Source organism: Phyllostomus hastatus, unplaced genomic scaffold, assembly GCF_019186645.2.
Source record: "Phyllostomus hastatus isolate PE091 unplaced genomic scaffold, TTU_PhHast_1.1 phas_scaffold_39, whole genome shotgun sequence".
Lineage (NCBI taxonomy): Eukaryota > Metazoa > Chordata > Mammalia > Chiroptera > Phyllostomidae > Phyllostomus > Phyllostomus hastatus.
In genome coordinates, this window is record NW_025334028.1 from 18030344 (window position 1) to 18274136 (window position 243793).

The 243793-nt window shown below is 35.4% G+C and overlaps 1 protein-coding gene across 8 annotated transcripts; it reads left to right on the forward strand.

The window, feature by feature from the left end:
* The first annotated feature begins 34153 nt into the window (after window positions 1-34153).
* On the forward strand, window positions 34154-243411 carry PDLIM5 (PDZ and LIM domain 5). Of its 8 annotated transcripts, none has more exons than XM_045820066.1 (15): window positions 34154-34262; window positions 37526-37659; window positions 103689-103840; window positions 161067-161109; window positions 162706-163124; window positions 169510-169524; window positions 171835-171852; window positions 172109-172281; window positions 173106-173142; window positions 200869-201056; window positions 222322-222478; window positions 232845-233025; window positions 235397-235517; window positions 238689-238804; window positions 240140-243411. In XM_045820066.1, the coding sequence occupies exons 2-15, from the start codon at window positions 37564-37566 to the stop codon at window positions 240227-240229; spliced, it is 1806 nt and encodes a 601-aa protein (XP_045676022.1). In that variant the 5' UTR covers window positions 34154-34262; window positions 37526-37563; the 3' UTR covers window positions 240230-243411. The 8 variants fall into 8 exon arrangements, with proteins under 8 accessions (XP_045676022.1, XP_045676024.1, XP_045676027.1 ...); XM_045820068.1 differs by having other exon boundaries at window positions 163033-163124; XM_045820071.1 differs by lacking the exon at window positions 162706-163124 and adding an exon at window positions 166042-166058.
* Window positions 243412-243793: the final 382 nt, after the last annotated feature.

The window sequence follows — 243793 nt, forward strand, 5'->3', positions numbered from 1 at the left end:
AGCAATTTGAGAGTGGTAAAGAAAAGCTATTGACCACTTTCACAGTTAGGTCACCCTGATCTTTAATCCTCTTTACTTATTCTTGTTAATGTTTACCCCTTTATCAGTGTTTAATTTTTGCTGTTTAGGCATGAGGAGGGAGCCAAAAACAAATTTCAAAATGACAAAATGCACAAATGCTGTGTATATGAGTGCATGATTATGTATTTGAGTTTGTCAGAGTTGCGTGAGTAGTATAAAAACCTCTTCGTGTTTTGATTACTGTGGTATATATATATATATATATATATACACACTATATACTATATAATATATATACTATATATAAAATATATTTTTATAACAATAAAAGGATTCATGTGATTTATGCTTCCAGATATGATGGAGTAACAGGGACCAAATTTGCTTTCCTTCTTAATGAAAAACTGGACAATATATATGAAAGTGTCTTTCAACACTGGACAACTGGCAATGTAAGACTATTATTCCTGATAGAAGAAAACAAGCAAGGTGAGCCCTATAATCACCCTAGCTTAATGTCTGGAGGCATTTCCCAAGCCACAAATCAGGGAAATGAAACCCAACAAGAGCCCTGAATTCTCAATGAACTTTGCAGACAGAGATCAGTGTTCTCAGAGACAAAAGTAATTAAATTTGTAAGACAGGAGTCAGTTGCATGGGGAGAAACAGCCCCAGATCTACAGAAGGCTCTCCTGAACTTTTTAGCTAAGTACTGATGTGTACATGTGTGAGCAGAAACTACTGACTCATGGCTTGAGAAAAGGACCACCAGGAAGCCATAACCCAAATAATTCTTGCGGTTCAGATAGAAATGGTAATAGTTTGTGTTCCCATCAGCCTGGTTGGAAGAACCTTCTTATACACAGGAATTGGATAGACATCACCCTAATAGTGGAGATAACAGAACCAGATGAAAGGCTGCTCTGAACACCTGATAAAGCTTAAAAACAAGCTTGAGGATTAAACTAATTCTAAGTAGTTTAACTGTGTCTGAGAAAAAATTCCTATAGTACTTCAAGAGTTACAACAAAATATGGCACACATCAGTGTAAATTTCACAGTGCTCCCCAATCAAAAATGATGGGGCATGCAGAGAAGCAAGAAAATATAAGTCAAAGAAGGCGAAACTGCTATCAATAGAAACAGACCCATAAATGACGTCGATAATAACATTAGGAAATAAGAACATTAAAAGAGCTATTAAAAGTACTTTCTTATCTGCTCAAGAAGGTAATGAAAACATGAACATGAGGTAGAGAGAAATTGAAGATATTTAAAAAGGTCCACATGAAACTTCTAGAGATAAGATACATAATATCTAGAATAAAAAATTATATTACATGTGAGCAAATCAGACACCACAGAATAGATCAGTGAACTTGAAGATGTGGCAATACACAAAACAACAGACAGGGCAAATATATCAGAAATTAATGAAGAGAGCATCATGACATGAAGGACAGTATCAAGTGTTCTGACAGACTCATGCATGTATATGGAGTCCCAGAGTATAGAGAGAAAACTGTTTGAAGAAGCAATGGCTGAGAAATTTCCAAAGCTAATTAAAAATATAACCCATGGATTAAAGAACATTGGAAAAAAAAAAACAGGCAAAAGAAGAACAAACAAAACCATTGCACAGAATATCATAAATGCATTGCTTAAACCTACTGATAAGGACAAAAATCTTGAAGATGGCCTAAGAGAGAAAAAAAGAAAATACAGGGAAACAGAGATGAGAAGGACAATAGCCATTTGTCAGGAACCGTGCATGCTGAGAGCCACGAAACAGCATCTTGAAGGTGCTGAAAGGAAACAGACAGACGAACAAACAAGACCCACCAGCGAAAATTTCCTTCAAAATGGAAGTGAGATAAAGACATTTTCAGGCAAAAAAAAATCAAGAAAATTCATCACAAGATGCCTACAACTATTAAAAAAAATCAAAATAAGAACAAAAGGAAAATAATACCATGTGGAAACTTGAATCCAGACAAAGAATAAAAATCCCCAGATATGTTTAAAAAGTGAAAAATTATAAAAGGCATTTCCTTCTATTTTAAATCTCTTTAAAAGAATACTGACTATAGCAAAATATTGATGTAAAGTATATAGGTATAAAGAAATAAGATATATTAGCACAAAGGAGAAGGCAAAATGGAAGAATACTTTTGTAAGTTTCTTATGGCAAGTAGTATAGTATTATTTGAATAAACACTGAGCTAAGTTTAAAATATGTATATTGTTGATCCTCTGAGAAACCATGAAAAAAATAAAATAAAAAACTGAAGATAATAAACAAATAATGAAGACAAAAAGGAATATTAAAAATAATTAATCCAAAAGAATGGAGGAAAAGAGAAGGAGGGGGGAGATGGGAAACAAATGGGATGATTAGAAAACAGAGTAAAAGGATGGGGTAAAGCCCAACTTGGCCAGCCTACTTCTTATACTCAAATCAAATGAAACATGTGTCCACACTAAAACTTACAAGCAAGTTTATAAGTTGCTATGTTTACATAAGCCATAAACTACTGAAATATCTATCAGGTACTGAATGAATACATAAAAATATGGTATATTCACATAATAAAATACTTTTTACAGCAATAAAAATGACATGGATGAATGTCAAAAGTATTAACATCATGCTAAGGGAAAGAAACCATCCCCCCCAAAACTACATACTACATGATTCCATTTATATGAATTTCTAGAAACGGTAATACTACTGCGAAAGAAAGGAGATCAGTGGTCAAGGAGAGGACTGACTACAAAGCGACAATGAAGGAACTTTGGGGGCAATGACAGAATTGTTCTACATCTTGATTGTGATGGTGTTCGCACAACTGAATAGATTTGTAAGATTTGTTGAATTATACATTTAAAATTACCCCTCAACAAAGCTGACATTAAAATGAATTAATGGTTTGACAGTCACATTTTTAAAATAGCAAGTTGACATATAAGTGAGCTAGTGAATATCCTTGAAATAAAACCCCAGTGTGGACAAAAGGGTAACTCTTTAGGAGAATGTGAAGGGAAAAGATCAGTCGAATAGCCTATGGTCCAAGAATCCTGGGACTTAGAGTATTAATAGAGATCCAAATCCCTTCTCTATAGAAGTCTGTTAAAATATTCCTGAGAGCTTTGGCTACTCTCCTATCTAAACAGAAAGAGTGACTTCATAACAGCTAGTATGCAAACTGATTTCATGTTGAAAGCATCAGGTAATATGGCAAGTCGGAATACCCTTGTATTTGCTACCTAGCTCCAAAGAACAAACAAACAGGGCTCATTTAGCTAATCGAGGCCAACTGGCTTGGTCTTGAGAAGCCACTGGATTAGGACAGATGACAAATGCTTTTGAGATAGATGTGCATAAACCATTTTAGAGCCTGAGGCAGGGCATATCGTACTATAAACGGAGCAGAGTAAGGCGTCACTGGGGAAAGAAAGCAAACTTTGAACTAAGGAACAAGTTGATGTTAATGTCAAAGGTAAAGTGAGAAGAGGAGGAATTGGAAGATGCACCTGTTGGTCTCCAAGGCTCATTACAATGTTTAGAGGTTGGATAGATTTAAAGTAGGTAAATGCAGTTCACTTTTTCTTCTACCTGCTTACTATATAATCTCTCATTTGACTAATTGATTCTTATTAACTTATTGGTATATTAAAACATTTTAGCCCTGACTGGTGTGGCTTATTTGATTGAGTGTCATTCTGCAAAGCGAATGGTCACTAGTTTGATTCCTGGTCAGGTTTGTGGGTTTGGTCCCCAGTCGAGGTGCATATGAGAGGCAGCAGACTGATGTTTCTCTCTCACATCAATGTTTCTCTAGCTTTCTTTCTCCCTTCCTTTCCCTCTCTCTAAAAGTAAATAAAATCTTTAAAAGTTAAAATTTTAAAATAAAAGTAATACACAAACAAGATTTTTTTTTTTTTTTTTTAAAGAGAGAGAGAGAAACATCAATGTGCGATTGCTGGGGGCTGTGGCCTGCAACCCAGGCATGTGCCCTGACTGGGAATCGAACTTGCGTTGCTTTGGTTCGCAGCCCGTGCTCAATCCACTGAGCTATGCCAGCCAGGGCAAAAAGATTTTATTTATTTATTTCTAGAGGGAGGGGAAAGGAAGAAGAAAGAGAAGGAGAGAAACATTGATGTGTGGTTGCCTCTCGCGTGCTTCCTACTAAGCACTGGCCCGAAACCCAGGCGTGTGCCGTGACTGGGAATCGAACCAGCAACTCTTTGGTTCATAGGCCCATGCTCAATCCACTGAGCCACACCAGCCAGGGCCACAAACAAGATTTTTAAAAAAGCTTTCAACAAGCCCCTGGCTCATGTAGCTCAATGGATTGAGTGTGGGCTGCAAACCAAAGGGTTGCTGGTTCGATTCCCAGTCAGGGCACATACCTAGGTTGCAGGCCAGGTCCCCAGTGGAGAGCATGTGAGAGGCAACCACACAATAATATTTCTCTACCTCTCTTTCTCCTTTCCTTCCCCTCTCTCTAAAAATAAGAAAATAAAATCTTTTTTTAAAAAAAAAAAAAAAGCTTTCAACAAGCACAGAAACATATAAAAAAGAAAACTGAGAGAGAAGAGCATCTCTTCCCAATACCCTTACTGATTTTATTCTAGAAATATGTGATAAGTCTCCAGACTTTTGTATAAATGTTATCTTTTTCATGTTGCACTCAAGATTTGGAGAATTCTTATTCCTAATTCTTATACATATTTATATCAAGTATCACTCTGATTTCCTCATAAAAACCTTTGCTCTCTCACTTCCCTTGACCTTTCTTCACATCTCAGTAAAAAAAATTATACTTCATATTTAAATCACCAACAAATATCTTCAGATCCACTCCCAAATTATTTGTAGTATTCCACAACTTCTTACCATATGCGCTACTACTGTGCCAAGATTCAAGCTACCTGCACTCCGCTAATTGGTCTTTCTGATTCATTTTTACCTTTAAGAGTCTGCATTTATGGAATTATGTCTCCTCGTGTTAAAAACCCTCCAATGGTTTCTGAAAACTAGTATGAAATTCAGACTTCACAGCCTACAAAGCATGACCCCTGGCCTTTGGCTACTTCTCTGATCTCCTATCAAACAACTCTCCCTCTAGTTCTTTCTACTCCAGTAAAACTTGCCTCCTTGATATTCTGAAAGCAAATTGAAGGCATTTCTGGCTCAAGATTTGTTTTGTTTTGTTTTGTTTTATTTTATTTTATTTTATTTGCCTTTTATTCTACCTGAAGTGTTCTTTCTCAGATATTTGTGTAGCTTACACACAACAGTCTGCTTAAATGTTACCTCCTCAAAAAGTTCTTGCCCTAAATCCTCACCCAATCCACCACACCATTTCTCTCAGTCCCCTTATCCTAGTTAATCAGTCTATACAGCATTTATCACCACTTGAAAATAGTGTATACACCTATTGTATTGTCTGTCAAACACACTAAAACATCAGCTCCCTGAGGGCACAGACTTATTTTTTTTTTAATCTCAACAGTTGCTGTCCTTAGAGTAGCACCTGTCATAGAGCACGCACTCCGTAAATTTTTTTTAGTGAATGAATGAACCTTTAGCATCTTTTGCTATCTAGATAGTTTAATGAAGTGCTTCCTGCTTCATTAAACTGTACTTAATACTGTGATTACCAGCACAGATCAACTGGAAATATCCATTGTTTTTCTTCATCAGAGATGTAAAGAAAGAGCTAATCAAAAACCATTGAAGTTCAGTACTGGTTTTTAATATATTATCAACAATCTAGCACACTAGACTAAGTGATTAATTATATATTAGAATCTGCTTGAAAGTAGATAAAGAAAATAGTGTTAACTTTTGTATATTTCAGAGACTATTGATCTATTCTTTTTAGATACACAAGCTTATTCCTCAGGAAATCTTGACAGATGTCTTCCAATGGAAGGCTGGGTTCATAAGCATTCATCACACTACAGTGGATTTCACAAGTCTTCAGAGCTGCAGTGGTCTCTATTCAACTGAATCACTCTGATCCAGCTGGTTCTGGAACACTGCCAAAGCTATGGACATCTTCGAAGACTTTTTAAAAATTGCAGCATGGAAACTTGTTCTCTGAGAGTTTGTTTGTGTTCATCATGATATAGATGATGATCTTTCTTAACTTTGGACAACACTCTCAATAGATGGTTTTAATCTATTTGTATGTAGAGGAATAACTATATAATTAAAAAAGGAAAATTTTAATCATTTTGTACATTGCCCAATTAAACAAATTAGATATGAGATTCAAAACTTATTTAAAACTTTCAAAGGAAATAAAAGGTAGATTAACTCAGTGAGTAGTGGAGTGGTAGAGTTACAGTTAAAAGATTCTTAGCAATGTTATTTTGAAGAACAGAAAAATATCCATATGAAAAATCCTTCAACTTTGGGTAAATAAATAGCTATTTTCCACTGCACAGCAGATTTCCTCTCTTTCAATGAGATTCTACTTTTTTTCTTCTTTTTGAAAATCCTCACCCGAGGATATATTTTATTGATTTTTTTTTAGACAGAGAGAGAGAGACTTTGATGTGAGAGAGCAACATTAATTGGTTGCCTCCCATACGTGCCCCAACTGGGGATTGAGCCAGCAACCTAGGTATGTGCTGTGACTGGGAATTAAACCCGCAACACTTTGGGGTCAGGACAACACTCCAACCAATTGAATCACCTGACTAGAGCACGTTTCTTCTTATCTCAAGTTGTTTCATAGTTTATAGAGATCAAGTAGTGGGTACCACTCCTAATTCTGGGGCAGATCTCACAATAAGGAATTAGTCTGAAGGAAAAAGAGAAGTTGGGTTTAGTTGATCCATGATTGTATTTTTTAAGTCTTTACTTAAGGACTATGGGTAAATATGAAAATGGCTTCTTCCTCTACATGAGTACATATAATTGCACTACATACTAATTTTATAAACCAATCATTACTGAGCTTTGAAAAAAATTCATGATGTTAAATCATGATTCAATATAAAGATCTTTAAATTAAATCAATGTATATTTATTGAGTACCCATCTACTTATACAGCAGATACCCTTCAAGCCTTGTGAAGATCACATTTTGAGGGGAACAAGATTTATCCTGAATCCCACTAAAGAGAGTTTAGTTACTCAACTTCCTATAGAATTTCTATAAGCATTTTATCAGCTAGCTTGCTTTCTAACAGAGCCTCAGAAAAATAGCAGTGGGATTTCTATATAATGTGCAAATAGGAGCAAAATAATTAAAGTGATTCAGTGATATCATATTATGCTTAATAGTCTTAACCCCTTAAAATAAATTTCAGGAAAAAAGACTGAATAATATGAAAGTTGTGGATCTTAACGAAGACTGTGATAATCAAGGATCAAGGGTATGAGATAGGCCTCTCCAAAAAAATAAATTATTAGTTAAAGGGTAACTTTATAGATATGAAGTTTGAGCCTCTCGGCCTATAAAATATTATTGGAAGACCCCTGGCTTCCTAATCAAACTGATTTCAAAGTAAACAGAAATAATGTTTTCAAAAATGATATAGGTATTATCTTTCTGAGGGGAATGCTGATGTACCAAAATAATAGCAGGAATTACAAATTTTGATATACCTTGGTGTATTACTATTAAAAAAAAAACAGCACTTTCCTTGGTTCCATGGAGGCTTCTTGGCTCTTCTAACCTCCTTTGCTATTATTACTTCCTTTTCTGTTTTTCTTTGTACTCTTAGGAAAAACAAACAATAACAAAAATATCATTTATCTTTTTGAACCCATAGAAATTCCAATTTCATTTTAAATAGCTACACAGCTGATATATGGACATGGGAGTAAAAAGCCTGAAATCTTTTAACTGAATGCATAGACATAAAAGCCAAAATGCTACAATTGGGATCTGTTAAACAGGAATCAAAGTGGAAGAACCTGACACCAAATGGCTTTTAGGAAAAGTGAGGTTTCCCTTTCCCACTTCTCCCCGGTGTTGGTATAACATTCATGAAAAACCAGGAGAGATTATTGTTTGGGGAAAAAGGCATATTTTCCATACATTTTTTTATTTTCTAAATTTCTGTATCAATTGAACATCAACAATGAAATGGTTGGACAAGTTACTTAACCTTTCTGACCCTCAGTGTCCTCACTGTAGTGTGGTTTAATACAATAGCTACCTCATCTGGTTGTGTGAGAATATGCATGTAAATCACCTAATCCAGTGCACTGCACACCTACTATGTAGGCACAGAATAGAGACAGTCATTATTATTTGTGATTCTTCTTCAGCCTGATAAGCAAAATCTTATGTGGACATACTGAGAAACATATCTGTTCACTTATTAAATAAATATTTATTGAACACCTACTATGTGCCAGTCACTGTGGGAGGTGCTGGGAATATGTTAGAGAACAAGATAAACAAATCCTGCCCTATGGTGCTTCTGGTCTGGAAGGCAATGGTGATATTAAGCAATATGTAATTACTCAAATTACTGTATAATTACTATTGAAACAAGGCCTATGAGGGAAAAGTGCAGGTGCTATACAAGTATAAACACAGTCTGTGGAAGTGAATGACTTCCTCTGAAGAGTCACAGAAAGCTGCCCTAGGGACATGACATTTAAACTGAGACCTAGAGTCAGCAAGACAGATTTGTAGATGTGGCACTGGTGTAATATAGAGAAGTAAGCCAAATGTATAAAGAAAACCCCCCAAAATCTCATTTTACCTGAAGACATTTTTATTTCAAAACAATAAAAGTAAATTTTCTAAGAGACCTTAGAGTTTAAAACTGTTATTATAAGGTATTACCAGATTATTAGATTCAATATGAAAAATTTATTTAGCAAAATACATTTAAATAGATCAATATTTTATATTTTAAAAGGTAGAATTTTAACAAACCAATCTTACTAAACTTTGGGCTTTCAAGGTGTGACTTATAACATGGGAATGGGTAAGGTTTTAATTGCTTTGGGGAGTTTTTTATTTGTTTGTATTTTTAGGCATCGTCAAATGGAAAGAACATTTTATTTGACGTCAGGAGGTCTGGGTTCTATTTCTGACTTTTATTCGCTCACTGGGGAGCCATAGGCAAGGCATTTAAACTACAGCTTCCTTTCTTGTAAAAGGGGACATTACTTAAAAAGCTCTGCATTACAGAAGCTTAGCAGAGGAACACTGTTAGCTCAGAAGATGACGTGATGGGTCAAAACATTCCTGAAACCTCATTATTCTTTCATGTAAACATCTGCTTTCTCCCCTTTTCTGGCTTAATGACAGTAAAAGAACAGGAGTCTCATTACTTTAAGATTGAAAGGAAAGACAGAGAGAAACAAAAGATTAACAGCTTTTGGTAATAGAAATGTAATGATTAATTAATAGGAGCCAAAGTTAACTTGAGTGCAAAAAGGACACATAGGAGCTGAAAATTTATCACCGGAGTACAGCACACGAATCCTTTATCTGCTGAGTGGTGCGTGCTGTCCTGTGCCATAAGTAATCACACTACTGACACCAACCAAACTGTTCCTATCACCATCTCCCCTCTTTCTCTCTTCTTCCTAAGCAACTTTCTGCCTTTTCCCATTCCATGCTTTTTTTTTAAATATCCTTGTCTTTTCTTTGTGTTTCTTTCCTTCTCTCTTGAGTTCTTTTTCCCTACTCTATCTACTTTGCTCTTTCTATTGCTCCACCTCACAAAAACAGAATCATTGGTTAACACATTTAGTAAACAACAAATTATGCTTGAAGGTCATTCTCATGTCACCCAGTTTTACTTTTAAGTTTCCATTTTTGAGAAAGCCATATCTTATCACTCACAACATGGCATATACATAATGGATTTTAAGGGGAAAAATATGAAGAATGGAAAGCACTGTATTTACGCTCAACTTAGGCCATCCTGAGCTAGACATATTATGTTCTTATATTGTTAGAAAATTTTGTTGTAATTTTGCAGGTGGATTCTTTGAAGAAATCACTGTCAATCCATAATGTTTGCAATTATTCAATGAGTAAATTAAAACAGATAAGTAAATGTGAAGGAAAAAATAAACTGCATTACATTTTTGTGGAACTAACCAGGGAATTTTATTTAATTTTTTTATCCTCACCTGAGGATATTTTTTCATTGCTTTTTAGAGAGAAAGGAAGGCTGGGGGTGGGGGAAGAGAGACAGAGAGAGACAGAGAGAGAGATTGGTTGTCTTCTTATGCACACCCAGATAGGAGATGGAACCCACAACCTGGGTATGTGCAATCTACAGAATGATGCTGTAACCAACTGATCTAACCAGAGAATTTTTTTTAACTTAAAAATTAAGAGAAATTGTTTTGGTGAAAGTATTTATACTCAATATTATATTTGCATGTAAGATAACCAAGTGTCATTATTTTAGAGATGTTACTGACACCTAAATGCTACAGTAAGGAAATTGCTCAGCGTCCCCACTATTTGTCACCGTATGGTCTACTAGCCAACTGTGTTGGAACAACCTAGCAGAGGAGGAAATTGCTCTTTATAATTGCCAGAATCGGAATGTGTTGGCAATCCTCAGGTATACAATGAAGTACACTCCAATATTATTCTTTTGGTTGAAATTTATTTTTAAGAAACCATGTCAGTAGACAGGCTGTCTGATTAAGTCAAATACTTATGGATTGGCTAGGGTTGGGTAAAAAGGAAGCCACTCAGAACAAATGAAGGAAGTCATGAAATTTCTGGCTCTGTTAACTAAAATGTCTCGTTTACTCTTTTGTTGCTTAGTGCAAGAGAGAGCTAATGAAACAAATTTTAATTCTATAATCTGAGATCACTTGAAATTATTTCAATTCTCAATCCTTTGATAAAGAAAAGCTAACAGTAATAATATATTGATAGCATGTGCACACACAGAGAAGAATGTGTTTTATTAATCTTAAAGAGAAACAAGTATTAATAGAATCAACAAGCTTGCAAAAAGATGGAAAAACTTTTCTGATATTCAAGTTGAAAATCTAAGTGAGAACTCTGATTCTTTAGAAGCCATCCCATAGAGATTGGGTTCTAAACTTGTGTTTCTTTAACAATCCCGGGGGGTGGGGAAACAAAACCCAGAGTCCTTTAACTGAAAGCTGGAAAAACAGGAAAAATCTGTATGTATTGTGCTTTGTCAGTATTCAGGACTAAATGACCTGAAAGATGGTAGTAGATATAGCATATCCAAAAGTCAATAGTTGCCAAGTAGATTGCTTAGAAACTTCAGCAAGGGGCCTTAGGAGTTTTCCCTCCAAAGAAGACACTAATTTAAAATGCTACTCAGGTAGGTAAACTGCAATCTTATAAATTAGATATCTTCATCGTGAAGTGTTTTAGTAATAGAAAAAAATGAAATTTAAGACCTTAAGAAAGAGTTTGAAAGTGAGCCTTTATTTATGCTCTCTAGTCCTGTCCTGAGGAAGGAGTGTTATAAGCATCCTAAGTCACTACTAAAGTAAGTACCCAACAAGGGAAGGGCCCATCTGAGTATTCAAACAGGATGAGGTTGGGATATCTCTGTCTTTATTTTTATTTATTTATTTATTTATTTAATCCTCACCTGAGGCTATTTTTTTATTGCTTCTAGAGAGAGGAAGGGAGAAAGGAAGGGAGAGAAAGAAACATCAATACGAGAGAAGCATTGATTGGTTGACTTCATAGGCACCCAGCTGTAGGATCATACTTGGGCTCAGACCCAGGATGGAACCGGCAACCTAGGTATGTGCCCTGACCTAGGTATGCTCCAACCAACTGAGCAATCCCAGCCAGGGCAATTTTATTCCCCTCTTTATGGTCTGATTCTATTCTTAATGAGCAAACATCTAATCTAAATTTGATTTTTCTACTAGATTTTCCTGGAAATAAAATAATCTGGACATTCCAGATTCCTTCCTTTATTATAAAGTAACAAATTGAACTTCTGTGTTTTTCATTAGCTTCTAGTGAGCTTTGTTGTAATATGAATGAGTCCCTGAGAGTCTGTCTATTCTGTGGTTGAACTAATAAAAGTGAATTTCTGAACATTCTTAGTTTTAATTGATGGAGTCCTCATAAAGTTTTATTTGCCCTGAGAGTTTCTATCTGAAAAGAAAAAGAACAGCCAAGTGTCCAGTCTCTCTCTCCATATCTTTAAGTGAAATATGGATGAACAAAAACCCACATTCCTTCATATAACCTGAAAAATAGCTTGGGTAATCTTGTCATATATAAAGCTTATCTTTGTTTAAAACTATGGACAAAACTTTAAAATTATATTAATGATGGTGATTGTTGAGGCTGGGTAATAGATACATTGAGAGTTCACTATTCTTTTTATTTTGTGTGATAAAAATTCTACAATAAAAAAGTAAACAAAAAAAAACAAACAAAAAGACAGGAGATTAAAATCTATCTTCAAGAACTTTCTAAAATTGAGTTAATGTGATTTCTTGGCTGCCTGGATTTTCAGTGTATCTGTCTCCACAACAAGCAAAACTTCAGCTCAGGTTACTCCTGCAATGCTATCAAGTGTCTCTATACCAGCTCTGCCTCTTGCTGTGTGCTCTTTCTTTGCCAGGAGGCACTATATTTGGATCTATGTGTAACACTTGATACTTTGGTTCAAGTTGTAATGAACCAACTTATTTCTTTTCTAGGAGGGATTGATACTTGCTCACACTGATCAAATTAAAATATATGTGAAATAGATAGGATTCTAAATGGTGTTTCTGCTCTCTTGATAAGAGCAGAAGTTCTTGTATCCAAGGTCTCTGTCCTCTCTTACATCAACAGGATCTCTGGTTCAAAATTGATGTGTGTTCCTTTCTTTGGGCCAGAACCACAATAGTGTTACAGAGGCTAAGTTCTGAAATGATAACACACCAATTTAACTATTATATATAACATAGTTTATATTAATTTAAATAAATACATTAAATATTATAAATGTAATAAATAGTATAAATACCTTATAAGTACTATTAAATACAACAAAGCTATAGGACTTTTGTCAAAGAATCTGATAAGATAGACATAAAGAAAACTAGAGATGCCCTCAGTTTTTTTTCCCATAGAGATTAAATCCTACATAGAAAAACTTATCAGCCTAATAAATTTCCTTAAATGAGATGTTCAACTGATATTAACTTGGAAAATATGCTTCATTTACCTCACTGTGCTATGTACTCATTTTTCTTATGTTATTTATAATTTTACTTTTCAATTATAGTTGACATTAACAGTTATTTTATATTAAATTCAAGTACATAGCATAGTGGCTAAACAATCATATAACTTACAAAGTTATTACCCAATATTTCAAGTACCCACCTGGCACCATACATTGTTATTTCAATGTTATTGACTACTGTATTTACATCCTGTGACTATTTTGTAACTGCCCATTTCTACTTACTCTATTCACTTTTTTCCACTGAGTCCCCAACCCCAACTTCCCTATAATAACCATTAACTTGTTTTCTGTATTTATGAGATTGTTTCTGTTTTGTTTGTTCATTTATTTTGTTATTTAGATTCTGTATACAAGTGAAATAATATGGTATTTGTCTTTCTCTGTCTTTCTCCAAGTCCATCCATGTTATTGCTAATGGTAAGAGTTTATTCATTTTATGGCCAAGTAATATATATTGCATATCTGTATTACATCTTCTTTATCCAATCATCTATTGATGGACACTTGAGTTGCTTCCATATCTTGGCTATAGCACATAATGCCGCAATAAACATATGGATGCACACATCTTTTCAAATTAGTATTTAGGTTTTCTTTGGATATATACCCAGAAGTAGAATCTCTGGGTCATGAAGAAGTTATGTTTTTAATTTTTTGAAGACCTCCATATTGTTTTTTATAGTGTATGTGCCAATCTGTATTTGCACCACCGGGGCATTAGGGTTTCCTTTCCTCCACATCCTCACCAGCTCTTGTTGTTTGTTGATTTATTGATGATAGCCATTCTGACAGGTGTGAGGTGATATCACATTGTGGTTTTAATTTGCATTTCTCTGGTGATTAGTGACATTGAGCATCTTTTCATATGTCTATTAGCCATCTATATGTCCTCTTTGGAGAGGTGTCTATTCAGTACTTTTGCCCATGTTTTTAATTGGGCTCTTTGTTCATTTGGTGTTGAATTGTATAATTTCTCTATAAACTTTGGATATTAACCAATTATTGGATGCATCATTGGCAAATATCTTCTCCCATTCGGTAGATTGTTTTCATTTTGTTGATGGTTTCCTTTGATGTGCAAAAACTTTTTAGTTTGATGTTATCCCATCTGTTTATTTTTTGTTTTGTTTCCCTTGCAAGAGGAGATATGTCAGAAAAAAAATTACTGAGAGAAATGTCAGAGTTTACTGCCTATGTATTCTCCTAGGAGTTTTATGGTTTCAAGTCATACATTTAAATCTTTAATCCATTTTGAGTTTTCTTGTATAGTCTTGTATAGGGTGTAAAGGTGGTTTAGTTTCATTTTTTTGCATATATCTGTCCAATATTCCCAACACCATTTCTTGAATATATTGTCTTTATCTCATTGTTTGTTCTTGCCTCCTTTGTAATAAATCAATTAACTATATAGGTGTGGGTTTATTTCTGGGCACTCTATCTGTTCCATTGATCTACATCTCTATTTTTATGCCAGTACCATGCTGTTTTGATTACTACAGCCTCATAGTATTGCTTGATATAAGGTAGCATGATACCATCAACTTTGTTTTTCTTTCTCAAGATTGCTGTGGCTATTCAAGGTTTTTGTGGTTTCATATAAATTTTAGGATTATTTTGTCTATTTATGCAAAATACACCATTGGTATTATATTTTGTTAGTTATTGCATTTAACCTGCAGATTGCCTTGGGTAGTATGGACTTTTTAAAATATATTTTATTCATTATGCTATTACAGTTGTCCCAATATTTCCCCCTTTTCAGTCTTCCTCCTGGTACCTTTCATTCCCTAAAGTAATCCTCCCACAGGCAATTCCCACACCATTGTTCGTGACTAGAGTTGTGCATATAAATTCTTTGGCTTCTCCATTTCCTATACTGTTCTTCACATTGCTCTATCTATTTTGTGCCTACCAATTTGTACTACTTAGTCCCTGTACCTTTTCCACCATTCTCTGTCTTCCCCCTCCAAACTGATAACCTCCCGGAAGATTTCCATATCTATGTTTTTGTTTCTGTTATGCTCGCTTGGTTAGTTTGTTTTTCAGATTCAGTCATTGATAGTTGTGAATTTATTGTCATTTTAATGATCATAGTTTTGATATTCATCTTTTTCTTAAATAAATCCCTTAATCATTCCATATAACAATGGCGTGATGATGATGAACTCCTTTAGCTTTATCTTGTCTGGGAAGCACTTTATCTGTCCTTACATTCTAAATGATAGCTTTGCTGGATAGAGTGATTTAGATTGTAGGTCCTTGCCTTTCATCACTTTGAATACCTCTTGCCAGTCCCTTCTAGCATGCAAAGTTTTTTTTGAGAAATCAGCTGACAGTCTTATGGGAACTCATTTGTAGGTAACTCTCTACTTTTCTCTTGCTGCTTTAAGATTCTCTCTTTATCTTTAAACTTTGGCATTTTAATTATGCCAACTTGGTGTGGTCCTCTTTGGGTCCAACTTGTTTGGGCTCTCTGTACTTCCAGGACTTGTATGTCTATTTCCTTGACCAAATTAGGGAAATTTTCTTTCATTACTTTCTCAAGTACGTTTTCAATTTCTTGCTCTTTCACTTCTCCTTCCAGAACCCTTATGATTCAAATGTTGATACATTTGAAGATGTCCCAGAGGCTCCTTAGCTTACCCTCATTTTTTTTTATTCTTTTTTCGTCTTGTTGTTCTGATTGAATGTTTTGTTTTCTTATGTTTAAAACAATTGATTTGTTCTTGGTTTCTTCCCCTCCACTGTTGGTTCCCTGTACATTTTTTTAAAATTTCACTTAGTGAACCTTCATTTCTGCCTTGTTTTTTTTTTTTATGCTGTTGAAGTACCCAATGAAATTCCTTCAGCATCCTAATAACCAGTGCTTTGAACTCTGAATCTGATAGATTGCTTATCTCCATTTCATTTAGTTCTTCTTCTGGTGTTTTGTTCTGTTTATTTCATTTGGACCTATTTCTTTGTCTTCTCATTTTGGCAACCTCCCTGTGTTTGTTCCTGTATGTTAGGCAGAGCTGCTTTGACTCCTTGTCTTAGTAGTGTGGCCTACTATAGAAAAGTGCACCAGTAACAGGGTGGAGTCTTAGGTAATTGCCATGGTCGAGCAACCCATGTTGCCACTCTGCACTTTTTGTGGTAGGGGGCTTAGGGAGGGGACAAAACTCTCTGGAGTTTTGCTGGGAGAAAGTGGTCTCTTGGCACTCACCCTGATGCCAGTCTCTTCAATTTCTCCCCATATGCCACTTGTGCCCTTCCAACTGTTGCACTAGTACTGAAGCCCAGAGGGAGTGAGTCTGCGTAAGTCCTAAGTCCATTGTGAGCTCTTTAAGAGGAGACTCCTGAGACTCCCACTGTCCTAACCTCCACTGGTTTTTTTCAGCCAGAAGTTAGGGAGAATTACCTTCATGGTGCTAGAACCCTGGGCTGGGTAGTCTGGTGTGGGGCTGGGATCCCTCACTCCTGAAGTATCCCTTCTGATTTTTATCCACCTCACATGGGTGTGGGACCACCCATTCCACATCTGCATTTCTCTGTGTCTCTGAACCTCTCCATTTGTCTTCACATCTCTGCCCCTCCCTGTGATCTGGATGAATGTGACTTTTTTAATTCCTTAGTTTTCAGACATCCATATAGCTTGATTTTCTTATAATTCTAGGTGATATTTGTTTTGTGGTCTAGTTGCAATTTTTGCTGTGGTTGTGAGATGAGGTGAACCATGTTTACCTACACCTCCGTCTTGACCAGACTTGGTATGGACATTTTAATGATGTTAATTCTTCCTATTCATGAGCACAGTATATGGCTTACATTTATTTGTATCTTCTTCAGTTTTTTTCTTCAGTGTCTTATAATTTTCAGAGTACAGGTCTTTTACCTAATTGGCTAAATTTATCCCTAAGTATTTGATTTTACTTTATTTCCAAGCCATCGTAAATGGACTTGTTTTCTCAGTTTCCTTTTCTTATAGTTCATTATTGGATATTTATTTTGTATTCTGCTAATTTACTGAATTCACTTACCAGCTCTGGTATCTTTATCTAGAATTTTTATGATTGTCTATATAGTATCATGTCACCTGCAAATAATGAAAGTTTTATTTCTTCCTTTCTAATTTGGATGCCTTCATTTTTTCTCCTTTGATTGCTGTGGCTAGAACTTCTAGTACTGTTGAGTTGGCCAAAAAGTCCTTATGGCTTTTTCTGTAAAATAAAAGACACATTTTTCATTTTCACCAATAACTTTGTTGATTGGGATGTTTTGAGTATGCCTGCTATCTCCTGCATGGTATAATGTTGATTGGTCTCAATTAATGTCTCAATTTGATCACTATCAACTTTAACTGGTCTACCTGACCATGGAGCATCATCCAGTGAGAAATTTCCAGCTCAAAACTTTTCAAATCACTTTTGACACATTTGAACAGTCACCTTCCCCATATATAGCACAGATCTTTTTTTGCATTTCAGTTGCATTTTAACCTTTCTTGAAATAATGAAGCATAATATGCCAAAACTGTTATATATTTTCTTCCATCTCCAATATTAAAATGGCTACACAGAAATTCACCAATTTTGATAAGCATTTTTTAATGCATGCTGGTATGACAGCTATCACAACACAATCTAACAAAATTATTTTGAATGAAGTTCAAGACAACTAGGCACTACTAGAGCCACCTTACATGAAAAAAACCACATGAACTTTTTGGTCTACCCAATATTTTGAATAAGGGCAGTGAAAGAGTATCCCTATCTTATTCCTGATCTGAAGGGGAGTGCTTTCAGTTTTTCCCTGTTGAGTGTGATGTTAGCTGTGGTTTGTCATATATGGCTTTTATTATGTTGAGCTATGTTCCCTCTGTTCCAGTTTGCTAAGAGTTTTTATCATAAAATGGTGCTGGATTTCGTCAAATGTATTCTCTGCATTTATTGATATAATCATATTTTATTCTTCCTTTTGTTTCTGTGTTATATCACACTAGTTGACTTGCAGTTAATGTACCAACCTTGCATCCCAGATGTAAATCCCATTTGATCATTGTATATGATCTTTCTTAAAAATATTTTATTGATTTATTTTTAGATGGTAAGGGTGGGAGAAAAAGAGGAAGAGAAATATCAATGTGTGGTTGCCTCTTGCGCTCTGCCCACAGGGGACCTGGCCGGCAATCTAGGCATGTGCCCTGACTGGGAATCGCACCAGTGACCCTTCACCTCACAGGCCAGCCCTTAATCCACTGAGCTACACCAGCCAGGGCTGATTATTGTATATGATCTTTTTAATGTATTGGTGGATTCAGTTTGCTAATATTTTGTTGAGAATTTTTGCATCTATGTTCATCAGGGATATTGACCTATAATTTTCTTCCTTTGTCAGGTCTTTATCTGGTTTTGAAATCAGTATAATGCTGGCCTCATAAAATGTTCTTGAGAGTCTTCCCTCCTCTTGAATTTTTTGGGTTTGTTTGAGAATAGGTATTCTTTTTTGAAGGATTGGTATAATTCACTTGTGAAGCCATCTATTCCAGGACTTTTGTTTCTTAGGAAATTTTTGATTACTGCTTCAATTTTATTGCTTGTAGTCACACTGTTCAAATTTTCTGTGTCTTCTTGGAAGAATCTATGTTTCTAGGAATTTACTTATATTCATTTCTTCTGGCTTATTCAACTTGGTATCATGTGTTTGTTTATTATATTTTCTTATATATTTTTTTGTATTTCTGTGGTGTCAGTTGTCTCTTGTACTCTTTTGTTTCTGATTTTATTTATTTGGGTCTTCTCTTTCTTTTCTTGATGGTTCTGGTTAAGGGTTTATCAATCCTGTTTATCTTTTCAAGAAACCAGCTCTTGGCTTCAATGATCTTTTGTGTCATATTTTAGGCGCCATTTCATTTCCACTCTGAGCTTTATTATTTCCTTCCTTCTATTCACTTTAATCATTGTTTGTTGTTGTTTTTTTAGTTCCTATAGGTGTAAAGTTATATTGTTTATTGGAGATTTTTCTTGTTTCTTAAGGTAGGCTTGTGCTGCTATGAATTTCCCTCTTATGACTGCTTTTGCTGTGATGAATAGATTTTGTACTGTGCGTGTTCATTTTCATTTGTATCAAGGTAAATTTTTATTTCTTTTTTGATATTATTGTTAAACCATTCAATGTTTAGTAACATGTTTTTTAGCCTCTATATCTTTGTGTGTGTTTCAGTTTTGTCTTGTAATATATCTCTAATTTCATACCATTGTGGCTAGAAAAAATTGTTTAATATGATTTCAGTCTTGTAAAATTTATTGAGATTTGTTTTGTGTCCTAACATGTAGTGTATCCTAGAAAATGTTCCAAAGGCACTTGGAAAGGACATATATTTTGCTGTTTGGGGGTGAAATACTTTGAAGATATCAATAAATCCTTCTCATCTCAAATGGGCTTTTTGAAATACTCACATGAGTATATGTTTTATTGATTCTAGAGAGACAGGAAGGGAAAAGAGAGAGAAAGAGAGAGAAACATCAATTGGTTGCCTCCCATGGAGGCTCTGGCCTGGGATTGAACCCAGAACCTAGGTATGTGCCCTGGCCAGAGATCAAACCTGAAACCTCTCTGTGGGCACAGGACAACACTCTAGCCAACCGAGCCACCCAGCCAGGGCTCATGTGCTCTTTAAGGTTGCTGTACCCTTGTTGATTTTGGTGGGGGGGTCTGGAAGGTCTATCCATTGATATCAAGGGGGTGTTAAAATCCCCTCTTATGACTGTGTTATTGTTGATCTCTCCCTTTATGTCCATCAAGATTTGCTTTATATATTTAGGTGCTCCTATGTTGGGTGCATAAATGTTTACTAGAGTCATATCCTCTTGTTGGATTCCTTTGTCATTATGTAGTGTTCTTCCTTGTCTCTAAGCCTTGATTTTAAAGTCTTTTTTGATGGATATAGGTATGTTAACCCAGCATTTTTTTTCCCTTTCCATATGCATGAATTTTTGTCCATCCTTCTACTTTCATTGCTTTCAGTGAATTAATTTTATTTACTTTCGTGTCTTTTGTTCTGGGGTGGGTCTTTTGTAGACAGCATATATATGGGTTTTGTTTACTTATCCATTTAGCTACCTTGTATTTTTTTATTGGATCGTTTAAGCTATTTGCCCCTTTATTCCTTATAACTATGTTCCTCTTTTTTGGTTTTTCTTTCTTCTTGTTAATGAAGACCCTTTAATATTTCTCATATCACCGGTTTGGTAGTAATGAACTCCTTTAGCTTTTTCTTGTCTGGGAAGCTCTTTATTTCACCTTCATTTTTACCTGATACCTTCTGGGGAGCTCTTTGAATCTTGCGTATGTTTTTCACAGTACTTTTCATCATATTAATTTGATTCGTGTGTTAAATGTATTTGTTTAAAAATTACAAAATTTTTCTTTTAACATTTAATATAGCTTTGATTAAGATTATCTTACTGGCCATGGCTGGGTAGCTAAGTTGGTTAGAGCGTCATCCAGATATGCCAATGTTGGAGGTTTGATCCCTGTTCAAGACAAATACAAGAATCAACCAGTGAATACATAAATAACTGGAACAACAAATCAATGTTTCTTTCTTTCTCTCTCTCTTTCTTCCTCTCTTTCTCTCAAATCAGTTTTTAAAAAAGAAAGATTTTTCTACTAAGATTAATTCAGGTGTGTCTATGTCAAGGTCTTTGTTAAAATAAAAAATAGAATAAAATAAAATTAGATCTTTAAAAATAACTGATAATTTGGTTTTATTTACACCAGGTATGTAAATACTTTATTTTTAAGATTTAATTTATATGTTTGGCTTTGTATTGAAGGAACAACCATATATGTTTTCAAATTTTCCTTTCTAGAAAAAATTCAGAGGGGGAATAAAATAATCTGTGAAGATTTTAATTGATTTTTAAAATTCTTTTTCACATACTGGAAAATATTATATTAAGAGGCCTGCCCTTACTGGTGTGGCTCAGTGGGTTAGGCATCATCCTGCAGACTGAAAGGTCACTGGTTTGATTTCTGGTCGGGGTTGTGGGCCCAGTCCTTAGTTGGGGGTGTGCAAGAGGTGACCAATCTGTTTCCCTTGCACATCAATGTTTTCTTCCCTCTCTTTCTCTCTTCCTTTCTCTCTAAAAATAAATAAATAAAATCTTTTACAAAAAGGCTTTTTTTTTCTCCTGTGGGGAAGGCTATAAATGTTAATATAAGTAATGGTTTCAGCTTAAAATATTCGAAGAAAACAATCAGGTTACAAGATTTATCCCTTAATCTTGAAATGACTTATGATCATTCTTTTTTATCTTATTGCAGTTTATTTGCCAATATTCCTTGTCAGCTATATAAAAACATAAAAATCATCAAGGAAGATTACATCCTCAATTAAAACACCATTGGGCTGAATCAGACTTGCATGAGACAAATATTTCAGAGATACAAACTTCCACAATACACTCTGTGAAAGCAGCCACATATTTTATTTGAGTGTATGTACTCTATGGTCAAATTGTTTGGGTTGGAAACATAGCTCTGCTTATACTAGCAAGCTGTACAACTCCAAGTCGAGTTATATTGACTCTGTCCTTTCTGAAAATTATAGTACCTCAAGTCTATGAATGCTGAGGATAATATACATCAGTACATATAGAGGAGTTAGAATAGTACCTAGCTATTATTGGTTAATAAGTAATGATTATTATTCATAATTTTATTTTGTTCCAAAGGAATTTGCTATATGTATATGACCATGTATATAACATATATGTATATATAACATTGTTATGTGTATTAATATGTACGGAATATGGTACTCCTAATTTTCAATTTGTTATGAAAGTAAAATGTTTTCTTTGGAAAGTACAAAAAGGAAATAGAATTAGAATAAAAATATACCAGATTTTACCACATAGAAGCAACCATTGATATAATTTATAATAGTCTTTTTGTGAATATTAAAATGTAAATTTTAATGTCTAAAATAATAATATTTAAATAAAAATAGATGAATTTTGTTACCCATACATCACAAAACTGTAGTTATTTTGTTAAAGCTTTTTAAATTCTGAGAAGATGCAGGCATAAAACTTTGGCTAAAGTGTAGTTCAAAAATATGTTGTTACCTAAAATAATCAGATTATGAAAATATTTAAAGACTCCAGTTTCATATCTCATAGATTTTTTTTAAACTCTTGTTTACTTTCTTCATTAGTTAACCTTTCACAGCTGGCAGAAAGTGAACTTGAGGAATTTCCCATAATTAATTTTATGAAACTAAATACCAGTAGGTAAGTACATATTACACACTGGCAGAATTGCATGTGATGAATAAAATTAAATATAGTTTTGGTTTAATTATCCATCTATACTCCTTCCTTTAAATCACTTGTTATCTTAAAAACAGTTCCATATTTTAATCAGATTTTTGATAAATTGATTCATCACTCTTGGTACTCCATCCATTACATTTTGGCTAAGAATGATATGCCTTAATGCATTCCACTATGTCTACACATGTGGATACCTTCCAATGAAAATATTAGTTTCCTTGCTTTTCCCATAGCATATAAAAAGATTTTATAAACATTTAGAGGTACGGTTTTTTGTGTGAAGATATTTTATTATAAATAAAGCATGTTAAGATTAGATTTCCCCAAGGATATTTCCATCTAAAATATCACTTTTTAAAATGACCTTGTTTGTACACTTGTTAGTAATTATGTCCTCATAGCTCTGACACTGATGGAGAGATACATAATTCAAACAGCATTAAAAATTCTAAACCCAGACAATGTAAAAGAGCACCTAATGGATCAGTAGAGATTAATCAGTGATTTGGGACAAAACCATGTTTTAAGAAATTGAGATTTAAGAGTCAATTAATTTTAAATTAATTTGAGACTAATAATAAATTTATGTTACCATGATAAGTTTAGTCAGTTCATATACTTTATAAAAAATTGATGTTGCCTTATTTTCATAATAGATATAATGCCATATTCTCTAAAAAATTGAAAAATAGGATATTATAAGGTGAAAAATTAATGGCCTCACATCCCATCTTCCAAAAACACCTACTGTATTTTTTTAAAAAATTGATCTTAGAGAAAGAGAAAGGGGGAGAGAGAGAGGAAAACATCGATTTGTTGTTCCACTTACTTACACATTCATTGGTTGATTTATGTATGTGCCCTGAAAGGGGATCAAACCCACATCCTTGCCCTGGCTGGTGTAGCTCAGTGGATTGAGCATGGACTGCGAACCAAAGTGTAGCAGGTTTGATTCCCAGCCAGGGTACATTCCTGGGTTGCAGGCCATAACCCCCAGCAACCACACATTGATGTTTCTCTCTTTCTCTATCTCCCTCCCTTCTCTCTCTAAAAATAAATAAATACAAACTTAAAAAAATAGTTTAAAAAAAATTGGGAGATGCTCTGACTGAACTACCTAGCCAATGCTTTATATATACAAAGACAATCTCCAGATTTACGAAGTATTTTATTCATGATTCAGAATAATCACAATTGTTACTAGCTATTTTGTTGGTTAGAAATATGGCAATATGAAAAAAAAAAACATTTATTTCCAGGTTCTAAGTGATGGTGAGTGATACCACAACATTTCAATCTAATAAAATGCTTGCAAAAACACAAAAATGCCTAACTTAAAAAGCCATCAATTTTAGAAATCTAAAAAACAAAAATCCAGTATCTTTTCAGAAAATGAATTTCTTTTAAAATCACTTATATCAGCAGAGTTGAGGCAAGGTAGGTACTCAGTAAAGAAGTGTACATAGCATTTTAATAATTTATGCTAAGGTGTTGATGATTCTAAGTGACAGTTCTCACAGTGAGCATTCTAAATCACCTGTCTTCACATTTTCCTTAGCTCATTTACCAAAAATGTGCAAGACATTATAATGAGTATATGGAAAGCTAACAAAACATATTTTTTATTTTTATTGATTATGCAATTACAGTTGTCCTGAGTTTTCCCTCTTTGCTACCCCCCACTCAGCACCCCTCACTCCCTCAGCCCATCCCTACACTATTGTTTGTTTCCACGAGTCATGTGAATAAGTTCTTTGGGTACTCCATTTCCTGTACTGTACTTTATATCCTCATGGCTATTCTCTAACTACCTATTTGAACTTCTTAATCCTGTTACCTCTTCATCTATTTCCCCATAGCTCTCTCCCATTTGGCAACCATCAAAACATTCTCCCTATTAGTGATTCTGTCTCTGTTCTTTTTGTTTGCTTAGTTTGTATTTTAGATTCAGTTATTGATAGATATGTATTTATTGCCATATTATTATTTGCAGTTTTGATTGTCCTCTTTTTCTTAAATAAGTCCCTTTAACATTTCATATAATAATGGTTTGGTGATGATGAACTCCTTTAGTTTTTTCTTTTCTGGGAGTACTTTATCTGCTCTTCAATTCTAAATGATAGCTTTGCTGACTAGAACAATCTTGGCTGTAGTTCTCTGTTTTTCATCACTTTGAATATTTCTTGCTAGTCCCTTCTGGCTTGCAAATTTCCCTTTGAGAAATCAGCTGATAGTCTTGGGAGAACTTCCTGGAGGTAACTAACTGCTTTTCTCTTTGCTGCATATACTAATCTGTCTTTATCTTTAACCATTGGCATTTTAATTATGATGTGTCTTGGAATGGGCCTCTTTGCATGCATCTTGTTTGGGACTCTCTGCTTCTTGTATTTGCATGTCTATTTCCTTCACCAAAGTAGGACAGTTTTCTTTCATTGCTTTCCTTCAAATAGACTTCTAACTTCTTGCTCTTTCTATTCTCATTCTGGCACCCTTATGAGGGAAATGTTGGAATGTTTAAAGTTGTCCCATAGGTTGCTTACACAATCTTCTTTTATTTTTTTGAATTCTCTTTTTCCTCCTGTTGTACTGATTGGTTGTCTTTTGCTTCCTTATGTTACAAATCATTGATTTGATTCTCAGGTTCATCCACTCTACTGTTGTTTCCCTGTGAATTGTTCTTTATTTCAATTAGTGTATCCTTAATTTCTGACTGGATCTTTTTTATGCTATTGAAGTTCTCACTAAGTTCCTTGAGCATCCTGATAACCAGTGTTTTGAACCCTGCATCTGACAGATTGCTCATCCCCATTTGGTTTAGTTATTTTTCCAGAATTTTGATCTGTTCTTTCATTTAGGTCATGTGCCTTTGTCTCCTCATTTTAACAGCCTCCCTGTGTTTGTTCCTGTGTGTTAGATAGAGCTGCTATGACTCCCTTTCTTGGTAGCATGGCCTAATGTAGTAGGTGTCCTGTAAGGTCCAGTGACATAGCCTCCCCTAATGCCCTAGCTGGGTACTCAAGGTGTAATCTCCATGTGGGTTAAGTACATCCTCCTCTTGTAGTTGAACCTTAATTACTATTGGCAGGTCAGTGGGTGGGATTTACCTAGACCAGTCAGCAGCAAGGACTGGCTGTGACCACTGACTACCAATCTCCGCCCTCTGTGGAGGATCAGCTTCAGTTGTGCAGGAGCTGGGTGGTGGTGCTCTGACATGGTCAGTAGCTGTCCACTGGGTGCATAGGCTCTTGGGTTTCCTGGCTGATGCAGGCCAAGACCAGGCCCCACCTGTGTTCTGCCCATGGTCACCCTGCAAGAGCTATAAAACAGTCTATGTATTTACTACTTGTGCTGGGCTTGGAGATTCCTAGGTGAAGCCAAACTGTGAACCTAGTCTGATTGGTGCTAGTGCTGGGCCTGGGGCCACTTAATGAGAGGTAGAGGGCCTTGAGACTCACTGAGTCTGGCTGTTGCTTGTTTGATAAGATTTAGAAAGTTGTGAAGCATGAACCAAAAGCAGCCATTCACATGGAAAAGTCATGGTTAACAGCTTGGGTGGGCTCATAAGTTGGGTGAGGCAGACTCTCAGTTCATCTCCAGGGCGGGGCTAATAGTGTTAGCCAGGTCGATAGAGTCTCAGAAATGGCCACAGCCTGACTGCTCTTTGACTCTGTGGAGGGAGGGCTCAGAAAGGGACAATGACCTCTGCTTACCTTTGTGTGGAGAGAAAACTGTCCCCCAGCTCTCATCTTGATGCCAGACACTTCAGTCCCTCCCTGTATGCCACTGGTGCCTTTCAAGCTGCTACCCCTGTGCTAGAGCTCAGAGAGAGTGAATCTTAGTAAGTCTGTGTGTGGGTTCTTTAAGGAGAATTGCTTGGGACTATTGAAGTTTCTTCCACTGACTCAAATGCTGTTGGTTTTCACAGCCAGAAGTTATGAGGACTTATGTTCCTGGCACTGGAACCCTGGGCTAGGGGGCCCAGTGTAGGACTGGTACTCCTCGATCCTGAGATATCCCTCCCAAATTTATGTCTACCACACGTGGGTGAGGGACCAGACCATTCTGCATCTTCGTCCCTCCTACCATTCTTGATGGATGTAGTGTCTTTAATTCTGAAGTTGTCAGACTTCCATTCAGCTCAATTTCTGACAGTCATGTGATTGCTGTTCTATATTTTAGTTTTAATTTTGATGTGGTTGTATGAGGAGGCAAGCTGTGTTTACCTATACCACCAACTTTGACAATTTCTTAATTGTCAAATTTCTTTTTTTTTTCATTTCTGAGCCCACTGCTTCTCAACTGTTTCTATATAAAGGCAAACTTGGAAACTGAGGGAAATGGAAAAAGCTACTTTGCAGCCTGTCCTGACTCCTAGGCTGAGGAAATTAATTTTGGTGAAATAATTGGGAAGTTGTGCCCAGGCCCATTGCTGACTTTCTTCAAATAACAACTTTCTTAATATACTAAACTTTTAAATTCCTGACCTAGATATTTGTTTCTATCTCATTTCTAAATTCACATAGTCTCTACCCTAATAACCACCCACAATGACTCAATCTAAGTAAAATATAAGACTGTTAAAACTGGATCTTATTATAAGAAATATTCCTCCCTCCTGAAATCTAAACTTAAAGCTTCCCGGTACTTTTTCCAGTGCCCTTGCTATCTACCCTTCCTATTCATACCCCTCGCTTACTAATTCGCTCTTTTTGTTTACTAGAAATTGCCAGTGAAATGCATAGTTCCTTCAAACTTGCTCCTCTACCTTCAGTATCAGTTATTATTAGCACCCACAAAAAACAAACTTGAAACTTCAAAGCTAGTTTTATGAAGTTTAAACTTCTTTGTCACTTTTTCCTTGATCGCACATTTGCTTAGGGTTCATGGATCTGTTCTTGGGGTCTTTCTTGTCCATTTATTCCTTTGCACTCTGCCTGCTCTCGTTCTGGCAGGATTTTGTACTAGCCTTTAGAATGACACTGTGCCTTTGGTCTCTTTTTCCCCAGATTACTAAGTGTTTCTTTAGTTATTAGACTAGTTAATACTTCCTCCCCATTCTAGACTTCAAAGTTTAATTAATCATACCTATGAGTGGTTTATTTATCTTTCAGGATTAAGACTTAAAAGAGAAATTAACTTGGAGTAATGTAGGGACTTTTTAAAGACTGGTACTTTATAGTTTATTCGGTGAAACTGTAAAAACTTGTCACAGACATACCATCTTGTGATTAAAATTTTCTGCTATTTTTTAAGTACTGAAAGAGGATTCTGAGTCATGCATTGGCTAATAAAATGTTAGCTCAAACATTTATACACTTAAGTAAATACTGTTTAGATGGAATATTCTTTAAAAACATTCCTGCTAAATCAGTTAATCTTTTGATCGACTTTATCTTTTCTACTTCAGCTTTTTGTGCCTTGGTTTTGATAAAGGAAAGTCTTTAATATGGTTTTCTTTGTGGTGAGGCATCATTGCTTAGTAGGTAGAGTTAATGAGACAAAGGAAATTGATCTGACTTCCCAATGGATCAGTTATCTTCCTGTTAGTCTGTACTCACAGACTGTCCTTCAAAACATGGCCAACCATTTCAAAAATGTTAGTCATAAGCGAGACAGTGAAGGGGAGTCAGGATGGCTCAGTGCCAAGTGATTCTAAAACAAGTTAAGGCACATGCCCCTATCAGAAGTGGTTAAGAGTGTCATTCTCTTCATATACAAGTAACTCCGCACTTACTGAATTTCAATAATTTGCTGCAGATTTTGCCTCTTTGGCTTCAACAGTATTAGTTGTTATTCCATCTTATTTCTCTGGCCTTCTTTTTTTAAGTATATTTTATTGATTATGCTATTACAGTTGTCCTAATTTTACCCCTTTACTTCCCTCCTCCAGGTTCTCCCTTTTACTCCAGCAACCCCCCCTCCCACCTTAGTTTATGTCCATGGGTCATGTATACAAGTTCTTTGGCTTCTCCATATCCTGTACTGTCCTTAACATCCCTGTCTATTTTGTACCTACCAATTATGCTTCTTAGTCCTTGTACCTTTTCCCCCATTTTCACCCCTCCCCCTTCCCACTGATAACCCTCCATGTGATCTCCACGTCTATGATTTTGTTCCTGTTCTAGTTGTTTTCCTAGTTTTTGTTTTCCTTTAATCTTTTAAAATCTTTTAAAAATCTTTAAAAAATATATTTTATTTATTTATTTTTAGAGAGAGGGGAAGGAAAGGAGAAAGAGAAGGAGAGAAACATCAATATGTGGATGCCTCTTGCAAGCTCCCTACAGGGGACCAGGCCCACAACCCAGGCATGTACCCTGACTGGGAATTGAATGGGCAACTCTTTGGTTTGCAGGCCCATACTCAATCCACTGAGCTACACCAGCCAGGGCTGTTTTTGTTTTTTAGATTCAGTTGTTGATAGTCATGAGTTTGTTGTCATTTTAATGTTCATAATTTTGATCTTTTTCTTAAATATGTTCCTTTAATATTTCATGTAATAATGGCTTGCTGCTGATGAATTACTTTAGCTTTGCCTTGTCTGGGAATCACTTTGTCTGCCCTTCAGTTCTAAATGACAGCTTTGCTGGATAGTGTAATCTTGGTTGTAGGTCCTTGCTTTTCATCACTTTGAATGCTTCTTGCCAGCCCCTTCTTGCCTGCAAAGTGTCTTTTGAGAAATGAGCTGACAGTCTTATGGGAACTCATTTGTAGGTAACACTCTGCTTTTCTCTTGGGGCTTTTAAGATTTTCTCTTTATCTTCAGCCTTTGGCATCTAAGTATGATGTGTCTTGGTGTTTTCCTCTTTGGGTCCATCTTGTTTGGGACTCTCTATGCTTCCTGGACTTGTGCATCTATTTTCTTCACCAAATTAGGGAAATTTTCTTTCATTACTTTCTCAAATAAGTTCTCAATTTCTTGCTTTTCATCTTTTCCTTCTGGCATGCCTGTGATTTGGATGTTGGCCCTTTTGAAGATGTCCCAGAGTCTTCTTAGAGTCTCCTTATTTTTTTTTTTTTGAATTCTTGTTTCTTCATTCTGTTCTGATTGAATGTTTATTGCTTCCTTATGTTTCAAATCATTGATCTAAATCCTAGCTTCCTTCCCTTCACTGTTGATTCCCTGTGGATTTTTTTTTTATTTCACTTAGTTTTTTTAGTGTAGCATTCATTTCTTCCCCTACACTTTTACCATAATCATTGAGTTCTCTGAGCATCCTTATCATCAGTGTTTTGAACTCTGCATCTGATACATTGGCTATCTCTGTTTTGCTTAGTCCTTTTTTTGGAGTTTTTTTCTGTTCTTTCATTTGGGCCATATTTCTTTGCCTCCCCAACTTGGCAGCCTCCAAGTTTGTTTCTGTGTATTAGGTAGAGCTGCTTTGACTCCCTGTCTCATCACACCTATTAAGTTGTAAGGGGTGGCACCTTAGGTATGTGCTAGGGAGGGACAACCCACTTCATCACTTTGTGGCACTGTGTGGGGAGAAGGGATAGGAGAGAGGACAATGCTGCTGCCTGGCTTGTAGAGGTTTGTCTGGTACTTGCCCCATTTCCAACCACTTCACCTGCTTCCTGTATGTGACTGGTGCCTTCCTAGCTGCTGCCCAGATGCTGAATCACAGAGTGGGTGGATTTATGTACATTTTAGGACCATATGAGTCCTTTAAAGGGACACTCCTGAGAGACCAGAAGTTTTTCTGTGGCCCCAATCCCCACTGGTTTTTATAACCAGAAGTTGTGAGGCTTTATCTTACATGGAAACCTGGGTTGCACTGGTGTGGCCTAGGGCTGGGATTGCTTGCTCCCAAGGGATCCCTCCCAATTTTTATCCATCACACATGAATGTGGCACCACTTATTCTGCCACACAGCTGCTGCCTCCCTTTGCAGCACCATGTCCTTCCTGCCCCCAGGCTCTCCGTCTCTACTCCTATGCACCTGGATGAATATTGCTTCTCTAAATCCTTGTTTGTCTGACTTCCACATAGTTTGATTTTCTGGCAGTTCTGGGTGTTTTTGTTTTGAAGTTAGTTGTGATTCTTCCTGTGGTTGTGAGAGGAGGTGAAGAGTGTCTGACTACATCTCCATTTTGACCAGAAGTCCCCTTATTTCTCTGGTCTTTTAAAAACTGGATGACTTATTGAATTTACTGAGAGGCAGTGTGTTGAGATAAAAAGGACATGTTTTTTGGAGTCCTATCCTCTGCTCTACTTCTATCACAAATCAGTTGTGTGGCCTTGGTTAAATATCTTAACCTCCAAGCCTCTCTTCCTTTTAAAAAATACCTACTTCAAACCTGGCTGGCGTAGCTCAGTAGATTGAGCACGGGCTGGGAACCAAAGCATCGCAGGTTTGATTCCCAGTCAGGGCACATGCTTGGGTTGCAGGCCACAGCTCCCAGCGACCGCACATTGATGTTTCTCTCTCTCTCTTTCTCCTTCCCTTCCCTCTCTAAAAATAAATAAATAAATAAATAAAATCTTTAAAAAATACCTACTTCATATCATTGTAAGAATTATGATGCTGCATGTAAGTCACCAAGAACAAAGTAAGTACACAATGAATGCTGAAGGTGTGTGCTTGTCTTCTCTGACACATAAATAAATCTAATCAACTGGTTAGTAGAGTTTTATTTGGATACAATTTATTTAATATCTACTTGGTGCCAAGCATGTTGTGAGATATTTTATATGTGGTCTGTCTGGAAGAAGTCCAGTGATTGTTAATATAATGAGAATGGCTTGTACAACATTGATGCAACCTATGAGCCAGTGAGAGTGGACTGGAATGCACATGTGTGAAAAGTGATGACTTCATTGTACTAGTTGTCAGGGCCCATAGATACCATTGAGTGAGCACGGGTACTGTGTGGCTGTCACATTCAAAACGACTGAGCAGATACAACAATGAATCACATCAAATTTTGCATTAAGCTTGAACATTGCTCCATGGAAACTATTTGGATGAATCAGAAGGCTGCAGCTATGGGCAACTGGTGATTGGCAGCTTCTTCACAACAGTGTGCCTGCTCATGTGTCATGTCTCATGCAGAGTTTTTTGGTGAAACATCAAATTACCCAGGTGACTCATCCCCACTACAGCCCAGATTTGGATCCCTGCAACTTCTGGCTTTTGCCCAAACTAAAATCACCTTTAAAAGGGAAGAGATTAAGACTGTCACTGAGATTCAGTAAAATGCGACAGGGCAGCTGATGAAGATTGGGAGAACAGTGTGAGGTCCCAAGGTATCTACTTTGAAGGGAACTGAGGCATTATTGTCTTATGTATAATGTTTTTTGTATCTTCTATCTTGTTCAATAAATGTCTCTATTTTTCATATTAAATGGCTAGGTACCTTTTGGGCAGATCTCATATATATTATTTCTACTCCTCATGATAACCTTAAAAGTTTATTTGTAATTATCATTTCCTTTAAGATGAAGAAACTGAGATAAGTTGCTGCTATCTGGGATGCATTGTTTTAACCTAAGCACAATATACAGTAGATTGGGGATATAGGAATATTTCTAGGGAACTGATTTTTAAATATTGTAGTTTAATAGTTACCTAGGGGTCAGGTTGAGGGGAGGGAGTGTTAGTTGAGAAGGCAAATTCCTGGGGTCCACTTGCAAGGATCCTAGGTCTCTGGGTAAGGCCCAGGAAAATGTAGTTTTAACAAACTGCCCATGTCATTTTAGTGTAGTAGGTTCTTTGGAAAACACTCGGATACATATTGGTCTATCCATCACACCTTAGTGTGGTTCATCTATTCTATACCCCAGGCTCTAAATTGTGGGAGGAGGAGGAGGATTAAGAGGCAGGCTAGCATCTGCAGGCTGAAATTGAATTTGCCTCTGTAAGTAACACTCTCCTCATCACCTCAAAATACTTATTCTCTGGTACCTCACCTGCAATTATTGATGTCTTTAGTCAACCTTTGTTGATGCAGGCTCAAGGTGACTGTGTCAGCAGCAAACAAATGAGAAGGAACAGAGATGGAACCCTTAGAGAATAACTGTAACCATTGTCCTGAAAAACTGTCATAAGCTGTAATCTCTTGCAACCTCAATTTTATTAACTATAAATGAGGCTGACATTTGTATTAGAAAGTTATTTTAAGGATTACCACACTGTCTTCCACATAGTAGCTATTTGTAAATGGCAGCTATTATTATTTATTTAATTTTGGTGAGATATCAAATGTGATAACCTGTATTAAAGCACTATGAAAATGAGCTCTCACACTAAGAAATCTTTCCCTCCACCATAATCTTTTGTAGAATGAGATGAAAGCTATGGACCAGCACCATCAAATGAAAATACAATGCTAGTCACACAGGTAATTTTGAATTTTTTAGTTAAAAAAACACATTAAAAAACAGGTGAATTTAATTTAATAATCTTTTAACCAAATATAAAACTCTTATAATGCCAACATGTAATCAATATATAATTGTTAATGAGGTATGGCACATTACATTTTTCATACCGAGTCTTCAAAATCTAGTGTGCATTCTTACACTTCTATTATATGTCGATTTATACATGGGCACTCAATTTCAATGGTAAAGTGAAATGTAGTCTTACCCAGACAATAATGTTTAATAGAAATAGATTACCCTGCCTGTGTTTTTAAATTTAAATTAATTAAACTTATATAAAACAAAAACACATCAGTAAGTCAGTTGCAGTAGCCACATTTCAAATGTTCAGCAGCCACATGTGGCTTAGTGGCTACTGTTTTGGACAGGACAGTTTTGGACCTTCTCTAGAAAATTTGTACTTCTAGGGGATACACGGACCCGGTGAAGTTGATCCGTGCTCTACATGTCCCTTGGTTCAGAATTGTCCTTTTCATGTTTTATAAGCAAACATAGTTTTAAAAAGTTAACAAGTTACTTTCCATGTGTTCAATGAATATTTTTCAAGTTTATTTACGAATAAACTCCTTGGGCTAAATCGAAGCAACTTTATAGAAACTGGACTATCAAAACTTTATTGGAAGTGGGCTATTATTGACTTGGATTTAGAAAAATAAGCTGAGGACACAGTTGTTCAACTTTTGGCCGCTGTTCTTCATCACTGCCTTCTGATGTGGACACAGGGTTTAACTTGTAGATATTCAAGTTACTGATTCTCACCATCCTGACAAGCAAACTTGAGGGTTTGTGCTTCTCAGGAAACTTTAAGCTCTCTCTCAACACCCCCCCCAAAAAAAAGCAAACACACACACACACACACACACACACACACACACCCACCCCAGGCAGTAGCCGTTGAACTTGCGTAGATGGGGATTTATCCAAAGCCCCCTTCTATTTTTAGACAAAGCAACTGCTTGCCAATTCAGTTTCTGGAGAGAAAAATGCATTCAATGCAAAACAAACTCGGGGAGCAGAAGTTTGCTAGGCAGTGCTCGAAAATTCTTAAGGCTACTCCCATCAAAACTCGGTAGCCCAATTGTTTTTCCGCGGAAGCTTCAGCTCGCCCCAGCAAGCCCGTGCGCTAGACTTCGCGGCTGGCTTCCCTGACCGCGCCGCGCAGTCTCGCCCAGCCCAAGGGCGAGGCCGGGAGCGAAGGGGGCGTGCCCCGCTCGGGGGCGGGGCCGTGGGGGGTTGAGCCAAGAGGCGGAAGTTCCCGCGGGTTGTGAGGACGGCGCACGCACTACGAATCACTTGTCAGCGCTCCTCTGAAGTGGAGGCATCGAGTCGCTGGACCAGAGGTGAGCGGTCACCCACTGGGGGTGCGCGTCTCTGAGTCCGGGTAAAGGGAGGGGGGAAGTAGCGGTCCCCTAGCGCCAAGCGCAAGGAAAGCCCTGCTGGGGAGACAGAGGGGGCGCCCGTTGAGCGGGGCGGTTTCTCAGGTGTTTTCTGGACGCGGAGCAGCGGAGGTGGGAGAGTGGCGTGGGAAGAGGAGCGCTGGGGAAAGGGCAGCGCGGGAGTGGGCGCGAGGCCAGTGGACGAGCTTTGGAGGTCCCCGGATCCCGGTCCGGCCGGGACGTGCGCGGCGAAGGCTGGGATGCAGGAACGGGGCGCCCGGGATAACGAGGCCGGGCGCAGAAAGGCCCCCGGGCACCCTGCACAGACCCACCGGCCGAATCCGGGCCCCGGTCTGGGCGTCCAGGTCCACCCACGCCCGGCGCGAATCTCTTGGGGGGGTGTGGGAAGGAAGCCGGACTCAATGGGAATGGCGTGTTAGTTTTTGTTTGCTCTCACGCTGCTGAGCAGCTTTTATTTCCCCCCAGATAGTTAGGATTTCGTAACCTGTTTGGGGAAAACTTTCGTGCGTCCGGAAATAAACCTCTTTAAAAAAAAAAAAAAGAAATCTGTCGTGAACCCTGGGTTTATTAGTACTTGCGTGCTCGTTGGGGCTTTTGTAAGACTGTGTCTTCAGTGCGCTTGACAATAACTGGGAAAAGGAAGGGCGTACAGCCAGGGCAGAACTTGGAAAGAAAATTCGTGGCTGCGCTGGGCAGGGCAGGGCTAGGGTGTGAACGCCAGATCCTAGCCCAAGTCCGCCTTCCTGACCGGGAGGACGTCGGAACCCGCCTGCCACGGAAACTGCCGGCGCTGGAGCCTTATTTGGCAAACGGGGCTAGGCGAGAACATCTGCTGGAAAACTGTCTCGTGGCGGCTTTCATCCTGTGCCTGTGGCCTCAGTTTTCAAGCCCTACCTCCACTCTCTCACAATAGGGAAGAAAACTCCTTAATTTCAGGCCCTTGTTACCCTGAGCAGTTCATCATGAATTCTCTTTTCCCCCTTCTCATTCTTCAAAGAAACTGGAATAGGAGTGTGGGAAATGACCAACCTTCCTTCCCAAGTACCAGGGCGAATACATTGTTTAGACTTTCCCCAAGAGAAAATCCAGAACTATACAGAAGTTCCAACATTTTCTACGAGTTTGAAAGCAAAATAGGCTGCTATTTCCTGCCTGCTTGGTATTTTAGGAAGAGTTTGGGCACTAATAACCAGATGGAGACCTGGAAAAGGCCAGTAATATTAGCATTGTTTAAGGGATCAGAATATTTTAAGGCAATAAAGCTAGCAGAGGGAGATAGTAGAAATGACACTGATTGGAAATGAAATTACATTGTTTCTGTAGTGTAGCTATGACCTTGCCAGAGCTAGAAACTTTGATAACAAATGGGAGAAGTCAGGAAGGGAACTCCCAAATAAAAAGAGGTTGAATGTGTGTGCGTGGATACATAAACACATTTTCTTGTAGGGAACAGTGAGACCAGAAGAAGTTGAGCCTAACTTAAACATTCTTCTCCTGACAAAGGTTAAAAGATTGAAATAGAAGGGAGGGCAGGCTGCCTGTGAAATATCTGTTGGCTTTATGCACTTCTGATTTGTATTATATGCCAATATCAAAACAGTCTTTTCTAGTTCTGTGAAAATCTTCTCTTTTATTATTATGGGGGAAGGAATTAAGTTGTGTGTGGCTCCTTATTAGCTTCCTACTATTCATTTTTCAGGTATACCTAACAGTTTGGCTACTGGCTTGGCCTTTGGTCTTTTCAAGGCCCTGTGCCTATTATATCAGTGTTGAAGTAATGTATTCTTACATAGGACTTCAGTGTACTGCCCTGCCAATGGGAAAAACTCATTTAGTTTCTAGGTAGATACTATGCAGATTTTCACTGATTTAATTTTTCTTTAAGTCCCAGACTTATCTGAAAGTTTTCCTCACTTTCCCTTTATGAAAAAGATGGAATGTATTTGCTTTTAATATACCCAGTAGTTCATATATCGACATCTGCCACTATCAATTTGGTATGATGGGATAGAAATTTTGAATGGGTTAAAAAATAATTTAAGACAGGTAATATAGGGTGATTTAGTTGAACAGCACAATTTTTTTAAGGAAGTATGTCTTAAACAGTTTTCTTTAAAAAAGTGATTTTAAAATTATTAAATTATTCATGTGTTATGTTTTTAATATTTTTAAAGAGAGAAATATTATGTTTCTTAGTATTACCAGTACATCTAAGAAAATCTCCATTCCTCCCATTTTCTCCCTCCCATCTACCTATAACTGCCATAACAACCAGCCCCAAACAACAATGCATACTTTTTTGCTTTAGTTTTTTGTTATATAAAATCAGTGCCATGAGAGTTAACATGAGCACACTTACAGCAAAACACAAAATAGAAGGCATTAAAGCGCTGATTCTTTTCTAAAGCCCCTGTTCCCTTTCATGCATTAAATACTCCTACCATGCTTTGTCAGTCTCACTCTGGTAAATGCTCACCTTCTGCTTTGCCTGGTAAGGTGTGTACATAAACGAAAAGCAGGCTCTGATTGAAATATCACTGTGTTGCCTATCATGGCCTGTCTGAAGAAAAAGTAAGTATTACTTTAAGTGAATATATCACATCCCTCTAGGAGGAAATTCAAGTTATAGCCTATGATTGGAGAGAACAGTTTTGTACATTTAAAAAAAAACTCATTTTAGAGCATTTAGTAAGCATGAATGAGAGTATGAATTAGGATTCCTTTTCATATGTTACAGTAATTTGGAATTTAAGTAAGTGAAATTGAAGGACTCTTGCCAATTACAGGCAAAAGAATGTATGAGGTAGAGGAAAGGAGAAAACCATTTTGAATTAAACTTGAAATAAAATCTTGTTATTTTTTACATATAACAAAATGTTGTAAAGTACTTTGAGTTAAAGTTTATATGCAAGAAGCCGCAAATTGTAGCAAGTTGTACAACTGATCAAGTGTCTAGAAATATATATTCTGATGTGGAATTTTTATGCTATGGAAATTGGCATGAGTTTAGAAATTGTATATTAGCTCATATATTTCTTTCTTTAGGTTGAAGTAAGAACATAATAAAGACTTTTTCTCTGTAGCCCTTCATTTCCCCACAAACAAAATACTGAACATAATTTACTTAGGTTTATATTAAATGCATTTAAATATATAATAGGGCTTCAAATAAACATTTTTCAAACCCTTTGAATTTCTTTTCACAGTTTCACTTTCTGGGATTGGACTTTGAGCCATTAGAACCATGAGCAACTACAGCGTGTCGTTGGTTGGCCCAGCTCCTTGGGGTTTCCGGCTGCAAGGTGGCAAGGATTTCAACATGCCTCTGACAATCTCTAGTGTAAGCAGACTTTACAGATTTTGTTACAGATGTTCATTCAGTGCTTAATCCTGGAAACCTCAGGACTAATTATCTCTGGTTGACCTGTTCTCTACTTACTACAGTTGCTTATGGGATTTGATCTGAGCAGACTTAGTTACCTGTAATAAAAGATGTGGTGGAAAGGGAAGTTAGCAAGGATAATTAATTTCAGTTTTGTTTATTTTCAGTTTCCCTTCGTCATCTTAACGATACAATGGAAAGCATTTAATTAGGGGATAGCCTTCAGATCTTTCAACTGTAATTACTTCAGAAATTCTCTGGATCTTACTTAGTTTCTTCATATGTAACATTAGAAGGTCGTACTATGGAATTTCTTGGTCCCTTTCAGTTCCAATGCTGTTTATTAAAAACTGTTGATCAGTATTAATGAAATGACTGTCTTTGATATTATTCCTCAGTTTACTTTCTGGTGAAGGTGATAGCCCATAGTAAAATGGCCAAAAGCTACTTACCTTTGAAGAAGAAATGGGAGTCTTGGCTCTCTAACTAGTCAGTTTATGAATAATTGAGATTTGGCTGTTTACATTAGTAAGAGTTTAGTTTGAATGGATTCTGTATACACATTTTAAGGATGTTCTCCTCGTGATCATGAAGGTAGCAATTATAACTTTCATTTATTGGGGCTTGACTGTGTCAGGTACTGTTTCAGTTTCATCATCAGTAGGTAGTTATTGCTCTTAATTACTTGTATAACTTTCCAGAGGGTTTTTTTTTGTATATTGAAATAAATGTGAACATTTACTACCCTTTTACTTATATGGTAGTATATTGTACACACTGTTTCACACTGTGCTTTTTCTTAGCAGTTTACCATGAAGAACTTTCCCTGTTAATATGTTGAAGTTTTTTTTTTAACAACTAAATAGAATTTTCATGTAGGGAGGTAACATTTATTTAACCATGCACTATTGAAGGGCATTTATATTGTTTCCAATATTACTGTTGCAAACAGTGCTGCAGTGGATACCATATCTGCATAGTTTTACATATGTAAGTATATAATTTTGATAGGTCATGCTAACTTACACTTGTGTGCTGTACATAAAAATACTTATCCCTCCCCCTGCCCCCAGATGGCCTTACTGTCAAATTTTTGGATTTTTGCTAACTGCTTTACATGCATCATCTTCTTTAATACTCATGCCATTCTGCCAAATAGTGGTATTACTCCCATTGTCCAGAACTGTCTATGAGCTCACATGACTGGTGTGGAAGAACTGGCTTTCAAGCAATTACGTTATGCTGCCTCCCTAATAATAAACCTTATCTTAAATTAAAATAGATTGTTTCTATAATCAGACATTTAGAAGGTTATTATTTTGTTTAATTACATAAGTGTATATATACACACACTGCTTCTTACAGTATATATTCAACTTGATTTTGAAAGGTTAAAAATAAGTTTGTAACACTTACATGTCTATCAAAATATGGCAAATCCTATCTTACTAATGAAGTGATCCTGGCTGTGGATTTATAAATAGTTGTCACTAATTTATCACTACTTTCTGTCTTGATTTCAGTTTTTCAGATTTTACAAGGAAATACGCACATTTAATCCAGCCTGCAAGTTTTAAGACTTTTTGTAGTTGGATGAAATTTTAAAAGTAAAGCATCCATGTAAAAATGTGCCTTGTGATTTATTCCTCTTTGAGTGAGGCATTTTTTCCCCCTACTGAAGACCTATTATGAAGAAGGGAACAACATTTGAATATTTTCCATTTTTATGTTTTGTTAACATTATTTCATATTAAGTTTGAATATCCTACTTTTTGATAATGGACTAAAAAAAGTTTTTTCATTAACAGTACTTCCATTTTCGCTGAAAAAAAAAGTCCAGAAATAAATTGATGCCTAAATAAAACAAATTTAATAATCACTCTGTTGTTTGGTAATATAAATGCAAATTGGTATGTAAATATGTGGTACCATGCTTTTTAAAAAGTTTTCTGTGCTTCAGTTCCCTGGCAGACAATTTGAGGCACTAGCTCCATGTTGTGATGCTGATAAAACAGAACACTGTGTACATACATACGTGCCCTCCCCTGGCACAGAAGAAATGCTTTCCTTGTGTAGACAGAGTGCTAATTAAAGGATTTTGAACATACTGATTAAAAGAAGCCCGGTAACAAAGCTGCTGAGTTATTTCTGTTCTCTTACAAAAGTCTCTGCCATCTCCTGTGACCTTTTTGGGCCTTGTGCAGTGGGGCATGCAATTCATTCTGGATTGGAGAAGATGGGAAGGGGAGGGGGAAGAGAGGAGGGAATGTTGGCTCAACTTCTGCTGGGCTCTTGGCTTTCCATTGTAGTTATTTTTAACCCCTTGTGTGGTTCAAACATGCCTAGTAACATTGCCTAATAAAGTTGTGTGCCTCGTTATTAATTTATATTGTTACAGTAAAATTATTGATGTTATACTTCATCTTATTAGTTCTCTGGTTATATTTATTCTGCCTTTTATGTAATATATTAATATTTTAGTGGTCACTAGATCAACAGTATCACGAAGCAATTACAACCTGAACACACCTTAAAACATGTAATTTAGTGATTCTCTTATTGTAATAGTGTGTATGAAATTCTTAGCACCTAGTACTCTTTCATTTATTATAATATAATAAAATCAAAAAGAGTAATTAGTTAGAGACTTGAAACATCAAATCCCCAGTAATTGTAGGGAACATAACAGTTATATATTTTTTACTTGCGATCTGTTGGAATTGAAAAAAGAAAATCCCAGCTAGGAAGCTGCGTCTTTATAGTTAGAGTTCAAAGGAGTACAATGTTTCCTTGGTCCAGTATTATGATTTTGGACTTCAGAGGGCTATTTACCTTGTTTTGTAATGTTGGACCTCTGATATTGAACACATTTGACATAAATAAGCTGTTGGCTGGACTTGAATATTCTCCTTTTTTGTTTTTAGATTTTATTGCTACTGGCATATGAATATGCTGATTACTTGTACCTTAAAAATATGGACTATAAAATTTTAACATTTCACCCAAACTTGTTCATCACCTATATTGTACTAATTTTGCATGTTTTTTAGTATGTTGATTTCTAAGATAAGGTTCATCATTTCTGTAAGCTCAGAGAGAATGTCAGATTGCCATAAGCTCATCATCACGAGTCATTGTTTTCAATTTCCTATTCTTAAACTGGAGTGCTGACTACAAGAGTTTGCAGGCTCTTTTTATGACCTTGCATTTATGGAATTACCTTGAAACCATAGAATGTAGGGATGGGTTTCATTGTTGCAGTGTGGGTTTGTTAGTCTTTGCCAGTATATTTTCTAAGAAATAGGAGATTTGTTGCATGTTCAAGATCATATTTTGGCAAGTTGATGTTTCTCATGATGAAATTACAAGCAGGATAATATTTTTGTGAATAACATCTTTTAAATACAGTATCCTAAACTTGAAGTACTCTGCTCCATGTTATTTTCTATGTGATGTTAGACTATTTTACTTAAATTCCAGTATTTGGATTTCCTAAGGATGATCTCCCATTTCTCCATAAACAAATCTGTGGTATTTCTTTAGCAGATAAGAATGAGGTCAGACATTTTAATACCCAGATAATAACTTTGATTCTCAAGAATTAGGGGAGGGTCACTTGTTACCAGCTCAGACAAGATTTTAGTTGGGTTTGAAAAGCAGGAGATATTTACTGTTTCCTGTAGTATGGAGCCCTGTTTGACTGAGAGTACAACATAGAACAGAGAAAGAGTTGTGAAGTACTTGGCTGTGAATTTATTCATTCAGCAGTTAAAGGAATACTTCCTAGGAGCCACTGAAAAAGATATAGAGTAATGGAGTGTACAAAGGTTGTGGAGAAAAGAAATTAGTACAGTACTGGACAGTGTTTAAGGAAATGGCAAAGGTACAGATAAGTGTTTCTCAGTTTCTGTGGGCATAGATCTTTTTGTATTTGTCAGGGTCAGCTTCCAGCAGGAGAAATTAATTGAACTGGGTCCTTGAAGGGTGAAATTTAAACACCTCAGAGTCACATTTCTCTGTGTTGGTATTCAGTGCTAAGTGAAGAAGACTTTTCTTGCCATTGCTTGACTGTGAGTGAAGCTGTGAATATAACTGAGTGATTCTCCAGATGGGCTAGCTGCAGTTTCCGTCCTAGAGGCGGATAAAAAGAGACTTTCAGTTCTCTCAAGCTGAAATGAGAGAACCATCTTACCTTGAATAAATGGGCCCATTGTTAATTTTAAGCTGAGTATTTTCTTTTACGTTCTCTCTCAACTACCCTGTCCTAATGCCAAGTTGGAAAGTTAATAATTTAGTTTGTGTAACTACATAATATATATTTCACATGTATGCTCACTCTGCTTTTAAAACACTAATTACCTTTTGTGTGGGACTCAGAGGTCTTTTTTTTTCCCCCATGGCAGTTTTCTGTCATTGTGTTTGAAAGGGTCAGGAATGTCAAGATAGTTCTGAAGATGTTTTTCTGGTCTGTTATTTGTAAAGAAATGAAAATTCTCTCAGTATGTCTTATTATAAGTGAATAGTTTTAGGAAAAGGGGGCTTTTATAGATTATAATACATGCTGGGCATTTTGGAAAGTTTTTTGTTAAAATAAGAGGAATTTCACTGCTATTCAGGACTTTTGTATTTGATAAAGGAAACAGTATTGTAGAGGTTGGGTAAAGAACGAATAGCACTTAGATCTAAGCAAAGGAGTTTTTTTTTTGTTTATAGCAAAGGAGATTTAAAAAAAGTCCTCACCTTAGGATATATTTATTGATTTTAGAGAGAGATGAAGGGGGAGAGAGAGAGAGAAAGAGAGAGAGAGAAACATAGGTGAGTTGCCTTGTATATGTTCCCTGACTAGGGATTGAACCTGCAACCTAGTTATTTGCCCTGACCAGGGATCAAACCTGTGATCTTTTGGGATGATGCTCCAACTGACTAAGCCACCTGGCCAGGATGCAAAGGAGATTTAAATACAACCCGATTAACCTACTTAAGAGTTTGGTATAACATTTACTCACTAAAACTGAGAATACTAAAGCCTATGGACTAATTTTATTATCAGGTTTGGTTATTTTTTTTTTTTTTTTGAGAACTTTCAAGTCAGAGAGCTTTTTTTTATGATGGTTGTCAGTCAGGTTGCAGTGAGAACATACACTTAACCAGATGTCTGTCGGAAACATTGTGTTTGCAGATCTTACCCAGATTCCCATATGCTACAGAACCAGTCGTGACCTTTTTCCCCAGTTACAACTACGTGGAGAAGAAATCTGCTATGAGTTAATTAATCTAGAAGCAAATATTGTTCTGGACAAGAAAGAAATCAGAGATATTAAGTATGTAATATAAAACTCACCCTAGCATGTGAAATATTAATATACAGTGATGGGCAAAAGTAGGTTTACAGTTGTGAGGATATGAAACAGTTTATTCTTATATTATTATTTGTACTACAGCTGTAAACCTACTTCTGCCCATCTTGCATGCATACATTTGCAGATAAATTACATGATGGAAATGAAAAGAGAAAACATTAGTTTAAGCAACTAATTAGCAGTGATCATGGTGACCCCTGATTTACGTATTCTAGGTGCAGAGCTGGGAATGTAAGTTTGGTTTTTTAATTACAGAGTGGGAAAATCACTTTTTCTAGTACAGATATTCTGTTTCTGGTAAGATTTTTTTTTAGGTAATAAAATATTTATGAATGGACTTGATGTTGAATAAGTGTTTAAATTAGTTTTGGAAGAATTTTTTATGATATTGTTAAAACTAAATCTCTCAAATCTTAGTGACCTCCCCATCTTCCCTCAGCTTATTTTTTTCTTTCTGTTGCATAAGTGGAGTTATCTACCCTTCTGTAAACACTCGGATTTCTTTTACATCCGATGTTGTTGCCCGTTTTGTGTTAGCATTACTGGAACAAAGTTTATCAACCTCATTGGCAAATAGAACTCCTAGCTGGGCTAAGCAGTTGCTGCAAATGTCCCCAAGAAGTCTGAATGGAGCAGAGTAAAGTTCTCTGGGATAGTTGACAGGAGGGAATGAAAAAGAACAATTTAGATGGAAGGAGAAGAGAAAGAGGCAATTTTTAAAAAGGCCAAAGTGGGAACAGTTATTTACTGGGTCAGATTTTGTACTTAAGAAATATTCTTTACCCTTTACCCTTTACTCTTTTAAAATTTGATTATTTTATGCTTTTCCTTAGGTAAGACATTCATATGGTTTGAAATTCAAAAGATAAAATAGGGTTTACAGGAAGGAGTCTCCTGTTTTCCTACCATTGATTGCCTCTTCCTGGAAGCAACCAGTGTTAGCAGTTTCTTGTGTATACTTCCAGAAATAATTGGTACAGGTATATGTAAATACACATATATTTTCACCACCCCCTTTTCAACACAAATGATATCTTTAAAAATATAATTAATTATTTTTGTATTTTGCTTTTTTTACTAACTCAAAATCAGTAACTATATCTTTTTTTTGTACAGCTGCATTATATTTGGCTTTATCATAATATATTTAACCAGTTTCAATTGATGGGTAACTAGGTTGCTTATAGTCTTTCTTTTAGTGGTACTGCAGTGTAATTTTTTTCACCACATGTATATATATTTTTTGTATATGTATGATCATATCTGTCAGATAAATTCCTAGAAATGGAATTGCTCAAAGGGTTGTTTGCATTTGTAATTTTGATTGATAATGCCAAATATCTTCACAGAGACACTCCTACCCACAATATGAGAATACTGGCTTCCTTGTATCTGTGCTGGCACAGATTCCAACAGACTTTGATCTTTTTAAATCAGATGGGCCTATTTCCACCTTTCTCCTTTTTGTAGGGCTTAATCACAGGTAGTCTTCTGCCAAGGGCTTTCTTTTCAAGTGGGTCATTATTTTCCATTTTGCCTGAGAATATACAAAATAAAAATGTGATAGTCTTCTTTAAATGACTTTATTAATTTCTAGGGATGCTCGTATTTGAATTTTTCATTCAGAGATTTGATTAATAGCTGTCTCTACCATTTTTTTTTAATTTTTTTTAGTTTTCTTAAAAGGATTCATTCATTCATTCATTCACTCATTTATTTATTTTTAGGGGGAGGGGAAGGGAAGGAGAAAGAGAGGGAGAGAAACATCAATGTGTGGTTGCTTCTCATGTGCCCCTACTGGGGACCTGGCCCACAACCCAGGCATGTGTCCTGACTGGGAATCCAACTGGTGGCCCTTTGGTTTGCAGGTCTGTGCTCAATCCACTAAGCCACACCAGCCAGGAGTATGTCTTATTTCTAAATTGATTTTTTTCTCTGTTAACGTATCACTTCCAATTACATGGTGAAAGACTTTTTGTTGTGTTTTGGTTTTTGTGGAACAGTTTTTGCCCTGTCATAGACTTTCTAAAAAATTAAGCAAATAACATTTAATAGATTGATATAGTGTGTAATTTCTAATCCCTTTCTTGTCTAGCGCGTTCTGACAAGGAGACTGCTCATGATGAGGCAGGGTCCTGAGACACAGTGAAATTCACCCTTGGGAGCCTCACTGTGTTTTCATATCAACCTTTGTTAGTTAGTGGAGGTTAACTGAAGTCACAAAGGTTTTTATAGTGTTCCTTAGCATAGTGAATCAGACCTTGTGAAGGCATACTAAAGTGTAGCACAATATATTTCTTTATTTTACTTGATTGTAAGCAGCAGTGGTATGTGTTGTTACCTTTGGTGACAAAAAGGGTAAGGATATCAGGGATGTTTGTATTTTATGTGCTTAAAAATAAAGGAGGAATTTCCTTTAGTGTGTTGCTGTGAATTTTTAAATATGATAAGAATTTGGAACTAAATAAGAATTTTCACCTTTTTATTTGAATTCTATGGACAGTTAAACATTTTTCCCATGTTCCAGAAATTTATTGAACAGTGGCCACTGTTGATGATAATTGTCTTGGGCAAATTTTTATTTACCGAAAGAAGTGGTGGTTTTAATGACATTAACAATTGAATGCCATTTACCTACTATTGATTTAATTGGGGATTTAAGTGTTATAATTTGGTTCCATTGAGCATCCAATTATTAGCCCAGTATTTCTTAAATAATTTTTGAGATACTAACTTTTAGAAATGGTAAAAATAAAAAAAATTAGTAATGTTGTATAATGCTAGCCAGAGGAAATTATAGATGAATTCTGAAAGTATTTTTCTCTTTAAGAAAAGGTACTAGAGAACAATGTCCTTTAGAAAAGGAAAATGATTTATCCTTTAACTAGGAACCCTTAGAGATTTATTGGAGAAAGTTTATACATAAATAGAAGTATTGTTACACATGTCATTTTCATGATTTTAGACATTCTCCTGAAATACCTCTATGCTACTAACTTCCAAGTAGTCTGCAAATGGTTCTTGTGATCTTTTATACTACCCATTTCTGTTTATGTATACCTTTGTCCATTCTGGAAGATTCTAGTTAGTTTGTATCCAGTTCTCAGTGATACTTTGATATTTTAATAATTACATTTATTGAGAGACACTTAGATTTATTATTTCACTTATTTATGCATTCATTAGTTGCTTCTTGTATGCGCTCTGACCCGGTATGAAACCCTCAACCTTGGTGTATTGGGATGATGCTCTAACCAATGAACTACCCAGTCAGGGCTGATATTTTTCTATTTCAACAGTTAAAGGTGTTTTTAAATTTCATCAATGGCCTATCCACTCCTTAGGTTGATTCTTCATTCTTAAGCTGGCACTTTGCCCAGGCAAAAATTCTAAAAATCCTACATTTAATACATTACTACCCCATTTAAGAGCTGTAAGGGCTTCCTGTTATCTACTGAATTATTGCTTAACTCCCCAGTCTGGCTTTGGGCTGCATATAAATGAGCCTATTTAATACAACTGAGTTGACAATCTAAAATGCCCATTTTGAACCCTGAAGTTCTTGGTCTCTCTATTCTTTATACACACTATCTTTATTATCATCTGTAATGCCCTACCCATATTTCAAGGCAAGTTCACATACCAGATGCTCTTTGTAATGTTCGATTGCTCTGTCTCACTTGGGTTTCCTTTCTTTCCTATATTAAATAATAAAAATGAAAATACGCTAACATTTATTTAGCCCTTGTTATTGTATTGCCTGGACACTGCTTTAGGTGTTTTGCATGTGTTCAATTAACTCCTCATAACAACCCTCCGAGAAGGTATGATTTTAAATCTCTGATTTATAGATGAACACTGAGAGACAGAGAAATTAAAAAATATGTCAGAGGTTACACACAACTACTAACTGGTTAGGCTTAGGCTTTGAAACCAGTCAGACTGAGTAGTAACAATACAGTGCTTTTATCCAGTGCACTGTTTTTTGGGGAATAGGTGACAGTTTCCACTACTGATATAGCCAAGTTTGTATATGTGTTTTTTGAAGAAAAAACATGCTATACAATAAAAAACTTGCATATATGGGAATAATTGAGTTATTGAGAAAATATATGACTGGTTTCCAAGCTTATCATCAGAGTCATCAATGATATTTAAAAAATGAAGATTCCAGGCCCCAGACTTTGTTTTGAATTAAGGATGTTTAGGGATTCTCACATACTTTCTAGATGTTTCTTATGTACCATTTGAATTCCATTTGTACACTAATGATTGGGAACCATATGTAGCTTTGATTTTTTAAAAAAATATTGTTATTGAGAATCTTTTGTTTCTTAGATCATTTCAGCAAAAAAATTAAGGCTAAGTTACAATGAAATTGCCATCGACTAAATGTGCTAGATATGCTTATCTCCAACCACCAGTCTTTTCCTACTTTTTGTAATTTAATCACTGTAGGTAAAATCCTTTATGGAAAAAAAATGACAGTTTTAATAATATATGCTATCAGGCTTTAGTTTATTTACAATGCTGAAAGTATTTTTGTGACAAAAGATTTAGAAGACTTTGAAGTTGTTAGTACTATGAAATTTAATAATGAATCTTAAATTTATCAAAGACTTCTGGAGGAATCTTTGACTATACTAAGTTTGGTTTGTCACCTCATTATTAATTTAAATTGGTAACATTTGAGTTAAAAAGAAGTAGTTACACTCTTTTTTAAGGCCATGGGCAAAGGATCAGTTAAGGTTTTTCGTCCTCGTAATAGGTTTCACAGCAGCACAGCTTAAGTACATATAAACACATATAAATAGGCTATATACTTTGTTAAGTCATGAATGTCTCTCACCAGGAATAAAAAAGGCCCTACACTCTGGGTCTTATTTATTGAAGATCATATTAGAATTCCCAGTAATTCTTCAGTAACTACTGACTGATGATCATAATGGTAACAGAGGACAGATGGTGGCAATTGCAGTTAAATTTCTTCTAATTTGTTTTGTTAATGCACATGATTGATTGAATTAACTGATGAAACATTTTGCTTTTCTTTGTGTTTTAATTCTAGTAAGGGTTTAAGTTTCTAGGAAATGTCTCAGAGGTTACATTGTGTGATAGCTCCCTGTTTCCGAGGTACAAAGGCTTCCATGTGTCAGCCAAATGTTTTCTGTATGTTTGACCCAAGGGTCCTTCTTTTGTCCTTTACTGTCATGTACAACAAAGGATAACCCTCTCTCAAATGATAGCTATTTAAATAAGTGACTCAGTTATATTTTCATTCAAGTCTTGACATATTCTGTTGGAAGCCATTTTTTAAAAATATTTCAAACATGGCAATTTGCCTCTTCTCACACCCCTGAGCATTTACCTTTAAAAATAGTTTAATTTTTAAATATCTGCATAATACCCAGGACCGAAATGTTAGGACCAATGCAGAAATACAGTCTGAAGTAAGAAAACAGATATTTTTGTGTGATTGGACAGTGCAGGGTTTTGAAGCTGCTCTGGGCAATGGGCTTTTTAAAACTTGCATTGTTTTCTCTGTATACTTTTGCACTGTTTGAAATTTTTACAATGTGTATGCCTTTTGTTTAAAAAAAAGAAAAAAAAAACCCTAAAACTAGCCTATGCTTTGTACCTGCGCAAACTCAGGCTTGTCAGAACATATATGGAGGTTAGGAGAGTCCAAGAGAGGCACGTATGTGTGTTTGTGTGCCTTTGTGATATATGCACAAAAGATCATGGAACCTCATGAGAAGACCTTCAGGAAAAAGATAACTGAGGTGTATTCAAGTTTAGTCCTTGGGGATTTTATTATCATTATTATTTTAGGAGAGATGGGTAAATTTTTGGTACAGCAGACATATCATCTTGGCATTGCAATTCTGAATGACTTATGCCAGAACCCTGAGAGGAGAATGTGTTAGTCAATACATATTTATTGATCTGTTACTGTGTAGTAGGCCTTAGGAATAGAGGACAGTTCTCTATTTTTCTGACACAAAGGCACATGGAAAATGATATGGTATATAGGAAGGTATATTGGAAGTAGGAGAGGACATATATGTATTCAGATCTGGGAAAATGCCGCATGGTCATGTGTACATTAACCATATAGCCTCTGTTAAGGATAGCAGAGAACTTCTAGACTAGGATCTAGAATCCATGGGGGGAAACACAAGTAGCAGTGGCAGATAGAATTTTCTGCATTTACATCTGGGCATGGAGTCATTTAGTATCATTGTTGAGTACCTACTATATGCTCAGTATTGGCCTAGGCATTGAAGATACAAAGATAAGCAAAACAAAGTCCTTAGTGTTAAAGATCTTGTATTCTAGTAGGAGGGACTGATGACTTACAAATATGTAAATAAATAAACAGTGCAGTTTAATAAGGTTATGTGCTAGGGAATAATTTGGAGAGAGGAGAATATTGGGGGTAAAGGTTTTACTTTAGATTGAGTGGTCAAGACTGGCCCTTCTGACTGAGGAGGCAACATGGACTTAAGAATAAGAAACTAGTCATGGGAAGAGCATTGCAGGCACAGAGAACAGCAAGTGCAAAGGCCTTGATATAGGAAAGAGCTTCATGTGTTCAAGAAAGAGAAATGAGACCCATGTGGAGAACCGCAGTGAGCAAGGAGGAAAGCAGATGGAGATGAGGGAAGGGTGCCAGAATGAGAGACAAGGTTTAAGGTAGTGAGGAGGATAACATTGGGGTAATAGTGAGACAACTCCTGGGGATTTGAGAGGGCTTTTGATTACTCTGGATTAGAACTGAGCTAAAGAGAGTGGGTTCCTATTATTGTGATTTTACCATATCTGTGGGCTACTGTGTTTTAAAATTAGTTTCGATAGACATTTCAGGGGAAGAATTCCAGAAAACTTTTAAGCAGAGTAATAACCATATAGCCTTCCAAGGTGGCTATGTAAAAGTAAATTACTCATTTTAATATAGTGTGCTTGTTTTAAAAAGTTACGTATAGTTAAGACACACACACATTATTATTTTTTTCATTGTTATTTGCCCACTGGTTACATTTTTTCTATTTTGAGTTCCTCCTGGATTTTTTAATTATCTCTATATCAAGCAGCTTGTGTCCCAGATGGCTTCTGTTTTTATTTCCTTGTGATGTTACAACCTTTTCTATTTTAATAAAGAAATATTACATACATATTCAAGAGGTGTTTACAAATCAAGCTCATAACACTTTTGGTAGAGTCTGCCTCAAAGATGAAGTGAGTGTTAGGATGTTTATTCTAGGTCAGATATGTTGAGCTGAAAAAGGTTTGAAAATATGTCTCTTAAAATGAATGTTTTGGTCTATGGGTTGGTTAATGCACCCAATGCTGAAAGTTATGTTTTGTGACCCTCTTATGATTTCAGGTGGAGGGAGTTCATGAGATTTAATGTTTTTCATTTCTGAACCTTTCAGAGAGGCCACTTGAGTAGGTTAATATCCAATAAGAGAAGGCTGACAGTTGACACTTACATTAAGATTTTCATGCCTTAAATGGGTTGTTAAGGGATAAGAGTGTCATCAATACCTTATATCTGTAGGTCTGCTGTAATTAATTATAATGCTTTAACAAATGATATCACTTCATATTTAAGGTCAACTTTTTATAAATTCAGGGGAAAAATGAGTTTTCCTATGAGTTTTGGGGTATATTTGCAAAATAATGCTTTATAACCAGCTTATGAATTATCTATTACATTAAATATGATAAAATAATACACTGGTATAAAGGTAATATTACTGTGAATATAGTTTGCTTCTTTTGTAGATTAATTTTCTTTTTTAAATAATTGTTTATTTTTCACTTGTAGTTGGTATACAATTATTAGTTACAGGTGTACAGCTGTGACATTTATATAACTTACAACACGATCACCTCAATAAGTCTAGAACCCATCTGACACTATACATAGTTACTATGTAGAGTTTTCTTAATGATTTTATCTTAATATTTAAAGTTATCTAATAGTAATTAACTTCTAGCTTTAAAAGACATTTTAGGCCATTGTGATTATAAAATAAGTGGTCAAACACCTGTGAATATTGTGTTACCAAAACTAATATATTAGTATTACTTTTTAATTTTTTTTTGTTTTACAGTGATCCTTTTAGGGTTATTTTCTCCCAATATATCATTTTAAAATTATGATTTTAGTGGACAATATTCTGCATACTGTTTGTGTAGTTACTGTAAGTGCAAGCTCTGGAGCTCAATACCTGGTTGTGAATCCTGATTCTATAATTTATTCTGTAATTGTCTGTAATATTTAGACAAATTACTCAACCATGCCCCAGGTTTTTCAACTGTCAAATTGGGGTAAAGATAATATTTATATCATAGTATTGTTTAATTTTATAAACTAACACATGTGAAGTACCTGGCACAAAGTAAGTACTCAGTGAAGATTACTTATTAACATTAAGGTTACTTCATAGTAATTATTATTTACTAGTAATATTTCATTGAAGCAATTTTAAAATCATATAAATATATATATGTTTGTTGACTTTAGAGAGAGAGAGAGAGAAACACTGATGAGACAGAACTATCTACCAGTGGCCTCCCATATGTACCCCAACTAGGGATCGTGCCCACAACCTTGGTATATGTATGTGCCCTGACTGGGGATCAAACCCTCAACCTATTGGTGTATGGGACCATGCTCCAGTCAACTGAGTCATCCAGCTAGGGCAAAATAATATTTTAAGGCACATCCTTCCTTAGATAATGTCATCTTCAAAATTCAGTTCTGGTTTTTGTTTCTGTAGGTGTTCATATAGGCTTCTTTAAAAACAACCTTCAGTGTGTGCACACACACACACATGCACACATGATATACACATAACCTGCAGTTTGAATTATTTCATGAAGCATCCTTTCTTTTAGCATTTTTATTTTTTTAATATATTTTATTGATTATGCTAATACAGTTGTCCCAATTTTTTCCCCTTTGTATCCCTTCACTTGGTACCCCATTCCCTCCAGCAGTCCCCTTACCCCTTAGTTCATGTTCATGGGTCATGCATATAAGTTCTTTGGCTACTCCATTTCCTGTAGTGTTCTTAACCTCCTCCTATTTTGTACCTACCAATTTGTATTTCTTAATCCCTGCACCTTTCTCCCCTTTCCCCCTCCCAGCTGATAACTTCCCAAATTATCTCCATATCTATGATTCTGTTCCTGTTCTGCTTGTTTTGAGTTTGTCTTTTAGATTCAGTTGTTGATAGTTGTGAATTTATTTGCATTTGAATGTTCATTGTTTTGATCTTCTTTTTCTTATATAATTCCCTCTAACATTTCATGTAATAATGGCTTGTTGCTGATGAACTCCTTTAGTTTTACCTTGTCTGGGAAGCCCTTTCTCTGCTTTTCCATTCTAATTGATAGTTTTGCTTGATAGAGTGATCTAGGTTGTAGGTCCTTGCTTTTCATCACTTTGAATATTTCTTGCTAGTCCATTTTAGCCTGCAAAGTTTCTTTTGAGAAATCTGCTGACAGTTACCTTTGTAGGTAACTCTCTGTGCTTTTCTCTTGTTGCTTTTAAGATTCTCTGTTTATCTTTAACCTTTGGCATTTTAATTATGATGTGTCTTGGTATGGTCCTCTTTGGGTCCATCTTGTTTGGGATTCTCTATGCTTCCTGGACTTGTATGTCTATTTCCTTTGCCAGATTATGGAAGTTTTCTGTCATATTTTTTCAAATAGGTTTCCAATTTCTTGCTCTTTCTCTTTTCCTTCTGGCACCTCTGTGACTCAAATATGGGTTTGAAGATGTCCCAGAGGCTCCTTAGCTCATGCTCTTTTTTTAAAAAAATTCTTTTTTCTTTTTGCTGTTCTGATTGAATGCTTTTTTCTTCTTTATATTCCAAATTGTTGGTTGATTTGATTCCTGGCTTCATCACCTTCACTGTTGGTTCCCTGTAGTTTTTTCTGTATTTCACTTAATGTAACCTTCATTTCTGCCTGGGTCTTTTTCATGCTGTTGAAGTACCCAATGAGTTCTTTGTGTTCCAGTGTTTTGAACTGTGCATCTGATAGATTTCTTATCTCCATTTCATTTAGTTCTTTTTCTGGAGTTTTGTTTTGTTCTTTCATTTAGGCCATATTTCTTTGTCTCCTCATTTTGGCAGCCTCCCTGTGTTTGTTTCTGTGTGTTAGGTGGAGCTGTTTTGAGTTCCTGTCTTAGTAGCATGGCCTATTGTAGGAAAGCATACCTGTAAGTTGTTGGGCAGAGCCCTAGATAATCACCAGGGTGAGGCAACCCTCTGTGACTCTGTGTGGGGGAGGGCTTGGATAGAAGACTATGCTACTGCCTGGCCTCTGGAGTTTTACCTAGGAGGAAGCTGTCCTCTGTAGCTAGTCACAGAGTCACATAGGAGGAAGCATTCACCCTGTAGCTAGTCACTTCAGTTTCTCCTTGTATACCACAGGTGCCCTTCCGGCTGTTGCTCTGGTGTTAAATCCCAGACTGGTGAGTCTGTGTACATCCCAAATTCACTGTGGGCCCTTTCAAAGGAGTCTCCTGAGAATCCTGCAGTTTCTTCTGTTGCCCCAACCCCCACTGGCTTTTACAACCAGAAGTTATAGGGTCTTTCTGGCACTGTGACACTGGGTTGGCTGTTCTGTCTGGGTCTGGGACCCCTTGCTCCTGAGGTGTCCCTCGAGGTGTCCCTCCTGATTTTTATCCACTACGTGTGTGTGTTTGTGTGTGTGTGTGTGGAACTGCCTGTTCTGCATCTCTGTGCCTCTCCATACATCTCTGCCACTCCTACCTGTCTAGATGAATGTGGCTTCTTTAAACCCTTATTGTCAAACTTCCATACAATTTGATTTTCTGGCAATTCTGGCTGATATTTATTTCCTAGTCTAGTTGTAATTTTTGCTGTAGTTGTGTGAGAAAGCAGGCATGTTTACCTATGTCTCCATCTTGACTAGAAGTCTTTTTTTAGCATTTTTAAATAGAAGGTACATAATAAATATTTGTTGAAGGAATGGGGCATTTCTTTCTTCCATCAGTCATGGTCTGGCATAAACTCAAAAGATTTGAAAGGAGGTTTGGCATCAGTAGTATCTCCAATTACACATTCTTCCCATAGTGATTGCCATTCACTATGGTTTTTTTCCTTTTTTTAAAAAATTCTTTTAAAGTGACATGATAAGCTATTTTCCTTGTGAGAGAGTGTTGTTCTAGGAAACAATTTACTTCTCCATTGTAGGATACTTTTGATTATAAGAGAGAGTATATAAGCAGAATATAGACTAGACAAGCCAAGTAATATTTATGCCATTTGAATTATCTCTCTTCAGAAAATTTAGCCTGTGTGTGTTGGTCCCTGTACTCCTTATATTGCCATCCTGCTTTGGTGGCTGTTGCCACTGGACCTGGGTTGGGTGTCTTACTCAGAGGTAGCCATCTATACACAAAGTTAGCAGATCTGTGTGTGGTCATACTATTTGCAAGCTCTATGAATTTTATGAAATATAAAATTTAGTAGTAGAAACCAATGTAAATCATTGTTGTTCAGTCATTGATTTATGTACTTATTCCACAAACATTTATTGAACATCTTTTATATGCCAGGCATTATGCTAGGCGCTAGGAATATAGTGATATGAATAAAAAACAAGTCTATGCCCTCTCAGACCTATGTTTTTGGTGAGTGAAGAAGAGACAATAAACATAATTGGCTGGTGATAAATAGGATGGGGCAAAACAAAAGAGTGTAGGGAAAGGGAATGATGGTTAAATAGGGGTTACTAATTTATAGAGGATGAGTAAAAAAGGCCTCACAGATAAGGTGACATTTGAGCAGAGACTTAGGTGAAGTGAGGGGAAGAAATTATAGTGCTGAGGGTGAAAACCCTGAGTTGAGCATATGGGTAGTATGTTCAAGGAACAGCAAGGTTCGAGTGCCTGGAGTAGACTGATACAGAGAGTGGTAGGAGATATTTTTAGAGAGTTGAAGGTAGTTATTTCCAAATATTAGTTATATTAAAATTTACCACTGATTAGTAGCTCGGCATTTTACCTTGAGATTAAGATAAGACCTTGTCAATATAGTGAGAGTTTTTTTATTTTTGGAACATAGTATGAGGGAGAATCCAAAAAAACCCTGGAATTTATTTGTAAAAAATTGTGTATTCTTACATGTTTAAACTTTAGTCACCCTCAAAGTACTCTCCATTTGAGGCAATACACCTATTGAGACATTTTTCCATGGCTCAGTTTTTGAACTCTTTGATTTTGATGTCTGTTAGTGCTTTTGCCATTTTTTTGTTTTATCTCTTCCATATCCGCAAAACGTTTCCCTTTGAGGACTTCTTTCATCCAGGGAAACAAAAAAAAAAAGTCACATAGGGTGAGATCAGGTAAATAGGGTATGTGGGGTATGGGGGTCATGCCATTTTTGGTCAAAAACTCCTGAATGCTCAGCATGGTGTGGACAGGTGAACTTGTAAGTCATCCATCATGAAATGAGCAAACATGTAGAAAGAGTCTTCAAAAAAATTCACTGAGGCCAAAAGCAGCCTCTCACAATGCCAGCTGCTACATTGATTCATATTGATTCCTAGAACACTCACCCAGCTGGGGAAACCTGTACTACAAGGGGCCCGCCCTCCAGAAGATACTCGGTTTTTTGGCGGGTCCCCCCTCATACACTTTTGAAGTCAGCTAACATATTAAGTGATCTGGTAACCATAGTCTAATCTTGACTTCTCTTACAGTTTCTGGGACTATGTTTCCCAGTTATGTAACACTAAGGCAATTCAGTTCTGTCTTCTCTTTAGCTATACATGCATACCACAAATATTGGCATTATCAGGGTGGGCAAAAGTAGGTTTACAATTGTGAGCATGCAAAACACATTTTATCCCTGTATTGTTATTTATTCTTGTATTATTTTCCTTAAAACAACTGTAAACTCACTTTTGTCCATGCTGTATATTGCTCCCAGACCTTTTAAAACTATTAGGTAGCTGTTCTAGTTCTATGGTTCCTAAACTAAAAACAAATTATGTCATAAATATGCCTACATATCTCATGAATATTAAATATGGATGTACTTCACAATTTAGTATTACTGGTGAACACACTGAAACCTGATTCTTCACATATTGATGGTCAACTGCATACATAGCACACGCATACATGAGGAGGTCCATGATGTGTTTCATTTTTGACCCTTTGTTTCCTTTATAGTTTTATAACATTTCTGATTGTATATTTTTTATAATTTCAAAACTTTGAATGTTTTAGCTTGGTTGGATAAGATAGTCAATTCATTTTTTTTAGGGAACTCAAACCTCTCTTCCCACTTCTTTCCACCTAAAAATACAGCTTGTAGAGTTATGAAGAATTGCTGTATTTTAATTAAGGGTGTTCTCTCTCTCCCCCCTTTTTTTGTAGATAGTAATTTATAACAATATAAATTTCAAGAGGAAGCAATTTGAGTATAAGATTATATTTGAAAAAATATTAAAAATATATATACACACATTCCAGTTGCAGTTGTGTAGGAAACAACAGTAACTGAAAAACTAAAAACAAACAAAAAAAACACCCTGCCAAACCTGAAATCCAGTTACCAGAAAGCTGCTGTAGACATTTCCATGAATATGCTTAAGAACAGATATGTCACCGAAATTCTTCATGTAACAGTACTTCTTGGATCTTCCATCATCAGTATATAGAGACTTTTATCATCTTTATTTTTTTTGGCAGGGGTTTATTTTTCTACTCTATTGGTTCCATACTTAAATTTTTTGAGTTTATATGTTGATGGTTTAAAAGGGGTGTAACAAATGTAGAGGCAGGATATTTTTACCAGGGAGAGACCTGAGTCATACTCCCACCACACCCCCAGCTTGCTTTTTAGTTCTTGACTTGCTCACGAGAGGAGCATTCAAGTGAGAGGCAATGTGTATAGTAGAAATGTGATAGCAAGTTTATTTATGAAACACCTATGAGCACAAAGCTGCAAGCAGTTACTCAGCTAGTCTGAATGCCCGAGGTATAGAGGCAATGAATTTGTAAGCTTATTAGGAAGTTTATTTGTAAGTTTGTTCTAGACACTTGAGCTAAGGTTCAGGTCAGCTCTTAGATTCCCTACTTCTTCTTCCAAACCTTGGAAATAATGTACAACTACAGAGGCCTTCTTTCTCAGCTAGTAAAGATATAGAAAAGGTCTTCAAAAAAAGATGGGGGTCTTTGTCTTAGTGAAATCACTACAGAGGCTCCTTTTCCCCACATAGTCTTAAGGACTCCCCTCCTCCTGTGCTATCCTTTCTTGTGGTACTCGGAACACTTGGCAGTCTTATTGGATCAGGCTCGTGACTGCTGAGGCAATGGGTGAGATGTCTCCCTCCTCCTCCCTGACTTAGTTTATTTACTACCTATCTTACCTAACAGTATCACAGTGCTTAGGAGTATGTACTTCAGAGCCAGCCATTGTATGTTCAAATCCTAATACCAACACTTTATTTCTCTGTGACCTTGAGCAACTTATAAAACTTCTCTGGGACTCTGCTTTCTCATGTGTAAAATGGAGTTATCAGTAGTGTACTTGTATTGTAGGATTACTGTGAAGATTGAGTTCAGATTTTTTAGTTCCTGAAATATCTAGCAAAGAGTGCATGCAATATAAGTATAAACCTTTTTATTGTTAGTATAGATGTTGTGTATAGTATATTTCAGGATAGAGGACTGTTTCAAATGATTTTAGGTTTTACTCCAAGCATTGCATATATTATAGTATAATTCCTTATCTGTTCAAAATTTTGGGTATGATATTGTGTCTGTTGGATGGAGTTGGTGTGAGACAAGGATGGTAGAAAGGAAGTTCTGTGTTTCAGAGTCCTGGATAGAGTTACTGTTGGCATTTGTCCACGCTTTTCTGGCCATATTGCCTTTGGCATATCTCGGGGGGGCTTTGACTATAGCTGCTCTAAGTGGAGCCGGCTCTGCTATATCCTGGAATCTAGGGAATTGTTTTAAAGGATCTCAGTAAAAGACAATTTAGGGCCAGTAAAAGACAAAAAAGGGCCAGTAAAAGACAATTTAGTTAATACAAGTTAGTGAATTTTGGCATGTAGTCTAGCCTGGAGATGCACTCTGTAACCTTACTGAACTTTACTTGATTCGTGTGTTTAAACATTCTTAAGGCATTATTAGTGGGCTGTGTTATTTGAGAGACACTTCCTTTTTTGGAAGTGGCCTTTCTGACTTCTCCATATTTATAGTTTTATTTTAATTGAAATTTAGAGGAAAAGAGCAAAGCTTTGACTTTTAGTTTTTCATTAAAAAATTTTTTTAATGGCTGGGGAAAGAATAAATGTAATGAGACAAAGAAATTAAGAAAATTTGGCCTGTGGTTACATATATTCATAAAATTTTATTTTAGTATAATCTGTGAACCTCCTTAAAGTCAATGAACAGGTATTAATCAAATAAACCTATTTTCTACTTGTCATGAATTCATATTTTGTAAGTATACTTGTAAAATAATGTTTGATTTCTAACTACTAATTTTTATGTATATTTTACTTTTGATAATCAAGTCAGATATATAGGAAGTTAAAGAAAGTTCCTGTAACCAGTAGAAAATGGTTTAGTGTGGTATTACAACTATACCAGGTCACAATGAAGTTCATTCTGGTTGGAAGTATTAGGCCACTGGTTGAAATTTATAGTATTGGTGATTTCTAGAAATATTGGTGTTTTTCATTTTGTAAAAGACACTGAACCACTATTTCAGTATACTTTCTTCCCCCCCCTACTTTTCTTAATCACTCTTTCTCAAAATGGCCCTTCAAAGGAGTTTGATGAGAAAATATACAAAGGATATTGAATTATTTTTAAGGTAAACCATGATGATTAGCTAAATCATTCTTCAATTATTCTATCTTATATTAAGATATGGATAAGATGCAGATAAAATAGTCTATTGTATCTTGTGATTTTTTTCATGTACAACCTATTTATCTACTCTCACTCATTTATCATCATTTTGTGGTATTTGTCTTTGCTTTGATTCTGATTTATTTTAATCCTGGGAGACTTGTTATAAGTCTAATTTTCAAGCTTCTGTGTAAAACTTTCCACTGCCTTTTCACCAGGTTTTGAAATTTCCTTGCTCCTGGGGAAAATGTCACTAGGAGGAGGGGGAAGAAGAAAAGAGTTAAGAGTTTTAGAGGAGACTAGAGCTAAAGCTCATTTAATAGTTGTTCACTAAATCAGCAACCACCTTTGAATTTAATTTTTCTTTAAAATTTTTTTCAAACACTACTTCTTTTACTCATCATGATGACTTTTTAGATAAATGTGGGCCACAGAGGATCTACGTAAGGATCATCAGTGTTAAGTAATAATGGATCATGGGTAATTTATACATCATAATTTTCTGTTTTTTAATGCCCTCCCCCCATAAAAAGTAAGATCCCGTAAGCATTACTTTGAATTACCTACCTTCTTTATTGAAATATCCCATCCCATTAGGGTCTTGATTTTAGGAATTGAATGATTTTAGGAACAAAATGAAACACTCTAGGTGTTTTATACAGGAAATTTTAATATAAGGAATTGGTGAACAGGTTTGGTAGCGAAGTCAAACAGGGTCTTGTAGGGCAGTCTAGAGATGAACAACAGCAGGAAACCATTTGCTGTCCTTAGGATTGAGACAGTAAGAAGATGTGGTGTTACCAGAGCCTGGACAGAGGGACTGCCTGACAAGAACTGAAAACCACAGAGAGGATCCTGGTCCAGAGCTGTGACCATGGAGTGTGGAGCCAACTCATGAGCTGTGAAACCACAGAGAATGTGGAATGTGTAGAAAGTGAGGGTAGAGTGTACAATAGCATGCCTTTTCTCCTCTTTCTACCCTGCAGGTCTCTGCCATTGTGTCCCTTATTGCTGGGACCTGCCCTGAAAGCCAGAGCAAGGGAATGTGGGGAATGTAGTTCCTTGTCATACACAGAGGACAAAGAAGGGCAGGGACTTGATCTTACAGCAAAGAGATAAATGACCAGGAGAGACAATACAAAATATGCTGATTTTTTCCCTCTCAGAAACAGATATTATAATATATGCTTTCACATTATATTCTAAGACACTTCTCTCCCTAGATCCCTTGCAAAAGATGGAAATAATTATGATGTATATGGTCTCAGTTTTCAGGAACCATTTATATTTGATGGAACTAAAGTGTTAATACATTTGCTACATATATTTTTGGCAGTCTCTTTTCATTTTTATTGTTTATATATTTTGGACATGCAAAGTTTATCATTTTTATTTGTCCACATCTTTTCCTTTATTTTTGAACATTTCCTCAAAGATTAGAAAGTTCCCTTGAAACATTTAATAAACATTCTATTCTGTCATCTGCTTTTACTAGTTTTCAACATTTTAAGACTCTGTAATCTATCTGGAATTAATTCTGGTGTGGAGTTGATGCATTATTTTAAAAACAATTAGGACAGTATGTGTTTAATAGCTACTAATGCTTTGAGAGTCTTTATCTTTTCTTGTTGAATTGCCTTTGTATGATGGATTTCTTGAAATTTAGTAGATACTGATATATGGTAATATTTCAGATTTTACTTGAAGTATCATCTGTGCTGATTCCTTAATTTTTTAACTAAATTGTACTTGTATTTTTAATCATCTTTGAAGTGACCATCCAAAGGCATTTTACCTCTTTTTAAAGTATATTTTATTGATTATGCTATTACAGTTGTCCCATTTTTTTCTCCCCTTTATTCTCCTCCACCCTGCACTCCACCTCCCACCAACATTCCTCCACCCCCTTAGTGCATGTCCATGGGTCGTACATATAAATTCTTTGGCTTCTCCATTTCCTATACTATTTTTAGACTCCCCCTGTCTATTTTGTATCTACCATTTTACGCTTTTCTTTTTTTTTAGCTGTACATAAAGAGTTAAGCTTAAAAAAATATTTTTTAGACAGAGGGAAAGAAAGGGAGGGAGAGAAACATCTATAGTGTGGTTGCCTCATAGGGGTCCCCTGCTGAGGGCTTAGCCTGCAACTTAGGCATGTTACCTGACTGGGAATCAAACCCGTAACCCTTTGGTTCACAGGCCAGTTCTTAATCCACTGAGCCACACCAGTTAGGGCTCTTTATGCTTCTTATCCCTGTACCTTTTCCTCCATTTTCTCCTCTCACCCACCCAGGTGATTACACTCAATTTGATCTCTATTTCTGTGCTTCTGTTCTGTTCTAATTGTTTGCTTAGTATGTTTTTGTTTTTATTTTAGGTGCAGTTGTTGATAGTTGTTGAGTTTGTTGTCATTCTACTGTTCATAGTTTTGATCATCTTCTTTTTCTTAGATAAGTCCCTTTAACATTTCATATAATAATGACTTGGTGATGATGAACTCCTTTAACTTGACCTTACCTAAGAAGCACTTTATTTGCCCTTCAATTCTAATTGATAGCTTTGGTGGATAGAGTGTTCTTAGATGTAGGTCCTTTCATGACTTTGAATACTTCTTTTCAGCCCCTTCTTGCTTATAAAGTTTCTTTTGAGAAATCATCTGACAGTCTTATGGGAACTCCTTTGTAGGTAACTGTCTCCTTTTCTCTTGCTGCTTTTAAGATTCTCTGCTTATCTTTAATTTTGGGTAACTTAATTATGATGTGCCTTGGTGTATGTTTCCTGGGTCTAATTTCTTTGGGACTTTCTGAGTTTCTCAGACTTCCTAGAAGTCTGTTTCCTTTGCCAGCTTAGGGAAGTTCTCCTTCATTATATTTTCAAATAAGTTTTCAATTTCTTGCTCTTCCTCTTCTCCTTCTGGCACCCCTATGATTGGGATGTTGGAACATTTAAAGTTGTCCCAGAGGTTCCTAAGCCTCTCCTCATTTTTTTGAATTCTTATTTCTTCATTCTGTTCTGGTCAAATGTTTTTTTCTTCCTTCTGCTCCAAATCTTTGATTTGAATCCTGATTTCCTTCCCTTCACTGTTGGTTCTGTGTATATTTTATTCCTTTATTTCACTTTTATAGCCTTCATTTTTTCCTCTAATATGTGACCATGTTCAGCTAATTCTGTGAATATCCTGATTACCACTGCTTTGAACTCTGCATCTGATAGGTTGGCTATCTCTTTGTCACTTACTTGTTTTTCTGGAGTTTTGGTCTGTTCTTTCATTTGGGCCATATTTCTTTGTCTCAGCATACCTGTTATGTTGTAAGGGGCAGAGTCTTAGGTATTTACCAGGGTGGGGCAACATGCTTAGCTGGGTTGTGAAGCTGTATGTGGGGGAGGAGTCAGGAAGGGGTCAGGGACAATGCTGCTTGCCCAGCTCTCTGCCGGTTTTCAGTCACTTGCCCCCACTACATGCAAGCAAATTGGGCCCTTCTGGTGCTGATTCCTGGTTGGGTGGGTTTGTGTATGTTCTAGACCCTGTGAGTCTCTCCAGTGAACTCTCCTTTGAGGCTGGGAGTTTATCCTGCTGCTGCAACAGACTTTCACAGTCACAGGTTTTGAGGGTTTTGAGACCACTGGAACCCTGGGTTGCATGGCCTATCTCACTCCCCAGTTGTTCATTCTGGTTTATCTGCATGCAAATGTGGGATAGCCAACCAGCCTTCACCCACCCAGTCCTCTAGCTGCTGCCTTGTCACAGGACCTCTCCACCCGGCTGCCTTTCTCCACCCCTCCTACCCGACTGGATGAATGTTTCTTCTTTAACTCCTTGGTTGTTGGACTTCCATAAAGTTTGATTTTCTAGCTGCTCTGGTTGTTTCTTGTTTTTAAATTTGTTGTTGTTCTCTTGGTTGTATGAGGAGGCACAGTGTATCTACCTACACCTCCATCTTGGCCAGAAGTCCTCCCTCCTTTTTTTTTTTTTAAGGAAAAAGTTTAGGATGTCATGTTGTTATTTGAATTAATTTAAAAACTTTTGGACAAATAGGTAACAAGTTCAGTATTGAGGCATGCATCTCTTATTTGCTTTTTTTTAAAAGATATTATGTATTTATTTTTAGAGAGGAGAAGGGAGGGAGAAAGAGAGGGAGAGAAACATGAATGTGTGAGAGATACATAGATAGGTTGCCTCTTACATGCTGCCAACTGGGGACCTGGCCCGCAACCCAGGCATGTGCCCTGGCTGGTATTCCAACTGGTGACCTTTCAGTTCACAGGCCGGCACTAAATCCAGTGTGCCACACCTGCCAGTGTGCATCTCTATTGCTTTTAATGTGCAGGTCAAGAAAGTACTGTCATGATTTTCATTTTTAAAATTTACTTTAGTTGTGGGAGAATAAAGTGACCATATTGAATAATGAGTGCCTCATATGTTTTGAACTTGGCCTTTTAAAAATCAGTTGCTGTACTCATATTAACTTGGTAATTGTGTTATGGAATATTATCTAAATTTAGTAAACGGGTAAAAGTCAACAGGTGAAGAGAGAGTAAGGGTAGATTACTTAATTCTTAACTCCTTATCTTTTTCCTTGATGAATTTATTGACCTGTGATGAGGATATTGGAAGTCTGAAAATCTTTAAATAGAGAGGGTGTCACTTTTTATTTTGCTTCTGAAATGTAGTATATTATCATGAAGAATTTGAACAGTGATAGAATAGTTACTTAGCATTTTTTTAAAAATTGGGATATAAAGGAGTGTGAATGTGGAGAGATGTGTTTAAAACTCATTAAGTATCAGAAAACATTTTGAAAAACTAACCTTTCATGGTTAGTTTTAAAGTGTAAGAGATAATTGTTTTTAATTTTTTTCTAGTCACAATTCTGAATTTGGTGTAATTGCTATTACCTAAAAGCTTAATAAATATTGATGTATTAATAATTTTAATACTTAGCATTTTTAATGTGAACAATTTCAACATTATAAAAATAGAATAATATAATGAACCCAATGTATCCATCACTGGGGTTCAAACACTATGTAGGTAATTTCATTTTATCTCTCATTGGCTTCTCTCTTCACTTCTGAATTCTTTTAAAGCAAATTCTAGCTGTCACAGCATTTCAACTAAATATTTCAGTATGCACCTAAAAAAATAAGAACACTTTCTGAAATCATAATTATAGCCCAGGCTGGTGTGGCTTAGAGGATTGAGTGCCAGACTGCGAAGCAAAGGGTTGCTAGTTTGATTCCCAGTCAGGGCACATGCCTGGGTTGCAGGCCCGGTCTCCAGTAGGGGGGTGCATGAGAGGCAACCACACACTGATGTTTCTCTCCCTCCCTTTCTCCCTGCCTTCCCCTCTGTCTAAGAATTAATAAATATTTTTAAAAATCATGATTATGTATCTTCTAAATCACACCTGAAAAGTTGATAGTAATTTTCTTAATATCATATATTAAGGGCAGTGTTTTCATGTTCTCAGTTGTCATTAATAAGTATATATGTGTATATAATAATAATTATTTATTTTTAATCCTCATCTGAGGATATGCTTATTGATTTTAGAGAGAGAGGAGGTGGGGAAGAGAGAAAGAGAAACATTGATGTGAGAGAGAAACATTGATTGGTTGCCTCTAGCACGCTCCTCAACCAGTGCACTAGGTATGTGCACTGACTGGAAATTGAACTTGCAACCTTTTGGTGTACAGAACAACACTACAACTAACTGAGCCACCTGGCCAGGGCAATAATAATAACAACAACAACAACAACAACAATTATTATTATAACAAGTAATAATTATTATTAACAATAATTGCAATAATAACAATTAAACACAATAATTATTTTTAATACTTATCTGAAGATACATTTATTGATTTTAGGCAGGGAGAGAGGAGAGAAGGGAGAGAGACAGAGACAGACAGACAGACATGAGGGAGTCACACTGATAGGTTACCTCCCATATGCACCCCTACCAGGAAATCAGACCCACAACCTTTTTCAGTATACGAATGACGCTCCAACTAACTAATCAGGGCAATAATAATTATTTTTTTAACAGTCTGTTTCAATCAGGATGTAGATCAAGTTCATAGTTTAGGATTGGTTTATAAATTTCCAAAATCTATTTTAATCTATAACGTCCTTTTCCACTGTTCTTTATTTCTTAAAAATTTATGTTAAAGAAACTGGGTCAGTTGTGAGGCATCTTTACCACAGAAATATAGAGGTAGTTCCACCTAAGTGTTTTCTAGATTTGTCATTTGTTTATTGTGTTCATAATCCTAGATTTGGTTTTTGCTTAGTGTTACATGGTTATTGTCCTGCTTTAAAACCAAAATCTATGCTTTATTATCACTGTAATCATTTACATTAATGAAATCATGGACTTGTGTCTTTGTTATATTTTAAACTACATTTTAATATGAATTTAATGATTGAGATAAAAACTATTCATGTACCATTTAAAATCATCTTGAATATCACATATTAGGAAACACTGCTTTATATTAATGCTTCTTCTTCTGTTCCCTCCACTCACCTCCTGTGTTGAAATCTAATCAGTTACCCCAAGAGGGACCAATTTGAAACCTTAGATATATTTCCTGCATGTTTCCACAAACAAGGTACATTCTGTGCACAGTATGGTTTTGCTAGCACACTGCTTAATGAGGTGTGTTACCAATCTGAGATCATGGTCTAGCCAGCTCAGCATTCTTATCTTTCAGGTTCAAATTCCATTACGTGAGACATGTAATTTTATAGAGGAAGGGAAAAAGAAAAAGAAAACAGGGACATGATTCTGTATTGTCATCGAAATCTTCAGTGTATAGTTGATGAATGGAGTTAAGTAATGGCTGAAGATGTTTCTTTTTCTGTTGCATAGGAATTAACTTTTAGGGAAAATTCAATTTGAAGATTATAAATTAAGAAAACTGATTTTAAAAGGTTTCTAAATATTTGTGGAGAAGACATTTCAATAAAATAATTTGTTTAAAAATATGAACTTTGGGGAAAATAGAATTTACTAATTTACTTTGCATCAATTTATTTAACTAGATTTTATATGTAAGGATTATCCTGTTGATATATCAAAATACATATACTGTAAATAACTTACAAAGCTTTTACATGTACATTCTTAGTTGTATCTTATGTTACTCTATAAGGAGTTACCATTCTCATTTTACAAACTGGGAAGCTTTGGGAAGTCCAAAAATTCATGTGACTTGTCCATAGACACACAAGTAGGCACAGTTGATAAGGAGAACCATGTAGATAACTATTTTATACCATTCTGAAGGCACTGGACTTGAAGTTGGATGTTCTGTACTTAGTGCTATTTATTAGCTAAGCTATATATCAGCTTGGATAATTTATTTCAAATAATTCTCATTGTATATTGGGATAATTTGCTATAAAACTTTCTTGAGAATGAAGTAGTTTTCATGTATAAGTATGTATACATGAGTGTATACATGAATGTATAAGTAAAAGCAATGTGGCCCTGGCTGTTGTGGCTCAGTGGATTGAGCACTGGTCTGTGAACGGAAAGGTTCTGGTTCGATTCCTAGACAGGGTTTATGCCTGGGTTGCCAGCCAGGTCCCTGGTTGGGCGTTGCGTAAGAGGCAAACACGCATTGATGTTTCTCACCCTCTTTGTCTCCCTCCCTTCACCTCTCCCTAAAAACAAATAAATAATTTTTTTTAAAAAATAAAAAGAACATAAAAGCAATGTGAAATTTTTAAAAATTTATAAAATAAGTTCTTGAAATTTCATAGTACTATCAGTCTATTCATTTTAGTAATATAATCTTTAATAAATACTTAGAAATCAGGATTCATTGCCTTTTTAAAAAGTTATCATAGGAATCTAAGTAATAAAACTAACTGAAAGGCATTTTTCTGTATGTTTTCTGTCATAATTTGGTTTCTGTAGAGCTCCTTTTCCTGTAACTGGGAAATGCAATGTATATTTCATCCAGTTGGTGAACTTTGATGGGCTCTGGGGGTACAAAATGAATACTATATATTTTATTTCTTTGGAGAGATCACAGTCATGTGAGAAATAACAAACTTTAAGAAGCAAGTGAATTTCAGCAGAGCATGCAGATGCTTTGTTAGAGGATCAAAGAATGTGACAAGAGTTTTTTGGGGGGATCAATTAAAACTGTATGATATTATGTACAGGAAAAGACTCATATTTCTAGTATTTATTCAGATATGGGAGGTTATGCCCATGTGGGGCTGTTGGACAGTAAGTTGTGGTGGGTGGCTTTGTTGAGGAGAAAAGGGATAGAAGAAAGGGCGTACAGCTGAGTGCAAGGGGTCTTCCCCCCTCGAGGTGTATTTCTCCTGTTGAGAGTAGGGCTTTTTGTGAAGGAAAGGAATGGGAGGGGAAAGATAAGCTAACATTTTGAAGCTAACATTCTTCTGTTTCACAGAAGAATACATACCTAATGGCATCTGTTACTGGATAGCAGGACACAAGAAAGTACATATCTCTACTTTTGTCTGTTTGGCTCTAGCCAGATTCTATTTCTCTGCCGTTATCCATCCTTGCTAGTTTTTAAGAGGAGTTATTTCTCTTAGGTTATTCAGTCAGTCATGTTAGCACTCTAGTATTCTAACTGCAATATGTCTTCCTTCAGTGATGTGTTATTATTGTGCTAGAGCTATGCCTTTAAGTGATATAAAAATACTCTATAAATAAAAGCATTTGTTTCACATACTGCATGGCCAATACATAGGCTGGGGTAATGGCAGTTGTGAGAATGTGAAACACAGAGTTTATTCTTGTATTATTATTTATTAATTATTGTATTTTTCATACAAACAACTGTGAACCTACTTTTGCCCCACTCTATATAATGCAGTTAGGATATTACATGGTTGAAGTGAGTGAATTAGCACATAAGTCTTATGCCTAAGGATTATTCTTATCTCCAATGACTTCTACCTCTAATGAAACAAATCATATGATATCTGCTTGGTGAAGGGCCAGAAATTATGAATCTGGTCTAAAGATTTTTAGGAGGTCTCGAAGGCCCTTCTCAGGGTCAGGAATGCAGAATTGGGGTGTCAGTGTCCTGTGAGATCTCTTAGAGTCACCTCTCAAATAAATCCTATGCAACTAAATTTTGCCACGATTAAATCAGTTATAATTGTTATGCTCCAACCACTCAGTACAGATCTGTAGACTACTGCCTGTAAATATCCAGCTTAGTATTAGTATTTCTTTCCTCAAAATAGTCTACTTTTTTTTTGTATTTTGAAACATATAATCAAATAATAAAGGATACTATTAGATAAGGATTCTTTAGCTTTTGAGAAATGGTGTAAGTCTTATATGTAGCTTCTAGACAAAGATATGTAGCTGTACTTATTTGTAAGGTTAAATAAGAGTCTAGGACAGTGGTCCCCAATCTTTTTAGCACCAGAGACCGATTTTGTGGGAGACAATTTTTCCATAGACTGGAGAAGTGCGGGGGGATGAGTTCGGGGTGATTCAAGTGTATTACATTCATGCTTACCTCCTGCTGTGTGGCTGGGTTCTTAACAGTCCCTGACCAGTACTGGACCAGAAGTTGGGGACTCCTGCTCTAGGAGATAAAGGAAAGATCTTTTGTGAGTATGATGTATTGAATGTCAGACCATAAGCAGGCTCTCTAGTGTGCTGAGATGACTTTTCTTATAAGAAAATTTGGGGTGACAGACACTGCAATTTCCTATCCAGTACTTTTCATGCTCCTTTTTTTTTTATTACTACCAGTACCCTTTTTTGGCAGGGTCGGGGAGCTGTTAACAATGTGCCCAGCTAAGAGATTGATTACCTTTGTAGACTTATTGCAGTGCAGTCTAAGTGGGTGATTGCTAGGCTATATATTTCTATATTTTCCCTGTGTCAGGAACCCTCCCACCCCCTATTGATTTCCTTCTTGTCCTTGTCAGGAAAGTGGACGTGATGCTTGGACTTTCTTGCTACCATTTGTGATAATTAAAACATAGAAGAAATTTGTGTATATGGGTGATGATAAAGAATGAAGGAGCCTGAATAGTGATGTTATTGTAGAGCTGCCTTAGACTGCCTACCTTTGCACTTCTCTTTCCATGAAGAAAATAATTTCTTACTAAAATCACTGAAGAGGGGTTTTCTGCTATGTGCAACTGAATATAGTCCTAACTTCACTGCATAAGAAACATTTTGTTTGATCTCATCCAGAGCCCTGGTTACTAAAAGTTGTTAGTACCCCCCAGCTAGAGATTTCATCAGTAAACTTTGACCAGTGTGGAACTTGACCAGCTGAAATGAAGTTATGAGAAAAAAAAACATAATATTATGTAAGTTGAATATACTATGTAACCAAGAATCATATAATTCAAGGCTGTTCTCCTCCCGAACAGTAAATTGGAGAAAACTTTGGATCTAGGTAAGTTCTTGCAGTTTGGTTTCTGTGTATTGTTTGCAACTTTCTTAACTCTTGTAGCCTGGCCATTTCTTAAAAGATATAGCCACTAAGGTGGATGGCATATGGCACATATCCAGAAAGTTGCTGTTTTTCTTCTTTGCTGATTTGGCTTGCCTCTGCTCCCTTAAAAATAATCCTTAGGATTGAAATGAATTCAGTAAAGTTGCAGCATACAAACTCACCAAACAGAAAGATCTAGCATTTCCATACACTATTAAAGAACAATCAAAAAGAAAAATTTTAAAAAGTCATTTATAATCACATCAAAAATACCTAGAAATAAATTTAGCCAAGGAGGTAAAAGACCTGCACCCTAAAAATGATAAGACACTGATGAAAGACATTGAAAAATATACAAATAAATGGAAAAAATATTCCATGCTCATGGATTGGGCAAACTAGTTGATATCGGTCTTAGTGATATTTTTGTGTATCTGACTATAAAGTGTAAAGGTGTGGGAAACAAATGCAAAAATAAACAAATGGGACTAGTTCAAACTAAAATGCTTCTGTACAGTGAAGGAAACTGTCATAAAAAAAGGTAAACAACTGAATGGGAGAGAACATTTTTCAAATTATACATCTGATAGAGGTTAATATCCAAAATATATAAAGAACTTATAAAACTCAACAATAACAAAAAAAAAACCTGATTAAAAAATGGACAATCTGAATAGGCATTTATCCGGAGAAGACATACAGATGGCCAACAAGTACATGAAAAGTTGTTCAACATCACTAATTATTAGGGAAGTGCAAATCAAAACCACAGTATCACCTCACACCTGTGTGGTGAAAGGCACTTGTTAGAATGTTTATTATCAAAAAGATAGGAAATAATGAGTGTTGGAGAGGATGTTGAGAAAAGGGAACCCTTGTACCCTGTTGGTGAAAGTGTAACGTAAATTGGTACTATCATTATGCAAAACAGTATGGAGATTACTCAAAAATTAAGACCAGAAGCACCGTATGATCCAACTTTTCCACTTCTAGGTGTTTATCCAAAGAATATAAAAAAACACTAATTTGAAAAGATGTATGCACCCCTATTTTCATTGCAGCATTATTTGCAATAGCCAAGATGTGGAAATAAAGATATGGAAATAACTTCTGTCTATCAAAAGATTGAATGGATAAAGAAAATGTGATTGCTATGCATACATGCACACACACACACACGGTCATTTTGGAAGATTTTTATAAACTTAAACATGTCCAAATATGTCCAAAAGCAGACTTGCAGAACCTCTGGGCTGGAGGAATCCTTAAATATGAGTCACCTTCACCTAGATCAATGCTTCCAAACTCGCCTATTGATGGAAAGTATGTGAGGACCATAGGACTAATCTCAGGAAGACATGCAGCCAGACCTTTCTTTTCCTTCGGTGTCAGTGATTTGGGGCCAGTCTGTCTGTCTATCTGTCCGGGCAGGCAGTGTTGGGAACACAGTTGCAGGAAAGATGGCTCCTCACTTTACAGTGAGGCAATGGGCTGTGTGTATTTTTTAAGAAACTTCAGACAGTATAAAGGAGTCTCTGGAACAATGTTTCTTGACCCACCTGTATCAGAATTACCTGGAGCTCCTTAAAAAAATGCACATTCCTGTGCTTCATCCAAGACCTACTGAATTAGAATCTCTGTGGGTAGCTAGGGGGAATCTGTTTTTTAACAAGCAGTTCAAGTGATTCAAGGACACAGATAGTTGAGAAATGCTGTGTTTAAGCCTTCCTGGAGTCTTCTAGCCTCCTACACAGGTCCCTCCAGTTGCATGTTTGTTTTACCTGTTCCTTCTGATTCGAGGAGTGCATCCTTCGCTACAGGCATTTGTTATTGACACTAATGTGTTCTACCTGGCTATGTATGTGAAATCAGCTTTGAGATTGATTTTACATGAGTGTTTAATGTTTGAGGGAAGTCCTTTGTCTTGTAGTAATTGATATTATTCTTGACTTGAGATGGTGTTTATCTACAAAGAGTCAGGGAGCTGTTTTTTCTTTAATGGTGCTTATCTCATTTGCAAGATCCATATTCATTCAGGTTTTCCAGAAATTCCCATTACCTTCATTTTATTCGGGAGATGTTTTTTCCCTAGGTGTTAATTTTTGTCACTCTTTCCCAAGTTTTTTAGAAATGGGAATAGATCTTTAACTAAAAAATTTTGGTGCCATTTTTAAAATAACTTGTTTCTACCTTTGGATAGTTTTGGAAAATGTGGTGCTACTGCTAAAACACATATTTGCTATTAAATGTGTACTGTAAATAGCCATAAAGACAGAACATCTCATTATTTTTGATACAAAAATTTCACTTCCAAGGAAAATACAGAAGTAAACACACCTATCTATGAATGTGAATCTAGACATCTTTAAGATAGTAGTACACTTGCACATTTTAAAGTGTTTGCACTTTTCAGTCAGTTCTTCAGCAATGCCAGTTTCAGTTTAGCTAGTAGACATTTTGAGGCCTCCTGGTTGAGCATGTGTTTTGCCTTCCCCCTCACTGCCCTTTTCTTTATTGGGCTGTTTCAGTTGTCATAAAATGCCTTGCCTTTTACTAAACCAAATGCCATAAAGAATTTGCCTTAAGGGTAATTATCACTCTATGAGTTAAGGAGGTATAAGAGTAATAAGGAAGTGAAATAGAGAGTACAGCTCATCTCCTTTTATGGAAAGCAATTTTGCAGGAAGAATTACTTTGTACACCTCCCATTGAAAACATATCTTCATAAAGATATGTTTTCATTTGTTGATGAAATGCAAGTAACCCTAGAAGATTTGGCAGTCCTTCAATCTCAGATGGTAGTATGTGGGGTCTTTTTAGTCCTAGACAATTGAGACCAGCAGGTTACTCTTGCAGCTGTGAACAAGACACAGGTCAGTCTGGAATAAGCCTGTCCCAGGTACGAGAACTTTACAAGCTGATTGGGAATGTTTAGTCATCTTAGGTTAAATAACATCCAGTTCCTATTGTTACAGAACAAACAAGGGGGGCCTGGGATGATATACTATTATTGAAAAAAAGCCCCCAGGTCCGTCATGTCCCAAGGAAAGACGTCTCTCAATGCCAGAGATTCATGAAAAGGAAAGGAAATGTTTATTTAATGCTATACAAACTTAAAGTAGTGACCTAGTGTCTTTATCAAAAAATCCTAAAGTTTCTTAAAAGACCCACAAACAGACACAGTTCTTCCTTCCTTCCCCCTTTGCCCAGTCCAGAGTACTGTATCTCAGGAAAGGAAATAGAAGTCCATGGCTCAGGCAGTCCTCTGGTTCTTCCCAGTTAGTACTCCATCTCGACTGGGAGACCTCCCTGGGTTCCCGGCACCCTCAGCTGAGTCGCTGGGATCTCTGCTAAAACCAGGTGGTGGTTCCCCTTCTAAAGCTGCGGGGGTCCTCATTCTGGCAAAGGCACGTGGTCCTCTCTCCCAGGGCCACGGGAGTCCCCACTTTGCCAGAGCCGCATGGTTCTCCCTCACAGGGCTGCGAGAGTCTCCACTCTGTCAAGGCCGCGTGGTTCTGTCCCTCAGGGCTGTGGGAGTCTTCACTCTGCTAAAGCTGTGTGGTTCTCCCTCCAATGGCTGCTGCATCTCGGTTTAAATCCCCGCGCCAATCTTCCTCTGCAGCCCCATTTTCGACTCCTCCCACACTCGGCTTCACATGCCAGAACTCATACCCTTCCAGCTTTACTGGACTGCCATCATGAGTCTGGGCAGGTGTGGCCCCAAGTCCTGGAGCCAATCTTCTCCAAGGTCCCACGCAGGCACTGTAACTCGGGGGACCTGCCCCCCAGTCACATCTTGGGGGGGAGGTCCCTTTCCATCCCCCTGGCCTTGAGCATGGCCATAGTTATTTAGCATATCTAAGTGACCAGCCAAAGGCTATAGGTATGTTAAATGACCATGCCATGGGTTAGCTGCAAAGCTCCCCTGCGTGTTCTTGCTCTGGGTGCCCCTTCCCCCAACTCACACCTGTGGGAGAAGGGGTGAAGACACCTTAAAATCTCCTGGACACCTTGAGTTCTGGACCCCATTTCAAATGCCTATTTGGGGTCCCCCCTCTTGGCTGCACCCTATAACACTATGAATACTTATGCATGAATATTTTTCATACACTGGATAGATACTTGTATGTGAATAAGTATTGTATAAATTATAAATTCATTCTTTAGTTTGGCTATCAGGTGGTTAAAATTTGTTGCTTTCATGGTTTTGGTTATAATATGATCCTTCACTACTTAGTATTGAATGCCAAGAATGTTGACTAGTATCTGGTAGCATCTTTTAAAACAAATACATATTTTTTATCTAAAAATTAAAGTTCAGTGATACTTACAAAATATTCAAATAATATAAAGATGTACAAAGTGATGTGGCCCTGGCATGTGGGGTCCATGTCATTATGGATGAAATGAGACATTCACACGGATTACCAAATCTGGTGGAAGAAAAGGGATGGCATGGCTTTTCTCTCAGGGGAAGCAAAAGTCTCCACCCTTGCTCCAATGAGCTTTTGTTGTCTTATTGGACACATTACAAGAAGGTCCGCATTAACTATGCACAGGTTAGATTTAGGTGGTTACCTTTTACAGAAAACAAAGGAACCAATCCTGCTATTCACATCACAGAAGAGGAATATTTGCAAATGAAAAGGCAAAAGTAGTTAAACCGGTTACACTCATCCTTGGAAGGTTTAGCATGGTTTTCAGGAAGTTGCTTTGCAGTAAATGTCCTCAGTTCAGGGTGAGGGAGTTTTAGCAAAAAACCAATACTCATAGCGGCCTAGGTACATTGCAGGCCTGATTCCCCACGGGAAAACCTATTCATGGGCATGGGTCCTATGCATCTCCCAGTGGGAGCTGGGCCCATGCCACGCAGAATAGTCTACTACACAAAGTATAAGGGGAAATTCTCTAACCTCCTTCCAGCTTTTTACTCTTCTTTTCTGGAGAAAGACTATCTTTCCCCACAAATACCTGTTTTTCTGCCAATTTCTTTTTGTTTTTAATACATATCACAAATATGTTTACAGATCAGTACTTACAGGTATTTATCGTTGTACATAATTTTGTATCAAAATTTCTGATATTATAATAATTCTTATTCCAGAAACTTAAAAAATGAATGTTTGCATATTTATTTATTTCCCTATATATGTATTTATGTGGCTGTTAATAAAACAGAAAAAAATCTAATAGAGTATTGATAATCTTATTAATGAATGTTATGATGGGTTATATACACATTTTAGTTTTTAAGTTAATTAGGAATTTGAAAAATGACCTAAGCATCTTTTAAAATAGTGATTAAAATATTGTAAACTCTGTTTATGAATATTTTTCTATATATTTATGGTGTGAATGTTCAAGATCTTCTGTCTTAACAACTTTCAAATATATAATACAGTATTGTTAACTGTAGTCACCATGCTGTATATTAGGTCACCAGAACCTATTCATCTTATAACTGTACTGAGCATCTTCATTTGCTTTTTTGTCATCTTTGTATTTTCTTTAGTGACATTTCTTCTCCTACTTTTTCACTTAGCAGTATCCCATGAACTAAAATTTAAGTATTTATATAGATCATATATTTATTGGCACAGAAAGAGGTGTAATTCCATAATCATTTTAATCACTGAATATTTAATTTCATGAATTATTATAATTTTTTAAACTCTAAACCTTAAAGAAGGCCATTTACTATTATAAAAGCTGCTGCTGTAAACATCCTGAATTCTTTTATTTAATGAGAGTAAATACTTAGAGGTCTTGTTACTGTGGCCAAAAGTTCATGTATTTTTAAGGTTTTCAATAATTATTGCCAAATTTCCCTCAAGAAAGCTTTTACTCCCACAGTGGAAACATTTGTGAGGGGCAGAAAATCCATTAGAAACATGCATTGACCAGAGAATACTGTAATTTACCTTCTCATTCTATACAATTGATCTTGACTAGGTCATACTGTTTCTAGACTTTCTTAACTCCAGGTCAATGTAGCTTTTTCCTTCCTCTGATATTTATGTTTATATTATTTATATTTATATAAGGCTTTTATAGCCACATTTTTTTTTGTGTGCTTTTCTGCTCTGTGTGCCTGAAATTCTTGGACCTTTTTTAGAGCTGAAACCATTGTGGTGTTCCTCAATGAATCGTTTCTCAATTTCAGTCCCAGAGTATAAACTTATTCTAAGCATGTACTACATTTTGTATATTTGTCTTTGAATTATAGAACCTACTAATATGCTTGGCATATATAAATGGTTTTCCTCAATACTGGCGAGTTAAATTATGCCTGGATCAAATAGGGTTTCTTGACTATATTATATTCTATAGTATATGCGTCATATTAATACTGTATTCAAAGATAATTGATGTAATTATATCCCTAACTACTAACATATACTTTAAAGATCCCATTTCTTTTTGAGAATGTAGATGACATCAACACATAAATTAAAATAATTTTTTGTTTCAGAATTTTGTAACCTCAAATGATCTAACTGTATAAGCATGGTCTGGTTTTACTATTTGGGATTACAGAATAAAATATTTTGTTAAACTTTAGCTTAAGATTTTTCATTAAGTTATAATGACCTATAATTATGTTGTGTTATAAGTTGACCATAACATCTTTTGTTAGGTAGCATGGCAAAAATTAAAAAAAAGATTAGTTTTGTTTTAAAGGTTCAGCATTGCAGTTATTTGTCAGTCTCCTAGGCTTACAGATTTGTCCATCAGGCAGTGAAAACATAATTTCCATATAACAAACTGTCTAGGGTGTTTTAAAGAATTATAATCTTTTGAATGTTAAATTGAAATTACTAAGTAAATATATTACTTGCTTTGTAGGTAAAAACAGACGTGACTGTTCTATTATGCAATTATATCTTTCTGTATCAATAAATATATTATCTACATAAATATTTTTGCCAGTAATGGAATTCTTGTGGAAGTCTCATTGGATTGATGAATATGTAAGAGGACATTTTTATGGAGATTAGTACAAGCTGTTTTCCAGTAAAGTCTGAGGAAATGTTTTATTTTTGCAACTTGAACAGCACTAATGCAGCAGTTGAATTAATTTAGGGGTTTCTCTGGCCAGCTCATCGATGCCCAGAAAATGTCTGAGCTGATGGCTTGCCAATGCACATCTGACCTAATGAAGGCGAAGCCAACTGACCACGCACTGCCAATTTCAGGTTCCATTTGATTGATTGGATCCTAAAAACTGGAGCACAAATAAATAACAGCCTACAAATTCAGTTAGTTTCAGAAAAATCAGACTTATCTAATATTATGTCTCATTATAGTTCCTCTGTAAATTTTCATTGATGGTAATAAGTAGAAAGCATTCAAGTTTGAGTCTTTCTGATTTCAGAAGTCTTTTGCCCAGCAGATGTGACACTTTCAGGTGTACACTCTATGAGTGAATTGTGATTTAAGATGTACTCAAGACTAGACTCTGGTGTAGTTTTTTTTTTTTTTTTTTGAAGACTATGTATGATTCTTTGCCATGGTTATTATTTTTCTCAAAGGAAGGGATTGTCAATGGACTTAACTGAATTAATGCTTTTCTGTGATATTATTATCTTCCTGGTGATATTGCTGAACATTATGAGGGCATGTCATAACAACAACATACTTACTGTCAATAAAATCTTTCTCTGTGTATTTTAAAGTTAAGAAGATAATTGAATTTTTTGTCCTACTAGTAACAATGGTCTTTTATTTAAAGATGTGAAAATAATCCAGACATGTAATATTAGTATCCTAATACAGGAAAAAAAGTAAAGGAATATCTTATACCCAATGAGCTATATAAAACATGATATGATCATAATTGATGAATGGTTACCAGTTTGATGCAAAATTCATTTTGGAAAGGTAATGAATTTACCTCCTGTGCTCATTTAAGATTTTTTTTTGCAATTACTTTTTTCCTCTTAGATAAAATGGGAAAACACTGTAGTGAATTATTTTTTAGTTCACACTTAAAACTTGTTTATAGTGTGACTTCTCTGGTCTATGTAGCAGTACAGAGGTACATATAGATCATGAAACAATTTCACTTAATAAAATGGAAATCTGTTTTGTGTTAACTGTGTATATTATTGCAGCATATAAGAATGCTTATCTAGGGTGCTGGCCTCTAGTTTCAAATCATAGGTTTTGGACAACCGTTAGCCCCAACACTTTTCTCTTCAAAGCTGCCAGACTAAGTGTGTAGCTACATGCAGTGAGAGAGTTTTAACTTGCTCAACAGCCTGAAGAAATTGTTGGAGACTCCTTCTTGCAGAACTAAAATGGTTATTTTGCCACTCTTAGGTAAACCTACATGTTCAGGCAGTAATACAAATGAAGAGTGACCTGGGCTTTGAGATCAGGGCTAAGCATTGAGAAACCAAATGTGTGTACTTTGAAGGAGCCAGGGTTATATGGATTGTATCTGCAGAGGGATATTAGCTTTACATTTGTTCTTCACTCAAATTCAGTGGCTAAATTTAAAATTTGCATTTCTCCAGAAGTGATTTTAGAAGTCTTTTGCTCATGGCTAAAAATGAAAATTAAGTATATTTAATAGCTGCTTTTGTGTTTTCATATATTTTATTGACTTTTTATATATTTTGCTTTTCAATGATGTATTCCCAGATCAGGATCTTCATACATACTGATCTTTTTGAAATTCCTGCTGCCTGGCTAACACCTGGACTTTGTGTATCACATGGTTCACACGTAGACTAGATGAGATACCCATATTATTTATTCTCATAAGACATTGCGTTAAAAAAGGTAGTACATTTATGGGAATTGTGTTGAAGTACCATAATTTTGCTAATTATTTAGTCTGTCTACCTTCTGTACTAACTTCACAAAGGCAAGGCTTGTATATTACATATATTTTTGGTTCACTGCTGTATTGCCTGATTTCTTATTGCCTACTTGTGCTTAATGGATACATACAGGATGAATGAATATGGGAATGTATCCATTGTAAGATAAGGAGGGGAAACTGAAGCAGGAGGGAGGATCTCTGAATAATATATAAAGTTTTAAGGTTATTTTCCTCTTAAATTTATGTTTTGGAAATAAGTTATTCAATCCTTATGTGACTTTTCACAAAGTAATTATGTTTGGTCAAAGCTGTTTTCACTTCAGTATGTGACTTTGTAATTATAACTGTCTGATATTTTATTTTCATTTAGCAGACAGCTCAAACAATAGATGTAAAAGCTGTTAGTGGTATAAATACAGGAAGAAGAAACTTTACCCTAAGATTGTTTTGTTGTTTTGTTTTAATTTAAACAATTTAGTTCAACAAATGAAATTAAAAAAAAAACAAAACAGTTCACTCATTTCTTCCACTCCCCACACCTCTTCTCTGGCAAGTCCGGTTTGTTCTCTGTGTTTATATGCTTGTTTTTTTTTTCTTTTATTTAGATTTTAGGTATTGATAAAGATCTTATGATAATTGTCTTTCTCTGACCTATTTCGTTTAGCATTGTAGCCTTTTTAAAAAAAGATTTTATTTATTTATTTTTAAAGAGGGAAAGGGAGGGAGAAAGAAAGGGAGGAAAAGATTGGTGTGTGAGAGATACATTGATCAGTTGCCTCTCTCACACCCTCAGCTGGGGAGCTGGCCTACAACCCAGGCATGTGCCCCGACTGGGAATTGAACGTGTGACCTTTGAATTCATAGACTGCCACTCAATTCACTGAGATACAACAGCCAGATCTTGCATAATAGCCTTGAAATTCATTCATATTGTTGCATCTGGCAAGGTTTCATTCTTTTTAATAGCTGAATAGTATTCCATTGCATGTGTGGTTTGTCTGTGTCTGTGTGTAAAATTTCATCCACTGATGGACAGGTTGTTTCTATATCTCGGCTATTGTAAATAATGCTGCAGTGAACATGGGGGTGCATATATCTTTCTGAGTTCATGTTTTTATTTTCTTCAGATAAATACCCAGAATTGGAATTGCTGGATCATATTGTAGTTCAACTCTTAACTTTTCCAGGAACCTCTGTACTGTTTTTCATAGTGGCTATACCAATTTACACTCCTACCAACAGTGCCCAAGGGTTTCCTTTTCTCTCTGTCCCTACCAACACTTACTTCTTGTCTTTTTAATAATACCTATTCCAGTCAGTGTAAGGTGATACCTTATGGTTTTGATTTGCATTACCCTGATAATTAATGATGTTGAATATCTTTTCATGTACCTGCTGGCTAACTGTATGCCTTCTTTTTTTTTAAGATTTTTTTAGATCTTCTGCCCTTTTTTTTCATTGGATTGTCTATTTTTTTTGCTATTGAGTTGTCTGAATTCTTTATATATTTTTTGATGTTAGCTCCTTATCAGATATATGATTTATAATTTTTCCCATTCAGTAGGGTGTCTTTTCATTTTGTTGATTATAATTTTTGCTATATATAAACTTTATAGTATGATATAATCCCACTTGTTTTTGCTTTTGTTGTTTTTGTTTTTGGTGTCAGAATCAGATAATCATTGCCAAGACCTGTGTCAAAGAGCTTGCCATATATATTTTCCCCATAGGAATTTTATGGTTTTTCAGCCTTAGGTCAAGTCTTTAATCCATTTGACATTTTTGTGTGTGGTATAAGAGAGTGGACAAGTTTCATTCTGTTGTATGTGGCTGTCTAGTTTTACCAACACCATTTATTGACGAGACTGTCCTTTCCCCATTGTATATTCTTGGCTCTTTGTTTGTAATACATAGGCATGGGTTTATTTCTGTGTTCTTTATTCTATTCCATTCATCTATGTGTTTGTTCTTATGCCTATAATTAATTACTGTAGCTCTGTATGTAGTTTGAAATCAGTGAATGTAATAATTACTATGGTAATTACCATAGCATGGTATGTTGTTTGAAATCAGTGAGTGTGATGCCTCCAGCTTTGTTCTTCTTTTTCTCAAGATTGCTTTGGCTGTTTCATTTTTATGTGTGTGTGTGGTTCCACAGAAATTTTAGGATTATTTGTCTGTTTCTTTGAAAAATGCCATTGGGATTTTGATAAGGATTGCATTGAATATGTAGATTGCTTTTAGTAGTATGGACATTTTAACAATATTGATTCTTTTAATCCACAATCATGGAGTAGTATTTCCTTGTATCTTCAGTTTATTTCATTTATGTCTTATAGTTTTCAATATGCAGGTCTTTAACCTCCTTGGTTAAGTTAATTTTTACATATTTTATTCTTTGATGAAATTGTTAATGGGATCATTTTATGTATTTCTCTTTTGATAGTTTGTTATCAGTGTTTAAAACCATAACAGAGTTTTGTGTACTGATTTTTATCTCTAGCAACTTGACTAAATTTGTTTATTGATGTTTTTTGATAGAGTTCTCAGGGTTTTCTATGAATAATATGTTATCTGGAAATAGTGAGAGTTTTAATTCTTTCCAGTTTGGATACTTTTTTTCCCCCTTTTTCTCGCCTAATTGCTATGGCTAGTACTTCCAGAATTTGTTGAGTAAGTGGTGAGAGTGGATATCCTTGTCTTATTCCTGGTCTGAGAGGTAAGGCTTCCATCTTTTTACTGTTGAATATGTTAGCTGTAGGCTTGTCATATACAGTTCTTATTAGGTTGATATACATTCCCTTTATATCCATTTGGCTGAGAGTTGTTTTTTTTAAATCATAAATAGATGTTGAAATTTGTCAAATGAGGTTTCTGAATTATGTAAAATGATTATAAGATTTTTAGTCTTAATATTGTTAATGTGTTGTACCACACTGACTGATTTGCTGATGTTGAACTATTCTTGCATCCTTGGGATAATAAATCCCACTTGATATGGTATATGATCCTTTTAATGGATTATTGAATTCAGTTTGCTGATACTTTATTGAGGATTTTTACATCTGTGTTAATCAGGGATATTGGCCTTTAGCTTTCTTTTCTTTTCTTTTTCTTTCTTTTTTTTTTTTTTTTTTGGTAGCATCCCTATCTGGTTTTGTATCAGGGAATGTTGGCCTCATATAAGTTTGAAGACTTCTCTTTCTTCACTTCTGTTTTTTGGAAGAGTTTAAGAAGTTACTGATATTTATTGTTTTTTAAATGTTTCTTTGAAGTCATCAGTGAAGCTCTCTGGTCCTGGACTTTTGTTTTTTGGTAGGTTTTTTGACTCAACCTCTTTGTTAGTAATCAGTCTATTCAGATTTCCTAGTTCATTATGAGTTAGTCTTGGTAGATTGTATGTTTCTAGGAATTTATCCATTTCTTCTAGCTTCAATTTGTTGTATAGTTGTTCATAGTGGTCTCTTATATTCATTTGTATTTCTGTGGTATCAGTTGAAACATCTCTTTCACTTATGATTTTATTTGAGCCTATAGACTTTTACTGCAAATTATTTTTCATGGAATTCCTTAGGACTGGGCATTGTGGTCTACTTTAGTAGGTGGACCACATATAAATGAATGCTTGAACACTTTAAAAATAATTTGAAGTATGATTGATTAGACCAAATATTCACCACATTATGCTTGTGTTAATGGATGTTTCTGGAAAAAGTGAAGTCCTCACTGTAGAAGATATTTCTTATGGTCAAGAGTCATATAAATTATTTTCTTACTGTGACAGCAAGTGTTTATTCAGTTAGAGGAGATAAAACAAAATGGAGGAAGAAAGTAATCATATCTTCTTTTTCTCTTAAGAGTACACTTAAACTTTTATTTATGTGTTTATAATTTATTGAATGAGGAATACATTTATAAGGTTCAAATAAAAAGTGGTGTACAAAATGGTATAGTACACAATTTCTTTGTTACCATTGCCAACAACTAATGACAGCAGAATATACATACTTTTCAAGTACACATGGAACGTTTGTAGAAGAGACCACATGTTAGGACATGAAACAAGTCTCAATAAATTTAAGAAGATTGAACTCATATCAATCATATTCTTCAACCACAGCAATATGAAACTACAAATCAATCACATGAACACTGAAAAACACACAAAGACATGGAAGCTAAATAACATGTTGTTAAACAATAAATGGGTCAACAGTGAGATCAAGGAAAAAATCAAAAGATACCTTGGAACAAATGAAAATGAGGACAAAACAATCCAAAATCTGTGGGACACTGGGAAAGCAATCCTAAGAGGGAAATTTGTAGTAATAGAGGCCTATCTCAAAAAAACAAGAAAAAGCTCAAATAAACAATCTAATTTCACACTTAAAGGAACTTGAAAAGGAACAAAAAGAAAGCCCAAATGTGAGTGGAAGAAAGTAAATAATTAAATCAGGGTAGAAATAAATGAAGTAGAGTCTAAAAAATTTTTCAGAAGATCAGTGAATCTAAGATCTAGTTCTTTGAAAAGATAAACAAGATTGATAAACCTTTAACCAGACTCATCGAGAAAAAAAAGAAAGGACCCAAATAAATGAATTCAGAAATGAAAAAGGAGAAATAACAACTGACACCAAAGAAATACATAAGATTGTAAGAAAACACTGTGAACACTTATATGCCAAGAAACTGCATGACCTGTATGAAATAGATAAATTCCTGGAAACATACAATCTTCCAAAACTAAATCAGGAAGATTCAGAGAATTTGAATAGACAAATTACACCTAATGAAATTGAAGCAGTAATCAAACAACTCCCAACAAACAAAAGCTCTGGACTAGATAGCCTCACAGGTGAATTTTACTAAACATTCCAAGAACTAACACCTCTCCTTCTCAAACTGTTTCATAAAATTCAAGAGGGAGGAAGGCTCTGAAACTCATTTTTACAAGGCCAGCATTATGCTAATTATAAAACCAGATAAAGACACTACAAAGAAAAAAATATAGGCTAATATTCCTGATTAACATAGACACTCAAATCTCATTTATTTATTTATTTATTTAACCAATCCTTTATTGATAGCATTTGGGTTGTTTCCAATTCATAACAGAAATGATGCTACAATAAACATCTTCATGTTTATACCTGTGTATACATGTGGAAGAAAACCTCTATTTCTTCTTCCAAAATTGATTTTTTTCTCAAGTTTCTGTCGAACACCTATTCTCATTCACAATTATTTTAAGCTTAAAAAATGTTTATGCCCCACATTTCTCTTTTTAAGTATATTTTATTCATTATGCTGTTACAATTTTCCCAATTTCCCGCCCTTTATCCCCCCTCTGCCCTACACACCCCAACCCTCCAGCATTCCTCCTCCCCTTAGTTCATGTCCATGGGTTGTACATATAAGAGGTTTTTTTTTGAGTTCTTTGTTTCCTATATTGTTTTTGATCTCTCCCCATCTATTTTATGCCTACCAATTATGCTGCTTCTTCCCTGTACCTTTCCCCTCCTATTCCTCCCTTCCCCTTCCCCACTGAAAACCCTCCATGTGATGTACATTCCTCTGATTCTGTTCCTGTTCTAGTTGTTTGCTTAGTTTTTGTTTTTGTTATTTTTTGGAACAACAAGAGGTTCATTTGTTGATAGTTGTGAGTTTGTTGTCATTTTACTGTTCATATTTTTTATCTTTTTCTTAGATAAGTCCCTTTAACATTTCATATAATAATGACTCGGTGATGATGAACTCCTTTAACTTGACCTTATCTGGGAAGCACTTTTGTCTGCCCTTCCATTCTAAATGACAGCTTTGCTGCATAGAATAATCTTGGATGTAGGTCCTTGCCTTTCATGACTTCAAATACTTCTTTCCAGTCCCTTCTTGCCTGCAAGGTTTGTTTTGAGAAATCAGCTGATAGCCTTGTGGATACTCCTTTGTAGGTAACTGTCTCTTTTTCTCTTGCTGCTTTTAGGATTCTCTCTTTATATTTAATCTTGGGTAACTTAATGATGATGTGCCTTGGTGTGTTCCTCTTTGGGTCTAGCTTCTTTTGGGCTCTCAAAGCTTCCTGGACTTCCTAGAAGTCTATTTCCTTCACCAGATTGGGAGAGTTTTCCTTTATTATTTGTTCAAATACATTTTTAATTTCTTACTGTTGTTCTTTTCCTTCTGGCACTCCTATACTTTGGATATTGGAACGTTTCAGGTTGTCTCAGAGATTTTGAAGTCTGTCTTCATTTTTTTTTAAAATATTTTATTTTATTTATTTTTAGAGAGGGAAGGGAGGGAGAAAGAGAGAGAGAGAAACATCAATGTGAGGTTGCTGGGAGCCATGGCCTGCAATGCAGGCATGTACCCTGACTGGGAATCGAACCTGCAACACTTTGGTTCGCAGCCCGCGCTCAATCCATTGAGCTACACCAGCCAGGGCCTGTCTTCATTTTTTTGAATTCTTGTTTCTTCATTCTGTTCTGTTTGGATGTTTATTTCTTCCTTTTGTTCCAAATCGTTGCTTTGAGTCCTGGTTTCCTTCTAGTCACTGTTAGTTCCCTGAATATTTTGCTTCATTTCATTTTGAGTATCTTTCATTTGTTTTTTCAGTTTTCGACCAAGCTCAATCAGTTCTGTGAGCATATTGATTACCAGGGCTTTAAATTCTTCATCAGATAGGTTGGCTATCTCCTCATTGCTTAGTTCTCTTTCTGAAGTTATGCTCTGTTCTTTCATTTGGTCCATATTTCTTTGTCTTGGCACACCTGAGGAGCGGGGCCTTAGGTATTCACCAGGGCTGGGCAGCCTTTCTTTGTTGCACTGTTGCATTGCCTTTGGGGGAGGGGCCAGAGAGGGAACAATGCAGCTCCCCTGCTTGTCTCTGGTTCACTTTCCAATGGACTCTCATGTGAGACTGTGAGTTTTTCCAACCATAGCAACTGCCATAATCCACAGTGAGCTCTGAGTCTTAGTTTCTCCTTTAGCCAGGCCAGTGCAAATGGTCCACCACCTCACTGTGGATTTTCTCAGCTGTCCTCGCCTGTGCCAAGGGTTCTTACAGGTCTGGTTGTTCTGGTAGACTTTTTCTTTAATTTCTTGGTTGTCAGAGTTCCATGCAGTTTGATTTTCTGGCACTTCTGGTAGTTTATTGATTTTAGATTGGTTGTTATCCTTCTTTTTGTTGTGAGAAGAAGTGAAGTGTTTCTACCTACGCCTCCATCTTGACCGAAACCCCTTGATGCTACAATCTTGAACAAAATATTTGCAAACTGAACACAGAAAGGTATAAATAATACCTTGAACAGTTGAACACTATGAACAGTTGGGATTTATTCCAGGAATGCAAGGATGGTACAGTATCTACAAATCAATAAATGTGATTGACCACATAAACAAAATGAAGGAGAAAACCACATGATTATATCATTAGAAGCAGAAAAAGCTTTTGATAAAATCCAGCAAGAATTCATGATAAAAACTCACAAAGTGAGAAAAGAGGGAACATACCTAAACATAATAAGGGCCATGTATGATAAACCCACTGCCAGCATCATACTCAACAGGCAAAACCTATATGCATTCCCCTTAAGACAGGGATGTCTGCTTTCACCTCTCTTACTTAACACAATACTGGAAGTCCAAGCCACAGCAATCAGACAAGAAGAAATAAAAGGCATCCAGATTGGAAAGGAAGAACTAAAACTGTTTTTATTTACAGATGACATGATACTGTACCTAGAGAACACCAAAAATTCCACCAAGAAACTGCTGGATTGCAAAGTATCAGGATACAAAATTAATACCCAGAAATCAGTTGCACTTTTATATGCCAACAAAGAACTAACGAAGGGAAATTAAGAAAACAGTCCCATTCGCAGTTGTTCCAAAAAGAATAAAATACCTAGGAATAAACCAAATCAAGGATATAAAAGACCCATACTTGGAAAATTATAAGATGCTAAAGAAAGAAATTGAAGATACAAATAAGTGGAAGTATATGCCGTGTTCATGGATAGGACAAATTAACATACTACCCAAAGCAATCTGTAGATTATAGTACAGTTTCTATGAAGATTCCAGTGACATATTTCACAAAGCTAGGACAAATACTTCAAAAATTTATATGGACCCACAAAAGGCCCTGCATAGCAGCCGCATTCCTAAAAAAGAACAAAGTTTGAATCATGCTACCTAATATCAAACTATATTACAAGGCCATAGTAATTAAAACAGCATGGTACTGGCATAAAAACAGACACATAGATCAGTGGAACAGAGTAGAGAGCCCAGAAATAAACCCATGCCTTTTTAGTCAATTAATATTTGACAGAGGAAGCAAGCACACATAGTGAGCTAAAGATAGTTTATTCAATAAATGGTATTGGGAAAATTGGACAGGTACATTCAGAGAAATGAAACTAGACCACCTTATACCACACAAGAATGAATTCAAAATGGATCAAAGACTTAAATGTTAGACCAGAAATCATACAAATCCTAGAAGAAAACAGGCAACAGAATCTTGGACCTTGCTCGTAGAAATTTTTTTACTAGATATGTCTCCCCAGGCATGGGAAAGAAAAGAAAAAATGAACAAATGAGTCTCCATCAAACTAAAAAGTTTTTTCACAGCAAAGGAACTTGTCAACAAAATAAAAAGACAACCCATAGAATGGGAGAACATATTTGCCGATACCTCTGATAAGGGGTTAATATCCAAAATTTAAAAAGTACTTACAAAATTCAACACCAAAAAAACAAACAACCCAATTAAAAAATGGGCAAAGGACCTGAATAGATACTTCTCTAAAGAGGACATACAGATGGCCAGTAGACATAGGAAAAGATTCTCAACATCATGAGTCATCAGAGAAATACACATTAAACCACAATAGGATACTGTCTCACACCTGTCAGAATGGCTATCGTCAGTAAATCAACAAAGGACAAGTGCTGGTGAGGATGTGGAGAGAGGGGAACACTTTTGTATTATTGGTCAGAATGCAGACTGGTCCAGCCACATGGAAATCAGTAAGTAGATACCTCAAAAAATTAAAAATGCATCTGCCTTTTGACCCAGCAAAGGAACCCAAAACACTAAGCACCCTGATGTTCATTTCAGCACTATTTGTGATTGCCAAGATCTAGAAGCAGACCAAGTATCCATCAGTAGTTGAGTGGATAAAACAACTATGGGACATGTACACAATGGAGTAATAGCTATAAAAAAGAAGAAAATTTTACCCTGTGTAACTGTATGAATGGACCAGGAAAACATTTTTGTAAGTGAAATAAGCCAATCAGAGAAAGACAAATAGCATATAATATCATTCATATGTGGAATCTAATGAACAAACTGAATTAACAAGCAAAACAAACACAGACTCATAGATGGAGAACAGAGGACTGCTAGTAGCTTCAAGCAGGGGTTGGGAAGTGAAGGGATTAAGGAAAAATGGAAAAAGACTCATGGACATGGACAACTTTGTGGTCATTGCTGGGGTGGGGTGCATATAAGGGGACTAAATGGTAAGGGGAAAAATATCATAAAGATTATATATTTTAAAAAGGTTATATATATTTTTTAATAATGGAAGATAAAAAGGCAGAAATGATGTTTTAATATTCAGGCTTTAATGTGCCATAAAATAAGTTATAGCAACTGAACTGATAGTTTTTAAAAATTTTATTTATTTCTACTAATTTTCAAAATATATAGTATAAAGGAAAAAAATTTATATTTGCCTATAACTATCAATAGTAATTCCTATCAATAATTAGAACAAGTATTTTTGAAATTTCTAAAGATATTTTAGTTTTTTCAAATATGACATTTACAGCACAGGAAGTTGTCTTTGACGTTTTAAAATTTAAAAAAAAAATTTTTATCCTTACTCAAGGACATGCTTGTTGATTTTTAGAGAGAGAAGAAGGGAGGGGGAGAGAAACACCAACAGTGATGTGAGAAACATTGACTGGTTGCCTGTTGTGTGCTCCCTCACTGGGGACTGAACCTGCTACCTAGGCACATGCCGCAGTGGGAACGGAACTCGTGACCTTTCGGTTTATGGGACGACACTCCAACCATCTCAGCTCCACCAGCCAGGGCTGATGTTTTAATGCAGTGTTATTCAAAGTGTTGTCCATGGAGTTGTCAGTTTGTGATAACATAAGTTCAGAAATTGAGAGTATTTACAAATTTTAATAGCAATTAGGCCCACTACTTTCATGTCTGTGGAATCAATAAAAATCAGGCACTTGTATTATACATATTTTTTAAATTATTTTTCTGATTATATTTTTGTTGATGTTTTTTAAAAAATTAGTTCTTACATAGTTTGAGAAACCATACTCTATGTTATGTCACTGATAAATCATATTTGAGCTGGCCTTATTCCAGTCATCATCTCAGAGAAAGGCTTTTTATCGTCATTCATCAAGGGCAAGCCAGGGATCCTCCTATCAAAATAAAAATGCTGGGAGGTAATAAGGTAATACCCCAGTTTGGAAGGGAGAACTGTACAGGCCCGCTTCTCCCCTAGATGAGACTGTAAATTGGATTTTGCAGTAACATTAATTTCAGTAGAACTACGAGGATTTTAAAATGAAGAAAGATTTTTGGGGCTTTATTATTTTCTGCCACTTTCCCTCTCTTCCTTCACTTTCTCTTCTTTATTTTTCCTCCCTCCTCCTCCCTCCTTCTTCTATTTCCTCTGTTTGCCTTTGTTTTTTGGTCTGGATGGTTGGAAATTTTGACTGAGGGATTCTTTTTTTTATACTTGTGTGGTGTTGGATAGTTGTGTTCCTACTGAAAGCTAGATGAGGCTTAGAGAGAGTTAATCAGGGTAGCAATTTAGAGGTAAAGCTTTAAGGGAGAGCAGTTTCCTTTTTGCTTTATTGAGTCTATTTTATCTAAGTGGGAGGAACAGATTGGTGAGATTTAGGGAATAAACTGTTCAAGAATAAAATGTGCCCTTGGCTGAATGTGTCATGTATTATCTCAGGAGGGCGAGTGGCTAGTGATGTGCAGAGTGGGAGGGCAGCCCCTCTGGTGGTCATGAAACAGACTTTGGAATCATACTTCTGGATTCCAACCCCAGCACTGTGACTTCTTAGCCCTGTGACCTAGTACTCTGTGGTGTTTTAGGGAGGTTACAGCAGTTGATATGTGCAAAACATCTAACTGTGCATTGTTGTTTTCCCCTTTCCTTCTCCACTTCTCTGTTACTAGCATCAAGCCAGTACCAGGTGTCATGTTGAAATAGATACCTTTGTGGGTATTGCCACTGGTGTAGGTACTAGCCAAATATATTACCGGATGGGAACATGGTGAAGTTTCTTCATTTCTACGTTGCCATTTTGAAAGTCTTATTGTTGTTGTTTTTTAAGATTTTATTTATTTATTTTTAGAGAGGGAAGGGAGGGAGAAAGAGAGAGAGAGAAACATCAATGTGCGGTTGCTGGGGGTCATGGCCTGCAACCCAGGCATGTACCCTGGCTGGGAATCGAACCTGCGACACTTTGGTTCGCAGCCCGCACTCAATCCACTGAGCTACGCCAGCCAGGGCTGAAAGTTTTATTGTTTTTTTAAATCAGCAAACAAAAACTTGTGATAGTGACTATCTTTTTGTTTTCAAAATTGGGGATATTAGCTATTGGGTATTTCTTAAATTATTTCCTGTATCACCATAGAACCGATTGTCATAAAACAGAAGCATGGAAAGATAAATTGTTAGTGGTTAAGACAGCCTGGTTTATATAGACCAAACTACCTCTCCTCCCTCATCACCATTTCTAAACAGCTGAACAAACTGGGACAGATGAGTTCACTGACTGACTGGTATACCTGGTTTTGAAAATAACTTTCTTCCATGTTAATTCAGTATTTAAATTATTACTGCAGGATGATTCCTAAACCTCTCTTTAGCCAGTAGAATTTGAAATTAAGTAATAGAAGAAAACATTCACTGACTTCTCCCAAAATAATATTGTTTAATAATAGCCTCTTATCATGTTGGAAGATGTTTTGATGGTACCACTTCTTATTGGGACAAGAATAGAGGTAATACTGGCCAGGTCATATGTGAATTTATTTTAGACATCTGGCAAGTTTCTCCTCTTTGGTATATGTATCTGTCACTTGGCTACCAGAAATAATATTTTTGTTACCAATTAAACCACCCAATCTCTAATGGTAGTCATTTTAATTTTTTAAAAATTGATTTTAGAGAGTGAGAGGAAGAGATACAGAGTATGTCTCCATACTTTTGAAAAGTGACCTGAGATTTTGATCAGCCACATGTATGTATGAATTGCTGCTTTGTAAAATGTAATAAATCTAGTACTGTTTCATATTATATACTCAGCCTTTTTAACATCATCCATTTTTGGTAAGTAATTCCTGGTAGGATGTAATTTATGGATCTTTTACTGTTTTGACTGTGGTGGTTCTTCTGATACTGAATTACACTGATATGATCTAAACATATAGAATACAGTGGGACTAACACTTGCCCTGATGTGGATAGTGCTTTTTTTTTTTTAAATGCATCTGAAGGCTATGAATGCATCTGAAGGCTTAAAAATATTTTTTGAAAGTCCTCAACAGACTGTCATAGTATTGACTCAGAGTGATAACACAACCTTTTAAAATCTCCTTGATTTGATTTTTTGTGGACTCTTTTATCAAGCCTTGTATTGAATTTGAATTTTTTTAATCTCTTAATTTTGAATCTGAATACTGGATTATAAATTTATCTTTGTATACAAGGGGGAACCCAAACAAGCCTGGAATTTATTTACAAAATATTGTGTATTTATTATTACATGTTTAAACTTCAGTCACCTTCAAAGTACTCTCCATTTGATACACCTATCAAGACATGAAGATGTTTTTACCACTGCTCAAAACAGTTTTTGAACTCCTCAATTTTGGTACCTTTTAGGGCTTCTCCAAGTGGGTTTTTTTTGTTTTTTTTTTTCAGTCTCTTCCACATTGACAAAAGATTTCGCTTTGACTTGGGGGTCATGCTGTTTTTACAGTCAGCAGTTGCTCATGATGAAGTGGGCTAATGCATTGAAAGAGTCTTCAAAAAGAATTTACTGAAGCTGAATGCAGCCTCTCACAATGCCAGCTGGTACACTGATACAGATGGGTTCCTACAACCCTCACCTAGCAGGGGAAGCCTGTACTATAAAGGACCTGCTGTCCATATAAAATTCCAGGTTTTTTGGGTCTCTCCTCATATTTTATGTATCTTCAAGTCAATAAAAAGCTTTTAAGCCTTTCTGCCACAGCCTAACACACTACTACTCTCTTTTCTGCCCTGTGGTTTGGCATCTGCAAATTGATACACATTCTTCCTAAGTCTATAACTAGTTGCTGGAAACAAATATTGACTCAGCTCCAAGAAATGATTTTTAATGATTACAGAGTAATTGTTAAGTGAAAATCAAGAAAGGGGATTTTATACATTTAATCAAATGCCCAAATATAATTTTAAATTTTGGAGTGAAAAAATGAATATAACAAAATCCATTTCAGTTAGGGCTGGGTCATGTCTGCCAGTTTTGTGTGTGTGTGTGTGTGTGTGTGTGTGTGTGTGTGTGTGTGTGTTTGGTTTTTTTTTGCTGTTCTTTTTGTGTTTTATATTGCTTCAAGGAGAAGAGTTTTTGGTTTGCAAATCATTTTGGTAAGGCAAAATGCCTAGTGTCCCTCCTTCCTTTCTTATTTCTTCTAAACAAAGTAAATGTAACAAAGGAAAAACAATACTTATTTGAAAAAAATCTTTACTCTTGGAACTTGCCATAACTCTAGAAAATTCTCAGTAAAAAATTTATGTTTTTTATTCCCTTGGTTTTGTGCCAGAACAATTTTTAGTCAATGGAGTGTGCTTGTGATTAAAGAATCTGTTGCAAGGGGTGTTTCTTACCTTAGTGCTTCTGTGCAGTGAGACATTCCATGTGAGTACATTGCTCTCTAATTTATGTCTGTAATGTTGAACAGTCTGGCTGGAGAACTCATGGACTAGTTGGAAGGTTTTGTTCCTGGAATCATTGTCTTCTAACTCAAATAATGTTGTATACTGTTTTCTACGTTGATTGGAAGTAGAGGAAATGGCTTTTAATAAATGCCAGCAGAGAGTAATTGCTAAGCTAATCAGGGGGTTGCTAGATAGATTTTCTTGGAAATATATTCATAATGTTTAACTTTTTGAAAAGATGTTTGCATATATCAAAATATTAACACAAAATGTTCATCTGTGAGATAGAAGAACAAATGTAGCGTATTTCATCTGTTATTAGTTTTTGTCATTTTACTTGTAGAAATAGAAGGTTCTGTTAAAAGAGAGTAGAAAAGTGCCTAGCATAGTGCCTGGCATATAATGAGGAACTCAATACATGTTAGTTATAAATATTACTTGTTAATTACACAAACTTTTAACAATTAAAAAATCTAACACAATGCTACTCCCCTTCATGTCCCCTACCCTCAGAAGATACCTTATGCACTGGTATATATTATGTATTCAGTAACCATTTGCTGATAGACTGGAACCCATGTCAAATACTCTAACAAAACTCAAAAACTTGTAAGTGAAACACTGGTCTCTCATCATTCAATAATGATCAACATTTGGTAGTGCTGATAGTTTTTCATTGACACAAGAAAAACTCTATAGATACTAGATTCAATTCTGCTAGTAAATTCCTGTTTTCTCTAACAATAATGGCTTTAGTCTTGTCTTTATATTTAAGTTACTCTGAGCTCTTACTCTCATGGAAAGAGGTGGTATGTTCATGAAAATGCTGATGTCATGAGTGGGAAACAGGTTGAAATGAAACAGCAGACAGTATGATTCAGGCCTATTTTACCAGCTAAGATCTTGAAGTCTAAATAATACACAATTATTTAGTCAGAATCTTAGCCCCTTCCACTGTCTCACTCCCACCCCTGTGCAGACTTTGCACAACTAGGAGCAGTGATGTTGCTTAATATTCCCTGTTTTCAGTGTTCTGCCCCCTGCCAAGCCCACTGTTATCCTCAGCTCAGAAGCATGTGGTGCACCAATTGCACCAGAACAAGATTCATTCAAGAAGTTTTGCTCCAGTCTCTTCTACTCTAAATTTAAAAAGGCGGCAGCGGGGGGCCTGCGGGGTGGAGAAAAACGAACAGTGGCACTAACGTAAGAACATTTCCTTTTCTTGCTGCCGTTTGTGCATTTGCTGTCTGTGGAGGAAGTGAAACATCTAGAACACATCAGTGTTTTGTGACTAGAGACCAGAGCACTAGAAGTCATCTACTAACAATTGGTGCAATCTTGACAAAAGCCAGCTGTGCATGCTGTTTGTTGGGCTGGAAAAATAAACCTGGGACTGTGAGAAAAGGCACAGAAGACCTCTGTTTGGTGTTGGTGGTAGCTCAGACCTAGAGCAAGATAACTGGGAGGAGAAGAATCCCTAGGACTTTTTCTTTATGTGCTCAACAAATCCCAAGCAGGATAAATAATTTCATGTACAGAAACGTTAATTTCATGGGTCCAAATGTTGATGGATCGTGGTTCTGAAAGGCTACAGATGTACAAAGGAAGCTGAGGCCGTACTTCCTGCAACAGGAATGAAGTGAACACACATCCATCTTGAAGGGACAAAAGAAAGTGCATGGTAGAAAAAGCGCTGAAAGGAATGAGTTGACAACTGTGGATTTCTTGGAAACAGTATGGCATCCGAGAGTTGTAGTTGCATAATGTAAGCAATCTGTTCCAAGCAATGAAAGTTTTAAGGAGACCACACTAGTTGAAATAGAAGCAACTTGTATACATAGATTCTTAAGAAGTTGTTTATTGTCACATACTATGTCCTTTGTTGTATGACTTTTGGCAACCTGGCCAACCTGGACTGTCAGTTTCCTTGTCACTTTCTCCATAAAATGTAGGTACCCTGAACCACTTGCCTCTCCCTGAACACAGTGGTACTTTCATATCATCATGTCTTTCACATGTTTTTTTTTTTTTTTGCCTAGTGATCTCTCCTGTCTTGTGTCTGCAAATTCCAACCCATATTTCAGCACTCGGGGCAGTTGTTATCTCGGGGAAACCTTTGTGTCACCTAAGTATATGAAATTAGTTATTCCACTCTTTGAGTTATTGGTAACTTTATACATTTCATTATTACCCTGTAGTGTGTCTAAGTAATTTTTTTTTACCTTTGCTTGTCCCTCTGCCTGGAATGTTGTCCCTGTAGGTGTCTGCCTGACTCCTTCTCTTATTTCATTCGAGTCTGTGTTCAAATGTCATGTCTCTAGGAAGTCTTTTCTGTCTGCCTTACCTTAAAAGTGTCTCTTGATACTTTCTATTCCCTTTCTCAGCTTTGTCTTCTGTAATACTTATTTCCTGACATTTTATTACTTATCTCTATGTTTGTTGTTGTTGTTGATTATCTCTTTCCCCCTGACTAAATTTAAGTTCTATGAGGGCAAGACCTCACTTTGTTCCTTGTTGTGTTACATGCCTAGAATAGCCTGGCACATAATAGACATTTTGATAAGTATGTGTTAAATGATAGAATAAATGGATATTTGTTTTCCCCATTAGCCTAATAATTCAATCTGAGACTCATTAACATCTGGCCCATATGTAATAGCTCAGTAAATGTATGATAAACAAATGAGTGCATAATTTAGCATTGAATATTAGAAGATGTGGCTGCTCTCAGTGGAAAGAAGATTCTTGTCCTTTAGACTAATTCATTCTAAAAGAAAAAAATTATTTCAGGTCTGAAAAAGCAGATAAGCTACATTCTCTTCCAGTTAGCCCTGAAACTCCGCCTTTTGGGTTTCTAATGTTGATGAGGTTTTTGGTTTTCATTTTTCAGTAGTTTATTTTTTATTGTATTTTTCCATTACCATTTGTTCCCCTTGTAACCTCTTCTACCTCCAGTCATTTGTCTCCCTCCACCTGCAATCACTACACTGTTATCCATGTCCATGAGTCCTTTTTCTTTTTGGCTTGATCCTTCCACCCCCAACACTCCCCACCCCCTGCCCAGAGCTGTGAGCCTGAGGTTTTAGGCTTTTAAGAAGCACACATTTTGCCATTTTAATGTTTTATAATAGAATAATGAGAATAACATATATGAAGTAATTGGAGAATAATACAAAATTAGTGCCACAGTGAGTAACAGATACTAATTGTAATGACTATTTGACCTAATGATAGATTGTGAAAGTAAAGTCTGTGTAAATATTTATTAAGGTTTAGAGTTTAAAGGGACCTTAAACATTTGATCCAACTTCCAGAATGGAAAAAGGCCAGAGATGTAAATGACTTGCCCAAGGTCACAGGATTTATTAGTGGTAGAGATAGAATTACCCTCAGGTTCTTTTGTAATACTAAGAGTTGCAAGGGTGTGGGTAACAGACACTTTCTTACATAGTTTGCAGAATTATTAATGGCTACAGATGGTGTCATAATGGCAGTCTGGTGTCATAAATCAAAAATTATATGTGCATACCTTTTTAGAAATGACTCCTAAAGGAAAAGTCAGATAAATGTGCCAAAATAAATATACAGTATAATCACTTTATGTTTAATGTAAGAGCAAAAAAGCAAAATGGAAATGAGTTAAATTACTAAATAACAACCAATGCACTAAATACCTTTAATTTCTAGTATGGTAATTTAGCATACTAGAAAATGTTAGTTGTGTGTATATTTAATTCATGTTCAATTGACCTAAAGAGAAATATAGTCATTGCCTAGATGAAGCATTCTTGCTGGTCTGCAGACTAGCAAACTGTTCATTGACGTTTGAGATAGAATAAGGACAGAAATGAAAAGTATCCAGAAACCTTTGTAGTTTGACAGAGCAATTGTATGCCTACTGAATCTGATGAAAAAAAATTGGTCTTATATTTTGTATGATTTATTTAACTTTTGTTTTTCCAGTAATTTATAATTACTGTAGGTCACAGGTGGCAAACACAAGGCCCGCAGGCCAAATCTGGGCCTCTGCCTTGTTTCTACCTGGCAGCAGCACCAAGCTCCTTGCCCTTACTTAAGGAGTAGTTACATTTATACAGCCCTAAAATTACATTCGGCCCTTTGAAGGCAACCGTGAGGCTGATGCAGCCCCCAGTGAAAATGAGTTTGACACCCCTGCCTATATGTTATAGAAGAATTGATATATGGCAAATTGGGGGGTGGAGGAAACTTTCAAACAGATAGTGTATTTTTACCACAGGTGGTTTGAGGAATGCTGCTTTATGTAGAGTTGCATACAGATGTGAAAGGTTAAAGAGTATAAAACAGGAGATGAGGGAAAGGGCCTCTTCTTTTAGACCTTTTCTCAGAATTTGTTACTGAATTAGTGCCTTATTGGAATAGGCTAATGATTTTCAATTTTTTTCATCTCATTGCATCAGACTAACTACTAAACTAATTAAACTAGTTACTAATTAGTTTGGTAATTAAACTAATTACTAAGATTCTATGGCATACCAAAAAATTTTTTTGATTCATTTACACTGGATGGCTATTATTTTGTTTGTCTGTTGTCATTTTTTAATTTGACAATCTAAGGGAGAAGAGGTCAGTGCCCCTGACTACATAGTCAGGTATTGAATGTTTTAAAAATTCTTGCCACACACCGGTTGAAAATCACTAGCATAGGCTATTATTAAATGTTAGTGATTTAAACCATGAAGATTTTAAAAGTTTCTTAAAAGCAAGTAGTTTTTCTAAGCTACACTTATTTTTCACTAGCATGTGAAATCATGATTTTGCAACATTTTTAGTAAATATTAATTTCTGCTTTGAGTTTTATTTTCTTGATGTTAATGAACTTTTTTGTTTTGTTTGAAACATCTCACTCTGTTAGATATTGAAGGGCTTGCGATGTTTTTCTGTTGTAGAATTATGCTGGCACTGGTGGTTTAGAAACCACACTTTGAGAAACACTGTTCTAAGATTTCATTAAATCATTAGTTCTTAACATTTTTTGGGTCATAGATGCCTTTGAGAATTTGGGGAAGGCTGTGGACTGACTGAACAGAAAATACATGCATACTTACATGCAATTTGCATACACTTTCAGGGAATTCATCTCATCATTGAACAGAACCTAGTGAATAGGGAAGCTGAAGTTTGTGAATTTCAGTGTTAATCTTTTCCCAGATAAACTAGAGTTCACTAATTCATTTTTAACCATTATAGCTATCTGATTTTTTCTTAATCATTTTTTTATTATAGAGTGAATACAGAGAAATACTAATTTCTGTGTAATTAACAGATTTGTTTGATTTTGAGATGTTTATAGATGTGCTCTGTTTTTTAATAACTAAGCATCATACTTTCCACATTTCTGGTAGAATTATATTCACACATTAACTAAAAAGCACATTAAATCCATGGGCTTAAACACATATGTATTAGTCATAAAATGAAAGTATTATGTGGCATCTTACAGTGAATTACAGTTTAAGAAGGCATGTGTCAATTTTATTAGGATGGTGGTAGAGAAAAATAAAGATGGACTCATGGGAAATGCATTTGACTACTAGAACAAACTATGAGCCAGAGCCCCATGTTTAAACAGGTAGCTCAGTGGCTACAAAAAAGAAGCATATCATTCTCTTTCCATTTGGTTTTGTAAGGCATAATGACAAATACTTTGAGGTATTCTCCTCATTGTTACCATAAAAGATAAATAAATGCTCAGGGTTTTGAGTAAAATTGACTACAGTTTGACATGAATAAGGATTTTACAAAATCACTCACAGAGAGACATTAGTAATTGCTTGTTTTGTCTATTCTAACCTACAAAAAACCAAATCACTTTTTCACAGAAAATGGTATTAAAATGAATGCAAAGTATCCTCTAAATTTAAAGGGTTATGTTCACGTCAGACATCCAAGCCAGAGATTGGCATTTTATATGTGGTTGAATAGAATTTACAGGCTGTTCAAGGCATCAACACTATATAACAATAGATAATGTAAGACACAACAACTGTTAAGTGCTGAGTAATATGGTAGGGCAGATTAATAAGCACCAGAGTGATAGTAAATAAATTGGGACTTGAAAAAAGCCTTAAAGGAGTTAAAGGATGTGTTTGAAAAAAAAATTAGGACTTCTCAAATGTGTTTTTCTTCTCACTTTAGTGGCTAAAAGCTCCACCACTTTGTTTATTTGTGGTGTTTGGTAGTGATTGAGTAGCACTCGTCCTTTGACAGGAAAACGAGTTTTGTGAGTTCTCTATTTTGGTGTAATGCTTATAAGTTCTAATGTGTTTTTTACTTGGGGGCATTATCTGCGCAAAAAGTAATTTCATGGTATTCTGGGAAGTATGTGGGAGATAAACACCTAGAGACTTTCAGTGGTAGACTCATGTCTGGATGCAAAGTTTTATTCTACAAGTAGGTACTAGAAAATAACATTGTGAAGTAAAATTGAAGGTTGATCATTAATCAGATGTTCTTTTAAAATAAGACTTTGCTCATTGCTTTTCCCTGCTTCAAGAAAACTTTTTTGGTCAGACTGATATAATTTTATTAGTATATTTCTCCAAATTTTATCACCGCTAGAAAAACAATAGCTTTTATTTTCCCATGGTTTAGTTCCCATGGTTTTCAGACATTGGGAGTTTCTCTTAGTGTTTCCTTCTGTAGCTGTCATATTTGTATGTTCCTTTTTCACGTTTACTAAGTCTGATAGCATTCCTGTCATGCCCATGGCGTTAGGGTCATACATTTCCAAGAAGTCCATATTTGTTGAAAACATGCAGGAGGTTGTTACCCATAGTATGTAATAGGATAATTACCAAAGTCATTTTTTTTTCAGTTAGTGTAAATGATTCTTACCCATCTACATCAATAAACGGAAGTTCAGAGGTAGTTCCAGCATGTGCAGCCTTGTATGCTTGCAACTTAAGTAAGACCACAAAGCAGTATTTTTAAGGAAGAAAAAACAACCTTAGTTAAGTTTATGAAAAATTGGGCAGCTGTTCTGAAAAATGCATTTAAAGATCAAAAGAGAAGCATTTGCTTGTGATTAGTTTGATTTATACGGGGCTTGACCCAGGAGCTTCCCACAACTGCTTCCTTTCTACGCGTTGTGCATTTATGTAACACACACACCCTTATGGTTGTCATAGAAGCTGTGTAAGATTTACTAATGACAGAAACTTAACTACTGTTGCTTCAGACAAATGCAGGCTATTTAGATTTGCAAAAACAGAGGAAGAAAGAGCTGTACAAGTAATGAGTGACCTTATTGTTTTTCTTTAGATGCTCATAATTTATAATAATGCTATATAATATCCAATTAAAGTGGGAAATTTATCTTTCTAATGAGTCCATGGCTTGAGGAAGTGGTTCTGGAGACAGATGAAGTTCACAGGTGTATTCAGTTAGATGCCACCTTTCACAAGTCTTAAATTTGTTTCTAGGCATTGAGGTTTTCCCATTATATATAGAGCATTAGTTCAATCGTGATCTTTAGTTTAAATCATGAATAGAAAGCCTGAGGATAGGATAATAAAGGTAGAGATTAAGAAATGAAGTTAATGTCGAAAACCCAAGACAGTATTACCAAGTTCAAAAAACTGTAGGCAAAAATGACTTTGACAGATTAAATAATAATGAAAGGTTATACAGGTGATGCTTGGTATTTGTTTCCATTTCTGATAATTTTACTGAGAAAGGGTCAAGATTAAATATTTCTTCCTAACACTTGTTTGATAAAATTACCAAGGGGAACTGTGATATCGCTTTAGAGGTCCTCAGAAAAATGGCATTGCTGACTCTCTGAACTGGATTTATTTTGTTCTTTTGGAACTACAGTTTGATTTTTGACATTATGTCAGTTCAACCTAAAGATTAATTGAAGACTATCATTTTCAGTTTAGAATCTATTTTCTCACTTTGGTGAATTAAGTATACTTCTAGAATTTAGTATATTAAATTGATGTACTGACTTATTAATTTCTTATTTATCACAGTCTATCAGATATTTTTCTGATATTCACAATAATCAAGGCTCTTGGAGAAGAGCAAATTATAAAACTTGATCCCTGATCTTATGGTGCTTATTTTGAGGTTGGAATCCAGTAGGTGACAAATTATAGATGGCTTGTATTTCAGGTTTTGGCTTTATTTTACATTGTAGGAAGCAGAAGATATTTGAAGTTTTTTCACCCTCATTTCATAAATGGTTTACATGATTGAAGCCCCAGTGTGTAACAGTAGTAGGGTCACTATTAGGAAAATGTGAAGCTAGAAGGGGGAGGAAGGAATGTGGAATCTTCCAGTAGTCAGTTGGGCAAGATCAAGGTGACACATGGTCAGATATGGACTATCATGGGAGGAGAATGGAAGAATCGACAAACTTCAATAATTTCCCTAGACATGGTACTTGGAAGAGGCAGACTTTACAGGAGCTATAGGATTTCCATGCTCTACTGTCTGAAAATAAGGTGGCAGAATAAAAGCATCCTTAAAAAGATAGTTAATTTCGAGAAGTTGGTTTTGAACTTCTTGAAGTCATAGGATCTGGGAATCTAGTTAGGCAACTGGAACAAAGGGGTAAGAAAAGTTTTATCTGGTTTTAACATTGGATTTGATGATTAATACATTGTTCATTACCTTTATATTACTACAAAACTGGGAATATTTAAATTGCTTTTGTTGGGTACATTTAGAGAAATGTGCCATAGGTTTCAGTGTTACTGTGTTAAGTGTACTTTACATTAGGAATAGCGAGGTAATTTAGCTGTGCTGTATTTCTGTTTTTTGTTTTTATGCTTGCCTTTTTTGGCTAAAATAAAATCTGGGGTAAATTATGTTTATACTTTATCAGGATTGAAATTTCAATTAATTGGCTAATTTTAATAGGGAATAGATGTCCCTTTGCATTGCCAACAAAACAGAGTCTTTCAAATTTGACTTTTACTTTGGAATTAGATCTATACTTTTGTGCAGATAGCTGACAGGTAGATAAAGTTTAAAACTGGAAGGGACCTTAGGAAGGCCTTTGAGATCATCTAGACCAGCACCCATATTTCTCCGATTAGTAATCTGAGGTCAACAGAACAGCAGTAACAACTAACATTTATTGAGCTATAATCTCCCATAATCATTATAACAATCCTATGAACAAGTCCCATCCATAGAAAGCTGTGGCATTGTTGGCTCTAGAAACTGTTTTCTTGTAAATGTCTTTCGCAATTCAGACAATTTTGTTCAGTGACATTAGAGAAGAACAATTAGCATTTCTTTATTAAATGATTTTTCAGACATTTAAATTAATAAAAAAGAAATACTAATTATTAAAAGATGCTCCACACCTATTATTTAATATACAGTCATGAGCTGCTTAATGACAGGGATCTGTTCCAAGAAATGCGCTGTTAGATGATTTCATTGTTAGGTGAATATCATAGAGTGCACAAACCCATATGGGTATAGCCTACTACATACCTAGGCTCTATGGTATAGCCTATTGGTCCTAGGCTACAAGCCTGTACATCATGTGCCTGGACAAAACAACACAAGGTTAAATCAAGCACAAGAAAAAGAGATGCAGTCAAGAGATTGGTAAACATGAGATGTATGAGGCTGTTGGCAGGCTAACATGGCATAATATTTTACAGCAAACTTTTTTTACATAAGTACAAATAGTAGATTCTAACAAAAAAGTGTAGTATAGTAAATAAATAAACTAATAAAATAGTTGTTTGTTTTTTAATATTATGTACTGTACATAATTACATGTGCTATACTTTTATAAGACTGGCTGCATGGTAGATTTGTTTTCACCAGTCCCCACAAACACATGAACAATGCATTGGGCTGCACACTACTACAGCTACAGTGTCACTAGGCCATAGGAATTTTTCAGCTTCATTATAATCTTATGGGACCACTGCTGTACAGGTGGTTGTTGCTGACCAAAATGTCATCACTCAGAGCATGACTGTAGTAAAACCATATTACTTAATGTACTTGTTAATTGTAAAGACTTTTTTCTAAATCTCAAATAAGCACATGCACACATTCTGCTTATATTTTAATAAATGTGTCTACCAGTACAGTATTTAAGAATATATGTAATAAAGTTCTGTCTTAATTCTTTTTTCCTTGATCCTGTGATCCTGAAATCCAATTTATTTAATTTTCATTAAATTCTGGAACTACTTTGACAATCATACAATATATATATAATAAAAGGTGTGTATAAGTATACATATATAATATACTTATATTGATAGGTTTTATATGAGTTAAATTTTGATCCATTTTGTTAGTATGCAATTTTTATTTTTAGTATCTATATTTCATTAATTTTTTTTAACCTTCAAATATCTGGGCAGTTGAAAGGAGTTATTTTTTCCATTAGTAAAAAGATGAAAACAAAATCACTATATACTATGTATATGAAAGAGAATGTTTCATTTGAAAGGTTTGAAATATTTTTAATACTTTGTGTGTGTTAGCTTTTTCATATTCTTGCTCAAAAAGATATATTTTTTTTCTATTTAGAAAAATTTTCTAACAAAATTTTACAGAGAAAGGAGGAAAGACTGGAGACTAAAGACTGTGATACACAAGAAAGTCTGTCTCAGACACACTGTTTCCTTCCCTGCCTGCAAAGTGGCTGGAGCAGGATACACATCCCTTTTAAAAGATACTTGGGCCTGTGATCTAAAATAATTCAACACCCCAAAGACTGGATATGAATTGGACTCAACAGGAAGCATTGTTTAGTAGATCCTCGTGTGTATTACTTTCTGTGTTCAAACAAAAATACAGCTGTCTCAAGAGTTTTAAAAATTACTTCTAAAAGAATATTAAATACCCTTTTCAGCTTACACTGTTTTTCTTTTGCTAAGATGTAGTGTCCTTGTCTTCTTCCTTTTCTCATTTGTAACAATCTCACGCTACTCTTACACAATAAAGAAATGGAGAAATTATTAGGGAACCTTTCTTATAAAATTATTTTAGCTTTATGGAAAAAATAAAGATTTAAAAAATAAACATGAATGTCATTTAAATTTTAACTTTACCTGTTAAACAAGATATTTTTTTTAAACAACGTATTTTTTTAAAGATTTTATTTATTTATTTTTAGAGAGGGAAGGGAGGGAGAAAGAGAGAGAGAGAGAGAAACATCAATGTGCGGTTGCTGGGGGTCATGGCCTGCAACCCAGGCATGTACCCTGACTGGGAATTGAACCTGCGACACTTTGGTTCACAGCCTGTGCTTAATCCACTGAGCTACGCCAGCCAGGGCTACAAGATAATTTTTATTACCCTGTCTCATAGTATATACTTTTATTTTGAGGTAAGTAAAAATATACTTTCAATCTGTGTTTTTTATTTATTTTTTTAACAAGTGACATTCCTAATTAAATCTATTACAGCTAAAAGATGGTGGCAAAGCATCCCAGGCAAACGTGAGAATAGGCGATGTGCTTCTCAGCATTGATGGAATAAGTGCTCATGGAATGACTCATCTTGAAGCTCAGAACAAGATTAAAGGCTGTACAGGCTCCTTGAATATGACTCTGCAAAGGTGAATTGCTTTTTGTTTGGTTCAGAGAACAATACTGAGGAATGTGCTTTTGTATGTCTGATTCATTGTGTTAACTAAAAAGCAGTTTTCACTACCCTTTTTTCAGATACATAGAAAATATATAATGGCTCTTAAATTGAGTAATGAAGCAATGTAAGAATTAGTGAAAGCTTTGGATGATTTCTCCATAGTATTCACATATCCATGAAAATTGTGTATACAGGTCAGTCAGTTTAAGAATTCCTAAAATTCCTCAATGGAGTGCTGGCTAAGAATTCTTATATAGGGTAAAACCTTTTGTCTTAGTATTCTGGGCATTATATTAGAGGGTATTCTTTTAGGGTATGATATGACTTTTCTTAGTATGTCTTCTCTCTTTTTTTCTTGTGTAGAAAAATTTTTTAAAATACACTTATATGAAGTCCAGGTTTTCTGAACTTACTTTTTTTTTTAAAGTTACCTAGGCTTAATTATAAAATAGCTAATCATCTCCTTGATGATAGTGTGTCAGGCAGTTTGAATATCCCAACACTTGACCTACATTGAAATCACCTGGATTGCTTGTTAAACATACTGACAGGAATCAGAACATCTGCAAGTAAGAACCAATAATTATATTTTAATAAGTTCCCTGTGATTATTATGAAATATAAAATCAGAACCACTGTATTATTTTGGGCTGAGGGGAGGAGAAAGAAAGAATGAAGAAAGGGTGATTGATAGCTCTGAACCTTTAGGTTTATAAGGATGGGAGCTCTCATTTACCAGGTGGTTATGGAAAGTTTTAAATGTCTTGTTTTTAGTGATTAGAAAAGTGTTTCTACTCTATTCAATTTGGAAAATACTTTTTTTCCCTGCAAAGCATCTCATAGTCTTTAATAAATTATCTTGTGTATTGTAAGTATTTAAGGGGGAATGATATTAAGTGGTGCCTTCCAAATGTGTTTGGCTGTGGAAGCTGGAGTCACTCCTGGACTATTAAAAGCATATGTGAGGTCTGTTTGGAATAAAGTCCAGCCATTGTTAATATAAAGAGAATGGTTTGCGTAACACCGATATAATCTGGCAGCCAAGGAGAGTGGACTGGAATGCGAATGTGTGAACAATGATGACTTCACTGTACTAGTCACTGGGGGTGATGGTAGATGCTGTTGAGTGAGCATGTTTACTGTGTGGCTGTCACATTCAAAATGACTGAGTAGAGCAACGAATCTGCATCAAACTTTGCATTAAGCTTGAACATTCCTCCACGGAAACTATTTGGATGATTCAGAAGGCTGAAGCTATGGGCAACTGGTAATTGGGAACTTCATCGTGACAACACGCCCACTCACATCACGTGTTGTGTAGAGTTTTTTGACTAAACATCAAATCACCCAGGTGACTTAGCTCCCTATAGCCCAGATGTGGTGTCCTGTGACTTCTGGGTTTTCCCAAAACTAAAACTATGAAAGAGAAGAGATTTCAGACCATCAATGAGATTCAGGAAAACAGGCCAAGGCAGCTGATGGTGATTGGGAGAACTGTGTGAGGTCTCAAGGCGCTTACTTTGAAGGGGACTGAGGCATCATTGTCCTATGTACAATGTTTCTTGTGTCTTGTGTCTTCAACAAATGTGTCTATTTTTTTTTTCTATCACATGGCTGGATGCCTTCTGGATAGACATCATATACAGGATAAATTATATGTACTTGTCTGCTGGAGTATCGATTTGGTCTTAAAGTGAATAGTAAAATTTTTTATGAACTTAGACTTACAGATTTGTTTTGATGAATTGTGATTTTTTTTTAGCTAGTTCCTTCTTTTTTCTTTTGGGAAAAATTCCTTTCATTGGACTGTTGAGTCAAAGGTTGTGTGTATTTAAATTTTGATAACTATTAGCTGTACATTTTAATTCCTATAAAAGTAATCAATGTGAAAAATAACCTTGCTAAAAAGTTCTTATTTGATAGTATCCTTTCTACTCATGAATGAAAGTACTCATTTTCATTTATGGGCATTTTTTTACTAACTATGCTTTTGAAATGGAACCAAGAAGTTAAGCTTAACTTGCGTGAGGTATCAACAAAACAAAATAAATACAGGCGATGGGCTGGTTTTAAAATTCTAAAGCTGAAAGTTTACATAGGATATAAGCTTTTTTTTCTTGGGCTGTGTATCATTTCTTTTATGCTAGGCTACTTGTTTTCACATTGTGCTCCCTATTCTATGACCTGGGACCCAGTATTTTATTTTCTATTGAAACCAATTTTAGATCTCACAAGAGTAGATGAAAACCAGAGGTTACTCTATATGAATACATTTCCTATTTGAGTAATCTGGTATTGCCTCTAATAAAGATTCTTTTTAACTACTTAAATACAAAGTCTAACAAACCTAATAAACATTGGGAGATACTCTTTAATCTTGTCTTCATATTTCTGAATAATTGTATTCAGGGACCCAAAATACAAGAGAGAATTTTTGAGTCCTGTTGTTATTCATTGTAATTCTTAAGTTTTTAAATGCTTCTTGGGTTAGGTAATGTCAGCCTGAAAAGTGATTTGCATTCAAGGAAATACATTATATAATATTAACATTGCTACTGAAGAAATACATTTTGCATTTTAAGGAAAAAAATAAAACTTTGCAGAGTATGTTCAGTTCTCCTCTTAAAGACTTCCTAGGGCTATTCTCCTCTTAAAAGTTCTCTTTCTTTCTCATATAAATACAAATATTTTTTCTTCTTCTTTCTGAATTTGAACAACAGCATCCTTAATTGGCCTCCAGACACCTTACCTTCTTTATCCCACCTATCATCAACCAAATTGCTCTACATTCTCCTTCCAAACTGAGCTATTCAGAGAAGTAATTTTTCTATGTGATTCTTCATAAACATGTAGTTTTCTTCATGATATTCCTTTACAGACTTGACTTAGTCTGTTTTCCCTAAAAGCTGAACCTGAGGTGGGATTCATTTGCAAGTGATATGTTAAAGGGAGTGAGTGAAGCAGGATGGGGAAGAAGAAACAGAGATGATCAAGGATGTGATTTCAGGGGGTGTCTAGCCTCAGTTTGATCCAGGAGGGAACTTGGGAACAAAATTGTACCATAGACCATAGGGTCTCTCCTATGCTGAGGTGAGGGAACTGAGTTTTACATTTTGCTCCTCTGCATTTATTAGTGTTTGGCCACCAGCTGTCCTGGAAATGTGTGAGAGTGTGTGTATGTGTGTGTGTGTGTGTGTGTGCACACATGCATAGGAGAGCTAGGAGGTAGCTGCTGTTGCTTCCATAGAAAGTTGCTGGTGTGAACATTAGTAGTAATGAAGTGAACCCCTTGGGGTGAGTGTATCAAGCCAGTAGAAGGGTTCCAGAGGACTCAGGCTGGGCACCAACAGCATGTTCTGTGAGATTCCATCTAGACGTGAGTCTTCTGCTCAGAGCATTAGGCTTTTTGTGATGTAGGCCCACTCCAATTACCCTCCCCTGAACATCACTACTCAAAAGGGAATACCATCTTTCCATTTAAGATAGGTTTCTTACTGTTCATCACATGGCCTTATGTTCTCAGTTCACCTACCTACCTCTTCACTGCTAATACATGCCTCCACATACACAAACTCTGTCAAACTCATCATCAACCCATAGTCTTTTCTTACTATTGCAGCTTACTCATTCTTTTGTCTCTGAACTCCTAAGACAAGTTTGTGCTATTTCATTCAGTATTTAAATATATACTAGAAATAAAAAAGCAGATTCCATGAGTTTACAAATAAACCTAATTAGTTAATACCGAATCTGCCTATGTAATTGACTAATTACTTCATGCATATTAGTTTTGTTTCTCCAGACTTCTTGAAACTAAAGACCATGTTTTTTGTACTACTTATATGTGACATCTTGTATAGTTTTGTGTTTTTAGTGTCTAATAAATAGTTTATGGGCACCAGCATTATTTCCCAAACTTGAAACCATTTATTTATTCCACAAATGTTTTTTGAGCTCTTGCTAAGTGCCAGGCATTGTTACAGATGTTGGGGACATAGCAGTGAACAGAACAGATAAAAATCCTTCCCTCATAGTGGTGACTTTTTATTGAGCAGATGCAGACAAGAAGTAGAAATGTATAGTAGATCACATGGAGATAAGTGCAATGGGGGAGAAAGTACATAAGGGATATAGGGAAAGCTGGGGCAGGGAACTGCAATTGAAAATAAAGTGGTCAGAAAAGCCTCGGGGAGGAGGCTCCTAAGTGTCCCAAGCAGAGGGAAGAGCCCATGCACTGACTCTGTCAGGGAGGCCAGTGTGCCTGGAGCAGAGCAAGTGAAGGCAGACTGGTAAGCAGTGCAGTCAGAGAGAGAGAAGGAAATGGTAGAGGTGGGACAGAACTTCTGGGGCTTATGGGTCACTGTAAAGTTTGTAATCAGATTTCATTTTTCCTGGACGAATAACAAATTGTGAGAAAGACTTGGAGAATTATAGCTGCTTGCCCAGATCTACCTCAGGGTTTGGGAGAGGAATGACTTCATTATTGGAAAGAGGGGCTCAAAGAAGGAACAGACTAAGCCTCTCCCCAGTCTAGATAGTGGCAGCTGTGCCTTTTCCTATAGAAATACTGGCTGATTACCACTTCTGCAGAGTTTCTGCTCATTTCCACCCGAGAATCCTCAGGGGAAGAATATAAGAGAGAAAATTCATTTTGTTTTTTTAAATGAACATTACCAGCAATTTTGTTGCATGAATTTTTTTTGCATTAAGTATTATTATATATCTGTCATTGAAAAAATAATTAAGTGATTACCAGAGGAAAAAAGAGTGGGGGAAGGTTGAAGAGGGTAAAGAGGGGATAAATGGTGATAGAAGGAGACTTGACTTAGGGTGGTGAACACACAATACAATATACAGATGATATATTATTACAGTTGTACACCTGTAACAAATGTATTTTTATTAATCAATGTCAGCCCAATAAATTCAATAAATTTAGGAAAAAAAAGTCTTTAGGCACAACCTCAGCATCCTAAGGTAGGATTTAAGAGGGAAAAAGTAAAATAAAGGTGCTTGGTTAGGAGCATTTAGTAACAATTTTATTTCTACCTAGTTGATTTGGGGATGCATAATAAACCAAACACATTACCTCTCTTTGATAGCCTAAAACAGTAAGACTTGACACACTAGAATCTGGATATCTAATGAATATAGAGGTGTAGAAGAAAATTACTTTCTGAAGCTTTGATGTCTAACAACTCTATTAACTATATTAGAGTTGGAGTCTACGAGTAAGATTTTATTGCCTTTATTTCGGTAATTCTCTGCATTACAGATAAACTTGCTGCTAACTTACTGTATGAATTTGGGGCAAGTTGCAAAACTTCTGGGCCTTAATTTTCTCAACTGTAAAATGAGGTCATGGGTGATTTCTAACTTCCTTTAAATTGGAGTTCTTGTTCTGGTTTTTTAGCTGTAAAATGATAAGTTCCCTAGAGCTTGGTATTAGATCAAACTAACTTAAATTTGCTTATTTTGGCTGAGGGCATTAGGAAATTGGACTTTCTTCATTGGAGTTATCTTAAACTGTGCCAGGTTAGCTAAATGACTGTACTACTCTGTTGACTTTAAGATGAAAGGTAGGTCACATGGGTATTCGAACAGCAATTAATCATTAAAAATACTGTATATATTTGTCCTTATTTTATACTTTTTAATTAGTTGGAATCACAGATAATGCATTTTCTAATATTTCTTGTTTTTTATATTTTGGTAGTGGCACATCTCTGTTTTGATTTTGTTCCTTAGACTTTATTTACTTTATAACTTGATATGATTAGAAGTGAAAGATCCAGAAGGATTGAGTTTTGAAAAAGTAGTGATGTGCTTTCTTTATGTCTCCCTCTTCTTTCCTATCCTTCAGAAAATAGCAGTGAACAATTGTCAGAAGTCCAGCAACTTCTACTAATGAATGACAGATTGGAATAATTTCATAGGCACTCTAAGTTACAAGAAAAAAGAAAAAGTAGCTGTTGTACCAGTCTGAAGTTATTAACCATCTTTTGTTTTATTTTAATGATTGCATACCATTCTATTACTGTTAGCTGTATGGATTCAACTCTGCCGTTTCTTTCACTAATAGCATAGAGGCTAGACTTAAGAAAGCATTCTTTTTTTAAATTAAAGTTTTCAGTTATATCTGGGATATTTCAGTTCATGCAGATTTAAAGATGTTTAGTTCAGTTATCTTTTCTTTTAATTGGAGTCGCCTGTTATCCCATTTCAGGTTACTTTTTCCCATTGATGTTTCATATGCTTTTCTAATGTCTGCTCTGCAATTTAGGTTTTACGGTTTTTGTTTGCTTGGTGTTTTTTTTTTTTTTTTGGCCTTGGTTTTAGTTTTGGTTTTTAATTTTTAGGTTGGAGGGTGACTATTTTTCAGTATGACTGAATTTGTTTGCATCCTCCTCCCATCATTAAAACCGGAAGTCCTGCTTAGGGAAAAGGAAGAAGACAAGTACACATTGACATGTCTTTTGTTCAAGACTTTCCACATATATCATTTAATTCTTATATGAAGCCATTGAGGAAGGAGGTAACATGCCCATTTTTTATATGAGTACTTATGGCTTTGAAAATTTATGTTGCTTGTCTAACAAACCCAGGTGAGCACAAAGCCTATGCCCTCTGTACTTTCTCTGTGTAGCAAGGGACTTAGTTACTATAGTCTCTTAATAAAATTTTATAAGATAGGATAGTAATACAGTTGGGGCAACTCTTCGATTCTTGTGCTTGTAAGCAATAACATTTCTGTCCAAAACATAACTTCTCATGTTCAGCCTTACCTTTCAGTACTCTATAATAAATATTATACCTAAATTATTTTCTCTGTGCTTCATAGAACCTATATATTAGAATTAAAATAAAAAAAAAAGATTTAATAGGCTTGTGGGCCACTAGGTAGAACATTCATTTGGATAATGACTTGTGTGTATCGTTGCCTGACCTTTATCAGAATGTCATTTTTTATTTTTCCCTGTGAAGTTTATAAGCCTATTGATTATATTTGCTAATTTATTTCTATACTAAAGTTTAAAGACTCATTTTTTTAGTAGGCTTCTATCTGTGTGTTCCATGAATAATTAGGTATTCAGGAAGTTTAAGAAATATGTTTTTAGAACTTTTTGCTCAATGTGACACTCTGGAAAAGAGACTGTCAGTCAACAAATCAATCAGCAGATGTAGAAGTAGTTCTCTTATATTGTTTTTTTCTTCAGTTCCACATAGATAAAAATTGTTGAAAATGAACTTGAAGGCTCAAACTAGTTTGTTTCTTTTGATAGTCTATAGCAATTTGAAAATAAGTTTGGCAAACATGGGTTGGCAGGGTGTTTTGTTTGTTTTTTGCATTCTGAAATTTTTCCTTTTGAACTTTACATCTTGAAAGTGTTTGGTTATTTTTTAACATAAAAATCTTATTCCTCTGAAGGAAAAATTATTTTAATGTATTGTAGAATCTTGGGAAAACAATCATAGGAAATAATATATTTCAAGACCTATTTAATTTTAAAGCTTAATTGTAAAACTTTAACATGTGCAGTGTTTTATATGTGCAGAATTTTTAAACAAGACCATGAAATGGAAATATAAAGAAGGAGAATGTAAATAACTCTGGCTTTGAAATTAGGCAAACTTCATGCAAACCTTAATTCTACCACTTCCTAGCTGTGTGATCTTAGGCAAGTTATGTAACTGAATTTCAGTTAGCCATTTGTAAATGAGCATAGTCTTAACTGCCTTCTAGGGCTATTATAACGATAAAATGAAATAGCACATGTAAAAAACCTAGGACATAATAAAGATACGTTTTCTCTCCTTTCTTCTTCTCTCCTCATGAGTATTAACATAGTTCGCATTGTAAAGGTGCTTCTAGGAGATCATATTTATTTTGATAGTGAACAAATGGGTGTGACTGGAGGAAATAGAAAATGAGAGGGCAATCTGGTAACTAGTTATCTGAGGAAGTCAGAAAGATGATGATGCAAGTGTTAGAACAAAGGAGTGATTTTGATCATATAATTGTAATTAAAGCTTTTAAAAAGAGTGGATACAAACATACCTACTGCTTGCTAAGTACTGCTCTGGTTCAAAGTTACTATCTTAGCCAATGATTTATGGCAACGAAAGAGAAACCAGGACACACCTAGTCTTGTTTGTTCTGTTGATTCCTCTTGTTCTTAGAGAAACAATGCAGATGTAATTCACTTTTGCTGTGGGTTAAGTTAGGAAAAAAAATACTTTTTTCTCTCACTCTTCCATCCAAATTCATGTCTATTCCCTTAAATCCCTGAGTATCATTACAATCAGGATAGAATATTAACTTTTGGACTGTGCTTTTAATAATACCTTTAGAAATAATTTTCTTTTTGAGTTGAAAAGTCTCATAATATTCCAAATTTATAAGAATTGAACTTTACCTCTAGATTTACCTTGTGACTAGCAGTCATAAAGTTTAGATTTAAGGAGAATGATTTATGATTTCTGCCATTTAGGAATTTCTGTCTATTCATTGGCATTAGAATAGACAGAACATACTACAAGAGTTCAAAAAGAGGATAAGATTCCATTTGAATAGAAATGATTCCTGGAGGTGCTAAAATTTGGGTTAAACTTTGAAAAATGAGGAGGATATTTCAGATGGAGAAATATCCCCTGAGGTAGTTTGGAGGTGGCCAATCCCCCAGTATATGTTGGGATAAGCATGTTGACCATTGGAAATAGAGATAAGAATAAAAGGAAAGTTAAGTTAGAATAGTGGTTTGCAGGGTCTTAGACACTGAGGTATTACAAGTTTTGGTCAGAAAAGTAACATTTTTAGGGTATTTAGTGAGCTGCTTTGGAAGGAGATAAAGAAACACCAGAGACAGGATGACTGGTCTGGCAAGTATTGCAGTGACTTGGCCAAGTGTGGGCTTGAAGTGGAAAACGGGAAAAGCAAAAAGGTAGAACTTGTGAACAGTAATTCTAAAAGCCACAATAATGGCATTGGTATGAGGAAAGAGGGAAGAGCCAAAGGTTGCTTGGGTTTTTAGCTCCTAGACCTGGGCTCTGCTCTTTCACTTCCCCTTGCTCTTCTACTCACTAGAGTCTGGCATCTCCTCTTGTTATGTCACTGCAACTACTTCACACTTGGATGTTTCACAGATTCTTCAAACTCAACAAGGTCAGAACTGAGCTCAACACCTTGTCTCACCAATTTGCACCTCCTGCTGAATTTATCTTGATGAATGGTCCACCAGCCGCCCTATTACCAAGATCAGAAAGACTCATTCCTTGCCTAAACCTCCCATGTTCATCTCTAACCACCTGTTATGTAGCATTTGTTTATGTCTTAAAAACAGAATGTGAATAGAATAGAATTAATTAGCATGACCTCAGGGTGTGATGGTGGAAAGAGATACAGTTCCTCATCATACTGCTTGTATCTTAAGCAAAAATGTTTAGGATCCATTTGTTAGCATCTACTAATCGAACACTTGCTGAACAGATCCCTGGGGATAGAAGGAAGTCCTCACTCCTGCCTTCAAGGAGCTCACAGTGTGAACACCTGGTTAACCTGAAATAAAGATCCCTCCCCTTTTTAAATGTCAAATATTTCTTGGGCAAGCTCTTCTCTCACCACATTAATAATTTTATTTTTTGTAACTGCGGATTTTATAAGTATTGTAAAAGTTTTAAGTGAAGAGGAAGATTTTTACACTTGTGTACAGGAACCCACATTTCTTTTTAAAAATCTCAGTCTATACTTGATTTAATCAGACTTTTAAACAGTGTTTGGTACACAGGTGAATTTGTGGATCACTCGTGAAAAGTTACAACTCTGTGCCAGTTACCTGCTTCAAGTGTGGTTTACTGATTGGGAACCACTGGCCAAGAAACATTTTAAGCCACCTGAAAGTAGGCAAAGAAACAGAGACATCCATCCACAGGGAAGGCAAGGCTGAGGAGAGACAGCCTGAGGGTGTGGAGGGAAAGCAGACAGCAGTGACAGCAGGACAGCTGAAGGAATAGAGTAACCTGAGAAGATTCTCCTGGTCATGTCTGCTTAATAGATTAAAAGGACCATGATTCCACAGCACTGGATTATACCAAGTTAACCTTCATTACCATTTTAAAAAAGAAAAAGAGCTGAATTTCAGAGATTTAGTGAGAAGCGTGCAATATGTCCTTGTATGAAAAGGAATAGCTGGTAAGATGTATTATGAACACCAATTAAGTAGCAAGAAGATTATGCCCAACTCTTGAAGGGCAGAACAAATGTTTTATTTATTATATTCTCTAGTGCCTATCACTGTGGTTTGGACATAGAAGATACTCAGTAAATATTTATTGCCTTGAGTTGTAGAAAATTTAAAAAGACATTATTTCTGATACTTTTACTTGATAAATTTAGAAATAATTCACAAGAAGTTTATTAGTGAAATAAAGTGAAAAGCTGGTCATTCTTATGTATTTAATGGCAGCAGGCTCCTTGGACTTCCAAATAAAAATTTTTGTCCATAGCATCTAGAGAATTTGAAAGGATTGAAATTCAAGTCATTCTCAACTGTTTCCACTGGCTGTTGTTGCTATTAAGGGTTTCAGAGACTGAAATAGCCGAGGCTTTATATGACTTCAAAAGTAAACGGGAGAGGCTGGCTGTGTCAAGTACATGAGCAACAGAGTTTTTACACTGTCAAACTTTGCAACTTCTTTTTCTTTAATGCATTTTAAAGTCTACATTTTTATAGAAAACCCACTTTATAAATGTGTTTTTAAATGATACTAGTCCCAATAATTTCTTTTACCAGCCATGAACAGTCTTTCTCTGAAATTTAAATGGATATGAAAAATAGTCTTTCATTCATCTATTTTGTGTGTGTATGAATTTTAGTTTTTTGAGTAATACAGAAAGACTTAATTTCTGCATTACAATAAAAGTCTGCGATAATCCTGAATTCAGTGAATTCTCTTACATTTAAGTCTGCCTTTATCTTGACTGTTTTGACTGAAGTGTATAGCACCATTTTCCTGTGTAATTCATCCTGTTAGAGTGAACATGAGGGACTTTCCAGATTATTTTGTTTTACCAGAATTATGTTATATAGACTGTGCTTTGAAATAATGGATTATTTATTAGTGCAGAATGTTTTTTTTTTTAATTCTGAGAATGTGTTTGGTTACCAAATTATTCTTAAAACTAAGAAAAATATTTTTGTATTTGAAAAATAAACTAGTTAACTGCTTTGTCAAAGTAGTATTTTAATCTCTTTGACACCCTAAATTATAAAGCAATATGTCTTTTTCCATATTTCATAAATTCTCTAATGTTTGTGTAGATTGCATTTTTTTAATGAGAAACCTATTCTCCCTGGTGAGGCAAAGAATTATCCCCAAGGAGTCAAAGTGAATTGTTCCTTTACTGAACTTTGCTCTGATGTTTTTGATTTTTGCATTCAGGTTTTGTTGTTGTTGTATAATGTATACAGTGAAATTTAGTAATTGCATAAAAGAGTTCCTTTTTATTTCTTCAAAGAAATTTACATTGATTATAAAAATACCCCTATTTCCAAGAACTTTAGATAATAGTTTTTCTTCTGAGTTTTCTAGTGGCAAGTATTAACAGTTGCTAGGAAAGCAATTTTTGTCTTCTGTCTTAGTACACACAGTAGGAATTTAGTAAGCAAAGCATTAAAGAAAAAGTACACACAGTAGGAATTTACACACAGTAGGAATTTAGCAAGCAAAGCATTAAAGAAAAAGAAACTAGCATTTGAAATTTCTACTTAGTACACACAGTAGGAATTTAGTAAGCAAAGCATTAAAGAAAAAGAAACTAGCATTTGAAATTTCTACTCTAACAAGTTACTGACCTAGGAACTTCATATACTTTAGTCACTTAATCTTCATAGCAGATACTATCTCCCCACTTTATGGAGAGGTCAAAGTACTTCAGAGCTACACAACTTGTAAGTAGGTGAACTAGAATTCAAGTTTGGGTTTGTTTCTCTCCTAACATAATGATTTTTCTACAATATCACATTGTTCCTTTAAATAAAGGAATTAAAGAATATTTTTATTGTATAGTCATTTTAATGCCTGTTGTCTAAAAGTTCATTTTGCTCTTCCAAATACACCACAGTAAGAATTTTTGCTGTTAAATTTGTTCCATAGGAGACAGAACAAGAGGTGGTTATGGAGACATTTATTTGATATTCCATTAATTTCAAATGCCATGGAAAATACTAGCAAGAAGGCAGTGCTTTTTGAAAAGTTTGCAGTTTTAAAAGTTCACAAAATATTCCAGCAGTAATATTACCTCATTAATTCCTTTAGCAGCGCCAATGTATGCATTCTCTGGGCAAATTAAAGCAGCTTTAATAGTAACTTCATCTGTGAAACAGTTTTGCAGTTGAATTGATATGCATGACTAAATTCAAGTATTGAGAACAGACTTCATAGGTTCATACCATTTTAGAGTTTGAAGCAACTGCATTCATCTACGAATAGAACTCTTAGTCCATCTACACCATTTGTCTGTATTTATACTTGGAAATTTCTTTTTGATCTGTGTAAAAAAATACTGACAGTGGCATCTCTGTGACAGTAGTGATGCTGGGATTGGAGTTGTGCAGCAGAGGAGGAAAGGAGGAACAAAGAGATGTCAGCTTATCAGTTTATGAACCTTCTCACACTACATGCCTGTTCTCTGCAATACTCTTTTCCATCTTTCTTGTGATCTAATCAATACCGGAAAATTTTCACCTGTCACTACCAGAACCAATATGCAGAGACAGGGATTGAATCTTAATGGGCACTTTATTCAGATGGCTGACAATCTGAGAAGATGGCGGGTTATGCACTGTCTTACATTTCCTTTTAAGCCAGCCTTTTCTATAAGAAGGAAAAAGTGTAGGTAAGGGATTTGGAATTCAGGAAAGAGGTTAATCAGATAAAAGCTGCAGTCCAGCATTTTCACTAACATCCTTTCATCCACTGACCAGTGATTTTCTATCTGGGTCCTATGTCCTGTGTCCTGGGTGATTTTCTTTATCTGTGTCCTGGGCAGCGGACTGTCTTTCCCTCTAACACAGTAGCTCAGATACCATCTTGATTGCTTATGGTCTCTTCCGGAGCACAAAGGTCAGTCACTTGTGGTCTCCTGGAGTCAGGGTGGGTTGTACCTTCAGTTCCTGAAACAATAGCTTTTTACATGCATTAACTCCTAGTCTTATTAACTATTACATTAAACTAAAATTTTCCAACTCTTGGGTTCCCTTATCATCCCCACTGTTAGTTTTAAAATAACTTATTTGTATGAGGTTAGTTGTATATGGAAGTACTCATTTTGCTGTTGAACATGTATCTTAGCATTAGACCGTCTAGTAGGGGGCTTAGGAATACACTTAATTGCAGGTCCACATAAGGGGGCACATTTTATGCAACAACAAGCTATGGTACTGAAAAAGAAATGACAAGAATAAAAATAACAAATGCCTCTTGAAAACCAGTGATACTAGGTAGCCAGGAGGTTAGTTTAGAAAACTCAATGACATAGAATCCCTCTCTTTGTTTTATATTGTACACTACATCATTTACTTGCTTTACTTTATGCTCTATGCGCTATAAATTATCAGTCAGGTTGAAACAGCAGAGTCCTTTAAATTCTTTTTTTAAATTATATTTCATTGATTATTCTATTACAGTTGTCTTAATTTTTCCCCTTTTGCCCCTCTCCACCCAGCACCCCCCACTCCCTCAGGCAATCCCCACACATTGTTCATGTCCATGGGTCATAAGTATATTTTGTTTGGCTACTCCATTTCCTGTACTGTACATCCCCTTGGCTATTCTGTAACTACCTATTTGTACTTAACCTCCTTGCCTCTTTACTCATTCTCCCGTGCCTTCTCTCATCTGGCAACCTTCTGGTAACTAGCGCTCTTGCTTTGAAGTTCTTCACATCCATGATTATGTTTTAAAAGGAGGTACTCTATAGCTATGTGGTTCTCCAGTACTGCTTCTCTAACTTGTTCTAGTTCTTGACTGATGGCACTGATGGCTTGTGAGGTCGCATTAAAAGCTTTTGCCATAGCACCAGCCAATTTACTTATTTTTACATTCAAATAGGTTACCATGGCTGGCCTTACAAATATAGTTAAAGACTATATTCAGCAAGGTTAAAAAGGTGTAAATCACTGTTACAATCAGGTGCAGGGGAGAGTTCCCATCCAGCCCTGATGGGGTGGGGCTTCTGAGGCATGAACACCATCAGTCTTCCTAGACAGCATGTTCTCCCAGGACTGTTTGCTGGAACACAGGAATAAATAGTCCTTTCACATATTAGAAACCACCCTGCAGGCAATTTAATGTGAGCAAAAGTCTAAGATACATTGGTGGTGGTACAGTTCATCTTCACATCTGCTGAAAGCACAAAACAGTTTTTAGTACAGTTGACAAAAGCTGCACACTCTGTAGCTGGGGCTACATTAGTGACCTCTAAGGAAAACATTTCCCTGTCCTTTAGAGTTGCCACAGGTCCCCAATTATAAATATCAGAATAGGTCATTTCCTTATTGACATTTTTAAACACAGTATAATTTTGAAGGCTTTCCAAGCAATTACAAACCACGTACACAACATGAAGTGAAATTTGTTCAACATAAGTTCCCCCTGCCAGACAAGAGTCAGAAATGTTTAGAACATTTTTTTTTTGGCTAAATATACCCAAATATTTTCATCTTATTTGAAAGGAATAAGTACAAAAAGTAATGAGAAGAACATAAGTATTTGTTTTCGAAAGATGACTTCAAGGTCTTCTTGTGGTTTGGTTCCTCCGGTGCTTTCTTTACTCTGGTGTGATGAATCCAAAGTTTTATTCCTGCTAATTTTACCACAGTACATCCCAAGGCCCAATCCACTTTTACTTTAGTTGGCTCTCTGGAGATCCTGTCTTCAGGTCTTGAGTAGCACCTTGTCTCCAGGCTCAAAGGGATGTAGCAAACCTGTGGGGAGAGGTCTGTAATATAAGCAATGTCATTAATTACAGGTAAGGTCTGACTTAAATGTTGTACATATATCTTTACCTTCACTTCTTGATCTATATACATATCTCCCACCCCAGTCATAGCCTGAACTGGTTGCCCGGACACAGTTTCATAAGGACTCAATTGAATCCAACTTCAAGGAGCCACCCTTATCCTGAGCAGGGAATTAGGGAAAGCTTGATCCCAATGGAGATGAATTTCTTGACACAGCTTGGCTATCTTTTTGTTCAAGGCATGATTCATCTTTTTTACCTTCCCAGAGGCTTGAGGTCTGTATGCCATGTGGAGTCTCCACTTGATTCTTAAAAATTGACTAACCTGTGTAATTTCTGAAACAAACGCAGCTCCATTATTGCTCATACCCTGCTGGGGAGGCCAAAGGGAGGGATTATTTCCTTCAGTAAGTCTTTCTCTGCCTCGAGGATTTCTCCATTCTAACAGGATAGGCTTCTACCCATCCTGAAAAGGTGTCAACAAAAACTAGCAAATATTTACACCCTTGGACCATTGGCATCTAGGTAAAGTCTATTTGCCAGTCCTCAAGTGAGCTCTGTTCTTGGTATTGCTTCCCTTCTTTCTTTTGTTGGGGATCTGCTTGGGATTGTTCTTCTGGCACACAACAAATCTAGCAATTACTTTTTGTACAGCTTTAGCAATTCCAGGACCTGTGAGCCACAGTTTGATATAGGCAGTTAATGAGTCTCTTTCATAGTGAGTAGCCTCATGAAAATGCTACTTGACTGGTTCTACTAAATGTTCAGGAAGCAGTGTAACTCCTTTCTTATTTCTCCACCCATTATCAGGACCTTCTTCATCAAGACCCCAACCCTTAGCTTTCTCTAAGTCTGAAGGTGAATATTCAGTGTCGGATTGTGACAGGGCTGGGACAGGTACCAAAGGCATTATAAATGTTCCTTTAGCAGCCTCCTTTGCTGCTTGATCAGCCAGATAGTTTCCTCTAGCCACTTCAGTGTCCTGTTTCCGATGCCCAGGTCAGTGCATAACTGCTACCAGTAAAGGTACCTGAATAGCTTCTAACAATTCTAAGATTTCTGCCATGTGCTTAATCTCCTTTTTATTGTAGGTTAATAGTAGTACTCTTTCCTTCCAGACTGAACCATGTGCTCGCAAAATTAGGAAAGCATACCTTGAGTCGATATACACATTCACTCTCTTTTCGTGTGACAATTCCAGTGCCCTCGTCAGTTCAATCAGTTCAGATTTTTAGGCAGAGGTGCCTGATAGCAAGGCCTTGGCCTCCACTACTCCTTCAGAGTCACAACTGCATATCTAGCCTCTCTGTTTCCTTTCTCTATATAACTGCTTCTACCTGCATAGAGAGTCCAGTCTGCTTCTTTTAAAGGGTGGTCCTATAAATCAATTCTGATAGAATAAAATTCATCAGTAATTTCAGCACAGTCATGTATTAGTGCAGCTGAGTCAGGCTTTGAGAGAAGAGAGGCAGGATTTAACTTAATTAAAGTTTTGGAAGAGATGTTGGATTGTTGAGAATTGCTTGGTACCTGCCCATTCTTCTAGCAGTGAGCCACAAATTTCCTTTTGCTCCAGCAGGCTCAACACTTGGTGGGGTGCATAAATGGTGATAGGCTGTCCCAAAGAAAACTCTTCATCATCCTATAAAAGCTCATAGATGGCTGTCACAGCTCTCAAGCAGGCTGTCCACCCCTGGACAGTGATCTAGTTTCCTTGACAAGTATGTAATGGGTTGTGAAATGTCACTAAGCATTTGGGTGAGGACTTCCAGGGCAATGCCCTGCCTTTCATGAATGTATAACTAGAGGGCTTTAGCAGGTTTGAAAGCCCCAGGCTGGTGCAGACACCAGGTGTACCTTCAGGGACCTAAAAGCTGGGGTATAGTCCTTCATCCATTCTAAAGGAATATACTCTAGTCTTTTCAGAGTTTTTCTGGTTTAACCTATCTGATGTAGAAAACAGCATGTTCACACAATGTCCAGCAGGCTGGCCCTCTGGCCCATCTCCCACTGGAAGTCATTGCAAAGAGTATTGCCTTGCCCTGGTAGGGGCTTGTCCTCCACCAAATTTTGATTTCTGACGGATTCAACACCGTGTGACCAATTCAGGCTCACTTTCACCAGTTCCATTAGTGGAATAGGAAGGAAGATCTCCCAGGGCTGCAGGGGCTGTGAGACCCTGATCGTACTTGCAGCAGCCATAATACCCAGATCTTCCTGGGCCCTCTCCTCTGAGCTTCTGCTATCTTTCACAAGCAAGAGGGAATTTTTTCTCGTCCATTAATCTGTTTCCTTTGAATCCTGCATCTTTATTATGTAAAGTCATGAAAATTTCTAGGTAAGGCATTTTGTCCCACTTCCCTGATCTTTGACAAAACAACTCTAACTGTAGTATAATACAGTAATTTAAAGATCCATTCAGTGGCCAACACTCTCTTGAGTTTTAGATTATTCCATACATAAACCAAACAGTGTTATAATAAAAGCTGCTTTCTTGTTAGTCATAGGTTTATAAGCATAGGTTAACCAATCAAGCTAGAAAACTCACTCCAAAAAACTTGTTTCCTGGAACGGAGGCATTTTCCCCAATTCTACTAGATAGAGCTCTGTAAGATCACGCAAACCAAACCAAAGGCACTTTAATTAAACCAGAAGATATACCAGACAGAGTTCTGTAAACCAGAAGGTGCCTTAATTTCTCATAATCTAAGTCATGACCTGGGATTGTAACTTAAACCAGAAAGCGCAGTGATTCAACCAAAAAGTAAAGGCAGTGGGAGGTGCTGAGAGTCAGAGGACGAGAGTCCCCGAATGAAATCACTTGGCAGCTGCTAGGGAGTCTCCAAATCTGCACCTCAGTGCCCCTGAGTCCAGACAGCCAATGGGACTCACCACCAAATACCCAGACTTACCAGAGAGCCCCACAGTCTGTCCCAGCAGAGTCACCAGAATATGAAATCAGAAAAAGTTGGCATTTATGTTGCCTGTCACTACCAGAACCAATAAACAGAGACAGGGATTGAATCTTTATGGGCACTTTATTAAGATGGCTAGTGGCCTGAAAAGACTGTGGTGTATGTACCCTAACAGACTGTCATATATTTCCTTTTAAGCGAGCCTTTTCTATAAGAAGAAATAAGTGTAGGTGAGGGATTTGGAATTCAGGGAAGAGGTTAGTCAGATAAAAGCTACAATTCAGCATTTCCCCTAACATCCTTTCATCCACTGACCAGTGATTTTCTGTCTGGGCCCTATGTCCTGTGTCCTGGGTGATTTTCCTTCTTTTATTTTTATTTTTATTTTTATTTTTATTTTTATTTTTATTTTTATTTTTAGTTATTCAAGTACAGTTTTCTGCCTTTTACTCCCATCGCAGCCCACCCCCCCAACCCTCCCAACCTCCCTCCCATTTCCACCCCTCCTTGTTTTTGTCCATGTGTCCTTTATACTTCTTCCTGCAAACCCTTCCCCTTTTCCCCTGAAATTCCCTCCCCTCTCCCCACTGGTCACTGTCAGCCTGTTCTCTATTTCAGTGTCTTTGGTTATATTTTGCTTGTTTGTTTGTTTTGTTGATTAGGTTCCAGTTAAAGGTGAGATCATACTGTATTTGTCCCTTACCACCGGGCTTATTTCACTTAGTGTAATGCTTTCCAGTTCTATCCATGCTGCCACAAAGGGTAGGAGCTTCTTCTTTTTTTCTGCTGCATAGAATTCCATTGTCTAAATGTACCATAGTTTTTTGATCCATTCATTTACTGATGGGCACCTAGGTTGCTTCCAGCATTTGGCTATTGTAAATTGTGCTGCTATGAACATTGGGGTGCATAGGTTCTTTTGGATTGGTGTTTCAGGGTTCTTAGGATATAATCCTAGCAGTGGAATTGCTGGGTCAAAAGGCAGATACATTTTTAGTTTTCTGAGAAAATTCCTTACTGTTTTCAGTAGTGGTTGTATCAGTCTGCAATCCCACCAACAGTGCACTAGGGTTCCCTTTTCTCTCCAACCTCTCCAACACTTTTTTGTTGCCTTGTTTATGGTAGCCATTCTGACAGGTGTGAAGTGGTATCTCATTGTGGTTTTATTTTATTTTATTTTTTTAGCTTTTTCTAAACATTTTTTATTTTAATTGTTGTTCAAGTACAGTTTTCTGTCTTTTTCTCCCATCCCAGCCAATTTGCATCTCTCTGGTAGCTAGCGATACTGAGCATCTTTTTGTATGTCTCTGGACCCTCTCTATGTCCTCCTTGGAGAAGTGTCTGTTCAAGTCCTTTGCCCATTTTTTAAATTAGGTTGCTTGTCTTCTTAGAGTGGAGTCGTGTGAGTTCTTTATATATTTTGGAAGCTGAACCCTTGTCTGAGTTATCATTGGAAAATATGTTTTCCCATACAGTTGGTTCTCTTTTTATTTTAATACTGTTTTCTTTAGCTGTGCAGAAGCTTTTTAGTTTGATGAGATCCCATTTGTTTATCTGTGTCCCGAGCAGCAGACTCTCCCTGTAACACAGTGGCTCAGATACCATCTTGATTGCTTATGGTCTCTTTTGGAGCACAAAGATCAATTGCTTGTGGTCTCCTGGAGTCAGGGTAGGCCTGAAACAACAGCCTTTTACATGCATTAACTACTAGGCTTATTAACTCTTACCTAAAATTAGAATTTCTCAATTCTTGAGTTCTACATCATTATTACAATGTTCTTTTAGGTATTCTATGTGAGAGTGGGAAATATGCTGGATTTAGTGGTAATTGGTTTGCAGCAAATACCATGAACATTAAAGAAACCAACATATTTTCTCTTTTCTCGAACCTTTCTCCTACTTTAAGTAGCTCATCTTCCTATAATCTTTTTTTCTTTCTTTAGAACCCTGAAACTGTTCCACTTGACTCTAAGGTATCAAAATGTCTTTGCTAAGCAATACATGTTTGTAGCTTGAATTTTGTATTTGAATTACAAAAATGTTTGTTAGCATCAGTAGATGTAGAGACCTTAAAAATATGAAGTACAGCTGTCCCGCTCTCTCCTCCACACATGCACAGGTGGGATGAATGTGGTGGCAGGAAGGAATAGAGTAGCATTGTTCAGTCACCTGAAATTTGAAGTTTTGAAAAGGAAGAATTTCTTAGATTCAGGATAGTGCAAAAGTGTGCCAGGATGTTGGACAAGAGAGAGTCTTGTTCAGAGTGATTCCATGCTTAAATTCCAGGGCGAGTTATAAGTTAGCACAGAAAATGTTCAGTTTTTCCAGGAATCAAATCAGATGAGCTAGGCTGGAGGTTGAGATCAAGAATAAATTAAGAAACTCAAAAGTATTATAAAAACCTTAGCAATATATGAGTGGGTCACAGATGAACTGAGTTTTCTGTGATTTTTGTGTGTGTGTAAATATATATATTTATTTATTGTATAATTCATACTCCCCAATTTCCTTTGTAACTCCTTCAGAAAACATATATTTAACTATTGTGGTATGCCAGTAACTATGCTAGGATTGGGGAAATAAGCACCTAATGTGAAGAAACAGATATTTTTATAATATAGGTCAATGATTTTCAGAATATCAGTATGTGCAGGTAGCATCTGGAGCATAGAAGAAGGAGACAAAAGAGGTGTCCCACAAGTGGAAGCTTGATTATTGAATAGCATTTTGCCAGGTGGTCAAAAATAGGAGCAAAGAGGGCATTCTAGGCAAAGAGACAGATTGGGGAAAGCCACATGGTGTTCTGAGTCAGTAGTTCACTATGGATAAAATGTACTTTTTGAGAGAATAAGAAGAGTAGGAGATGATTAGTGGGTTAAGAGGGTTCAGATTATAATAAAATATCTCAGCTGTCATAAATAAAAATTGGAATTTTTGTTCTTAGTTAATGGGAAACTATTGAAGAATCATCTTTAAATAACATATTTAATACTTATAGTTAATATTTATTGCACAGGTACTATGTGCCAGACATTCTTTTAAATGCTTTACATTTAACTCATTTAATCCTTTCAAGAACTCTGTTGTTTAGATGCTTTTATGAGTCTCCTATAAAAAATAAGAAAATGGAAGGAAACAATACCTAAGGTCAACCACCAGGATTACAACCCCGAGTATTCTGTGATGTGTGTAGGGCTGAGAAAGGAGACCAGGGAGGAGACTGTTTCACAGCTGTATGTGGGAACTGATGAAGGGCTGGGCTAGGAGAAAGTTGGGGTGGAGGAGTGAGAATTCTAATGGTGAAGGCTGAAGGTTCTGGAACTGGTTGGGTAACTTTCCTTAGAGCAGCTGTGCTGATTCATGTCTTACTGCCTCTTTTCTGTTGCTTTCCTCACATTGGAAACTGTCCATTCATTTTGTTTAGTTTTTTTCTCTTCTCCTCTGCCATTAGTAATACTTATTTACTCACTGTTTTAACAAATATTTATCAGGTTTTCAGTTGGTGTGAGCCTACATTACTGTAATTACAGGGGGGAAAAAAGGACACTGTTCCTGCCTTAAAGCAGTATTTGTTGTAGTATGACGAGTAAGATTAAGCATGGAACCTTCAATTCAAGTCATTGTGAGAGAGGTCATCAGAATGATACAGCCTTCCGGGAGAGCTGTGTTTGTTCGAATGTATACTTCATTCTCCATTTGCAATTCTAAAGCTATTTGAGATCGTTCTGCTTGGCTGTTGTGAGGTGTACAGCTCCTTGGTTTCTCAAAAGGTTGGTGCTGGGTCCTTGGAAAGCCATTACGTATTCTGTATTTTTAGGGACGTACAATACTGAGTGTCCTCCAACACGTACATACCCCACACCCACCCTGCATACCCCTTCCAAATTTCCCACCATTTTGGCCTTCAGAGAAAAAATCTCATGATGGAAAATGTCATTCACATTTCCTGCTGGACTATAAGTTCCTAAGGACAAAGGCCATACCTGTCTTGTGTACAGTAGTATGTCCTGACCTTTTCTATGGACTTGCTTCATGGTGTGCATGAAAATATTTGTTGAAAACTACATCTGAGGGTGAAAATTTCCTTAAAATACTTTAACCAGTAATTAGCACATGAAGGCACACAGAAATACAGAAATCAGTAAGGCTTTGAGCACAAGTTTGTGATGGTAAATAATACTATAATAAATTATAACCACTGATTGGCAAGAACAGTTTCGTGTGGCAGCCCCATATGCCATATCCCTTTCTGGGGAGTCGTAACTGTACGTTGGCATTTTAAGGTCTTTTTTATATATACTTAGTCCCTTCTTTTGTCCATTACCAGCAGGGGAATGAGGTAATTTATTCTTCCTATGGCCTCTGCACATTGTGAGAACAGAACTTACACTCACATCTTCTGTGCACACCTGAGAGGGGGCTAATGCAGAATACAACTTCTGTCCATCCAGATTGCTTCTCCCCTGAGAGTGGAGTCTGTGCCTGATTGGTCCTAATTTGATATTCATTGGGCCACGTTTACCAACAAGTGCAGTAAACTGTGCAGTAATAGGGCCATCATTTCTAAGTCCACTCACTTCTTCACCTTCTGTTTTTAGGTGTGGCAGATGCCCTGGGCTGAGGAGAGGCCTGCTGGTCTCTCTCACTTTCTGTTTCTTTTTAATCCGATGTTTTGATAAGTGAATGGAGTCAAGGAGATGGAATTTAAAGAATCCCCTCTTTGCTCCAACACAAAATAGAAACCCCGAATTTTGGGCCTTAACAGGGGCTTTCATTTATAAAGGCCTTACATTTACTTCTCACTTGCCAACCAGTCTTTGGTAGATCATAGCCCTTCAGAGAAGGAGGTTTCAGTGATCCATTTACTTTCTAGGGGAGAGGAGGTTTGGGGCTGCTATGTTTCTTTGGGTTAGAAGAAGAAATCATTGTGCTTCAATAGTTACACACTGATTAAAGCAGTATTTTACATCTTGGGTAATGCCTTTTCCTTATTAAACCATTAACACTATTTTTTAAAATTATTTATGTAGTTACTTTTAGAGAGAGGGGAATCAAGGGAGAAGGAAAGGGAGGGAAACAGAAATGTGTGGTTGCTTCTCACGAGTCCCCTGGGGACATGAAACCCTTTGGTTCGCAGGCTGGCACTCAATCCACTGAGCCACACCAGCCAGGGCTTCATTCACCCTATTTTTATAATCCCAACTGTTTCCAGTGATCTCACACTCCTTTTATTTAATCTATTTAATAGATTAAGAGTGAATGGTGCTTTCTCTGAGGCTACTGGTAAGTTTAGCTTTAGCCTAAGTTAGTGAAATAAATAAGAAAAATCATTAAAAGAGATAACTATTGTCTTTCCTAGAAATAAAGCTTAATGGTAACTGTTGGTAATTTTTAAAATGTATTTACTGGGATACCCAGTACATTTTGACAATTCATTTCACTGTGATGAAAGAAATGGGTGACATTTTCCACCTTGAGAAAATGCAAAAACAGACATTTGCTTTTAGAATGGTTGCCCCCATTCCTATTCACTCATTAATAGGACTCTCTAATATTTGTTGTATATATCAAAGTGCTTTAAATACACTCTCTCATCATATCTTTTCAACACTCTGTTTTGGTACTGTATTAGTTTCCTTTGGTAGATGTAACAAACTACCACAAACTAGGTCTCTTAAAACAACTGAAATCTATCCTCACAATTTTAGAGGCCAGAAGTCTGAACTCAAGGTGGCAGAAGGACTGCACTCCCTGTGGAAGCCCTAAGGGAGAACCCTTCCTTTCCTCTTCCAGCTTCCAGTGGCTGTCGGTATCCCTTGCATCTGTATCACTCCAGGATCAGCCTTCATAGTTTTATCTCCTCCTCTTTGTGTGTCTGTGTCTTCACTTCTGTCTCTTTTAAGGAGATTTGTCGTTGGATTTAGGGTCTACTCAGGAAGTCCAAGATGATCTCAAGAGGTTTAATAAATAGCACTCATAGGATCTGGGCATTAGGACATGGACATATGTTTTTTGGGGACCACTATTCAACCCACTACAAGTATATACTCTTACTATCCCCATTTTCCAGGGAGACATTGAGTAAGTGGTAAGTCTTAAGAACAGGAGCTGTGCCTCTCCATCACCACATTGTGATGTCTTGTGAATTTACTCAGCTTTATTTGTAAATGATCTGCTTTGAGGAATTACGTGTGTGATATCTAGTTCTTTAATTAGGAATGACTTAACACCTGCTAAGTTTCTTCTACTTATTGCATAGTGTGTGTTTTGGGAAGTTAAATGCATAGGATGAATTGCAGCCTGTTCACCATTGAAGAGAATTCATTGGTGAATTCTCTTGATGCAAAGCTGGTGTTATCTTGCTGTAGTTAACTTTAGCAGAAGAAGAGGCCTCTCCCTCCTTTCACAGCAGCATAAACTTGTTTTTCTGGTTCAGTGAAACCAATCAGAAACATCAGACTTCTAATCCTTACTTCATCACTTACTAGCTGTAGAGGTATGAACAAGTTATTTTAATTCTTAACACTTTAGCATACTAACCTGTAAATTAGGAATCCCTATTTTGTAGAGTGGTTAGATTAGTTGAAAAAGTTAAACCTGAGCATTTAATAAGTAGGTTGCTTAAATTAAGCATACAAATATTTTTAAAAATATAATTTCAATGTCTTTTAATTCCTCCAGGCTTATTTTGGCATCTTTAGTAATAAAAGTTGTACTTTTTAAACAATTCTCTATACCACAAATAATGGAGGGTATTCCTTTAAATTAAAAAAAAAATACATCAGCATCTTTCATTATTCGTGTTACATGTATGGTATCTTTTAAAGCCCAAATAGTATTTGCTTTGCCTGTTTGTGGTATCTTCCTCAATACACAATACATTTATTGTTTGTGTATTTTTTTTAAAGATCATTACTCTTACCAAGTGCCAGACACATATACCAAAACATTACCTGGTAAGGGAAACATTGCCAGAAAGTGTGTTACTCAGGTCACATCATTGTATTAATGTAGTTTCAGCATTTTGTCAGCATCTTGCTAAGGAGACATTCTTATTAAGGTTTGAGGTCGCTGTTTATTTTTAAGAGTACTATGTTCCAATTCTGAATAATATTTTCTAGACAAGAAACATGGCCATCTTTCATTTTATTGCCCTTTTTAGCAGATGTTCATAGAACTGGATGCTGATAGAACTGCCTCAGTCTAGTTGCTCTTCCTTATTCTTGTTTGTTTTTCACAGTTGCATAAGCCTATTTGATAATGTGATGGTGGTCGGATATACTTTCATCTACTTTTTAATGAAAGGCCTAATTTTTTTTCAATGTTGACACTTATCCTATTACATTACTAACAACTGAAAAAAATTCAAAAATGGATGTTTTAGAAAACTATTTTTTTGAAATGTTGTATTTCTTGGCATTTTATAAAAATTCTTAGACTAGTCTTAATGTAATTTATTTTAAATGCACCTGTTGATTATATAATGCAAAAGGCAATGAAGTTTTAAGTATTTGTGAATATTTATTTTCCCTTTTGTGCAGATAGTACAAATGATGAATACAAAATACATTTTGTCCATTAGCATTTGTGATATTTGTTTGAGAAATGTATATTGTAACAGAACTGATTATAGTGATGGATTTTTAAAAATATTCTGACCCAAATGATAGGATATTGTTACTAACTCTCCCTACTATTAATTTCTTCATGGAATAAAAAATGGTTTATTCCAGCCCTGGCTGGCATAGCTCAGTGGATTGAGTGTGGGCTGCGAATCAAAGCATCGCAGGTTCGATTCCCAGTCAGGGTACAGGCCATGACCCCCAGCAACCGCACATTGATGTTTCTCTCTCTCTCTCTCTCTCTTTCTCCCTCCTTTCCTGATCTAAAAATAAATAAATAAAATCATTAAAAAAATGGTTTGTTCCTACCACAACCCATTTAAATACCCAGACTTCAGAATGCTTGTACACACACCCACATTCTTATTAAAAGAAGGATAGTTTCAAATTGGAAGTAAAGATGTAAAAAAAAGAAGATAAACTTTACCTAGAGAAGTAAATGTAAGTGAAAAGGGTACTCAAGAGTTAAAGATTTTAACCTTAGTCATAGTTGATAGGCTTAAGTGATTAGTGCACATGGAAAGCTGTTATTCCTGGAACTGGAATGTAGGATTTTAGGAGTTCCGCAAGCAGTTCAACCTTTGTGTTCCAGGGGATCAGCAAGCAATGGAGATGGTATCTGAGCCATTGTGTTCCAGGGAGGGAACACTGATACAGAATTGTTGATTAAGACACAAAGAAGTGCTAGGAAAATCTCTCCTGACTGCAACTCTTATCCAATTAACCTTTTTTTCCAAGCTCTTTACCAACCCTTTCTTCTCCTCATAAAAAGGTCTGCTTTGAGATGAAATGTTAAGATGGTTTTTGAGGGTACATAACTCACCATCTTCTCAGATCGCCAGCATCTGAATAAAGTGCCCATAAAGATTCAACCCTTGTCTCCATTAGTTCTGGTAGTGACAGGCAGCACAAACTCCAACTTTTCCAATTTCACAAGTTACATTTTTCCTCTCTGCATTTACATTTTTAATATCAAACAAAAGCTATTTGGAAATCTTTAAAATTTACTCTGAAAAGGTCCCAGACATGTTTTGTTTCCTAATAGTTTTATTCTTTAGGGAAATACATTAATATGTTTAATTGTATATCTGATATTAAGTATGAATGATTTTTTATGTTACCAGTAGGTGCTTTGAAACATGTAGGTGCTCTTGATTTTTGTAACATTCAGGAATAATTTGAAGTAACTTCTAAAATATAAAGTTAATTTTAATTTAATCTATAGTAATAGATATGAAAACATCAGGCATATCGAACTTTTAAACTTTAATGTTTTAGTGTACATATTATTTTTATTTAATATATTCAACTCTAATATTCCTTTTGACAACAGGTCATTCATTTATAAAATCTAAACATTTAATGGATTTGCGGTATTTGAAATTGCATCTAGGTTATGTTGTGGTTATCTCAATTAGTATAATATCATCTAGGTTTACAGTTAATCTTAGTGATTTTATGTTTAAGAAGTAAAAGCATTTATCGAAAGTTAGTGATAAAACTTGTTTTCCTGAAAACATTGGGCCATGGCTAATTCTGACTGACTGAATTTTCTAGATAAATTAACATTGAGTACCTCAGTTTTTTAAAATGGTTACTGTAACATTTTTATAAATGTCTATCAAAAATTATTTGGTTTTGTATTAGTTTCCCATTGCTGCTGCAACAAATGACCACAATTGTAGTGGCATACAACCCCTCACAAATTCTGGAAGTCGGAAGTCCAAAATGAGTCTCAGTGAGCTAAAATTAAGGTGTCTGCAGGGTTGTCTTCCTTTCTGGAGGCTCCAGGGGAGAATCTATTCCCTTGTCTTTTTCATCTTCTAGAGACTGCCTGCTCTCATTGGCTCCCCTTCTTTTCATCTTTTCATCAAGGTGGCAAAGGCTATGGAGTCTGTCACATCACATCACTTTAATGAAACCTGAAAAGACACTGGAGTTCAGGCTGCCTGTCACTACCAAACCCAATAAGCAGTGACAGTGATTGAATCTTTATGGGAACTTTATTCAGGTGGCCAGCGATCTGAGAAGATGGCGGGTTCATACCCTAACAGACCATCTTGTTAGGGTAGACTGTCTTTTCTTTCCAGGCCAAGATTTTTATAGCAGGAAATAAACAAGGTGCAGTGAGGGGTTTCGAAGTTCAGGGAGGGTCAGGTAGAAGATACAATACTTGCTAAACTTAAATTTTCCAACTCTTAAGTTCCCTGTCACTAACACTTATTCTTTGGTCTCCCTTGTCCACATTTTGGGACTCTTGTCATTACATTTGGCCCACTGGATAACCCAGAATAATCTCCCTATTTTTTGGTCATCTGATTAATGTTATGTAGCCGAGGTGGCTAACAAAGGACCTGGAGCCAGAAAGTTCAATTAAGGGCTTTTATTCCTTGCAGGGCACTGCAGGCAGGCGGGCTGCGTCTGGGAGGGAAAGGGTAGAAGGGCATTTAAGATATGTAGCAGACCCCTGGGAGAGGGTGAGTCACCCTGCTGGTCTGTTCCAGGTGTCCTGGGTATCTGATCAGGGAGGGCTAATTCTGTAGCAGGCTCAAGGGAGAGGGGAGGGGGCAGTGAGGATTCAACTGGTTTCCAGCAAGACACCAGTGGCTATGCCTCAATTCCTTCTGATATGGGGAATCTTGTGGTCAGGTATTTAGCTGGTGGTGTATACCTTATTTGTTCCAGTGTAGGCAGTGGGTTAACTCCATGTCCCAGTACATTCTAATAATTAGCAGTTTTAATTCCATTTTAAAGGTATCTTAATTTCCTACTGCTGTGTAATTTAACTTTATTTATTGATACAAGTCTGGAGATTAGGACAGGACCATTTTTGGGAGGCCATTATTCTGCCTACTACACTTTGCCTTCTTAAGTCTTGAATATGTGTACTGAAGTAATTATGTATAGCTATGAAGATTGCATGAGATAGGTGCTTCAGTTCCCTTATTTTATCACCATCTATTACCTGGGAAAGAAATCATAGTCCCTTCTGGGCTTCCCCCCAGCTTGGTTGGTGGGCCTTCTTTGTGGTTCGCTAGTACTTTCTGTATGTTACTACACTTCACTAACACAGTAGGGATTTTCTGTACCAGAGTTGTTAAGGGCTGTTGTTGGGATATTATTGTTTGATACCCCTTTTCACTCCTGAGAAGTACAGTGTTATTAAATGATCTTCAATTGTTGTCTTTATTACCTTAAAAAAATAAAGGCCTTTATTATCTATATCATTACCTCTCTCATTGTTACCACAATTGATATGTCTGACTTCTGGTCACTTAGGGTGACATTTTTTTGAGATATCTGATCTCAGTGATATTCTAGTCTTGTTCTAGTCTTTTTGATGTCTGCCGCAACATCCTTTGTTCTGTCATACATATGCTCTTTGTGTACAGGAGAATTGTCTTTTAAGATGAAGAAATGGAAGTTTGAGTAACTGTACTCATCAGTGGCTGTTGTAGCATTTGAACTCAGGGTACTTAATACAGGAGAGCCCATGCTTATCACTGGACTGAATTGTCACCCAACATTCATTCCAAACCTCCAGTCTTTTCTTTCGAAATCCATTTGTCTTGACATTTTAATAAGGTCTTTGCATCTAGAAGGGAGAACCTGCACATAAATTTCATTAATGCCAGGAGGATAGTAAAATAGAATAACTTTCACTCTGCTGGATTCTGAGGGATAATGCCTGTGTTTTAGTGGATTCAGTAGAAACAGTTCATTTACACCTAATTTTTAGTTTAGGAGGAATAAGGAATTGGGCTATTTTCATGACCTTCTAAGGGAAAATAGGAGAGGAAATTGAGGGGTGAACCAGAAGACATCAGATATAAAGTGTCTGTTTACTCCCTGTGAGTCACTCACATTATTCTGCTTTAAAAACATGTTAGGAATTCATCTAATCTTCTTCAGGACGCACCCACTTCCCTGGAAGCCTAGTGTAGTTCATGGATAAAGTGGTCTTACTCAGCTCACCACTTTTGCTATGCAGTCACCTTGCCAATGGTGATTTGATGTCCTGCTACAGGCCAAATCCTTCTATTCTGTCCTAGTTTCTTACTTACATAAATGAGTACCTGACTAACAGATATTTCACCTACCCTAACTCTGCCTTGGCGGTGTTTCTATGAGCTCATAAACCACCTAAATTACTAAGTACATAATGATCACTTTGTCCTTTAATTCATGTTTTGCTTTAATTGGCTGCTCTTCTTAGTTTTCTACATTCTTTGTTCTCACAGATGATTATTTGCAGAAAACATCCCTTTTATGCATATATACTCTGTCCTAAAAGTTAAGATACTTCGTTTGTATGCCAGTACTCTGTTTGGGGCAAGATAGTGCCTGCAAGCTTCATATTCTTATGTACAGTGAGAAGATTTTTTACTGAGTAATACATGGTTAGTTGCTAAATCACTTTTATACTCTTCTATCTCTATTTCAATGCATGCATTTTCATTTTCCTCTTAGATCACCTGTTTGTATGTACTCTCAGAAAAGGCCCTATGAGGTCTGACAATATGAACTTACATTTTAACATATTTACATTTCTTTAGTTTTGATTTTTCCTTTTTGTAGAAGGTGTAAAAATACTCTCTAAATTGGAAACTACTAGAAATCAGAATTTACACTCTTCGCTTGTCAGCTTTTTTTTTTTTTTTCAGAAAGATCTAGAAATCTTTTATGCATCATTGGTTAAACTCTTAAGAGTAACTGAAGTTACAGAGATTTGGCATATGAATAGTCTCTAACATATTCAAGGCAATACCCCGAAAGTGATTCCTGCCTCTAGCAAAAGTGTTTTTTGGGAAAAAATGTATGTTTATATGTATATATATTTAAATATTTATATATATAAAAATAATTTGGGGCTGAGAAAATTCAGTTAAAACCTGAGAAAATTTTTTGATTATAGCAAATTATTGCTATCTCAATCTCCTGGATAAATGAAGTATTCTTTTTAGCTGAAGGAAACCACATGATATAATGGAAAGAACATGGGAGCTGAAGTTATATCTTGGTAACACTTGATTTCTGTATTAGAATGTGCATGATTTAGCATTTGAGAGGGTTCAGCTTTTTTAAAAATAAATAATGTGTATTATAAAGTGACAAAGATGAAGTTATAGATGACAGCATGGTATAATGAAAAAAATTTTCATTATGTTGTTAGTCCAAGATTTAAGTCACTGCTCTATCCTTTACTAGCTGTAGGGACCTTAGGAAAATTTTATTTTTTTCTTTTCTTTTTAAAAGGCAAAATTTTGTTAATTTATTTTTTTGAGTGACCAATATTCTCATATTCTTCAGAACCCAAAAGATACAAAAGTTTTTAATGTAAATTCTCTTCCCTCTTGTCCCTTAGTTATCTGATTCTTGAGAGCAACCAATGGGAAAAAGTTCAATATATTTTGATAATACTGTGTATTTAAACACTATGCAGCTCTATTTTTGCAGATACTTTATATATATAAGAGCAATACATATGAACATTTTCCCCTTTCCCTACATATGACAGATAGTGTGCATACTGTCTGTCGTCATATCTTGCTTTTTTAACTTTTTAAATTATCACATTATTGTGGGGATCTTTCTATATCAATAATAAAAATGTGCTCATTTAAAAAATAGGAAAATAGGTACATAATGTTCTATTATATGGGTCTACCAAAATACATTGAACTGCTTTCCTATTATGGACATTCATTTTGCTCTTAAAAGAGCTTCAGTGGTTCACTTTATGCATCATTTGATCCATGTGCAAGTATATCTGTGGGGTAAATATCTAGACATGTCCATTCTTCATCTTTAGAAGAGGACAAACCCTGCAGACATCAGAGTGCTGTTTGCATAAAGTGTTTTGTGTGCTCAAGTAACATTGCTTTTCTTTTGTCCCTGCTGTAGCAAGCACATATGATATTGTGAGGCATGGGGCAGCCAAATGCAAGTTGAGACGTCATGAGTGTCAGCATTCTTGTTGTTGCTTTTGATATGCCTGTGCTCATAGAATGAGCCCTTTGGGTTTTGTCACGTGGCTGTCCTCCAGAAGTAGTTTGTGTTTCAGAGCAGAAACAAACATTTCTGAACTCTCTCCTTCTTAAAAATATCTCACTTTTAATAAGTACATTATGTCCTTTGACATGTTATACATCACACCAAGATTGAAAATATTATCTTTGATTTTTTTAAAAAATCACTAGTAGAGTGTAAAGCAGGCATTTTCTTGTAACCTTGCCCTTCTGTTTTACTTGTAATGTGACTTGGAATGGGAGAGAGCATTCTTGATGAGCATAAGAATTGAAGCTCACCTTTTTTACTCCACTGCTTGCAAATTTTCCTTAGGCTTCAGAAGATGCATCTTCTTCTGCTTTTGACATATGACCATGTCACAAAAATCTTGAGAGTTCTTTCATTTTTATTTTCTAGTTTGAATCCTTGGCTTTTGGCCCATTAACATTTTATAATAGTCTGAGATTTTTTTTATTTTACCTGTATAATTTCAGCACTTGAGTGAACTTTTTTAATAGCATTCATTGTCTGAGGCACACCTTGCTGTGGGATGCATAAGAAGATGATAAAAATGAGAACAAGAGCCATGTCCCAGGATTCCTGTTAAATAATTAATAATAGTAAGTCATTGTTCTGATTTATATATAGTAATTCATATAATACAGCATCTTCCCTGTGAAGTACATGATATTCTTTTCCCCCACTTTATAAAATATATGAGCAAGGTAAAGCACAGAAAGATTAGGAAATTTACCTGAGGTTACCCCTTTAGTGAACAGCAGCACCTTGCTTTGAATCCAGAAAGCCTGGCTCTAGAATTCATACTCTAGTATGCTAGAGTATGAACTTTATTTAACTGATGCATCCTTAGGGTGGTATTGTAGAGCTCTTAATGTCCACTGAAATCTACATTAAATGGCTTTCAGCTTCCTCCTATTGCCTATCTCTACCTGCCCTTCTTTTATACCTTCACACTGCACAATCTCAGTCAGTCAATCCGCCCCACCCCCCCCAACCACCATCTTTCTCCATCTTAGGCTCTGCACAGCTGGCCTATGGCCAAAGTGCCATTGTGGTACTAAATTTAGATTTGTACTTTTGCTCACTTTTTTATGTTCTGGTTCTTTTCTCTGAAGTCAGTGCCTATTTTTTTGCCACCCTGCCCTGTCTCTTTTGTCACTTCCAGTGTTGGTTATGAACCTCTGGTATTGCTCTTTTTTTTGAATTCTTTTTTATCTTTGACACCTGCTACTTATCAGCATTGTATAGAGGCTGTAAATCTATTAGAGCATTCCTCTTTTTTGGCACAGTGAATGGATCAGTCACTTTTCTCAGCTATATTTAATGGCCCTGGTTATCAGAGGTGGCTGCCTTATTATTGAAGGAGGAATTTTTGCCAGCTACTTTACTCATTCATTCTTAAACATTTATTAAACACCCCTTAGGCCAAGTTCCTTACAACTTCTAGGAAAGTTGAGATTGGTAAATTGTATCATGTTCAGAAGGCTTGGAATATGGAGAGGTCTTATACATATCAGGATTCTAAAATTCTTTATTAAATCTTTAAGAGATATGAGTATGTCTCCAAAAAAAATAATAATGATACTGGTATCATATTTTTATGATGATTTGTAGATATGTAAAGCTTCTTTTATATGTTTCCTTGCTGAAGTCAGCAGTATAATATTCAGCATACACACAAATACACACATATGAATTATATAACGATTCCATAGAATTATAATCTGAGTAAGTTTTCTTCATTTGCTTATTTTATAAGGTTTGATTCAAGATATCTCTGTAATCTTAAATATCATTCTTATCCTAATCAATGATTGTCTATGAATTATTTTTTATATAAAATCTATTTTACTCTCACTTTTTGAATTCAAAATTAAGTTGTTTCAGAAAGATTTATGCATTATTTAGTAGAAACCTTTTGGTTACTTTTTAATATGTAAAAGCTAAATGAATCATAGAAGATGAGGAATTTAAAAGACTTGTTAGCAAGTATTTAACATGTGCTATTGTCCTTGTAAAATTATTTTAAGTTCTGTCTGTTGTCACACACTGAAAGATACAACAAAATAATGTGACTTTGACTAGAGCTTATCACTTCTCAGAATAACTTTCTAGTATTAACTTTAGTGGTGTTTTAGCTTAGTTACCCCACTTCAAAACATCCATCAGACACACCACAGATTGACTGAAGCTTTGATAAGTTGCAGGTCCATAAATGTCTAAATTTGGAACTCTGAAAGTTTGAAATGCTAAAACTCTTGATATTCTACATTGCTTGACAGTAGTTTACTCATTTAAGAGTAAAAAGGGAGTAGTTCTGTTATTTGTAATTAATGATATTATTATTTCTCTTACTAAAAATTACCCATCATAATATTTTGGCATCTTATTTGCACAAGCATTACTAGAAAGAAATCCATGAAAATAGTGTATAACTTTTCTTGTAAGTACATTTGACCTCAACTATCAGGTTGAAGTCCTTGTTGGAATAAAATTAGATACAGAAAGAAGAGAATGAGAAATGCCCCCCACCAAAAGAAAACCAAACAAAAAGAATAAAAGCTTGAATTTAACACATCAATTAAAAAATTCAAATAAGAGAGCAGACAGTCAAGATAAGTTTAGAAGATTTTGAAGAACAAGGTGAGAGGATTACTGTACCATGTATCACAGTGTAAAGCTAAGGGTCGTGTGGACTTGGTGATATGAAACTGTAATATCATTTTAATACTTCTGCTAGAAAAGATCATTCCCATCTCAGAGTTTTCTAGTTCATCTGTCTCTAGCTTAGTTATATCCAGTTTTTTAAAAATATATTTTTAAAAGATTTTATTTATTTATTTTTAGAGAGAGAAGGGAGGGAGAAAGAGAGAGTGAGAGAAACATCAATGTGCGGTTGCTGGGGGCTGTGGCCTACAACCCAGGCATGTGCCCTGACTGGGAATCGAACCTGCAATGCTTTGATTCGCAGCCCGTGCTCAATCCACTGAGTTACGCCAGCCAGGGCTAGTTATATCCAGTTTTTTTAAGCGAAGCTTTTTAATTTATTAATTAACATTTATTTAGTAAACTGTTGTGTACCTGTTTTATGCCAACCATTCTGCCAAATGCTAAAAATAGAAAGATTGGTAATTTGAATGAAGAGTGTTAGATTTACTATTTGCAGGGGGCTCCATAAACTACTTTTGATAAAGCTGGATCCTAATGAATTTCTGAGTGTCCAAGGGTGTCCCTTACATTCTCCAAAATCAAGGTCCTGAAACTTTATTGAACTTAAAAAGGTTGAAGCAGATTACTGGGTTCCATCTTCAGAGATTTTGATTCTAAGACTCAAGTCTTTCTCACTCCACAGACCATATATTTAACCACTGGACCTTACTGCTTATTTATTTCATTTCCCCAAGTAAATGTTAAGATGCTGAGAGGAAAGATTAATTTTTTATTCAGCTACGTGGTATCTCCTACAACATCCATAACGGTTTTATCATACTGGAGATGCTAAAATATGCATAAACATGAAGAATTAAATCCAGGCAACATGGAGATTACTTAACTAGTCAGTATGTTTAGTATATGACTGATAAAGGAAAAAGTGATACCAACTGAGGTTAGCTCAGAAAGGGAAGTCTTCCTGGACAGCTGAGTATAAATTGTTCTATAACAAGAAATGGAGGCATGGAAGAAGTGTACTTTTCGTTTTGCTTTAGAAAATGTTAATGTTACTCATTCTCTACAGAAAGACTGACTGACTTTTACCCTATGTATGGACTGATTATTTCTCATACATTAAATAGACAAAAATATTGCGTTGTTAAGATTGCTTAATGTAGGAGTTTTAACTTTGCTGAACAGTTTTTTTTTTTTAAGATTTTATTTATTTTTAGAGAGAGAAGGGAGGGAGGGAGGGAGAGAGAGAGAGAGAGAGAGAGAGAGAAAGAGAGAGAAACATCAATGTGCGGTTGCTGGGGGTTATGGCCTGCAACCCAGGAATGTACCCTGGCTGGGAATCGAACCTGGGACACATTGGTTCCCAGCCCGCGCTCAATCCACTGAGCTATGCCAGCCAGGGCTCTAACTTTGCTGAACAGTTTTAAAGCTTGCTTAATCATTGTTCTCATTAGCTACCTAAAGCCTAACTAGAGTGCTTCTCTAGCTGAGGTGTCCTGTAGGTATATGTCCCTGTGTTTTAACTGCAGTTGTAAAACAAACACTTTCATGATTATTTTTCATGTATCATTACAGTTAACTATTTTCAGAATCTGAGGAGCTTAATCTCCTTTATATGTCATATATTCCATTTAGTAACAGCTGTTTCTTCATAGTGTAATGTATACGCTAGTATAATTTTAAAATATCCACAAGTTGTCAGGTTGAGCTGCTGAGCGATTTGATTAAAGAAATGTGGGCAACATTCTTGTGGATTGGAAATAACAGGGAGAAAATAAAAGTATTGTTTAAAAGATGTTTTTAAAGCTTGTATTATGAAATGGCTTATAGTTGAGATTTCGAATCTGTTTTTAAAATAAAAATGAAAACAGACTAAATTCTAATTCTGTAAATATTAAGAAGTCTCTTAAAAGAGACAGTATTAGAATAAATTCTGGTAATGCATTCTATGCTCAGTAAAGTGTTCGTTGACTAATTGAATGAAAATAGATATAAACATCTCTTAAGTATAGCAAAGTTTACTCTAGGTAAAATCTTGTCTTAATATATATTAATATTATACAAATATATCAGAATATGATTTTTTTCATAAGGAAAAATATAAGAACGAATATAATCACAGAGAAGGAAAAGATGTTTTTTCCTTAGATTCTGTTTTGTAAAATAGTGGTATTTGATATTGGCTAAAAAAGATTTATCTAGTTTCCTAAGGTGACAGTAGGAAAAAAGACACGTTAGGGAAAACGTCAGGCACATCTATGACGTACGTGGGTGGCCATGAGCATGGAAAGAGGAGGGAAGACTGGGAGACTTTAGTTTGTCTGGTTTGATTAGTGCATCTGGAGCAGGACAGAGTGAGTAGCTAGACATGTAGTGAAGGTGTATATGATGGTAGATATGTATGTTTTGGGAGTTTCCTATATTTTGTGTTTTAGTAAATCTAATTTTCTTATGTGATATTTGAAATTATTAGCCATACATTCTCTCTTTATGTGTGTATGTTTATGTCACTGTCATACTTTAAATCACCAAATGTACTTGTTAAAAGTTTATTTTATCTTTGTCAAACTGGTTTTTGGGTTTTTTTTTTTTTTGCAAATAGTATAAGAAATTAAAAGGTGTACCAAAAAACCCAGCAGTCCCTTGTTTCCCCTCCCTTTACCTCTTTTCTGTTATCAGAAGCAACCAGTTATTTCCCTTGGTATTTTCCTTTGTAGGAGATGATAATCATCTGCTAACTCTTGAATCATCAGTTTTGGTTATTTTTCACTGATTTCCTACTCAGTAGGTGAAAATTTTACCTTCTAGCTCTACTTCTCTTTTCATCTTGTCAATATAGTCATTTTGGGAAGGTTATTTAATAACTTTTAAAAGACTTTATTTTATTTATTTTTTTTTTTTTCAGAGAGAGGAGAAGGGAGGGAGAAAGAGAGGAAAAGAAACATCAATGTGTCGTTACCTCTCACATGGCCCCCACTGGGGACTTGGCCCGAAACCCAGGCATGTGCCCTGACTGGGAATCAAACCGGCAACCCCCTGGTTTGCAGCCTACCCTCAATCCACTGAGCTACACCAGCCAGGGCTATTTAATAATTTTCTAAATCCATATTCAATCTTTTGATTCTTATGGAAATATAAATATGCTGAGCTAAATTTTGGGAGAATCCAGTATATCAGAATTCAATAAGAGAGTCTACGGTGTCCCATGGAGAGCACTTCAGGTACTGTGGACCCTAAAGGGGAGTATGTGAGCCACCGCCCCACTGAGTCTATATGGGTTAGCTTATTGTGCCATGCCACTGACCCTGGAACCTGTCTCCGCCAAATTGCAGAGCACTCCATTATTGTGTTTAGTATCTGCATGTTTGAAATTCAGTTTTTATATACAGGGTGGGGCAAACGTAGGTTTATAGTTGCAAATACACAAAACAGTTTATTCTTATATTATTTATTAATTGTGTTATTTTCCATATGAACAACTGTAGACCTACTTTTGCCTTACCATGTCTATAAGGAAATTCAGCATTTCGGAGAGTATATATAACATGCCATTGAAAGATAAGTGGATTAAACAAGCTTATGGGAAATGTAAAATATTTTCTAAAAATACATTTTGTAAAAAAAAATCTCTCCTTTCATACCTCTCATATATTTATTTGTATTGCTCCACAGTGTTATCTTCATATATAATGGTTTTGAATCACGTTTGCATCAAAGTTTTTTCTAGAAATGAGAAATTCATCTTCCCATTTGTTATTGCACTTCTAATCATTCTCTTGTTTTATACAATTTCTGTCGTCTTACTGTTTAAAAGTAGTGAATTGTTTTTCTTTGGTCCCTTTTCCTGAGTACATGTCACAATTCCTTTTAGAGGCTACCTTCCATCAAGAGCTTACAAAATCATTTGAGTATAAGTGACTTTCAAATCAATGCTGTTAGTTTCCTTATTCTCTGTATTTTTAATCTTTTATTTTTTGTTATTTTTTAAAGCATTTTTCTTTTTATATTGAACATTTGAAAGATACAGAAAATAAGAAATTTATGTGCCCTCCAGCAACAACAGATATTTTTTGTATGCTCTTCTAATCTAGCTACATACGTACATACACAGATTATACCTTTTTCACTATTTACCTTAAGAATACAGGGGTGAACAATATAGATATGTGTATAGATGCATATGTGAACGAAATCAGTTCAATCTCTGTGTCATGGATTTAAGTTTTGTGCTGTGACCTTTGACCAACTTCATTGTCCTGAGCAAGCATATCCAAGCTTTCTAGTTCATGATTATCTGTGTTCTTTAAAATGTAATCATAAATATTTTTGTTTTAGCAGCCAGAATTGATGGCAACCAATATAAATGTCAAACTGATGATAGTATTGATTATAAATAATTTTCTATCATAAGACCACCAGGAACTATGGCCCCCAGCACTACTGCATTCTTTGTTCCTTTGTCCTGTCAGTCATTAGTACATACGTATACTATTTAAAAAGTACCATAACAAGTATCTGTTAGTGGAGAATAATTTGTACCAAAACTGCTGGGCTGTCTGTCCACTCCAGCCCAAACTTCCCATAAGAAAATTACCATATGGTAAATTCTGTTATATTCTATTGTATTGCCTACTTCATCTTTCATTCTGAAGCTGCATTCTTGTTAACAATGCCTAGTACACCTTTATCCCCCACCCTCACCCTCTGCCACGTAACCCCTGTTGGACAATATGGTACCTGCCATCACTAAAACTGCTACACTACCTGATATAGAAGATAGTCAATGTATAATAACATAATTATTTAATTATAATTTTGACAAATGCATTTGGTATAAGAACACAGTTTTAAGGAGGGGAGTAGCATCAAACTCATGGGCAGGTTATGGTCATTAAAAATTTTATCATAATATATAATAAAATGTCTTAGTAGTATGTTATATTTGTATAAAAACTTAGTCTCAAATGTATGAGTTTGTCAAATACTCTTTCTCTTTAGGAGATAGTATAGAATTGTAGTCTAGTATAATTGAATACTATTTTGAAGAATCCTTCTGCTTTTAACTTTATCTTTAGGATATAAACCTTTTAATTTTGATCTTTTACTTAAGCCATTACTGAGTAGTGAGATTTACTGCTTATAATCAATTTGCCTGTGAAATTACCATATTATGATTATATGGTAAGTATATTCATTTTGTAAATACATGGAAATGCCTCACAAATTCCAGGCAAGTTTATTTATTGACTACAAGTTGCAGGTATAGTGCTAGATAATTTTACATACATTATATAATTTAATCTTCAGAATAACCCAGTGAGATAGTAGGTGATCTCTTTTATAGATGAGGAAACTAATTCAGAGAGTTGATTAACTTGGACTGTCTAACTGGTGTAAAGTAGTATTGAGATGTTATTTTTGCCTGGCTCTAAATAAAATACATGCTTCTAATTTTTTTTGATATTGTGCTCTCTCCTTGTAATGGTGAGATAGATGATGGGAATTATTATACCCATTTATCAAATGAGAAAAATGAAGCATAGAAAAAGCTAAGATTTCAAGTATAATAGAAAAGGCAGTGAAATATAGTCAACATATTCTTTCTGAATTTCAGTTTTCCTGTCTATATATTAAAGGGTACATCTATAGCAAACTCTACCTTGAAGTGTCTACTGTGTTGATATCAGGAGGCCAACTGAGTACATTCTGAGTTTCTGCCTATATTTGTACTTCGACTAGGGAAACTGTATTTTGTTTTTATATATTGGACTTTGAAATACATTCAAGTGTAACCTAGCATTTGTTTGGGAATAAAAATCTTAATGAGTGTTTTTAATAAAACCACGTATTGGGTTTTCTCTGCAAGTAGTTACGATTTTGTGTGTGTGTGTGTGTGTGTGTGTGTGTGTGTGTGTGTGTAGAACATTTCAACTTAGCAGTGATAGTTGAGCTTATGTGTAGACATTCATGCTCACTATTTTTGGTAAACTAATAAAATTAATTTATAGAATGAGGAATTTTGGTTCTAGTAGGAACTTGAATAGTTTGACATAGTCTTATTGTTTGTCTATCAGGAAACCTGAAAAATTAAAAAAGGCTTTGTTATGATTTTGATGTTGATATTGCATAAAATTAGATGAGCTGGGAAGATCTATGTGATTGTTGGATTTCTCAAGAGTTTACTGAGGATTTTTGTCAAGTTTCAGAAACTCGTAGTTTTCTTAGTATACAGCTTTACTGAGCATAGGCTACAGCAAATATCTAGGTTGCAGCAAATATTTTTGGTGACTCTGAAATGGAGAGCTGTAATTATCTGAACTGGACCTTCTATCTAGTGCTATTTTATAAGGCTGCTCTATCTCTATAAATGCCCCTTCTAAATAACTGGTTTCTTATAGCCATACTCATCAATATTTCAGCATATTTAATGGTTGGTCTCTTTTTTCAGAACTCACATAAACACAATTCAACAGGAAGAGCAGTGAGTCGTGCCACATCTTGTTTTTATAGGAGCACCAGAGTGTAAGCATATGCCAGTGTTTGCTCTGGGGTAGATTTCTCTAGAAAACAGGAGATCAGTGAGATGCTAAATTGCAATTTTATATGACAGACAGCTGAAAACAAGGCTATGTGTGAAATCAGCCAAACTCTTAAATGTTATGCAGGTCAGAATGGGAACAAAAATTATAATGGAAGTTTAATTTCCTCAAATATGGGCCCCAACATTAATTAAGATATGCAGCTCACTCACAGCCTTGGGTGTAGCCCATGAACATAGCTGCTAACTTTGATATGCAATTATTATTATTATTTTTCTTTTATATTTTATTTTATTATTTTTTATTTTATTTTATTTTATTATTTTATTATTTTTTTATTTTACTTTATTTATTTTATTGCCATGTATGACTGGGCCTTTGGGTATTAACCATTGATACAAAATGAGAGAGAAAGAAACTAATCTAATGAGAGTTAGATTATGGTAACATATATGTTTTTGGCTTTGGCTGTTTGTGTTATCATAACTTTTTTTGTTTGTAGAACTCAGCACTTGGAAGTACTTTTGGAGAAAGTTTTAATATGCTGGGTTTTATCATGGGATTGGGAACACAGCTAGTTCTCTGGCCAGTCTCTGAGAGCTTCTTACTTTGTTGACTCTGTCATAAATCACTGTGATGGTTTTGAAGGTATCCAAGACTCACACTGTCCCCAAATATTACCTCTGAGGGTAGTGCACATAACTGCATGCCATGGTGAGCCTAGGTGTTGTCTTTGTACCTTAGATTCAGTGACATGCTTAAAGGAAGTTCAAAAGAAGAGAGTCATTGACTTCACCTTGGTGATTTAATACATATTGCTTTCTCCTCTATCTGACTTTTCAGAAATGAACTTAGCCATCACCACGCCCACCCAGACTGCAGCTATTTGAAACACCTGTTTAAAACAATGTCAGGTAGACTTCAGTTATACTCTGGGGATGTAAGGGTGATTTTGTATATTATGGATGATTTGGACTTGGGTTATCTCTCCCATTTCCCAACACCCTTATTTCTCCTCCATTTATTATGGTAGCCAAGATACCAGATGCATTTTCTGAAATGAGACTGGTAAGGTGGCTTTCATAAAACCATATCTTGTTTAATAGACTCTTTTCTCTCATAAAAGGCTAGAGCCTGGAAGAAGTTTATAACTGCCATTTGTGTTCAGTTTTTATGCCATGGAGGATGATAAATATCACAGCAGATACCATAGTAGTGTCTATTTTATGGCAAGCACTATTCCAAGCACCTTACAGACTTTTTTTCCATCCAGTTTTCACAATAACCCTGTAAGATAGATAAGTATCTTATTTAGTCTTAATTTGCAGGTAAAGAAACTAACGCAAAGAGCTTAAGTCACTTTCTCTAGATAGAGTAACTAGTAAACGGAGGAGCTATGATTAGAATCTAGACTATGTGCTCTTAACTCTGTGAGGTAATGAATATTCTAGGGGCTACACTGCTTATCAAAGTGACCAGACTAAAACTTGGGTGAATTTTTAAAATGTATCTATGTGTTGCTTTTCTTTGAGGCCAATGTTAGTGTCAGGCTGATTTGCCAGTTTGATCTGTTTAAGTCTCTCTTCCACCTTGTTATAAGAAATACGTTCCTAAGAGAAATTAAAGAATTAGCTAATATAGACAGATTTTCAGAATGAAACAGGATATTGTATGTTACAAACTGTGTTATAGAAGGGTTCATGTTCCCCTGAACTTGAAGGAACCTTTGGGGCAATTGGTCTAGCCTTCTTCTACAAAACAGTCTCTAAAACAGTGAAACAGTGGTACAGCTCCTTTGTGAACCTTGTCCTGGAGAGCACATTCCAAGTAGACAACTCCAATTAAGAGAAAGTCCTTTAATTAAGACCTCACTATTGGTATTCAGCAAGACGATTTTAGAAAAGCAGCCAGAAGAGCTAAATACCAGAATAGTTATGGAAGAAAATAATTATTCTTTTGAAAGCAACAGGAACTTTGATACCAAAGTTACATAAATGCTTTTTCGTTTATTGTAAGTTTTTATTTTTAAGATCACAGTATAGAGCGTATTGTGTGTTTTTCTATGAACTAGTTCTAATTTTTTGTGAGATATCAGGTTCTTCTTTGAATCTAATGAAAGAGGAAGTAAATACGATAAGAATCTTCCATTCTCATTCTCTAGAGGTCTTTTAGGGGATGCTTAGCACTAATGTAGGGAGCCATCAGATAAGAGGATGTGTTTTTCTCCCACTAAAGAATCTAATACATTTTAGATTAATTGTCTTAAGAGTTAGGTTTTAGTGTTTTGGCTTCTCTAAGTTTTCCCGCATTGTCAAATAGGGAAAATCTCTTGTCTAGTTCAGTTTATAAGTAGTTGCCTAGAGGGTATCATTATTAGAATTATGCATAATCAGCATTTCTGTTCTAAGTGATTACAATTTTGTCAAAAGCAAATTTGGTGAGGTTGACCTTTACAGCATGCCCTAGCCAGAATCCTCTGTTCACTATTGTTGTTGCTAGGTCTATTTATTTCGTGTCTTTGATAATATTATATAATGCAGTGCTTTTCAAAAGTTAAAACTAGTTTAATATTATTTTATGAGTGAGCTGTTTCAGTTTAGCAAGCATTCATTGTATGAGATTCAGTGATGAGGATGATGGGGACAAGATTACATTTCTGAACTGTTTAAATGTGAAGTTAAGGACTCATCTTAAAGTTATTAAACAAAGATAGCCATATTTGATTATTAATTTTTAAATACCTTGACTCTGAGTCTCCAAGTTTTAGAAAAGCTTCAACTCACCCAAGTGTTAAATGAATGGAAAAATCTAAGTTTGAGGCTATGAAGAATGAAAAGTTTTTGTTTCTGGGCTCTCCACAAGACAGCAGACTGACTGGGTTTTTCCTAATAAGGCTCTGCTAAATGCTGGAATGCTAGTCCTGACTGTTACTGAAATTCCTAAAAATACCACTTTACACAAAAGTTTCCAATTTAATGTGCTTAGCCGAGACAAGAATAGGAAAAGAGATTTATCTGGAAAAAGTTAGTGGCAAATTTTGCCTACAATACGAGCGCAGAGCAGAGAGCATATAAATGTGAACCTCAAAGTGCATTATGTTGCACTTCGGATATATGAAGAACAAAATAGACATTTTGCTCTTTTTCATAAATATTTGTTTGTCTTGATATATATTTAAGATTTGGGGGGGCAAGTTGTAGTAGATCCTCTCTCCCTTCTTAGTCATTAAATAGGCGTATACAGTACAAACATGTACACAAGCTAATTTATTGCCCAACAGTGTATTTAGATTTAGTTGTCTTTGAGATTTATATTTAACTTTCTTCCAAAATGAAGTACTGTGTTTAGGAATACTTTTCCATCTCACTTAGAGGAGTAAAAGACAAGGTCTTTGTAGTGGCATAAAGTATCTTATGTGTTCTGGCTCCCACTTATTTCTCTGGCTTCATCTCTCACTGCTCTCCCAGGTTTTACTCCCATTCTAGCCCAGTTGGCACACTGCTGTCTTGGAGACTTGATGTGCTCAGCCCGCAATTCTCTATTTCAGGTCTCTGCAAGATTTCATCTTATTATGGAGGCCTTCATCAACTTCTTTATATAAAATAGTATATCCCTACCCATGTCCTGCTTTATTATACTTATTACCATGTGACATACTTTGCTTATTTGTTTTTATTCTGCCTCTCTCAAGCAGAATGGAAGCCCCTTCCAAATAAGGGTTTTGTCTGTTTTATTCATTACTCTTGCCCCACCTTCTGCAACAAAGCCTGCTCTGTTAGGGGCTCAATAAATACTTGGGGAATTTATTAACAAATTAATTAAACAAATTAAGGAAAAGATGTAACACATTATGCCCTTGAACTCGAAGTGACATTTGTATAATACATATTGGTCAAGAAGGAGAAGGTACTTGATTAAAGTAAGTTATGGCAGTATAAATGGCCAAATCATAACAAGTCTGACCATAATGTAAGGGTGTGTGATTGTTTATAAAAATACAGAGGGGTTCAAAAATGAGTGAACACTATCAAAAATGTATCATTTGATGTCTAGGTATATATGTATGTAGATATATATTCAGTGACTAGGCATATCTGAATATATAGCCAACCCAAATAGAAAAGACACCATCATCGATATTTCTGTAATCTTACATGCTCTTTATACACCCCTGTACCCCTGTATCACAGGGCTACAGGTAGAAACCTATCATCAGGGCTACCTATCATCAGGTAGAAACATGTGGTCTTGACATATAGCCACAATAAGATCCTGTGATGTATCTTGGGATATGTGTGGCCACTAATTTCAGAAGCTGGTTGTTGTTTTGTGCAGAACACCCAATTTAGCACCACAGACGATGTTCATTAAGGAACTTCAAGTCCCATCCTGCTGAAAAATGAAGTCAGAGAATTCCTGTTGCTATGGAAAAAAAATCCTCCCCTTCTTTGGAAAAATAAGAAAGAATGGACTTAAGGTTCTTGTTTCTGTGTTTTTGCTTGTTTATTAAGCTTTAATTGGGAATTTTCTGAAGAGCTTAATCTTATTTATGTCTATATTGCTCAAGCTGTAAAATTGTGTCTTCTATAGGTAGAGAAACACAGTTAGGTAGATATCTACATATATTGTCTAAATCTATATCTGTATTAACTGCATATATACCTGTATGTATGTATTACATTGAGTAACTTATATGTTTACAAGAATTAAATCAAAGATGGCATTTTGTAAATAATGTGATTGAAAACAAATATTTATTAGATAATAAAAAGTTAATAGTTACTAATTGTTTGAAACTCTTTCTCTCTGAAGTTTCTTACCAAAGTTACTTTTGTAACTTTAGTTTGTTTGCTACTATTCCTAGAAGACAGAGTGCATTATAAACATCTGGAGGAGTTGGGTTTAAATTTTGGTTTTGCCATTTTCAAATTGTAAGTTGTGGTCAAATTATTTAACCTATTTTAACTTAATTAGAAACAGAGAGTAATTTTCAGATCTCCAGGGATGGAAAGATGATTTCTGTCATTCTTTTCTTTGTGCCTGTCACTCTGCTAGGTGTGTTACATTGGTGACCTCACTTGATCCTCAGAACAATTCTGCAAGGGAACGATTACTATCCTCTTTGTACCAACGGAGAAAACTTTATAGTAGCTACTTTATTTTGTTGCTAACCTAACTTGCAACTTTAATTTAGCTGTTTCTCCTATTTCTTAAGAATTCCTTTATCAACAAAGAGCAGAATAAGAGAAAGCCTGAATATGAAAGGTAGGTTCTGTCTTTCTAGGCTTTTCCTAAAAAGAAGGGAAAAATTAAGTAGACAAACATCAGATTATGAATTATGCCTGCTTATACTACTTGTACCTATTCTCCACCATCTGATCCTTATCAAGATTTTCCTGAAGCAGTTAGTTTTATATGCATTGCTAGGAGTCTGTGAAAATCCAGTTATGTATTTGGTTTGATATTGATACCTACCCTCATAATATGAATCTTAACCACATTTGTTGCTCAGTGACATCTTAATAGTGTCATGAAAGAGCCAGAAAAATGTAGATGTATAAATAGAACTTCTAATTTTTTCACAGGCAGATTATTTGCTTTGCAAATTTTATTATTTTCATATTAGTAATGAAGAACTATGTTGATAAAAATCTGTTTTTTTCTCTACCTGACTGGAGCTGGAAGAGAAGATACATTAAATAGGATTACCATATTGCCCAAAGGAAGATATAAACCTAGTCGGTTTCAGAAAATGAAACTCTGTTGTAGACTGTTTATTTACATCAGTCCTAAAAGTGTTAAAATCCGTGCCTGATGTGAAATAAAGTATATAGTTTGGGTCAAAAAGAATGGGAAAGAAAGACACTATACTGTCAGCTTCTTTTACAAAACACATGGTACATCCCTTTCAGTTGTTATTTTAGAATTTTAAAAAAATTACATAACTAATCCATTTCTAATATGTAGAAGCAGGAGATGAGAGATTTTTTAGTAGCCTATCTCATTATTAGCAAATGAACTAAGGTGCTGAGTGGTAGAGTTAAAAATAGTGCTTAAATGTCACCCTTAATCCAATAATATTAAATCTCTCCCTTCACCAAGTTTCAGTTATCAGTACTGAATGTTTTGGAAGTTTGGATGGGTCATTCAGTTGCAAGTAGTATGAGAGCCTGAGATAAAGGAGTTAAGAGGAATGCAAAGGTAGTGTCCTGCAGCCTCAGAGAGAAAATGAGAAGCTAAACTCATTTCTTACACCCATCAGTGTCTGGACAAATTGTAGTTAGGGGATTGTCATTATGCAGAATGATTATGAGTCTTAGAGTCCAAAAGAGCCATGATCGTGTCGGATTATTTCCTAGGTTTGTTATAATCAAAACTGTAAAATGATCTAAACCAGGGGTTAGCAAATTATGACCTACAGGACAACTCTAGCTTCCCACCTGTTTTTATAAATAAGGTTTTATTGGAACATAACCATGACCACTCATTTAGATTTTGTCTATTTTTCTTGCTATAATGACAGAGCTGAGTAGTTGAATCAAGATCCTGTGACCCACAAAGCCTAAAAATTTGACTCTTTGGCCTTTTACAGTGAACTATGGGGCATACAAAATAGATTTTTTATAAAACCCTTTATTGAAATAGTATTTTCACTATAGGAGAATTTTACCCAAAAGAAGAATGAATTTTGAAATTCTTCTTACTTTATCTTGAACACATCTAAAATATTATCAAATTGCTTCACCATTCTTTTTGATAGAAATTATTTTATAAATATTAGTTATAAAAATGCATTTTTTTCTCTTCAGTGATTCTGAAGTTGAATGTGGACATTAGGCATGATGGACAGATGAAACTTTCTTCTCTGATAAAATGTTTTTGTGGAGCCCTGACTAATATGGCTCAGTGGGTTGGGCTTCATCCAGTGGACCAAAAGGTCACCAGTTTGATTCCTGGTTAGGGCACATACCTGGGTTGTGGGCCAGGTCCCTGGTTGGGGGCCTGGGAGAGGCAGCTAATCCAATCAGTGTTTCTCTTGGCCATCGATGCTTCTCTCCCTTTCATCCTCCTATCCCTTCTGTGTAAAAATAAATTTAAAAAAATATTTTAAAAAGTGTTCTTGTGGAAATAAACGTTGAGTAAAAATAAATTTCTCCCATCTAAAATCAAGTAGAATAATGTGAAAATTTGCATTTATTACTATCGAGACCATCCTACTTATTGGCTTATTATCTGTCTCTTCCATTAGAATGCAGATTACAGGCAAAGATCTTTTTTGGCTTGTCTACCAGTATATTCCCAAACCTTGGAACAGTGACCATGGCTCAGTAAATATTGAAGACTGGACAGATGAAAGGATGATCTCAAGTGAAAGATGTCAAGAAATGCATAAAACTGTTACCAAAATGAGTTATTTAATTGATCAGTATTCAGTGTGCATTTCTGAAGATTTTAGTAGTATTGAATTGGTAATTTCAATCATAGAAAATAAAGCAGCGTATTACGAAAGGAAGAAATATTTGTTAATTCTTTTTGGCTCTTGTTGACAAGAGGATACTGTAGACATTAGTGTTAAACTTTTTAGTGGTCAAGTTATTTAACATTTCTACGCTTTATTTCTGAAACTTAAGCAATATATTATACATAAGCACGTCAATTCAATGTTGAGACTTTAGGAAGACCCCAATAAATGGTACTGTAACACTGATACTCTCAATATTTGTATAATGGGAAATACTTTATCATTTTAAATTTAGCCTGATGCTCCCTTGTCTACTCCACCTCCTCCCCTCTGCATTTTCTTCTCCTTGAAAATAGTGTAACCATGTGGATTAGGGAAACTCACAGACATCTTTCTTCTTTCCTCTGTCTCACACTCTCTGGTTTTTAGAATTGATTGATGAACATTTCTTTTCAAACCCCATCAACCTGAAAAGGATCTTTACAATAGAAGCCTTTCCCCTTACCAAGGGAAATAATTATCCCATAGTAATTGCCTGCTGTGGATATATCAGAGCCACACCCAGTTTCTAGCCTTGTCCAGGCAGGGGGCTTGGATGGGCTTGAGTCTTCTTACAGTCTGTCCCACTCTTCAAAGTCTGTCCAGCTTGGGTTATTTCTTTCTCTTGGGAGGTAAAAAAAAAGTACCTTATTAGTTCCCATTGTAAGATAGAGAAGGTGCAAACAGAGAGAAAGGCTATGTGGATGAGTACATGTGTATGTAGGGAGTAATATCTTTTATAAGCTGAAAGGTGCTGATAGATAACTATTATGTAGTGTACTTTTAGTGTATTTTTGTTTATAGAAAACATAATCTTTACATATTCTCATTATTTAGGAAAAACCACTGATACTTTGCCCTGTGATTTTAATGTTTAAGGTTAAGTTTTTAGGAAAGTAGACTGACTGGAAGCACAATAAAATGTGGGGAAATTGTATAAACATCCCTCTGCATACATGAGTGCTCACTCTTTTTCCTTCTGGAGTTGCTTTGTTTTTGCAAATTGACAGTTTTGCAATTAATTAGTGATTGATGATGTACCCTAGTGTTTATGGGTCCTGAGGTCACTGAGCCCAAAGTTGGCCATTCTGTGGGAAACTTAGATAGAACTCATCTCACAGAAGATAAACAGAAATCCTCCTCTTTTTGTATGATTGTTCATGAGTTAAGTATATTAAATATGGTCGAAGGGGTCATGAAGACATAATGAGTAATGTGAATAATCTTTATTAGTCTAGTTCTGTTGCTTAATTCCTCATTATTAAATACTACTGTGAACATTCATTGGCTACTTTATTAACTAAAAACATGTTACTTTATAAAGCAGTATTAAAAATGCATTAATTAATGAAAAGTATAACTTGCATATAACACCATTCATTGGGTGTTCATAAGATGCAGTTTTGCTTGGTTCCTTTGAATCTCATCCTTGATAGAGCTATTGCTTACTTATGGCATTATTTTTCCTATACATTATTTTAACCAGAGCATCACAATTCTAGTTTCTAATACATTATGTTATAAGTTAGAACTCTTGCAACTGTTTAGCCAGAAGTTCTGAAACTGGTTGTAATACATCAGGGATTTTTATTTTGGATACTGTTTTCACAAAAATCAATCAATTTTCAAAACAGATTGTTCTAGCCACACTGACAGCTTTGTTCTGTGAATTCCATGAGCTGAGAATAGTATTAGGCCAAGGCAGTAGGCTCTCACCATTTTGGTTTACTCCTGTACAGTGGCTTCACAGTAAGGGAAGAGAGAACAATAAGCAAATTGTCAAGTCCATGGCACTAAGCCATTGCCAGGATCTCTGCTGGTTTGAAACACACGCTACATGAAAGTGACTTGTGGTGATCACTGTGGTTGAAAAGGAGATATATTATCCCATTGCATATTTCCAGGATTTGAAGAGGAAAATGTAGGAATAATTTTTAACAATTATACCTTAGTTTTTAAAACTTTATTTATTTAAAAGTCTTTACAAAGTGTGGACCGTGAGAAAGAAGATACCTACTGAGAAGGGCTCCTGGTGGCTAACTGGGATCAAAGTAAAACAAACAGAAACAACAGCAGAGCCTAGCAACCATTTTTTCCTGGGGGCCTCTCACACCAACTGCACTTCAGGGAGAAGCCTGCACTGAACTATTTGCCTCTGCACTGAACTGCTGGCCAGCCTGTGTTTCTGCCATCTGAGTCAGCTCTGATAAGAAAGTTCCCAGAATCCTATTTCAGCCATTAAGTCTGAAACCAATCAGGGCTGCACAGCTGTATTCCTGTTGGCATCTTTGTAAGAATGGCTCTACTCTGACCAATCAGGATAGTGTTTTGTGCCAATCAGACTGCAATGATTTGGAGTCCTCATTTGCATGAGGACAGACCAGTCAGAGATCAGGGGTGAGGACTTGGGTGTATATAGGTCAGTGCTCCTGTATAACTCAGTGGTCCTCTGGCTCTGAGAGTGCATTTTTCCTTTTCACTGAAGACTGTATTTCCCTGCTGGAGTTGAAACATGTAAGATGTCCTGCCAGAACAGAGCGGACAGTGGAGCAGACCAGTGCAGGACAGAGTAGCCTGACACAGACCAGAGCAGACCAGAGCAAAGTGGAACAGACCAGTGTAGGACAAAGCAGACCTGCCAGGAGCAGAGCAGAGCAGGCCATTTAGGAGCAGAGCTGAGCTATCTAGCTGGAGATGGGCCTAGTCCCAGGGACACCTGGCCGCAGGGCTGCCTCACAGCCACAACTGTGCTATATCACAATTGAGCTGTTTTGCACTGAATAAAATGTCCTTCTTCACATCACCCCAAATTGTAGATTCCTGTTGGTGTTGAATTGGCACCAACAACTATCAGCTGACAAAAGCTATTCACTTATATGTAATCTATGACATTTCTAAAGTGGAAGAACAAGTGTTCAATATGATATTTTTCTTTTAAAAAGACAACTATACAATTTTAATTTTGAGAAACAGTTCTTTTTATTCATATATTAGGATTTTGTATTCAGGGACTATAGGAAATATATATTTCAGTTAGGTGAAGGAAATGGGGTTTTCCCTACTTAAACATTGATTAAATTATGTGCATAGTCCTTGGGTATCTTAAATGGAGCTCAAGAAAGCACTAGTTGGATAAGAAAGAGATTCTGTATAGTTAAAGATTTCAAGACTTTTATGTATTGTAATATTTCTTCCCCTTAATTTAGCCACTTATAGGAGACCTAAGTAAACATTTCAGACTTAGAGAGATTTACTTTCTTTTAAATAGCATTTCCTAGAGGGGTTTCCCCCTTCCTAATTCCAGTCTTAAAAAGAGTTCCCTAAATGAATATTCTAAATAAGTATTCCATACTTCAAATGTGTATGGACAACATTCTACAATATTCCCTTTTCTTTAAAAAAATAATTTATTTATTATGCTATTACAGTTGTCCCAATTTTGCCCCTTTGCCCCCCTGTACTCAGTATCCCCATTCCCTCTGGCAATTTCTTTTGCCCTTAGTTCATTTCCATGGGTCATGCATATAAGTTCTTTGACTACTCCATTCCTATCCTGTTCTTAACATCTTCCTGTCTATTTTGTACCTACCAATTTGTGTGTCTTAATCCCTGCACCTTTCCCTCCAGTTTTCCCCTTTCCCCTCCCAACTGATAATCCTCCAAATGATCTCCATATCTATGATTCTGTTCCTTTTCTGCTTCTTTGCTTAGTTATTTGGGTTTAATTACTGATAGTTGTCAATTTATTGCCATTTTAATGTTCATCATTTTGATCTTCTTTTTCTTATGTGATTCCCTTTAGCATTTCATATAATAATGGCTTGGTGATGATGATATCATATCAATTCTAAATGATAGGTTTCTTTGCTGGATAGAGTAATCTAGGTTGTAATCTAGGTCGTAGGTCCTTGCTTTTCATAACTTTGAATACTTTTTGCCAGTCCCTTCTAGGCTGCAAAGTTTCTTTTGAGAAATCTGCTGACAGTCTTATGGGAACTCCTTTGTAGGTAACTCTCTGCTTTTTTTAAAAATGTAAATAGTGTTTTCCTATACATTTTTTTCTTTTTTAACTGTTACTAAAGTATAGTTGTCTCCATTTTCCTCCCACTAGTCCCTCCACCCCACCCATCCCCACCTCCTACACCCTCTATGTGTATTTTATACATATTCCTTAACAACTCTTAAGATTCTCTCTTCATCTTTAACCTTTGGCATTTTAATTATGATGTGTCTTGGTGTGGTCCTCTGTGGGTCCATCTTGTTTGGGACTGTGTGCATTCTGGACTTGTATGTCTATATCCTTCACCAAATTAGGGAAGTTTTCTTTCATTATTTTGTCTCATAAGTTTTCAATTTCTAGCTCTTCTTGTTCTCTTGCTGGCACCCCTATGATTCAGATGTTGGTACATTTAAAGATGTCCCAGAGGTTCCTAAGTCTATCCTCATTTGTTTTGAATTCTTTTTTCTTCTTGTTGTTCTGATTGAACACTTTTTCCTTCCTTGTGTTCCAGATTGTTGATTGGATTCTCGACTTCATCCCCTCCACTGTTGATTCCCAGTAGATTTTTCTTTATTTCACATAGTGCAACCTTCATTGCTGCCTGTGTCTTTTTTATACTGTTGAAGTACCCAATGAGTTCCTGGAGCATCCTGATAACCAGTGTTTTGAACTGTGCATCTGATAGATTGCTTATCTCCATTTTGTTCAGTTCTTTTTCTAGAGTTTTGTTCTATTCTTTCATTTGGGCCATATTTCTTTGTCTCCTCATTTTGGCAGCCTCCCTGTATTTGTTTCTATGTATTAGGTAGAGCTGCTTTGACTCCCTGCCTTAGTGCACCTGTTAAGTTGTATGGGACAGAGCCTCAGGTGTTCACCAGGGTATGGCAACCCTTGTCACCACTCTTTTGCTCTGCGTGGGGGAGGGCTTGCAGAGGCGGTAATGCTGCTGCCTGGCCTCTGGAGTTTTTCCCAGAATGAAGCTGTCTCCCTCCTCGTACTTCACTTTCTCCCCATTTACCACTAGTGCACTTCCAGCGGTTGCCCTGGTGCTGAATCCCAGATTGGGTGAGACTGTGTGAGTCCTAAGTCTGTTGCAGGCCTTTTAAGAGGACACAGTTTCTTCTGCCGCCCAAACCCCCACTGGTTTTTACAGCCAGAAGTTATGGGGACTTATCTTCCTGGTGCTGGGACCCTGGGCTGGAATCCTTCCCTCTGGAGGTATCCCTTCTGTTTGTTATCCACAATATGTGCATGTGGGACTGCCTATATCCATCTCCACGTCTCCATCCCTCTCTGTGTCTCTGCTCCTCTTACCCATCTGAATGAATGTGGCTTATTTAAATCCTTGTTTGTTGGACTTCCATACAGTTAAATTTTCTGACGATTCCCAGTGATACTTGTTTTGTAGTGTAGCTGTATTTTTTGCTGTAATTGTGTGCACAGGTGAGGGATGATTACCTACACTTCTATTTTGACTGGAAGTCAAGTATTTTCTTCTGTAGGCATTGAAGGTTCTGAGAAGTCTTGTGGCTGTGCTTTTGTAACTTTAACTTCAAGTTTTCCAGGTATCTTTGATAACAGAACCTTTTTGTTTATTCCATGTTTTGGGATGTAGTTTTCTATGACATGCTTAGAGAAGAAGTATTACATAAATTACCACCTGTATATTGTATAAAATATGGAAAACACACACAAAAGAGAAAAAACATATTATTCATGGGAGCCTCTATTAAAATGTTGATGTGCTTCTATACACTTTTTTCCATGCCCTAATCATCCTATACATGCTGTATCTCCCTTTTTTCACTTAACATTATAAAGCATATTAGCATAATTCAGAATTCTTTCTAAGAATGATTTTAATAATTGTGTAATGATTCATCATGTGGTTTTACTATAGTTTACCATTTTTCTCATTGTATATTTATTCAGTTGTTTTCAATTTTTCATCATTATAAATTATAACTGTAGGAACAAATATCTTCATAGAGAAAGTCTTTTCCATATTTCAGATTATTTTTTCATGATAAATTCCTAGAAGTTGGTGATTATTACAAAAGGCATGAGCTTTCTTCAAGGCTTTTTATAAATAAATGCCAAATTATTTTCCATAAAAACCATAGTGTTACATAGTTCATCCAGCAACATATAGCATATTCTCACAAGCATTATGTATTAACATTAAAACTAATCTTTACATATTTGAAAGTAAAAGTGATTATCTTTTTATTTTGTTATTCTGTGATAATCAGTAAAGTTTGATTTTTTAAAACACTGGTGTTATTGCTATTTATTAATTTTTCAGATGTTATTAGTCATGTATTCTAAATTTTCTAAACCACAATAGTTTATGTCATAAGAATATGTAATTACATTGAAAAGTTTTTGGTAGCATAGTGGTGTTTTAAAATGTAATTAATGCATTTATAGATTTTGATGTATATATACTGTGTATTAAAATATTTTTTAATATTTTTAATGTGGACAGGTTGACTTACTCATTTACTCCAAAATACAAAATACACAAAAGTGAAGACCATTTTAAATGGGAGCACTAAAAAATTAAATGGCTTAAATTGTGAGCTCCTGTAAATATTCAAGCTGAGATCAGATTAGTACCTGATTGCCCTGTGAGAAAGTAACTCGAAAGAACCTTCTAAATTTCAGTGTTTTTGTGAGTAATTTGGTGCTTATTTAAATATTTAAACCAACAGAAGTAATTTTTATTGCATCTAGTGTTAACTAGTTTGACATTTAATTATAAGTCAGTCTATATTTTTCCTATGAAATATTTGTTTTTTCCATGTGTAATGGACTCAGTCCTGGGATTTTGAGGGCATGTTGCCCCTCTTTTCTGTGATGTCTTGTCTTAGTTCATGTCACTGCACTCGTGAGACTTTATCAAAAGGCAAGAAGAACAGATTCAATTTTCAGACCTATGAAATTTTTTGTGAATATAAAATTTCAGACAGTGTTTTTATAGAACTTTCAGTCCACAAAGTATGTTAGGATTCATTATTATTCTATATTTTTTTCAATAAAATGAGTGGTTGGATTCCAAAATTGATGTAAACTAACCATTCTGTGGTTGTTGCTGTTGTTAATACTTTTTAAATAAAAACAAATGTCTAGAAAAAAACTAAGGTTTTGGTTTTCATATACTTAGGATCTATGTATTTTATTCTTTTGGTAAACCTAGTGACTACTAAACATCATGTTCTTTTTCATAAATTGTTGTTACATTGCTAGAAGAGTTTCGTGTTCCTTTAAGTGTCCAGATGAAAAAAAGAGGATACTCTCCTCTTTATTATGGCAAACTGTCAGTAATGCCTTGGGTGGTTTTACTACACAGATCCTTTGTGATTTGCATCTTATTGTGAAATTTCCATGAAAGGAAGATTCTATTGTTCTGTCCTTCAGCTTGTTTCCTTTACTTGTTATAATAACCTTATAAGGTAAAAGAAATTTGAGAGTACAAATGGAAGGTCTGTTTGAGAGTACACATGGAAAGTTACGCAACTCACAGAGTATATAATTCTATATAGCAGTAACCAAGTGTTAGCATCTATTCTGGCCTCTCATTAGGTTAGTCTGTTTTCAGTCAGTGTTTGCCCAAGCTAACCAAATTAATTATTGGAAAATTCATTTGCTACTAAAAATGTTTGGAGGTTGTTACTAGGTTATGTTCATAGAGACCAAATATCCTTTGCTAGCATCTTCTTTCTCTATAAGTAAAATGTTCTCATAGTTTGTAGTTTAAAATTATTGCTTATTACTTACAATGGTACATTTCTTGAACTTTGCACTTGATGACTTATCCTCAGGTTTGTGTAATATAAGAGGAACCAAACTGCTTCTGGCATTATTAAACATAACATGTACCTTAGTACTGGGTAAATGGCCTTTGAATTATTAGAAACTTTCCTAATAATTTAGTTACTGTTCTTGACTACAGCCAGTATATTGTAATATGTAAGAACTTTTGGCCTTAGCTTCATTCTAGTAAGTAATTTACTGTAACTTTGAAATTCCTCATCTGAAAAGTCAGGATAATGATAGTTGCTACTTTGGTTCTTTTTCATGATTATATGAGAAAATTGCTTTAAATCAATTACTGCAACTATTAGTCCATGTTAACCAAAGGAACAGTAATAATACAAAAAGCATATATTAAAAATAATTATTTTGAATTTGGAAATAGTCAAGTCTGTACATGGATTATTGTCCTCCTTTCCTTGCTCTCTCCTTTTCACACTCATTACTGATAACTTGTCATGCCAGGCACAGTCCTGACAGAGAGACACAAATGTGACATGGTCATCACCTTCACTGAAATTATAGCCTAATGGAAGAACTTACAGTTTAGTTTTAACGTAACAAATAAACTTGCAGAAACAGTTAAGAATATAAATACAAAATAAATACTCATTTGGTGACTAGTTCAACCAGAATTTATTCAATCTCTTCACAAAAAGGCCAATATCCTATGATGGATTCATGGATATTAGGGGGAAAGGCAGATACTGTTGGGGTTGATTCTGATGAGATGTTTCAGGAACCACTCAAGGATCAAAAAGTCATATTTATTATCCTTTGAACTTTTGGATAGGGAATAGCTTTAATGTAAAGATTAACATGAGTGCATTAGTAAACATGGTTGTTATTTGTCTTTCCTCATTTGAGTGTGTAGAGAACTAATGTGTGTAAGGGTATTACTGGATCTTGCAGCATTTCAGTTCTATAAACTAATTAATAGAATGTGAATAGTCACAATTATGAGTTATGGAAGTGTAAATTTTGATGATTGCATATAATAAAGTATATAATAATATAAAATCCATTAATAAATTTACAACTTTACAAAATTTTTGTCTTTTTCTATTTTCTCTCTTTTTTTCTCCTAGAGCATCTGCTACATCCAAGCCTGAACCAGTTGCTGTTCAAAAGGTGTGTTTCTAATCTAGTATCACTAGGGTACCATATAATAGTTCCTTCTGAACTATTGTAATTTCCATTGCTTTCTAAGACCATACTGACAATTTATAGTTTTAATGTAATTTTCCTCATAGTTCCTTACTTTAAAGATAACAGGGGACAATGGAAATCAATACATACAAAATTACCATCTCTCTAAATATACCTATATTTTAAAACATTATTCCAGTGCTATATATTATCAGTAACTTATGTCCAAATATTTTACATTTACTTTTAACTTCCCTGTTTTTATTCAAATATTCTAAAAAATAAATGGTTACTAAAAATGAATGTCACAAGTCTTTAATCACATTTTATTTATAATATTAATAATTTTTAAATTACATTTTCCAAGTATTCTTGGATTAGGTTATTGGTAAATACCCTTTTTCTCTCACATATACCCTCAAATTCTCCCAAATGATTATTCATACACATCTGCTTTATGCCAGTTAGGGTTTTCTTTAATTTTAATTGTGCCTTTCTATCAAATTACTTATTATATTCACTTACTGAGATATTTAGGTATATCCCCCCTCTGTTAGCTCTATTATTTTCTCAAGATTAATTTAGATTATCTTTGTTTTCTTAAACATTGCCATTGTACACTTTTTAAAGAATTTGTTTTTATTCCAGAATGGTAGAGTGAACAGGGATTTATTCTTCAATTTTTTTTAAAAAAAATGTATACTTGCTTTGGAATAGGGATTTGTAAGTACAAATTCTGTTAATTTTAGGAGGATTTGGTCTTTACTAGTTACTTTTTTCTTTGGCTGATAGCAGTGAAGAAATATCTTAGATCATTTTTTCCCCTATGTAACTATTAAATATTTATTTTGGAAAAGGGAAAAAATTTTCTTTCTTTTTACTCGCTGAATGATATTTGAAAACATTCCAGAGAGAGGAACTGGTGGATCACAGGAAAAGGATTGATTTTTGTTTTGTTCATTGTTTTTTTGTTGAGTTTTAAAAAGCAGTTTCTTTTTAAAAAAGCAATTTCTTGACTCAAAACAATTACTTAGAATGTGCACATTTCTGAATTATATGAAAACAATCTTACTCCTTTTTTTAAATGAAGAGTTAGAAATTCACTGCCGTTTCTGCATGAATCAAATGATTATACTCTAGAAAAGTATGTTTAAACATGTTTGAAAGGTGGAATTATAATTGAGACTGGAATTTTAAAATAAACATTTTGGTTATGAATGTATTATTTATTGTGAGGTATTTAAACATTTTTCCTTTGGAATATGTCTAAATTGACACGTATCTGGTCTTTAGGCTTTTTGATAGCTTTCCTGCTCTATTTTCTAAATATTTTGAAACTGTTTTCATTTTTATTAAAAAAATGTACTCAGTGTGTGCATCTGTGTTAGGCATGTTGGGGAGAGTTAGCATGCATGGTATGCAATATCAACTTAATTGTTTTTATCTGGAAACATGTAAGGTTTGAGCTGCTAACATTATTGTGTTTGTCTTTTTAAAAATGAGCTGTGTTTTTTTCAGTGAATCTATTTTGCATGTATTTGGTGTGTTTTTGTATATGTTTATTTTTATTTTACATAGGGAGAACCTAAAGAAGTAGTTAAACCTGTGCCCATTACATCTCCTGCTGTGTCCAAAGTCACTTCCACAACCAACATGGCCTACAATAAGGCACCACGGCCTTTTGGTTCTGTGTCCTCACCAAAAGTCACATCCATCCCATCACCATCGTCTGCCTTCACCCCAGCCCATGCAACCACTTCATCACATGCTTCCCCTCCACCTGTGGCTGCTGTCACTCCTCCCCCATTCGCTGCATCTGGACTGCATGCTAATGCCAATCTTAGTGCTGACCAGCGTTCACCTGCACTGAGCGCTGGTAAACCTGCAGTTAATGTCCCACGTCAGCCCACAGTCACCAGCGTGTGTTCCGAGACTGCTCAGGAGCTAGCAGAGGGACAGAGAAGAGGATCCCAGGGTGACAGTAAACAGCAAAATGGGTAGGTGGCCAAGGGTGCTTTCTGCTCTTATCAAAATTTTTCTTTCAGGCAACTTCCAGGAAACAATCTAAATTCCCCCCAAATCAGCTGTTCTTTGAAGGAAGGGAGATGAGATTTTATTTGCTTCATTAGCATGTAGCTTTATTTTATATACACGCAGCATTTTCTGCAAGGCAATTAGAAGTTAATTAAAACCTAATTATGCATTTTGACATGTTATGAATCATGTAACATATGTTATAACTCTTTTTCTCCAAGTCCTGGTACAACATTGAGCAGCTGGCACTTGTAATGCAAGGAAAATCTTTTATATTTCTTCCTTAATTTTTCCATCCCTTCATTAACCACCAAAAATTTAAACAGAGTGGGTACATTTGTGTCAGTTTTTCAGTTTATGTATGGCACCCTAAGGAGAGAGGAAATGAGGAATGTGTAAGAAGCTTTTTTTTTTCCCCCCTAGGAATTAGTTTTACAAAGACAGAAGACAAATTTAGTTTTGACTTATGTCTCTGTAAGATGCATTAGATTAGGTTAAATAGCAACATTCTTTTCAGGTAAGGTTTTGCTCGAATTTAGTCTTTAAAGGCAAACAGTAATGTCAAGGATGCTTATAAACATCAGAAGTAAATTAGAGAATATTTTTTGTGAAGATTTTTCTACAATGAATGATTTAAAGCAATGGACACTAAATATGTAATGTTAGAAGTTTCTGAAAATCTATTCCTTATAATTTTTCCCTTTTGAAGTCTGTTTGCAGCAGTCTTTATTTATAGATGGTCATTTTATTATTTTTTTGCACTCAGTGTTCATATTTTAAGCCAAAGTCATTTTTATAAATTCATTTTGACCAGATTTATTGTTCCAAAAATATACTTTAAAAAGGAAAACAAAGGAAAATAATCTGCATGTGTGATGGTTTTTACCAATGCCAGTTCCCAAGAAAATATAATTAAAAGAATTGTGTGGCTAGGTTCTTTCTGAGATAATCCCTTCCAAATGGTAATTCATGTAATAAAGGCACTGTGCTTGGGGTAGCACTGTTGCCGTGGCAACTGTGTGGCTTTGAAAAAGATGTGGCAGGGTTCCAGGCTGCTGCTGAGAGAAAGAGCAGGAGGAAGTCTGGAGGAACAGCTACTAGTCCCCACATATGGTTCTGTGGTTGTGGGTGGCTTTTTAAAGTTTTGATGTGTATATTGAAGAATTAGTGTCTCTCAAAGAATAATATTTCTTTTTCATGTGAGGTAGAAAACTATTATATAGTGTTGAAGTGTGTTTGGTTGTATTTTTTTGTATGTCTAGTTTAAGACAATAGATTTTAGAGTAATCAAAGTAGATATTACAAAAAGACAGATTCTGCTTGTCAAATGCTAGCCTCACAGCAAAGAAGTTTACTAAAAGTAGAAGTTTACTATGTTTATTAAATTCCAGGTTCAGTAGAAAAAAAAACTTCCATTGGAGGAAGTGTTTGCACTAAAATCTTTTCTCCTTATTAATACTTGTTGAAATTTTATGTGAAAGTCTTCTTAATGGAAAACTGTAGAGATAAAAGCAAATTGTGGTTACAAAAAAGTACTACATTTAAAGTATGTGAAAATACCGAGTTTGAGTTTTGTGTTCTATGAGCTTTGATGATTACACTGTAAATGACTTAAGGTGTGTTAGTTTCAAATTGAAACTATAGTCAGTGGTATAGTTATAGGACCTTCATGGTGACTTCTTAATCAGTTGACATGTGATCATTGAGCATATACCTGGTGTCTAGCAGTATGCAAGATTCAGGAGGAAAGACATTATTATGTATTTTGCATCATTAACAAGCAGGTTACTGCTTTGCATTTGAAAACTGGGTGTATTTAAAAATAGCTTGATTTCAAATGTCCACATGTTAGGACAGTGAAAATTTGATTACTCTGAAAATAAAGTGTGGTGCCTGTGAAATTCTAAAACAAATTTACAGTGCCCTTTTGCTTACTACATTAGATTAGAGAAATAAAAAATAAATCACACACTTGTCAGTGATGCATCATTTTAAAGATTAGGTATTTTGTGTTATTGATCAATGCATTTCCTGCATCAGGTGCCAGACTTTTTTTTTAAATCACTGTCAGACACTTTACTAATGATATCATTATTAAATTTCCAATATTTTTATGATGTTTCAAAAGATCTGGAAGAAAACATTTTTCAAAGTTGAGAGTTATTACTTCCTATTAATGACTTTTTAGTTAAAAGATAATATATGCCAGTAGCCAAAAATTTAAGAGTTCAAAAGGATACAAAGTAAAATGTATGAGTTATCTTTTTCCTCAAAGCAAGAGATCTTAATTCTTAAGTGATTTAAAGTAACTAGTTAATTTGCCAGTTTGATAGACATCCCATCCAAATTTAGTTAGTATTAGTAAACATAAGACATAAGTGCTTATTAATAGTGTATTATTACTGAGAAATAGCTATTCATCCTATCAAATAGTATGAGGTTTATGATTATGTTGATAGTTTCAGAATATTTCTTCATAACATGATGTAAGCCATCCTGTTCTGTATAAACAATAATGAACAAGGCACTTTAAGAATTTTTTAATCTTTAACATATAAAAATTATTGGTCTTGGCTTGCTACTTTTGTACCACTCTCCTTACTCTGTGTAGAGCAAAATGGCACTATATATTCCAAACTGGAAGAGAAGCTATTTTGCAGCAAGTAGTTTAAATGATTTACCTTTTCCCTTTCTATATGCCCTTGCATTATAATGTGCCACTGCTTTCAAGAGGTAAGTCTTTCTCTATTAATTTCAATTTTGTTGGGCTGCATTTTTTTTTCTAACAGTTCCTCTGTGGTATTTTGAAGAACTTGGCCTTGGAAGATAAAAGATATAATGATATGGTAGTAATGTTTTAAAATGCTTTTCTCTTTGCAGAAAACACAAGTGAAAAAGTTAGTATCCACATTACTGGAGAGAAAATATGGTGATTTATATATGAGTAAACAGCATGAATGACCAATTTTTGCAAAATTAAGTTAAATTTTGCAAAATAGCTATAATTTAGAATAACTACATTTAGTATTTTCAGTAAGTGTGGTTTGCATTGCTCTGTGGTAGTGAATTGCTTTATGGTAATAAATATTAGTGTTTGACTTCTGTTATAAAATGTATGTGGAATTTGCTGTGTAATGGTTTAAAAAAGGGTAATGCTTTGGAGAATGTGTTGCAATGTGTACCAGTCTAGACTGCTAGATGACAAAGTAAAGGCAAAACAGAAAATTTAAATATACAACTAATAATTGGCATATGTAAAGCTGAATTAATTTCCAAATTTATATAACAAAACAAGTGTTTTACAAGTAAAGTCTCTAATAACATTTTTGATTTTTCAAACAATGTTGCTGGAAGGTTTAGACCTCTATATGTGCAGTTGTGTATCACTGGATGATAGAAGGTATTTATACCTTTGAAATTAGTTAAGAGAGATAATTATCAACTTATTATATGTCACAGGCAGTTGGCATAGACATTGGAAATAACTGTAGTATAACTTGAAAACCTTGCCGTTGTATTTGTTGGTGTTGACAGTAAACTGACTGGTGAATACTAACTTTAAATATAGATTAAAATCACAGAAGATAAGAACTTAAAATAGTTTTGTTTTAATTAAGTTATAACTTTTCTGAGCTTGTGCTGAAATTTATCATTACTCAACAGAGAGAACTGGAAATAGGAAATATCTACCCTAGACACACTCGTTAACTATTGGATTATAAGAGCAACTATATTCTAGTGTGGCTGTGGTCTCACTGACTGAATAGTTTCATGTTATATGCAAAAGGAATATTGCACACCAAGGTACTAGAGAAAAATTCCAAACTCTGATTTATTGCTTCTCTATTTAAAGTTAAATTCTTATACACAAAGACTTTGACTAGTTACTAGATTCCAGTGAAACAGCTTGACTTGTGAAGGGGGAAATGGGACTTGGAAAAATAAATTTCAGCATTTAGATTAAATATGTATTTAAGTTTAAGATTCACATTTATTAATTCTTTGGGTATTACTATGCATTGTGCTAGGTGTTTCTAAATACATTATGTGATTTAATTCTCATTTAAACTGAATACTGAGAAGTTACTTAATTTTCTCAAATCAGGCAGCTTGTAAGTGATAGAGCTAAGCTTGGAGCCTACTTTTTTTTGAAATCACATTTTGGTGTGCCTTCCTCTGTATCACCTGTTTGTGAACTGGGCTTATTTGTTACTTTGACTTCGTATTTGTATTTAAAGATTATAGACTTGAGGCTAAATTAAGTGAATTGGGGCTATATGAGTACATAATGTGTATAACTTTAAGTGGGGTTTGATAGTACTTTTTTTATATTGGGCAGTTGAGGGATCTATCCTAAAAACAACCCTGTATTGTATGGTTTTCAGAGTGCCTTCAAATCAATATGTTACACATATCCCCTGGCAACAAGTCTGAAAGAAAAACTGCAATTCATTTCACTGTTGAGGAAAAAGAGGCTTCTTTCTGTAGATTGCAACTTGCCCAGGACAGAGGGGAAGTGGCAATGTACAGCCAGGGTAAAAAGCCAAGTCATCTGACTGTCACATGGGCACATATGCCACTGTGGTATATGATGGGCTGTTCCAGTTAAGCCAATTTTCTAACATGCATGAAAATATTTGGCATATTCAAATTGGTATCTTTATGTTGAAACCAATCAACCCTCCATTTTGCTGTACCTCACCCCACTATAGACATCTTCCCTGAACTCTAAATGTTTAAATATGTATCTAAAATTCTGTTCTGTTGAGAGGTTATTTTGAAAAACTATTTTCCTACTACTTAAAACAGCAAGGCATAGGAGGACATGGTTTGCATTTTGGCTAGAGAAGAGTAAGTATTAGTAAACTATTGAGATCAACTTGCTACTCTGACCCACTCCCATTCAGTGAAACAGCCTTCTGATGGGTTCATGAAACTAACTTTGATGTTTGGAAATATAGCCACACTGCACAGTCTTAGTATTAAACCTGGTAGGTAGTTTTTCTCACTGTGTTATAATGAATTAGAGTTTATATTTTATTTTCTCTGTCCTTAATGGAATATGAATATACAATTGACCCTTAGACAACACTGGTTTGAACTGCACAGATCACTTATATGCAGAATTTTTTCTATAAATATACAGTCGACTCTCCTTATCCTTGTGTTTTGCATCTGTGGACTCAGCTGACTGCAGATTGAAAAGAGTGTTTTTGATCCATAGTTGGGAACCACAGATGTGAAGGGTCTACTGTATGCATTGTTCCATACCACTTTGCATAAGGACCTTGAAGATCTGTGGATTCTCATGTCCAAGGGGGTCCTGGAACCCTGGAGGATACCGAGGAACAACACTATTTTTGGGCAATCAAAAGTTATACATGGATTTTCGACTGCAGGAAGGTCAGCACACCTAACCCCCACTTTGTTCAAGGGTTAACTATATGTTTTCATGATTTTATACTTAATACGCTATGTGAGCGATTTATGTTTTGAGGTTTTCCCTCTTCAGATGTTATTAACCTAGTTCCTTTATTATCAGACACGCCTCTCTGGGTTAATTAGGTCACTGATAATGCAGAGTTTCTACAAATCACTTCTAAACTTGCTGGGATTTGCTTGTGAATGAGCAGTGATAGTGATGGACAGGGGAGTGTATGTAAATTAAATAATAGCCCATTATTTATGACCCTGTGTACTTCCTGTATTTTTCATCAAAGTCACTACATTTTAAAAAATAAGAAAATTCTCAAGTAATCATTTCTTCATAATACATGCTTCAGGATAATTTATGTGCGATTACACTTGCTATTACTATATACTACTTATGTAAGTTATTTTTCTCTTATTTTCTGGTTTTAAAAATAATTCTAAAGTAATTTGTTTCTACATCTTGTATATAATAGTTATTTTAGTCTGTGCCTTCTGTTAGGAACTTAATAGGAATTTGAGTTCATACTAAAAAGAATTTTAAAGACCTAGACATTTTTTTAAATAATGGACTTTTCTCTGTTGGCATTAGTAACTTGAGATTTGAACTAACATTAATATATAAAGTATTTTTTAGTGATTTTGGAAACAAACAAAAATAAAGCATTGTCCAATAATAACAGTGTAACAAAGTTTTGACTAACATTGTTCATTTTCGTCTGTGCTTACACGATTATTTTGAAGCATGATGTTTGTATAACATCTTCATGTAAATTCATTGTTTTGAATGTCTTTATTTCATTTTTATCTTTTCTTCTTTTTTGGTCTCTTCTTTGTCTGTTTTTCATCATCCTGGGAACATCAATGTCTCCTCTACTCTATCACATTTTGTGTGTGTGTGTATTATTTCTCTTTCAGTAACCCTGGCCCCGTGTAAGTACTTAGTAGTTCCTCTTATAATTTTCATCATTGTCTTCTGTAACTGTTTATCTTGCTTTCAACTTACCACTACCAGCAAATTTTGTTAGTATCTTCTCATTGCAAGAATTTTCAAATATGTTAAGGAACCCAAGAAACATGTTTTTCATGATAGAGAACTTCCTGTGAATCAGTACATATATTTAGAGTACCCACAGCTTTGCAGTGGAAAAACTTAATAAGCTAAACCTTAGGGATAGGTAAGTATTATACACAGTGTATATTGGCATTAGAGATGTAGTTTGGACCTTCCTTGTAAATTATTTGTTCTTACTAGTTAATTTTATATTCTATCCAGCATACATTTTTAAGAATAAAATCATTGAGATTATTTCTTTTTCTAATTGTAGTTATCAGAGTCTAGAGTTTCAAAGCCAGAAAACACTAAGTAAATGTTTGGAAACTTCAAATAATTTTAGCACAATTCCTTTGCTGTGATGAATGTCACAGAGTCTAGGGTGTGCTATTATTTTTTGCAAGTGTGTCATAACTAAAAATTATTGTGGTGTTATTTTATTATTCTTGGTGTCTTAATTTGACACTATTGTTTTGTATTTTTATTGACCAAACCTTTTATAGATTATAAAACAGTCTTATAACTGAAATTGGCACCACTTAAGAGTAAAACTACAATCACTAATTATAGAGAAATTTAAAACAATTAAGTTTATTATACAAAAGATAAAACTATAAGTTTAATGGCTAAAATTAAATTATTCCAGTAATTGCATAAGATAAAGTATTATCTACTTAGGAATTTATATCAGTCAAAGATGTGGTTTACAAAGTAATCTGTGCCTGTTCTCATTTTTAAAAATTTTGTCTATTTTAAAAAGGATTAGGTTTTGTTCAATATTAGTAAAAGGTGTTTTAGATATTTCATTTCTGGAATATTACAATTTTACCAAAAATTATAATAAGTATTACTAATTTTCATATAGATACTTTTGATTCTGTTTCTTATATATGCAGATGACTTATAGTCTTAGAACATGCATGGCAAATAATTTTTCTGGTAATAATAAAATAAAACATTATGAGACCAATACTATTAGCTACTGTGGAAAACACATTAAGTACACTATCTATCTTATTCATTCCTCAAAACAACCCATTAAAGTAGAAGCAGTCCCCATCTCTGAGATGGAAAAAATCTAGAGTTGGAAAAATTAAATGACTGGCATAAAACACACTGAGTGGAGGATGTGGTGCCAGAGCTTTTCTTTGTCTGACTCTGAAGACAGTGTTAATGTTAATTCTATCATGTTCTTTACTGGACAAAAACTCTTCTGGCCATACTCTGACAGATCTGATAGTGGCACTATGAAAATGACAATGGGCATGTGGAATATTCTGATAGCACTGTGATTTTCTGGCAGGGACTTACACCTAGCAGGTGTTGCTGCTCACATCTGATACTCTTAGACCACTTTTCCTACTTGGATCTTGTGCCAATAGTCTGCTAGTGCAGACTCAGGTTCCTTTTCCTGTTGTGAAATTAAACTCTAGCCTCCAAAAGTTTGCATTGATCCTATTTCAGGGGGAAGGAGGAGAGATGGAAGGAATATTTATTACATTCACTGGATTTTAAGTTAAAGTGTTAAAATAGTATACTTTGTAAATTCCCCAATATTTATGCTTTATTAAGAGAAAAATAAATGTTCTTATCAAACTCCATGATTTATAAATCCCTTTCACATATATTATTTCATATAATCTTTAGAACAATGTGACTTTGTATGTGATATTCTTGTCTTACGAAAAAGTGGGGGCTTAGGGAAATTGGCCCAAAAGCACACATCTGAAAATCATGGAGCCAAGATTTACATCTTGGTCTTTTGATAAATATTTCATTGGTTTCTGTATGCAATTTTATTAAGGATGTAGGATATCTATCAGTACATATGAATGAGAAACAAGAAAATAACACTTCTGTTCCTTTTCAAAATTGTGTTTGGAATTGCTGGTTTAGCCTGTACCAAACCATTCTTGGTTCCTGGCCTATTGAAGACACAGTCATTTAATTTTGTGAAAGCTCGTACATTTTAGCAGCATGCCGATATTTGGCAGTGATTGTGAATGTAGTTCCTGTCTGTGTTTTGTTAGGCATTAGTTGAAAAATGCAAGTACTTAATTTAAAATTGTTTTATTTTAACTTCTGTGGACTTTTTAATTTCTCCTTGTTTCCTTCTTTTCTTAATCTTTTCTTTTCCTTTTCTTTATGTTGGAAATCTCTTCTGCTGCCTTCTTCTGTCACTTAAAAAGGAAAACCCCACCTAAACGGTAACCTTTCTGTTGAATGTATATACTATTATTTTATATTAGCATACACACACCCTTTTTTTCTAATTTTTTTAAAAAACAGCCTATGGTATTTTAGAAGAATACTCTTTATTAAAAAAATGAGGCTGTGTATGCTTCCAAAAGCAAAATATATTAAAGGAACACAAGATTAAATGTATACATTATAAATAATTTGGCAGAGGGTATTTATCCTTAATATAATTATAAATCTTTTTTTACCCCTTCCTAATTCTAGCCCACCAAGAAAACACATTGTGGAGCGTAATACAGAGTTTTATCACATACCTACTCACAGTGATGCCAGCAAGAAGAGACTGATTGAGGATACTGAAGACTGGCATCCGAGGACTGGCACCACTCAGTCTCGCTCTTTCCGGATCCTGGCCCAGATCACTGGGACTGAGCATTGTAAGTGAATGCCTAGGGACACTAACAGATGAATGTTCTTTGCCATAAAGAAGTAGCATTTAGACAGATAGACAATTATTGGAAAACAGTAATTTTATGCCATACATAATATGGGTATTATAAGTAAGAAACCAGCCCAGGAGAGTTACATCGAAAAGTGTAGAAGCAGTAGTAATAGTAGTACTGATTGTAGTATACAGCCAGTGACAAGATGATAATGGAATTTTTTTTAGTGGCTTTGTGCAACTTGACCATTTGATACTGATTGGTGCATGTAATTACTTGAGTCAGCAGTTTTCAATCTTTTTCATCTCATGGCACACATAAACTAATTGTTAAATTCTGTGGCACACCAAAAAATATGTTTTTTGCTGATCTGACCAAAAAAGTATAATTTTGATTCATTCACAATGACGGCTGTTGTGTTGGCTGTTGTTATTTTGTTTTGTTTTGTTTTTAAAGATTTTATTTATTTATTTTTAGAGAGGGAAGGGAGGGAGATAGAGAGAGAGAGAGAAAAACATCAATGTGAGGTTGCTGGGGGTTATGGCCTGCAACCCAGGCATGTACCCTGGCTGGGAGTCGAACCTGCGACACTTTGGTTTGCAGCCCGCACTCAATCCACTGAGCTAAGCCAGCCAGGGCTGGCTGTTGTTATTTTTTATTAGACAATCTAAGGGAAAAGATGTCAGTGCCCCTGACTAAATAGTCAGGTATTATATGTTTTAAAATTTTTTGCAGTGCACCAGTTGAAAATCACTGGCTTAAGTGATTTTAAAGTTTAAAAAGCAAGCTAATATTGGATATCACTTATTATATTTCAGTGAAGGAATCCGAAACTGATAATACAAAGAAGGCTAAGTAAGTTGTCCATTTTTATTTATTTTGTAAATTGAATACTTTCCTTTCATGAATGTTCTGTTTGTTTTTGTTTTTTACATTTTCAAGTGTAATGGTATGACATTTTGTCTTCGCAACTAGAAGCTAAGCATTTGATTTTGGTGACTTTTGTGGAACTTATATGAACAACTTATAGATTTTATAATTAGTAGATATTGTCTGGATTTTATGTCTAAGGTTTATTTTCTTTAATATTGAAATAAGTGGGCAGAAGGGTATGTTTTGGTTGCTTTGCTAACATTATAGTCTCTGAATGTGTTTATGTGATCTTGTAGTCACTTAATTTTGGTCATAAAAACTGCCACTGCTCTGTAGATTAATTTCTATATTTCTAAGTATGCTCTACCCTTAAAGTCTTTTGCTATTAAATAAAACAGCTCTGTGAAACTAAACTTTTATAAGGCATGTTTTCTGCATGATGAACGAAGTGTGATGACTTTTTGTGCTCTGTCTTATGACTCTTCTATCACTTTTCTTTTTTTCTTTTCTCTCTCTTTTTTTTTTTATTTCCACAGGGAAAAGATACCCCTTCACGTCTTTAGTCCCAAATACACAAAATTACGTGACTGGCACCATGAAGTTTCAGCACGTGCTCTTAACGTACAGTGATTTATGAGTTTTGCCCCCTCAAGCAGCTAGCACATACCTTTTTGTTCACTTTTTCTTTTTTTCCAACTTCATAGCAAAATCTGTATAATATTTGCCTTATGAAAAAAAATAGAACCTTTTCTATACTTCCCTAACCATTTTCTGACTTTATGACAATAAGGAGGATGAACATGGTAGATGGTAGCTCACAGATGTTAAACCAAGAAAGTATATTAAGGGACTAAATCTGTTCACTAGATTTACATCTGTTTCCATTGTTATCAGGGTAGTACTGTTGGAAAAAGTTCTTTTTGTAAGTTGAATTGGTTTGGGCATTTGAAGCAGAGGTAGATAAGCAAATATGTCCTCATCTAATTTGGAAAATACTTCCTTTATGGTACTACACTTCCCAAGATTACTTTTGTTATTATATAATGTTCAGAGTGGGTTATGAATTAAAACAAGAAGTCTTTATTAGAATAGAGTTCATTATAGATTTGGGTATCTTTTCAAGCACATACTATATAAGATAGCTATATAAAGAGGAACAAGTCTAGATTTGGCTCCTAAAAAGGAAAGAAGAGAATTCTGCCCCTGTTTGCGATGGGGAAAAATACACTGTTGTTTTGGTTTGGTTAATTTAAAAAACCCAGTTTTCTACCAAAGGAAATATTTCTAAGCTGGTAGATGTTACTAGGATATAGACAACTTCTAGGCATTAACTAGTAAGATATAGAAAAGATAGATTTGCTTTGTTTTTAAATCAAAGGAATAAACATAAAAAAATGCAATATGAATGATGCTTTATGCAACATCAGAGAAACATTTAAACTGTTGTGCATTGCTGCTATTCCTAGGAAGTGCTCTTTTGGGAAATACATTCAGCTAAATATCTGACCAGAAATGCTTTCTGTCTTGTAATATAATGTATTATATATTAGATATAAATGCAATAATAAATGCATTTTGAGGTTTGGAAAAGTATTGTAATAAAGCTGCCTTTAACTTAGCTTTGTACCTTGTTTTCTGTTTCCTTGAACCTAGTACCAGTGCTATCCAAGATTTGTTACAGTATTACTTGTATAAAATAAATATTATCTTGACCTTTCATTTTGGAAACCTTTTTAATTCTTGAGGTGACTAAAATGTGAGTGTGGAATATGACAAAGGCCCATATATTTAATCCCCCCCCAGTTGTTACATGAGTTAGCATAACATCTTACGTAACATATCAGATCAGTTAGACGGAGGCCTCCAACCAGGCCCCAGAGGAGGAGGTGAGCTTGAGTGTAATATCGTTTGAATCATCCCGAAACCATCCTCCCACCCCCCACCCCTACTCTGGTCCATGGAGAAATGGTCTTCCACAAAACCAGTCCCTGGTGCCAGAAAGGTTGGGGACTACTGAATTAGACAATGGCACAACCTAGAATTAGTCTTTGTGTGAAAATGATTACTGAAAGATCTTACCTGCATTAAAGGTTCTATTTTAATTTTCCCATATACTTTTTATCATTGACTGGGACAACTGCCTGATTATTTGGAGAAATTAACATTAATTGCAGTTAGTGATTACTATTTAAAATGTGGCATGCCAATGCATTTGAGAAATAATTCTAGGATTTATCTACGCTCATTTCCACTCTACTTCATAAGATATTAAAATGTCTTTCTTTTACTTCATCAGTTCTTTAGATAGTGCAGTAATGATCCTGTATCATTTATTATCCTGACATCGGTACAACTTAAACTGTGTCTCTGGCCTGTACAATAAATTAGGTATAGGCTTTCCTGTACTTAATAATTTCTTTTTGATCTCAAAAGATAATGTTTGAAAGAAGATAGAATCAAAACCTCATGAAAATTAATTGTGTGGGTAGAGTGAATATGGTATTTTCTACCAAGAACCATATTTCTAGAATAACTACGGAGTTGAGAGGAGGAACTATTAGAGAATTTTAGGTAAATAAAAGAACTTTTTCTTAATCAAGACAAGAGAATTGTGTATAGAACTTTATAACTTGAAATAGGTGCAGGTGAAAATAAGAATTTAATACTTTGTCTAGTTGAAAATAAAGTATTTCATGTTGCACTGAATGTATAAACTTAGATAAATGTAATGGTCCATATTGAGCATTTGGGTAAATGTTTAGCCAGGATCACAAAGGACATTCCATTTGACCCTGTCAGAGGTTGAATTCCTAAACTTACTTAATCTCCTGGGACATTTTATATTCCCAGCTTACAAGCTAGCCAAAAATTATAAAAGCTTCTTGCAAAAATATTATTGTAAGTCTAGCGACTTAATTTATAGCTTGTTTTTGTTTGTCTCTCTTATACAGACTTTCTTTAATGTAGGCTTGTTTTTAATGTAAAATTGGAAAGTTATTCTTAAGAATTTTCAACATTTTTTTCTTAAAACGCTTTAGCAGTCAGAAGATGGAGTGTCTCCCACACAGTCTGTAGTTTTGTTACCTCAAAGAATACATGTTTGTGGAAACAGAATGCATCCACAAATACATTATTTGTGGAAAATATACTCATTTTGTACATCATCATGTCCTTTAGGAAGATTCAGATATAGAATACCTTAGCTTGTTAAAAAAATTGATATTAAGATAGTAGCAAAAGCAGTCCCTTTTAAAATTCAAATTTAGACATATAGAATAAATTTATTTCCTTCAGACAAATAATATTGCAATTGTTGTGTTTCTGATGTGTATTTAAAATCATATAAATCACAAACATTCATTGCCTGCATTCATTTTTTTCACATGAATAATTATTGAATATTTAAATACCAGGCACTGACATGTGCTAGGGATTCAATAATGAATAACAGATAAATATTATAAACAAGATGATATGAGACAATTATGTTACCAAGATAACATAAGTTAACATAAAGGAAATTTGGCTAAGGCAGGGAGGGAGTAGAGTACTTAGTGTAGACCTCTGAGGAGATCCCCTTAGTGCCATCACCTGAGAGAGGAAAGGGGTCAGTCACGTGATACCTGGAGGTCGGTGTTCAAGACGAAGAAAAGCAGTGTGGAAATCCTGAGGTGGGAAGGAACATGGCAAGCACAGAACCGAAGGCACAGTGTGCCCCAAAAGCAGTGTATGAAGGGAAGCATGGTATAAAAACATAATATTTATGCACATAGGCAAAGAACCTATATTCTCATTACTAACATGGCATTTTAAATGGGAAATTGTCTTATTATCATATCTAACCACTTTCGAATAAAATTAGAAAATGAGGAACCAAGCAGATTAATCAATTTACTAAATAAACACTCACCTAGTTAGTCTCAGCACCTAGCATAGTTATCAATTTAATGCCTTTCCCATTCAGGCTTATTGAAAACCTAGAAAAAGCAGACATTTAACACAATGCATGTTGGTAACATACAGGTAGGAAACACAGAGCCATTCAAAAACAAAATGTTCATGTATAGAAATTTGATATATAATGCCCTATTTATAATTTAGTGATGCATTTGACCATTTAGTACTCTCTTTGTAAACTTTCCTAGATGTCTGGATTCATTACTTTTGTTTATCCCATTAAAGAATATTCCTTAAACCAAGTAAATATTTCCTTGCTCATTCTTCCCAAAGTAGACATCCACATTTTATTTTACATTTTTCTGGTTACAATAGTAAAAAACATGGAATGGTAAATTCTGGGTTTTATACTCAGGTTTATAACTGACTGACTCCTTTTTGCCCCAGAGTTTCCACTTTAAAATATGAAGTTAGAATCAGTAGTAGGCACTGTGATGCCCACCCAGATCGTGCCTCAGTAGAGGCTGTGATGCCACTGTTGCTGGTTTTAGAGGGGGTAAGAGAGCAGGAGTCAGCACCTTCACATAGCACCTCCACTGCCAACAGTGCTGCTGCAGTATTGCTGCCTCCCTGCGGCTGTCCAGAAGCGTGGACCTGTTTGGAGGGCAGAGAAGGTGAAAACTGGTCATTGCATCCCAGGAAGGGACAAATTAGAAGGGCCATTCTCGATCCCACACTTCCTTTCTTTTCCCCTTCCATAGGTGTTGATCTTAGAGGTACTTATTAATAAGCACCCTACATGCTAAACTCTGTCTTGGCGTTTGCTTTCTGGAGAACCTGATCTGCAACAGAATCATAATCTTTTAAAAACTTTTTGTTTTAATCTTTATTGAATTTATTGGGGTGACACTGGTTAACAAAATTACATACATTTCAGGTGCACAGCTCTACAACACATCATATGTACACTGTATCATGTGTTTACCACCCCAAGTCAAGTCTCTGTTCATCACCATTTATCCCTCCTTTACCCTCTTCTACCTCTCCCCACCTCATCTCTCCACCCTACCTCCTCCAACAGTCACCATGCTATTGTTCATATGCCTGAGTTTTTTCTTTTTTGCTCAGTCCCTCCACACACCCCTAGCCCCTGCTCGCTGACAGCTATTAGCCTCTTCTCTATCTATGAGTCTGTCTCTATTTTGCTTGTTAGATCATTTTGTGGTACATTTACACAATGGAATATTACTCAGCCATAAAAAGAAGGAAAGTTTACCCTCTGTGGCTTTATGGATGGACCTGGAGACTGTCATGCTAAGTGAAATAAGCCAGTCAGAGAAAGACAAGTACCATATGATCTCACTCATGTGGAATCTAAGAAACAGAATCATAATCTTTTAGATCCCTACTTGGACCTCTGTTGTATGAGTTCTCTTCAGTGTGGTTCTTGTCTTCATCTTGTCATCATTCACTCTTTCTTTGTCACCTGTCCCTTCTCCTTATATCTTCAACTCAGATCACAAACAGCATTTAGGTACTGCTGTTACCTAAATCATTAAAGTGAGAGATACCAGGTAAGTCAGCCTGAAAGGTGTATCAAAGTCAAAAGGAGAGGATGGATATTTGTTCATTGTATCAAAAGTATCCTGGAGTAAAGAATAGGTAAAGGTATTCAGGTAAAGATATTCAGAAATCAAATATAGTTAGGGCTATATGAATGAATCTGTGAAATGAGAAGCTTTCAAATAGAAAATTAGGATTTACTCTGAGTAAATGTAATAAACACTTGTAACTGGTAAGCAGCACTTAATAAAATATGATTTTATGTGTTATAATTTTACATATGGAGCATTTTAGAATCAACTGTATTAGTCATTTAATCAGTCACTTAATAAATTTTATTTGAGCACCTCTGCTGTTTTCTTCACATCCTTAAAAGTTTACCTCTGGTTCTGTCCTGAAAGAGATGCTGCTGCTGAGTAGCCTTTGGGAATATATAGGGTGATAATACAGATACTACAAGGCCAGGAGCGTGCTCCTGGGGACTAAGGATGCCAAATGGAATGCTCTGAGTAAGTTCACAGATGGAAGCATCTTGCTTCCCGAAATGCTAGTGCTGTGCCACTGAGAATGGCTCTGAGTGCAAATGCTCCCTTTCCCAAGGTTTCCTTATCCCTTCCTAAAACTCCAACCACATACTCAGGCACAGCAAGCGCACCACCCTCCACAGCAGAAATACTATTTTCACTCCTGAAGTAACATACTTTATTACTTTTACCCCTTTTTTGGCACCTCCTTTTCTAATTTCTATTATGGATATATGTCTCTATGTCCTAAATCTCCAATGAGAGTGTGAACTTTTTGAAGCTTAGAGTCTTAGTATAATAAAGTTGGAAGGAAAAGGCATTCTGATGGTCATGGTATTCCTTTCTGGATGCAGCTGTAGTTATGTAAGTAAAACTTTGTATATTCAGTATATAAATTCATGTACATAAATGGAAATTTATTAGAGCTGTATATATAAATATACTATAAACATATATATATATATACACACACAAATATATAAAATTACAAATTCAATTAGAAAGTAATTCAATTGTAAGATTCATTTCTAGTGAACTACTTCCTAAATTTGAAATATTAGCTCAGGCTGCAATAATAAGATACCACAGACTCGGTGGCTTAAACAAGAGATTTATTTTCTCACAGTTCCAGAAGTTAGGAGGCCAAGATTCAGATATTCACAGGACTGCTTTCTGGTGAGGCCTGTCTGGCTTTCAGATGGCTACCTTCTCTCGCTGTACCCTCACGTGGCCTTTCCTCTGTGCACACAGAAGAGCTCTGGTGTCTCTTCCTTTTCTTACAAGGACACAGTCGTACTGGATTAGAGGCCTGCTGTTATGACCTAACTTACCCTTAACTGTTTCCTTAGAGGTCTGCTCTCAAAATACTGTCACACTGGGGGTTAGGCTTTCAACATATGGATTGGGACAGGGGGTACACAATTCAGTCCATAATGTATACCAGCTGCCTTTCTGTACTAATACTCAGTTTGACAAATTAGCACTTTTAAAAAGCATTTCTTAAGTAGAATCACTGACCTGGACCCAGTTGGAAGCATTGTTGTTGCCTCTGCTGGGGTGCCATTTTTTCTCCTTTGGATGACAGGTATTGGTCTCCTAGTGTCATCTCCCTAACTAGAGTGTAAGCTCTTTGAACACAAGAGTTTTAGGATCCCACCATATTGGGTACTAACAAGCACTAAAAAGTGGTTCCTAGTTGTATATAATTGCATATTTCTCCAATCTCATAATTGTTGAATTTTAAGGAAACTGTTTATAGTATTGCTATATGCAATTTTTAAAATGATTGATTTTAAGGGGGTGGGGGGTGTGGGGCAGGGGAGAGAGAGAGAGACCCGTGTTTTTCCACTTATTTATGCATTCATTGGTTTCTTCTTGTATGTTTCCTGACTGGAGATAGAACCTGCAACCAGCCAGGGTGTATGCAACTTTTAATTGAATATAAATTCAATATTAAGGTCAAATTTTCATTAAAATGCCAACACATTAATACTACACTGAAAGGGAAATAGAGCAATGCCCAAGTTTAAAAGGAGAATTGTTGTTGTGTTGTGAAATCTAATTGGCAAAAGTTGACACATTTCTCCTGATGATATCTGTTAAATACTCGTGGAAGACTTTAAAAAAAATTAAATGAAAATTTGTTTTTGAATTCATCTTTCTCTGTGTTTTTGGTCTTTTTCAACATGAATACTCAGTGACTCCTGTGAGGAGACAACACATGACCAATTTTAGAAACAGGTAGATGAGAAACTTAGTGCTCTGATTGGAAAAACCAATACGGATAATTTTATCATTTCTCAGAATATGTTTGAAGTTAAGAGTGTAATCTACAACATTGACTAAAAAGAAGCCACAGCCATATTATTAGTAACCTACTAATAATGGAAAGCTGGTTAACAATATGTGGCTTACCAGCATAGAGAATTATGGGAGGCCATAGAAAATATCATTGAAAGATAATTCTTTTAAAAACATATGCTTAAAATACATTGTCAGGCACCATACAATTTATTCTAAATTAAATGGTGGTTTTCTCAATCTCACCCTTTTAATATATTTTACTAAATATAAAATGTCTAATAAGCAGATTAAAATTTTCATGCTTAAATATAAGTCTATATTAATATATAGTAGTATTTTAGTTTAGCAAAAAAATTAAACTATCATGATGAAAACATACTATTTATCAGTTTTTTACCTCTCTTGTTCAAGGATTGTAGGTTCTGATTATTTTTCACATCTTCTAATTAAGAATTGCCAGTAATAATAAATGGTATGGAATTGCAGTTTTCAAAGACTTAAAGTACTCATCAAAGGAGGTGTGACTGCTTTTCCACTTAGTGGGAAAACGGTTCAAACTCCTGTTACATTACACAAAACTGAAACAGTAATGGGGAAAAAATACCCTCCTATATGCTGTCCCATAGCTCTACATAGTGTTTGCATGATTTCTAGCTGAAGGCGGTCAGAACAGATCTTAAGTGACTTCTTTAACAGAAACCTATTACTTTTGCACATTCACTGAAAATTTAGAAAGCAGAAACTTCATAAATATCTCAAAACATTCTTTTTACAGCAAGTTTATAAAACTTTTTAGCCTGTCACAGATAGCACAGAACCCATATAGACTAGATTAATGGAGACACACAGTTTGCTGACCTGTGCCATGTCTTTGTTACTGCTGTGTTTCATGAATATACTGGACTCTAATTGCATATCCTTATTAAGACTCATTCATTTGACCAAATTACCTAAAATTACTATCCTTCATAAGCTATGCAAAGAAATCAGAAATCATTCCCTAGTCTCATAATCTTACATATTTTCATGAGGTAAGAATTTAACAATTGAATTTACCTCGAAACATAGAACACCATGTTTCCACAGCATAGCCTAATTTTAAAAAATAAAAATGGTATGAGTTAGATAGGATTTTGTAGTTGATACCATCATATACATTCCTGCACAGTATGTTCCCCAACCTGGAAGAAATACCACAAGCCAAAATAAAAACTGGTATAAAACCAAGCAATAATTTTGTCTATTGCAAAATATGGAATACTTGTAATTTACCTTTCATTTTCTTCTGGTGGATTACACTATTTTATGCAAATGATAGTTTAGTGACTATAATGTAGAGGTCGCCATCTATTGAGCATAAGTAATTACTACACTTTGTTTATGAATAGTAACTAAAATTATTGAAGCAAGAAGCAAAATTCCTTTTTACTATATATATATATATTTTTCACAGAGCAGTTGTTTAATTCTCTGTTTAGTTGTGGAAATACTTGGGTTTTTCTCAAATTGAACTGGGAGTACTACCCCTTCTAAATATTTTTCATAAAAATCTGTTGAATAATCATTCTAAATATGCCATCTCATTTGCTAGACACCCCAGATCCTATGATTCTCTACCCCAACCCCGGTATCTACAAGCCATAGAACCTGCCATCACTGCAGTGATCCTTATTCTCCTCTGCAAAACTTGACTAGTTCAGAATTTACACTAAGTTCCTTAGAAGTTTTATCACATCAACAACACTTCTCTTGTAATGCTGTTTGGATAAATTCTTTTCACTTTACCTCTAGAGAGGTAAATAACACGACAACATTATTTTATTGAGTTAAAACAGAAAATAAAAGAAACTTGCCTTCTTGACTAAAACTCAATGTTGGAGACATCTCCTGCAGTTTACTTTTTGTAACTCCAAAAGAAATCACAACTTAGCCCTCACTGGTGTGCCTCAGTTGGTTGGAGCACCATCCAGCAGATCAAAAGGACACAGGTTTGTTTCCCAGTCAGGGCACATAACCAGATTGTGGGTTTGATCCCCAGTCAGGGTGCATACAAGAATGCAACCAATTGATGTTCCTCTGTTGCATAGATGTTTTTCTCTCTCTAAAAATCAGTAAAAAAAAAATGTCCTCAGGTGAGGATTAAAAAAAAAAACACTAATTGGATGGGCTATAAATAATCTGGAGTGCCAAGTTTCTGTGCTATATCCACAGCAATTAAAAATTTAAAATAAAAAGATTGAAGAAAAAAGAAATCACAACTTTAAAAAAAATTAATCAGAAGCATTGATAATAGGCAGGGTTTTTTTTTTTACCACAACGGAAGGCTTAATTTTCTACCTTTGTCACTATTCAATTTTACATGTTTCAGTCACATTGGAAGTTTCAGAAGCCCAAGTTTTTCTATGTTATGTGCAGATTACTTATGGTGATGGTATGATTTTTTACAAGAGAAAATTGAAATTATATTACATAATATAGTATAAAACCTATGACAGGTATGAATGTTTAGACATTTTAATTTTCCTTTCTTAGTCAAATTAATGGACTATTTTCAAATTACATTAATCTTAAAAGCATTCTCAGCTTCCTTGTCTCCGCTTTTGTATTTCTCTATTTTTATATCTTTTGACAAGTATATGTTGGGTGCTGCTTCTGTGTCCAACTTTACTGATAGGTGTTTATCTCCCAGATGTAACAAATTAATTAATTCTGAAGTGTCTGTATTTATTTCTTTGACCAGAGACTTTGTTAAAGCTAAGGTAACACTTACGCATTTGTCTTTACATACTTTAATTCTTTATCCCAATCTCCTAAGTAGTTCAGAAGAAAAAAAATGTTTGAGAAAATTTATGAAAGATTTTCATGGCCTCAATGTATATCACAGGTTGATTGGGTGAATTTGAGATTTTGATATAAAGAAGCAGCGCTTTTAGACTTGGTAGACTCAAACTGATCTCTTGGTTACAGCAGTGGAATCAAATGTTAAAAACAGCAAATCTCTTTGCACTAATATTACCAGGTATATTGAAGCAGTATCACATGAATGTTAGAAAATGTACATCTACACGTACAAAAAAATACTTAAATGTGAAAAATAAAACAACCAGACAATATTAATTCAAGAGATAAAAAAGTAATAAAGTGATAAAGTTATGAAATTAATAAATGTTTATTGTTGAAAGATAATAAGTAAGCAAATAAAAATCACCCAAAACTATAAAAAGCATTGTTTTTTTTACATTCTGGAGAGAATTGTAGTATCCGTTAGAGTGTGTTGAAATGAACTCTCTGTGGTATCTTTTTCTCAATGATTTATAGTTCAGGAATTTAGAGGACTTACAAATAAGATTTGCTGAGTAGTATTATGTGCATTTAAAAAAAATCCTGGAGAATGGGAAAGAAAATAGAAGAACAGGAACAGGTAAATATAGTATTGATTTCCAAAAAAGAAAAAGGTTAACTTCTATACCATAAACTGGTTTGACCTTGAGATCACCTGGAGGAAGTTTAGAAAGTACTCTTAAAAGCAAGGCTTGAGAGCACTAAGGTAAGATGCAGAATTAAGTTGCTCTCAAGAAACAAATCACATCCAACTTAACACATTTGGATAGATTGGGGGAAGTGTTAATTTTAAGTAATCAAAGAAAGACCCTTAAGGTCTCACTGAATTTAAAAACGATATGAAGCTAATGACTAACTGTAGATTCATAACAGGTTGAAGAAATTTAACCACAGGATGTTGTTTAAAGGGTCAGTCAGTGACTTGGATGAGGGCCCCTGGAGCCGACTGCCTACACTCGTGTGTGTCATGAAGCATGGAGGAATAGCATACATGTTGCATAGCTGGAAGTATATTGGAAGACTAGGAAAATGGACCAAGTCTATTTTAAAAAATAGCAAGAGAAAGAGGAAGAAAGAAAAAAAATTTAATATGGTTATGTGCAGTTTATATCAAATCATTCTTACTCTTGTAGGGCATATTTGGTGGTCGGGATAAGACTAACAAAAACAAATATAAAATTAGGGATTTTAAAAGAAAATAAACCCAATATGAGTTAATTGTGTTACATGACTCCTAAAATTATAAGACAAGCAATATAGTTCTATTCTGTACTAGTCAAATGTCATGTGCCATATATTATATTTAATCCTTGGCATTAATCTTTGACAATTGCATAAATAATCTGAAGAAAACTAACTGAAAAATCATGGGATAATTAAGCTGCATTTAATCAGAGGCAGTTATATGAGTAATTGATTGTAGCTTTATTGAGGGCTAGCTCCTCAACCTAAATTAATAGCTACATCTCCTCTTCCCCAAATATTCTTCCTTAGTCTCAGCCCTCATAGATCAGCAGTGGTCTTTATTCATGTTTTATATAATGATATATATAATAAATAAATCCAAAAATTGCTCTATAGGTTGTGTTAAGGGATTCAGATTCCAGTACCCATTCAATAGGAAGCCAAATATAGGGTTTTAATCGTGGGAGTAATACCTGGTGACTGTTTTTAAAAAATCACTCTGAGTACTATGGGAAATTGATTGTAAGGGAGAAATCATGAGAGCAGGAAACTAGTTATATTTATTTCCTTAGTTCAGACAAGAGAGTGGTTTATGCCTTGAAGGTGGTAACGGAAATGTGGAGAATTGGATGGATTTGTAGTTTAGGGGGAGAACTGACAGGAATGTGGAAATATCGGGGTGTTGTGGGGTAGATAATGGGGCATTGCTGAGTCAGTGAATTTGGTAAGAATTCAGTTCGTAAGAGTCAAAAAAATTGGTAAAAGTTCACTGTAGTAAAACTAATAGAATCAAGAGGCAGAGGAGTGAGTTAGGAAAGAAGACATTTCTTAAAATCCAGATCTTAGTCATGTTATACTTGTTGATAAGAAAGTAAAGGTCATGAGTGCTGGAGTGCATGGCTGAGGGAGTCCAGACTAAGACAACCTTAGGAATTTTTATTGAGGTGAAGAAGTCAAAAATTTAGCAATTACGTTATTCAGTGACTCAATATGATAATATCAAAGTCATCAAGATAGATTCTTGGAATGGAGTAGAAGAGAGAGGCAGGAGCCAGGGGCTAAAACAAATAGTGGGTGAGGAAGAGGCAAGAAAATGCATGAGTAGGTAGTGGATGGGATAGTCTGATGACATGAGGCTCAAGGGTCTTGAGGTTTTTGAGGATCAAAGGTGACTCACAATGTTAGAAACGGTAACAAGGAGGACCTTGTATCACCTCCAGGTTTATAAACATATGGGATATGAGAGAAAAGGAACCTCTGTTTGAAGGTACTGCAAGGAAGATGTAGAATGGTAGGTGCTTTTTGTGGGCTAAGAGGGATGGGAAATTGATCAGGTTAGGAGATACATAAAACAGTAAAGAAATAGGTCCAGGAGATGATGGATGACCCAAGGGGATTTTACTTTTGGTTGTGGTGGGAGAATGGGATGGAAACTATGATTGGGCTGATTCTTGTGATCTATTTGAAGAAAGTGGACACTAGAATATAAGTTTCGTGAGGGCAGAAGATTAAAATGGGCAATAGAATATGTGAGGATGCTTGGCATGAAGTAGCAATTCAAATATTTTATTATTGAATGAATGAGTGAATGCAGTGTGTAATTGAATGGCAGAGCTCAGGATATATGATCCAGAATATTTAGTTAAAGGGCATGTGGCTCTTGGCTTTTGTTCTCTACATTCTCTGTGTCGCATGAGCTGCTGTGGTGACTTTGTTAAGGCATTTGATTTCTCCAAGGACTTACAGTGGGTGGCTATTGAACAGTAGGCATTCATACAGATTCATTTATATTTTCAAATAGGTAACAGATTGACTGAACACTATTTATTGAATAATGCATCCTTTTATCCTGCATTTGAAAAAAATACCTTTATAATGTATAAATTCTTTTCATAACATTAGGATTATGTTAATATGTACTACAAAATGGTAGATTTTTGCCCCATAGAAGAAGCTATTCCTATCTGCTAGAAATCACTGAAATCACTTATAGGAATGGTCCAGTGGAGCAACTGGTGATGGAGATTAAGTGGAAAGTACCTTGTAAGTTATTGAGGGAGTCAGGCTTTATCAGAGTATTATTCCAAGTGATGTTTAAGTTGACATTATACCTTAAAATATTTATATTGTATTGTAACCTTAAGTGGGCGTAGTATATGCTTATTCTTTGTCATTAGACCCCATATTACATTTTCTCTAAAAAGATCAATAAATAATATAGGTAACTGAAGACTTCACATAATATCAAGACTGGACATTTAATGATGGTAAAACCACCGGGGAATGCAACAGCAGAGCAGCATATCAGAGTTAAGGCAGAGTTTGAAAGGTGTGAAGAAGATCGGATATATCAACCAAGAGTAAACTCTTATCCCAACACAAATAATAAGTTCCAGTTCTTTCAGAAATCTCACTTTTTGTTTCCCCTTTTCCTTGCTTTAGTAAAGTGGAAAGCTCCAAGAAAAATGATTTCTTTGTCCTGTTTCTTTGCTCTCACAAAAACTAAACCTCATTTTGGGTGGTTTTGCCACATTTGATAATTTACTTCATGATCTTCTCTTAACCTCTGACAGTCCTCCCTGCTTCCCTCTGTGCAGAGCAAGGGTGCCCTTGCTTGCTGATTTTAAATTCTCTTCAAGATGCCATCTGTAATGCATGTAGAATTAGCAGGCTCAGATCCTTTTCGACTGCTGTAGACAACAAAGCTATTGAAATCAATCAATGAATTTAGCTTGTGATTAAGAGTACCAGAAATTTCCATCTGCAGTTTAGTTGATTCGATTTCCCAGAAGGGAAGTTATAGCTGCACGTGAACACAGTCACCATATATATTGTCAGGATGCCAGTGGAAGATACTCATTTTTCCAGATGATTAGATGTTTCCTTGGCTAAAATAAATAGCTTTGCAATGCCAATGAAGCCCCAAAGTTTAGACTTTTGACCCTGGTATATTTTACTCTCAGCTTAGCAATATGAATGTTTGCTTTGTGAGAGAGTGAAAATACTGAAGAAAATTTTGTTTTCCTGCTTTACCTGCTATAAAATACATATTTTAATAACAGGTATTAAGTGTGTAACACATGGGAAATCTCCCAGGTGTGTTTGTTTGGAAATCTGGCTTTCGAAGGTATTTGATGAGTTAGGTGCATTTTATTCTCAACTAGCACTCATTTTTCCAGTCAGCATAGTTTATGGATGTGTTAGTAGACTCAAGTTCAACTTCCTGCTCTTACTTATTCTCATTTATATAATAATAATAATGTAGACATTGATAGTTCTTTATAACTATATTTTCTATATTGATAAAAAATAAAGTAATACCATTGCAGGCAAACATTTGTTGTGTAACTGGATAAAATACTTATTTACATCAATATAAACAACATCCAAATAATTTCAGATCTGAAAACTCAACATTCTGACTTGAAAGGAAATTCCTAGTTGCTTTTTTGTAGTACACTATTCAGGCAGCTGCCCCACAAGATGCTGGAAAGCAGTTTGTAGTAGAAATGGTACAAATTCCATCTGACTTTTTACTAGGTATATGACATTAGACAACTTAATTTCTTGGAGCCTAAATTTCTCTGAGGCATGCAAAATACATAGTGTATGGGAATTCCTATCTACTTTTCTTCCCCTGTAATCATAGTCTTATCACATGGAAGTAGCCATATTAAAAAACTGGGGAGGGGGAACAACCTGTATTTGGTGGTAGTGAGGGGTATTGGTTTTGGTTTTAACCTTATACAGATATGAAGTTAAAAAAAAAACCTAGCAGTATTCCACAAATGAAAGCAATGTACATTTAAAAGGTAGTATAGATAGTATGTATCAATGTCTATACATTTCATTAATATTTCCTTTGCCTTGTTTATTTAACTTCTGAAAACTTACGTTTGACAGTTCTCTGGAGGAGCTACCAAAGAGTGGACCTCACCCACCTGCAAGTCCTCAGGTTTTACATGTTGGTAGTCAAGTAGCCACACTTTCTAAAATAATGACATATTCTAGGTAGAGTTTTTCCTTCTTGGATATGTCTAAATTTTAATGCTGGTGGTGAAATTAAGTACTAAAACTATTTGACTTAAAAGAAAAACTGATCATAGATTACAGAACTTACATCACTAATACATAGACAGAAAGCTTGGTGCTCAGCGTTGGAACACTGCTTTACACTGCATTTCTATTTTTCACTTTTTGTTTAGATTCCACATTCTAATGGAGAGTCAGGAAATCCGTGCCTTTTATTGATTCACTATGATTTGGAAAGTCAACTCCCTTGAGTTTGCCATAAGTTTAAGTATTCACCTCTAAAAAAGGAGCGATAGAGATCATATGCTCCAGATACCAAGACATAATCCAAAGGTATCAGGTTAATTCTTCTTATGAGATTTTGCTAGACTCTGCTGATGCTAAGTCCTTTAATATTATTATTGTGATACAGTATGATAAAAGAAATTCATTAGTTTTTTTCTTTAAAAGAAAAGAATAATTTAGCTGATTTATCTTTTATCTGATGTTTTTATAGACTGAAGTTTCTTGTTATTATTCACCATTATTTCCCCAAATGTTGTAGAGCCTTTGCCTCAAAGATGCAGAGTAATTGAAAAACTCGAAGTTGAATCACTTGGTGACTTTATTCTTCTACTTGGCATAACACCCATGTTACTCCACTCTGCCACTGATAGCATCTTTCATTTCTCTTCCCAGTCCCCAGTCTGTCTTTCCTAGCCATTCACAGCAGTTGTTAAAACATGACCATACAGTGCAGTTAAATTATAGACTTGCCAAAAATTTATACCTGAAGTTAAACAAATCTTTATAACCTCTTCTTTGAATGGCTTGCCACCATTTCTTTAGTTTGACTTCTAGTGGTTTATAAAGTTATAGCCAATGGAACAAGGTATAATCAAATGCTTCTGACAGGCAGTAGAGACTTACGTCCTCCTCACAGTTTTCAACAGCTGACCTCTCATTAACCTGGGATGAGTTTGGCACATAATTATGTTGTGTTGGAAGTAGACAGTGTCACAAATTTTGAGAAAAATGATCACAGTACAGTGGGAATGTTTATTAATAACTTGTCACCATAAATTATGAAGAGACACTGCAGGTTTTTATCCTGTGCATTTCAGACTTTCTTTTTACTTAATAAAAAAGAAATTCTCGATTCTAATTTGATAACCCAATTAGGAAATCATTACAGTCCTAATGATGGAATGATAATTTTTATCCAGGTGTTTGGCCTTTCCTGAAAGAACAAAGGAAAATAATTATTATTTCCAATAATAAGAGTTCTGAAGATAAAATTTCATACCAGCATTTTTAATTTTTACAGAACAAACTGAAATAGAATCGTAGAGCATCAGCACAGAAGGTGCTGTTTTAGTCATATTCACTGTAACTACTTTTTCTTTTACGAAGGTGCTTGCCCTTCCCAAATAGCTTTACTCTCAAAATTTTTAACAATTACTTCTTGTTCATATTATTATGTAGTGCTGCTTCTGAATAGGCAGTTGGTTGTACCCACTTACCCTGAACATACAAACCTCATTAAAATGTCAGGCTGTCAGAGTATATCATCTCCAAGGGAAACCCTTTATATAGAGACATTTTGGAAAAATCAGAATTACCTTTCTTCTTTCTCTGCTTATAGAAACTTCATGTTTAGGTTTATTTTCTCCTCAGTTGTTGACAAATCAGTCTTCAAATATATGTTATGTGATGTTGGTTTAATTTTAAATAGGATTAGACACAGTAAACTTAAATACATTCAAAAGTTTTGTACTTCAAAAACAAGTTTTATGGAGGATTATAATATATCAAATTTTAATTTCTGAAAAAAAATCATAGCAAAAGTAAATAAATGGCCTGAACTCTGATTACATTTCTGACATGTCACACCTGTGTAATGTCTGATGGTTGCTGTCTGACCTTTATTATATTTTCTCTTCTCACTTTCTTTTTTGTTCCTCTTCTCTGTTTTTCTTTTCCCTACATATCAATTTAAGCAGCTCCACAAAGAATGTGGTGACAAGTTCTTTGGAAGTTTTTCAAAATTTTTCTACCTCCTCTTCTCCTGCCAGATACAGTGCTGCAGTTGTAAGCAGCGCAGCAGCTAGTGTGGCTGCTGTGATTGCTGCAAAAACCAGGTAGAACTGCGTGAACCATGTGTGTCTGATGTGATGCCAGCACTCTTCCCTGCCTTACTCATCACCTCAAAGTAAACATACCCGCTTGAAACAGTGACAGCTCTGTTATGAGATCTTAATCATGTTGTGGACATTTTGTCTAGTTGTAGATATATTCCACAATGTTTAATACTGACTTTGCTTAAATCATCCTTTTATCTTTTTACTGCCATTTGTCTATGGTACTTCTCAGTTGTGTGGATTATTGCATGTTGTGTGCCTATTGACTCTTGGGGTTTTATAATTTGTATTTTTTATATCTGGAACAGAACCAGATGTAAATAGCTATTTTTAAGTTTCTATTAGTTTTATCTTCTCCCACAAACTGATTATATTTGAGGGTAATCTAAAGGCTATTTTTTGTGGCACTCCATCCCAATAAAAGAATAAAACATTTTCATTTTTGTGGGTTTTTGTTTATACATAATTTCTAGTAGTCTTTTATAGCTCCACATGCTTTTTAAAACATTGTATTGTTATATTTTGATGAAAATTTAATCAATTCTATATTAATGAGTAAAATGGTATACTAGACTCTTAGCCCTTCTTTTTATCTTCTTTCTGCTATTCCTTAGTTCTATCTGTATCTGTCTCTGCCTTGCCTGGAAATGTTTCTAATTACAGACTGTTAAAACTACTCTCTGCTACTGGTAGAGTGATTTTTCAACTAAAAACTCTCTCTAAATGCTCACTAGGCTCTCCAGTCCTGAAAAGTATCACTCTCTCCTGGATGCGCTTTGCATCAGCCCTGTTTCCAAGCCTTTAGCTTTTTCGTATCTCCAATCCTCGAGGAAATCAACTGGCTCTATCCAGGTTAAGAGAACAAGGTACCATGGGAGCAGATTTCACAGCAGTGATTTGCCATAAAAGCTTCTGCTTTCTGTAACACTTAACCACCATATTAACAGGCCAGATGTGAAAATCCTAGAGCTGATTTATGTCTGGCTTTAAATTCACTATGATTTCAATGCAATGCTAATGTATAAGCATGTTATTTTGTATGATTAACTTGCCTTTTAACCCTTTGTGACATATTTTATTAGCACACGTGGTGTTTGATATGAAATTATGAGTAATTGTGCAAGTATTTAAATTATAGTAGAACCCAGTCTCTTATTGCATGGATGTAGCTATATTAGAATAGTTGAATGTTTAGTAAGATACAACTTTATACCTTTTGAAAAAAAAAGATAAAGAATAATAAAATAATTGGTTTTGTCTGGCTTCTATAATTCTCAAATATGAAGGCTCTTCTGGGAAATACTGAAATACAAAAATTAATTTTTCTTCTAAACTTACAGCAAAAATTATTAAGCATAATATAAAAAATAAATATATCCCAAGTGTTCATTATTAAAGGTGTAATCTTAATAAAGTACTTGTATGAAATGATTTCTTACAGAACATGAAATTAATGGGAGAGTGTAGAACTGTGACTGTAGTTAATAAAAGCCTGATATGATATAGGCACTGTATTGATCATATGTTTATATCCTACCCACAGTTATTCAGGTTTTCAATATACTTAATTGTAATTCCAGGTAACTTTATAAACACAGGGAGGTGTTTAAACAAAAAGAAAGATTGTTTTACATTTTGCTTTAAGAAAAAATATCTGGCCCTGACCAGGTAGCTCAGTTGGTTAGAGCGTTGTCCTAATATGTCAGGGTTATGGGTTTGATCCTCAGTCAGGGCACATACAAGAAGAAACCAATGAATTCATAAATAAGTGGAACAACAAATATATGTTTCTCTTTCTCTTTTTCCCTTCATCTATCTCTAAAATGAATAAATAAAAAATTAAAGGAAAGAAAAATATCCAAAATTGCTCTATCTTTGTGGAATTAGGAGTATTAAAGGAGCAGACATCTTTCATTGTCAGGGCTAAGCCTGTGTACAGTGACAGGTTACAGACCATACTTGGAATAATCTTCCCATAAAAGCTCCTAGTACATTTTTTAAAAACTAAATGGTCAGTGGCATGTTTTGATGGAGAACAAATGGTGATGGGATGAGGAAAAATACTGGCTCTGTGAAAACACTTCTCTATTTGTGGCATTCAGTTATCTTTGTATTCCAGTAAGTTATTTTGCTCTCACTGTTTAACAAGAAAAGAACAACATAAAAATTCTTGCATACTTTGTTCAATTGGAGAATTTCAGTGCTTTTCATTTATTGTAAAAGTAAGAACAGTTCTATAACTTTTTTGTACACAGCTATTACATATAGGGCAATCTATTATCTTTCAGCAGGGATGAAGCACTCTAAAATAAATAAGTCCTAAATACTTTACCCTTCAAGTCAAGCATCTTGCTACTTAAATAAACTTCTTGTTTACAAATAAAAGGTGTGTCTGCAGTTATGGACTGACTAAATGTTAGTAGTTATTGTCACTAGTTTTTATTAATAGCAACTGGCACAATCTAAATATATTTAGATATTTGAGAAATGGCAGTGGTCTCTACCAGGTAAGCTAGTTGGCATTCTGGAAAACGGGAATGCGGATACCCTGAGGGGACCTTGCTAACTCAGTGAGAAGGGTACCAAAAAGAGCAGTTGGGATAGTGTCAGAGATGTTTTATCTTGGATTTTTGCTTTTGTATCACAGTAATCTTTAAAATTATAATAAAGCATAGTATAATAATCAAATCTGTTTCTTGCCATGATAGTATATATAACATTTTGAATTTTGGTACAAAAAGTCTAAGTTAAAGAATTTAGGGCTTCCAGGCAGGGTGGAGGCATAGGTAAACATGCCTTGCCTCTGTGCACAACTATAGCATAAAATATAATTAGACTGCAAAACGAATATCACCCAGAATTGTCAGAAAATTGAGGTGTGTGGAAGTCAAACAGCCAAAGATTTAAAGAAGCCACATTTATCCAGACAGGCCATGCTACTAAATGGAACCAAAGCAGCTCTACCTAATACACAGAAACAAACACAGGGAGGCTGTCAAAATGAGGAGACAAAGAAGTATGGCCCAAACGAAGAACAGAACAAAACTCCAGAAAAAGAACTAAATTAAATGGAGATAAGCAGCCTATCAGATGGACAGTTCAAAACACTGGTTATTAGGATGCTCCAGGAACTCATTGGGTACTTCAACAGTATAAAAAAGACACAGGCAGCAATCAAGGTTGCATTAAGTGAAATAAGAAAAATTTATAGGGAACCAACAATGGAGTGGATGAAGCTGAGAATCAAATCAATGATTTGGAACACAAGGAGGGAAAAAGTATTCAATCAGAACAGCAAGAAGAAAAAAGAATTTTAAAAAATGAGGATAGACTTAGGAACCTCTGGGACATCTTTAAATGTACCAATGTCCATATCATAGGGATGCCAGAAGAAAAAGAGGAAGACCTACAAATTGAAAACTTTTTGGCAAAATAATGAAAGAAAACTTCCCTAATTTGGTGAAGGAAATAGACATACAAGTGCAAGAAGTGTAGTCCCAAACAAGATGGACCTAAAGAGGACCACGCCAAGACACCTCATGATTAAAATGCCAAAGGTTAAATATAAAGAGGGAATTTTAAAAGCAGCAAGAGAAAAGCAGAGAGTAACCTACAAAGGAATTTCCATAAAACTGTCAACAGATTTCTCAAAAAAACTTTGTAGGCTAGAAGGGACTGGCAGGAAGTATTAAAAGTGATGAAAAGCAAGGACATACAACCAGATCACTCTATCCAACAAAGCTATCATTTAGAATTGAAGGGCAGATAAAGTAAAACTCAGAGAGTTCATCATCACCATGCCATTATTGTATGAAATGCTAAAGGGACTTATTTAAGAAAAAGATCAAAACAATGAACATTAAAATGGCAATAAATCCACAGCTATCAATAATTGAATTACAAACTAAGCAAATGAACATAACAGGAACACGATCATTGATATGGAGATCATTTGGAGCATTATCAGTTGGGAGGGGGAAGGAATAAAATGGGGGAAAAGGTGCAGGGATTAAGAAGTACAAATTCGTAGATATTAAATAGACAGATAGATGTTAAGAACAGCATAGGAAATGGAGAAGCCAACAAACTTAAATGCATGACCCATGAACATGAATTACAGGGGGGATTGCTGGAGGGAATGGGGGTACTAGATGGAGGAGGGCAAAGATGGGAAATGGGACAACTGTAATAGCATAATCAATAAAATATATTTTAAAAAATTAGCCCTGGTTGGTGTAGCTCAGTAGGTTGAGTGCAGGCCTGCAGACCAAAAGGTTGCCAGTTCAGTTCCCAGTCAGGGCACATGCCTGGGTTGCAGGACAGGTCCCCAGTTGGGGGCACACAAGAGGCAACCACACAATGATGTTTCTCTCCTTTTTCTCCTTCCCTTCCCCTCTCTCTATAAATCAATACAATCTTTAAAAAAATAAAATAGGTTAGGATAGTAAATGAAGGAATTTTGCTTAGGAAAACACACACACAAAAATTGTAAACAGATTTCTGGAAGGAAGGAGACTCATGACTCCCTTATATGTCCTAGTTCTTTTATAGAGTTCTGACAGAGAATTCTATAAAGTAAAAAGTTGGTTATAATTATGACCCTTCCAGAAATATTCCTTTCCTACCACATGAGAGTCTGTATATTAGTACATCACTTTTTTACAAGACTTTAGCTACAAGTTGTTTAATTTAAACCTTGATAATTAAACATATGCTGTACAATTAGCTTTAAAAAAATCTGAATATGTAATTAGAATAAAAGTCACCTTAAGAACATTCTTCAGTTTTTCTTTGAAAATAGACCTAAAATTTCCAACTGTTCTCAATCTGCAGCAGAAATTTGTTATAACAGTTAAACAAATGTGGGAGAGGAATGTAAACTCTAGATAAGTCAGGTTGCTGACACTGAAAGTAAACTTCTCTTCCTTTTTCTGTTTTTCCTCATTAGCTCCATTTTTTAAATAAATCTTTGCTTCATTATTATATTTTCCTCCATTTTCAGTTTTTGAAATAAAAACCAAAAACTTTGGAATTCTTGAAATGGAAATAATATTAGTTTAACATTTTATTTCCATGTGTTTATTTGGCAAGCTAGTGAAAATTACCTTATTTGATATTTAGTTTCTGTGGCATGACTCAAGGGTATTTACGGATTTATTCTGGTTTCCTCATTAGGGTCTTTTAGAAAGCATTTCAGTTTTGTTCATAATTTAGGTATATCTTAAACACTTTAAACTTAGAAAAAAATTATGAGTCATTATTTTAGAAATAAGGTATGAATCTAAGTAGTTATGTCATTATATTAATAATTTAGTCATTAATTTAAAATATTTTGCTGTTAATATTTATTGATAACATTTTATTGTCAAGCATAAAATAATATGGCTAATGACTTTATTTATTCTTTAATATTTAGTACATGGTACCTAAAGTTTATGTATTTTCTTTAATAATAGCTAATAGTTAAAAATTAGAAAAAAACAGATTTTTAGATATCTAGGCCTCATATATTTAGATATGTGATTGTCTAGAGAAAACCAATATTCTTGCATTACTACATTAAATGTTTTCAGTAAATAGAGGTCCCCTGAGAATATTGAACTCTACTGATCAATCCTGAATTTAATGGAACATCTTTCTTGCTTTTTATTTGAACACCCTTTGAAATTTAAACATTTTAGGACTTTTGGGAAAAAATATATACAAGACTATATACAAAAGAAACAAAAAATGAAAACATTTTGGGGGTTATGAGATAATTATTAAATGGGTATTTTAAGAAATATTGTCTGCTATTTAAAATTGAGTTGAGGAAACTAGCTTGTATCTGTTCTCAAAATCCTGAAACAAAACTATCACAAACCACTTTTAGAAGCAAAATCATTAGTACAGATGAGGGGTTTTTATTTAGTAAATGTACTTGTTGCTAGGTATTACAGGATGTGTCATTTCTTGAGTGTATGCCATGTGCTTAGCACTATGGTAAGTACTGTATGTTTATTACTTTGTTGCATTTTATTTCTAATAATAACCTTTGAATAAAAGTAACATTTTCATCTCATTTTACAAATGAAGAACCTTAAATAGGGTTAAGTAATATTCCCAACATCATAGTAAAGGCCCAAACCTTAGTTTATAATATAGTGGAGGAGATAAGATACATAAAAACGTTACTACTAATTTTTTTGAAAACCCTGGTTATTACAAAGTGAAATGTAACTATATGCCATGCAGTTAATCTGTGCCATGAGCTGAAGGAAGGAGTGTCTTCTTTTAGAAGATTGTGTGATTAAATGAATCCATTAATTGCATAGCGTGGGACACAGTACATGATAGGTAGTATTATTACTACTACTACTTATGGATATGATTTGGACCAGCGCAGGTGGAGAGTGGGGAGAGGTGTCTTCTGTGTACAGCCTGGAAAAAGATGGAGAACTGTGGACAGAGAGGAGGCATGGCCAGAATATAGTTTGTATAGCAAAGTAGTAGGAGATATGATTGGACAGGGAGATTGTAGCTACATCTTACAAGGTGTTGAATGTCATGCAGAAGTATAACTTAGCCCTCCACCCTCTAAATGGTTAAATTCATTCTACTGCATCTTCATCCTCTGATTGAGTACCTTCTGGAGGCAGATCTCTCGTGAAAGGTGTTGTTAGGAAACAGATTTTTTCCCCCTGTTGACAGTTTTTCATATTAGGAAGTACTTCCTTTTATTGAACCAAATCTCTCTCACTGTAGATTCAACTCAACATTAGGCAAACAATGTATCCATGTTGAGTGAATTCACTATCACATATTTGGGGATTGCTTTTCACGCTTCTCCTGAATTTTTTTTGTATCCTGGGCCAACATTACTAGTTCTCTCAACCAAATTTCATTAGGCTTGGCATTGATTTCCTATCATCCTGGTCCGTTTCTTCTAAGTAAGTTTGTCTGACAACTCCCCCTAGAATTAAATTTTAATTCTTTCAGCTTATTAAATATTAAATGATGATTTGGGTTCTGTTTTTGTTTCCATATTATATTTTTTCTTTCATCTGGAATTTCTAGTATTGCTTACTCATACATTTTCTTCTCAGAACTGTGATTGTATGATTATTAGTTATTTTTTTTCAAATCTACATGAGTAATTAACCCTAAAATTAAAAAGACCTGTATTGTCCTGGCCAGTGTGGCTCAGTTAGTTGGAGTGTAATCCCGTAAACTCAAAGGTCATGGGTTTGATTCCCACAGTCAAGGCACATGCCTGGATTGTGGGTTTGGTCCCAGGTCTGGGCCCATGTAAGAACAATTCCCAGTAGGGGCACCTAGGAGAGGCAGCCAATCTATGTTTCTCTCCCACATTAGTGTTTCTCTCCCTAACTCTCTCCCTCCATTTCCTTCTCTCTTAAAAAATCAATAATCTAATCAGGTGAGGATAAAAAATAATAATGATAAATAAAATAAAGTAACCTGTACTTATGTATTACTTTCAAAAATTTTATTGTCTAAAATTTTGAAAATATTTTATTTGAATATATTAATTATCCTTTTATATATTAACTTCATATTCCATGCCTTAGAGTATGTTAAGCACTTTGTACATAATTATTTAAGACTCATGGAATGCTTATAAGCCAAGTATTATCCCCACTTTAAGTTTAGTGACTGAGGCTTAGAGGAGTAAAATTTGTCCCTCACAAAGCTTTTAAAAGGTGCTCATATCCATTTTACTATAATGCTGAAACTGTTTCCTTTAATATTATTTGCTGTCATCTATATTGGTAATTGTGTCCAGCATTTCCATTAAGTAAGCAATCTTTCACTTTTTGTTTATTATAAAAATTATTAGAGTGCTTAAATTTTTCATTGTATGGTATGTTTAACATCAAGCCTGTTTTAGCTTTTCATTAAACTGATTAGAAATGATAAAAGAGGGTGGTGTGACTCTATCATACTTGAATTTGAGATAACAATATTTCAAAAAAGTTAAAGTAGCTCTGGTGTGTATGATTTTTCAAAAGTGTTCATTGTTGGAGGTGCCCTAAGACCACCCCCAGGTTTGCTGATTCACTGGAGGACTTATAGAACTCAGGATGTAGTTGTATACATGATTAAGATTTATTCCAGTGGAAGAATACAAAGAAAAATCAACAAGAGGAAAGGCATGTGGGATCAAGCCTGGAAGAAATGAGACTCCTGTTTCCAAAAGCCCTCTCCCAGTGAAGTCTAGCAAGACATGCTTGATTCCTACAGTGATGAGAGCTAACACATGGGCCAAGTGTTGTCTGCCAGAGCAGCTCATTAGAAACCAAGTACCTAAGACAAGATTTTTATTGAGGCTCGTTATGTAGGCACGCTATACCTAGTTCATACTGAAATTCCAGACTCACAAAAGGAAAGCAAGTATTTAGCGTAAATAACATTGTTTATATAGTTGAGGCAGTGAGTAACTCTTATCTTTAAGAGAAAGTTTTACATGACTGTAGGGAACTGTTTATGAGCCAAGTTCCCAAAATGCCAGTCAAAGGCCAATCTCGCAAGTGGGCCTTTTGCAGGATAGGTTGCCTCATGCCTGCTTAGTTAGGTGTTATCCAGGATTCAAGAGGCATTGGGGAAATTAGGTATTCTTGTTTACTTATTAGTATAGTGGATGTGATTGAATTTGAAATTTCTTTTCCTTGAAATACTCTCAACCTAAAAGGTATATTTAAGTGTATTTATTTCATTAAAGTCATTAATATAGTATCCTCTCTTTGTTAGTCTGTTGTTCCAGCTGTTGCTTTCAGATATTGAGGAAATTTAGTTTTTCTGCATAGTATTATCTATAACCAGTACCTCAATCTTTATTGAAAAGCTAGTAGGATTTATAATTATTGCTGCTGTTATAATAACTATTATTATTATTATACTTCATTTGAGAGAAACTGTCATAGTGTTGTATCATTCCATTGTGCGTATTTTATAATTTGAGCTATCTTAAAAAAATTTTGGAAATGATATGTAATCATAAATAACAAACAACTGGGTGAAAAAAGTATGATCTAAATGAAACTAGAGCCAGCACTGATAAGGCCTCCTGTTGAGCAAGTATCTCTGATGGGAAATGGACAATGCTGGTCTTGTCTCTTGTTTTCTTGTATTGTGAGCACAGAACAGAACAGTGCATGTTCTATAGCCTGGGGGTGGTGTTCCTTGTTTACCACTGTGTGGCCAGTGTATAGCACAATGTCTGGCAGATAGTAGGTGCTTAAATATTTATTAAATGAATTAGTAACTGAGTCTTTGAATGAAGAGTGACTCATGAGATGTCAGAGAAAGTTAGTTCATAAAATACCAGAAGAATGTGGGAAAGGGGAAAGAAACATCTGTGCCATTTTATAGAGATTTTCAGGTATTCTTTAATAATGGATCATTTTAATCTGATGATTAAGTGTTTATAGAGAGGAACAAGAAGACAGTTTATTGTTTAAAAGGGTTGGCTGTATTAGTTTTTCAGTAGCCTAATTTCTCATTGAAGACATTTTAAAGAGAATTTCCAAAGTGTTGAACAAATGAAACTTACTTTCTGTTTTGTTTTGTTTTGTTTTGTTTTAAAGAGAGGCAGTCCTGATTATGGTTTTAGAAGGTTTTTTTAATATCAGTTAATTGATTATTATTTTTGTTTTCCTTAGAGATTGAATAGATTGAAAAAAGAAACAATCATTGCTAAGTTAGCTTGCCACCATTTCACCAAAAATGTTTTATTTTCTTTCCAGCAATACCCAGGAGCCTTCTCAGCCATTTGCTTCATCAGTAGCTTCAGCACAGCGTGTGCCTGAGAGGCCGGAAAGCCCAGCATTCTCCAGACCAGGGGTGGCCAGTCTCACAACTGCCACTGCCTTCAAGCCTGTGGGCTCCACCAGCAGTGTCAGGTCACCAAGCTGGCAGCGGCCAAACCAAGCAGGTATGACAAAGAAATCTCTAACATTTTGCTTTTCCTAAGTGTAATTATGAAAACATGTTCTGGGGTATATAATAGAATTAATTGGTGAAACCCATTTTCAACCATCTAAGATTTTAAAAGGACTACAGAGAATAGCTACAGCTGTTTTCCTCTCAAAGTGGTTCATAAACATTTTCTGTATGTTATTGCCATTTGCTATTCATAACTATAGAACTGGGCATTTCCTTGTTTTCCAGATTACTTGGGAAGCATGTGTTGTGGATTGTAAATTTAGGGTCTCATTAATGAACTGTATTGTAGGAAGGTTATCTTGGAAAATAAAACATTTTAGTTTTGATGGTATATGCAGAATTAACAACAGAAGTATTTAATGTCATCAGACAATTATTGAAGAAAGGATCTTCAACTTCTTTTCCTCTGAAGATTCACAAGGCAGAAACGGAAGGAGGACATAGTACTACAAGGAGCATTTGAATGGTGTTAGGATGGAACAATTTAGGGTCAGTCTGCAAACGAGTTTTCATTCACTTCTGTAGATGAATAGCTTTAAATAAAGTCACTTAATAACCTCTTTGATCCTCAGTTTTCTGATCTGCAGAATGTAGGAAGACTCTCAGAGTGAACAAAGTTTGTAACTATAGGACTAAAGTAACTGTTTTAACAGGAAGATGGGACTCTACTTAAATGTTGCCAGTCTCACACTCAGCTTTCATCTCTTCCCGTTCTTCATACTGCCCCTGGATGATCTCTCATCCAGATTTCTTTTGGTACCTAGTCACAGTTCTCTCTCCTGAACTTCACATGCTCAAACCTTGTTAACCTACTGCTGTTTCCTGATGGTACCTCAAATGCAGCATGTCTGAAATGTCATTATCTATCTCTGGGAATGGGACACCCACCCAGTCACCAAAGTTAGATTGTGAGTTTGAAACCTCGCACTCCACTCCCCTGTTCTCACAGTAATTAACACCTAATGATTCTGCATCTCAGTATTTCTCAAATTTTTTTCCTCTCCATTGCCTTGTCATTGCAAACAACCTGTAACTGATTTCCCTGTCTCCTTCTCCCACCGTCAGTCTGTCCTCCATACCCCAGCAATGATTTGTCTAAAACTCTGGTCTGACTCTGGCTCCAGCTGTCTCCACAAGCTTCTCTCCCTGCTGCTCCCAGATGGATGTGAAATAGACTTTTTAAAATGTACTTTTTAAAGAAAGAACATTTTATTATTTTGAAAACTTAAAATATTTAGACCAATGTAATTAACCTTTGAAATTTCTGGACTGTTAATTAACTTTGCAAACCTTTTCTTTTGGGGGAAAATTCTGACAGCTCAGCCCATACATTTTAAGTTATTTCCATTTACTTAAAGCTTATCCATCACAGTAGAGATTTGCTGTAAATATTTTGTATGTACATTAAGTAAAATAATTCAGAAAAAAATTTGGTAAGGTAATTAGAAGGGAAGAAGAGAGTATTTCCTAAAAGAGCAAGGGGAAGACTAACTTTCTGAGGTAGAAACTGATAAAAGACACAAAGTATATGTACTGTGGAGGGCAGAAAATAATATATACTGCTTTTGGAAACTATGGTCAAAATAGCACTTTGCTTATTAGAGGGAAAAGGAAAAATTTCACTTGACGTGAAACTTCGAGAGAATACACTACAGCAAAATTACCACAAGAGGGTGACAAACTCCTTTCTTCTCTGAATAATCGAGGCAGGCAGATAATGCAATTACAATCATTATTCACGTGGTCACTATTTAAAATGTACTGTTTACAAAACATATAAATGAATTTAATTTGAAAAACAACAGTATAAAACATTAGACAATATATAACATTATGAACCATTAATATCATAAAAATTGAAAATGTTTTGCTATTGTAGTCATTGCTGAGTTACATCATGATGCTTACTGAGCTCAAATCAGAAGGCATTTGCAGAACACCTGCTATATCTTGCTCTAAGTGCTACACACTGACACTTGATGAGTTGTTATGTTATATATAAAAGTATTTGTTTTACAATATTTTGTAAAAACTGTGTAATAAAAAATCCCCAACTCCCCGAATTCTTCTATTCTACTCTAATAGTATCTCATATTTTAAAACAAAGCAAAACACCTCAGAATCTATTCTTAGTCTTATAAACAGTTTCAAGAGCTTCCTAATGCAAATGAAAAGTTATTTTGATTTAGAAGGTGACAGATGCCTCATTATGGGTTCTTATGTTCTTACAATTCACCTGTGAAAACTGCAGTGCCAACAGAGGGATGCAGAGCTAGAAGGGCCAGTTGTGGGCTAGTGTGGAGTTAGGTAAAGCACCAAGGTAGATGCCATGACTTCTCTCACCTGAGAAATTCAGCCTTCTTTCTCTTCATAATTCATAGCTGTGCACTAGTGTGGGTGGAAAAAAATGAAAACAATTTTTTTATTTTCCTATCTCCCATTACCAAAGAGCGACTATTGCCCATGATGTCATTTTAAAATAATTCCTACAGCTGGGTGGGAGAAGTGGGATCAAAATCACTCAACTGCAGTCTGTGACCCACTTGGTTGATCCTGAAATCAGTTTAATGGACCATAGACAGTATTTTCATTAAAAAATGAAATAGAATAGAAAATATAAGAATATTTTCATATGCTAAGGAAAATATGTTATAAAATGTGATTTTAGTTAATATATGTGTATATAAGTAAGTGTATTTGTACACATACAAACATATTTTGGGTTAGAAGGTAAAGTAGATTTCATACTGTAGTTTATGGTTAAAAGTCTGAAAGTCATTTATTTAAGTAGTATTTTAGTCATACTTTGTCCTTTGGGATGACTAATGTGGTTGTGAACTGATAGCTTAGGGAAAAAGCCTGCATTGAAAGGGCTAATTGAAAGTTCAAGACCTACTAGTGCATTCTGAACCTGTCTTGCATTTCTGTTACCTCCACTGAAGTTCTGGCTTTAAATCTTTGATCATGATTTCACTTGTGGTGTTGTACAGTGTGTCTTACCCACAGAGAGGTCTCACAAGAACACAGCAATGCTGTTCCAGTTAATAAATAGGAACTAGGTATATGTAACAGCATTATAGTTTAGATTGGATCATCTTTTTCTCAGGCATATAGTTTAGTATACATATGCAAGCTTGCCAGTGGCTGCCAAAAAGCTAAATATTTTAGGATGGAAAATGTTCTCAAAAGTTCATAGTCTAAATGAAAGTATTAAGATATAAGAGAAGTCCTGGCTGGCGTAGCTCAGTGGATTGAGCGCAGGCTGCGAACCAAAGTGTTGCAGGTTCGATTCCCAGCCAGGGCACATGCCTGGGTTGCAGGCCACAGCCCCCAACAACCGCACATTGATGTTTCTCTCTCTCTCTCTCTTTCTCCCTCCCTTCCCTCTCTAAAAATAAATAAATAAAATCTTAAAAAACAGATATAAGAAAAGTAAGAATCCAGACTTGAATTTTATGTAAGCTAGTAAACCTACTTCCTGTTCACCTTGTCTTTGGTTAGATTTCCATAATTCAGATGTGATAGTCCATTTAGAAATGTTGACTTGATCTAGAAAAATACATGATAGGTGAGATTCTTCTTGCCATTTTTCAGAATTGGAGACTTGCACTTTTTTTGTTATATTTTAATTCATTTTATTTGTATGTCTTAATCGATTTTGGAATGTTTGAAACCTTCATATTGTACATAATTAATAAGTGGTTAGATAGATATTTTCAAAACTTTTGTAAATTTAGTGGTATAAGTTGAAAAGTATGTTACTGTGTTTATGTAGGTGACCTAATTTGCTATGTAATGTTTTTCCTATATTCTGTTTAGGTTATGGATACCAGATTAGTTCATTGGATGCAAGTATATGTATAAAATATTACTGTCTTACCAAATTTAGTCAGATGTTTTTCACAAATACAGTATTAGAGGCATAAAAAGCCATTATATGTTGGAAGCTCATCAGTTTTCTAACTTTAAATGTGTACAAAATGAGGACGACTCATACAGGGGTGTCCAACCTTTTAACATCTCTGGGCCACACTGGAAGAAGAGTTGTCTGGGGCCACACATTAAATGTATAGGCACTAATGAAAACTGACGAGCAAAAAAAAAAAAAAAGGTTTTAAGTAAATTTACGATTTTGTGTTGGGCCACATTTTTAGCCATCGTGGGCCATGGGTTGGACACTCCCATGAGTGCTCTGCTAGATCAGGCCTATTGTTTGTTGAGCCTGGCTTCCTAGCTGATGGTGGTCCTGAAACAGAGGAAGCCCACCCTGTGGAGTTGAATTTCAGAGGGCCTGAGATGTTCCCGAGATGGAACATTTTGAGCCTTCAATTTGTTTATCTGTTAAAATAAGGGTCAGAAAAAGTCCCTTAGAGCATTCTTGTGAAGCTCAAATGATATAACAAAGTGCTTGATAGAGGATACTCAGAAAGGGCTTCATGCCTTTATTCTTTTCAGAGATAGTATTAATACCTTATACTGTTACCATCCAACAATACAGTTCTCATGTGACTTCCCTTCTTGAAAATATTTTGGGCTCTCTGCTGCCCACACATTTACTGTTTGGCCTCTTAACAGGGCTTGTGGTCTCTTTACAACCTTATGCCAGCCTTTTCCAGCCTCATTTTGTAATATCATTCCTTACATTCCCTATAGTCCAGTCACACCAGAGTTCATCAGTTCATATAACCCTTGGGCACACACTTCTGTGCTTTGTACAGCAGCTCTTTTTATTTGAAAAGCTTTTATACTCTTCTATCCTGGAAAATTTCTCTTCACTCTCTAAGACCAGATGTCATTTTCTTTGAGAACCATTCATGAGCCCTATGCATAGTTGCCTATCCTTTCTCTATGTTCCTACAAAATTTTGATAATGACCTTGTTATAGCATTCAGCATGATCATTTAAACTGTTTACATATTTGTCTTTTACTACTATTTATAGACCCCCTTAAGGACAGGGATCAAGTCTTAGTAATCTTTATTTCACAGCATCTAAACAATATCTGGCTAAGATTATGGGCCAGAAGTAAATGTCAGTGAGGGAATAAATGAGAGAGTGGATGGGTCAGTTTGTCTTAATTCTTTACATCTTCACATGATTTGAGGGATTCACAAGCATCATCTTTCCTCCTGCAAGACTTGAAATTGCCATGGCAGTCATTGAATAAAGGTAAATGTGCTACCTGCCAAAGGCTGCCATTAAAAACTATACATGTTGCATAAGGAGAAGGGGACTTCATGCTGCTTGAAGCAGGGAATTCCTGTAAGACTTAAAAGTTGTGAAAATAATTCATACTATAACTAGAGCTCATTAATTTCCAGCAGTTAACAAGCTTTTAGACCTGAAGCCCTATCGCAGCATTTTACCCCTCAAAAAAATGTGGTATATAAGGAATCAAGCAGTAGAATACAGAGGAAATGTTAGGGATGTTCACCCATTTTGTCACTGTGGACAAATCAACTTGGATGCAAAACAACAGTAAAATAATGGAGATGTGCAAACACAGTGCAAAGAATTAAATCAGATTGCAAAGTCCAGGTCAGAAGACGTGGAGGTCCGGATCGATCTGAAGTTCCAGTGATACAATTTTGAGGTAGAATATGCATTTGTTTATAATGGAGTCCTGTTTTATGCAGGAATAAAGTGTTAACATTTATGCCTAAAAGTAAAATCACATGTAGTCAAAACCCGTGAATATTTTTAGGAAGAGGCCACCTTGGACAGGGAACAACATATGCAAAAGCGCACAAAGAACTTGGCTTCTTAAAAAAAGGGCAAGTGGTTAGTACTGTATAGTGGCCAGAAGGAGCATTGATGGGTTATTGGGGGCCTTGTCAGAAAGAACATTTGAAAGTAAGGAAGTGACACAATCAGATTTGCATTGTTAAAAGATCATTAAAGTGTTAGTGGATTTAAAAGGTCATTATATTCACACTGTAAAAAATTAAAGATTGGAGTCATAGAGACTCTTTAAAGAGGTTGTTAAGGTAATCAGTGTAGACAGGAAGATAATGATATGACCCTAGGCAATGACAATGGCAGTGGCAGTGGAGAGAATTCCTTGGGCAAGAGAATGAAAAGTACTTATGCTTTAACTTGACTGGGATGTAAGTTCTGACCATTACTCTCCCAGGGAACCTTACTCCCTACAGAGTATTATTTATCCTCTGTAAAAATGTTGGTAGAGGATGTATTCAGTGTGGAGAAAATATACTTCCTTCTAAGTCAGATTATGGCAGAGAAAACTGGTTGAATATATTTTTAGTTTTGGGGGGGTTTGTTTGTTTTTAAAAACAGAATGAATATATTTCAATGTACCACTTCTTTACAACCAAACAATAAAACAGCACAGTAAAATAACAAAAACATTAATGTATCTAGTTACAAAATACAAATCTGAGTGGACTGCATCTTATAGTTGAAAAATAAGTTAAAGTTTACTTTTATAAATATCTAGGCCATTTTTATAGCATTTCCTCAGGCAAGTGCATGTATTTCACCTAAGTTAGCATTTTCTATATATTGATGCTTTCAATTCCTTATACCTGCAAATATGAGAATGGTAACATTGGCATGATGCTCACTGCACTGCATGCCTTTGCACAAAGCACCAGAACTACATGTTGTCGTGGAAATAAACATTATGAGAGAGAAAAGGGATTCTCCCAAGATAAAAAGGAAAAATTCTGTAGAACCCTGATGGTCAAAGATTAAATACTTAATGTTGCTATTTGTATGTAGTACAGAAAGCTTTAAATCTGTAGATAGACTTTTAAATATTTTTCATTAATTCTGTTTTTTTATTCTTTTCCACTTTCAAAATATGTTGATTTTGAGAGCATTTGTAATGATTTAAACATATTCTTATTGTAAGTATTTAGTAAATAATTTATGAATTTTTACTCAAAGACATTGAACTATACAATATTGGCTAATACTGTAATCATAATTTTCTATAGAGAAGAAAGGCTGTTTCATAGAGCCATTGAAAATAAAAAGGCTTTGTTATGTTTTCTTTCAAAGTAGTGCTATAGTATTTCTAGCTATGCTGAAATCTTTTTTTTTTTTTTTTTGCTGTTTTCATTAGCTGTTCTCACAATGTGTTAAAATAATGCTACCTTCATGTTCTCTTTAATCGTGCATACACACAACTCCCTGTTTGTTTAGGTCCTGTGATGTTGGGAAGAAATTAGTGGATTTCTTCCTTTTTATTTTTTGCTTTTATTGTTAAATGTGTCCATGGAGGCAAACATTGCAGTGAAGAAAGTAAGGGCATTTAGTTGATATTATAGTGACGTGTTTACTACACTACTACTATTGTAACATTTAGTAGTAGACATTCTTCATCTCTGATACTCCATATTGAACAAATATTAATTCCTTGTATTCTACTTATGGCATTATTCCCTTTATATGTATCATGTAATATGTATATATACTTTTTTATTAGTGAGTCACTATTTTCTTTATGAAACAGTTTTAATAAAGGCAAGAGCTCATAATTGATAAAGACTTGTAAAAATTGGTGATTCTTTTTTAAAATATAAATTGTTTTGAAGAAACACAGTACAAGTAATCTGTAAACAGAAAAGTTGGAATCATTTGCAGGATTTTTAGGGACACAGATTTTTTTTTGGTGAAATCAAAAATGGCAAAAGACGCAAAATTACTTTTCAAAATGAATAGTTAATTTTTCCTTTTTTTCTTTTGCACTCTGTCTTGGGGAGTATTTACCATCCTTATTTGGACATTTAGAACTCAGGAATGTAATGGGTAGCCAGAAACCAGCTAAACAGCGTCTAGGAGAAGTCAAAAGAATCATCCAGAGTCCTGTGGTGATTTGAACCCAGTTGTTTTGACTAAATAGGGCTCTTTCCTGTATCACAAGATAACATCAGTGAATATGATATTTAAGGAGGACTAAATCTCATAGAGATAATGTAGAAAGGAATCTTCCCTTGCATTGGGGGGGGGAGGGATAAACGAGTGGCTAACAACTATTAAAATGTTTCAGGTAGCCCTGGCTGGTGTAGCTCAGTGGGTTGAGCGTGGGCTGTGAACCAAAGCATCGCAGGTTCGATTCCCACTCAGGGCACATGCCTGGGTTGCAGGCCACGGCCCCCAGCAACTGCACATTGATGTGTGTGTGTGTGTGTGTGTGTGTGTGTCTCTCTCTCTCTCTCCCTCCCCCCCATTCCCTCTCTAAAAATAAATAAATAAAATCTTTAAACAAAAAAAATGTTTCAGGTAATATTTTCTTTGCATTTAAACTCCATTTTTAAAACTTAGCTAAGATTCTAGTTAACCAACTCTTTATCATATCCTGCCTTTGCAGTTTGCTACATTTGAGCAATAAAGAAAAGCTTATTTATTCATTATGGACAGTGCTTTGGAGAGATCCGATATATTCTTTGTTCCCCGCCCCCACCCACCCCAAGGAAGACTCAGATATATTTGTGAGATCTGATTAGATCAAAAACTGAATGATGTGCATCTCAGTTATAAGTGGATATAAATTCTATCTTTTATTTGAAGTCTAAAGGAGATAGGGGTGAGAAAGGAAATTACTGTTTCTCCAACCATCCCAAATTTCATTGTAGGCTTTACGCTATAGTAATAAATCGAGATAACTAGATTTGCTTAGCTCAGATGGATAGATTTATTGGTTCCATTTTAAAATTTTTATATGAATAAGTAAACTGCTACCAGTTGCTTATGTTTCATCTCTTCTAATAATGTTTTATTGCCATCTGCTCCCCTGCTTTTTGACATCATTAAACTAAACAGTCCACTGGCCATAAAGGCCTGACTGGAGCTGTCCATTGTCAAAACCATGGTGTGAAGCATGTAAATATGCTCTATCTCTTTATAGAACAAGTAGATATTTTCATTTAGAATCATGACTCTCAGGAGAAAAAGAAGAAAAAACCATTAACTGCCTTCTTTCTTTTCTTCTAAATGTCGTCTTATTGGAATTTATTTCCATGTTGGAAGCTTTCCACTGCTGACACAAGTACACTGTTATAAAAGCTCTTCTTTCTCCCCATTTTCCTTTCAACCTGAGATTAAAATATTAAATCTTTTATAAGGGAAGATACTTGGACTTATTCATATATGCTTTTAATAAAGAATTAATACTTTTTATTAATTGATGTATATAGTTTAAACTAGAGATTGGCAAACTGGCCTTTGGTCACATCTGGGCCACCACCTGGTTTTGTAAATAAAGTTTTATTGGAGCACAGGCATGCTCATTTGTTTGCATGTTGTCTATAGGTCCTTTGTGCTACAATAGCAGAGCTAAGTCATTTCCACATAAACCATATGGCCCACAAAATCTAAAATATTCTCTGGCCATTTATAGAATAATAATCGCCAACCCTAGGTTTAAAGCATAGGAATAAGAAAAATTATGCTTGATAATTCTGCACAATGCAGGCAGACTTTACTGGGGTCATGAGTACCCTTGACAGTACTAATGAATTGTAAGCATTTTTATTGCCTCTTTGCTTGTAACATCACCTGTAAGAAGATGAACTCTTTTGGGGCAGGAATCTTATTTTTTGGTGTGTCATTCGTATGTATTCTCTAAGTAGTTGTTGAATGAGTGGACACCTTTTTTTTAACCAGGTGAGAGAGTGTAATAATAATTAACACTACTGAAGCATATCTTACACATTCAAGGAACTGTAAGTGATCCCTTTACCCTTCATTCAACCCTGTCACATTTGGAGATAGTTAATGTTGCTGTTTTACAGATGAGGAAACTAGGATGCGGAATGATGACATTTCTAAGTTCACACAGCTAGAAATTAGCAGAACAAGGAGCCCAAGATGTTTTAACATTAGTCTTTATGCTCAATAAGAAGGTCTGTCCAGAAAGTATCCATCCATGTAATGTGAAAAATAGAGACATTTATTGAAGAAGATACAAGAAACATTGTGTCTTTGTGCATAGGACAATGATGCCTCAGTTCCCTTCAAAGTAGGCAACTTGGGACCTCACATACTTCTCTCATTCTCTCAGCATCTCCTCCACTGTTCAAAATCCTCTGCAAAATCTTTTGTTGGAATTGCCATGAGCAGCCCTGTTATATTTTCCTGAATCTCATCAACAATCTGAAATCTCTTCCCTTTCAAAGGTGATTTTAATTTTGGGAAAAGCCGGAAGTTGCAGGGTGCCCATCTGGACTGTAGGGAGGCTGAGTCAACTGGGAAATGTGATGTTTTGCCATATAACTCTGCACAGGATATGATGCATGAGCCGGAGCATTGTGATGAAGCTGCCAATTGCCAGTTGCCCATAGCTGCAGCCATTTTCCTTATATTGCATCTCTTAATTGATGAAGAACATTGAGGTAGTACTCCTTATTAGTTTTTTAGCCTGGAGGAGTGTACTTTGGATGGACAACACCTTTCCAAACAAAAAACACAGTTAATATGGTCTTGATCTTACTGCAACTGTGCTGCGCCTTCTTCAGGTATGAGAACCAGACAACTTCCATTGGTAAGATTGGGCCTTCGTTTCTAGATCACAGCCGTAGACCCATGATTCATGTCCAGTTATGACCTTCTTGAGAAAATCTGGTTCACTGGTTGTGGTTTGAATCAAGTCATTAGCAACTGCAGCATGATGTTCCTTCTGCTCTGATAGCAGAAACTGTGGAACAAATTTCTTTTTTTTAATATAAACTTTATTGATTATGCTATCACAGATGTCCCATTTTTTCCTCCCCTTTATTACAAATTTTTCCATGACAGATTTCATGCCAGGATCCTGAGTCAAAATCTCGGACATGATAATTTTTGGAATCCCCAGATCAGCTTCTAGTTCTCACGCTGTCAGTTGTCCATCCTTGTTGATTTCAGTCTGTACAGGTTCAACATTCTCAGGTGTTCTGCTTGTTGCAGGCCTTCCAGAACATGGATCACTTTCAACAGATTCTTGGCCATCTTTGAGGCATTTGTGCCACACTTTTATTTGTGCTGCACTCATTGCATGGTCCCTGAAAGCCTTCTGAGACATCTGAATAGTTTCCACAGAGGAATGTTCAAGCTTAACACAAAATTTGATGTAGATTTGTTTCTGTGCTCACTCAGTCATTTTGAATGCCATGGCCACACAGTTCTCATGCTCGCTCAATGAGCATCTACCGCCCCCACTGACTAGTACGGAGAAAGTCGTCACAGTTCACGCATACACATTCCAGTCCACTTTTCTTGGCTGCCAGGTCACATCAATGTCACACAAAGCATTTTCATTATATTAAACAGTCGTTGGACTTTTTCCGGACAAACCTCAGATACTACTTCCTCTAACATTAAGTAGCTCAACAATGTTCCCTGCTTTTAAAAGACATGAAATTCAAACATAACTTTCAATAATGATAATAAAGTTGCATTTATTTCAGGGATCTAATGACTTTAATTAAGAGAGATATCTTAGAGAATTAGTAGTGGTAATAGAAATGTAAAAACTACCCCAGGTTTAAAATTTTTTAATTACTGATATGGCTTGACATAGGGAGATCTCCTTAAATATTCTTTTTTTTGCATCAGATATTTTTCTTTTTGCCTACATTAAAAGAATTCTGTTTATATGTCTGAGGTACTTTTCTCCTTTACTTCTGAGATTAGACTGCTTTCTCACTTATATAGATGAAAATCACTGGGAAAATGGTAAAAGCAAAGCCCATTTTACTTCAGAAATAAGATATGTAAGAACTCGATATAATGTGAGTATAAATTTAATATATATTTTTACACTTTACTCATACAAATATGAGCAAAATTCTATAAATTTAATGTGTTAAGTAACTTCTTAGATTAGAATCTATATGGATTCACTAGTGATTCCCTTTAGTATTTCTGAGGTCATGAATCATGCCTCAAATTTGTTTTTGTTTTTTAAAATATTTTATCTGTTTTCCCCTCTTTTGTTTATTTTCCTTTTTTTCATACCCCCTACTTCCCTTCCTCCTTTTTCATATAAACATTCACCACCCCCAGTTAGAATGAATTTGTCTTTGTACAAAACTTGAAATTGTAAGTGATATTGAGATAATATAGAAAATACTATGTATAAGTGATAAATAAAGAATTTCTTAATTTTTAAATGAACACTGGTAAAACCAGATATTTTATGATCTCATGTCTTTATCTGCAAGGTAATGACTGGGTTTCTTTTACTTGTGACTCTGACCAAATGGAAGTTTTCTTTGTCAATTCAGTTAGAAAGGAGTAAAAAGCAAGTCTGACTTTCCTGAATTTTGATGATGTGTAATGCAACAAATTAAAAAAGAAAAGAAGTGATTCTCATTCAAGTCCCCACACTCTAATTAAGACACTCTAGATCCAATTTAATCTGAGTTCTTAGAGTTGAAAGGCTGGTTGCTAATGGAAGAAACTAACCTTCTGAAGTTGCGGAAATACTTGATACTTAGCCCTGGGTGCACCTGTTCCAATTCTTTATGGCATACATACCAGCATTCTCCACTGCTTAGAGAAATGATAATAGTTTAATCTGTCCAGTTTTGCTTTTAATCATTGAATAAAAATATCCTTGATTCCTTTTAATAAAACTTGCAGAAACCTCTCCAGAATGTACTTTCCTCTGATCCTAGATCTTGGCTTAACTTTAAACCTTTTCTATTTGTACTGGATATGATTTCATGCCTGGATTATAGAGAGTAGACTGTTGTTTATATGTTCACCATAAGGAAATTGACAGACAAAATGCACAGATTCTGTGCTTCTTGGCCACCATCTGTTTAAGATGGTAAGGAATGGAACAGAGAAGAAAGCACTTACTGAACACGGTAGTAAGCAAGTGTGTTGCCACCACTGCTACCCAGTTTAGTATGTATAAAATTTCTACCATGCTTCCGTGCACATATTCTCTGAGATGTTGAATTACAGTGCTTTATCTCTCCAAGAGTGCCAGAGTGTAACTTTGATGTAGCCCAGTTATTTCTATGAAGACAGCATTAGCTTCAGTTTATAACAGGAACACCCCTTGAAGTTGAGAGAGTTGTTTCCCACATTGTAAAACCTCTTATATGATCTCTGTCTCGACGAGGCTGTAAATATTTGTCTTTTTCCTTTTGGCAGGGCTGGGTGGGCTGAGGTGCAATATTAGTATTCTTGATACTAATATTATAGGATTTTAAAAAGGACATAGTATGGTTATTCCTAAATTTACTGTCATATCTTTTTCCCCTGCTGTATCTTAATTCACATGTAGTAGTTGAAATACTTATACCAATACAGAGTTGTACAACAACATTCTATAGCATTCTAATACTTCAATCTTATTTTTCCTCAGTAAAAGTATTAGATCTATAATTATATTTCCCTTTCTGAGACATTTCATATAAATCCTCTTAAATGTTCTCAAAACATGAAAAATCTAGCCTTATAGTCTTGTTTTAGTTCACAAACTTTGCAGCCATTCATTATAGTGACTGAAAGTGTGGGCAGCCAGGTTTAGGAAAGAAAGAAACATCTCTGTATGAAACTAATCTCTCACAGAATACAAAAAAGGTTGAAAAGTATTAGGCACATCAAGGCAAAAAAAAATAATGCTTTGACATTATTCCTCAGTCCATCCTACCAGGCTCATTAAGGAAATTAGAATAGAAGAAATTAATCATCTCAATTATCACTATCTCCTAAACTGTCCTAGAAGTTAGTGCTTACCAGTTTAGTTCACATTTGAGGAGATTTTTCTTCATATTTGCATGGGACGTGGCAGTGACTGGCAAAGAGCTTAACTCACAGTAGGCACATGATACGTATTTGATAGGTGGTTACATGGGGGCATAGGCTTCGGAGTCAGACGGATGCAGCTTTGCATCCCAAATTGTCCAGTTGTCCACTTTTCCTCCCCTTTTGGCTTCCATGACACACTCTGCTAGTTTTTCTCAAACTGCCTCTCTCTCTGTCCCAAAGTATTTATATTATTTATCTTATGCCTTAGAAGCTCCTATATTTTCATGTTATTCTTTCCCAGAGCAATCTCCTGAACTCCCACAGCCACAAATATCAACAATATGCTGAGGACTCTAGAATCAATTCTTTTAACTGAGATCCAATAGAAGACTAATACAGAGGATAATCAGAAAAAAATTGAAAATCGATTGGTTATTTGATATTATTTTAAATGCAATAATGGTATTATCATTATGGTATTAGATTTTTTAAAAGAGTACTTGTAGAGATCCTACTGGAATAGTATATATTAAACGATAAATCTTAAAATTGCTTAAAAATAATTCAGAGATGCAAGGGAGTAAGTGGGATACAGGTAAAACATGATCATTTATGATATAATACATTGTTAAAGTTTTATTCTTTCTCTTAAATTTTTGCTGGTTTTTAAAGTAATGAATTGGTTCTTTAGCATTATTTAAAGATGATCAAAGCAATTTTTAAAATCAGAATTTTCATGAGCTCCTGGGTTTAAACATATTGGAAATATTTTGATCTTTTATAATTATTATTCTTACTAATGCTGAAACTTTTTTATCTGCTTTGTCAAGCCCATTTGATACAGTAGCAGTAGTCTTTGATAGCGTCCTTGCTTTCTGATTTGACATGATATTCTAGACATTCCTTGTTCATTTTTTTACCCAGTGCTAGAATCAGCAGTGTCTCTAAAAAGTCTGGTTCCTTTTAATGGGAAGACATTTATTTTGGTGCTGGAATCATGTACTCTCGAAACAAAGATTTATTAAGCAATATACCAAGGACCACTGTGTAACAAACAAAAAACAATGTCCTTTGCCTCAAGGTGTGAAGAGATAGATAATAAAAAGCAATAAAAAGAATACAGAATATGTGAGATGAGTGCTGTGGAGAAGATAAACCAATTAAAGAGTATAGGTAATACTGGTTTGTTGGAGAGGGGGTTGCTATTTGTGTAGGATGGTCAGAGAAAGCCACATTGATAAATGGCTTTTGAGCAGAGACCTGAAGGAAGTGAGGAAACAAGCCATGCAAAAGCTGGGGGAAAGATGTCCAGGTGGAGGGGTTAAAAAAATGCAAGAGCCCTGGACCAGAAGCATGCTTGCCATTTAGAGGAATAGTAAAGGGGTCTGTGGTATATGTAGTAGGCCAAGGAGAGAGGGGCAGATCAGGTCAGGGAGATAGGAGGAGTCAGATTCTATAGAACCTTTGGTTTTAGTTCTAATTTAAGGAGGAGCCATTGAGCAGAGGGTTTTGAGCAGAGTAGCAGCATAATCTGATTTAGTTTTTACTGGCCTCCATGTTGTTGGCAAGGGTGGAAGTAAGACCTAGAGGCAATAACTGCAATGAGCCAAAAAAGAGATGACAGTGGCTTGGACCAGGATGCACTATGGAGCTGGTAGGAACTCATCAGGTTATGCATTTTTTGTATTGTGAGCAGTTCATCTTCCAGTATCAAACTTCTTCTACTGAATAATATGTTCAACAAATCAGAAGCACTACATCTAATAAGATTAATGTACCTGAGAAGACACTACTAACATCTATTGTTACTTAAGTTTGTATTTTTGCAATATCACCACCATCCCACTCCCCAACCCCAACTGGCTTATGTAAAATGGTCAAGTAAGATTTGGCACAATGTAGTACTTTTACTTACTATATTAATAATAAGAATATTTTGCTGAAAGTTGAATAATTTGACTTGAACCAAGAGAGTTATGAATTTCTTGTGCATTTAAGTATAATCTAGCCAGTAGTTTAATGTATACACTATAATTTTCACTATTGTTTTTTAAAATATTTTATTCTTTTTTCCCTCTTCATGTCAACCGGCTATTTTATTTATTTATTTTTAAGATTTTATTTATTTATTTTTAGAGAGAAGGGAAGGAAGGGAAGGAGAAAGAGAGGGAGAGAAACATCAGTGTTTGGTTGCCTCTCACGCACCCCCTACTGGGGGTCTGGCCTGCAACCCAGGCTTGTGCCCTCACTGGGAATGCCCCAAGTGACGCTTTGGTTTGCAGGCCAGTGCTCAATCCACTGAGCCACAACAGCTAAGGACACTATTTTTTCTAAGTGTATTGGTTTAGAGTTAACAGCCTTTTTTGGTACAGGGATGGAAAGAAAATATATCAAATATTCTTAATTTGATATATTTTCTTATTCTTAATATAGTTAGAAACATCTGTTTTCAGAGAATTCACAGATTGTATTACCTGGAGTTCTATTGCTCTTAATCAGTTTTCTTTCTGTAAACTCCTTATTTAGGTAAATAAGTGCTTTTTAATGAGCTCAGTTATTTTTGAAACACATAGTAAATAATTAGATAATTTATAATTCCTTATTATTACATAGTATTTTATAGTATTGTATATTACATACTATGTAAACAAACCCCCAATAATGTATTTATGTCGCCGATAGTGCGGAAATTACTTGGATAAACTTGATAATCGCTTGGTTGGGCCTTATAATGATTAGAAAAGAAAGATAAATCTCAGAATAAGATTATGTTAACTAATTTTCTAAATAATGCAAACTTCAATCATCTGCTTTGGGGAAAAAATGCAGTTAAGGGCTTTCTAAAGTAAAGAAGTTTCATTTTATCTTTCCAAATAACATCACAAAGTTACCCAGTAATAGGAAGTAGATGTTCTTCTAAGTTAATGAATATTATGCAGTTCAATTTTTTAAAATTCTGTATCATTGATTAATAATGTGCAGTTCAAATAAGGTGACTTTTGTATTTCTTGGTAGTAAAATTCATGTTTAGTAAATCAGAAGTCTGTTTGCTGTTTGAAAAAGTATTACCCTTAGAATTCTCAGCTATTTCACTGTGGCAGATATTTTGAAAACTAGTAACTCAGTATATTGTGGGTATTAAATTTTACTGATACTTTGACAACTTTACATAGTATGGTCTAAGAAATTATTCTACTATGCCTCTGGATGTTCCCACTAATTTATGTTTACTTATTTAATGATAATCTTTATAATTTTAGGTTTGACTATCATAGTGCTAAAAAACAAAAGCATAGAATAATTATGAATGTATGTCATAAAAAACCTTAGAAGACTCATAAATGACTATTCTAAAGTAAATAAAAGATATTCTCACCAATACTATTGGATTGGAAAGTAGCTAGTGGCTCTAAATTTCTACATGAGTTTTGTGCTGAAATGTATTTGATTCAAAAGAAAAAAAATGTTTTTAAAACAGGATCCTAGTAGGCTAGAGAATAGCCACAAAAGAAGCCAAATTTAATGGAAGTAGCTCAAGATTAAGCTTAAAAGGAAAACTTCCTAATGTTCCCACTGTCACCCCTTACTGACCCATTCATTATTCAGTTAGAATAAATCCCTTAAATTTGGGGGGACTTAGATTGCTAGTTTATGAAATGGGCTAATTCCATATTGCTATTTAATAGTTCTACTGGGACTTTAAAAAGAAACATTACAAATAAGTAGATTGTCATCTTTAAGCTGCTACTTCTAAAGAGATGTATTTTGTCTGCCTTAATGTAGGTGATTTTTAGGATGAATTCAATAAATTTGAAGTGTTTTTAGTCACTACTGTCTGTGGAAGACTGTTTTCTCTGTATGGTCGTCCCTTTTCTACAGAATTCTAAAGGAGGCAGGGCTCATTCGTGGCGCTTTCCCACTCCCAAGACCTCACGTGTTTACACCTCCCTGTCCCCAATAAGCCGAGTGAGCAGAGGCCGGCAGTTGGCACTTGATGGCTTAAAAGTTGCCATTCCTGTGCTCGAGTAGTGAGAAATTCAGTCTGAAGAAATGAAACATCATTTTACTCATGCAGGGAATAACTGGGTCTTGGAAATGTTCAGGGCTTGGTAATTAACAGGCTTGTATAGGTTTGTGTGGGCCAGTGTGCTAGCAACACAGCAACAAAACAGAGGTGTGAGAACTTTGGTCTTATCCAAAGTGGTTAAAATGGAGCAGGAACAGAAAGCAAGGCTTTTCTTCACCATAAAGGAACAGCAGTTAATATAGAGCCTTTTTCTAGGTGCTTAGGATGATCAGATGTTTCATGTGTAAGAATAGCTTCTCACGTTAAGTTAGTTCCCCATGTACCTTCTCCTTGAGGCCTGGGCCAGGTGGATTATGTCCCATTTTACAATGACCGATGCAGAATTACCACACTCTTTTATTGCTAAAACTGTCTCAGTGACTAAGTTCTTTAGGGCTCATGCATAGATAATGTGATAAAATAAAGGCATGTTGTAGATGAAAGAGTTTGACTCTCTTTGAGGTCTGATTTTCAGATTTTTCAACTGGTAACTTTCCCACTGTTTGAAATCCTGAACCCAATCCACATTTTAAAAATCTATACCTTAATATTCTCTATTTAAAAGGCAAAATGATAGTGATTTAGAACCTTCCCTTTTTCATTTGCTTGATTTTTTTTTTCCCTCTGTGTTTAAGGCAGTGTTCTGGTAATGGGTGTAGTTTGTCCTTATTTTTCAAGAGTTTGTCATTGAGTTAGGAAGCAAAAGATACTACAGGTCCTATCAGTAAATAGCAAATAAATTATATAGGCAGGGTTGTTAATAGATATTAAAGGGAGCAAGAGAACACTTCTAGCTGGGATGGTCAGGGAATACTGAGGACAGAAATGGAACTTTCATGAGGTTTGCAGAATGGGAAAACTGAGTAGCAGAGGACAAAGGGATGTTTCATTGGCTGAGGATCACAGAAGCAGGGGGTGACATAACATGTTCAGGGGACAGTGAGTGGATGATAGCATGGTATTTAGGAGCACACTCCAGAGCCAGACTGCCCAGATCCAGGACCGCCCTTCATTTTGTATTTGAACTTGGGCAGCTTTCTTAACCTCCCTTTGCCTCCGAGTAAAAAAGTGGTACTGATCATGCCTAAATCATAGGACTGTTGTAAGGATTTGAGAATAGTGCCAGCACAAGTTAAATATTAAAGAACTGCAATCAAGTATGATGATGATGACAGGGATGTTGGTGAGTGTAAAAGGCAAGATTATAAAGAAGATTGGAGTGAGTTTGCTGAGTGACCAGACGTCAGGACTGCACATAGTTCACAGTGAGGAGTTACTGGACCTTTATAAAAAAAAGAATACGTGATCAGACTAGTGTATTTGGGAAAAGAATCTAGAAGAAGAAGTTGAAGAAGAGACTGGCAGCAGAGAGACTGCTTTGGAGAATTGCAGAGATCTGGACTGGAGGGGATCAAAACAGGGCTCCAAGGCTAGAGGTGTGTACCGATTAGAAGGAAGGGACAGACCTTCTGTCCCTTACAAGGAAACACTTGTAATGAAATCGTTGTTAGCATCTGGAGACTGAGTGTCAGGGAAGCAGAGGGCCATGTCTGAGGAAGTGGGAAAATTCAAACCATAGAAGTTCTTAGGAAGAGCTGGCAATGTGTGCAAGAAGGTAAAAAACATTTTGCATGCCGTGAACATAAAGATAAGAGCAAGATTTGGCACTCTCCGGTGCTCCAAGAGAAATCAGACCTGGAAACCCACAGAGGCAGCAGTTGTGCTGTGTGAGTAAATGAGATTGATAAAAATGAGATTGGTAAATGATAAAAGGAAGAGAGTGCAAAAAGTGAATATTACCATGATTTTCTTTCCCATTTCTACAAGAGAGAGTGTGAGTTTAAGAGAATGAAAACATATTCCAAGTCCAGGTGACTCACTTGAAACATGGGCAGTAGTAGAGTTCCCTGGCCTGTAAAGTGCCATTTCACAGCTCCAGTGCCAGGCAGAGCACCGTAGATGTGCTAAGTGTTTATAAATGCCCGCTTTCTGGATCTATGACTAACAGGCTTCATTCTCGTGAAGGAGAATTATTCTCTCACTTATCCTAATTAATCTTACCCAGTTTTGACCACACCTTTAATATAGATTATTATACTGTCAATGTATATCTGTCAATATGTACACATGTGTACACACACACTTTGTTAATTTGTATTGTGTGTGCTTTTCTAAAAAGTTCTTCCATTTAAACCTCTTTACTGTACATTTTTTCTCTTTCCTTACATTTTACTTGCTTATGAGTAAGGAGCCGACCTTCTGTTGGTGTCAGTCCTTTATAGTCCTGCATTCGTTCACATATGTATTGCTTCCAGTTTATTTACTCATTCATTCATTCATTTATTCCAGACACAGTATTAATTGTGAGGGTAATGAATAAGACATAGTTCCTACCCTTAGTGAGCTTACTATGTACCTGGAGAAGAAGGCAGATAAGTGTAGTAGAAACAATAAAATCATTCACAGAAAATTATGGGAACATTGAAGAGAAACATTTCATTGGGATTATGAGGAGGGAGCAGCAGGGAGAGGTAATTCAAGGAGGATTTTTGGAGCAATTGATTTTTAGGCTGAATCTTATATAGTAAGCAGTGGTTACTAAATAAAGAGGAAGAAGCATAGAGAAATGACAGGAAAGACCCGTTCACAAGAAAAAGTGAGGCAGTTTGCTATTGCTGTAGCATATACCGAAAGGCAGAGAGTGCTGAAAGATGACACAGTGGAGCAGGCAGAGACCACTGGTGGACCTTGTATGCAGAGATTAGAAGTATATACTATATTCAGTGACTGAAGAACGGGAAAACTGTAAAACAGCGTCTGTGACCAGGCCATACTGAAGTCTTAGGTGGCAGTTGGGAGTATGAACTTGTGGAGGGTAAGACAGTTTGGTGACTAGTCCACATGGGAAACATTGAGGACGTAAACCAGGACAGTATTGTAGAAATGGAGATGAGGAGGCAAAACTAAGAATTATTGTGATTTAAAATGACCAGAACCCAGTATAACCACAGATGAGGGAGAAGAAGGTCCCAGGATGATTCTATTGTAGCTACCTTATATAACTGGACACCTGATTGCACAGTCTTCTTAGGTAATACAGGACGAAAGAGAATAGATAACAATAAAGAGTTGTTATTTTCAACCCACTGAAATTTTTAATGCACCTATGATATATTTCAAGTTAAATTTAATTAATGGTTAAAGATGCTGTGAATATGTACCCTAACCGTATCTCCTCTTGGAAGCAGAAGTATTTCTTTTTCCAAAACATGTTGTGAACACATCTGTCATAACTCTTGATGTTATAATAATCCTTGATTTTCCTTTTTATTTATCCCTGTAGTCAGTCTAGTGTTTGCTACGTAACCTCTTAAATGGGAGTGAGTGAATAGATTATTTTTCAAAGTATTATTTATTAGAAAAAGTTTGTATTTGGCTTACTCTCATTCTGATTGTTTTTTTGTGTTTTAACTCCTAGCACCTTCCACTGGAAGAATCTCAGGCGCAGCACCACCAGCCAACTCAGCTGTGGGGCAACCCCAGCCAAGCGACCAGGACACTTTAGTGCAAAGAGCTGAGCACATTCCAGCAGGGAAGCGCACTCCAATGTGCGCCCACTGTAACCAGGTTATCAGGTTGGTTGTTTTGGAAATTTCTTAGGAGTACTTAATACCAATGTTAATATTTTTAAATATTCTGAATCACAATTTTACTAGGGAAAATATTCTTGCCATATTTTTATATAAGCCGTTATTGAAGTAGATAAATATTAATACATTTCTTGGAATCTATTTTAATGAAAAATACTTCTGGGCCCTTGAAATGAGAACTAAAATACTATTTTTTTCAGTTTATTAATTTCTAAGAAAAAATAATGATTAATGTAGCCTATCAGAGAATAATAAAATTTTAAGCCTCGAAGGGATCCTGAAGATCATTTATCCAAACTTCATTATTACAAATTATAAGTGAGGACTTTTCATTTAAATGAAAAATAACTACTGACAGAACATAAAGAACTTTGAGTCCTATAGGGAAGAAGATTGGCTTTTTGAACCCCTAAGCACTGAAAAATATAATTACCTTCAGACTATACATAAATGCTTTAAATTTTAGATGAGATCATAACCTGCTTCTTTATATTTTTATCAAAGTATTGTCTCTTAAATTCCGAGTAGGAAAAAAGGCCCGGACCTTAAGTGAGTATACTGTACTGGCACTTAGTAAATCTCTGAGCATTCCGTACTAAGCAGCTTTGAAGATGTTATGAGGTAAAGGTGTGAATGGTGACTGTGGGATCCCACCAGCAGGTCCTCGTTGACACTCTGTGAGTCACCTTGTTGGCAGTAACAAATGATCAGTCGAAATGACTGCTCAAGCTCTCTCCTCATTTTTAATTTACCCTGTTTTGAAATAGTTGAAACAGAGGTTCTCTGAAGTTAAATGAGGTTAAGATGTTTCCCCTCCTCGATTACATAATTATTGCTTAGGATGATGTGTCTTGTTAATACTGAAACTGGAGCCCAAGCCTTAATACTTTCTTTAAAAATCAAGTATAAATACTCTTCTCCTGGACCCACTATTTAATAATAAATGAGTCGAGAACACAGCACACAATACATGATTAAAAATTAAACAACTTTATATTTTAAAGGTAGTCCATGTTTATTGTGACATTTCAAAAATATAGAAAAACTGAAAGCAAAAATAAAAGTTCATCCATAATTCTACTTCCTAAGTGAGCCACAGTTAATATTTTAAGTCACACTTTCAAGACACACACACTTGAGGACAGATTTTATTTGCAGAAATGGAATTATAATATACTTTTTGTAAACTTATTTTTCACTTAAATTGTAATATTGTCCACAGTGGGTGGTGTCTGCTTACTAAGAGTTAGCCAGCAGCAGCAGTAATAGTGGTTATGAGGAGAAGGAACTCAGCAGAGGTTCCCGCAGTCCTGCACCATAACCAGCACTCAGAGGCACTCAGTTTTCTGGCCGTAATATTGATTCAGTTGCAGTTATTTTTCTAAAAGTACTACTCTAGTGTGATATTGCTACTTTACCCTAGTAAATAAAACACTATACTTTTTTATTTTATAAAATTTATTGGTGTGACATTGGTTAATAGGGTCATACAGGTTCCAAGAGTATATTTCTATGATGCACAATCTGTATGTTGCGCTTGTGCCCACCAACCAAAGTCAAATCATCTTCTTTTACCATCTATTTGGCCCCTTCACCCTTTTCTAACACTCAGCCCCCTTCCCTCTGAAAACCACCACACTGTTGTCTGCGTCTGTGAGTTTCAGTTTTATATCCCACATGAGTTAATTCATATGGTCCTCAGCTTTTTCTGACTGACTTATTTCACTTAGCATAATAAAACACTTTTTAATTACTCACTATATTTAGTTGTTATATTTTTAGGTTTAATTTTTTATTTTTATTTATGGATTTGAGAGAGAGAGAAACATCAATTTCTTTTTCCACTTATTTATTCAGTGGTTGCTTCTTGTAAGTGCCTCTGATCAAGGATCAAACCCGCAACTCTAAGAACGTCATACAGGAATGACGCTCTAACCAACCGGGCCAGCCAGCCAGGGCTTTAGGTTTAATATTAATGAAATAAAATGTTCAAGCTTGTCACATTGCTTCTGTGAGTTACAGTACTTTGGTTAGGTAGACTGGTATTTAGGAATACAATGTGGTGGGCACAGATACCCTTTATGGAGACAGGAGTCACTGCTTCTTATGTAGCTGTTGTAAGCAAATAATTAGATAGGTTAGCAAAATGTCAAACCATTTCAGTTGCTTATTCATGTTGTCTGATTTATCAAATTCTGTGACACCCTGTAATCACTACTACCAGCACATCTAAAAAACTTACAATGGATAGAAATTATATCCCCACCCCTGCCTACCTTATTTCAGTTTTAATACTAGACCAGAATGAAATTTTAGTCCACGATATTCTTGTCATGTGAAATAAATTATGTTAATAACATGAATGGCCATCACTTATTGCTCCCTCATCTGTTAAATTTTATATTGCTCTGGATTACCCCAGCACTTGTTATCAGTTATACATTAAAGCTTCATTTATAAGGAAACTAATAGGAACAGGGATTAGTTCATGTCAAGATCTTCTAACAGTAATTAACGTAACACATTTGCCCGGTGCTCAAATGCTAAAGCAACTTGAATAGATTGTGGTCAGTTCCGAGACCTAGTCAAAGCATAATTCTAGTTCTTGGCCTCAAACACCAGTATCACTTACCAAAGCAAGGAGGCGTTAGATCAAGTGACATTCTCTTGTACACCTGTTTTAAAAACAAGCTGCACACAGACTTGATACTTTCAGTGTAGAGTATTGCAACCTGGCAAACTCTTAAGAAGTTTAAGATTTTAGAATTTATATTGTTTGTTTTCCAGAGTATAATTTATATTGTTTATTTTATATTTATTTTCTTTTTTAAATTTTATTTTAATCATTGTTCAAGTATAGTTTTCTGTCCTTTACTCCCATCCCAGCCCACCCACCCATCCCTTCCCACCTACCTCCCATTTCCAACCCCCCTAGTTTTTGTCCATGTGTCCTTTATATTTGTTCCTGTAAACCCTTCCCTATTTTATATTTATTTTCTAAATATTTTACATTTTCAAACATTTTTAAATAAATCCAAACTAAGGCAAAGTTTGTGTTTTATTTTATTTTTAGCAAAGTAAATTGTTTTTGGAAAAAACCTCAGAAACCTGTATCACTGAATATTAGTACTGAACTGGCTATCTCTTATAGAACATATTTAACTTAAAACTCTATAAATCATTTTATTTTGATCTAATACTTAAAATTTTTTGGTTTATTTGAATCCTGAAAAGATTGTGAATATTCTGCCTAAATTGTATTATTTAGGCACTACTTTGATTAGTTAGTTGCTTTTTATAGATGACTAGGGTGTTACAATTTAGGAAATTCTGCTGAAGCTTTGATTAAGTTTGCTATGAACGTTTCCAATCCATTTATGATAGAATTTCTTCCACTCTTTTACTCATGAGTAGATCAACTGTTGGAATGCTGGCATAATAGGGAATCAGAAAATCAGCCTAATATAGCCAGAATCACATTTTAGTTTCCATGGTAGAATGGGCTTATGAAAACGCTGGATTATTTCTTGACTGTTACATCTAGTGGCATTAAAATGGACTGACCACTTGTATTAATTATATGAAATTAAATGGACCATTCATGTTTAGCTCCTTAGCATCTTTGTGAAAGAAGTAAGGGATTTATGGTGCTTGAATTTCTTCTTAGATAGGGAATGCTTTTTAAAAAATAGCCGCATTACTATTGTTCTGCTTTTGCTTGCATTACAGCCCCAGAACAATCACGTTCAGTCAACCCATAGTTAATTCTAGTGAGAAAGAGAATTTTAACATTACTGAATTATTTCTTGCTCAGTGATTTTCATATTTTTCTCCTAAGGAGAGGTATCTCAGTTACCCCAAGGAGAGGCCAGCAGACTGTTTTGCCTGTCTCACCATCCATTCCAATCTCTGAACACTCCTTTATTAATAGGTTTTATTTATTTCCCCTTCTGGTTAAGATTTTACTTGAAAATAAAAGGTTTCTTGGTTTAATGTGTTAGTCCCTTAATTTAAGGAAATGACCAAAGATACAGAACAAGAGTTCAGATTTACAGTATTGAAAAATTGCTGTTTCCTTTGCCTAAATTCTCTCTCCTGAGATATTTGCATAGCTCACTTTCTTCTCCTTCAGGTCTTCACTCAATTATCAGAGTATTCCTGGCCACTCCCGGCTGCCCACATATAGTCTCCCTATCTCGCATCCCTGCTTCATTTTTATCCCCAGCATTTAAAATCTAACATACCATGTATTGTATTTATCTTTTTTGTTGTCTCTCTCCACGATACTAGAATGTAAGTTCCGTGCAAGCAGGGCTTTTTCTGGCTTTGTTTCTTGGTATCGTCTCTGCTCCCAGAACAGTGCCTGGCACTTACCATCACATTTAGTAAATGTTCAGTTGATGAATGAACTTTTAAAAAATATTTGAAGGAACACATGCTATTAGCCTTGCCAAACTGAAATTATATTCCACTTGTCTTATTATATAGAATCACATTTCTCCTGATTATCTAATTTTATAATAACCTCCATGTAAATTGACTGTAATTGCCTCCAGTTAACTTGTCTTTAAATTATCAATTAATATTACCTTTTTTAGAACTTGTTCTTTTATGCACTATTATGCTTGGGCTCATTTTACCTATGCATTTATTCTTAAGGAGCATGTCCTTCATTTCTTTCAAATTAAAAAAAGCTATTTATAAGTGGCCTTACCACCTTTTATTTTAATTTTTTTAACATGTTTATTTTTTTATTTTAATCATTGTTCAAGTACAGTTTTCTCCCTTTTACTCCCAATCCAGCCCACCCACCCAACCCTCCCCACTTTCCTCCCAATACCACCCTCCCCCTAGTTTTTGTCCATGTGTCCTTTAAATTTGTTCCTGTAAACCCTTCCCATTCTCCCCTGAAATTCCCTCTTCTCTCCCCTCTGGTCACTTTCAGCCAGGCAGTGAAAGACAAATACCATAGGATCTCCCCTTTAACAGGAACCTAAACAACAAAACAAAGAAATAAGCAAAATATAACCAAAGACACTGAAATAGAGGACAGGCTGAAAGCCTTACCACCTTTTAAAAGCAGTCTCTAAAAGGACTATGAATTAAAGATGATACTATGGAAAACACATGGAATTTCCTCAAAAAAAAAAATTAAAAATGGAACTGCCTTTTGACTCAGTGATTCCAACAGTGATAGGATTATACCTTAAAAATTCTGAAACACCAATTTGAAAGAACTTAGACATGCCTGTATTCACAGCAGCACTGTTTACAGTAGTGCTTGGAAATAGCCCAAGTGCCCATCAGTAGATGAGTGGATTAAAAAAAAACAACTGCGGTATATTTACATAATAGAATACTATGCAACAGAAAGAAAGAAGGAATTCCTACCTTTTGCAACAGCATGAGTGGAACTAGAGACTATTATGTTAAGTGAAATAAGCCAGTTGGTGAGAGACAAATACCATATGACCTCACTTATAACTGGAATCGAATGAACAAAATAAACTAATCGGAAAAATAGAACCAGAGACATAGAAACATGGAATAGACTGACAGCTGTAGGAGGGGAGGAGGGAGCAGTTAATCGTGGAAGAGATTAGTCAAAGAACATGTTTGAAGGACTCACGGACATGGACAAGGGAGAGGGGAATGATTGTGGTAGAGAGGAGTGGGCTGGGTAGAGGGGGGCAAAAGGGAAAAAATTGGGGCAACTGTAATAGAATAAGAAGAAAAGAGAGAGAGAGAAAGAAAGACAATTAAAGAAGTATTTTTGTATGTTCTAAATTGGAAAGTTTTGGGATAATCCAGTGGAAATGAATTAAGTGTGTCAAAAATACAATGTTTCTAAATTTTGGGGAAGATTTTTAATATTTCTAATTTCAAGTATTGTAATCACAAAAGATAGTCACTTCATTCCCTCTCTTTTACTCTTTTCTCTTCCTGCATGTGTGTTTGTATATATTTGTGACTCTGTGTGTGTTGTGCATTTTCTCCCAATAATCTTTTCTGTTTCATTTTGTTTTTCTAGCTTTGTTGTTCTTTGACTGTTTTCTCATGCTAGGCCCTTCTTAATTAAAAGTTGAGTGTAATATAAACTAGCTTATACATTTTCATTATCTATTACACCTAGTTAAGTAGAATATCAGCTTCCATATTTATTTTTGAGCACAAGAGTTCTTTTTTATGTGACATTTAACATCTATTGGTGCAGTAAGTCTTGGCCAAATAAAATTTTTAATTTTTAATGGCTGGGCCTTGGAGGGTCCAGCTCTACAGTTCATTATCCACCATTTCCATAATCTTAGGAAAGTTGGCTATCTTCTACAATGTTAGCTTCATCTGTTTTTACAGAGTTAATGTATGTCACTGAGGGTTGTGAAAATTAAATAATAAAGTGAGGCAAGAAGTAAGCATTTGATTTCAAAGTTAAATCCCTGCTAGATTGTGCCTGTTGGAATTTGCAATTCCTTTCACTTTTCTATTGTAAACTTTTCTTTTCCTCTTAGCATCCTTCCCTATCTCTTCTTTCATATTGTTTTTTTCCTTTTTAGCATAAGTCTCACAGAAGATAAACAGGATAAAAAGTTTCATGCCCTAGCTCTTCTCTCAGCCAATCAGGGCTTTAACTCTCCCCCTCCCTTCCTTTGTCAGTCAACAAGTATTTAGTAAGTGCCCATGAGGCGCAGAGTATTATAAGAGGTAGCTGAATACTTAATTCCATTTGCAGTTATCCAAGCCTGTCATTCCACTTTAAAGATGGAAACCCAATCCTACACGGAACAAGAACTTTCTTCAGTGTTAATCCTGTGTTAATGAATTTGTTAAATGAGTCTCTCCTGACACAGAGAAGAGAGTACTTTGTTATAAGTAGAAGATTTTATTGTTTAATCTGTTTATATCTTCAACGGCATTGATGGAAAAATACTCTTCCAGTGTAGCCAAGGGATATCACAGTAGGCCAGTATCTGCCCAGAGCATGTTTGGTAAAGAAAAAGGAGATTTGGCAGGAGCAGGGGTCATCTTCAACTCACTTTTTAAAGGTGCAGAGGGAGTTTCTTTATTATTGTTAGGATCTTTCACTATTCACATTTGATAAACTAAAACAATATCTTAAAATTACACTTTTGGTGGACAATATTACTGTTTATTTTTTGTAGTGGATGTTAGTCCAGAAAGCTTTCAAAAACACTTTTAAGAATACATGAAATATCGCCCTGGCTAGTGCAGCTCAGTGGATTGAGCGCAGGCTGCAAACCAAAGCATCGCAGGTTTGATTTCCAGTCCGGGCACATGCCTGGGTTGCAGGCCACGGCCCCCAGCAATCACACATTCATCTTTTCTCTCTCTCTTTCTCCCTCCCTTCCCTCTCTAAGAAAGTAAATAAATAAATAAAATCTTTAAAACAATTTAAAACAAAAACTTAAAAAAAAGAATACACAAAATGCAAGAAAATCTTCTAAATTGCAAAAGGGAACAAAGCAAGCATGAAAATCTTGAATGGGACCATTGAAAATGAGCACTGGACAGAAATTTTTCATTGTGACTGGATAAGACCTGCAACATTGACTTACATACTTGCTGTGGTTGGACTAAATTTGGCTTTAAGTGTTCAAACAGTCGACAAAAAATGGAGTTAATTTTCCAAAGTACTATACATTGAGTTGAAAAATAATTCTGTTACTCAGAAGAAGCAAAACTATTTTTGTTGCAAAAATCTGAAAAGAATTTCTCCAAGGAATCCATGTGAAAATGGCCTTGTGTGATCTAACAAAGAACACTTTCAAGCAGCAACTTGCAGGAAGAGCCGAGATGGATTCCTCAGAGCTCTTTCCTGTGGCGAGGGTCAGTGAAGACTGATGGTGTCCCACTGAACACTGGTCATTAAAGGAATAATTCTGTGGAATGGGTCTGTCTCAGTTGCAGAACCCATCACTCTGCTGGTCTGAGCTGATCTCAACACACATTTTAGAAAATCTAGAAAATAGATGTTATGATCCTCAATCAATTTTTCTTAAATGTCTTGTATTTTTTTCTCGAATGAACTTTATTAGCGGCCTGGTAGCACTGATAGACATGTTCCAGGAATAAAGCTCTTTATTCCACGCATATAGTAACTAACCCCTTGCTTTAATGGAATGTGGAGTTTGAGGTTGGTTGACTGCTTTTGCAAACTGAGAAGACTATGCGTGCTGGCCTCAAGGGGCCATCCAGGCTCATGGAGGAACTGAAGATGTGCTCTTATAAAAAATTCACCCCAGTAAATTGTACTGAACTACTTTAATGTCCAGACCAATGTTACGGTCACAAAAAATTTAGCTTGGCAGATTTTTCAGGCATATATAGCCAGGTACCCACCTGGTGGAAAAGCTTAGACTTCTCATAAAACTTTGACTAGCTTTGAGCATTTCAACTTCTTGGTTTATACTTGAAGGAAAACTACTTGCCAAATATATACTGAAAAAATAGTGAAAGAAGGAACTTGTTTAGCAGGACAGTTACTTATAAACCAGTTTGAAATTGAGAGACAACCTACTACAAGTAACATACTTGGTTACATAGTAGGGAATCCATAGCCCTTTCTCCTTCTGGCAGGAATCAGCTAACAAAGGCATTCCTTGTTAAGTGGTAATACAACCAAAGTACCCTAGAGTTTAAAAGATAATAATAACTACTTGTCTCAAGTACTAAGAGAGCTGCATGCACTAGGTTATACAAATGGCGTATTATAGAATTAAGTACAAATTGGTAGTTTACAAAATGGTCACAGGGATATAAAGTACAGCATAGGGAATATAGTCAATAATACTGAAAGAACTATGTATGATGCCATCTAGGGTACTGGAAATATTAGGGGGAGGGACACTTTGTAAAGTATATGATTGTCTAACAGTATGTTGTACAACTGAAATTAATACAGAATGACATTGAATGTAAACTGTAATTGAAAAATAAAATGTTGTGTCTTTTAAGAAAAAGAAAAAAAAAAGAAACAAAAAATGGAGCTAGAAAACACCTACTTATACCCTACAGAACACATTTGAATCATTCAAGTGCCTTTCTACTTCCTTGACTCCTTTAGAATTAGGTGCGGGTTCCTAGTAAACATCAGTGTATATTTGCAAAGAATTCCCAATGGGAGATAGTTACTGAATATCAGAGGCTAAAATAAGTGCTTTAACTTTATGCTGCTTATTACTGTAACTCTTCTTATTAGTAATGTGGCTGGAAGTAGGTATTTGATAGTAATAACAGTTACCCTGTGGTGGCTCAGTCATGGTGCCTGATGATAATGAGACCAAAGGCAGAGAGTATCGGCTGACTGGAAGTGTGCCAGGATTCGGGACATTCAGCTTCTGGCCCTCACTCAGTCGGAGATTTTTATGGTATTTGTCATATCTTTTGAATATTCTGTATCTCAGCTGCTCCATCTGTTAAACTGAGGGCACAATAACTACCCTGGTCTATCTCAGAGGAATGCTGCACGGATAAATTAGATCAGTGTTAATGTGCCTTGGAGGTAAAGCTGCTCTATGAATAAAAATTAGTGTGATGTTACTGAAAAGAAAGTTATAGAGGCTAGAATGGTTAAGCTCTGCAGGCTTCATGACTAGATAAGACTTCATACTGAATTCCTGTCCAGCAAACCAAACCCTTATCAGTTCATGACTGTATGATATTTAATGGGAAAAAATCTCTTTACAAACATTTGTTACCTTGATATAAATGTGCATTAAAAACAAGTCATGTTTGAATTAAATAAAACCTTCCTAAGTAGCTTCAAACAATCTCTAATACCCAGTTTACAGTTTCTGTAGTCCTTTTGGAGGTTGATGATTTGATATGCTTAATAAAGTTAAGAAATATATGAAACTATGTGTAGGGAAGAGAAATTGACTGGAATATTTTATTGGATAATATTATATTTAGGATCCTGACATTACCAAATTAAGATTTTCCTTTTGTTTATTTTATGGAAATGTCAAACTCTCACCTCTGCTTAAACCACATTTTTTCTGGTTGTTTTCTGTCACAGTTAACATCCTCATTCTCAGTCATAATCATGACACAAATAAACTCACTCATTGGAACTCAAAAAACGTAACTACCAAATCTCTTGCAGATAGAATAACAGGGGAGGGGGCACATGCCCTTTCAGTGCTCTTACTCCTCCTCTCTTTTCACATGAATGTGCAGGAAGTCCCTATGTAAAATGACATGGGTTCAGTCCCTGAGAAGGAGAATTATGCAAGCATTTAATTGTTTGGATATTGTATAAAAGAGAATCCTATCCAGGCAAACTTTAGAAACTTTGATTCCTGAGCCAGCTTGATCTCTTTACTTCTTTCAGGGGACCATTCCTAGTGGCACTGGGAAAATCTTGGCATCCAGAAGAATTTAACTGCGCTCACTGCAAAAATACAATGGCCTACATTGGATTTGTGGAGGAAAAGGGAGCCCTGTATTGTGAGCTCTGCTATGAGAAGTTCTTTGCTCCTGAATGTGGTCGATGCCAAAAGAAGATCCTTGGAGTAAGTATCAGAAATCTCTTTATTCTGAGTGAATTTTAAAGCACAACAATTGTTGTTATGAACCCCTTCCGTCATTGTTTTCGTCAGTAATTATTGCTGTAAAGCAAAACTAAATAGACCTCTGTAGATAGGTCTCATGGGGCCAGGTTGTCTTAGGTTTTGTGTTGTCGAGTACTGGTTTGTCTGGTGAAAGTCTAGCCACTGAGAGAGAAAAATAATTTACTCTGGGTGTACTACCTCAACAGGACCCTGTTTGCTCGGGAATGAAGAGGTCGTACAGGACCACACACATCAGAGTTCTCAGAACTGACACCTTCACTGTTTTAAATTAAATTCCATAGCTTTTATAAGAGCAGCACTTCCCTATTTGTCAGGGTTCAAGCAGAGGGCACAGATCTCATGAAATATATAAAACAGGCTTATAAATGATATGTTTTTCTTGAATGCATATAATGTTTAAAAATATAACCTCAGTTTTATGAGAGCATACCTGTATAGAAAAATAATAAAACCACACCTTTTTAAATTTTTTTGCATAAAGGGAGTAATTTAGGTGTCACGTACATAATAAATAATAGTGAATGAATGAATTTCCCACTCTGCAGTACCCAGGTTGCAATTACCAAATAAGAGCCAGGCATTTCCTATGGGTGACCAGGAGTTGGAATTTTACTTTAGAAGGAGCCAAGTTGCCTGTTCTCCTATGAAACTCATACAACTAATAGGAAGTTTGGAAATAGCATTGCTGAATTCTAATATTTCCAATATGAAAATATAATAGTAAAACTCTAAATTCATATCATGAGAAGTTAGCATGGATTATAGAGTAGTCTTAATTTTAGACTATATCATTAAATATATCTAAAACTTCGAGGACACTGAGAAATTGTAAATATACCACATGAAATGCCATGTGAAATATTAATTTGTACAATATATTAGGAACAAAAGTATAGAATGATTCAAGCTGTACCTTCCCAATGACAATTAATAAGTAGAATACATTATTACTGTTTTAGTATATAAATCTATTCTATGAATTCCAGAATAATTAATAAAACAAAGTCAAGTAACAGTCTTGGAACCAAAACAGGTTCTGGGAAATGGAAACCTGACACTCATTGCTTCAGAGATAGGCATGAGCTTCACCAAAAGGACAGATTCCCTGGACTGTGTTTTAGTTATCTGAGTACCTATTAAAGAAGGGATAGTAATCTATCTCAAGTATATAAAGGGAAGCATTTGCTGGAAGCCTTGGGAAATGATTCGGTTGATTGTACATTTGTTGTTCATGGTCGTCTTTTGGGGATCTAAACAACTGTCATTTCTTTTCACTGTCCTTTAGTAGTGAACTGTGACATTTTCCATGGCTAATAATTTATTCTATATCATTTTCTTTTATTTTGACAATATTTTTATTATAAGAGAAAATATTTCACTCTACAACAATTAGAAAATACAAAAATATGTAAAGAATGAAATTAAAATGACCTATTTACCATTCCCAGATAATTCTTGCTAACCCTTGGATGGATTTTCTTCCAGTTTGCCCCTTATAAGTAATTCATTTATAAAATAATAACCATACTTTGTGTATGGCATGCTGTTTTTATGGTAAATATTATGGAAAGAGTAAGTCTTCATGTTATTGACTATTCTTTAAAAATGATTTTAATGGCTCCATCTCTTTCAATCCAAAGAAATGATTCCTTGCAAAATCTTCCCAAAACTTCTGCTAACTAAAAGCTGGCCCAAGTTTTTGGTACTTGGTATATTTAACTATAGGGCCACCGTTGACTAGAATCCTTGCTTCATGGTTTAAATTTTAGGTACTCTTTTGAGTGTACGCTTAGTACAGTCACAGCTAATTTCCCAAACCCTAAACATGTGCTAAACTGATTGGATCACACTGATTAGGTTATTGCTTCCAAAATGCACTGAAGTATAGGTTTGTTTAGTTTTTAAATGTTTGCCCTTTCTCCATGATATTTTCAAGAAAATACTATGAAACTTTTATAAGTTAATGTTTTCTGACACCTTTTGAGAGAAAACAGAATGTATTATATAGCAAGTGCTTATGAAATGCTTACTTTATTCACTGCTCAAATAATGTTTAAACAACACACTAATCATTCTTTAAAGAAGTTTATTGATACTGTTTGTGAAAAATGCACATTATATAGTGCATCAGTTTAGACAATTTGTAAGCTTGTTCCTTCGTATCTCCTGTTACTTAGGAGGAAAGCTCAAGGCAAAGACAAAGCATGTGAATATGCTTTGTTCAGTTGAAAGGGCTGCATTGGTTGAGCTAGTTAAGTAAGTATTTGTGTATTGTCATCTTTTTTTACATCCAATTACCTTTCTATAACAGGAAGTCATCAATGCTTTGAAACAAACTTGGCATGTTTCCTGTTTTTTGTGTGTGGCCTGTGGAAAACCCATTCGTAATAATGTTTTTCACTTGGAGGATGGTGAACCTTACTGTGAGACTGGTAAGCTTCTGAAGCCATTAGTTTCTTAAGTTTCGAATGAGGGTAACGCATTAAGCCTATATTGCTCTGACGTTGAAAGGAAATATATTAGGCAAAATAGTTTTCCTAATTATTTTAGGAACATTTAACCTTACCCTAAATATATGACAAAATAACTATGTATAATTTTATGTGACTGTCAAAACAGATAGCCCCAATTTAATTAAGAGACATGAGCACGCGTAAGCTTTACTTAGGAGAAAAGCGCTTTGCCTGAATCCCCGATAATTTATGGCTATAAATTCTGCCAAATCCTATAGCATCCAGCCACCTCTTAAAATTCAATAAGTAAAATTTGAGTGATTATAAACATGACAAATATTCAATTTTTGAATATGATACTGATTTGCTCTTTAAGGCAATTTCCTTGACAATCAGTTGGAATCCTTTGTTATTTTACCTGAAGGGGAGGGTAATCCTGGCTCTAGTTGCTCCCTCGGTAAAGTGAATTTTAATAAATTAGCTCTAAGGACCAGACATTTGCTTTATTACCTGAAATCTGGACACTTCCTTTTTCTCCCCAGAAGCTGTACACGGACTTTCATAGCACTTACTCATTAATTTACCCTTACTTAGATTTTACTACTGTGCATACATTTTTCAAAAATAAAATATTTTTCCTTTGTCATGCCTTCACTCACTATACTGCATTCCCACTATGGAGTTTTATTGCTCTATCTTGAATATCTGTGAGTGGTGTTGGAAGAAGGAAATATTCCACAATAGTCAAGTTAAAGGAGCAGGCCGCTTCTAATTTGAGGCTGGTCAACACCACTCAGTCCTATTTTGCTCACTCAGTATTTTCTTATTTTCACCTTTCTCTTAGTTCCCTAGTTAGGACCAGTTTAGATCTATGTCATACTATCCAGTGGGAAGCCCTGCGGAAATCCCAGTGAATTGCCCCATAGGCTTTTATGGGACAGGTTGGCTACAAGCTGCCTACCTACCCTGATTCAACCAGATTATTTTACATTTTGTAATGCCACTTAATTCTTCTGAAGAAAGAGCTTTTTGCTTGTTTGTTTTAGAAGCTTTGTAAGATATATGGACTAAATGGCAGATAGTCCCTATCTAGCCAAAACATGTAAAAAAACTATCTAGCCTTAATATATTTAATATAGTGTAAGAAGTCCTATTTTTAAAACCCCAAAATTGAGCCCTGGCTCGTGTGGCTCAGGGGATTGCGTGCTGGCCTGCGAACCACAGGGTCACTGGTTCAATTCCCCGTCAGGGCACATGTCTGAGTTGCGGGCCAGGTCCCCAGGAGGGGGCGCATGAAAGACAAGCACACATTGATGTTTCTCTCCTTCTCTTTCTCCCTCCCTTCCCCTCTGTCTAAAAATAAAATGAATAAAATCTTAAAACAAAAAATCCCAAAATTACTTATAGAGAGGGGAAAGCATTATTGAAGTCTAGTTTACTGTCACTTCTGATCATCTTGGTCTGTTTTTGTTCTTTTTCTTTAACTTCCCAGCCTTGTTTTTAACCCAGCCTTCCACTATCCCAAAATCTAGTAGTCATCTGGGATTCTGCACTTTGCCTTATTCTCCCTATATCCAATTTAATTAGTAAATTCTAACATATACCTCCTGTATTTATGTCGCATTCATTTCTTTCTCTCCATGTTAGCCATCGCCACTAAATCCAACTCATTCTCACCCTTTGCCTAGACATTGTAATTGCCAACTCGTTATCTCTTCTGTTCCCCAGCCCTCAAATAGTAGTCACAGTCATATTTGTTTAAATGTGAATCATACTATTAACAGTTTCCGTTAGAGTAAAAATTGTGCCCCTGTGAGCACCTGCTTTGCTGACGTTACCTCCCACCACCTTACCTTCAGTCACTGGCTTCTAGGGGCCCATACAGCTGCTAAAATCCCTTCCCACCTCAGGGCTTTTGTACTTGCTGTTTCTTCTAACTGGAATGTTCTCCCCGGGCTGTTCTCTGGTGGTTCCTCCTTTCTTTTTCCAGTCTCAACATAACCATTACCTCCTCAGAGAGGCCTTTCTAACCCTCCTATATAATATTATATTATATCACAGTTATTTTTTGTCCCCCAGTTAATTTATATCACATCACTCTTTTCTTTCCTTCATGGTACTTTTTACAGTCTGAATTTGTTTGTTACTTATTTTTAAAATACAATAAATTATGACATTCTGCTCCCAAGGAGAGTAAAAGCACCATGAGGAGAGCAGCACATCAGTTCCCTTCAGCACCATACCCCTGACCAGGGCCTGGAGCAGGGCCCGGCACACGGCAGGACTCTGTGGCTCTGTGTTGAACAAATAGTGAATATTGAAGATTGCTAAGAAAGGTGAATCAGGTTGCACAGATGGCCTATTTTCTCTTCCAGCCCAAGCTGGGCGAAAATGTCCAAGGCCAAAAGGTGAACCATGAGTAAACACAAGTAGTGAGAGTAGCTACATATAAGAAAATTAAAGTGCCTGTAAGTTCTAATTTAGTAATAATGAGAAATACCTTGTCAAACTGCATTCTTCAGAAGGAAGTCCTATTAGTATTTTATAACTATAATCTGTGTCAAGTAAATAGTGTTCTCTGGCTAATGATTTTAAGCATGAAGTCATAAAATTGTAAGGAAAATATAGCAAAAAAAACTAGTGGCTAATATTGTAACATGGTCCAGCTAGAAACTCAGTCATGGAACTTTTTCATGGAAGTTGTCTGTGACATTTTTCTTCCTCACCAAGTCAGATATGCTATAACATTTGCTAATACCAGTTATTTCTTTCTGGTTGAAGTTCATTGTTGCTAGTTATTGGAAGGTTTTTTGTATTGTATTGAAACAGTCATGTTTATTGATAACTTATGTGTTCTTGTTTATATACACATATTTGGACATTTAAATAGTTGGAGAGAAATGAAAAGTATTACATGGAAAAATAGAATAAAGGGTGTTAAGTTGTGTAAATAGCATTTACCAAGGGTAACCTGAAACATGCTATGCATGTATCTCAAGCCAAATATTATGCCATCTGAAAATTTTCCAGGGTTACTAATAACTTTTTCTTCATCTTCTCATTCAATTCCAAATTTGTTGCTGCTTTCTAGGAATTGTCATTCTAAAGCTCTGTCATGTTTAAATGATGTCTCCTCCTCCCTCAACACAGATTACTATGCACTCTTCGGTACTATCTGCCGTGGGTGTGAATTTCCCATAGAAGCTGGCGACATGTTCCTGGAAGCGCTGGGCTATACCTGGCACGACACTTGCTTTGTGTGCTCAGTAAGTAAATGCATTTCTGAACTAAAGGAGCACAGTATGGCCAGTTCTAGCATACACGCTGAATGGAATTAACAGTTCTTGTATCTTTCAATCCTTTAAACCTAAAAATACTTGTACAATGATTTTGAAAGTTGTTTATTAAAATTTTTGGCACTTTAAAAAATTACTTGGCATAGAATAAAATGCTTACTGTGTAGAGAATATCATGTTTTTAATACAGTTTCGTTTCCAAGGAGAAGCTATATATTTATTAAAATAGTAAGAGTCCTTTACTTTTTAAAAAAACTTATTGTTTTTTAGTAATTTTTAGAAGCATAAGTACTTCTTAAAATAGAAATAAATAATTATTTTAAATTAACATTGGAAGTTTTCTTTCGTAGCAATAGTCCATGAATATTTTTTTCTTTTTGAGACTACAATAAACTTGTAGTAATATATTTACCTATTATATTTCATATTTTAATATTTTTCATGAGCATAGATTCAGAGATTAACATTAACCCAAAATATACATTTTTGATTTAGCAAGTATATATTTAATAAGGATGCTCTGTTCAGATGTTTGACTTTTTAAAAAATTAATATATCTAATAGTTTTCAATACCCATTGTATAAAGGGAACAAAGTCATGTTAATGGAAGTTGAATGATTATCCAAATGTTACCATTAAACTCAGTTTTGTTTACCTCATGCATCTCTTAGACATCATAAAATCTATTAAGTAATTTTTAGCAGATTTGCCTTCTATTCTCTTTAGAGCTTCTCATGAGCACTTTAACACCGGCAATAGGAAAGACAAGAAGACATAAATGTGGATAGTTAACAGACTTCATAACCATCCAGCAACCAGATTTTGACCAGATTTTTTATTATAGGAAACTAAAGAATGTATTTTAAAAAACCTCTCAGGAATTCTATCCCTGTGTGTTTGGGGGCTTGGGAATGTTTGGTAAAGCGATTGTGTTGTGTTTTCTGTGTGAATGCCTTGGTTCTCTGGAACAGGAGGTAGATTAAAAGCATTGATTAGAATTTGGGAAGAGAAATTATATCAATATTTAGTGTGACCTCTTTGGGTGTTAATTTTTCATTAGGGCCAACTCCCAATAAAGAGAAATAATGATAAGTAATTTAAATAAATTAGAATGCATTCCAGAAAAAGTCATTTGTCATTGCTCTCGAAAAAGGAAATGAAGTAGAGTAATTGTGAAATGGTAGGGTGTCCAACATATCCAACTAAAGTGCTTTGTCATTGTATCTGTTGGGTGAAAAATCATTTTCCCCTTCATGCATCCTTGATAAAATAATTATATTATCTCATCTTACTTTTTTTTCCAGGTGTGTTGTGAAAGTTTGGAAGGTCAGACCTTCTTCTCCAAGAAGGATAAGCCACTTTGTAAGAAACATGCTCATTCTGTGAATTTTTGAAAGTCAACATTTCAGAAGACAAGAAAGAAATTTGAAGAGAAAGAGGAGAATTAAAATTACCAATTGATTTTTAGATTCAATACTTATATGGATATTTGAAAAATAATAGTAGGCCTGAAGGGATAAACTCCAGGTTTAAAAATGAAATCTATGAGGAAATACTTGGCTTCATAACATAAAGAGACAGTATGACACTTGTTATTACTTTTTCCCTGTACTTTCTGCCCATAAAATAACTTTTATAAAACCCAATTTCCTGGTTAACTATTAAATTCATTTTAGAATAAATTAGTGAAGAATTAAATTTTAGAATAAAAACTCCAACCTCTGTGCTGAAATAATTATGCTTTCTTTCCTTAATAGGTAGTTACAAGTAAATCTATAAAGGGCAATGAAAATGCCTTATACTTTATCTGTAAGTGACACATTGTATTTTTTAAAAAATAGTGCTTACCTTTAAAACTTTTTAAAATAGGAGTTTAAATGGAGAATTTCATCAATAGTAGCAAGTATCCATTTTTTAAAACTGTGTGGATTTTTTTTTAATTTCCCAGTTGATCATTCCACTGAAGAAAGGACAATGAGATTTTTGATCAAAATGTGTCATTCCAATAAGAGATGCTGTATTTTTATACCCCTCAAAAGCCACCATATATAGATCACAAATCTCAACCTTTTGCCTTTTATTAAAACATGACCATTTTTATTATTGTGTATGTTTTATCGCCTGTGGTAGTCAAGTGCCTTGTTTGCCTCTTCCTTCATGCTCTGATAAAGAGCTAATTGAACAACTTGGACTGTGACAGTTTTCTCTCTTTGAAGAGAATAAACAGAAGAAATGTGATTGGGAATTATAGTAAATTAGAATATAGGATCCAAAATATTCTCCTCCCCAAGTCCCCCCTTTTTGACAGTGAATCAGTTTCACAGTTGTCCTACTGACTGATGAACGTTTGAGAGCTCTCTGCAGAATAATATTTTTTCTTAAATGCTCCATTAGAAAAATTTAAAACTGGTTTGTGGATGTGATAAAATCTAAATTGTTTTTTCCTTTTGATAGTTCTCTTTCAATAATAAACGAACCACTTCCAGATGTGATTACAAAGTTTGGAAAACTTGCACGCACAGCGGTCTGGTAGTAGAGGAGGGGAGCATGGTTAATTACCCAGACTGGCCTGTTGTTTGTGTTCTTCATCTGGGGGAAACTTACACAGATGCCGCATGAAGACAGAAACAACTGAGGTAAAATTGTAATAGATCCTATTGACATTTGCCCAATGAGAAAAGACATTACAACATTTGATGTTTTTCTCATTGTTTCCAGAATGGATGAGAGTTCATGATCCCGCTAAGTTATAGTTTAAGTTTGTTTGGAGGTGCTTTCAAATTTGAGATTGAGCCCCAGGTCCTTCCTCCCCCCATCACTTACTGATGACCTCACTTCCACTGTGTACATGTTTGTTATAGAGAACGATTTTAGGCTACCATATTTGTTTAACCTCCCTAAAAATCTTTCAAGGCATGTCCTGAAAGCTGTTAATTTATGGTCTAGCAGATATAAACTTTATGCAGATAATAATCAACAGGGGTTAAAGAATGAGAAGGGTGACACAGGGTGGCAAACCGAATGCTTCCCCAGTGGCAACCCTAAGCCGCCTTTTCACCCTGCATCTTGTAGGCAGGTGGGAAATTGATTGTTTTGTTTTTTTAAGTGCTGGAACTGAATTCTGTATTATTTCTCATTGCTGCTGAAACCACCTATAGAAGACGTACTAGCTAATATGCATTGTCGTATCTTAATGTCAGTCTTTCGCTTTACACAGTATAAAACTAGTTGGTGGTTTTGTTTTGGTGTGGTAGAATGTGTTGTTATTTAGTTTTGCCTTTATAGATTATATGCCAAGATAGTTTTTGACAAGTCAATGGCATTTGGGTATTTCCTTGAAAGAATTTTATTTGACCTGAATTTTTTATAAAATTATCTTACATTAATATATCATTCTATTAGATTTTTCCTTCTGCATATTATTCATAGAGTATAATGTTGGCATTTCTTTAAATTTTATCCTTAAGAGAATAACATTACTTCCTAATTTATCATTGTCATTGTGCTTTGTTCTGCTCTTCTCTTTCTATTGGTTCCTAAAACAGTTAATCCTATGAAATAAATATTGATTATAACCCATAAGAATCTCTGTATTTTCCAGTGGGTAATGCCATATTTAATACACCAGCATCAGCCTTTCAATAACTCAGGCAGAGCACTTTATTCTTCTGGTGAGCTCCCTGAATATTTATTTTCTGGATTATAAATGTTCTATGTCAGTAGCATTTTTTAAATTATTATGTCTTTACTGTAGAGCTTTTACTTTTAATCTCTCTAGATGTATATGTTGGAATTCTGTACTTAGTACAATACAGTTTAAAATCATAGTACGTGACTTTAAAGCATCCCATATTTGGACTTCCAAGTTTCAGGATGTTAGTAATAGGTTCAGACTTGAACATTTCTCTAGACTTACAGGGACAGAATGTTGCCCACTGAAGTAGCAACCTAAAAACAATCCCCTGTGCTTACGCTTATAGTAGCGTAAGCTACTATACATGTTTCCTGTTGGTTCATGTAGAGTCTAAAACTAACATCTAATCATTTGATCAGTATTAAAACAAATAAGGGTTTAAATCTTCAAAATATTAGTGTAACATTATGTTTAAAAGTTATCTACATCAAAAATGTATTTATGGTACCATTTTCAAGGAGTACTATAGTATGATCAATTTTATAGAAAGGAATTGCTTCCTCTCCCTGTTCACGTGTGAGTCTAGCAGTGGCGTGTTAACACTCGTTTGGGGTTTGCGGTTTAGTCATCCCTGTAGGAAGGAGAGGCTTTTCCGACGGGGAGGAGAAACACACTGAGCAGTTCTACACACATCCAGTGTGGCTTCAGTTCGTCACTCTTCATCCCCCAAATATTTTAAAGTATTGGGTTTGGATTCTCAATGTATCATTTGCCTTATCTATTTATCTCTACTTTCTGTTTCTTTACATTTTTAAGTTTGTATAATTATCTGTGCCATTTTGCTTTTGGATGTATTTTCTAATTTAAAAACCACGTAAGAAGTATAATCAGCATACTAATACCTTAATGAGCACATGATAAATAAATGGCTGCAATGACGTAGACAGACTCCCCTGGTTTTTCTTGTGGGGTTGCAAGTGGTTTCTGCTGTCATGGGAAAAAATCATGTTCAAAGGACAGGGAGAGATGTAATAACTCTCAAGAGAATCTCCTTATGATACTTGCTTATCAAAATGTCCCAGAAATAAAATATTTGAAAGTATTGTCACATTTATTTTACTTCAGTTCTATGCTCTGCATGTGTCATACATACACAAATGTTTGTGGATTAGTTGATACGTAAGCTCTTTGTCCTTTTAAAATATTTATTACTGATACTATGTATTGGGATAACCTGCCATATCAAGCATTATATTGTATCATATATCACATTCAAACAACATTAAGTCATCTTCTACCTTTTTACATTTCTCATCGACCAGGG

Bases quoted from the DNA above. Each gene is read 5' to 3' on its own strand.
- PDLIM5 (XM_045820066.1), top strand. From the start codon at position 37,564: ATGAGCAACTACAGCGTGTCGTTGGTTGGCCCAGCTCCTTGGGGTTTC. The intron at 172,282-173,105 runs GTAAGTGAATGC...ATTATATTTCAG, and splicing joins GATCACTGGGACTGAGCATT to TGAAGGAATCCGAAACTGAT. The intron at 233,026-235,396 runs GTAAGTATCAGA...TTTCTATAACAG, and splicing joins GCCAAAAGAAGATCCTTGGA to GAAGTCATCAATGCTTTGAA.